This window comes from Carcharodon carcharias, chromosome 4 (assembly GCF_017639515.1).
Source record: "Carcharodon carcharias isolate sCarCar2 chromosome 4, sCarCar2.pri, whole genome shotgun sequence".
Taxonomy (NCBI): domain Eukaryota; kingdom Metazoa; phylum Chordata; class Chondrichthyes; order Lamniformes; family Lamnidae; genus Carcharodon; species Carcharodon carcharias.
Window position 1 is genome coordinate 64,586,952 of NC_054470.1, and position 288,358 is coordinate 64,875,309.

Below are 288,358 nucleotides of genomic sequence, written 5' to 3' on the forward strand. Positions count from 1 at the left end.
AAGTACCTAGTCGGAAGATGAGTGCTGTTCTTCCAGTTTGCGTTGGGCTTCACTGGAACAATGCAGCAAGCCAAGGACAGACATGTGGGCAAGAGAGCAGGGTGGAGTGTTAAAATGGCAAGCGACAGGGAGGTTTGGGTCATTCTTGCAGACAGACTGCAGGTGTTCTGCAAAGCAGTCGCCCAGTTTACGTTTGGTCTCTCCAATGTAGAGGAGACCGCATTGGGAGCAACAAATGCAGTAGACTAAGTTGGGGGAAATGCAAGTGAAATGCTGCTTCACTTGAAAGGAGTGTTTGGGCCCTTGGACAGTGAGGAGAGAGGAAGTGAAAGGGCAGGTGTTGCATCTTTTGCGTGGGCATGGGGAGATGCCATAGGTGGGGGTTGAGCAGTAGAGGGTGATGGAGGAGTGGATCAAGGTGTTCTGGAGGGCATGATCCCTACAGAATGCTGCCAGGGGGGGTGAAGGGAAGATGTGTTTGGTGGTGGCATCATGCTGGAGTTGGCGGAAATGGTGGAGGATGATACTTTGAATGTGGAGGCTGGTGGGGTGACAAGTGAGGACAAGGGGGACCCTATCATGTTTCTGGGAGGGAGGAGAAGGTGTGAGGGTGGATGCGCAGGAGATGGGCCGGACACGGTTGAGGGCCCTGTCAACGACTGTAGGTGGAAAACCTCGGTTAAGGAAGAAGGAGGACATATCAGAGGAACTGTTTTTGAAGGTAGCATCATCAGAACAGATGCGACGGAGGCGAAGGAACTGAGAGAATGGGATGGAGTCCTTACAGGAAGCGGGGTGTGAGGAGCTGTAGTCAAGGTAGCTGTGGGAGTCGGTAGGCTTGTAATGGATATTGGTGGACAGTCCATCACCAGAGATTGAGACAGAGAGGTCAAGGAAGGGAAGGGTAGTGTCAGAGAAGGACCATGTGAAAATGATGGAGGGGTGGAGGTTGGAAGCAAAATTAATACATTTTTCCAAGTCCCGATGAGAGCATGAAGCAGCACCGAAGTAATCATCGATGTACCGGAGAAAGAGTTGTGGAAGGGGCCGGAGTAGGACTGGAACAAGGAATGTTCCACATACCCCATAAAGAGACAGGCATAGCTGGGGCCCATGCGGGTACCCATAGCCACAGCTTTTATTTGGAGGAAGTGAGAGGAGTTAAAGGAGAAATTGTTCAGTTTGAGAACAAGTTCAGCCAGACGGAGGAGAGTAGTGGTGGATGGGGATTGTTCGGGCCTCTGTTCGAGGAAGAAGCTAAGGGCCCTCAGACCATCCTGGTGGGGGATGGAAGCGTAGAGGGATTAGACGTCCATGGTGAAGAGGAAGCGGTTGGGGCCAGGGAACTAGAAATTATTGATGTGAAGTAAGGTGTCAGAGGAATCACGGAGGTAAGTGGGAAGGGACTGGACAAGGGGAGAGAGAAAGGAGTCAAGATAACGAGAAATGAGTTCCATGGGGCAGGAGCAAGCTGACACGATCAGTCTACCGGGACGGTCCTGTTTGTGGATTTTGGGTAGGAGGTAGAAGCGGACCGTCCGAGGTTGGGCGACTATCAGGTTGGAAGCTGTGGGAGGAAGATCTCCAGAGGAGATGAGGTCAGTGACAGTCCTGGAAACAATGGCTTGATGTTTAGTGATGGGGTCATGGTCCAGGGAGAGGTAGGAGGAAGTGTCTGCAAGTTGACGCTCAGCCTCCGCGAGGTAGAGATCAGTGCGCCAGACAACAACAGCACCATCCTTGTCACCGGGTTTGATGACAATGTTGGGGTTGGACCTGAGAGAACGGCGTGCAGTAAGTTCAGAGAGAGACAGATTAGAATGGGTGAGAGGAGCAGAGAAATTGAGACGATTAATGTCGCGCCGACAGTTCTCAATGAAAAGATGAAGAGAAGGTAAGAATCCAGAAGGAGGGCTCCAGGTGGAGGGAGAATATTGGAGGTGGGTAAAAGGATCCGTTGAACGGGGATAGGACTCCTGCCCAAAGAAGTGAGCCCGGAGACGAAGACGGCGGAAGAAGATTTCAGCATCGTGCCGAGCCCGAAATTCATTGAGATGAGGGCGTAGGGGTCTGAAACTAAGTCCTTTGCTGAGCACTGAACGTTCAGCGTCAGAGAGGGGAAGGTCAGGGGGTATAGTGAATACACGGCCGGGGCTGGGATTGGAAGATTGGGTGGGGACGGAGGGACAGGTAGGGTAGAGGGTCCTAGATGGGTATTGGTGTCGATGAGTTGTTGGAGCTTGTATTCCTTAGCACTTGAGAGAAAGAGAAAAAGTTTCTTGTTGAGGTGTCAGGTGCGACGAAGAATAAAATGAAACTGCGGGCACGCGCAGCTTTGAAAAAGGGTGCGGCGGTGCTGCTGGAGGGAGAGGTCGAGTGTGTTCATATGGCAGCGCATGGCACTAGTGTGGATCTCAGAATGTGACGGGAACAGCAGTCCGAGAAATGTTTTATGTCTCGGAGATACCTTAAATCCTGGGTGGGTTCGAAACAAGAGGGATGGAATTTCAGTTGATATCCACGTGGGGTAAGTCGGAGACGGAGACAGTCACTGAGAAATATGGCTGTGAAAGTGGGTTTTAGTAAACACCTTGTCAAACACCAGGAGAGAAATGGAAAGCAATGAAGGTGAACAAGGCAAAAGAGAGATACGGAAATCTTGTCGCAGAGAGGAACAAAACTTCTTCAAGGTAGGCATTCCTTGAAGAGGAGTGGCAGTCAATTAAACAAAGAGATAAAAATAAAATACTGTGGATGCTGGAAATCCAAAACAAAAACAGAATTACCTGGAAAAACTCAGCAGGTCTGGCAGCATCGGCGGAGAAGAAAAGAGTTGACGATTCGAGTCCTCATGACGCTTCAACAGAACTGAATGAATCTATCATTTCCGCCAACTCCAGCATGATGCCACCACCAAACACATCTTCCCTTCACCCTCCCTGGTGGCATTCCATAGGGATTGCTCCCTCCGGGACACCCTGGTCCACTCCTCCATCGCCCCCTACTGCTCAACCCCCACCTATGGCACCTCCCCATGCCCACGCAAAAGATGCAACACCTGCCCCTTCACTTCCTCTCTCCTCACTGTCCAAGGGCCCAAACACTCCTTTCAAGTGAAGCAGCATTTCACTTGCATTTCCCCTAACTTAGTCTACTGCATTCGTTGTTCCCAATGCGGTCTCCTCTACATTGGAGAGACCAAACATAAACTGGGCGACTGCTTTGCAGAACACCTGCAGTCTGTCTGCAAGAATGACCCAAACCTCCCTGTCGCTTGCCATTTTAACACTCCACCCTGCTCTCTTGCCCACATGTCTGTCCTTGGCTTGCTGCATTGTTCCAGTGAAGCCCAATGCAAACTGGAGGAACAGCACCTCATCTTCTGACTAGGCACTTTACAGCCTAATGGACTGAATATTGAATTCAACAACTTTAGATCTTGAACTCCCTCCTCCATCCCCACCCCCTTTCTGTTTCTTCCCCCTTCCTTTTGTTTTTTCCAATAATTTTTATAGATTTTTCTTTTCCCACCTATTTCCATTATTTTTAAATCTTTTATGCCCTGCTAGCCTTTCCACCCCACCCCAACTAGAGCTGTACCTTGAGTGCCCTACCATTCATTCTTAACTAGCACATTCGTTTAGATAATATCACCACTTTCAACGCCTCTGTGTTCTTTTGTTCTTTTGTCTGTGACATCTTTTGATTATCTGCTCCCATCACTGCTTGCTTGTCCCTACAACCACACCACCCCCCCGACTTCTCTCCCCCCACCCAATTCCCTCCCACCCCCCCACCCCCCAACCCCCAACCCCCAACCACCCTCCACCTTAAACCAGCTTATATTTCACCCCTCTCCTTAGATTCACACACTTCTGTTGAAGGGTCATGAGGACTCGAAATGTCAACTCTTTTCTTCTCCGCCGACGCTGCCAGACCTGCTGAGTTTTTCCAGGTAATTGTATTTTTGTATTGATCAAAAGCAACCCATCGAATCCTGTACCTCGGAATTGGTGCTATTGAACTGTTTTATCCTACCCTTAAAATCCATGTCTTGTATGTGTTTGTATATAGGGGTTTAAGAAGGGGTAGAATTTAGGCTATAGAGTTAGAAATTAGCAGTTCATATTTCTTTCTTTTGCCACTGGTTAATGACAGTTTGTTCAATAAACAGTTATTTACTTATTAATTTACAAACCTGGTGCTTGTATTCTGTTAACCTAAATTAAACAGTTAGGTAGAATTGGGGCAATCTTGTGGTTTGGTCAAACTTTTTCATATTTGTCGTGGCTCGGGGAACAGTGGGACTTGATACTACAACGCACTATCCCCAGTGAGTCGTGACACTTTAAGCAAAGAGCAACGTTTTGCAGATGCTGATGTAATTTTTAAAAACATATTTGGATATGTAGTTAGATATTTAAATATCAATGAAAGTAGATTAAATGGGACAGAATGCAGATTTCTTTTTAAGGTTGGACACACACACTGGCTGAACATAGAAGAAGAAGAATGGAAACTGGATAGAGAGGGATAAATATAGAATAGGGGTCAAAGGCAGTTACTCAGACTGGAACTGGATATTCTTCATGGTTCAGTTCTGGTGTTCAGTGAGTATTTCAGTGACTTGGATATAGATCGAGAGGCAATGATGTTGAAATTTGCAGACAATACCAAAATAGGAAATGTTGTTAGTTATTTAGAAGATCAAAGGAAATTGCAGAGATATTAGTGAGCTATGGAAATAGGTTAACAAGTCACAGATGGAATTATAGGGCAGTAAAAACAATAACTTGTATTTCTATGCTTTACACATCCGAAGGCGCTTTACAGGAACATTATCATCAGTCCACTTAAAAAGGATATGTTGCCAAAAACTTGAGGGAGGTTTTTAAGGAGCCACTTAGAAAGGTAGTGAAGGCTGCGGGGGTGAGGGCACTTTCAGAGTTCATTGAGTTTATTCAGGATTTATCTATTTATTCCAGAATTCCTTGGCAGTTGCAGGCATGGCTGCCAATAGTGGAGCGATGAAAATCTGTGATGAACAAGAGACCAGAATTGGAGGAGCACAGAGATCTTAAAGGGTTGTAGATGTTTTGAAGTGTTATTTACATCTAGGTAGGTTTGATGGAATCTTCATAGTCTTTAGCAGGTTAACTGTAAGTCTTAATTAATCACAAGAACTATTTGCAAATATAGAGTAAAGGGTACAAGCTAGGAGCTGTCTCCATGTTTAGGTCTGCACACGGCTCTGTCCAACACCACACTGACTTTTAGGTGTGGGTTATGTATTCTCATACATCACTTTGTGGGTGGCACTATACTCAGCCCCACAATAACCCAAATGTGCCAGATCCTTATTTTACAACCCTCCCTAAGTCTTTATCCAATGTATTTAGTATTATACTAGTTTACTTCATGTCTTATATTTTTATTGCATTTACTACATTATCACTATCCCATCTCCCCCATTCAAGTCCTTGAATTCAAAGGTTCAGGCCGTCTGGAGGCCTAATAATCCTTCCATATCTTCTTTGCACTATTATTGGAAGAGTGGTAGACTTGGTCTTTGCTGGTTCTTCCTGTTTGTATGGAGGCTGAGCTGGCATTTGAGCACCTTTTCATCCTTTTCTTCCATTCCTTCATGTTGAACTGCACTTGGTTGGCTCAGCTGTTGTGTTGGTGGGTGGCTGCTGCTACTCTAACTTGTTTCCTGCAGGATGGACAAACATTGTGCTCGTCTCCTTGTCACTTCTTTAGCTTTTTCTGTTGTTGTGTGGGACGTCTCAATGTCCTCTGTAGCCGAGGAAAAGCGTCCCTATGGTGAGAATAAGGTTTAGTGGTACACTCACCTCTGCTTTTTGTTGTCATCCATGGACGGCTGCTTCCAGGTTTCAGCATCTCTTCTGGCTTTGGCACGGTGGTTGGGAGGTGCAGCATATGCACAGTGTTGCAGTGTTGACCTGTTGTACCATGGTCAGGGCTAGAGGTAGAGGCTTCTCGGGCTGCTGTTCACTCTCTTTCAGCTCTTCCACTGGAGGTGTTGTGGTTACCTCCTGGGTAGTTGGCTGGTCTGACCATTGAAGGTTTTCCGGCACCTGTAATGAGAATGGACAAACCTGCTCTGCAAAGAGAGAAGACAGTTCAGAGCTGAAGTCGAAGTAAGGATACTCTTTTTTGTTTGAGTACTGGGAACATGCAGTTCTGTTTGGTTAACAACAAAGGTTGTCTTGACATCATCTACTCATTTTGAGTAGATCCAAGGCTACACAGGTATCTCTGCTCAAGAGAGAGAATGGCTGGATATAGATGGCATACATCAGCTTGAAGATCCGTTTGCTGCCATACCTTAGTGGTTCCATGATCAATGATGGAAGTTGGATTCTTTCAGGCCCATAGAGCGGTGTGTCTGTTGTTCGAAGCCAGAGGTCTTTTAGCGTTGGTTCTTTGCCTGACAGGACTGTTATGCTGGCTCCTGTATCTAATTTAATATTTGTCAAGTGGCCTTTGACAGTAATATCTGCATTTTAAAATGAGAAACCAAGATCTTTGTCCTCACCCAAGAAGCTGTGTGTCTTCCGGGTTTGCAGTCTTGAACTCTTGATAATCTTTCGGCCTTCTGTGTGTTTCAGAGCTTTTGTCTTGCACAGTTTGCCGTAGTGTCCTACCCTGTTGCACCGAAATCATTGGGCTGAAATTGCAGGGCAATGGTCTCATCTGTGGGAGTGCTTTGCTCCAGAACATTGGCATGCTGGCTGGTTTCGGTATTGCTTTCCCTGGCCTGGAGTTTGTGTCTTTGTTATTTAATTAGCTGGACTGTGGGTTGCACTCTGCACCGCAATTTATTCTCTCCCCTTAAAATGGCCTGGTGTTGCGCATGGTGTTTTGCTGCCTAACTATCTGGATTGCCTTTTCCAGTGTTAAATCTTCCTTTGCTTGCAGGAGGTCAGAGAATGCATCACCCACTACTCTTACTAGACTACTACAGAGACTATTCTGTCTCTGATGAGTTCCAATTTAAAATTGCCATACTCACAACCTTCAGCCATCCCGTACAAATCATAGATGAATGAATTTCAAGTTCTCCTGGCTATTGGACTCTCTTTTTGGATTTAGCTCTTTTGAGTATTTAATTGCTTCTTAAATTAAAATAAATGTTGAATGATTTTGGTACCTCTGAATTTTGCAGATCATTCATTATTTCCCTCTCTTGCAATAATATCATCTGTCATCAGGCCTACTGAGTAAATCACAGAATCAAATAGTGCAGAAGAGGCCCTTCGGCCCATCAAGTCTGCACCGACACATGAGAAACACCTGACCTACGTACTTAATCCTATTTACCAGCACTTGGCCTATAGCCTTGAATGTTATGAATTGCCAAGTGCTCATCCAGGTACTTTTTAAAGGATGTGAGGCAACCCGCCTCCACCACCATCCCAGGCAGCGCATTCCAGACCGTCACCACCCTCTGGGTAAAAAGGTTTTTCCTCACATCCCCCCTAAACCTCCTGCCCCTCACCTTGAACTTATGTCCCTTCGTGACTGACCCTTCAGCTAGGGGGAACAGCTGCTCCCTATCCACCCTGTCTATGCCTCTCATAATCTTGTACACCTCGATCAGGTCGCCCCTCAGTCTTTTCTGCTCCAACGAAAACAACCTACGTTTAACCAACGTCTCTTCATAACTTAAATGTTTCATCTCAGGCAACATCCTGGTGAATCTCCTCTGCACGTTGTAGCATTTTCACTTGCTCTTTTTCTGACTTTTTATTTAAACCTGAAGCAATGCTGTATCTTAAGAATCTTTTCCCCCAAAGTTGCCAATTTTGTGATTGATCTGGGCCTTGGATTAGTCTAAATTGATCTGGGATTGTGGAATTCTGATCTATGTTCAACATTTTTAAAAGTATGTTCTGCTTTAAGAGCTTTCTGAGTTTCAAGATGGCGTCACTGTTCAATTGGAGCCAAAGGGATTTTCTGCGCTTGCCACATTTGGTGGGCTCCACAACAATGGCGATTGCGCTCAGCTTGAAAAGAATTTTTAATGGCTGCCTCGATCCGCTGCCTGCAGACTTCTCTTGTTCAGCTTTTTACTTTTTGACTTGTGAGTCTTCACATTCTAACCTCTGTTTGCCTTTTACCAAGTTGAACAGCCATGATGCTCCTGAAATATTTAATTAACTCTTTCTCTTTTTTTTGTTTCTGATGAGCTCAAATGCCACAGGTTCAAGCTCCAACTCAGGGATTGGGTTTTAGCGGTGGGTTTCTCTCAAGCTACACTCCTGACTCTGAATTACTTTAAAGATTTCTCAGGACTTGCTGCAGCCTGGAATTTTATAAGATTTAGATCACCCTGCTAGGTGGCTGACTCTGCACTCTGGGATCTAAAGCTGGATTTCCAAGAAATCCTTTGGAGTCTTCTGCTGCAGTAAGGAATTTTTAAATTCCTGCCTTCAGCTTCCAAGCCTTTCTTTGGAGCTTTGTCCTGGTGATTTTTCCCTGGTTCCTCTGCTCCTGGAGCTTCTTTTCAGGTCAGCAATTACTGAATTTTTTCTCAGTCTTCCATCATTTTGGTTTGTCTCTGCATTTTAGTGAAGTTTTGAGTTTTTCCCATGAGCAGTCACCATGTTGTGGGGCATTGATTACATCTTGGTAGGTTTGATGGAGTCTTTGTAGTCTTTAGCAGGTTAACTGTAAGTCTTTATTAACTACCAGAACATTTTTCAAATATACAGTAAAGGGTACAAGCTGGGATCTGTCTCGATACCTAGGTCTGCACTTGGATCTGTCCAACATTACTCTGACCCCTAGGTGCGGGTCACGTGTTCTCTTACATCACTGTGTGGGTGGTGCTATACTCAGTCCCACATTACCCCTATATGTGCCAGACCCTTACACTGCAGTAGGGCTGGAGGAATTTACAGAGACTTGGAGTGGCGATGCCAAGGAGTGATTTAAACATAAGGGAGAGAATTTTGAAATAAAAGCAGTTGGGGACCAGGAGCTAATGTAGTTCAGTGAGTAAAAGTGTGGTGCTGGATGAACAGGACTTGATGCAAGTTAGGCTAGGCCAGCAGTGTTTTGGATGAAGTGTTGTTTACGAAGGATGGAGATGGGACACTGACCAGGAGAGGATTGCAATTGCTGAGCCTGGAGTCAAAAGAGTGGAGGAGAGCTTCTGTAGCAGATGAGCAGAGTAGGGGTGGAGGCACATAGTATTATAGATGTAGAAATAGGCGGTTTTAGTGATGGTGCAGATACATAGTCAGAAGATCATCTTGGGGTCAAGCAGGATGCTGACAAGCAGCGTGACAAATCAGAGGCAGTGAAGGGATCAAGAGAAGTGGTGGTGAGCCGCATTCTCTCTAATTTTTCATTGGAGTGTGCGGGTGATTTATTTAAGTGTGTGGCCCCAGTAAATTCCATTGTACTGCTGCACAATAACTTAAAGGGGCTGACTTGTGCACAGCCTATTTGGGAGACTTTTGGGTTGCGCGCAGCTTACAGGGTGCATTAGTGGTGAGGTAGAGCTGGGTGTAGTCAGTGTATATGTGGATTCTGATGTTGTATTTTCAGATGATGTCATCATGGGGCAGCATGTAGTTAAGAAATATAAAGGCACCAGGGAAAGATCATTGGGAAACTCTAGAGGCAGTGGTGCAGGAGAGGGAATAGCCACTATTGCAGGAGATTCTCTGTTTAAATAGCAATGAAACCAGGTGAAACCACCTAGCTGGACAATGAAGGCATTGGAACAGGACAGTTTAGTCATTCATGCAAAAGGTTACAGACAGGTCGAGGAGGATTAGTTTACCATCGTCACAGTTACTTACTTGTCATTTGTGACTTTGATGAGAGATGTTTCAGCATGTTGATAAGTCTAGAAGACTGATTGGAGGGATCAAATGTTGAGTTGTGAGAAAGATGGGGTTGACAACAAGTTCAAGAACTTTGAAGAAGAAAGGGAAGTTGGAAATGGGGCAGTGGTTTGCAATAAAGTGATCAAGAGAATTTTTTTTGAGGAGAGTGTTGTTGATGGCAGGGAGGAGGAAGAGGCAGTGGCTGAAGAGAGAGAACCATTAATAATATTAGCTAACATGAGGACCGGGAAGGGAATTTGGGTGGTCAGTAGTTTGGTGGCAATAGGGTTGAAGGAGCAGGGGGTGGCCTAATGAACAGGGAAGAAGCTAGAGACAGATGTGAGTTCAGTGTTAGGGGGAACATTGGGGGCAGTTTGGTTAGTGGGCTTGGGGAAGGGAGGGAAGTAAAAGGTCCGAGAGGCAATTTTTGGAGACCGCCTAGTTAAGTCAGACTTGAGGAAACCAATCTTCAAAATGTTACCCAGGCTCCACAGGTCAGCGGTGTTGTTGACAGCAAATACTTTTCTCTCTTCTTTCCTCATCAAGGGGACTTTGTGAGTTTAATTATTGAGGACCTGGTTCACAGACCTATTGCATTTTATTTTGTTGCCTTACCTTTGCTTGTTCAGAGGCTGATCACCAAGCTAAGGTCAGCTCAGTTTAAAATTGGATGAGGATGAAATTTAACTTTGGAAAGAATCCAAAAGTCACAGATTAGCTACTTGTTACACACCCCACCAGATGAAGCCAATGGAAAGGTAATTTGGGTGGGTAGCTGATCCACTAATGCTCATTTTGCATCTCTGCTGGAGTTGAATGTCACCTCTAGTGACTTTATAATATTAACAAAACAATCTCTATTCACCTCTGTCTCTGCAGGATCGTGGAACTGGTTGAATTTCATGGCTGAGAATCAACTTGTCCACAAGGAGAGTGACTAACAATATCTGTGAACTTTAATGTGAATCAGTCACCTTTAATCCTGACAAAATAACTTTCAAAGGGGAATTCAACATATGCCTTGCGAAAGCTCATGTGAGTCCCACTCCTTTACAAACTGACTAGAAAACTTCAGGAAACAGTGTGAAAGTACTCATGGAATTCCAGGGCCTTTGGGTTGAGCTGGGAATGTACCTCAGAAAGTGAGCCATGGTCCACAAATAATGACAGGAGACCCTGCAACTCAAGGGCCTCATTGTGATCCACTCCTTCGTTTAAGATGAGGTAAATCAATCTTGATTTCATTGATCATTAATGACTTTACATCTTTATTTGATGTATTACACATTATAAACACATCTCCTCATGATCACACATATGCTGATCTGACCCCAGGTTAACTTGATAATATTTTGTTCCTGTGTTTAGTAAAATGCAAAGAACCCAAATCAAACCTTTACCTGAAACCCCCACAAGTCAAACAAAACTCCTGCTTAACTGTAAGGAAAGGAATGAGGAAAAAGTGCATTCCCAAGATAATTGGTACATTGGTAAGAATTTTGACAAACACCTTCTTTCTTATTTCCTTCCTGTTTACAGGAGCCAAAAGAAAAGTAGTAATTAAAGAGGCACTTTGCTTTCCCTGGACCACAGTATTATTGCAGACACAGCAATCCTTCTTTAACTAGTGGATTTATTTTTCTTTTGTTCACTGTCATTAAGGATGTGCGTGAATGACTTATCTTAGTTTACTGACCATTGATTTTTTTTGAAGCATTCTGTAATATGTTTATAAGTGTGTACTAAGTGCTGTGTTGAGGAGAATATTGGACCTTGTCCAGAATGTATCCTTCAGTTTCTAGACATATCTAAGAGTACATCGGATGAGACTTTTTAAAATCCAGAGGTGAGGTGCATGCCCGTGACATCAAGGCCAGATTTGAACGAGTGTGGCATCAAGGAGCCCTAGCAAAACTGGAGTCAATGGGAATCGGGGGGAACTCTTTGCCAGTTGGGGTCATATCTAACACTAAGGAAGATAGCTGTGGTCGTTGGAGGTCAATGATCTCAGTTCCAGGGCATCACTGCAGAATTTCCTCAGGGTATTGTCCTAGGCCCAACCATCTCCAGCTGTTTCATCAATGACCTTCCTTCCATCTTAAGGTCATAAGTGGGGATGTTTGCTGATGATTGCACAACATTCAGCACCATTCGTGACTCCTCAGATACAGAAGCAGTCCATGTCCAATTGCAGCAAGACCTGGACAATATCCAAGCTTGGGATGACAAGTGGCAAGTAGCATTCATGCCACACCAGTGCCAGGCAATGTCCATCTCCAACAAGAGAGAGTCTAACCATCACTCCTTGACATTCAATGGCATTACAATTGCTGGATCCCCCACTATCAACATCCTGGGGGCTTACCATTGACCAGAAACTGAACTGCACTAGCCATATAAATACTGTGGCTACAAGATCAAGTCAGATGCTAGGAATCCTGTGACGAGTAACTCACTTCCTGGCCTTTACCATCTACAAGCGCAAGTCAGGAGTGTGATGGAATACTCTCCACTAGCCTGAATAGGTGCTGCTCCAACAACGCTTAAGAAGCTTGACACCATCCAGAACAAAGCAGCCTGCTTGATTGGCACCCCATTTACAAACATTCACTCCCTCCACCACCGACACACAGTGTCAAGAGTATGTACTATCTACAAGATGCACTGCAAGAACTCACCAAGGCACCTTAAACATTACCCTCCAAAACCACAACCACTACCATCTAGAAGGACAAGAGCAGCAGGCACAAGGGAACACCACCCCCTGGAAGTTCCCCTCCAAGCCACTCACCATCCTGACTTGGAAGTATATCACTGTTCCTTCACTGTTGCTGGGTCAAAACCCTGGAACTCCCCTTCCTAAAGCATTGTGGGTGTATCTATACCACATGAACTCTGGTGGTTCAAGAAGGCAGCTCACCACCACTTTCTCAAGGACAATTAGGGATGGGCAATAAATGCTGGCCAGCCAGCAATGCCCACATCACACAAATTAATTTTTAAAAAATCATTCATGAGATACTGGCTTTGCTGGTAAGGCTAGCAAATGTTGTCCATCCCTGGTTTCTCTTGAGGAGGTGGTAGAGAGCCAGTGCTACAATCCATGGAGCAAAGCTGCACCCACAATGGTGTAAGATAGGGGTTCCAGAATTTCAATCCAGTTAGGATGAGGAAATGGTGATATATGCCCAAGTCAGGTTGCTGTGTAACTTGTAGGACAATGGGAAGTGATTGTGTTCCTATGCACACTGTTGATGTCTTTATAGATGTTGGAGGTCATGGATTTGGGAGCCAATCATTCTTGAAATGGCAGTGCGGCAAGCTGTCACTCATCCTATTTAATGGTTTGAATTATGGCTCCATGTTAATGGTGAACTAATGGTGAATGCCACTAATAGTGCCACTAGCAACCCAGGAAATTACAGATTAGTGAAGAGCAGCAACATAATTTGCGGGGACTTTAATATCATTCCATCTGACCCATCACTGAAACCTAGAAAAGGCATTTTTTTTAAGATCCACCCCATTCAAAACAGTGTCAGCACCAATTATTTGGGTTAAGGTAATTATTATCAAGGGTTGCAGGAATGTTGCTTCAGAAAGGCATTGGAGAGTCATGTTCAATTGCACTGTTGCCACTGGGTCAGTTATAATGTATTGACAGTTTAGGGTCAAATATCCACGTAATAAATCAAATACAGAAACAATCTATTATGCAAATTCTCATATTGTAAAATGCTTGTGCCTATTGGGACAATGCTACTTTTCAAATTATGATTTTGATTTGTAGATAGCTAATAAAATTTTACTTGTAGTCTTTTGAATTGCATGATTCTTTCAATAATAGTGTGAGGGATATTCTTGTGAAAGTTACGGTGAGGCTAACAATAATCACCGCTATTAAACTGTAAATCAGATAAGAAATTCAGATAACCATACATGCACAATTATACATGGAAATCCAGAAGCTGCTGTCACTTCTCCATAAACTTCCCAAAAATGCCATCTCACTGTCTGGCTCCTCAATCAAATATATTGAATGGTGTGAATTTCCTGTATTTACTTCATACATATGGAGTACACTCATCACAAAAATTAGGTCTTGTCCATTCTAGTGTAAGTGCTCTTTTAATGGCATAATAAGTCTTCATCACTGCCAAACAACCTCTCTGGCACTGAAAATTAACTTTAAAGTGTGGATTCCCATTCCTTCTGCTTTTAATTATTGCTGGAAATTTTAAAAATGTTCATATTATTAGCTATTTCTTTCTGTTTCTTTTCAATATTAATTAAATATGGTGATCTCAATCTTGAAAATTTCAATTCCTAGAGCACAACAGCCTTCTGGGGGAAAAAAAATTCCACATTTCTAACACATGTTACATGAAAAAGTGTTTCCTGATTTCACTACTGAATAGTCCAGCTCTAATTTTAAATTTGTTCTGGATTCCCCACACCAGAGGAAATAGCTTCTCTGTATCTACTCTATCAAACACTTTTATAATTTTAATTACCTCCATTAAATAGCCCCACAACATTTTCAACTTAAGAGGCTACAAGCTAAATTTATGCAACCTGTCCTCACAATTTAATCCTTTAAGCTCTGGTACCATTTTGATGAATCTGTGCTGCACTCTCTCCAAGCAAAATGTCCTTCCTGAGGTGCTCTACCCAGAACTGAATGCAATACTCCAGTACTCTGATGGGGATATAACTGAAGCATCACTTCCTCCAAATAGGAGCAAATGGCAGGGTGAGTGTGCTGGTGATTACTGACTGACTGCTTGACTCACTTAGGGCAAGACCTTAATTGGGTGCACAACGCACGAAGTAGATACCAACAGGTCTGAATGAGATGGAAAACACTTTTTTTTCAATGAAGATTGAAGAAAACAAAACCAAATACAAAATTGATGGACTGAAGTTGTTCATTGTCTAAGCTGGTAAACATGATACATAACTGCTTCATAACCAAATGATAGGTGACTTAGGCACAATTAAGAGAACCTGTCCTTATTTGATGTGATTTGGAATTCAGAAATGCTGAGGACCAGAAGCCAGATCCTATAATTTCAGAAAGGTTACCCAAGGGCTTAAGCAGCTTAATTGAACAACACTTCAATAGTGCAAAGCCAGCATTTGCTGGCAAACTCATGATACACTGCAGTGATGTGATGGCAATCCAAAGAGATTTGAAGAGACACCCAGTCCTCAGACGTGGATCAGCAGCACACAGGGCAGCATCATTTGGAGACAACCATGCTGACAATGGGGATTGGACAGTTCTGTACATAAAGGAAGAAAACAGCAAATTAACATTTAGCAAACTGTTCAAAATGTATCTTTGCACTTACCTCCAAGCTGCTGTGGAGAACTTACAAATCCTCAATAATAAACAATGAGAAACCTCTTTCACTCTCTGGAACAACAGTCTGCTGTGCCAAGCAGCCAATCAAGGCCTCATTGTGGTCAATCAATGGTGACTAGTGTGTGAATATATTCAACTAATGGCGACCAGTGTATGATTACTGCTTTACAATATGGCCAAGTGATGGTGTCCAGTGTATGATTACAGCCTATTGATGATGTCTAGTTTATGTTAAAGGACAATGATGGTGGTACCAAAATGTGTTTGATAATCCTCCTGTAGAGTGTCTTGGGATGTTATATAAATGCAGGTTGTTGTTGTCCAATCAAAAGGGCATTCAAATAACCAGTGTGAAGTGATTCATCATGATGTTTCAGATAGAGTTTGGGGTAACAGCACATAGATCCTAGAAACTGAATGAAGTAGATGTGGTACATGTAATTTGATGCACTGTATTCTGCAAGTCAGCAAAAAGATGAAATTTGATATAATCCAAGCAGAAGTGATAAATAACATTGGTATAGAGTTTCCAGCAAATTTGGATCCAAACAAATGTGTTTTCACAGCATAATGCCAATTTCCAGCATAAAGGATTGAGGAAATTTGAGTGTAAGCGACTTAGTTCTAGTGCTATGCCTGAATTTCCTCAATCTTGTACGCCAGTCCTGTAACTGGTTCCTACATGGCTCATTAATGTGGCTCCACTCCATGGGGAAGAGTGTAAAATACAGATTTCCTGCCACCGGGCTGGTTCAAAGTAGGTGTAAATGCATAAAAACTTCAGAGTCTCATGGACCTATAGTCACCAGATTCCACCACAAATCAACAGCTCCTGGAAGCATTGAGGCTCCATTCATTCTGCGCTTTCTCATACGCATTTCCCTGTCTTTAGTTTTTGCATCAAAATGTCTCTTACATTGCAGCTTCATGTGTCCTGGATAACCTCAAATACAGGAAGCGCTTCCAGCTGCTTGCTTTTTCACAGAGTTTCTGAGCTTGAGGAGCAGCTGGAAGCACTGGGGAGGCTGAAGATTTCCGGATCGCACATTCCTGAAGGTGGTAACCCCACGGCCACAGAGATTTCAGGAGAATAGTAAGTGGGCGGCCATCTGGCAGGATCAAAAAAGGCAGATGGTGCAGGGATCTTCTGGGAGTTTTGTACTCTCAAGCTGGTTTTCAGGACTGAGGGTGATGACACCTCAGGGGAATGCTGTCTAGAGCACATCCATGTTATCATGGGACAAATAGCTGCACAGCAAAGTTTGGAATTGCAATTATTATTTGATAGTCAAGGAGATAAAGAAGCATTTCTGCATCTGCTACGTGAGTCACCTTCCTGGTACCACGTTAAAGGACAGAGGTACAGAATATTTTGTAAGAGGAAGGGGAACAGCCAGTAGTCGTGGTCCATGTTGGAACCAATGACAAAAGTAAGAAAAGCATTGAGGTCCTACAGGTGAGTGAGGATTAATTTAAAAAGCAGGACCTCAAAGGTAGCAGTCTCAGCTGACTCCCACTGCCATGGACCAGAGAGTGTAGAAGCAGTAAGATAAGACAGGTTAATGCATGGCTGGAGAGGTGGTGCATGAGGGATGGCTTCAGGCTGCTGGGACATTGGGGCCAGTTCTGGGCAGGAAGGACTGTTTGAAGATGAATAGGCTGCTCCTCAATAAAGCTAGGACCAATATCCTTGCAGGGGGTTAATTGGTGTTGTGGGTGATGGTTTAATCTAACTTGGCAGGGAGAGGGGCACCATAATGAAGCTTTAGAGAGGAGTTACAAGGTGCACAAAGGCTGGGAGAGACAAACAGCATTAATAACTCAGAAATAAGAGGGTTCAAATGGGGAAATGCGAGGCAGACTAATATAGGTTTGGAATGCATGTCCATAAATGCATGAAGTGTGGTAAATAAGGTTGTTGAGGTTCAGGCCCCAGTAGTCACGTAGGATTATGATATAGTGGCAATAAAGGAGGACTGGCTCAAACAGGAACTTACATTCTAGTCCGCAATGTGTTAAGCAAAGAAGGAAGGATAAAAGAATGGAGGCGGTATAGATTAAAGATATGTTACAATACCTGAAATGGATGATTTGCATGAGAGCTTAAGGACAGAAACTATTTTCTTAGAATTAACTAATAATAGAAAATATATTGTGCTGCTGGGTGTACACTATAGGCCACCAAATAGTGGAAACTGGATAGAGGACCACATTTGTAGGCAACCCGGAGAAAGGTGCATGAACTTTAGTGTAGTGATAATGGGAGACTTTAATTATTCTAATACAGACTGGAAAGTTAACAGTGCAAAGGGGGAAGAATACTTGTACTGTGTGTACAAGAGAATTTCCTTCATCAGTGTGTTTCCAGCCCAAAGAGGAAAGAAGCAGTACTGGATCTAATACTGGGGAATGAAGTGGGATAAATGGAGCACTGCTTCAGTGGGAGAGCAGTTGGAAACAATGATCACGCATTAATAGGTTTGGAGTAGTTATTGAAAAGGATAAGGAAAATCAAATATGAATATACTCAACTGGAGTAGGATGATTTCAATGAGTTGAAAAGGGATCTGGTCCAGGTGGATTAGAATTAAAGACTAACAGGTAGAATAGAAAATGAGCAATGGGAGGCATTCAAAAAGGATAGGAATGAGCGATCTGTGCAGTGCCAGTCAGCGAGCAGTAAGGGCCTGCAATTGGCAGGTCAGGAGGCCCTGTTCCAATGGGCTGAGAGCTCAATAGGGCTGTAATAAGACAGGCCATTTCTACAGGATCACTGGCTCTGGTGGTCAATGGCACGCATGTCAATAAGAAGCCTTTCAGCTACAGGAATAGAAAAGGGTTTCCATTCATTGAGCATCCAGAAAGTCTGTGATACCTGGAAGCTACATTTCACAGGTGCACATGGGGGCTTGGTACAATTTACAATTCAATCATCGTGACCATCTGCAGGCAATAGAATATGTTTAAAGATGGATCCTGGGCCTTCAGGCCGGCCCCTTATTGCCTGGTTCCTGACGCCAATTCGGTCTCCAGGGAAAGTTGCAACCTGATCGTGCAGGAAGAGGACCCTGGGGATTTCAGGAGCTGCTTCAGGCCCTTGGATGGGTCAAGGGGCAAAAGCTTGCAAGGACTGATGTCCTCCAGTGTGCTGTGCACATTCTCGGAAGGAGGGAAAGTTGGAACCTGATCTTCCAGGCGAGGTGGGCATCCAATGAAAGACTCTGAGCTGTGGGTGCTGATGCCAAGGGGCATTGCGTGCTTGCAGGAGACGTCCCTTCGAATGGGCAGGGCAGCCTGAGGGCAGCTGGGGTCAGGAGCTTACACCCCTGAGCGCCCACACAAGGTCCCAAAGTGGAAAAAGTCATGCTGTATGTGAGGTCAGAAAATGCTTTGTTATAAACGTATACTTAAAAACCTTCATCTCATCTGGTATTCGGTTACACAGTAAAAAAGCTAAGCTCGGTTGGCATTATTCACAATTATTTACAATTGTAATTGTTAACTTGAATAAACTTTTTAAAAACACTTCAAAGGACTTAATTAACTGCAAAACGGGTGCAACGAAGTCATACGGACTTGAAACGTTAACTCTGTCCCTCCACAGATGCTGTCAGGCCTGCTGCGTTTTTTGCCAGCATTTCTTAATTTTATTTCAGACTTCCAGCATCCGCAGTATTTTGCTTTTGCCAATATTTCCTTATGTCATTCTCAGATTCTATTTGCAATCTCCACGCTAATACTTCAGCACAAATGCAAAGAATCACATGGCGCATTAAAAGCCCTGAAAGTCAAGAGAAGCATTAGAGGTATTTAGATAGAGATGTTGCTGATTGCAGTACTACATACTGTCTGATTAGACAGCACTTTAGTGATGGAACAAAAGATTCACATAATTGAATCATTCCTCTTTTCTGTCGCTGTGGTGAGAAGCTTGGTTTTAAGAGAACAATTCTCCATTCCCATCTCAGCCTTCTGTCACAGAACACACGGTCACAAAGCTGCTGTCTTCAGCTTTCCGGAGTTTGCCTTTTTTTTCTCGCTAGGCAATGTGCTCCTCGGACATTTGCTATCCCTACATATTTCTGAATCATTAAACTGCCCTGGAAGTTTTCAAGATCCGTGCAGCAGTCAGCACTTGATGCCTCTAAGGGCAGTTTCAGGAGTGTGGGAATCTGTCGACATGCACGCTGCTGACTCTGCACAGACGAAGGTCCCCAAGAACCAATAATCAGAGCTCCAGCCGCGGAGATTACTCAGAGAGGTACAGGATACCCTGCTCGGCAGCTGCACCTACGCGGAGCCGATGGACAATCCGTCCCCACACACAGCAGGTGAGACCTTTTCATTTTGCTGCTCAAGGCTGCAAATCAAAACGTGCCAATAAGTTATCCAGGGCACTAATTGCTAAGTCTGCCTGCTTTTAATGTTGACTAAGTGGTTAACATTGCCGGGAAGACTGATGTCCCCCAGCTTAAATGCTCTTCAGGTTTAAGTTTACATGTACTGTACAGCCATCGAACTCCTTTTCAAAAGCGATTTAAAAATAGATATTGAATCCCGCCTTGTGTTAACGGTACTGAATCTCACGGTGTCAGTTTAACGTGTGCTGCAGATTCATTAACAGAGTTAGAATATCCTTTGAATTTTACACTCAGTGATGGCACAGCGCAGTGGTTTAGAAGGGAACCAAAAGTGGCTCGGTCACATTTTGAGGGAGGTTCAGTGTGCGCCTAGCAGATTGTCAGAGCTTGCTGGATGTCAGATGCTGGAGGTTGCGAGAGGAAATTTCTGTAAATGGAGCAGAAGAGCGGGTTGGGTTACACTCTGGCTTCATGACATGAATTGGGACATTCAAGGATGCAGGGTTAAGGAAGAAATTTGGCAAATCCACCCGATTTACCGCGGCAGGTAGAATGGAAGAGGTGACGCTTGAAGTAACTTAATATTTTTATATTTTTTTGTTATAACAATTATCGTTTCAAAAGTTTTCATTATTAACGCAGGAGACTATTTGTTGCATGATTTGACCACTGACAGTGAGTGTTGTACACTGCACAGGAACAGCAGCAGGCCCCTCAAACCTGTTCTACCATTCAGTTAAATCATGATCTGGACCTCAACTTCATTTACCCTCCTTTGATCCAAAGGCTTGATACCCCCAACCAACGAAAATCCATTTAACTCAGGTGAAAGGTTTAATTGTCCCAGCACTACCAACTCCCTAAACAGGACTCTTGTGACAGACTTCCATTCAAGTGCAAAGTTTGCTGCTGATGTTTGGTTTGCGGTCCTCAGGGTTTTTTTTTACATTACTTAGTGGGTCAGAACATTAACTAGCATTTTCCTGTGAGGCATACACATGACTTCGGATTCTGTAGCGTTGTGTTGAAAAGGACGATCATCTGCCTGGCTCTGTGCTGCTGCTTTCTCAAAGCCCAAGAGAATCTGGCAGAGGAAAGAAAGAAAATCAATGACTGAATTATTAAATTATAACAGTATTTCTATTCAAAGCTGAGTGTTTCCTTTTGACAACAGTTAGGTCAGGAGACATTGACAAGCACTGCAGGTCTACAGAATGTAATATAAATATATCTACAGTGAGATTAGTGTAAATAATACAGAACGTCCTGCAAAGCACTCAAGCCAGCTCATAATACTAATCCACGTGGCTTTGAAGGGAATAGATTAAATATTTATGACAGGGGTCAGGAGCTCTTGTGTATGACTACACTGTGCACATTTGAAATGTCCTACAATCAGCTTTGATGCTGTGAAGTGTTTATTTCAAATATTAGACAAGACTTACACTGAGAATATTTGCAAGATACCTTCTGTTCCCTACTTTACAATCAATGCTTTAAATTGCTTTTATTTTGTAACTTGCAAACTAAATCCACATCATATGCAATGATCCAGATAAATACTTTAGGCATTGAGGTTAAGCCACATCAGGGTGGCCTGTAATCTTATTAGAGGGAGTTTGAGTCATCAGGCTACACATTTATCACATTGAAGGGTCATCCAGAGAGGTAGGGTTGACAGTATAAACAAGATATCAGTAATGAGCTAAATGCAAAACAAGTGCAGACTCTCATAATTTTCTTTCAATTGTGTAACTTTTGCTAAAGATTTTAGTCTCTGTTACGAAACAATGGGCTTCAATGAACCCAAATTGCAGCATCTAGTTTGAGTATCTACAGTGTACTCAGCAGGAAATTAAAAACAAAAACAGAATTACCTGGAAAAACTCAGCAGGTCTGGCAGCATCGGCGGAGAAGAAAAGAATTGATGTTTTGAGTCCTCATGACCCTTCAACAGAGTTGACTGATGTTAGGCCAGTTTGTCTGGGCAATGTCAACCCACATGTTATGGACTCTACAGGGGTAGATTTTCAACTTTCCCCCTGAGTGGCTTGAGCAATGCCTCTCCGGCATGTAAAATAACATGTTGCACACATGGAATGACACTCTCCCTTTCCTGCTTGTGTATACTAGTCTGGTGTACCAGGGGCATTTTGCTGTTGCAACCTAATCTTATGATATATTAGTCAGAGGAGAGTGTGGGAGTTCTCCCAGTCTTCAGTATAAATGTTTATCCCTCAGCCAGCATTAGTAAAACAGATTATCTCTTCATCATTCAATATTGCTAGTTTTGGAATCTTGCTGTTCCCAAACTGGTCCTGTCTTTCCCAAATTGACTACACTTCAAAAATTACAGCCCCTGTCACTGACTTCAGCTGATATCTCACTCTCTCACAGGCAGTTAGTTTCAGCAGGGTTACCCGTTTTTCCCCCCAGCTTGCCAGCTGTGTGTATATGATGCCTAATCCCCAAAATGGGACTTCACAGTGGTAACATTGAGCAGGCAGTGTACACTTTGCCCTAAGCCTGTCCAGTGTGCACCTCAAGTTAAAATGATCTCTATTTTCTAAAAATGCCACTGAAGTTCAACAGCACATTCAGGACCCCAAGGTTATATAGGGGTCTGCTGTCATTTTTAAGATCAGATTGTTACTATAGTCAATTAAGGAGAGGTGAAGGATGATTAAGATTGAAAGACAAGGAGATATGAGGCGTGATTTTAACTTGAGGCACTCAATGCCTAGGTAGCTAGCAAAGCATGCCCAATGGCTGCTCAATGTTGCCACCCTGATGCTGAAACTATTTTCACATTGGGACCTTGTTTACATACTGGTGGTGAGCTACAGGTGCCAGCTTATCGGCTGTGGGAGGGCAATAAGTTGGCTGAGTCTCAGACTGAGTTTACCAGTAATTGGAGCTGGGGTTGGAGTAGAGGCGAGGGGCATGGGGGTCAAAGGATCTATCCTTAGCGCCATACTATTTCTCACCATGGTATCATCCCAAAATACAGTGTCAGTTTCCGCAAATACGCTGACGACACCCAGCTCTATCTCACACCACTTGTCTCGCTCCCTCTACTGTCTCTAAATTAACAGCTGCTTGTCTAACACCGAGTACGGGATGAACAGGAATTCCCTCCAACTAAATTTTAGGAAGACTGAAACCATTCAGGTTAAATTCAGCTGCCATTCCTTAACCTGACTACTCCATCTCTCCAGATCCTTTTTATTGATGTTGATCTCTTTCACACAGACGTATTTTGAGTTACCCAAAGCAAACTTCCTACCATTGTTTATAGATAGTCCAAACTAATGACGTTGCCCCTTGGAGTTTTCCTGACTTATTTACCTTCTATTATCTATGCTCAAGTGCTCAAGTGCTCAAGTCAATTGCAACTAGATATTGTGCTTCTATGGATATTCCACTCATAGAATCAAAGAATGTTTACAGCACAGAAGGGGGCCATTTGGTTTGTCTTGTCTGTGATAACTCTTTGCCAGAGCAATTCACCTAGTGCCACTCCCTAACTTTTCCTCCTTAGCACTGCTAATTCTTCCTCCTCAGATAATGATCACATTCTCTTTTGAAAGCCACAATTGAATCCATTTATTCCACACTCTGATGCAATAAATTTCAGATTTTAATCACTCGCTGCATAAAGAAGTTTTTCCTCATGCCACCATTGCTTCTTTTGCCAATCACCTTAAATCGGTGTTCTCTAGTTCTTGATCCTTACGCCAATGAGAACAGTTTCTCCCTATCCACTCTTTCCAAACTCTGCATGATTTTGAACACCTTTACCAAATCTCCCTTCAGCCTCCAATTCTCCGAGGAGAGTGGCCATAGTTTCTCCAATCTATCCACCCAACTGTTGTTCCTCATGCCTGGAACCATTCTCCTGAACCTTTTCTACACCCTTTCAAATGCCTTCACATTATCTTCTTCAAAGTTTCTGATGGGAACCTTATCAAATGTCTTCTGATGACCCAGTTATCCAGTAGTTTAATCACTTTCACAAAATTAAGAAATATGGCTTGTTTGCCACGCTGCTCCTGTGTCATTGAGGGGTAAATTCAGAGATATTGCCCTTCCATTGGAAGCACTATTCTCAGTCCAAAGCTGGAAGGTGTGGGGTTCAGGACTTGAGCCATAATATAGCTGATACTTCAGTGTAGGGCTGAGGGACTGTTGCAACATTGGTGGTTTTTATGTTTTAGGTTATCAGATTTGCTTTGTCTGGCAAACTGCAGCCTTGATATTAACACATTAGTTGGTACTTGAAATAATATAGGCAGAGAGAGACCAATTAACTGAATAAACACTGGTGGTTTATTGGAACTAAGAACAGAGCACTAACACCATTTGTGCTTCTTCAATCACCTCCAGTTCTTGACTCCCCAGTTACCCAAGTAGCCCATGCTGTGTAATGATTGGTCAATACAGTCACGTGGTCAATTAACTACATTCTCTTAAAGGTACATAGCCCTCCAATTTACCACAGTTGCGCTGTCTCTTGGATGAGCATTTAACAATCCCAGTGCAATACTTGAAATGGATCAGGGAGCTCTCCTGGTTTGCTAACCAACATTCTATTCACCCAACATGAACAAAAAGTTGGATTAATTGATAATTCACAATTTACTGTGTATGTTATCCTTGTCTACACAACAGCAGAGACTGCAATAATTTTATTTGAATCTCTTTGAGGTGCACTTAAGATGTTACAAAGGCAGGATTTTACATTTCCCCACTGGCAGGTTTGCAGGTTCCTCAGATGGCCTTCCCTCTGGGCTCCCGCCTGCCCCAACCTCTCCGCAATCTTACGGTGGGACGGGTGAGGCCCAGGCTGGTCCACCCACCCTTGCCCCAATTGAGGACCCTAAGTGGTCAACTAATGATCACTTAAGGGCCATTTTGCACCCACCCTCAATTTTCAGGGGCAAGGGGGAAAGTGACCCTGATCAGGACTCGAGTGGGTTGGTGGGAGGGGGGCGGGGGGTGCTGTTCATCCATCAATAGCCTCCTTTCAATATTGGTGTCCCCTGACATGGTCTGGCCCAGGTGGATGCTCCCCACCCCTGTCCTCTCCACCAACATCCCCACCCCTCTCTGCCCACCATCTCAGGCCTCATCTTCCCCCCACCCCCCTCCTACCTCATCTCCCCTCCCCACACTTAACTTGTCCTGGAGTTAGACTCTGGGGGCTGCTTGTAGTCCCAGTCCTGTCCACTGCAGCTTCAGGTACTTCAGAGACTAGAGAGCTGCCAGCCAATCTGATTGGCTGACAGCTCTCTGAGGCAGGACTTCCTCCCGAGTGAACGGCTTAAATCCCATCTCCAGTCAATTAACAGTTGTTAGAGCATTGAATGACTGTGAGGCAGCCAGCCTCGGTGGGAATAAGTTCACCACCTACTCCTCGATGTTGGGAAGGGAAATCCCACCATCCTAAAAATCCTGGCCAAAGTGAAGTATAGATGGAAATTCAATCTTTATTTCAGCTGCCCAACACGTGGGAAGCTATAGGTAGAGATTAAACTTGTGTTGCATAATGGTATCATTGGCTTTTCATACTGTAGAAACAAGATCATGTGACAAGATGTTACTTGCTGAATTACTCTGATAACTCTGTCCATTCCAAGTAAAAATCAGCCAATAAAAACGTGAACGTTTCATATTAAACTAAGTATTGGAATGATATGTGATCAATTTAAAAAGGAAGGATATTCAGGCTTGAGTTGTGTTCTGCTCAAAGTACAGTTGGACGAAATATTATCAGATGAATGGGAAAATATCTTATCCTAGTACAAATGTAATTTACTTTATGTCAATCTAAGTTCCAAGACAACACCACAAATAACAAAGCATGAAAGAATGCATTCAAAACATGCTGTGTTAAATTAAACTGAATTATATTAAATGATGAAATAATTACCTGATTTAAAAAAAAGACTAACAATTACTCACTGACAGTGAATTTAGTCCTCCAATAAAGTCCAATAAAGTTATGTGTTACCCGATGGCAAAAGAGTACCAAGTAGGTTGACACAATGGTGAGTCCTCCAATAATCAGATTTACAGTCCAGGCTGCATCATTAAACTCCTGAAATCAGACAAATCAGAAAGGATCTTTACTGGACTATTTCCTTTTTCAGAGATCTCATGGAATGCACTAAATATTTATGTATTAAAATGATTAGTCCCATAAATGTCCGTGTACTGCACGAGAGTAATACTTGACTTTTGTCCTTAATGCCAACGAAATATGGGACCTCATCCAACCTATAAACCTCAAACTCTGTTTACAAAATAAAATATAATGTGGGTCTTATAAATAATCTAATTTAACTGAAAAGCCACCAAAATGATAGAAGGAGAAAGAGGAGAAGGGGCTGAAGGAATGGAAGGAGTAGGAGTAGGGGTGATTTGGTGCAAAGAGCCACATTACCACTGATCTGGATGGGACAGGTGGTGGAAGATATATCCAGAGGGGGAGGCTTCATTTAGGGGGGAAAGGTGTCATCCTGCTTACACAAGTTCCTTTAAGTCTGTGATGATGATACAACATCCACTATAAGCTGATGGATGGCCAGGACCTAGTTGATAAGTGAATAAATACTCTGGGGTGGTGGGGTTGGGGGGAGGGGGGTGGGGGAGGTATGAAGAGGGATGGGGAGAGCTGATCTACTGGCAGGATCCACAGGATCAACATTGGGAGTGTTGAGTAGGATGAGAAGGTGGTAGGGAGGGTTAGCTCCCAGTAGGTGTGCTTGGTGAGAAAGTTGGTACTGGCGAAGGGTGGGACAGTTTGGATTGCTGCTGCTAAGGAGGCAAAGACAAATGCTTTGATGGGCCCTTCAGAAGATGCCTGGAGAGGCCCAGAGGGAAACTATCACCTTAACTAAAACAAGTCAAGGCTGCGTTGGTGACAGGAGATTAGGAAGGTCAAGGAGTACTGAAAGGTTGGGGTAGGCCTTTGGAGGGCAGCGTACCCGAGAAGGGAGAAATGAAAGGAGGCATGATAATAACAACAACAACTTGTATTCATATAGCACCTTTAATATCATAAAATGCTTCAAAATGATTGACAGGAGCGTTATCAAACAAAATTTGACAGCAAGTCACATGAGGGGAAATTAGGACAGAGGATCAAATGCTTGGTTAAAGAGTTTTAAAGAGTGGCCTAAAGGAAGAAAGAGAGGTAGAGAGGCAGAAAGATTTTGAGAGGGAATTCCAGAACTTGGGGTCTAGCTGAAGGCATGACTGCCAATGGTGGAGGGATTACAATTGGGGATGCCCATGAGGCCAAACTTTGAGGCATTCGTACTTGGAGGGTTGTAGAGCTGGAGAAGATTACAGAGAAAGTGGCGAGGACATGGACTGATTTGAAAACAAGGATGTAAATGATCAAATTGGGGAGTTGCTTAACCTGGACCCCATGTAGTTCAGCAAGCATAGGGTGAGTAAATGGAACTTGGTTTGACAAGTGACAACAAGAGAGAGGGTTGCAGGAGGGGTTCCGGGGGGGCAAAGAGAAAAGCAGAAAAAAGGCAGAAAAGAGTGGGAAATAGAAGTGATGGGTTCCTGTCCAGAGCGGCAGGGAAACTGGTTACATAGCAAGATTAGGATACATATATCCTGGTAATAAATGGGGAATGGGAGGAAGACCAGAGTTAAAGTCAGCGGACCTGTGGTAGGATAAAGCTGACGTAGGCAAGGTGGAGTCCGCACGGAGCATTGGCAAACTGATGCCCAGGCTTGCAGACAGGTATGGAGGGTGAGTGACCTCCATTTGACCCTAAAAAGACCACAGGGAAAATCCTGCCTGTCTTGTCCCCAGGCATCTGTATTGGGGTCTCAGCCTTTCACTATAATTATCAATGACTTAGATGAACGGTTGGAGCCATATATCCAAAAAGGCAAAATATTATGGAGGTTGAGAATCTGAAATATAAAAAGAAAATGTGGGAAATGCTCAACAGATACTGACTGGCCTGCTGAATATTTCCAGCATTTGCTTTATATCCAAGTTTAGTGGCAACTGGAAGTTAGGTGGCACAGTTAGTAATGTAAATGGAAGCAGAAAATTGTAAAGAGACATTGATAGATTGAGTGGGCAAGACTGAGGCAAATGAAGTTTAATGTGGGAAAGTGCGACGCTATCCACTTTGACGTAATAAAGAAAGATCAGAGGATTTTGCTAAATGGTCAGAAGTTGGGAACAGTGGAGGAGCAGGAAATTTAGGGGCCCATGTACAGAATCACCAAAAACTCCTGGACAGGTACAAAAAATAATTTTAAGAGGCTAATAACATGTTGGCCTTTATCTCAATGAGTGGAATATAAAGTTATGCTTCAGTTGTATAGAACTTCAAATTAGACCTCATCTGTCCGTGTTCAGTTTTGGACACCATACCTCCAGATGGTTATGTTGGCCTTGGAGGGGGTATACACAGATTCAGCAAGAAAACACCAAGAAGACATGTTGAAAAGACTAATCCTATATTCCCTTGTGTTAAAGATTAAGGGGTGATCTAATTGAGCTGTTTAAGATGATTAAAGGAGTTAATAGGGTAGATAGAAATTATTTCCTCCTGAGGGAGAGCCTAGAATAAAAGGATGTAACCTTGAGATTACAGCTAGGTCACTAGAGCTGTTTTTTAAAAATTCATTCGTAAGATGAAATAAGAAGGACCTGCCTGAGTGGGCAGACCTTGCTTTAGTGTCTCATCCAAAGAGTGGCACCTCTGACCAAATCTTTGGGGTGGGATGTGCCCACAACTGTCATGGCTAAGAGTAGCATAGCAATTACTTTTTTTAGGTGAAGTTCTTGGAGAATTTCCAGAATACATGTTGCTCGAGGCACTAGCAGGCATTTCAAATGGCAATCAATTGGTTAATGAGCCTCTGGATGGCTGTTCCTAGCACTGGATTCAACTTCCTTACTGCAATGTCATCTTAAGACTCTATCTTGACCTCCTCAGACAATTGTTGAGTCTGAATGCACTGTTGAAAGTCGCCTTCTCTGGGTTGTCCTTGAGATCCCTTGCAAATTTTTCTGATGTTCCTATTTGCAGCTCTTACTGCTTACTTTGGATCCTTTTGCTGTACTTTATACTCTCCCAATCCACAGCATCTCTGCTGTTCTTTGCCTTTGTATAAGTCCTTTCTTTTAGTTTTATACCATCTCTCCCTTCCTTTCTTGGCCAAGGTTGTTCATTGCACAAGTAGAGCTCTTGCTCTTCAGGGATATGTACACATTGTATTGCACCAAATCTTAAATTTGAAACCTTAGTTTGTGACTCATCCTTCTCTTATTCAAACCTAATTTTGAATTTGATCATGTTACGGTCCCTGTTAGCAGGTGTTCCTTTATCGTGAGCTGGAGGGAATAGGATTAAGGGGAATGGGACAAACACAATGTCTCTTCAGGAGAGGCGATGGCTTACTTTTCAGTTATAAAATTCTATAGTTAAAATGGACTTTTAGATGCAAAACAGAAAACAAATGTGTTGTGATACATCGTAAGAGAAGCTAATACACATCAGATTATTACATTACATTATGGTTCTTACTTCTCAAATAAATCCTTCATGGGAAAATCACAATAACATTATGTTCTATGTGGTGTCCTGATCCATTGTGATAACACAAAACAGGCTTTAGCTCATTCACAGACTGTTTAACATAGTACATAGAATTTTACAGCCAAAGCCAGGCCACTCAGCCCAACAGGTCTATGTCAATGTTTATGTTCCACACAAGCCTCCTCCCACCTTTCTTCATCTTACCATATCAACATATCCTTTTATTCCATTCCTCCTCATGTACTTACTTATCTATCTTCCCTTAAATGAAACTATGCTAATCGTCTCAGCCACTCCATGTAGTAGTGAGTTTCATATTATTACGACTCTGATTAAAGATGTTTCTCATGAATTCCTTATTGGTTATTAGTCACTATCTAATATTTATGGCCTCCAGTTTCAGGCTCCCCACAAGTGAAAACACCTTCCCAGCATCTATTCCATTGAATGCCTTCATAATTTTAAAGACCTCAATCAGGTCACCTTCCAGTCTTTACTTTTCTAGAGAAAAGAGTCAAAGAGTTCCAGCCTACTTTATCTTTCTTGTCAGTTGTACCATCTCAATTCTAACATCATTCTTGAAAATCTTTTTTGCACTTTGTTTGGAACAAGTATCTCCTTTTTGTAATGTGGAGTCCGTAAGTGTGTAGAGTATTCTAATCGTTGTCTAACCAAAGTGTTATATGTGTTAAATATAATTCTGCTTTTGAATTCAGTTCCTCTAGAAATGATCCTATTGCTCATTCCTAGTTTTGCTAACCTGCATTGCTGCTTTTGATGATTTGTAATTCTGTCCCTCGAGAGCTTTGTCCCTCTACCCCACTTAGACTCTTATTGTCCAAGGAGTAGATGGTTTCCTTATTCTTCCTGTCAAAATGCACCACCTCATAGATAAATTGAAAATAATTTCCACTTATAAGCCCATCCTGAAAGTTTGTTAACTTTGTGTATTTTGCTTCAGTATTCCTCAGTATTAACACCCAATTTTGTATCATCCACAAAATTTAATATTGTACTTGCGATTCTCAGGACCAAATCTTTTGTGCCAATGGTGAACAGTACCAATTTCAGTACCAGTCTCTGTGGAGCACCACTTCTAACCTTCTGCTGGTCTGAGTAACTATTTTTAAAACCCTGACTCTGTTTGATAGCCAGTTTACCATCTATCCTGCTACTTGTCCTCTACCCCTACATGCTCTAACCTAAGTCGTGAGTCAACTCTGTGGTTTCTAATTGGAGGCCTTTTGAAAGCCCATGTACATTACGTTCACTGTGTTACCCTACTCTTTTTGCAACTACTTCAAAGAATTCATTAAGGTTGGTCAAGTATGACCATTCCTTTTGAAATCTGTATTGACTAATCTTTGTCATATTTTCAGTTTCTAAATGTTTTTCTATTATACCTTCGAGTAAAGACTCCGATATTTTTCCTCCCTCCAATGTTAAGATAACTGATCTATAGTTCCCTGGATTTGTTATATCTCCCATTTTGAACATAGGAATAACATTAGCTGTCTGCCAGTCTGCTAGCAACATTCCCTTTTGTATTGAATTTTTATATACATTATATTTATATACACATCATTAGGGAAACAGAGAGTAAATAATTTAAGGTAGTGTAACATTTATTTTTAATTTGTTAGATCCTGTTTCTGGAAATTGAAAGAGGTGGTTTCACATTGATCCAAGCCATTGGCCAGCTTTCTAATAAGGGAGGATGGTTCTTGGTGTTCAATTTTTAAACTCGAGAATCCCCTTTCATTCTGAAGTATATGAGGCTGCAGCTATTAATTGATCGTCTGTGATACTCGGAGGACTCCAGAAGTGCATTTGGCCCAGTTTATAGTGTTTACCAAGTTCATCCCATATCTAATAAAGCCACAAAATGGCCAACGAAGTGAGTCAGTGTGACTTATTTCCAATAATAATATATGCTTATGTGTGCAAATTTAATGCTTTTTCATGGGATATGGGCATCACTGGCAAGGTCAACATTTACTGCATGTCCTTAATGGCCCTTGAGGAGGTGGTGATGAGCTGCCTTCTTAAACTGCTGAAGTCTATGTGGAGTAGGTAAAGTATTAGGAAGGGTCTTCCAGGATTTTGACCTAGTGATGATGAAGAAATGGTGATATATTTCAGTCAGGATGGTGTGGGGCTTGGAAGAGAACCCGCAGGTGGTGGTGTTCCCATGTGTTTGCTGCCCTTGTCCTTCTAGGTGGTAGAGTTCATGGGTTTGGAAGATGTTGTCAAAGGAGCCTTGGTGATATGATACACTGCATTTTATAGATATATATAGTATATGTATATGTTTATGGGCGTACACTTCCTGGGGCAATACTAAAATCCTGGCCAATGCTGGCACATTGAAGCCAACACCTTTTAATGAGGACCAAAGTTGAAATTGTTGTGGGCCTCAGATTGGCACAGAGGGTGTGTGGAGTCATTGCTTTTTATTTATTCATTTGTGGGATGTGGTCATTGCTGGCTAGGCCAGCATTTATTGCCCATTCATAATTGCCTTTGTTCAGAGGCATTGATTCAACCACATTACTGTGGGCCTGGAGTCACATGTAGGCCAGATCAGGTAAGGGCACTAGATTTCCTTCCCTAAAGGACATTATTGAACCAGATGGGTTTTTACAACAATCATGGTCATCATCAGAGTTTTAATTCCAGATTTTTATAGAATTCAAATTCCAGTGATAATACCACTATGCCATCACCTACCCCTGATTTTGTGGGCAAATCTAATTTCTCAGCCAATGCATTTATTTAAGAACTGAACTTGATCTAGTACTTTAAGATTGGGAACAATTGTAGTATTTTAGGATCTGGTTCCAGTGTAGTATGTTATGGTCTGGAGCTAGTTTGCTAGGATTTGGAAGCAACTGGTGGAACTTTCAATTTTAGCAGGGTGTGCAATGGGCAATATCAGATTGGTGTTTCATTGTACATTGACTTCAATACATAGGAAAATGAAGTGTGGTGTATAACTCGTGGCCATTCCAATAATATATTTTGTGCCTCCCCACCAAATTTGATTGTTCTGCCCACTATTATTTTAGAATCTGGACTCAGTGATTATCATTCACTTTCATTTTTCATACCAATCTATGGTGCCTTGGATTGGACTGGAAGCTAGCCAGAATCCATATTTGTTTGGGCGACTTTGACCCTTTAGAGCATATGTCTGAAACAGGCATAAGGCTCCTTAAATATTCAGACAGGGGTCCAATGCCTCTGAATGCTCCTCCTCGGCCCACAGAAATAACTTTGGCTCATTGCTGGTACATTTCAGCAACGCCCCCCAGCCCCCCAGCACAACCCCCAGCACCGGGATCCGCATCCAGATCCAGATTTATGTCTTCCTCCCCTGAAGACTCCTTGTGGAAGTCCATATTCTTACAGGAACCGGTTACCAATGTTCCCTTCGAGTTTTGCGGTTGTGCAGTGTAGTAACGGTAGCTTTAAGGAACGGAGTGACTGTAGCTTTAAGACTTATTGTACTGTGTAGTATCACGTGACAGTGTGAACGAATCAGCTCTAAGTGTGGAGAACCTTAGGGGGGGGGAGTTTTTGTGTCTGGTTGTGGTTCTTAATGGAAGCATGTAACTGCTGCTGAAGCCCTGTAAATAAAACTCTGTTTCTTATGAGAAACCTGTCTGGAAAATCAAGTCTATAACAACTGGCAATGAGCATAAATTGGTTCCGGCGCTGTCCCTTGCCCAGTGAATGTATCTGGTTTAAACAGAAGAAAGGGAAAATACACTTACCAGGTATACCACTTTTTGGCAGGTTCGACCCCTTCGACTCATCCACAGAGGATAGGAGTCAATATATAGAATGTCTCGGTTTCTTTTTCCAAGCGAACAAAATAATAGTGGAGGAAAAAAGGAAAGCAATTCCCCTAAGCGTCTGTGGGAGCAAAATTTATAATTTTATCTGTAGTTTGACTGCCCTGAACGCTTCTGATTTGAAGACATTCAGCGAATTGGTAGACCTCATAAAGGGTCATTTTCAAATTTCAAATTTAATCCAAGAGTAAGAACTCCGGAGGAGACCATAGCAACATATGTAGCAAAGTTGAAACAGCAACGCAACATTGTGACTCTGGGGAGACCCTAAAGGATATGTTAAGGGATCATTTGGTCTGCAATGTGCACGATGATGCCTTTCAATGACGGTTATTAGCTGAAGTAAATATCGATTTTAAAAGAGCATTGAAAATAGCGCTTGTGATGGAGAGCGCTGAGCGGAATTCACAGGCCTTACATAGTGTACAAAATGGCACCATTTTTCAGCTGGGGCAGAATAGACAGCCGGGCGTGGCATGAAAGTCAGGGGGTCAGCTGCAAAGCAGGAGACAGTCCCTGCTACCCGAAAATTTAACAAATGTACAGGAGAAAGCTTAGCAGCAAATCTGAAAATGAATTGTTACTGATGTGGAAGTAACCATATCCCTGAAACTTGCCATTTAATGAGGTGGAGTGCTATTATTTTCATAAAAGAGGACACATACTGAAGAAATGTAAAGCAAGATTGAGACAGACTTCCAGGTAGCAAACTAAACTGATCAATAATGTGGAAGAACAAGAAGTCACTAATTCTGATGTCTATTCTCTATTTAATGTGAAAATAGGGAAAACAAAGCCAATTAGTGTTACTCTGCAGGTCAATGGAAAACCTTTGATTATGGGCAGAATTTTGCCCTTGATGGGCAGGTGGGCCCGACTGACTCAGCGGTGGGTGGGCAGCTGATCGCCGCCGCTGAAACGGGCCCCACCGCCATTTTAAGTGGGTGGGCCAATTGATGGGAAGCGCTATGTGCTTCCTGTGCGGCGGGGGGGGGGGGGGGGGGGGGGGGGGGGGGGGGGGGGGGGATGGCGGTGGTGGGTGGGTGGGATTCTTCAACTGCCAGAGGTACAAAGTGCTGCCTCTGTGAAACTCTAAAAATAGAAAAATTAAAAAATCATTAACATGTCCCCTTCATGTGAAAATGTCACACGAGATGGGACATGTTAGTGAAGAACATAAACACTTTATTAAAAGTTTTTAAACCCGATATCAAACCTTATCCTGCGGCTGGATGAAGTTTGTGAAAAAAATCACTTACCCGCCTGCCCATTGGGCCCATGCACCGACCCAAAGTTCACACGGGCCCCTCAAAATCCTGGATGATTGGAGAGTTAATGGCCTTAACAAGGCCTTTAATTAATGGCGGGCGTGCATCCCGCTGCTGAGCGCGCCCGCTGACCAAAATATCGCGATGCCGCGTGCTGACATCGCGACACTCGCACGATGTCAGCGTGTGACATTTTAAGCGCTGGCGTGTGGAATCTGCCACACACATGCCAGCCAGAAGATTCTGCCCTTTGGAAGTGAATACTTTGGAAGTGCATCAATCACTGTAGTTGGGGAGCACACATTCAAATATTTAAACAAGAGTACTCAACAATTGAACATGGAGCAGCCTTCAGCCAAATTGAAAACGTACACTGATGAAACCATACAAGTGAAAAGTATTACCACTGTACCTGTTTATTACAAGTACCAGACAGCACTGCTCCCTGTGACCGAGGTGGAAGGTGAAGGACCAAGCCTTCTAGGTTGTAATTGCTTGAGGGAAATTAACCTTTGATTGGTCAGTGAGATTTCAAAAGGAAGCTGGAAGAGTTGCTGAGGTGGAAAAGGAACAAGGTAAGGTACGACTGAACCTGGAGAGTCAAAGGACTTAATAGGATGCAAAAGGAGTGCGTAGCTTTTCAGCAACGTGAGGAAATGAAGACTGTCTTGAACAACGACATGGAAGAACAGCAGAAGAAACTCATGGAGACTCTGCAGAATCATAGAATTCAAGAAGAAGCAAGTGAGCTTTGCAAAGAAAAGGGAAACTGTTGAAAGACCTTCACACACTACAGGGATTCCTCAGGTCAAAGTTTGTACCTCTGGAAAATTACGAAGAGAAGCAGAATGAATTTAACATAACTCTGAACAAACCGAAGAACCAGTTGACAGCGAAAAAGCAACAATGTTCAATGTTCCTGGAGGAAGACAAAAGATGCAAGAAGGAGATAGAAGAGCTGAAGAATCAACTGAGTGAAACAAAAGAGGCATTAGAAGGAAAAGTCATGGAACTTTCCAAAATGCAAGTGGGTCATGAAGTCACGAGTAGCTAAACCCTGAACTGAACCAAGTTGAGATTTCGCCTGAGGGAAGTCTGGCCGACTGTGAAGTCTAAATGAAGGATGAGACTAAACTCTGTGAAGACAAGATGGAAGATGGTTCAGAAAAGACAATGAGCAACCCCCCGCCCCCCCCACACTACTACAGGTTCAACACCTTCAGAATTACTTATGAAGCACCACCTTCTTATGAGATTAAGCCTGGTACTTCCCAATTTGAAGGGGAAGGTAAAGAGCAGTCGAGAGAATCAAAAAGTGACTCATGATTTGCATAGTTGAGAGCGAGAGCGAGAGCGGTGAAACAGTATTTGTACGAAACTTCCATGGTGGATCGAGTTGGTTACTTGGTGCAATAGTTTCTGTGACTGGACCATTGTCATATCATGTAGAAGTGGAGGGCTGGATCACCCAAAAACACGTGGATCATTTGAGAAGAAGGGAGATACCCCAGCAAATGGATGTTCCACCTGTAACCATTGTAGAACCAGTGGTCCTCGTTGTGATTGATCAACCAAGGATAGACAAACCAGATATCTCTGCTGGAGTGGATAACACTGAACTGCCTGAGCCTAAGGAGGTAACTGATGTTGCTGTGGTTTCAGAAAATGAAGATTCAGTAAGAGATTCTAAAGTCGGGGAGCTATGACTTTCCACCTTGATTAGGAAACCACCTGAGAGACTCAATTTATAATTTCGTAACCCGTGTATATATTTGTAATGTTATGAATATAGTTGTTCTTGTAAATACAAAGTAAAAAAAAGTTAAAGGGGGAGGCATGTAGTTATTGTAGCTTTAAGGAATATAGCTTTAAGACTTATTGTACTGTGTAGTATTATGTGACAGTGTGAATGAATCAGCCCTAAGCATGGGGAACCTTATGGGTGGAGTTTTTGTGTCTAGTTGTGGTTCTTGATGGAAGCATGTAACTGTTGCTTTTGACTCTTCAGAGTGTATGTCTGAGACAGGCGAAAGGTTCCTTAAATATTCAGACAAGGGTCCAATGCCTCTGAATGCTCCTCCTCAGCCCACAGAAATAACTTTGGCTCATTGCTGGTACATTTGAACAACCCCCCCACCTCCACCTCAACCCCCAGCACCAGGATTCCCATCCAGACCCAGATTTATGTCCTCCTCCTCTGAAGATTCCTTGTGGAAGTCCATATTCTTACAGGAACTGGTTACCAATGTTCCCTTCAAGTTTGGCTGTGCAGCAATCAGGGATGTACTAAGCGGTGGACAACAGGCTGCGCACAAGCAGCAGTCCCTTTAAAATGCATACATGCGTTGTCAAATGGCAATCTTAAAGGGAAAGTGCAAGAAATAGGCTGTGCGTAACAAAGGGGAATTAGAGGGAACATCGCTGGTCACCCTCTGGCTCTTCATCCACGTGGCCATTCTTCATGTGTTGGCTAAGTATTCCCCTATGAGGGAAATGATAGCCTGATCCTATCCTCACATAATGTCCAGCAAGGTCACTAGAGAGTGATCAGGTGTCAGAATCTTGGCTAATTGTCACTTCTCCCCAGGAGTACTGAGGCTCGCTGCAATATTCGCTCTGCTACCCATGTAGCCCATGTAACCGAACACAGACTTGCGATCTTGCTGGTTGTGTAGTTCAGCTATGAAATACTTCCTTCATCTTAGACGGAGCAGGGTGAGAGACCATTGGCAGGCTTGTGTGCTCCTCCTTGCTTGTTTGCTGTGGTGATATTTCTCCTTGGAGCCATCTTCCTCCATATACTTAGGCCTCCTTCATCTCTCAAGGAGGCCTCTGCTGTTCAGACGAAATTGCCAAGCAGATAATAGTGTAAAAAAGATCAGTTTTTGACATTTTGAAGAACACTATCTGTAAGAAAGAAGAAAACTCTTCCAGTTATACAGTGCCCTTCATGACTCTGTCCTGAATTTTACCAATAGGGCGGGTTGTCTGACATCGTCAGGAAATGCATGTTGCTGGCACGCATGGGTGGCCGATGGGAGCTCTCCCTGAATTTTAGGGCCACAGCCAATTAAATGGCCATGGTTGCCATCCTATTATTTTACAGACGCATCAAAAAAAGTGGAAGGCTCTGATGGGTATTGGACCACCAAGGGATAGACAGGATAATACCACAGGTAACAATAGATTGATGATAAAAATATTCAACAGTTTTTTTTTAAGTATTTACCAGAGAAGTGGTCAGGTAGACATGACATTGAGTGATGGGAAGAGAAATGAGATAATTGCATTTAAAATAAAAAAGGGGATGTATTGAATAAACTAGGATTCGAAGAGCCAAAACCCCTGGTCGAAATGAATTACACCCCCGTATTTTGAAAGAATCGAGGGAAGAGATAATAGAGGGAAATCCCTTCCTAACAGCACTGTGGGTGTACCTAGACCACATGGACTGCAGCAGTTCAAGAAGGCAGCTCACCACCACCTTCTCCAGGGCAATTAGAGATAGGCAATAAATGCTGGCCTAGCCAATGACGCCCACATCCTGTAAATGAATAAAAAAAATTAATAACTCTAAGAGAAAAGTATAATGCCAGAGGACTGGCAGATAGCTAAAGTAACGCCTGTATTTATGAAGGGGATAGAACTTGTCCAAGAAATTGTAGTCTAGTAAGCTTAACATTGGTGGTAGGAAAAATAATGGAATCGCCTACTAAAGGAGATAATAGAAGAACATCTAGAAATAAAAAAAAGTGAATATTCAACATTGATTTCAAAGGGGAAAATCTTGCTTGACCATTCTTATTGAATTTTTTGAGTAGGTAACAGAGATAGTAGACAATGATAATGCAGCAGATGTAATTTACCTGGATTTTCAAAACGCCTTTGATAAGGTGCCCCTTAATAGACTAATGAATAAGTTCAGAAAATGTGGAGTCAGAGGACAGGTGGCAGACTGGACTGCTAGCTGGCTTCAAGACAGAAAGTGGGAATAAAGGATAGTTATTCAGAATGGCAGAACCTGGTTTTCCATAGGATCAGTGCTGGGACTGCTGCTATTCACAACTTACATTAACAATTTGGACCTTGGAATCAAAAACACAATTTCAAAGTTTGTGGATGAGACCAAATTGGGAGAGGGTGGGGAGTGGTCAATACTGAGGACAACAACAATCTAGAGGAGGATGTTAAAAAAACTCAGAGACAGTAAGCACCTCTGCCATCTCTCTAGAGTTTCAATTAAAAATATACAGACTCTACTGAGCTGCAAGGCAGTTAGCATGAGTATGAGGGAGGCCTTCTAAAACCTACACATGGCAGTTAATGTCAGCCTTGGCTTAGTTGCTAGCACTCTCAATTTATATGTTGGAAGGTCATGAGTTTGAGCCTTGCTCCAGATACTGGAGTAGATAATCTTGGCTGCTACATCAGTGTAGTACCAAGGGAATGCTGCATTATTGGAGGTGCTAACTTTCCAATGAAATGTTAAACTGAGGCTCCATCTGTCCACTTACATTGACAGAAATGGTTCCCATACAATTATTCAAAGAAGAACAGGGGAATTCTCCAGGTGTCCTGGCCAATATTCATCCCTCAACCAAAATCACTTCAAAATAAATAGATTATCTCATTGCTGTTTGTGTGACCTTGCTGTGTATAGATTGGCTGCTGCATTTCCTTACACTACAATAGTGACAACACTTCAAAAGTGGAGTCTTTGCTGCACAGTACATTCTGAGATTATGAAAGGCATAATATAAATGAAAATCAGCAACATTCAGCGAGTAGAACATATGGTATCCCATAATATCAATAAAGCCCAGGCAAAGGTTACATTTCAGGTCAGGGGCCAGAGAAAGCACTGAGCGCAAACAGCAAACCAGCCTTACGATCTGCTCCATTAACTTGTATAACAATGCTACGTTGCTTTTGCTGGCAAGATCTGAATAGTGCTTTGATCTCCAGCCCAATCTGAATCTAACACACCATGCTGTGCAAAGGCCAGTCTGCAATAGCTTTTCACATTGATCGTGATGTTATATAAGGTGTACTGCACCTCTATAACATTGAATCATGCCTGTCTCTCATTCTCACTCAACATTATGTCTTGCAGTAGGATTCTTGCCCTGAATGTAGGGGCCAACGTGTCCTCTTGCTCACCCTGTACCCATGGTCTCTGTTACTAAATTCTCAAAGAGGAGCCAGTAAGAGCCTTTCTTTATGGTGTTGTCACATCTCCCCCTTTTTGGTAATGCTATAGATTAGTCATAGTGTTAATTCTGTAGGTTAATAAGTGGAGCAGGTCTCTCAACCCATACCAATACAGTTGCAGCCTAGTGGCAAGCGTACATGTGAGAGAGCACAGCTGCCTATAGATAGCTGTGCAAGTGTATGGCAACAATAGAATAACATAGAAATAATGTAGCATGGCTACACAGGTTAATGAAAGAGAATATAAGACTTGTTTACTGTTAGCATTGTGTTTTCTTCACTGGACCCTTGCCAGAAGTACGATCTGTGTTTAGGTTTTTCTGATATTATCTTGAATATGTTTTTGAGGATAATTGAAAGAGGTTAATCAGTTACTGCTCCACTTTTCCCCTGGTATGATCGTAGCTTTGTCCTTGATGTTGCATTGATCAGCTCAACTGTCAAATCTTGCATCTCTTAGTATAATCGGAGGTGCTTAGAAGATTAATGAAAGGGCCAAGTATCACAGTCTTCCTGCTTATGACTTCACTTGCCAAGCCTTCTATGCATCTTGGCTTCCTTAATCCATCTCCACACTTGTGATATGTTGTGTACTTAGAATGGCTAAACAACAGGGTAAAAATGTACAGAATTCTGTTGGGCTGCCGGCCAGTTGGCATGAGTCTGAGTCAGGTCTTGCACAACCTGTTGTATGTTGGTTAGTCTAGCTTCGGAATGATTACTGAGACATTGGTATGTTCAGGCAACAATTGGTTTATTTTATACAACTGAACTATGTACAGCTATCCATGACTAGATGTTACACTGCTGAAGCCATGAACATTCTCCCCACACTAATTCCTAATCATGTGTTCTCTTGCAAACCCTAATACTAAATCTCCCTGCGAGTTTTTTTCCATACTTTTTTATATTGACGTTTACATATTATCCCATCTCCCCTCAAATATCTGACATCACAGATTCAATCTGTTAGAGGTTTGACAACTCTCCCTGATCGTGTTCTTGCCAGACTTGGCAGATCAGTTGTCTCTCTTTGAATTCCTTTTACTTGACTTGGATGGTCTTCATTGAGAGTTGTAACATCTGGTTCTTTATTAGTTTCTGGCTCAATTCCTGGTCTTTCCAAATGAATGACTAATTGTCATCTTTGATGAAGAGGAATAAGATTTCTCTGGTTTCTAGGTATAGTACCTTCTGAAGTATGTACTAAATAAGATTTTTGTTGATTGTCATCTCTCTGGACTATTCCTCCATCTTTCCCTTGGTCTGACATCTGAATCTGGACTTGACCTGTTTCTTCCTCTCTATACTGTTATACTTTTCTTGATCACATTTCCCTCTCTCTTTATTTGATTTTATAGCCTTATCTCTCTCTTTGTGTTTTGCATGCTCCTTATCCTTGCTTCTTGAATTTGTCCTCTTTCCTTTGTTTTTTTCTGTCATTCCTTACCTCTGGAGCATTGACTCCTTGCCGTCTCTTATTCTTGAACTCTTGGATAGTCCTGGACTTCTAGCCCTGGAAGTAATTCTTTGGGCAGGATGGGAACCTGTGAGGAATCCACTTGATCATTGTCTTGGTTTCCCTCAAAATCCAGCAGATCTGGTTTATCAGTAAGTTCACTTTCTTCCCACTTGGAAAAGGTGGACATTGTGTAGCTTGGTTCCATGTCAGGTTCTTAATTTCTTTGACTGCTAGTATCCTTGATGATGTTTGGTGGATGGACAGATGTAGATGTTCTTTCTAGAAGATCACCACTGTTGGATGAAAGAGGTATTTGAACAGAGCATTCCATCACCAGATTTTCATCTTCCGCTTTTGAAGTAAAACTACAGAGCGATGAGTGATCATTCTCATTCTTGTGTTTATTCTGCTCTAATTTTTTCACTGTATGTTCGTTGTGAGTTGTACTGGAATGTTGCTGTAACTTTCCTTTGACTTTTAGGGCGGCATCGTCCCAGATTTACATTAAGTGCAGTAGTTGGTGCGGAAAACGATGTTTTATCCGCTGGCCACAATGGCGGCTTCTCACACCACATTGTCCCAAGCCCGCCGCATTAATTATGCATTCCCAGGAAACACGCCACTTCCATGACTGGCGGGCTCTCATCCTCCTGCCACACCATCACCTCGCCACTTCATCACGCTGGGTGCCACATTTAAAGTGTAGCTGCGCGCACACCTCTCAGTGCTTCCAGCCCATGACTGCCACACAGAATACATGGCCCCGAAAGGCAAAAAGACTGTAGTCCCACAGTTCAGTGATGTGTCCCTCGAGTGCCTTTTGGATACCTTGGAGGCCTGCATGATGTCCTCTATCCCTGCTCTGGCCGCAAGAGGGGCAGCGGCATCATCAATCCGGCTTGGGAGGCTGTGGCAACAGTGGTAACTGCCAATGCCCTGCAAAAGAGAACAGCTATCCAGTGCAGAAAGAGGATGAATGCCCTCATCTGTTCCGCCAGGGTAAGTCACTCTTCTCATCACTCTCAACTCACACATTCGCAAACCCATCACACATCCACAGGGCCCTCACTCACTGCTAGTTCAGGGGGACATCACCATTCACTCTCTCACATATACCTTCATTGTCCTCATCCAGTCCATGGGACCACTCACCACCCATACATGCGAGGCATTCTTATCATCAGGCCTGGCAGGCATCCTGCTTACGCTCTCTCCATTTTTATTCATGCAGGACAAGCTGGCACACAAGAGGAAGAGGTTGCATACCGGTGGAGGAATGCCTGACATCAAGGTCCTCACAGATTTAAAAAATATAGCCATCCAGCTGACCGGCGAAGCTCTGGATCATTCCTGTGCTGACAGTGAGGTTGACGGTGCTGTACCAAGCGAGGATCCAGCAATGCAATATCCATCAGACAACCATGTTGTGAGTAATGTGTCCTGTTTCACAGGCCACTGCCATGTACTAATTATCTCTCCTTGCTTTCACAGGCACATCTGCCAAACAGCCGACAGAGTTTATGACCCAGGGCCTCCAATCAAACCCCGAGAGAAGCTCAGAAGAGGAATCCGCTTAAGCCCCCCCGAAGTCCCATCACAGCCTGACCCACACCCTCCACCAACGCAGAGACACGCACCTCGTTGGGTCCTAGCTTTAGAGTTGCCTTGGGATCACAATCTGGTGAACACATCGCACTTTCTGATCCACAGCAGCAGCAGCAGTTCCCCAGGTGTTCAGCACTTGGAGGACTGCTGGAGACCAGAAGTTTGCTGAGTCCGAGTCAGATGATGAGCCTCTGGACTCGGTCATGTCACAGTTGCTGGAGCTGTAAAGGCAAGCTAGGGACCAACAGGAACTGATGTCCACTGCACTCCTCAGATTGCAAGGCATGATGGAGGAGTCCGTCCGCCTTCAGGCTGAGGTGATAGCGCCGGCATTGCAATGTACCGAGGTCAACACTGGTAGGATGGCAGCCGCCATGGAGATCTTGGTCCAGGACATCGCTCCTGCACTGCTGCGCAGGCTGAACTCCATCATTGACGCCATAGTTGGCCTCCAACAGTGTGTACGTGAGAGGGGTGCAGGGCAGCCTGATATCACTCCAGCTACCCCTTCTCCTCAAGGAGACTGTAGAGGCCCTCGGGCGCCCATAGGAAGGAGGATCAGCATGTATACGCCCCCGGGTCATTCACCTAGGTGACTCCGGGAGTGTCCGGTCATCCGAATCTCCCCTTCCTGTGATCTCAGCAGCTCCAGTTCCAGGCCAAGGAGGGTGCCACTCCCACACAGCAGGGCCCCGAAAGCAGGCCGGGGCCCTCCAGGTTTCAGCCCTCCAGATCATCACAGACAGATTATCGCAGTCAGCAGGCTGCTTCCATCTCTGCTGTGGATATCTGGGGAGCACCATTACATAGCGGCAGGATTAGGAAAGTTAAGAAGATGTAGTTGCACAGCCTGGGCATGGGTGTTAATCACTTGTGCATAATGTTCACTATTGCAAACATATTCCCAAGAATATCTCCCTGTCTATGATTCCTTGTTCTGATGAGCAGTGTTTGTGTCACTCGGATGTGAAACCTTTCTGCACAAAATAAAGGGAAGTGTCTCAGTCCAGGGCCTCTTCCCTGTGCTTTGTGTAACCTTCAGACCAAAGTGATGGTCCGGCTTCCCACTCCGTGGACACATTACAGATGTCTGCACCTCGATGCTGCTGGTCATTGCTGCCAGAATGTTGTGGGCAGGTGTCACAGAGTTCCACCATTCTCTCTGTGTGCTCTCAGCACCGTTAAGGTGGGGTCTGGCCCTCATCTCTTCAGCATCTGTGACCAGTGACACTGTGTTCCTGAAGAGATCAGGTGCTGAAGGCTGACATGGATCAGGTGCATTTAAAGTTTCATGGCTGCATCTCCCTGATAATGACCCTGATCACGGAGTGCAAGTGAGCTGCCCTCAGCTAGACAGGAGTCAGACATTCTCAGAGTCTATGTGAATATCTGTGGAGCGTCCTCACTGCATGTCATCATCATTCTCTGCAATCGACTATTAGGGTCTCCACCGCATCTCAAAGACAGGAACATTATCACAGAGGGTATGTGCGCTGCCATAAGCCAGACTGGACTCAAGTGTTCATAGATGCAATGTGAGGATCTTATGCTGACTTCTCATTGCATGTTGTCATCATCCTCCAGAAATCAAGCTGTGAGGGCCTCCCTGCCTCATCTGGCCAGTGCGAGGGCCTCGTTGCTGTCATCGTCACCTTCGAGAACCTCCTCACCCTCATCACTGTTGACGCCCTCTTCATCAGAGGAAAATTCCAGCTTCTCCACCTCCTCCTCAGCCAGCTCCTCTCCCCATTGCAGTGCCAGGTTGTAAATGGTGCAGCAGGTGACAATGATGAGTGACAGCCTCTATGGACTGTATTGCAGGGCTCCACCAGGCCAGTTCAGGCACTGGAACCTCATTTTCAGCATTCCGATGGTCTGCTCCACCAAGTTGTGAGTTGCTGCATAAGCCTCATTATAGCGTCGCTCTGCTGCAATTTGAGGCTGCCGCACGGGTGTCATCAGCCACGGCATCTTTGGGTAGCCCTTGTCCCCTGGGAGCCATCCCTGTAGCCTCTGTGGACCCTGGAAGATGTCAGGGATCTGTGACCAACTGAGAATATGGGAACCATGGACAATCCCTGGAAATCATGTGTAGACTGCAGGATGCAATTGTAGTTGTCGCACACCAGCTGCACATTCAGCAAATGGTACCATGCGGTTGACATAGTTGCCCGCGTGTTGCAAAGGAGATCTGAGCGCCATGCGAGTGCAGTCGATGGCACCCTGCACCTGTGGGAAACTCAAGATCTGAGTAAATCCAACCCTTGCATCCTGGCTCTCTTGGTCCTGGATGAAATGCACAAAGTTGTGTGCCCTCAGGAAGATGGTGTCCAAGACTTCATGGATGCATTTGTGAGTGGAAGCCTGTGACACCCCACAGACGTCACCTGTGAAGCCCTGAAAGGAGCCATGGCATAAAAATTGAGCGCTGCAGGCATTTTAATGGCCATTGGCATTGGACGCCCTCCATGTCCCTGTAGCGCTAAATCATGTAGTAGCTGGCAGATATGACTGACCAGTCCCCCGGACGTGCGCAGTCTTTTGCGATACTGGCTATCAGTCATCTGCCAACAGATGACGAGATGCCAGACTGGAGTCAAACTTTCATAGATGCAATGTGAGGATCTTATGCTGTCTCCTCAATGCATGTTGTCATAATCCTCCAGAAATCAAGCTATGAGGGTCTCCCTGCCTCATCGCTGTCATCGTCACCCTTGAGAACCTCCCCACCCTCATCACCATTGACGTACTCTTCATCAGAAACCTCCAGCTCCTGCATCTCCTCCCCAGCCAGCTCCTCTCAACCTTGGCTCAGTTAATAGCATTCTCAATTATATGTTGAAAGTTCATGGGTTTGATCTTTATTCCAAACACTTGGGCACATAATCTTGCCTGCTACTTCAATGTAGTTCCAAGGGAATCCTGGACTACTGAAGGATCTAACTGTCAAAAATATGTTAAACGGAGGCTCGATCTACCCAATCAGGTTGGCATGAATGATCCCAAACAACAATTTGAAGAACAGGGGAATTCTCCAGGTGTCCTGGCCAATATTCATCCCTCATTGAAAATCAGTTAAAAAACAAATTATGTGGTCATTTATCTCATGGCTGTAAGGTATAATTGAAAATTCATTCTTTATTTTCAAAGCAACATTCAAAGAGTAGAACGTAAGGCAGTCCATATTATCAGAAAAGCCCAAACACAGATTATCCTTCAGTCCAGAGGCTAGTGAAGGAATGTGACATGGTTATGCAGGTTAACGGAGCAGGCCAACTTCAATCTCCATGAGTTTACTAACACTATGACTTCAGTCATTTTTTAAATTGTGTTAATTTGAGGTACACAGTCATGGGAAGATAAGAGAGAACATTAAGCATTTGTTATGTGTGAACAGTGACCAGTGAAGTTGCCTTAAATGACCCGAACAGGACAGTTTCCAACAAACCTTGACCCAGAAGGAACATAAGTTTTATTTGTAGGAAGTAATTTAATAAAATATCTGGGTTTTTGAAGGCAATTTTCCATAGTACTGGTAAACAAATGGCAGCTTTTGCTTTTCTGTAACCATTCACGTTCTCCAAACATTAAATTAGTTATTAACATTAACATTAGTTATAAACATTAAGTAAAAAAAACATTAAATGAAGGCAATCTGATTGTCCAAATTGCTTTTAGGAACAAAGGAACATAGCAACATTATGAACAAGAATTCATCTCTATGGGACTTATATAGAAAAAGAAGTAGGCCATTCAGCCCCGATTCAATTAGATCATGATTGACCTGCATCTTAACTCCATTTACTGGTCTTTAATCCATATCCCTTGCTGAAAAATCTTTCTTGAAAGCTCCATTGTTCCAGCATCCACTGCTTTTTGGAGGAGAGAGCTCCAGATTCTGCTATCCTATGGGTGAAAAAATGCTTTCTGATCTGTCTAGGAAAACAGAGACTAAGGTTTAAGAATTTTAGAATGCATGGCATCTTTAAAAAGTGTCAGTACTGAACAAGTCTCTGACAGTAATTCAGGGTTCCAACAATAACAATGGCAAAGTTTAATACACTGTCAGTGCAAAATATTGGTGAATATTCAAACTGAACAATGACTGCAAACAATCACTATCTACTAAAGGGAAAATCCAATCCATCTGGTAAAGCCGAAGATAATTATTGGAAGCTGTTCAATTTTTAGAAACATTTCTAAATGCAAGAGTTGCTTATTAAGCTAATACTTAAAAGAGAGAAGTTGCTGGTGAATTTACCCTGACAAGAACATTTTGCCTGCTCGCCGTTGTGCTATGAGCTACTGACTGTGTAAATCCCATTTCCTTATTGCTTTTGCTATAGTTCTATGAAGTGCTTCTGTAGGTTTTCCTTCAACTGAGTTCATACTTTAGTTGTTGTTGGGAAATTTGGAAAGAGGGGAAGTAGCATTACTGATGAAAGCCACAATGGCAGCAGAGAAGTGAAAGGATTTCAGTTAGGATGATTGGGTAGTAGAGACAATATTGTTAGAGTTAAGAAACAGTGAAGGATGCAAGATTCTGGCACAATTTGTCTACAGTCCTCCTAACAGTAATGGTATAGTGGGGTGGGGTGTATTATGGGTGTGAGGGGTTGCGGGAGAGGTGTATAAATACAAAGATCAGGGAAGCATGGAGAAAAAATACAAATGGTTCTAACAGGAGATTCTAATTTTCATATAGACTTGGAGGAAGCAGAAGAGCTCAAGTAAAGGTAATGAATTTGAAAACTCTATTCAGGATTGTTTTATGGTCTAGATTGGATGATGCTGCACCCATTTTAAAGGTGTGAAATGGACACCAAAGCACCCAATCTGCTAGGTGACATATTCAAATGTTCTTTGCTGGTGAGTAGCATGGAGGATGCCCAGAATGCATCTGCAGCATGTCAATCTGATGGAAATGAGGTCTAATGCCCAACATAAAATAAGAAGTGCTGAAATACTCAGCAGGTCAGGCAGCATCTGTGGAGACAAATAAAGTTAACATTTCAGGTCAATGACCTATCATCAGAAAAGAATGCCCAATAGCTCAGGCTTACCTATTCCCAACATTGGAATCAATCTCTATGCCAGCTCACACCAACAGCCAACTTCTAGGCTAATTTATTTTAGAACTGACAAGTGAACAGGCCATACTCAATTTAGCGATGTATAATCTCAGTTATCTTCAGCTGCTTCACTGATGACCTTCCTTCCATCCTAAAGTCAGAAATGGAGATATTCGCTGACGATTGCAGTTGTGTTCAATTCCATTCGCAACTCCTCAGATAGTGAAGCAGTCTGTGTCCACAAAATATGGGGAAAATTCAGGCTTGGGCTGATACATGACAAGTAATATTCATGCAAGTCTCAGCCAATGACCTTCTCAAATAAGAAAGAATCCAATTACCTTCCCATGACATTCAATGGCATCACCATTGACGAATCCCCCACCATCAACATGCTGGAGTTGCCATTGACCAGAATCTCAGCTGGATTAGTCAGGTAACTGCAGTGTGTCAGAGGCTAGGTATTTAGGCTCTGGATGATTTTCCTGACAAAAGAAGGCAGGGGCCTAGTTAAATGAAAAAAAATTGGAGTCTGATGATGTCATTGGCACCACAACTTTTTCTTAACCTCAAAGCAGTGGGGGTCCCATGCTGTCTGTTACCTGGCAACAGCACGATGGTGGGAGGACCACACTAGCCAGATAAAGTTTTAGAACTTTGCCTGGAGAAGCAGAAACATCCCTTTCAGGCCTCAAAAGGAAACTTTCAGCCTCTACAGCCTTGATCTCCCTGCTTCCTGATCATCCCCATGGGTCCCTGCCACTATATTTCCACTCCGTTTGCTGGCCATGCAGTCAATCAGGCTGTCTGTCAACATAAAAATGGGCAGGGCCTTCATGTCCCCAACTTTCTGGATTCTTTGTCAGCTACTGGGCTCTCCATTACTCTTACCATCTCTCTGTTAATATTGGAGCAAAAATGACTTGAACAAGCGTGAGTTGACCAAAGAGAGTCAGCATGGATTTGTGAAGGCTAGATTATGGTGGACATGACAGTATCTAAGAATGTTATCTATATAGACTTCCAGGAAGCATTTGATAAGGTCCAGCACAATACTATTAATAAAATTGAACACGCAAAACTTGAGGTGAACATGTGTTGTGGATTGGTGTTTGATTGGGAGGTAGGAGTCAGAGCATAGGGATTAAGGTTTAATTCTCTGACTTGTGTTTTCCAGGGATCTGTACTGGGGTTTCAGCTTTTCATTGAGTATATTACTGGCTTGAATGAAGAAAAAGATAGTTTTATATTCAAATTTGTAGATGTCACTAAGTTAGGAGGCACAGTAAGTGGTGTAGATTGGAGAAGAAAGTTAGTACAAGATGGAGTTCAGTCTGTAGAAGTGTGAGGCCATTCACTTTGGATCTAAGAAATACAAACTGAAAAAAATTCTTGTTGCATAGCTGGGAAGAGAGACATATTGCTGAAGCTTTTCATCTTGTGCTTATTAGGACAAATGCAAGAATGCCAAAATTCAAATGATCACAGCAATTTATACAATAGGAGAAAAGGGTGCTGACTGGTTAGCAAGTCAACTTTGATTGGCTGAGGTGTTGCCATGGACAAATCAATGAGAACTAGGCTCCCCATTGCTTCTGGGTAGTTCAGAAAAAGGCGTAAGGATTGAACATATTCTTTTTGTTTGCCGAGAATGAGGCCCTGCACATGAATGTTTGTCACTTGTAGCAAGCATAAATGAGCCACGTTATGAGCCTGATTGATTATCTTAAATTGGTTATTAGTGTAGCTATTAGCACATTCAGCATTGTTACAGCAAGTGCTGCCCATTCGCAGAATCACATCTAACAGCAGACATTTTGTATTGTGTTTTGCAGGCATGGGCTTGCTGACTACAGTCTGTACTCTGCCTATTATGAACAGCTAGAGGAATATGTTGATAAAAGTGAAATACTGCGTATGCTGGAAATCTGAAACAAGAACAGAAAATGCTGGAAAACTCAGCAGGGCTTGCAGCATCTGTGAAGAGAGAAACAGAATTAACAGAGTCAGAGTCAACTCTGAAGAAGGGTCAAACGGACTCAAAACATTAACTCAGTTTCTTTCTCCACAGATGCTGCTAGGCCTGCTGGGTTTTTCCAGTACTTTCCGTTTTTGTGTGGAGGAACATGTTGCTTGATTCAATCAGCCAATTGTTGGAACGTACAGCCTATGTACCTGGTATGGCACCTGTATTGAAATTCAGACATGACATTGCTCACTTGTGTGGTAGGTAGGACATTTTTGACTGACCACAGCATCCGATTAATGGTAAATACCACTCATGTCACCACTGCATAGCAGCAACGTGAAACGGTTTGCTTAATCTGTTGTTCAAATTTTCTTTATGCTATGAAACAAGAACCATGGAAAAAAAAATAATTTTGTAGTCTACGTGTACAAAGAGCTAAACGCCTTTGTAATGGTTCAAAAGCAATCAGTTAAGATAATGGAATAAAAACAGAAAATGTGAGAAACACTCAGCAGGTCAGGCAGTTACTGTGAGTGACTGCTGCTACTGATTGTAGCTACCCCTACCAGGAGATCTGCTATCATGGTATGTCGTGTCAGTCTATATTGCTCCTCACATATTCACTTTAGCTCATCTGCAACCACCCTGCAACGTCCGTCATCCAACTGCGCCTAGGTCAACTCCTCTTTCTGCTGTCCTCCACTTTGCTCTCCAGGGGAGATCTCTGTAGCTTTTCAGCTCTGATCAAATGGCCAAAATACTGACATTTTCTTTTCTGGATGTCACTTACGAGAGTCCTTTTTGCTTTTGCAATTTCAAGCACCTCTTCATTTGTCTTATGATCTGTTTATGAAATTTTTAGCATACAAGCATCCACATTTCAAAGGCCTCTATTCTCTTCCACAGATCTTTATTAATGGTCCAGGTTTCTGAGGCATACAGGAAAGTAGATAGAATGTAGCATCTTCTGAGATTTTTCCTTGTTACAAGCTTGAGTTTTCTTGTTGTTAACACATCCTTCACCTTCACGAAATTAGTCCTGGCTATCCCTATCCTTTTTCTCACTTTGGCATCGCATCTACCATTTCCTGTAATCATTTGTCCTAAATAGATAAACTTATCTACTTGTTCCAGTGTGACACCATCCACTTCCAACTTCACTCTAGTTTCTTCTAAAGTATTTCTTTTAACTACCATTGTTTTTGTTTTCGGTGTTCATACTCCTTCCATCACTTTTAGATTTTCTTGATTTTGTAGGGTCTCTTCTGATTATGCAAGTAGTGCTGTGTCGTCAGTGTACTGCAGGTTTCTTATGCTCTTGTCTCAAATTCTTACCCTGGAAGTACATATAATTCACTGAATATTTGTTCTGTGTACAGAATGAAGAATTCTGGTGACAGTACACAGCCTTGTCATACTCTTCTCTTCATTTGAACCATATCTGATTGTCCATCTTCCATCCTGATGTTCAATATAGGCTCTGGATAAATCTCACATCTTTACTGTCAATTTCACATTTCAGCAGCATGTCTATTAGCTTTCAAACATGATTGAATGGATTTTCATAGTCTCTGAAGCATATGTTCTTAGGTTAAATCTTCTCTCTCTTGTTCCTATCCAGGTCTAAATCCAGACGGCGTTTCATCAATTTTAGCTTCAAATACATTATTATTTCTTTTCATTATGATTTTCATGATCAGTTTAATGAGATGACTCTTTCAGCTTATAGTTCTAAAATGATTGCACTACATTGCACTAGGTTTCTTAGTTAACGCCATGAATAATGAATGTCTCAAGTCTCTTGGAATGTATCCCTCGGTATAAATTTGATCACAAATTTCTGTTATCACTTCTAATTCTGTTTCTCCAAGGGCTTTTAGATGTTCTGTTGGGCTTCACCTATGCCTGGAGCTAAACAAAGTTAAAAGCTCTGATATTTAGGGGAAGCAGGGAGTGAATAGGGGCAACTGTCAGCCACCAGGAACCCTGGAAATATGGGAAAGGCAGAGGTACCGCCAAGTTTAACAGCTGGACCTCATTTGAATTTTTGTACATGGGTTTCTGCCCAGTAAATGGCCTGACAGGGAGGCTGGCTGTCATCTGGGAAAGCCTGATGTTCAAGATGCACCCAAGGACTGGAGAGAATAGAGTGGAGGGAGGAGAGATCATGGGGATGGGAGGGGCATATAAGATCACTGGCTGGGAGGATGCAGAAGTTGTGAGGAAGTGATTTCAGTCTCATTAACATATTATAATTAGCAGCATTGAAAACCATTTCAATGAAAGAAAAACTTATTACAACCTCATAAAGTGTCAATCAAACAAAGCTAGCATTCCCCTTCACAGTTGCGTAAACATTGCCTATGTGGCTGAATGCAATACTCAGTCCTGGAGCTAAGCCAAGCATTCATAATGAGGCCATCTGGCAACTGTATCAACAGAAGCAGGCTGACCAGATAGTCAGGCAGCTGTTTTTCCAGATGGCCTCATTATGAGTGCATTTAGGGCAGGAAGGCTTGCATTTGGCCTTCCCCCTGGAGGCCAGTTGAGCCCCTTAAGGTGATCATCCTGTCATTGCTGGTATTCAACCAGCACCAGTTGGGATCTGGCCATCGGGATAAGTTTCCCAGGAAACCCTGCTGGGTCTGTCAGCAGCCTGCCAATGGGGGGAGGGTGAAGGGGGTGGGCGCTCGATGCGCTGTCAAACGACTCAGCATCAGGAAGGTCGCACCCCACAGGAAGCCACCTCCTTGCCCTTTCTTCCAACCCCCATTTGGAAGTTCTTTGAAGGAGTCAGATGTGCTGTGGATAAAGGGGAACCAGCAGATGTACTGCACTTAGATTTCCAGGAGGCATTTGATAAGGTGCCACAGCAAAGGTTGTTGTAGAAAGTAAAAGCTCTTGGTGTAGGGAGTAGTATATTGGCATGGAAAGAAGATTGGCTAGCTAACAGGAAACAGGGTAGCCATAAATTGATCTTTTTATGGTTGGCAGGATGTAACGAATAGCGTGCCACAGGGATCAGCTTTTTACAATTTATGTAAATGATTTGGATGAAGGGCCAGATGGTATAGTTGCTACGTTTGCTGAAGACACAAAGATGGGTGGGAAAGCAAGTTGTGAAGAGGATGTAAGGAGGCTACAAAGGGATATAGATAGGTTAAGTGAGTGGGCAAAGTCCTGGCAAATGGAGTATAGTGTGGGCAAATGGGAAATTGTTCATTTTGGCAGGAAGAGTGAAAAAGAAACATAGGGAAGAATTTTCCCCCTGTCGGGGATGAATTGTTGGACTGGGAGTGAGCGGGCGTGCCTCCGATTGGTGCACCCGATTGGGGGCACACTGCTATTTTACATGGGTGGGCCAATTAAGGCCCACCCAGCGTGACATCTGCCAGGAAGCGCTGTGCGCTCCCTGTGCAGGTAGGGGGGAATCCCTCAGCTGGCAGTGCGCTCTTTTACGCATGTGCGCGGAAGAGTGCACTGACCTCTCTGAGGCTAAGTGCTGCCTTAGGGAGATCGGCTCAGAATTAAAGCTTTTAATGTAAACGTTTAAAAACTTTCCCTGATATGTCCCCTCATGTGGCACTGTCACATGAATTGGGGCATGTCCATCACTTAAACTCAAACCTTCATTAAAAATTTAAAAACTCATGAAACCTCATCCCGCCCGTGGATGAGGTTTCATGCTTTTTCTGAAGCCGGCCAGGGCTCCCGGCCTGCCCACCAACACGAAGGTTGGACGGGCAGGTCCACTAATTAGGTTAATGACTTTTTAAGTGGCCTCAATAGGCCGTTGACAGGTTGGCGGGCGCACAGCTGATTTGGCTGCGCCCCCTGCTGACCTGAAAATGGAGATGACTCGGGGTGATGTTGGGAGTTCCGCCCGATGTCATTCCGTGTCATTTTACGCATCGGTGAGCGGACCCCACCCCTGCTCGCCGGCCTAAAGATCCTGCTTATGTTATCTAAATGATGAGAGATTGCAACGCTCTGACATTCAGAGGTATCTGGGTGTCCTGGTGCATGAATCACAAAAAGCTAGTGTACAAGTAATTAGGAAAGCTGATAGAATGTTATAATTTATTGTGAGGGGAATTGAATACAGAAGTAGGGAGGTTATGCTTCAGTTCTACAGGGCACTGGCAAGCCTACATCTGGAGTGCTGTGTATTGGTCTCCTTATTTAAAAAAAGATGTAAATATGTTAGAAGTGGTTCAAAGAATGTTTACTAGGCTAATACTAGGAATGGATAGGTTGTCTTATGAGGAAAGGTTAGACACGTTAGGCTTGTATCCACTGGAGTTTAGAAGAGTAAGAAGTCACTTGATCGAAATCTTTAGGATCCTTAGGGGTCTTGACAGGGTGGATGTGGTGAGGATATTTCCTCTTGTGGGAGGATCTAGAACTAGTGGTCACAGGTTAAAAATAAGGGGTCGCTCATTTAAGAAAGGAGAAATTTTTTCTCTCAGAGGGTTGTGAGTCTTTGGAATTCTCTTCCTCAAAAGGCAGTGGAAACAAGGTCTTTGAATATTTTTAAGGCAGAGCTAGATAGATTCTTGATTAAAAAGAGGGGAAAGGTTATTGGGAGTAGGTGGGAGGATACAATCAAATCAGCCATGATCTTTTTGAATGGTGGAGCAGGCTTGAAGGGTCGAGTGACTACTCCTGCTCCTAGTTCGTATGTTTGTAAATATGTTCATATGTTGTATTGGGGGCTTAATTGGACAGGTGACCCGCACTATCCAGGTAAGTACATGATTGGAATTAAATAGAATTGGGCCTCCCAGAGACAAGTGATGCAGGGCTCCCACCAGTTTTCTAATTGGTTGGCAAGACCTCATTTCCCACATTAAATCCTGGCCCTGTTGATTGTAAAAGCCTTTCTGATGTCTTGAAGATGTTGTAAAGTATTATGCAAATACGAGGTCTTTCTTCAAATTAGATCTTCAACAATACCGAATCCTAGAACAGTAACTTTGGATTCTCTTTCCTATTTTCTTTGGAACTTTGGGGTGGGGATGGTTGATGGGGTACTATTTGTTTTAACTCTACTTCCAGTTGTTGTGCTCAGTGCCTCTGTCCCCTCAGTTAATCTGCTAACAAACATGAATATGTTAACATAAAAAAAGAAAGCAAAAGGACATTAAACTTAATGAGATTAGGAATGTAGGAACGGGAGCGGATCATTCAATCCATTAAGCCTGTTTTGTCATTCTGTTAGATCATAGTTGATCTGTATCTCAGCTTCGTTTATCTCTCTTACTCCATACCCTTGATATCCTAATCCAACAAAAATTGACCAATATCAGTAATGAAAATTTCAATTGCCCCAACATCCACAACCTTTTGAGGGAGTAAATTCCAGATTTCCACTACCCTTTGTGTGAAATAGATGCATCCTGATTTCATTCGTGAAAGGCTTAGTTCTAATTTTAAGATTTGGATATTTCCTTTGACTTTTGAAAAGTGTCCTACTCATGAAACTCACTTTTTTTGAGTATGTTTCAATTATAGCTGTAAATCAGAAGTTTCTTCTTTGATCCTACCCAAAATCGAATGAGCTTTTGGTGCAAATATTAGGAAATTGGGGTGAAGGGCGAAGCCTACTGTTGTCTCAATTTTGCTCCCCTGCCCCTGCTGGGACAGCCTGCTGCACATCAAATGTAAGAAGGCTGAAGAGTCCTGTTATCCTCCCAGTTTCCTGCTGTCATACCATTACCATGCCCTCCCCAGGACCATCTAGTGCAAGGTGTTAGATCACAAGTATACATTAATGGCTATAAAAACTCTGATTTCTACCAACAGAGAGGGCCTAGTAGAGGCTTCTTCCCAACCAATATGGCCTCCAGCATGCAAAGGCTGAAGCTCCTTCCTTCTTTGGGCCTCTTTTGCCCATTTAAGATTCCTTTCCATTACTTCACGTTCTGTAGCCCAACACCATCTGTTTTTTTTCCATTGTACTGGCAGCCTGACACCATGTGTAGTAAATGACAATGCCCACCTCACAATCTAGGGAGCTGTATTGCATTTGGGGTGGAGTACAGTGTGAACTCCTCTGTCTGCTAGCTATAAGGATCCAATGTAGGATGAGTTGGGTAGTCTCAAATCAGTTCTTAATAGGCATAATCCTATTGGCATTAGTTGGCAATCTCAGCCAGAGCAGTCAAAGGACAGCTCAGGATGGGAAATCAAAAAATGATCATGCTACTATAGTACTGGGTGCCCTCCTGAGGGACTAAGACATGTTGTTGGGCAGAGTAGAGGGAGGTTTACATTGCATCTGGTATTCCTGAATGTTTGTGTTCAATGCCGATACTGGGGTTAATACAAGAATTAATTCAATAGTGAGATTAACACAAGTATCAATTTTCTACAGTTAAATGGAAGAACCAGAGGATAACATGGTCCAAGTCCGCAAATCCTATAAAGTTGAACAGATGGTGTCAAAGTGGCTTCGCCGTACACGAGATCATTCACAGAGGTGAGATCTGTATTTCTTCATTAAAACCTGATTTATGGAAATGGAATTACTTACACTGCTAGGTCTCCTTGTTCAACCCATCAAGTTAATGTATATGGACATTTATGACCAGGTGAGAAGGAGTGAACTGGCTCTCCTCTATTCAACCTCCTTATTTATTCACTACGAAGATCTAAATTTCTCTTTCATTAGGATATGCCTTTTCCAAATCAGAATGTATTTATCGATTTAAGCTGTGTGGATTAAGGAGCCAATCAAACAAGGTTTTCTTGAGTCAAAGAAAGAGCAAATTTATTAGTCACTAAACCCAAGAAAAATAATAAAAATGTGATGATGAGCATTCGGCCCTCATGCAGTCATTCTGGCACGCACAGACACACACACACACACCACACACACACAAATATCAGAAATAAGGGGTTAGAGTCCAATAAAAAAGGTAAAAGAATATACGGTTAAGTATTCTTGGTTGTCCTTGAGGCGTAGATTTTAAACACTGCGGCCGATTTGGGTTAGCTCGGTTCATGGATGTGGTCAGATGTAGAAGATGTTGCAATTATTATGAGATCTCAGTTTGCTGGTAAGTTTCTGGTAGAGTTAGCTTTTCAAACTGAATGACACATTTATTCCAAGAGAGAGAGAGGGAGAGAGCCTGTTTCCGCTGCTGAAGACTTGACACCACCTGTGTCACTTGCAATCTCTCTCTAGTAGCCGGGTAGCCTTGCCTTGGAATATTACACCCATTGTGTATTTCCAAGAGGTGTTGGGTGTGTCTGTCTGTGGCAGCCATTGTTTCAATATCTAGTACTTTGCATTTTTAATGTCCCTTCCTTAGATGGTTGTGAGTTTCACTGGGTGTCTGAATTATAGGAAAAATCTCTCTCTTCATACTCCCCTGAGGGTGATTTGTTTGTTTCCCACCTTCACCTTGGAATGTAACCTAGTATTTCTAAGCAGTTTGCTCTGTCTCAGTTTAAATTGCAAACTTACCAGCCTCTCGAAAGGTTAAAAACCATATTTTCAAAAGGGTCAGAACAATTACTCTATTTCTACGGCACACTACATATACATAACAGTTTACAGAATAAGTAATTGGGCCATAACCTCTGAGCTCCCCAGCGTCAGATTTTGGGGGTTCCCCCAAGATGCGCTGGGGAATCCCTCTGGGAAGCTCCCAGGTAAGGGTTTGCATGGCAATTGCCCAGAACTGCTAACTCCCTCTGGATAATTGCGCTGCCCTGGGAACAATCCAAAGATTTGATTTAAATTGCAAACATCGGATGGTTCTGCTGGGGTTATACCAATAGTTACCCAGAAAAGATTAGAAGAGTTAAAACTTCTTTTAACTTCTGAGTAATTATTATGAAGACCAAGAATGGTCCCCCCATAGGACACCCCCCAGAGGCCTGACCCCCAAGGGGACTCCCCCACCCCTGACTAACCACTTGTCCCCACTGTATTCCCCACCTGCTGACCCCCAATGGGATTCTCCCCACCCACATGGGACAACTCACCAGCTACCCCCACCTCCCCCATGTCCAACCCACACACCCCAAAATTCCAACACCCCATCCCCTAAATGTCTGGCCCGCTCCACCCATCATGATACCTGACTCCCCCTACACCACCCTCAATGTCCGAACCTCTCCCCCCATCCCCACCTGATCTCTGAACACCCCCACCCCACCAAATCCTTTTCACTTACCTTTGGCACCTATCTTCTCCCTGGCCTCTCAGTTTCAATGGGACTTTTAAACTTGCGTGCTTTACACCAGCTAGTGCCTTAAAAAGTGGGTGTGCCCTCCTTCAATTCGACAGTAGTCGGCTTTGATGCTGGACCTCGGAGACAGCTATACTGCCTGGACCTCGCCCGGCCTGAGTTGGAAGTTCAGGCGCAACAGGCACAGAAGAAAGTAAGTAATCTGATGCTGATTGCCACCCCAAGGAAGTAACGGCCCATTGTTCACATCTGTAGAGTAGTTCATTCTTGTTAACATCTGGAAAAGAAACCATTCCCATTTTATATCATTGCCACCTGGAAAAAATTGATTCACATTTTATGTCTTGTTCCCACATATAGAGGAATTCATTCACAGTTTATATATTGGCCTGACAATAATGCAGAGGCAGGCTCTGAACCAGGATGCGATAGTGGTGTACAAACCCAGAAAGACTTTTCAGCATGTCAGAGTGTCCAATTTAAACCTGGACACCTAATTATCATTTTACTTTTGTGTTTTGCCTCTGGTGTGCTCTTGCATGACTTGATGTCAACTCGACTGTCAAAAGGGCCAATTCCAAGATGGACTTTGGAGGAGTTGGAAAGTTTTGGAAAGAGATGATGAATTTACATGATGGGCTCAGGATGAGGGTTGCAACCCATTTTAATGGCCTGAATTGCCAAGGCCTAAAATGACATGTGGTGACATCAGACAGGCGTCTTGATGACACCAAGCGTTATTTAGATTTTCAGTTTGGCGGCTGCGCCCCCACAGAACTGTCAAAGGCCTATTAAGGACATTTAAATATCAATAAACTAATAAGCTGAGCTGCATATCCAACCTTAGGGTTGGTGGGCAGGCGAAGAGCCCAGGTGGCCTTTACATTTTTCATGGAACCTCATCCATGGTCAGGATGAGGTTTCATGAAAGGTTTATAAATTAAATAAATTTTTTTATTAATGTTCATTGACATGTCCCAGCTCAACACTCTAAACTCACACTCACAAACCCATCACACATTGACTGCATCTCACCCACTGCTAGCTCAAGAGTCATCACCACTCTCTCTCACACACACCCTCACATCTCCATCTGGCCTCATCTTCTCTGGAGACTGCCTCCTCAGCCCATCCATGGCTCTACTTAGTGCACGCACATGCCTGACATCCTTCTCATCTGGCCTGGCATGTGCCTTGCTCACACCCTCTCCATCTGTCTTTATGCAGGACAAGATCGTGCACAATCAACAGGATAGGTCCCAGACCGGGGGTTGGAGTGCCAGATGTCAAGATCCTCAATCTGTTCGAGATTCATGTGTTGAAGCTGACTGGAGAGGATATGGGCTGTTCCTGTGTTGACGGTGAGGTCGGCAGCAAGCATCCACACGTGGATGATGCACCAGATCATCCCTATGTCCACACTACTCTGAGTCCACTGTTCTGTGTTCAATGCAGTTGCCAAGCACTAATAATGTCCGCTTTCTCTCCTAGGCACATCTGTCATGTCGCCCTCAGGCAACTGTGACCCCGACTCCAGTGTCGAGAGCAGCTCGGCTGAGGGCAGCACTGTTGAAGACCGTCACGGCACTCACCCACACCCTCCACCAGCGCAGCGACACGCACCTTGGTGGGACCTAAATGTAGAGCAGCCTCGGGATCACAATCTGATGAGCACAGCACACAACCTGTTCCACAGCAGGCAGAGCAAGGATACCCTTCGTCACTGGTACTTGGAGAACTGCGAGAGGCAAGGGATCTGCTGAGTCTGAGTCAGATGATGAACCTCTGGACTCGTTCCTCAATCAGTTGTTGGAGCTGCAAACACAATTATGGGAACATCAGAAAGGGATGTCTGTTGCACTCCTCAGATTGCAAGAGACAATGGAGGAGCCTGTCCGCCTTCAGTCTGAGGTGATAGCGCTAGCATGCCGATGCACCAAGGTGAACACTGGTAGAATGGCAGCTGCCATGGAGACCTTGGTCTAGGACATCAGTCCTGCGCTGCACTCCATCGCTGACACTGTAGTTGGCCTCGGACAGCGTCACCGTGAGAGGGGTGTGGCGCAGCTTGATCTCACTTCAGATTCCCCTTCTCTTCAAGGAGTCATCCAGGGGCTGACGGGCACCCATAAGGTGGAGGATCAGAAGCTCGACAACCTGGGGCTATCCACCCAGGTGACTCCAGGAATGTGTGGCCAATCCAAATCCCCTCTTCCTGTGACCCCCGCAGCTCTAGCTCCACAGGCCGAGGAGGGTGCCACTGCCACACAGCAGGATGCCCAACACAGGCCAGAGTTCTCCAAGTCTGAGTCCTCCAGAGGACTCACACTGAAGTCATCACAGACACGGCGTAGCAACCAGCAGGCTGCCTCCACCTCCACTGTGGATGTCGGGGGAGCACCACAAAGTATTGGCAGAGTTAGGAAGGTTAAGAAGCTGAAGTTGCACAGCCTGGGTATGGGTGTTAATCACTTGTATATAATGTTCATTATTGTAAATAAACTCCCAAGAATTTCTTCCTGCCTATGGCTCCTTGTTCTGATGAGCAGTGTCCTTGTCACTCAGATGTGAAACTTTGGTTCCTGCACAAGATAAAGGCAGGTGTCTCAGTCCAGGGCCTCTTCCCTGTGCAGTGTGTAACCTTCAGACCAAAGTGATAGTCCGGCTTCACACTCACTGGACACATTACTGATGTCTGCACCTCGATGGTGCTTGTCATTGCTGCCAGAACGATGTGGGCAGGTGTCACAGAGTTCCGTCATTCTCTCTGTGTGCTCTCAGCACCTTTGAGGTAGCTGGCCTCCCATTTCTTCAATAGTGTGTACCATCTACAAGATGCACTACAGGAATTCACCAAGGTTCCTTAGACAGCACCTTCCAAACCCATGACCACTACCATCTAGAAGGACAAGGGCAGCAGATAGATGGGAACGCCACCACCTAGAATTTCCCCTCCAAGTCACTCACCATCCTGACTTGGAAATATAGCGCCGTTCCTTCACTGTCACTGGGTCAGAATCCTGGAACTCCCTCCCTAACAGCACTGTGGGTGTACCTACACCACATGGACTTCAGTGGTTCAAGAAGGCAGCTCACCACCATCTTCTCAAGGGCAACTAGGGATGGGCAATAAATACTGGCCGAGCCAGCGAAGCCCACATCCCATGAATGAATTAAAAAAAAGCATCTGTGAGTGGTGATGGTGTGCTCCTCAAGGGGTCAGGTGCTGATGGCTGCCAAAGGATCAGGTGCATTTAAAATTTCATGACTGCATCTCCATGATATGACCCCAATCACAGAGCACAAGCGAGCTGCCCTCAGCCAGACAGGAGTCAGACATTCACGAAGACTATGTGAAGATCTATGCATCTCACTGCATCTTGTCATCATCCTTCATGAATCTTGCAGCTATGAAGGCCTCCTGAGCGCGCCTGCTTCATCTGGCCAGTGCGATGGCCTCATTGCCGGCATCCACACCTTCAAGGGCCTCATCACCATCATCTCCTTTGACGTCCTCCTCATCGGAGGAGATGTGCAGCTCTTCCATCTGCTCCTCAGCCAGCTCCTCCCTCTGTTACAGCGCCAGGTTATGGAGCACGCAGCAAGCAACAATAATGTGCGACACCCTCGGTGCACTGTATCGCAGTGCTCTACTCCAAAATAGCTTTAACTTAGTTCCAAATTTTACTTGAGCAGGATGGGTTTCCTGGGATCTGGGAAACTGCCCAGGGAAATGGAGGCAAGCTTATTAGCAACAGTTCAAGTGGGTGTTTAAATCTTCCATTGTCCCATTTGAACAAAAGCTCCATTATTGCACCCGCTGTCTTAATTCCCTTTGGCAAACATTTGACACAGTGCTTTTGTGAATATAGCTTTTTTAAGCTTTGAGGATCCATTTGTCCCTTTACATCACGCTGAAATTGTCATGTGGCCCACTGTATTGGATACAGCAAAGGCTATGGATATTGACGATATTTCAGCTGTAGTGCTGCAGACTTGTGATCCAGAACCAGCTGTGCCTCTAGTTACGATGTTCCATCTATGTCACTGGCATCTACCTATCAATGTAGAAAATTGCCCAGGTTTGTCCTGTACACGGAAAGCAGAATGGAACTAATTACTGTTCCATCAGTCTATTTACAAAGTGATCAAAGTTGTGGTCAACAGTGTTATCAACTGGTACTTACTCAGCAACAGCCTGCTCACAGATAATCAGTTTAGATTTTACAAGGGCCACTTGGCTCCAAGCCTCTTAACAACCTTGGTCTAAACATGAACACATAAACTGAATTCCAGAGGTGAAGTGAGAGTCAGTGCTGCTGACATCAAGACATCATTTGACTGAATGTGTCATCAAGGATTCCTAGTAAAATTAAAGTCAGTGGGAATTGTGGCAAAGCTCACCAATGGTTGGAATCATACCTAGCACAAAAGAAGATGATTGCAGTTGTTGGAGGCCAATCATCTCAGCCCCGGGACATTACTGTAGGAGTTCCTCAGGATAGTGTCCTAGGCCCAACTCCCTTCAGCTGCTTCATCAATGTCCAAAATAAGGTCAGAAGTGGGGATGTTCGCTGATGATTCCACAATGTGCAGTTCCATTCGTAATTCCTCCGATAATGAAGCAGTCCGTGTTCATATGAAGCAAGAGTTACAAACGCAGGAGACAGAGATTTACAAGACAGTTATGTTTTAAAATGCTTCCTTTAACTTAAAATGAAATAGAATGTTCTGGATGGCAGTCATACTAAACCTCTGCCTGAAGACAGACCTATGTGATCTGGTTGACACAGGGAAGAACCCCAAATTGAAACCTATTGAAAATCTTTTTCACACCTTGATATAATAAAGGGCCAGTTGCTTTTGTGAGACACTGGCAGGGAGAGACAAGGCAAATACTGCTGTGTTGAAGCACAATGTTGGTAATAATCCATTTTTCTGTTTGAAGTAAGACAGATGGGACGTTTGGAGATTTAAGAAGCAAAAACAAGGAGTCGCTGAGCATGCCTTGTTGGTGGAAGTCAGATATGGCAGACTCAGGCTGAATGGATCAAATTTTGAAGGACATTGGAAGTTGCAACCTGGGGTGGCAGGGAGAAGTGAGCTTGATGGAAAGCTGGGAATAACCTTGGAATTGTTCTTGTAATGCAATTTATCTGCCAGAAGTGTGGTGCACAGTGAAAGGGGTTGTAAGATGTACAATTGTTCGATTGCATTGGTTAATGCCAAATCTTTGGTTCGATATGTTAGTTCCCTGCAGACCCGCCATCCAATTAGGGTACCTGGGCGGGCTCCTGATGCCCCGGCCAGGGGGCTGTCAGTTCTGAAGCCTCAGCAGTGCCAACAGGAGAGGTGGGTGCAGCTGATATATATACAGGATACCTCAGGAGCTGGGCCAGGTAAGTTAAAAAGGAAATTCAGGGCTCTGAGGGTTGGAGGTGAAACTGCTGTGGGGAGATCATTAGGGCCATGGGGGTTGTCTTTCCTGTCTGCAGCTCTGTCTTTGGCCATTGAGGCTGCCCCCACCCCGCTCTCCTGTTGCTGGGAGGCTGCCACCATTTAGCTTATGGCCTCCCCATATGATGGAGGTGGTTGTCCCGCTGTGGGAAAAATGCCAATGATCCAGTAAAATTACTCCTAATTGGGCTTTAACTATGCTATTAACTACCCACCTCCTTGGAATGGGCAGCCTCTCTGCATCCAGTCCCTCCTCTGGGAAAATGCCTTGACAGTGGAATTGCAACAGGGAACTCATCCGACATAGCTCCCCATGATCTTATCGGCCCTTCTACCTCCCACCCCACCTTCTGGGACCTGGGAAAGTCCTGGCCTTTGTGCCAGGACTTATCTCACTAAATTAATCTGGGTCTTGCATTTACAATATAACCTTTTACTGGCTTTTTTTACTTTAATATTGAATTAATAATATATGCCGTATGCTACACCACAAATCAATGCTGAGTTTTAAAAGCTGACTTTCCTCACCAAAAGCATTGTTGGTTTTTGTATAACACATCTTGTAAAGGAAACAAAATGAACCTTTTCAAAATCTTTGAGTACTGTCTGGTGCTGAGATGTTTGATTTTCTCTTGTCTAGAATACAACAATAATAGTGGTTCTCTGTTATATCTCTAAAAGCCTTTATAAATTATTTATTTGCACAACAAGCCCATGTCGATTTCCCTATCTGGAAACAAAACACTTCCGACAGATGTTAGATTAAACTTAATTCCTTTAGTCTGGCTCTTTGCTCCAATCCAGGCGTTTTGTGGAAAATTGTTATGCAATTTGAGAGATTATTTTCTCCCATAGATCCCCTGCTATACAATTAACAAAATAAGGCACTGGGCAGTAAATCCTGCAGGGCACCAATCAGGCCTGATAATCTTTGCACCCAACTTCCTGATGTATGGAATTCTGCATCACAAATATTAAATTGTAAAACATGCCCGATATCTCATTGCCAGAGGGTAAAATTATGAGGAGAAGTTCCATAAACATAGCTTCTAATCCCTTAGGTTTATGCGATTGAGGGATAATCTGATCAAGCTATTTGAAATGTTAAAAGTAAGGTAACATACAGCCTACACCACTTATACTTGCCAGCTTCCTGTTAAAGCCAACATGATAGTCTGACCATCTCTCATGCAAAACCAGGTCTTTATTCTCCAACACAAGTTGATGAAGAAGAACTGACAGTGAGATTCTCTGGTGGGGTTTTGCAGTCAGCTCCCAGTTTCCTGACACGGCAGTGGATGGGATGATCAACTGACTGGTGCGGGCAGACAGTGGCGACTGGGATGCCAGCACTCCAGGCTGGCTGGCAGGCCCTCCCTGCTTGCCTGGGTGGCGATGCAGCCAAAGGCCACCCTGTCGAGGGATTCCCTATGCTCACCCCAACGGCAGTGGTGGCCACAATGCTTTTTTGGTTTTTAATGAATGTTTTTAAAAAGTGGCTGAAAGGCCACCATCATGTTGAACTTTGTACTGCAGCCAGGTGCTCCTCTGAAGTTGGAAGGCCTCTTGTTGGCCCTCCAGCTTGGAAGGCCTGCCTAGCCCTTCATTGGACAGGGAACATATCTCCATGCCAGCTAAGAGCTCACCCATGTGAAAATCTTCATTCTAACCCTTTCAGACAGAGCAGTAAGTGGAGAGACAGAAGGTAAAGATTTCTTTTGTGCTTTTTTAAAAAAGTTCCAATTGAATTGAACTGATTTTTCACTTTATTCAAATCTTTTTCTATTAAGGAAAGCTACTACGTTATACTGGTCATCACATACACGCCTGTTATACATGGTGGGCTGGTACAGAGATAAAAAAGGACATAACCTTAAAATTAAAGCTGGACCATTTAGGAGGGAAATCTGAAAGCACTTTTTCACATGAAGGATAGCAGAAATCTGATATTCTTTCCCCAAAATGCTTTGAATGCTGGATGTTGATTGGAGCTGTCAAGGCAGAAATTAATACTTTTTTTTTGTTAGAATATCAAGGGGTTTGGTGTTGAGGTGGGTAAATCGAGTTGTAGTACTGATCAGCCATGATCTAATTAAATGGTGCCACAGGCCTGAGGGGCTGAATGGCCTACTCCTATTGTTGTGAAACCCTTGGAGACCAATAACATGAAAGAACTGAACCTTCCAAATGAATGCGATGGAAAAACCTGACAGGCAAGATTTCACTTTTTAAACATTTTTACTGTAAGAATGAAACCAAAACTGACATAAATTAAACATGAGCTAACAGGTAAATTTTAATCAATTAAAATCATGTGTAGGATTTTACGTCCCATGGGCTGACCCAATTGGGCATAAAATAGTGCATGATATTTTGGTCGGTGGGCACACGTGAGTCGGCAGTATGCTCGCCGACAATTAAGACGCCTATTAAGGCCATTAATCAATTAATTAAAAACTCCTTTTCACTGCCTGTCCCACCTAATGGTTGGCGGGCAGGAGAGTTGGCCAGGTGGCCTTTGGATTTTTTAGAAACGAGATCCACGGGCGGGATGAGGTTTCCAACATTAATTTTAAAAAATGTTTTGGCATAATTTTTATTATGTTTATGTTCATGTGGGACATTTTTTTCACATTTTCAAAACCTTTGGCCTGAATTTTTCCTGCATCGGGTGGGCTTGGTGAGAGCGGGCAGGGGCGGTCATGGATCCCACTGCCGCCTGTGATCAGCTCCGCACCGCCATTTAATGTGGGCAGACCAATTAAGGCCCGCCCAGCGTAATATGTGAGTGGTCATACTCAGCACTACCTGTGCAGGTGGGGGGGCAGGAGGGAGAGTCGGGTCCAGCGCTCTTTCGTGCTTGCATATGAAAAAGTGTTTCAATTTCCCTGAGGCATGGAGCTGCCTCAGGGAGATTGAAGTGGTTTTTAAAAATCTTTCTTTACAGACATTAAAAATTTAATGAAACATGTCCCCTCATGTTTCTATGTTGTATGAGATGTGATAGGTTTTTATTTTTCATATAAACTTTTTACTTAAGTAGTAAAAGCTTTAAGAAACCTCATCCCGCTCATGGATGAGGTTTCCTAAAAAACGTAAAGGCTGCTTGGCCTTTTTGCCTGCCCGCCAACTGTAAGGTTGGACGGGCAGTGTAAACTTCACATTAATTACTTGGTTAATGGTCTTAATAGGCCGATCAATTATTGGCAGACGCGCAGCTGACTCCAGCTTGCACCCGCTGAGCGAAACATTGCATGACAGCACGACGACGTCGGGATGCACGCTTGACGTCATTGTGCATCATTTTACGCGCCAGTGTGTTGGGCCTGCCCCCACAAGCCGACTGAAAAATCCTGGCCTTTATTTTTGTTTTTACAATTCTTCAGCTCCCTGAGGCAGCTCCCTGTCTTCAGGGAGCTTTCAGTGCACACTGCCCCGCGCATGCACAGACTTTTGCATTCGCCCTTCTCCCACCCTCACCCCATTAGCGCTGTGCTTCTCAGCGTGCCCTTCACGTTAGCTGGTCTTCAATAGCTGATACAACAAAAGTAAGGCTCACAGATTTCTTTAGCAGCATTCTTAGCACTGTCATGCAGTCCCAACGTGTGGCACAACTCTATCTTCCTCTGGCAGAGTTCAACAATTCTTCATCACGTAGAAGCTGATCATCCAGTAGCCTCCAACAATCACTTTAAATTATCCGAATTCCAGAGATACAATTATTACCAACAAAGTGCTCTATTGCAGAATCTCCTTCACTCTGGTCTCAGGAGTCCTGATGGCGTAGCTTTACCACAGTCACCTTCATCCAATAACACCCTGATACATAACCTGGTTAGCTCTGCTAAAACCACCGAACTCCTCAGCGAGCCTGAACTGCTCACACAGATTTTCAGAGCCTCTATCCTACTCTGACCACCAGCTGAAATCCGATTTCCTAGCCTTGTTTATTCTTCCCAATTATCTTCCATTTCCCTAGCAACCTACCAGAGGCTGATTTTTCTGAAGTCTGATGTCAGAGCCAGGAAATCCCATTAACAAACCCCCTACCCCAGAAATCTGGACCTGGTTTCTATTTCAGTTAGGGGCAGTTTCAAAAAATACAGGCTTTAAAATCATTTCTTTTCACTGTTCATATGATCCGAGACACCCATCATTTTATGCTTTCAAGTTTAAAGTTTATCTCAAGTGCATTGCTTTTTGGGAACTATGGAGAACAGTGCATAGATGAGCTTCTGTATGGTGCACAAAGACAAAATACTACCGATCCTTAAAATCTGAAATAAAACAGAAAATGCTGAAAGTATCCATCAGATCAGGCAGCATCTGTGGAGAGAGAAGCAGAGCTGATGTGCTGGATTTTCAAAGCGGGGCTGGGAACCTGACACTTGAATGAATTCCCAGCCCTGACCCCGTACACGAGCTGCTTTGCTTTTGCAATTTGATTTTTAAATGTGGGTAGACTAATTGGCCAGGAAGCAAGTTTGGTGCCCAGTTAGTGGCACTGAGCACCTCCAGGAGCTGGCAGCTGCCTACCTGGTGCCAGTGGCAACAGCCATGGTGGAGGCAGCCACTGACTTGCCAAAGAGAGCAGGCAGCTTTCTAGAGGTGGAACATGGTGGAATGCGGCCAGAGACGAGAAAGGTAGAAGCAGCACTTGTGCCAGGGCTCGTTGGAACTACAGAGTGAATTTGAAAACTAAAGCAATTTAATAGGGCCCCAGAGTGAACCTGGAGCTGTGCACAAGACTGTTTGGGCTCACTGGGAAAACATTTAAAAATTCCAACCTCAAACTGACAGACCACTTAGCCAGCTCCTTAATGAGCTTAAGGGGCTGTTATTTGGCAGTGATTGCGATTCCCACTCCCTTCCCCACCCCCAGCAAAACTGTCCTAGAGGCATCAGGATCCCGTGGCAACTTCTAGGGCTGCAATTTTCAAACCCTGCCCGCAGCCAGGCTCATGTTTTTTATCTTTATTTATCCTGTTCCGATTTCCTTTTCCTTGAGCCATCACCTCTTTTGTCATTTACTCTCTCCTGCCTTCCCTCCAATCTCAGACCATTTTTTTGTTCCTCATTCCACGCTCCTTTCTCTGCCCCTGCATTAGCTCAAAACCTCTCACATCTCTAATTTTTTCCAGTTCTGATGAACATATTGTACATACAAATTAGGAACAGGACCGGCCCATTCGACGCATTAAGCCTGCTCCACCATTTGATAAGACCATGGCTGATCTGAAAAAAAAAATGCTGGAAAAACTCAGCAGGTCTGGCAGCATCTGTGGAAAGAGAAACAGAGTTAATGGTTCGAATCCCTATGACTCTTCTTCAGAGCTAAAGAGATGTAGAAATGTGATGGATTTTATGCTGTTTGACGGGGTGGTGAAGCTGGATAGAAGGTCAGTGATAGGTGGGAGCGAAGGAGAAATTGACAAAGATATCATGGCACAAGACAAAGGGTATGTTAATAGAAGTGATAAGGAATAAAGAAGGTGCTATAGTGGCATAAAGGTAAGATAGAAGAATGTGTTAATAGCAGAACAAGGGTCAGCGCTCTGTGAAAGCACAACAAAGAAATAAGTGACAGGTGGCCCTTTCAAGGGGTGGGGGTGGGGGTGTTGGGGACAAAGGATTAAAAAATAAATAAATAAAAATAGAAATTAAAATTTAAAAAAACAAAAGATCAATTGGATTAAAAAAAGGGTTGAAGGTAGAGAAGAGAGTTCATGGTCTGAAGTTGTTGAACTCAATGTTAAATCTGGAAGGCTGTAAAGTGCCTAATTGGAAGATGAGGTGCTGTTCCTCCAGTTTGTGTTGAGCTTCACTGGAACAATGCAGCAGGCCAAGGACAGACATGAGCCATGAGAGCAGGATAATGTGTTGAAATGGCCAGTGACAGGGAGGTCTGGTTCATGCTTGTGGACTGAGTGAACGTATTCTGCAAAGCGATCACCCAGTCTGTATAAAATCCATCATTTTTCTACTTCTCTTTAACTCTGCCTTAAATGGGAGGCCCCTTATTTTTAAACTGTGGCCCCTCATTCTAATCTCTCCCATAAGGGGAAACATCCTTTAAGCATCTAACCTGGATCACCAACCAGGAGGGTCACCAACCTCTGTATCTCTCTCCACAGATGCTGCCAGGCTTGCTGAGTATTTCCAGGCATTTTCTGGTTGTTTTCAGGATGTTGTATCCTGACTGCAGTCTTACATTTTGCCAAGTCCAACATCTGGACAGAGCACGGGGCAGGTGTTCTGTGATTTCTGGTTTTCTGCCTTTGATTCCATTGTCTCCCCAAAATCTTCTGTCCCTTTGACGTTCTCAAAATGTCTTGCTGGAATTGTTCACCCTGGCTCCAGCAGGCTCCCTCTTGACCTAACAAATGGATAAGTCGATGTTGGGAAGGAGCAGGGTCATTCCCCTGCCCTTTCACAATGATCCATCTCTCAGGGAGGCAAAATGGTGGAGAGAGGCCTCCAGTGAGGAGTTTGCAGTTCTAGTGAAGGAAGAGATTGGGAGATGGATTACATTTTAGAGGACATTGAAAATGATTGACAAATAAGGCCTTGTTTTTTTCTGATTGAAGGAATCGAGGCCCAGCTGATGGAGCAACCGGTAACACGAGCCAGCAGAGCAGCCCATTAAAGGTGACAGTAAAGATTAACAAAGATCCGCTCCTGGATCATGGATTTATGGTATCAGAGGAAACACCGGTGTGTGTGAAGTCTGTCACTGCAGGTAAATACCTGGGGGGTGGGAGGTTGGAGAGGAGGGGAGGGAAGCATGGGGTTGGGGAGGGAGTTAGGATGTCACAGAGCGGCTGCAGGACATTCTTGTGGGGGAGGGCAAACAGCCAGAGGTCATGGTCCACATTGGTACTAATGACATAGATAGGAAGGTGAATGTGGTCCTGCAGTTGGGATTTAAGGAGCTAGGTAGAAAATTATCAAGCAGGACCTCTAATGTGGTAATCTCTGGACTGCTCCCAGTGCCACATGCCAGTGAGTACAGAAATAGGAAAATAAGGCAGATGAATGCATGGCTGGAAAGATGGTGCAGGAGGGACCATCCTGGGTCCTGGGACACTGGGACTGGCTCTGGGGGAGATGGCACCTATATAAGCTGGATGGGTTGCATCTGAACAGAACTGGGACTGAGTTCCATGTAGGTCGTTTTGTTAGTTCTGTTGGGGAGGGTTTAAACTAACTCAGCAGGGGTGTGGGAACCAGGAGGGAATATTAGAAAGTAATACCAGGGTGCACAGAATGCTGAGAGAGGCAGATAGTACTAAAATAGAGAATAGTAAGATGGAATTGGAGTAAGGGAACAAGTTATGAAATCTAAATCAGGGTTACACTCCGTGTATGTGAATCACGGAGTATAGTTAATAAAATTGGAAAATTACAGGTACAGATTGCCTTGTGGGATTATGAGGTTGTGGCAATAACAGAGACCAGGCTTAAGGAAGGGCAGATCTGGGTGTTAAATATACCTGGTTACACGGTGTTCAGAAAACTTAGGAAAGGAAAAAAAGTAGGGGTGACATTTTTGGTTAAGGAGCGTATTGCAGTACTGGAGAGAGAAGATGTGTCAGAGGATTCAAGGACAGAATCAATTTGGCTGGAGCTAAGGAATAAGAAGGGTGCAATTACATGCTCAGTGTAATATATAGACTAGCAGCTTGTGGGAAGGATATAGAGGAACAAATCTGCAAGGAAATTACAGAGAGGTGTAAACATCATAGAATAGTTATAATAGGGGACTTTAGCTACCCATGTGTAGACTGGGAGAGTGGTAGTGTAAGGGGCAGTGAGGGACAAGTGTTCCTAGATTGTGTTCAGGAGAATTTCCTACAGTAGTATGTGTCCGGTCCAACAAGAAAAGAGGCACTGCTAGACCTGGTTCTTCGGAATGAGGTGGGCCAAGTAGATCAAGTGACATTGGGGGAACATTTAGGGGTCAGTGATCATTGCATCATAAGGTTTAGGATGACGGTGGAAAATGACATTGGTCAATCCAGAATAAGAATAATCAACTGGCAGGAGCAGACTTCAATGGGGCAAGAACGGAGCCGGGCTGGATAGACTGGAACTGGTGGGAAAAAACAGTAGCTGAACAATGGGCTATCTTCAAAGAGGAGATGGTTTGGCCACAGTCACAATCATGTTCCCTCAAAAGGGAGGGGTAGGACAAACAAATCCAGAGATCCCTGGATGACAAATGAGATAGAAATTAAGTTACAGAAGAAAAAGTGTGCTCACAACAGGTGTCAGCTAGCAATTACAGTTGAGAACCAAACTGAATACAAAAAGTTCAGAAGGGATGTGAAAAAGCAAATACGAGAAGCAAAGAGGGATTATGAAAAAAGATTGGCAGCTAATGTAAAAGGAGATCCCAAAGTATTCTATAAGCACATCAATAGTAAAATGGTGGTAAAAGGAGGAGTAGGGCCGATTAGGGCCAAAAAAGGGGATTTACACATAGAGGCAAGAGGCATGGCTGAGGTGTTAAATGAATACTTCACATCTATCTTTACTTACGAGGCAGGTGCTGTCCAGGACATGGTGACAGAGGAGGAAACTCAGTCACTAGAAGTGTTTAAAATTGATAAGGAGGAGATATTGGATAAGCTGTTGGTATTTAAAGTTGATAAGGCACCGGGACCGGATGAGATGCATCCACGAATATTGAAGGAAGTGAGAGAGGAAATTGCAGAGGAACTGGCAATAATCTTTCAATGTTCCCTGGATTCAGGGGAGGTGCCGGAGGACTGGAGAATTGCAAACATTACCCCCTTGTTCAAAAAAGGTTGTAGCGATCTGCCCTGCAATGACAGGCCAGTCAGTTTAACTTTGGTGGTGGGGAAATTTCTAGAAACAATTATTCGGGATAGGATTAATAGTCACATGGAAAAATGTGGATTGATTCGGAAGAGCCAGCATGGATTTGTTAAAGGAAAATCATGTCTAACTAACTTGCTGGAGTGTTTTGAAGAGATAACAGAGATGGTTGATGAGGGCAAGGCCGTTAATGTGGTGTATATGGACTTTCAAAAGGCGTTCGATACAGCGCCACACAACAGACATGAGAGGAAAGTTATGTGAGGAATAAAAGGGACGGTAGCAACATGGATACAAAATTGGCTGAGGGGTAGAAAACAGAGAGTAACGGTTAATAGGCATTTTTCAGGCTGGAAGAAGGTTTGTAGTGGAGTTCCCCAGGAGTCGGTATTGGGACTCTTGCTTTTCCTGATATATATATATATATATATATATAAATCTTGGTGTGCAGGGGACAACTTCAAAATTTGTAGATGACACAAAACTTGGGAGAATTATAAACTGTGAGGACAGTGTAGAACTTCAAAAGGACATTGACACATTGGCAGCAGATGAAGTTCAATGTGGAGAAGTGCGAGGTGATGCACTTTTGTACAAAGAACATGGAGAGAAAGTATAAAATAAAGGATATTATTCTAAAGGGTGTGCAAGAGCAGACAGACCTGGGTGTATATGTACATAATTCATTAAAGGTGGCAGGACAGATAGAGAGAGCTGTTTCTAAAGCATACAGTATTCTTAGCTTCATTAATAGGGTCATAGAGTACAAGAGCAGGGAGATAATGATGACCTTATATAAGACACTAGTTAGACTTCAGCTAGAGTATTGTGTACAGTTCTGGGTGCCACACAATAGGAAGGATGTGAATGCATTGAAGAGGTTTACGAGAATGGTTCCAGGGATGAGATACTTTAGTTATGAGGAAAGATTGGAGAAGTTGGGACTGTTTTTCTTGGAGAGGAAAAGGCTAAGAGGAGGCTTGATAGAAGTTTCAAAATCATGAGTGGTCTGGACGGAGTAGATCGGGAGAAACTGTTTTCACTTGCAAATGGATTGAGAACCAGAGGGCACATTTTTAAAGTGTTTTGCAAAAGGAGCAAATGCGAGGTGAGAAAAGACTTTTTCACTTTTTCACTCAGCGAGTAGTTAGGGTTTGGAATGCACTGCCTGGAAATGTGGTGGAGGCAAGTTTGATTGAGGCATTGAAGAGGGCAGTGGATGATTATTTAAATTGAAACAATGTGTAGTGCTGCAGGGAAAAGGCAGGAGATTAGCACTAAGTTAAAATGCTCAGAGAGCCAGTGCAGACACAATCCTTCTACACCGTAACAATTTTGTGATTCTGAGATTCTGTTAGGGTTGGATTAATGGGGAGGGGCCTTATTAGCTGATACTCTATTGCAACACCGCCAGCATAAACCCTGATCTTGTGTCACAATTCCTCCCTTGCCCACACAGTCCTCTGACAACACTTCATCAGCTTTGTCGCTATGCCAACATTTAGTATTGGGTGGTATTGCAAAATGGGTGATAGCAAATCAGCAGCTCGTTTCACACAGTGCCCACTTCTATTCCATTTTAGTCGATGGCAAGAAAAATTGGATGGGATGTAAATCAGGCGGCTGATTCACAGTCCGGATGTAAAACAGTTGGCTGATACGCTGTTGGGATGTAAAACAGTCGGCTGATTCACTGTCAGGATGTAAATCAGGCGGCTGATTCACTGTCGGGATGTAAATCAGGTGGCTGATTCACTGTCGGGATGTAAATCAGGCGGCTGATTCACTGTCGGGATGTAAATCAGGCGGCTGATTCACTGTCGGGATGTAAATCAGGCAGCTGATTCACTGTTGGGTGTAAATTAGGCGGCTGATTCACTGTCGCTGCTGCACAAGATCAATTTCGCTCCTATTTTTTCTTGTTCGGGATATAACTGGTTGTCCACATCGCTTTCCCTTCACAGTACGAATTTTTTATATTTGTTGTCTGGCCAAAAGCTATGGTACAAGGCCATATTCATTGCTTATCTCTCATTGCCCTGAAATGGTGATGGTAGGCCTTCTCCTTGAACTCCTGCTGTACAAGTTCAGAGAGTCCTCCTACAATGGTCTTGCATCAGAACAAGAACAGGCCATTCAGCTCCTCGAGCTTGTTCTGTCACTCAATGAGATCTGTACCTCAACTTCATTTACCCACCTTTGAACCATAATCCCTACGTATCCTTTTCCAACAAAAATGTTAGGTAGGGAATTCCAGGACATTGGACCTGAATGAGGAAGTTCTTACCCAATTTTTGTAGGAATGCTCATGAGCTCTGAAGTTTGTTATGGCTGCATCATTATTCCATCGTCAATCCCTCCTGGGCTGAAGCAGTCCCTGCCCATATGCAGCAAGTCCTGGGCAATATTCAACTTGGGCTGATATGTGGCAAGTAACATTCATACCACACAAGTGGCAGGGAAAGACCATCTCCAACAAAAGAGAATCTAACCATCTCCCTTTGATGTTCAATTGCATTACCATCGCTGAATTACCCCATTATCAACATCCTGGGGGTTTCCATTGACTAGAAACTGAACTGGGCTAGCCATATGAATACTGTGGCTACAAGAGCGGGACAGAGGCTGAGAATTCCTGACTACCCAAAGTCTGTCCACCATCTACAAGGCACAAGCCAGGAGAGGGAATACTCCCACTTGCCTGGATAAGTGCAGCTCCAACAACACCGAAGAAGCTTGACACCATTCAGGACAAAGCAGCCCGCTTGATTGGCACCCCATCCACCACCTTCAACATCCATTCCCTCCACCAATGACGCACAGTGGCAGAAGTGTGTACCATCTACAAGAAGCACTGCAGAAACTCACCAAAGCTCCTTCAACAGCATCTTCCAAACCCATGACTTCTACCACACAGAAGGACAAGGGCAGCAAATGCATGGGAACACCACCACCTGGAAGTTCCCCTCCAAGCCACACACCATCCTGACTTGGAAATATATTGCCGTTCCTTCACTAAGACTGGGTCAAAATCACACTAACAGCACTTTTGATGTACCTACACCACATGGATGGCAACAGTTCAAGAAGGCAGCTCATTATCACCTTCTAAGGGCCATTAGGAATGGGCAATAAAAATGCTGGCCTCATCCGTGGTTTCATTTGAACAGGTGACAAGAAGCAGAATGTGATGTAGTTGATGGTGAACAACCCCAGAAGAAGGACCACTTTGAGTACACACTCCATTGTTGCTTGGGATTTACTGAAAGAAAACAATTGTTGAGCACTGGAGCAGACTCAGGGCTGAATGGCCTCCTTCTGAGCTTTATTTTCAACAATTTTATGATTGCTATAGCTATGATGTCATTCTCTATACTTAAACTGAAGGCTGACTTGGTCTTGCTGTGGGACCTATTGCCTTCCCCCAGCTACTAGTGTAAGCTTTGCCCTTTTTCCATGTATACTGAACGTAAAGGAATACAAACTGGTATCCATTGCACCAGCTTTTCAGATGTAGCATGGATACCAATTTCTGTCTGGTGAAACCTGTCGACAGCTTGTCTACTGCTATTTTTGTCCCTGCTGTTTTCAGGTGCTCCCAAAGCAGCAATGGATCTTTTTAAATATACAGTGTGGGATCCCACCCCTGTTCAGGACTTTTCTACAGCGTTCATGTAAAACAAGGCAGAATTTCACCACATTAACTCCACTGAGCTTTTCCAGTTCTACAGCAGCTGGGCCAGCAAGACCTCAGTTTCTTTAAGGATTGCTGGCCATTGCTGAAGCAATTGAATCGTAGAATGCCCACAGCACAAAAGGAGGCCATTTGTCCTGTTGTGTCTGTGCAAGAGCAACTCTCCTAGTTCCACTAGCCCCACCTGTTCCCTTTTGTAGGGAAAATATTTTCTTACATCTCCTCCAGTGAAGCTGGGAGGAGCAGGATTATTTATCCTTGTTGGGGAGGTGGGGGGCTTGTCAGCAGAAGTTAGGTTCACATTCTGCCTCCCAAACTCAAACTTCCCCAAGGGCCATGATTTGATCTGCAACATTGGGTGAGCTGTCCTTGGAGAGGCAACAAGCACCACTGAGTCAGCTCAACTAATAAATGAAAGCCCAATTTCATGTGAAACTTGAACTTTTGGATTCTAATTTGCATCCTCCATCCTGCAACAATGGGCCCAAAACGTTTTCGGCCTCAGAGAAGGACATGGGATGTGGAATATCCAAGCCCCCTGTTTACACATAAGCTATAAAGGGCCTGTTGTAGCCTACGGTTTCTTTGTTCTGCTGATTCTGACGTACTGTCCTTCTCACACTCTCCATGGCAGACACTGTGCTTTGGATTGCCAGCATCTTCGTCACTTGCCAATTCCCAGGCATAAATGGGCAACATTTTACTGCCAGTGTCTCAGGGCTCATATCAACTGGCACCAACTAGAATATTTATCTGCCAAAGGTTCATTGATTTCTCCAGTTAATGTTTGTGTTAAATTGCTTTTCAGTACATAATACTGTCAGTGGTCTGACTTCCATCAACAGAGTCTTGCTATTACTGAAAATGGATAACAATGCAACATTACAGAAGATCAGAATGAATTGGAGAGTTGGTGGTGGGGGCAGGTTATGTGGGGGGAGGTTGGTAGATTTACACCTGAGACACATGCAGCAAATTTCATCATACACCCGGCACAAGGTCTCACACTCAGTGCAGGGACTCACATACCCAGCCCACGGCATGGCAATTTCCCTCCCTTGTAGCACTGTGGATGTACCAATGCCACAAGGACTGCAGGAGTTCAAGAAGGGCAGTTCTCAAGGGAAATTAGGGATGACTAATAAATCTAGGCCTTTCCAGCAATGCTGACATCCCATGAACAGATTAAAAAACATATCAGGCACAAGGCCCTGCACCTCCAGCCCAGGAACTCACACACTCAGTACAAGGCATGTCATAGTTAGCACAGGGTCTTATACAGCTGCATAGTGAGCATAAGAACATGAGAACAGGAGTCGACCATTTTGTTTCTCAAGTCTATTCAGCCATTCAATGGATCTTTGCTGTTACCTAACTCCATATGCCTGCCTACTCCACATCCCTTAATAACTTTGGCTAACAAAAATCTATCAACCTTGGTTTTAAAATTAACAATTGCTCTAACATCAATTATTGGTTCTGGAAGAGAGTTTCAAACAACCCCCACTACCACGATGGGGAGGTGAGGGTCCTGTTAAATTCACTCTGTGCCTCCCAAACTTCCCCAAGTGCCACGATTTGATCTGTGACATTTTGCGTGCAGAAGTGTTTCCTAACTTCACTTCTGGCTCTAATTTTTATGCCTCCAAGTCATAGATTCCCAACCAGCAAAATAGTTTCTTTGTACCTACCCTATCTATTCCCCTTAATATCTTGAAAACTTTGATAAATCATCCCTTAATTTTCTTAATGCCTGGGAATCTCGCATAATTTAACCTTTGGAGTCCAGGTACCATTCAGCTAAACCAACACTTCACTCCCTCCAAGGCCAACGTATGCTTCCTAAGGTGTGGTGTCAAGAGTTGCTCATAGTATTCCAGTTATGGTCTAATCAAAGATTTGTATAGCTGAAGTATGACTTCTACACTGCCCCCCCCCCCCATACCTATTCCTCGCGATAAAAAGGCCAGCATTCCATTATTTTTCTCTAAATGCTCATGACATTTTAATGAACTGTGTACCTGGTCCGCCAAGCCTCTTTGCACCTCCACTGTTTCGAGCTTTTCACTATTTAGGAAGTACCTTGTTCTCTCCTTTTTAGCTTCAAAGCAGGTGACCCCACATTTGCCTGCATTGAAATCCATTCACTGCAGTTTTGACCACTTACTTGACAACAACTTGCATTTATATAGTGCTTTTCACACAATAAAATGTTCCAAGATGCTTGGACTGATAATGAAGCAAAATTGGACACCAAACCACATAACACGATATTAGGGCAGATGGCCCAAAGCTTGGTTAGAGAGATAGGTTTTAAGGAGAAGTAGAGAGAGGCGGAGAGGTGGAGAGGATTAGGGAGGGAATTCCAGAACTTGGAACTTGGGCAGCTGAAGTCATGACCAGCAAAGGTGAGCAAGTAAAATTTGGAATGCTCAATAGGCCAGATTTAATTGAGCGCCAATATCTTGGAACGTTGTACAGATGCAGGATATTACGGAGATGGGGACGTGGAGGGATTTGAAAACAAGGGTGAGAATTTTAGAATCGTGACATTGCTTAACTGGGAGCCAGTGTAAATCAGTAAATGCAGGAGTGATAGATGAGCAGGATTTGGTGCGAGTAAGGACATGGGTCATAGAGTTTTGGATGACCCCAAATTAACAAAGGGTAGAATGTGGGAGACCAACCAGGAGTGTGTTGGAATAATTAAGTTAAGGAGGTAACAAAGAGTTTCAGCAGCAGATGAGCTGAGATAGGAGTGGAGTTGGGTGATGTTATGGAGGTGGAAATGGTCTAATGGTGGCATGGATGCGTTGTTGGAAATTCAACTTGGGGCAAAGTTGACACCAGGGTTGTGAACAGTCTGGTTTACTCTCATACAGATGCCCGGGGCGGGAAGGAATTGGTAGCGATGGGAATGGAGTTTGTCATGGGGATCAAAGATTTGGTTCTTCGCAATGTTTAGTTGGATGAAATTTTTACTCATCCAACACTGGATGATGGATAGTCAGCCTGATAATTTAGCAATAGCGGAGGTGTCAAGAGAGGTGGTGGTGAGATAGAGCTGGGTGTCGTCACTAATACATGTGAAAACTAATGCTGTGCCTTTGGATGATGTCACTGAGGGACAGAATGTGGATGAGAAATAGAAGGGCCAAGGATAAACCCCTGGGGGGTGGCACCAGAGGTAGCTGTGCAGGACCAAGAAGGGAAGTAATTGCAAATGAAAGTTTATTTATGGTTAGATTCATAAGAATGGAACCAAGTGAATGCTGTCCCACTCACCTGGACAGCATTGGAGAAGGATTGATGAAGGATGGTCAACCATGTCACAGGCCAGAATTTTCCCGTTGGCATGTGGGGGTGGGCCCCGCACGCTGACGCGTTAAATGATGTGCAGTGACGTTGGGCAAGCGTCCCGATGTCACCGCTCGCCATTGCGATGTTTAGGTAGGCAGGTGTGTGATGATCTCCAATGTGCGGCCCCCATTAATTAATCATCCACTTAAGGCCCTTGAGGCAGTAATTGTCTGATATTTTTCGGGGCCCGTGTGATCTTCAGGGAATCGCACGGGCGTAACGGGCAGGCGGGTGGGAGACATTTGTATAAACCTCATCCACAGGCGGGATAAGAGGGGTGAGTGGGGTCGCGAGTGTTATTTGTCAGACATTTAATTGTTAAAGTTACTGATACTTGCCTGTGTGAGCAGAAATACTTCAAAACTCTTCACAGCTGCTTGGACAGGAGTAACAGCTTCAGGTCAGGACTCTGAGTAAACATCATTCCTGGGGCCTTGCAGGGTTCAGGAAGCCTTCCCTTAGCCTGGGAATGAAAGTTGTGCTATCCACTGGAGGCACATTCTCTGAGGAGGAATGGAGAGCCAGAAGGGGGAGGAGGCCAGAAGTCCTCTTTCAGCCTCCAGGGGAGCCACCTTTGGGAAGAGAGACACAGGCACAAGGGGCGCAGGGCCAACAGGCAGTCCAAGGCGGAAGGGGCCACAGAAGATGCCACTATCCTGCTGCCAGGGTATACAGGCGGTGAAGCAGCTACCTCAATATATCTGAGGTGCAGTGCCGAAGGAGGCTCTGTCTCTCAAGGGAGACAGTCACCTCCATTTGTCAGATGATAGGCCCTGAGATCTCCACAAACTGTGTGTGGTCACCCCATTTGAATATGTGGCTTTCTATCCCATCAGCTAAGTCATTCATAAAGACAATGAAAACACAAATCCTTGTGGGACACCACTAGTCATATTTCGCCAATTAGAGTTCCTGCTCATTATTTCTACAAGGTCTCCTGTGGCTCAGTCAATTTCCTCGCCAAGTTAATGGTCTACCTTCAATTCCATGAGCTTCAATTTTCACTAACAGTCCCTTGTGGTCAGTATCTAATTCATATGTTTTAGAATATAATGTTTAGCTTTAGGCATTAAAGTTTTAACTGTAGATGAATGGGAACAACTGATTGAGAAATGGATAAGGAACACTGAAGTAAATGCAATTCAAACAAGCTTGGAGTTAAATACAATTAAAATCTAACTTGTATTTGTTTTATGTGGTCAGGGTTGATAGTGAAAAACTTGAACAATTAATGATCCATTTCTAAGCTTGTAATGGAGCCAGGCACTCTGGAGAAAGGAAAATTACATCTATTAGATATATAAATTATTCATATGGATTGCAGAATCAAATAGTCATGTTGAAGGTGTTTGTTTATTTGCATTTCTGGTTGAATCATCTCAAAGCATGCCACGTTGTCATAGAGATAATGATTCAGAGTGGACCCTTGGTTGGAAAGTTCTTTTGTTTAATCTATCTTTGTGTGTTTGCTGACAGAAGCAGGCAGTTCAGTTTGGATTTTGTAAGGGAAAAGCAGCTGGAAGATCTTCTGTAGCTTGCAGCTAGTGGGAGAAACCTACAGTGATCCTCACAGAGCCTTGTGGCAGAAAGCAGTCTGCATGAATAGTTAGCTTGGAAAGAGTTGCACAGAAGCTGGGGGAGCAGACTGGGAAAAATGAGCCTATGTATGTCCTAAGCCAGGACAAGGAGCTGAAGAGTTCACAGTACTGAGCTCTGTAAAGAAAATTGGAGGATTGCTTAGCCAAAAGCTAATGGAAGGACCCCTGGAATCTGTTCCTTGAGGAATAGCTGAAATACAAAGGAGAATTAAAGTAAATTCTGGAGGATTGTGGCATTACTTTGGGTTGGTTCCAAAAGTGAATGAGCTTCAAGATTTCAAATGATAAGGGAACTCTGTGGGGAGGGGGAAGGAAAGAGTAGTACTGAGTTTATAGGATAAGTCTTTCGAAACTGTAGTGTTAATAGTGTTAATAGTTAATAGTGCTTACTTTGTTTAATTCTTTTTGATATATAATAAAGTTTGTTTTTGTTTAAAAATGTGAAATCTTGTGACACATTCCTGTTGGTTAATTGCTGGGTGTTCAGATTTTTTCTTTAAACCTTAATGGTCCCTAACAGGATCATAACACTCTTATGAGAGACTTTATCAAATGCCACACAGAAGTCCATTATAAATAACATATATATACCTTCCCCTATCCACTATTTTAGTCACCTCTTCAAAAAATTCAATCAGGTTTGTCAGGCATGACCTAACCTTTACACATCTATCCTGGCTCACTCTGATCAGCTGAAAATTTTCTAAGTGTTCAGTCGCTTTAGCCTTATTTGTAGGCTCTATTTCCCAAAAACAGGTGCTAGGCTAACTGGTCTATAATTTCCTGGTTTTCTTCTCCCAACTTTCTTAAGTAGTGGAATGGCATGGGCAGTTTTCCAATCTAAAGGACAGGTTCCTCAACTTTGAAAAATCATAGTTAGGATATCTGTAGTATTCACACCTACTTCCTTTGAAACCCTGAGACGGAAAACTTCTGGTCCTGGGGATTTGTCGCTCTGTAGTGCCTTTGTTTTCTTCACTATTGTCATTTTGCTTGGATTAATTTTGGTGAGTTCCTGTCCCTGATTCAATATTAGCTTCCTTGAGATTTCCCTCATGCTGGCCTGTGGTTCTACTGCAAATGCTGACGCAATTATTCAACATGCCCAGGGATCCTTATTTTCATTGACAATATCACTGTTCACAATTTCTTCACAAAAAAATCACAAGCAAGTATGATCCACCTCTGTCCATGATCTGGGAAAGTCACAAGTCCCTTTTGACTTCCTGGGCATTTTGATGAGAGAAACTTCAGAGAAGAAGATATCCATATGTAAGGAATGTATGAAACATTATCTGCTTTTTGCTCTTTACGCATGCTGATGAGCCTGCTGTGTATTTCCAGTGTATTATTTTTCTCCTTTTATGAGGGATAACTAATTGGACATCCAAAAATATGATGACTTCTTTTTCTCCTTAGGTGGTCCAGGAGAGGGGAAGCTGTTCCCAGGAGATCAAATTATAAAGATTAACAATATACCCCTGGATGCTATTTCCCAGGAACACATCGATAATATTATCAGGTGAGGGTCGTTTTCGCACATTCAGTGGGTAGAAAGCTTTAATAATTACCAGCTAAATCTAAAATCTTTGATGTCCTCCATTCAAGGACCACAGGAGAAACATGAAGGATCTTTAGGTCTTTTAGTAGCTCAGTGTTAAAGTTTCTTTGATAATGTTTCTGTGAAGTTACTTGAAAAGTTTTACCATGTTAAAGGCAAGTTGTTGTTGTTATCAGCAAACTCAAAATAATTTTGATCAAGGAGGTGTGCAAAACTCACTGTTCTGTGTTCTAAAGGAAGGTCATCAACAGGATTGTATAGAGTGCCATGTGTCTCCTTAGTTGCACAACAATTCATCTAGAACTTGCTGTATAACCAATGTTCTATAATATACACTGAGTTCTCCATTACACAGTCAAATTCGCCATTACACACAGCTGAATTAACACATTGTCAAATACTCCATTATACACTCAGGGCAGAATTTTCTGCTTGACGCTTGGGGGCGGACCCTACACGTCAGTGCATAAAATGACGCATGGTGACGTCAGGCGAGCATCCTCATGTCATCGCGCACCATTGCGATATTTCCCTGGGTGGGCGCAGCAATGAATTTCGACACGCGCCCACCATTAATTAATGGGCTAGTTAAGGCCCGTAAATTGTCAAGCCTGTACAATCTTTGGGTCGGTGCATGGGCGCAACGGGCAAGAGACTTTTTAATAACACTCACCCACGGGCAGGAGAAGAGGGCTCAGTGGGGTTGTCAATCTGGTCTGTGAAGTATTTATTGCAGAAAGTTTTTTAAACTTGTCTGTGTGATCTGTAGCAGTTCAGAACGAATTCCAGCAGCTTTCTGTGTACTTTGAACCTTCAGGTCAGCACTCTGCAGTCAGTAATCTTTATTGGGCCTACAGCTTTCTGGAGGCCTCCCTTTAGCCTGGGTATGGGTTCTGACATGTCCACTAGAGGCAGCTCCTCTGAGGAGGATTAGGAGGGCTAGAATAAGGAGGAAGCAAGGAATGCACAATCAGTCTCCAGGGGAGCCATCTTTAGGAGTACAGGCGCAGGCACAAGGGGCACAGGGCCGAGAGGTAGTCCAAAGTGGAAGGGGCTGCAGAAGACATCACTATCCTACTGCCCGGGTATACAGGCGGCGAAGCAGCTACCTCAATATGACTGAGGTGCAGTGCCAAAGGAGGCTCCAACTGTCAAGGGAGACAGTCAACTACATCTGTCAAATGATTGGCCCTGAGATCTCTCCTAATTGTGTGGATGGACACCCCATGCCAGTGGCTCTGTAGGTCACAGTTGCCCTCAACTTCTATGCCTCTGGCTTCTTCCAGGGCTCAGTGGGTGATTTTTGCAGTGTTTCCCAATCAGCTGTCCACACTTGTGTGAAGGAGGTTACAGACGCTCTGTTCAGACGGGCATTGACTTTCATCCACTTCCGCTGGGACCAGGCCAGTCAGGCACAGTGAGCAAGAGGCTTCATGGCCATTGCTAGCTTCTCCCACATCCAGGGTGCAATAGACTGTACACATGTGGCCACCAAGGCGCTAGCAGGTGAGCCCGGTGCCTTCGTCAACAGGAATGGCTTCCACTCCATGAACATGCAGAGAGTGTGTGATCACAGGATGCTGATTCTACAAGTTTGTACAAGGTACCCAGACAGCTCCCATGATGTCTACACACTGAGACACTCTCAGGTGCTGAAGCTCTTCAGTGCTCCAGCCCAGCTTGATGGATGGCTGCTGGGTGACAAGGGCTTTCCCCTCAGAAGGTGGCTCATGACGCCTCTCCGCCATCCAAGAACAGAAGCTGAGGAACGCTACAATAGGAGCCACACCTCCACAAGGGCTGTGGTAGAGAGAGCCATTGGTCTTCTCAAGATGTGCTTCCAATGCTTGGACCTCTCAGGGGGTGCACACCAGTACCCCCCAGATCATGTCTCTGTGATAGTGGTTGCATGCTGTGCCCTCCACAATCTTGTGCTGGAAAGGGGGGACGCAGTGGATGATGAAGACATTGACACAGTGGATGTGGCTGCACACGATGAGTCCAACACTGATTCTGAGGATGAGGAAACACAGGGGAATGATGAGGGGCTAAACACTGAACCGGGACTACACCAAGGAGGCAGGGACACCTGGGACACTTTAATCCAATCAACCTTCAGCTAGCTCCACACAAATGGATCAGGAGGACCAGCCTTGCCTGGCGCTTCCATACTCAGCACTTAAGTGCTACATCTGCCACTTCATCAGCTGCAACCAAGGGCTTTGGACATAAACCTCAATGTCCACTCAAACACTCATGACAATGTATGTAAAACATACAAATGCAGAACAAAGGAGCCACCCTCAGCCATGGTAACACATCTGGTTTTAATTTTCACCATCATAACGTCACACAAAATCAAACCAAAATGTTTTTACAGCATAAACAAATAATAATTTCCTAATATAGGGCCAACACAAAAACACCAGTGAGAAACCTGTGGTATGCTTAAGATGCCTTATGCTTATGTTTTCTGGTGCTACGTCTTGGTGCCGCCCCATCGCTGGGAGTGGCATCTGAGACAGCCTGCTGACTGTGCTGTCCTGCTGGCCTCGATGACCTTGGTGGCCGTCCTCTGGCCCATGGAGCCTGTGCTGGACTTGCCTGGGGGGGATCTGCCAGGTCCAGAGCTGGCATCTCCCCAGTTGTCGCAGCCTCACCGGATGAGGTGGTCACTGGGAGAGAGGCGGAGTAGCTGGTGCCCTCATCCAGAGCGCCGTGAGAGAAGCCAGCAGAGACGACAGGCAGCTGCCCCGTTGACGTGAGGTCACCCTGAACCTCCCTGCTCACCGTGGATGGATGGGCAATGAGCTGGGAAGCTTGAAGCCCACACCATGTCCCACGTTGGCAATGACCAGCTGTGGCCATTGGTGCTGTAAGGGCTTTGCAGGTCTGAGTGTAACCCCAGGAGAAGCTGCTTGATCTCCTGGAAGCCCCTCTCCATGAGAGTCGCCATTCTCTCCATGGAGGAAGCATGATGCTCTGCCATGAGGCTCATTGCATTATTGATGCTCCGCGTGGACTCCTCCACCACGGACACCAAGCGAAGCACAGTCTCATGTAACACTCCCAGATACTCCCGCACACCTGGCCACATTTCCTGCAGCTGCTGTGTCGCGGACAACTCCAGAGGCACATCATCACGCCCCGACTGAGCATGTGCCTGGTCCCCTGCAGTCCTCCGACTGCTGGCACCATCAGCACTCTCTGTCTCTGCCAGCCCCTCCAGTGATCATGAAGTGCCCTCTCCACTGTGCCCCGGGACACTAGCCGATGTTGTAATTCCCATCGAGGTGCTAGTATCTGCGCTGGTGCCTGCCTGGCAGAAATGGTGTGACTAGGTCACAGGTGACAGTTGAGGGCCCTCAGGTGTGAGAGGGGGCATCTGGAATTGCTCCTGGTGGCCATGCTCTGATGATGCTGAAATGAACAACAAGGACAGTGGCTCTGTGAGGGTCCACACAGTAACACACTTCATCCCTTTCCCCCAGGCTCATTATGCGCTCAACCTTCCAGAACCTATGGAGATGAATATTGGTGGGGTGGCAAATAGTGAGGAGGAGACCCTAACATTACAGGCGGATACAGACGGGCTGGTCAGGTGGCCTAAGGAATGCCAAATGGAATATTTTGTGGATAAGTGTGAGGTGATGCACTTGGACAGGAGAAACAAGGTACGAGAATACACGAGGAATGGTAGGACTGTGGAAAGTAAGGAGGATCAATGGGACTTTGCTGGGCATGTCGACAGGCCCATTAAGGAAGTGGGACAGGTACATAAGGCATTTAAGAAGGTAAATGCCATACTTGTCTTTATTAGCCGAGGAATAGAATATAGCAACAGGGAGGTCATGTTGCAAGTGCAGAAAACGCTGCCTAGGCCACAGCTATAGTTCTGCGTGCAGTTGTGATATGCGCTTCATGGGAGGGATGTGATTGGAGTGGAGAGAGTGCAGAAGTTGCTGACCAGGATGCTGGCTGGGCTGGAGAGTTTGACTTATGAGGAGAGATAGCAGAGATTGGGGATATTTCCCCTGGAGCAGAGGAGATTGAGGGGTGATATTATTGAGCATTATAGCATTGTGAGGGGCATAGATAGGATTGACAGAAAGGAATTTTTCCCCTTGCGGAGGGATGAGTAACCTGTTGGCATTGATTTAAGTAAGGGGCATGAGGTTCACAGGTGAGGTGATGAGCAACTTTTGGACACAGTAATGTGAGACACACTGCCTGAAAAAGTGGTGGATGCAGAAACTCTCCTAACATGTAATAAGTATTTGGATGTGCAGTTGCGATTCCATGGCATACAAGGCCATGGGGATAGTCCTGGGAAATGGGATAAGGCAACTTTGGAAGGTGCTTGACACATGCATTCTCAAAGGGCTGAGGGACCTTTGTCTATGACCCACGCCTCTGACTCTATCAGTCTGTGTCTGAGCAATGTTGCTACAATAACAAATCAAACAATCACCAGTGCTATGGATGGTGGGAAAACAGAGTAGATGTCATTGTTGTCCTCAAATACCTGGCCGTTCCACTCCAGCCTCACTGACACCAGTGGACCTGGGCACATGGCGCCTCTCAAGCTCCAGGGCCTCCTGCTCTAAGCTTAAAATCATCAGCTGGGCCTGGCCGCTTCCAGTCTGCGAATGCTCACAGTCATTGTGAGCATTCTTCTCCTGAAAAACAGAGAAGACCATTCATTGGGGCTAATCACACATGGACTGTGCATGCGCACACCACACCCCAACCACAGTGACCCATCTCAGACCTCCAGTGCTTCCTCTCCCCGCTACTGCTGTTCAGTCACACAAAGATAGTATGACTGCTCTCAAACAAACACCCACCACCCCCCCACCCCCCCCCCACCCCAGCCCCCATTGGCCACCTTGGACACATTCTGTGTCCATCACTTTAGGAAACACACGGTCTTAGCTCTCTTAGCAAGGAGGCACAACTACGTGCAGCGTCGAGGGCAGCAGATGGTTCTTGGCCACGAGACCTTGAGGCTCCCCTACCACCATCTCATCACCATGAATAGGACATGTCCTGGAGTTCTGAGTATGCGCCTAGCTGCATCTCTTGCAGGTTTCCCCCAGACTAGTCATGTGCGACTAAGAGCAACACATTGTGCGGTGGAGAACTCATCTCCTCATGAACCACTCAGGCTGATCTAATCATGGGCACTATCTGCTTGCCCACCCAGCATACGAGAAATGCCCAACATGATTCAATGCAATCACGACAGTAAGACTTGGTGGCGGGGGGCCCTCAAAGGCTAAGGCTACCTGCTGGGTTAAAAGCCCAATGCCAGGATGGTACTCACCCTTTCAGAGCGCAACAAATTGTTGAAGCGCTTATGGCATTGGATCCAGGTGCGCTGCACCACGTCACGGGAACTCACCACCTCTGCCACCTCTTCCCAGGCACGTTTGGTCATGTGAGGAGGCCTCCTCCTCCCATCCTGAGGGACTAACACCTTCTGTCGTGCTGCCACCTCCTCGAGGAGGGCAGCAAGGCAGTCATCAGAAAAGCGAGGGGCACATTGGCCCCCTGCTGGCCTACCCTGCAGCCTGCCCTGCTCTTGTGGAAGACCCTTCAGCCTGCTCTGCTCCTCTGCCCTTCCTTCCAGCGTGCCCTGCTCAGCAGACCCCCTGCAGTTTGATCTCGAGGTGGCCATTGTGAACAGGCTACAGGAAGCAACCAGGTAATTCCTTTAAACAGACTGCCGAGTCGCCATTGAACTTGGCGGTCTATGCACACCCGCCCCAGCCCGCACACTCCCGCTATCCACAGGAGTCAGAAATGCGCTGGGCGGGTCTTAATTGGCCCGCCCACGTAAAATGGCGGCACAGACCCAATCGCAGGCACCAATTGGGTCCACGCCTGCCTGCATCCGCTCCTGCTCTTCCCGCCACCAAATGGAAAATTTTGGCCACAGTCAAGTACTCCATTATACACACACAATTAAATACCCCATTACACACACAGTTGAATACCCCATTACACAAACAATCGAGTACCTTAATGCACATACAGATAAATACTCCAATCCTTGCAGCTCCAGGACTTAGTGCATGGGTGGGCAGCATTACCGAAGAATCTTTCAGTAAACCTTACCATAAAGTAATGCTGGTTTGCTTTCTGTTAAAGGTCTAACCCAGGGTCAGACTGTCAGACTGGCAAACAGTGTTGGCTGAGTCAGACTGTCTGTCATCCACATTGTCTGGTTGGGATTCCAGTTCTGCCAGACAGAGAGTGTGTGACTGGGCTCCCATTTGTGTAGAAGTCCTCACTGCAATCCAAATTTAAATATAAATGCAAAACATATGGGATGCAGGGCTCGCATGAGCGAAATATGTAAGCATAATTATTGTTAGAGTTTTGAAGTCCCCCCTTGGATGTGTTTTAAACTCTGATTTATACTGCCTTCAGGCTCAAACCCAAATGGTGTGAGACTGATGTCTTCATGCAAGTTCACACAATATCTGTCTGGACTTGAGGGAGACAGCTTAAAGTCTCACACCATTTGAGTTTGATCCCTGGATTTATATTGCAGCTTTAGTGCCTTTGTGAACCAGAAACTCTTCTGATGCTGAAGTCAAAATGTAAGTGCATAATTGAAGGACAGGCTGAGTGAGGTAGGCCAAGTAGGATGAATCATGCTGGTACGTGCTGCTGTTAAGTATAAGACTGTGACCTTTTGATGTGTTCTCCCAGTAAATAAGATTTAATACCAGGAGCTCAATTTTGCAAGATTGAGCCAGGTATCATTTTCTTTGCTCTGTACTTGTATGGCTTTAATGATTTTTGAATTGCTTGTTGCAGGGAATGTGGTAACACAATTACAGTCACTGTGCTTCGAAATACCTCAGTAAGTACAACTTTTTTACTTAGCAGAGTTACCTAATGCGTGGTTTACCCAATTACCAGAATTATCCAAAGTGGTCGTCAGGGTGAATTTCCTTTGGGCTTTTCTTGTTGTGCTGCTATAAACTGGGTTTGCGCTGAACTCCTGCCAAAATTATTCTGGCACAGCAGAGCCAGTCCAGAAGAGACTTGCCTGCCATGTTTCAGACTGTGTATAGTCAGTAACTAAATACTTTCAATGGACATGCATCTGCACTGGCAGCTTTGAATGACATGGCACTCCTCTCAGCTGTAGGTGTAATGAACCAATAACTGGTATGTAGACTGGTGTCATCCATATCTATAATTGACACTTGTACCAGGGCATAGGAACAGGAGTAGGTCCTTTAACCTGTTCCGCCTGTCAATGAGATCATGGCTGATTTGTTCCTCATCTCCATTTACTTGCTTTTGCTTAATATCCCTTAATACCCTTACCCAACAAAAATCTATCAAGCTCAGTCTTGAAAATTTTAATTGACCTATCATCCATGGCACTTGGAGAGAGGATTCCAGATTTCCTGAAGTAAGCTTGCAGCAAGCTACCTGTGTTAGAGCTAGATGCTTTATTTTCAGTGAGCACTTGATGAGGCTTGATGAGGCTGAACCAGAGTCCAAGAGTGACCCAAGTTCGACCAGTTCACGTTGAAAGGGTCAACTGATGGTTCCATGGATAACATGGTGTTAAGCCACACAATCAAAGGAGATTCCAGGCTATATACAGGGTGCAAGTGGAGATGTGAATAATTAATCTCAGCATTTCCTAAGGCGGAGCCAAAATAGTCAACTAATGCTTCTGCTTTCTATTGTTGGCTAGATGTCCATGCGATGAGTGGACATTGGATGAGTTTCAGTGTCGTAGTGGGACTACTGCATTGTTGGTTAAACTGAGACTCCATGTGCCGTCTCAAGATATACGTAAAAGATAGCATGGTACAATTCGAAGAAACGTTCTCCCTGGTTTCCTTGCCAATATTTATCTTTCCACCAATATCACTAAAGCAGATTATCATCATTATTCCATTCCTTTCTTTTAATTCATTTGTGGGATATTGCTAGCAAGCCTAGCATTTATTGCCTATCTTTAATTGTCATTGAGAAGGTGGTAGTGAGCCACTTTCTTGGAATGCTGCAGTCCATGTGGTGAAAGTATTCTCACAGTGCTGTATGGGAGCGATTCCAGGACTTTGACCCAGTGATGATGAAGGAATGATAATATAAATCCAAGTCGGGATGTGTGACTTGAAGGGGAACCTGGAGGTGGTGCTGTTTTTAAAATGGCTGTTGCATTTCCTACGTTATACTAGTGGCTACAATACATAAGTAATTCATTGGCCCAGATGCAGTTTGAGGCTTGCTGAGCTTCTGAAAGGTGCTACAGAAATGCAAGTCCTTTCCGTTCCTTATTACAACTGGTTGCATCTCAATCTCCTTGAAATTTTTGTCTGATCATTTTCAGTGGTAAAATTATTTGCCATATGATTATAAATACTTGAACCAGTGCAATGGATCTCGATTTCAACGTGCTGTAGATGTAATATGTTTGAACTTCCTCAGAGTGGTAATCAGCGTCAGATTGCCATTCTGATCCCAGTTACTTACCCGAAATCCTTCTCGCCCGACCTTCCAACTCAGGCTGGTTGAGATCTGGCTAATGCATTGCATCACCAGGGCCCAGCATCAAGTCCAGCTCTGTGGAAGGGAAAGAAGCCACACCCCAGTTTTTACGGTATTAACTGCAGTAAAGCAGGTAAGTTTAAAGGTCCATGACAGGCCAGGGAAAAGGCAAGTGTATAAAATAAGTGTGTAGGATTTGGTGTGGGGGGGGTGGTAGTCGGGCCTTGGGGGAAAGGGTGAGTCACGGTTGGGGGAGGGTGGTCAGGAAGTAGGGCCTCGGTGTGGAGGGATAGGCAGGCCTCATGGCAGGGAGCCAGGCCACAAGGGGGCAGTCGGGCCTCGGGGGGGGGGATGGGGGCTGTCAGGTATTGAGGGGTGTGGGCTCTCGGGCCTTGTGGGGAAGGGGTCGGGCCTCAAGCCTCAGGGTGGTGATGGGGGAGTTGGGCCTCAGGAGGATTGGGTCTCGGAAGGTGGGGAGAAGGAACTCGGGGGTCGGGCCTCGGTGGTGGGGGTCAGGCCTCAGGTGGGGATTTCGGGCCTGAGTGGGGGAGTCGGGCCCTGGGGAATGGGGGGGATGTTGAGCCTTGGGGCGTGGGGGTGGTTAGGCCTCGAGGGGATGGGAGGCGTCGGACCTCTAGGGTGGTGTCAGGCTTCGGGGTGGGGGGGGTCGGGCTTGGGGTGGGGTTTTGGGTTGGGTTGGTCCTGGCGGGGGGTCGGTTTGGGTCAGGACCTAGGGTGGGGGGTTGTGTGACAGAAGAGGAAAGTCAGTCACTAGGAGGGTTTAAAATTGATGAGGAGGAGGTATCGGATAGGCTGTCGGTACCTAAAGTTGATAAGGCACCAGGACCGGATAAGGTGCATCCTAAATATTGAAGGAAGCGAGAGTGGAAATTGCAGAGGCACTGGCAATAATCTTTCAATGTTCCATGGATTTGGGGGAAGTGCCGGAGGACTGGAGAATTACAAACATTACCCCCTTGTTCAAAAAAGGCTATAAAGATCAGCCCTGCAATGACAGACCAGTCAGTTTAACTTTGGTGGTGGGGAAATTTCTAGAAACAATTATTCGGGATAGAATTAATAGTCACATGGAAAAATGTGAATTTATTTGGAAGAGTCAGCATGGATTTGTTAAAGGAAAATCATGTCTAACTAACTTGCTGGAGTTTTTTGAAGAGGTAACATAGATGGTTGATGAGGGCAAGGCCGTTAATGTGGTGTATACAGTGCCAGACAACAGACTTGTTAGGAAAGTTATAGGTCATGGAATAAAAGGGACAGTAGCAACATGGATACAAAATTGGTTGAGGGATAGAAAATAAAGAGTAATGGTTAATGGGTATTGTTCGGGCTGGAAGAAGCTTTGTAGTGGGCCCAAACTGATCCCCCCCACAAGGAATAACCCAACTCAAACCCCCACCTCAGGCCCGACTCAACACGACGCCCACCCCAAGGTCTTACCCTATCCCAGAGGACCAATGCCCCTCCACCCCACCTGAGGCCTGACGCCCCCCCAACTCCCCAAGACCTGACCTCCAGCCCTAGGGGTCGGCATTGGGACCCTTGCTTTTCTTGATATATATGAATGATCTTGATCTTGGTTTGCAGGGGACAATTCCAAAGTTTGCGGACAACACAAAACTTGGGGGCGAATTGTAAACTTTGAGAGCAACAATGTAGAACTTTAAAAGGATATTGACACACTGGTGGAATGGGCAGATAGGTGGCAGATGAAGTTCAATGAGTAGAAGTGTGAGGTGATACACTTTGGTACAAGGAACATGGAGAGATGGCATAAAGTAAAGGATACTATTCTAAAGGGCGTGCAGGAGCAGAGAGTCCTGGGTGTATATGTACATAAGTCGTTAAAGGTGTCAGGTCAGGTAGAGAGAGCTGTTTTTAAAGCATGCAGTATTCAAGGCTTCATTAATAGGGGCATAGAGTACAAGAGCAGAGAGGTTTTGATGAAGTTATGTAAGACACTGGTTAGACCTCAGCTGGAGTATTGTGTACAGTTCCTGGTGCCAGACTATAGGAAAGATGTGGAGGCATTGGAGAGACTGCAGAGGAGGTTTACGAGAATGGTTCCAGGGATGAGACAGTTATGAGGAAAGATTGGAGAAGTTGGGACTGTTTTCCTTGGAGAGGAGGAAGCTAATAGGAGTCTTGATAGAATTTTCCAAAGTCATGAGGGGGCTGGACAGAATAAATAGGGAGAAACAATTCCCGCTCGTAAACTGATCGAGAACGGGATGAGAGTTGGGCCAGTTGGTAGAGAAGAGACCCATGGGTTTGGGGGAGTCCAGTGGATGTGTAGTCATGGGGTGGAGGGAGACCCTTGGGTTATCCTGGGGACAGGGCAGCTTGTGGGTGGGGTGAGACCACTGGAGGGTTGGGGGAGGTCCTGTGGCGGAGGAGGGGGCGTGGGGGGGGTCAGGACGTTATGCGAGTCCTGTGGGAGGGGTGTGGGGGGACCCTCTGGGAGGGTCAGGGGCTGTGGGATGTCCTTTGGGAGGTTTGGTGTGGGTCTGTGTAATAGTTACCCAGAAGTTAGAAGAGGTTTTAATTTTGTATCTTTCTCTGGGTAACTATTGGTGTAACCCAGTTGAACCATTCGAAGTTTGCAGATACCTCCCAGTGCAGGGCAATTGTCCAGCGGAAGTTTGCACTTCCAGGCAATTGCTGTGCAAACCTTACCTGGGAACTTTGGAAGGAGTTTCCCCAGCACACCTTTGGGGTATGCCCCCAATATGACGCTGGGGAGCTCGAAAGTTATGACCCATACATCTGTGCACATTTCCTGTTAACATTTTTCATTATAAATTTGTGTGTCCTTGTTTATAATGGAAATGGCCAAGGCAAGCTACAATTACACTGTGCTGCCACTGGAGATCTGTACAGAGGGACTTATAATGGAAATGATAAAATAAAGACAAAACGTATGACTTTGTAATGGGTTATGTATGCATATCCTGGTTCCATTATCCTCCACCCTCTCTTCTTGCCTCATTTGAAAGTTACTCTTAATCTTGACTTTGCGCAATGCTAAGGGAGATTAACTCGTGTCCAGATAAAAATCTTGGGACATATCATGCTGCAAAGTCTATGTCATATTTGCATCTCATTGGCTAAAATATCATGTGTAAGAATCAATACCAGCTTTGGCTGTACAAATGGGAGGGTTAATTCCGCCATCCCATCCTCCCAGTGGAAGGTGGAGCAGGCCGGAGTATCAGGACCACTGTATTGTAACTCTGTCTCCAGCATGTGCTGTCCATCAGGGTGCCTCACCACTGGCAGCATGACATCACAGGATTAACCCTTGGAATCTTACTAATGAATCAGAAGCATCTTAAGGAATATAGGAGAAAAGACCTTGCATTTATGTAGCATTAGTCACCTCCTTGGGACCATCCCATGATGCATCACATATACTTTTGAACTGTAGTTTTAGTTTGTCATGCAAAGTGTGTACGGTCAGATAGAAGAAGGAATAAAGAGGACAAGGCGTGAGGGAGCCTGCACCAGGCCTCCTTCAGCTTTGTCTCTTGCCATGGTCATGAGTCTGCCCCCTGCCTGTGGTGATTAGCATGATTTTTTTCCACAGGGGAGAATATATAGGCAGCATTGGCCTCCTTTACTGGGAGCCTCCTGTCTTGAGTTGTGGCCAGTCTTCTCCTGCAAGAAAGAAGGGAGTATATTAGTGACAGTCTTACGCGGTGTTTAGAGAATGGATTGATATGCTGTCTGTAAGATGTGAGCTGTAGGGAAGTGAGCGTTGAAATAGTGGTGAGTATGTGAGTATGAGGAGAAGGATATAGATTGAAGTGAGGTGCAGTGATTATCAGAGACTGAAGGGAGACAGGGGACGGAAGTATTGTGAGTAGTGAGGCTGGAGGTGGCGAAGGCGTGAGCAAAGACTATGAGGTTAGTGTCCATACCTTGACAACTGTGGTGAGGACATTGAACTGCTTTTGGCAAGGCAGCCATGTTCTGGAAGCTAAACTTCTCTTCTCGCACTGACCTCCTGGATAATTTTAATGGGCTGTCAGCAGTAATTTAACATGCTATCTGGGACCATACGAAAAGGCATCAGCAGCATGTACTCCACCCTTTGCACTTCCATTTTAGGTTTTAATCAAACTTCTAGGCCTCAGAACATCAATGCAGGGAATCCCTTAATATAACACATTGCCAGCAATGAATGTCAGTGTTGTGGTTTAAATGCAATGTTTTCTGTTTGTATTCAGGGGCCCAAGTCATCATTCATTACTGAAGAAAAACGAGCCAGATTGAAAAGCAACCCAGTTAAAGTGCGCTTTGCTGAGGAAGTGATTGTCAATGGCTACACACAGGTTTGTGCTTCCCGCAGGCATTTAGCCCACTGATGGGTTCAGGCTGACCATAATTATTCTGGTTTAGTCTCTGTTTTGGATTGGGCACGTTTTGTTTTTCTATAAAATATTGGATGCCTGGTTGTCTAGATGGGCCCTGCCGGACTAGAACCAAGGCTGTCAGGGGTGAGCGTCAGAGATTGGTGGACAGTCAAGCAACAATCAGGAACGTGCCAAACAGGGAACAAAGAAGCCATGCACAAGCAACGTTCCCTATAAGACGTGCTCATTTGCAGCTGCTCGCCATCTTAAAGTGACTTCAACAAGTTGGCCGTACACAGCAAACAGAAATTAGAGGGTCTATTGGTCACTCCAATACAGATACCCTTTTCTATCTACAGTCTTACCAAGAAGGGTTAAAGGAGTGGGTAATTTTGACTGTATAGTGTGGTGTAGTCATAAGTCTGTTTATGAAGAAGAGCTATATGATTATCCAGAATGCCAAGAATTATCCAATAATCTTGGTTTGTGTTTTATGTGATAACATATACTGAACATTCAGTAACTTCTTCTGCTTTGACATATGAAAGCATTTTTCCACCAGCCTTGAGCCTCATGTTGTTTTAACAAGTCTGGTTGGCTCCTGTACGTGATATATAAGCTCAGCTAGGGGCCGATTTCAGGACACCTGGGCTGGTGTTTGTGTCCTGCTTGGACATGGAGAGGAATGGCTGCACCAATTTGGCTGAAGTTAAAAAGGCAACTAATTATTTTCTGCTTGCTAATTATATAAAACTAAACAAAGTCCAATGGCCTTGGCCAGGGTGACAGCCAGATGATGCCACATTGTAATTATGGTCCAATTTGCATATTGTTACGATGTCTGCAGAGGCTAATAACTTTTAAAAAGATGTGTGAATTCAAGTGACTTAATGGTAGGATCACACAAGGTTTCAAGTTTTAAGACTTTTACTGTAACAAACAAACAAAACGCAACATTAAATAAACACTACTTTGTAGGCAACATATAATCTAAGATACAGAAAAGAAACTCCCTATTTAACTTTTAGCATGACTGAAGATCTAATGCTACAGTTACACCTTACACTCTTCCTTCAGTAGAACACTTGATTTTCCTAGAACCAAAGCCAAAGCTACTTTCCACTCCTGATGGCCTGTTTCCTTTTATCCTTTCCCTGCCTGGTAACTTCTAATTCCACATTTGACTTTCATTGTGTAGGTTACACTGGAGATTCCTTCCCTCTAGTGCAAGCTAGGTGAATCTTCCAGTCTCCTTTAAATCCTCACAAGCTCGATCTCTTTAATCTGAACATGAGCTCCTACCCACGTTCTTCGTGGTGAATAATAGAGTCAGCAGTTTCTCTGCTTCAGGTGCAGGACTAGCTGCCTCCATCTCCTGCTCTCTCTCAAATATCAGCAGACGGACTCATGTCTTCAAGGATATCTTAGAAAAACTGTAACCTAATACCACAATGAGTTTGTATGGACCTTTCCCCTTTCAAAATTCATCTCCGTGGCAGTGTGAATCACATGAGCCTTATATCCAGACAGAAATGCTAATTAGCTATCCTCTAAACACCCAGCTACATTTTATCTTGGAATTATACCGACAATTCATAGTAGAACCATTTATAAAACCTTACAGTCCTAACTGTGAGACTTGGAGACTAATAATCTACCCACAGTCAGCACAACTGCTCTTACTATTTTTACAGATGTGAACATCGAGCACTTTCTTCCCAGTAAGACAACTGAGCCCCACTAACCTATAACAAGCAAGTCACCAAGGCTTGTTGTTGGGCAGAATTCACAGCAGGTCATATGACCCCCTCATTCCTTAATTTTACCTTAAATTAAAGAGACAGTCTAAAACAAAATAATGTTATGAACTTTGTATTTGTAACAATATGCCCATCTCTTCCTGGGTGGGAAGTTCCAAACTTTGGCACTAGATGATTTCAGGGGATCAGAATAGCTGTATAGATGAGCACGGATCTGCCTGGAAGGGCCTCTGTTTAATTTCTTTCCCTTCCCACCCCCAACAAGGGCCAGTGCAGATGGGAATTTTACTCTTAAGACTCTCCCAAAGTCCCCAGTGAGGAGTGAGCCCCAGTTTAATGTTGTTGCTACAAAGTTCCAGTCATTGCAGGGCGGCAAATCTGTTGAGTTCAAAGATATTAGACTTGGTTAGAATAAGGAAGCGTGATTCCACATCTCTGATAAGAGTAAATTGAACTGGAATTGCTTGAGGAAATGACCTTGGAACCAGGGCTGTACCTTCCACTGATCTCCTTTGGTACCACTGGAATCTGTGGGGTCAGTGGGTGGTCACCTATTTGCGTGACACTGCTGGGGCCTGTGCCTCTTCCTCTTGAGGTTACAAAGCTCAGCATGCACCAGACATGGGGTGGATGTTGGGCTCCATGCTGCTTCATGCCAAGGTGGCTGCTCTCATTTATGTTATTACTTTTTCTTTGGATGTTCAGCCTATGACTCAGCACCCTCCCCCAATCCCCACCTTCCCTACCCTCCCCACCTCACCTGGCCAACATGTGGGGCCCACTTTCACTTATCAAGTTGAAAGTGCATGTCTTCCATTGGATCTACCAAGCTCCAGACCTAATGTCAGGCAGCTCTGAGGCTGGAAATGCTGGAGCTTCAGGTGGAGCACCCCTCACCCTTGACTCCTTGTCTTCAGCACTGTCTCCTCTGAGCTAGTGGCCTTATTTGGGATGGTCTCCAGACAAAGCCACAGGAAATCCCAATGTGAGTTAAGGGCACAGGTAGACACATGGCAGCAGGATGTCATTGCTATAATGGAGACCTGGCTAAAAAAGAGACAAAACTGGCAGCTTAATATCCCTGGTTATAGAGTCTTCAAACACGATAGAGTAGGAGATAAAAAAGGATGGGGGGCGGGGTAGCACTAATGGTTAAAGAATCAATTCCAGTTGTGAGAAGGGATGATATACTAAATGGGTCAACAAACAAGGCTTTATGGATTGAGCTTAGAAATAAAAAAGGGGCAGTCACACTACTGGGAGTATACTACAGACCCCCAAATAGTGAAAGGGAGATAGATAACAAATATGTAGGCAAATTTCTGCTTGTAAGAACAAGAGAGCAATAATAGTAGGAGACTTCAACTATCCTAATATCAACTGGGACTCAAACAATATAAGGGGCACTGAGGAAGAAAGATTCATGCAGTGTGTCCAGGAAAATTTTTTCAACCAATTAGTGACAAACCCAATGAGACGAGATGCAATTCTAGATCTAGTCTTGGGGAACGAAGAAGGGCAAGTGGGTGAAGTGACAGTTGGCGACCATATCGGGGACAGTGATCACAATTCAGTTAGATTTTGCATTACCAGGGAAGTGGACAGAGAAAAGGCAGGAGTAAAAGTCTTGAACTGGGGGAAGGCAAATTTTGCAGAAACGAGAAGAGACTTGACTGAGGTGGACTGGACAGCACTGCTGGAGGATAAAACAGTGGAAAACCAGTGGGAAACACTAAAAAGCAAGATCATTATTGTACAAAGTAGACATGTCCCCTACAAAAATAAGAGTTGTACTGCCAAATCTAGACCCCCCTGGTTGTCTAGAGGAATACAGGGGAAGATCAAACAGAAAAAGAAAGCATACGATAGGCACAAAGAACTAAGCACTGCAGATAGCCTAGATGAGTATAGGAAGTGCAGGGACGAAGTAAAAAAGGAAATAAGGAAATCAAAGAGAGGGCATGAAAAAAGGTTAGCAAGTAAATTTAAAGATAACCCAAAGATGTTTTACCAATACATTAATGCTAAAAGGTTAGTTAAGGAAAAAGCGGGACCTATCAGAGATGAAAATGGAAACTTGTGTGTAGATGCAGAGGCAGTGGGAAGGGTTTTGAATGAATGTTTTGTCTCCATGTTTACAAAGGAAAGGGAGGATGTAGATATAGTTGTCCAGGAGGAACACTGTGAGATATTGGACGGGATCGTCATAAAGAGAGAGGAAGTGCTTGAAGGGTTGAAATCCTTGAAAGTTGATAAGTCACCAGGGCCAGATGGATTGTTTCCGAGGCTGCTGAAGGAAGTCAGGGAGGAGATAGCAGACACTCCGAGGATGATTTTCCAATCTACACTAGATACAGGAGAGGTACCGGAGGATTGGAGAAATGCAAACGCAGTTCCATTGTTTAAAAAGGGATCAAAGGAAATGCCAAACAATTATAGCTAGTTAGTCTTACATCGGTGGTGAGCAAATTAGTAGAATCAATCCTGAGAGATAGGATTAACTGTCATGTGGAAAGGCATGGACTAGTCAGGGATGGTCAGCATGGTTTATTAAAGGAAGATCTTGCCTCACAAATTTGATTGAATTCTTTGAGGAATTGATAAGAAGGGTTGATGAAGGAAGTGTAGTGGATGTTGTGTACATGGATTTTAGCTAGGCATTTGACAAGGTCCCACATGGCAGATTGGTCAAGAAAGTAAAAGCCCATGGGATTCAGGGTAATGTGGCAAACTGGATAAAAGGTTGGCTTTGTAACAGGAAACAAAGGGTAATGGTCGATGGATGCCCTTGCGAATGGAAAGTTGTCTCAAGTGATGCTCCACAGGGCTCGGTGTTGGGACCCTTGCTGTTTGTGTTATATATTAACGATTTGGACGTGAACATGGGGGGCACAATTGGGAAATTTGCAGATGACACAAAGATTGGCTGAGTAGTGGATAGTGTAGAGGATGGCCATAATCTCCAAAATGATATAGATGGGTTGGTGGAGTGGGCGGTAAAGTGGCAGATGGATTTTAACATAGACAAGTGTGAGGTCATACATTTAGGGAGGACAAACAGTTATAGGGATTACAAAATAAATGGGAATATACTAAGAGCGGTAGATGAAGTGAGAGATCTTGGCGTACAAGTACACAGGTCCCCGAAGGCAGCAGTTCAAGTAGACAAGGTTCTAAGGAAGGCAAAAGGAATGCTTTCCTTCATTGGCAGAGGTATAGAATATAAAAGTAAGGATATAATGTTGGAATTGTATAAAACACTGGTGAGGCCACAACTGTAGTGTTGTGTGCAGTTCTGGTCACCACATTACAGGAAGGACGTAATAGCTCTGGAGAGAGTACAGAGGAGGTTTACAAGAATGTTGCCAGGGTTAGAAAAGTGTAGTTACGAGGAGAGATTGGATAGGTTGGGGTTATTTTCCTTAGAACAAAGAAGGCTGAGAGGTGACTTGATTGAGGTGTACAAAATTATGAGGGGAATAGATAGAGTGGACAGGATAAAATTGTTTCCCTTGGTGGAGAATTCTAGAACCAGGGGTCATAGATTCAAGACAAGTGGCAGAAGGTGTAGGGGGGACATGAGAAAGAACTTTTTTATGCGGAGGGTTAATGGGTGTCTAGAATTCACTGCCTAAGTTGGTGATAGAGGCAGAAACTCTAAACTCTTAATAAGTACCTGGATCTGCACCTTAAGTGCTGTAAGCTGCAGGGCTATGGGCTGGGTACAGGAAGGTGGGATTAGAAAGGGCATCTGGGTGTCCTCAGGCTGGCATGGACAAGACAGGCTGAAAGGCCTCCTTCTGTGTTGTAACTTTTCTATGGTTCTATGGTACCTCTGTATCCGGTGGAGTTTTTTTTTGGCTGTCCTGTCAGACTCCCAACGGAATGGTTGAGCATTTTTGGGGGCGTAAATGCACAAGTGAACTTTGGAAAAACATGACAGCTTCATGAACACCTGGGTGAGGGGGAGCTGAAACTCCAGGAGGTCCAGTATACCGGTACACCAACAGAAATGCCTGTTCTCAGCTCTCAGCCAGCATGGTGCCATTGGAGGCAAACCGTGTAAAATTTCCAGTCCCTTGCCATGGGAGAGATGTAGGTGGGCTAGTGATCTGTCTGCAGCTCCCCCGCCCTCAACTTGAATTTCCCCCTCTCCTTGGAACAGGGTGGAATTGTGACAGCATTGGGTCCCATCTTATTCCCTGTCCTCCCCCCTCTTCCCCAACCTCCACCCCCATCCAGCGTTTGCACCAAAGATGAAGTGGAGACTATTGTGTTGTGATTTTGTTTCTTTGTTGCCAGAAATAATCCTAAAAATTTATTCCTCCCCACAGGGTAACTCACTTCTTTTCATGCCCAATGTTCTCAAGGTGTATTTGGAAAATGGACAGACCAAAGCCTTTCGATATGAGAAAAATACAACAGTGAAGGTAATGAAGACTTGCTGTGAGTTTTCCCCTTTGTTGATTTTGCCCAGTGAAACCTCTATTGATTGATTTTTGTGGATCTACCCATGGAAAAACAGAACAAAAGTTCTCAATACAGTTTGTCAATGAGTCTAGCAGGTGGTAAAGTGTCTTACCTGTATCATTTATTCTGTTGCTGCTCAAGTAGCATCACTGACACAGAAGTAAGAGAGACATGGTGGTAGTGGTTTTTACTTCTATGCTCTCTGCTCCTTATTTACATGTAAACATAACAGAAAATCTAATGAGGGCCATGCATTCTTGTCCACAAACCTTACTTCCAGTTGTCACAATTTTTGGTCATGCTTTTCTGTTAACCTTTAACATTGTAAATTGTTATGTCAACATTTCTATTCAACAGCCACAATACTTTTACAGGTTGTGGCCATTAAGTGGTTCAATGGATATATTCCTCTCAAAAAAAATGGAAATTAAAGACTCAGATTCCTTAACTGACCTTGGAAATTGCCACGGGCAATTTTATATACATAAATATCAATAATACTGAGTCTGAATTGGATTTATCATGCTGGTAAGGCTAGATTCACCAATTCTATCATCCCTTGGAGCACAACTCCCCTTTGGGAGTATGATTGATATCTATGCATCCAGTGCATGAGTGGTTTCAAAATCAAGGAACTGGCAGTGTGATTGAAATTAGTTAGACCCATCTTTTGTTTCTTTACTTGTCCCATTACCATCCTGCTTTGCATTGTGCCATCATCTCTTTAGTCTCTCCTGCCTTCCAGCCCATCACAGACCATTTTTGTTCTTTTCTCCCTTCACTGCTTTTCCTACCACAGTACTCACTTAAAGCCTGTTACATCTCTAACTCTTTTCAGTTATGATGCAAAGTCATGGAGCTGAAACATTGTCCAGGTATTTGCAGCCCCTCCCGGCTGGCAGGATATTATAGTCCCAGCGAACTGAATGGAGATTTAAATGGCTCACCGCGTCCGCCGGGGGAAGACATGATGTGGCTGTAAAATCCTGGCATTGACTCTATTTTTCTCTCCACAAATGTTGCCTGAACTGCGGAGCATTTCCAGCATGTCCTATTTTTATTTCAGATTTCCAGCATCTACAGTGTTAATATTCTGACCTGCCCTTTATATTTAAATTGATTTTCTTTGGTAAATTATTATGATTTCTTAATGACATCAATGACAACAACTTACATTTATATAGCGTCTTTATTGTACTAGAACATTCCAAGATACTTCACAGGAAAATTATCAAACAAAAATTGAAATGAATCACAAAAGCAGATATTAGGGCGAGTGACAAAAGTATGGTCAAAAATGTAATTTTTAAGTTGTGTCTTAAAGGAGGAAAAGGAAGTAGAGAGGCGGAGAGGTTTAGGAAGGGAACATCAAGGATTTGAAAGAGGCCAGAATTGGAAGAATGCAGATTTCTTGGAGGACTGTAGGGCTGGAGGAGGTTACAGAAATATGGAGGGGCGAAGCCATGGGGGGATTTGAAATCAAGCAAGAGAATTTTAAAATGTAGGCCAGAAAGCAGAGGGGTAAGAGGTGAACAGAAACAGATGAGAGGTTAAGGTGAGCTTATGGCCTAAATTGTACACCCACCTGCTGGCGGGTTTGTAGGTGGGGGGCGAGCGTGAAGTAACACGGATGGCCTTCCTGTTGGGTTCCCTCCCACACCAACCTCTGCAATTTTATGCTGGGAAGGGCGAGGCCCCAACTGAGACCTTTAAGTGACCGATTATTGACCACTTAAGGGCCATTTCCCACCCAGCCCCAATTTTTAGGCTGGTGGGAGGAGTTCCTGGGTATGGGGGAAGCCCGAAAATAACTCGGGTGGGAAGGGCCGGGTGGGGGGTTGGCGCCTGAAGTTAAAAGGGGGCTTTTGATGGAGGCACCCCCCACCCTCGCCAACTTTAAGATCCAGTAACCACTGGACTTCCCCTCACCCCAGCCTCTCCACCTACACCCCAATCCCCCACTGTCCGCCTCCCCAGTCCTCCCCTACCCTCCCCGTCCTGCGACCTCCAAAACTTACCTTTTTCTGGAATCCCTGGACTTAGACTCTGAGGACTGCACACAGTCCCAGTCCTGTCCACTGCAGCTTCTGGTGCTTCAAGGGCTAGAGAGCTGCCAGCCAATCTGATTGGCTGGCTGCTCTCTAAGGCGGGACTTCCTCCTGAGTGAGGGGTGGAAGTCCCGTCTGCAGCCAATTAACATTTGTTGAATCGTGGGGATATATTCCCTGCCCACCCTTCGGATGATGAGATGGGAAACCCCTCCATCCTAAAAATCCTGGCCTGTGTTTATGGAGGGTGGAAGATGGGAGGCTGGCCAGAAGTGCATTGGAATAGTCAAGCCTAGGGGTAACAAAGGCATTGACGAGGGTTTCAACAGCAGGTGAGCTGTGGAAGGGGCAGAGTCAGGCAAGATTACCGAGGTGGATATAGGCAGTCTCAGTGATGATGCAGATATGAGGTCAGAAGTTTATCTCTGGGTCAAATCTGGTACCAATCTGCAAACACTCGGATGATTGCGAGGGGGAGAGATGGAGTTGGTGGTTAAAGAGCAGAGTTAGTAGCAGGGAAATGAAGATAATGGCTTTATTTTTTCCAATATTTAGTTGGCTGCATTTGCTGTGGCTGCTGTGCATGCGCAGTTGCATGCTGATGACAGGCCTGGGTTATTGCCCACCATTTTTATAGGGGGTAATGTGCAGCAGGAGGAGATGATGTTGTGAATTTCTATCCTGGACTGACAGGGATAAATTTTGCAAACTCCTTTTACAGTAAGTGAGAGGGGAAGGATTTGCAGACTGGAAACTAAAATCTTTTCCATCTTGCAGTTGTGTTGCTCAGTGTTTCTAAACTCTACCTCACTATCCCAGTAATGTAAGTGAATTGTAGGTTGCTGTGAGTGTTAGACCATGGGCGGAATTGTCCCAGATTTGCACCAAGTGCGGTAGTGGGCAGGGAAAAGAATGTTTTACCCGCCGGTCATAATGGCAGCTTTTCACGCCGTATCATCCCAATCCTGGCTCAGTACTCATGCATTCCCGGTAAACACACCGGGTCACTGACGGGCGGCCTCTCATCTGCCTGCCTCACCATCACCTCGCTGCTTCCTCATGCTGACACCTTGCATATTTAAAGTGCAGCTGTGTGCACACCTCTCAGTGCTTCCAGTCCACGACTGCTGCACTGAAGACATGGCTTCGAAAGGCAAAAAAACTGCAGCCTCCCCGATTCAGTGATGCATCCCTTGTACACCTTTTGAATACCGTGGAGGCCCCCCATGATGTCCTCTACCCCTGCTCAGGCCACAGGATGGGCAGCTACATCACTAATCTGGCTTGGGAGGTAGTGGCAGCAGTGGTCAGTGCCAATGCCCTGCAAAAGAGGATAGCCACCCAGTCAGCGTAAGTCACTCTTCTCATCACTCTCAACTCACACACTCACAAACCCATCACACACCCACAGGGCCCACACTCACTGCCAGTTCAAGGGACATCACCATTCACTCTCTCACACACACCATTATTGTCCTCATCCCATCCATGGGACCACTCACTACCCACACATGCCAGATATCCTTCTCATTTGGCCTGATACACTATCTCCATCTCTATCCATGCAGAACAAACTGGCACAAACAGGGGAAAATTGCAGATTGGTGGAGGAGTGTCCGACATGAAGGTCCTCACAGACTTTGAAAATAGAGCCATCCAGCTGGCCAGCAAAGGTCTGGACTGGTCCTGTGCCTATGGTGAGGTCAGCGCTGCTCAACCAAGTGAGGATCCAGCAATGCTACTTCCATCAGACAGCCATGCTGTGAGTGATGTGTCCTGTTTCACAGACCACTGCCATGCACTAATTGTCTCCCCTTGATTCCACAGGCACATCTGGGAAACAGCCGAGGGGGTCCACAACCCAGGCCCCCGAAGACACCTCAGAAGAGGAATCTGCTGAAACTCTCATTGAAGACCCGTCACAGCGCTCACCCTCCACCATTGCAGATACACACACCTCGGTGTGACCTAGCTTTAGAGCAGCCTTGGGGTCACAATCTGGTGAACACATCGCACTCTGATCCATAGCAGGTGGCAGCAGTGACTTCCCAGGTGCCTGGCACTCGGAGGACTGATGGAGGTCAGAAACCTGTTGAGTGTGAGTCAGATGAGGAGCCTCTGGACTCGGTCATATCTCAGCTACTGGAGCTGCAAAGGCAAACTCAGGAACATCAGGAAGGAATGTCCGCTGCACTCCTCAGATTGCAAGGCACGATGGAGGAATCCGTCCGCCTTCAGTCTGAGGTGATAGCGCTGGCATGCCAACACACCGAGGTCAACACTGGTAGGATGGCAGCCACCATGGAGACCTTAGTCAGCATCAGTCCTGCACTGCTGCGCAGGCTGAACTCCATCACTGACGCTGTAGTTGGCCTCCAACAATGTCAATGCGAGAGGGGTGTGGAGCAGCTCGATCTCACTCCAGTTTCCCTTTCTCCTCATGGAGTCGGCCAGGGGCCCTCAGGCAACAAAGGGAGGAGCACCCGCAGGTGCACACCCCGGGGCCCTCCATCCAGATGATTCCGGGAGTGTCCGGGCTATCTGAATCCCCTATTCCTGTGACTCTGGCAACTCCAGCTCTATAGGCTGAGGAGGGTGCCACTGCCACACAGCAGGACCCTGAAAGCAGGCCGGGGCCTTCCAGAGAACAACTGTCAGAGACAGGATGTGGCAGTCAGCAGGCTGCCCTCACCTTCTTGTGGATGACGGGGGAATCCCCAAGACGTATTGGCAGGGTTAGGAAGGTTAAGGTTAAGAAAATGTAGTTGCACAGCCTGGGCATGGTTGTTAATCACTTATACATAATGTTCATCATTGTGAATAAACTCCCAAGAATGTCTCCTTATCTATGGCTCCTTGTTCTGATGAGTAGTGTTTGTGTCACCCAGAGGCGAAACCTTGGTACCTGCACAATGTAAGGACAGGTGTCTCAGTCCAGGGCCTCTTCCCTGTGCTTTGTTCAAACTTCCCAGCACACTGATGGTGTGCCTTCACTGTCACTGGACACATCAGTCATGCCTGAACCTTGATGGGGCTTATCATTGCTGCCAGAATGTCCTGGGCTGGCGATACAGAGTTCCATCATTCTCTCTGTGTGCGCTTAGCACCTTTGAGGTGTGGCTGGCTCCCCATCTCTTCAGCATCTGTGTCCAGTGACAGTGTGGTCCTGAAGGGTTCAGCTCATGAAGGATGTCATAGGATCAGGAGAGGTTAAAGTTTCCCCACTGCATGATACGACCCTGTTCACAGAGCGCAAGCAAGATGCATTAGCCAGACAGGAATCAGACATTCACATAAGTTATGTGAGGATCTATGGAGTGTCCCCACTGCAGGTCATCATCATCCTCTTGGAATGTAGGGACTATGGGAATCCGCTGCATCTCCATAACAGGAGCCTTATCACACAGAGTATGTGTGCTGCCCTCAGCCTGACAGGAGTCAGGTTCACAGGAATTCACAGGAGACAGGAGTTCACAGATGCAATGTGAGGATCCATGGTGCCTCCTCACTGGATGTCGTCATCATCCTCCACAAACCTAGCAGCTATGGGAGCCTCCCGAGTGCACCTGCCTCGCCTGGACAACATGATGGCCTCATCGTCATCATCTTCGCCTTTGAGGACCTCCTCACCCTCATATCCAATGACATCCTCCTCATCAGAGGAGACGTCCAGCTCCTCCATGTCCTCCTCAGCCAGCTCCTCCCCGTGTTGCAGCGCCGGGTTGTAAAGGGCACAGCAGGTGATAGGTGATGACGATGCACGACACCCTCTGTGGACTATATTGCAGGGCTCCACCAGGCCAGTCCAGGCACCGGAACCTCATTTTCAACGTTCCAATAGTTTGCTCCATCAAAGTGTGAGTTGCAGCTTGAGCCTCGTTATATCCTCTCTCTGCTGCAGTCTGAGGCTGCTGCATGGGTGTCATCAGCCGTGGCCTCTGTGGGTAGCCCTTTTCCTCGAGGAGCCAACCCTGCAGCCTCTGTGGACCCTGGAAGATGTCAGGGACCTGAGACCTACTGAGAACGTAGGAGTCATGGACACTCCCTGGGAATCATGCGCAGACCTGTAGGATGTGTTTGTGATGGTCGCACACCAGCTGTACATTCAGCAAATGGAAGCCCTTGCAATTGATGTAGTTGACCCCATGTTGCCACAGGGATCTAAGCATCGCATGAGTGTAGTCGATGGCACCCTGCACCTGTGGAAAACCTGAGATCTGGGCAAATCCCAGCAATCTTGCATCCTGGTTTTCCTGATCCCAGGTGAAATGTACAAAGTTGCGTCCCGTCGTGAAGATGGCATCCGTGACCTCATGGATGCATTTGTGAGAGATCCCACAGAGGTCACCTGTGGAGCCCTGGAAGGAGCCACTGGCATAAGAATTGAGCGCCGTGGTCACTTTAAAGGTCACTGGCAGTGGATGCCCTCTATGTCCCCCTGATGCCAACTCCTGCAGCAGCTGGCAGATGTGACTGACCAACTCTCTAGACCTGGGCTGTCTTCGGCGACACTGGTTCTCATATACCTGCAGGAATGCCAAGCACCCTCTATAGATCCTGGGTCTAGCTAGACACCCACCAACAATGGCTCATTGTGGCTCTTCAGCAGTGTGCGCGAGAGCCCCAGCCGTAGCTTCTTCCTAAGGGTGGTGCTGCTCCCTCTGTCCAGCCAGGCACCTCTGTCATTTTCTTCTCCTTTGTCTCTGTGCTCTGTAAGCCGTGAGGCATACAGCTAGGTCACCAGGCTTCATGCTTCTGAAGTACTCCTCCTGCAAGGTGAAGGAAGATATTCAAAGAACCTCCCTGAAGGCACCTTAACGCATCCCAGAGAGTGCTGGCCACCAGTTTGATGGCTAGAGTTTAATGCGCTGCATGGCTGTCCGAAGCTCCACCCACTTCTGCCCCACTCCACCTGACCAATTGTGGCAGCTTTGCCCACTGGACTGCATGCTGTGCTCTCATCTCAGGTGCAGGCATTCTCCCAACCCACACTGCAAGGCTGCACTGTTAGCTTGAACCATGGGGGAGACTGGTCTAAACCTGAATGGTGACATTGCAAGGGGCTGTGAGCATCTCCACCAGTGACTGCTCCTTGGCCAGCTTTTGCAAGAAGATTGTACAACGTGCCCAGTCATCCAATTGTTCTGCAGTCCACTAAAATGGACATTAGTTTGCAGTCTGTGCCCGAGGGGTGAAAAGCTCTGGAGCACTTGGTGGCACTTTCATGCATCTGCATTGCTTGAGTGGGTAGATAAGCTAGAGGCCTGACTCCAAGCATATCAATGTAGCTGTGCCTGAACTGTCTCAGCTGCAAAGGAATGGTCACTTTATACAAGGTTTCTCTAATGCATGGCTGCTTCACTCCGTGCCCCACCACCAGCCTACCCCCCGCATGTGCTTTGTGCATTACCATAGTTGGAATGCAGCCCTTGCACCCCCCCCACCAACTCACTCCAACCGCAGTGTAACCCTTGCCCCCAACTCCCCAGACTTGCCCCAACTGTAGTGCAGCCCTTACCCCAGCACCACACTGTCAGCCAGCCGGGAAAAAGCAACTTGCCTGTGCCCTTGGGTGAATACGTGGTGCCTCAAACTTGAGGTCCAATAGGCGACCCTCGTAAGTACTCTGCAACGTTATGTGCACTCATCTCTGAGTTCCCCTCGCCAGGTGCACGCCTTATAAATGTTGTTGTGAAACACACGCCAAAGTGCTCGGATGATCCAGCGTGGGGGCTGATTCTGGTGAGCTGGGCTCATAATGTTATACAGGTTTATTACAATGAAGTTCCCAATGTGCAGCAGCGGGAAATGTGGCCTGCCATTGACGGGATTAATGCTATTAGCGGAGCGGATGATTGCAAACTGGTTTCACGATGGCATAAAACCAATTTTTGACCTTCCTGCCATATGATCCGCTCATGCCTGCCATGATCACTGGCACCAACGGGCATGGAAAATTCCACCCCACATTGCCTCTCCTGATTCTTCCCCTTTCTGCTACTCAGTTCCAGGCTGCAGGCTCCAGCCGTGACATCATTGGATTTCTTCCCATGTGCAGACGGGTATTGGCAGCCACCTTGCACAGCCAAATTGCATTGAGAGGTGACACAGTGTATTTAGTTAGAGAAAATTTCTGCTCACCAAGTACCAGACCAATCGTCTCGCAATTTAGAGACAGTGGAATGGTCAAGAGAGTTAGAAGGGAATTGCAGCTCAGTAACTTTTGCAGAATTTAATTAAACCATAAGCTGCAAAAGCAAAGATTTATTTAAACTATAGCCATCCGTTGAACTGTGAAATGAGCTAACATTGAGGCAACAACAGTGCCTACACATCAAAAGTACGTCTTTGGCATTAAAGTGCTTTGGAACATCCTTTGGTCATGTAAGGTGCTATATAAATAATGTATCTTTCTTTAATGCACATGAACAATACACAAGTGCAGCCAAATCAGCCGAATAGCAAACAAAAAACATAACAAAGGTTATCTGTGTGGAGGGAGGCTTGTTGGTCAACATTTGATTTTTAATGTGACTTTGAAGGTAATGTCCAATGTCTTGTTAATTCACTGCATAAGTGGATGAAAGCATTCATCTACTAAGATAAAGCTTTTGAGTGGCAAAATTCTGCAGTGAACTCAATCTTGTCAAGATTCACATATGATGTAAACCAATTCCAAAATTGCTCTTCCATTTTTGCAAGATAACACATCCAACGATTAAGAAAAGCTTTCAAGAGCTTTTAGGCACTGACAGAAAAGGATAGATGATGGATATCAGGAAAGGAAAGCAAGAATTACTGTGTATTAATCACAATGTACTTTTTACTGACAGATGAGAGAGACAAATGGGTAGATCCATTAAAGGCCAGGTCTGTGGGTGCTGCATTGGACAATTGGATAGAGAAAAGGGTGCAGACAGTGGAGAGAACAGAGGGGTTTGGACAGTGGATAGAACAGGGAGTTCAGACTAGGAAATCTGCACCAAATTTGAAAAAAAACACTGCAAAGCTAATTAATAAACTAATTATCTAAGTCAAGATGGCTGGGCAGGTGATGTGCTGTAGCTGTATGATGTGGGAGCTGGCAGATCCCATTGTGAGCTGCAGTGACCACATCTGCAGCAAGTGTTGGTTGCTGGAGGAACTCCGGCTCAGAATTGATGCGCTGGAGTCCGAGCTCCAGATGCTGCGGCACATCCAGGAGGGGGAGAGTTACCTGGACGCTTTGTTTCAGGAGGCGGTCACACCCAGTAGATTAATTACCTCAAGTTCGGTCAGTGGTCAGGGGCAGCAGGGTGTGACTGCGAGTGAGGCAGGTAGAGGGATCCTGTGTTCATGAACAGAGGAGCCTCAGCTCTTGACCTTGTCCAACAGGTACGAGGTACTTGCTCCATGTGTGGATGAGGAAGAGGGCTGTAGGGAGGATGAGCCAGCTAACCTTGGCACCGTGGCACAGGAGGCCATTCAAGAGGGGGGTGCAAAAAGACAAGTGGTAGTTGTAGGGGGTTCTATAGTTAGGGGAATTGATAGCTTCCTTTGTAAGCCGGATCGAGAGTCCCGCATGGTATGTTGCCTGCCCAGTGCCAGGGTGAGGGACATCTCTGACCGGCTTGAAAGGATATTGGACCGGGAGGGGTTGGATTCAGTTGTTGTGATCCACGTTGGGACAAATAACATAGGTAAGACTAGGAAAGGGGACCTGTTTGGGGATTATCAGGAACTAGGAACTAAATTAAAGAACAGGTCCTCAAGGGTTATAATCTCTGGATTACTACCCGAGCCATGTGCAAATTGGCATAGGGACGCGAGAATAAGGGAAGTAAACACGTGGCTAAAGGAGCGGTGCGGGAAAGAGGGGTTCCATTTCATGGGGCACTGGCATCAGTATTGGAACAGGAATACCGTTGGGAAGGTCTCCACCTGAACCGATCTGGGACCAATGTTCTAGCGAAAAGGGTAAATAGGGTGGTCAGTAGGACTTTAAACTAGAAAGTGTGGGGGGAGGGAAGGGTAAAACTCCAAGAAGTATGACTAATGAGACAGGTTAGCATGTGGGGTGGTGGGGGGGGGGGGGCGGGGGGGGGTGGGGGGGGGAGGTGGATTCAACTTCATGGAAAATTATGAAAAAACTGAAAAGAAAGGAGAGCCCAGGTGAGGCTATTAAAGTGCTCAGAACACAAAATAGGGCAGAGTGTTTGGAAAGGGCTAGGAATCTAACTTCAAGCACATCAGATAATGGGATGACAATGAGAAAGGGGACGGGAAATAAAAGACTGAAGGTGTTGCATCTGAATGCACGCAGTATATGAAATAAGGTAAATGAGCTTGTGGCGCAGATTGAAATTGGCAGGTATGATGTGGTGGGCATCACGGAGACATGGCTGCAAGGGGATCAGGACTGGGAGTTAAATATCCAAGGATACACATCCTATCGAAAAGATAGTCAGGTTGGCTTTGTTAGTGAGAAATGAAATTAAATCGATAGCAAGAAATGATGTAGGGTCAGATGATGTAGAATCTGTGTGGGTAGAGTTGACGAACCGAAAACCATAATGGGGGTTATGTACAGGCCTCCAAACAGTAGTCAGGATGTGGGGCACAAGATACACCAGGAGATAGAAAAGGTGTGTAAGAAAGGCAAGGTTACAGTGATCATAGGGGATTTCAAGATGCAGGTAGACTGGGAAAATCAGGTTGATAGTGGATCCCAAGAAAAGGAATTTGTAGAATGTCTACGAGATGGCTTTTTGGAGCAGCTTGTGGTGGAGCCCACTAGGGAACAGGCAATTCTAGATTTAGTGATGTGTAATGAGGCAGATTTGTTAAGGGAGCTTAAGGTGAAGGAACCCTTAGGAGGAAGTGACCATAATATGATAGAATTCACCCTGCAATTTGAGAGGAAAAAGCTGGAATCAGATGTAACGGTATTACAGTTGAATAAAGGCAACTACAGAGGCATGAGGGAGGAGCTGGCTAAAATTGACTGGGAGATGAGCCTAGCAGGAAAGACAGTGGAACAGCAATGGCAGGAGTTTCTAAGAGTAATTTGGGAGACACAGCAAAAATCCATCCCTAGGAAGAAGAAGCATATTAAAGGGAGGACGAGGCAACCATGGCTGACAAGAGAAGTCAGGGATAGCATAAAAGCTAAAGAGAAAGCATACAATGCGGCGAAGAGCAGTGGGAAACCAGGGGATTGGGAAGCCTACAAAGACCAACAGAGGACAACTAAAAAAAAATAAGGAGGGAGAAGAATAAATATGTGGGTAAACTAGCTAGTAATATAAAAGAAGATTGCAAGAGTTTTTTTAGATATATAAAGAGTAAGAGAGAGACAAAAGTGGACATTGGGCTGCTGGAAAATGACGCTGGAGAAGTAGTAGTGGGGAACAAAGAAATGGCGGAGGAACTGAATAGGTACTTTGCGTCAGTTTTCATGGTAGAAGACACGAGTAACATCCTCAAAGTTCAAGAGAGTTGGGGGGCAGAGGTGATTATGGTGGCCATTACCAAGGAGAAGATGCTAGAAAAACTGAAAGGTCTGAAGGTGGATAAATCACCTGGATCAGATGGATTACACCTCAGAGTTCTGAAGGAGATAGCTGAAGAGATAGTGGAGGCATTAGTGGTGATCTTTCAGGAATCAGTGGAGTCAGGGAGGATCCCAGAGGACTTGGAAATCACTAAGGTAACCACCCTGTTTAAGAAGGGAGTGAGGCAAAAGACGGGAAATTACAGGCCGATTAGCCTGACCTTGGTCGTTGGTAAGATTTTAGAGTCCATTATTAAGGATGAGATTTCAGAATACTTGGAAGTGCATGGTAAAATAGGGCAAAGTCAGCATGGTTTCATCAAGGGGAGGTCATGCCTGACAAATCTGTTAGAATTCTTTGAGGAGGTAACGAGTAGGTTAGACAAAGGAGAGTCAATGGATGTTATCTACTTGAACTTCCAGAAGGTCTTTGACAAGGTGCTGCATAGGAGGCTGCTCAGTAAGATAAGAGCCCATGGTGTTAGAGGCAAGGTACTAGCATGGATAGAAGACTGGCTGTCTTGCAGGAGGCAGAGAGTGGGGATAAGGGGGTCCTTCTCAGGATGGCAGCCAGTGACTAGTGGAGTTCAGCAGGGGTCAGTGTTAGGACCACAACTTTTCACTTTATACATTAATGATCTAGATGAAGGAACTAAGGGCATTCTGGCTAAGTTTGCAGATGATACAAAGATAGGTGGAGGGACAGGTAGTATTGAGGAGGCGGGGAGGCTGCAGAAGGATTTGGACAGATGAGGAGAATGGGCAAAGAAGTGGCAGATGGATTACAACGTGGGGAAATGTGAGGTCATGCACTTTGGTAGGAAGAATAGAGGTATAGACTATTTTCTAAATCGGGAGAGAATTCAGAAATCTGGAGTGCAAAGGGACTTGGGAGTCCTAGTCCAGGATTCTCTTAAGGTTAACTTGCAGGTTGAGTCGGTAGTTAGGAAGGCAAATGCAATGTTGGCATTTATTTTGAGAGGACTAGAATATAAAAGCAGGGATGTGCTGCTGAGGCTTTATAAGGCTCTGATGGAGACCACATTTAGAATATTGTGCGCATTTCTGGGCCCCATACCTCAGGAAGGATGTTCTGGCCCTGGAGAGGGTCCAGAGGAGGTTCACGAGAACGATCCCAGGAATGAAAGGCTTAACATATGAGGAACGTTTGAGGACTCTGGGTCTATACTCGATGGAGTTTAGAAGGATGAGGGAGGATTTGATTGAAACATACAGAATACGGAAAGGCCTGGATAGAGTGGACGTGGGGAAGATGTTTCCATTAGTAGGAAAGACTGGGACCCGAGGGCACAGCCTCAGAGTAAAGGGAAGACCTTTTAGAACAGAGATGAGGAGAAACTTCTTTAGCCAGAGAGTGGTGAATCTATGGAATTCATTGCCACAGAAGGCTGTGGAGGCCAGGTTATTGAGTGTATTTAAGACCGAGATAGATAGGTTCTTGATTGGTAAGGGGATCAAAGGTTACGGGGTGAAGGTGGGAGAATGGGGTTGAGAAACCTATCAGCCATGACTGAATGGCAGAGCAGACTCGATAGGCCGAATGGCCTAATTTCTGCTCTTATGTCGTATGGTCTTATGGTCTTATGGTGAGACAGTGGATTGAGCAGGGTGTTCAGACAGTGGATAGTGCAGTGTGTTCAGACAGTGGATAGAGTAGGAGGTTCAGACAGTGGATAGGGCAAAGCATTTAGACAGTAGATAGGTCAGGGGGGTTTGGATGGTGGGTAGAGCAGGGTTTCATTCAGGGGTTAGAGCAGGGTAATTGGACAATGGATGAAGTGGGTGTTTCGGACAGTGGATAGATCAGGCACTTTGGACAGTGGATAGAGCAGGGGGCTCGGACAATGGGTGGAGCAGGGTGCTCGGACAGTGGGTGGAGCAGGGCGTTCGGACACTGTGTGGAGCAGGGGGTTCAGACAGTGGGTGGAGCAGGGTGTTTGGACAGTGGCTGGAGCAGGGGGTTCGGACAGTGGATGGAGCAGGGGGCTCGGACAGTGGGTGAAGTGGGGGATTGGACAGTGGGTGGAGCAGGGGGTTTGGACAGTGGATGGAGCAGGGGGTTCAGACAGTGGGTGGTGCAGGGGGTTTGGACAGTGGGGGGAGCAGGGGGTTCAGCCAGTGGATGGTGCAGGGGGTTTGGACAGTGGGTGGAGCAGGGGGTTTGGACAGTGGGTGGTGCAGGGGGTTTGGACAGTGGGTGGAGCAGGGTGTTTGGACAGTGTGTGGAGCAGGGGGTTTGGACTGTGGGTAGAGCACGGGATTCAGACAGTGTATGAAGCAGGGGGTTTGGACAATGGGTGGAGCAAGAGGTTTGGACAGTGGGTGGAGTGGGTGGTTCGGGCAGCCAATAGAGCAGGGGGTTTGGGCAGTGGATAGAGCAGGGGGCTCAGATAGCTGGCACAGTAAATAGTGTAGACTGTAGATAGAACAGGGGCTGCAGGCTGTGGATATTGCAGTGGGTCAGACAGTGGGTAGAGTAGGATATTTTAGGGCCCTATTTCTGTCTTTTTATTTCTGCAAAGTTTACATTGGCCTGGGAGTCATCTTATAAAGCAGCAGTGCTGTCTGAATGCCAACTACTGATGGATAACTGCGGCATCAAGTGGGTCCCATGGAAAATTACAAAGGCAATAAGAAATGAATTTCACCCTTTCCTTCTTTAATTGACAGGATATCATCCTAACCCTGAAGTCAAAACTATCCATCCGCTGTATAGAGCATTTTGCCCTTGCTTTGAGGGAACGATACAGTTTCACCAAGATCTACCTCTTACATGACGATGAGATCATTGAGCAGGTATGAGGGTTCTGTGCAGTGAAGACATTAGGGGATGATAGTCACGAGAGTTTGCAAGCTCACAAGTGGAGAATTGAAGTTATCCACTTCTACTGAGTGAAACTCTTAGCCGCTCAGTATATCTGTCTTTGATATTACTTAACATTGGTCTGCTGATGATTTCATCAAGTCTGGCATATTTGAAATGTCATTCCTCCTGCAGCAGCTTGGGGAAAGTTTCCAGAGATGGAGGCATTGTAAGTGAAGACTGTATAAAAGCAGCATCTCTTGTCTTTATCGAAATCAGGTGTGGTATTGAAATCTCATGTTCCTGATCAATTTCAGACTACATAGGATAGCACAGAAACAGGCCCAGCCAATGCATGCTGGTGTTTATGTGCCACTTGAGGCACCTTCAATCTTTTCTCACCTAAATGTATCATCTTAACCCTCCATTACCTCCTCACTTATAGCTTCCCCTAAATGCACCTATTCTATTCACTTCAATTTCCCTGTGGTAGTGCGTTCAGTTGTCAGGTTGTTTTGTGTCTCACTCAGAGATCTGGAGCTTGTGTGGTTTAATGTAAACTGTTGACTGTTAACACACAACTATATACATAGCTCCAAGGTATAACACTAACAAGGTGCTATCTTCATGCTTACTTCTCTCAAACTCTCTCTACACACACTCTATTATCCTACCTACATCACATTGTGGGTGGTACTGTTCTCCAGTCCCACATTAATGCTTGCAATGTTGAATACTCACATTCCACATTCTTGGCTGAAGAAGGTTCTTCTGAATTTCCTATTTGATTCCTTGTATTGAAGGCAAAGGAAACATTTTCTCTGTATCCACTCTTTCAAAACCTTTCATAATTTTAAGACCTCTAGCAGGACACCCCTCAGCCTTTTTTCAACAGAAAAGAGACCCAGCCTGTCAATCCTTTCCTGAGCTGTATACCCACACATTTCTGGTATCATCCTTGTAAATTTTCTCTGCACCCTCTCCCGTGCCTCTATACCCTTTTTATAATACGGCGACCGGAACTGCACTCTTTAAGTATGGTCGAACCTAGGTTTGATAAAGGTTTAACATAACATCCATACTTTTCAATTCTATTTCTCTAGAAATAAAGCCTAGTGCTTAGATTTTTTTTCATGGCCTTGCTAACCTGTGACACAACTTTTAGCGATTGGTGTATTTGTACTCTGAAGTTCCTCTGTTCCTCTACCCAACTTAGAGTTGCATCTTCCAAGTAATAAGTGATTTCCCCATTCTTCTCACCTAAATGTACTACCTCACATTTATCTGTGTTGAACTTCATTTGCCAATTATTTGCCCATTCTGGAAGTTTATTAATGTCCCCCTGTAATTTGCTGCAGTCTTTCTTCTCTCCTCAGTATTAACTATTCCACCCACAACCACCTCCCCCCAATCCACCCTGCCTCCCAAAATTTGGCATTATCAGTGAATTTAGAAATTATGTTTTTGATTCCAAATTCCAAATTGTTAAATTGTGAACAGCAGTGACCCCAGCACTGATCCTCGTGGAACACCACTCCCCACCTTCTGCCAAATAATTACCCTTTACCTCTACTCTCTGATTTCTGTCCTGAAGCCAGATAGCAATCCCGACTCCACATTCTCTGGCCTCAAAAAGTTCAATAAGGTTGGTCATGCAAGATTTTCCCCTTTGAAATCCGTGCTGACTATTCATTATTGTATTTTTTAGATGTTCTTCTATTCTCTCATTTGGTTAGGGATTCCATTATTTACCCTCCTACTGATGTTAAACTAATTGGTTTATAAGTCCCAGACATGTTCTGCTCCCCTTCTTAAATCTAGGGATTACATTCACTATCCATCATCCTCCACAACTATACCTTTTTCTAAAGAATTATTAAATATGAGTAGTAATACCTCTGCTGACTCTTTACTAGATTCTTTAAAAATATATGCATGCAATCCATCTAGCGCCAGGGCTTTTACCCTCTTTCAGTCAGTTTATTTGATACATCCTCCTTTTTAAAAAATTTTAAGTGCACTTATTTTATTGGTTATCGCATTATCCAAAATCATATCTGCCCAATATATCTCCCTTGTAAATAGCAAAGCAAAATGATTATTTAATATTTTTGTAATCTCTCTATCCTTATCTGTATTATTTTGTCTATCCTTTAATGGTCCTAATCCTTTTTTAATTGATGTGCCTATGAAGTATTTTAACACTTTGTTTTATGTACTTTGGCAATTTAATTTCATTGTTCCCTTTTGCCTTCCTAATTGATTTTTGACTCCTCTCCTAAACTCCTTGTATTTTCTCTTACCCTGTACGCCTCTGCTACCAATGTACTTAATGGGTGCCTCCTTTCTTTACCCTTAATTATTCCCTTATAGCTTTATTCAATCGGTGAGACCCACTAGTGTTAAGTTTGTTTTTCCCTTTTAGTGGAATATATTTTTCCTGTTCTCTGTTGAACACCATTTCAAATGTTTCCCATTGTTGTTCTATATTGTTGTCTGCTAATATAGTTGCCCATTTTATTTTCACAAGTTCAGTTCTCAGTTCCTCAATCAACTTTTCCCCAATTATCAACTTGCATTAGAGTAACTTAATTCATCAGCATATTTAACAAGATGCCATTTACTGTGTGTTGCATTCATTTCTATAGGTATGTAAACAGGAAGAGATTAGTGAAAGTAGGTGTGGGAAGAGACAGCTGAAATTAGAAGAGGGAATAACGAACTGGCAGAGACGTTAAACATAAACATTCACAATAGAAAACAGAAAAAACATTCCGGAAATAATGGGGAACCAAGGGTCCAGCAGGAATGAGGAACTCAAGGTAATCAGCCTGAGTAAAGAAATAGCACTGGAGAAATTAATGAAACTAAGTGGTGACAGATTTCGTGGAATGGACAACTTGCATCCTTGGGTTTTAAAAGGGTAGCTGCAGAGATAGTGGATGGATTGGTTTTGATCTTCCAGAATTCCTTAGATTGTAGAACAGTTCCCAAGGATTGGAAGGTAGCAAAGATAACCCTGTTATTTAAGAAGGGAGGAAGAGAGAAAACAGAACTGTAGACTAGTCAGCCTAACATCAGTAAAATGATAAATGGTAGGATTTATTATTAGGGACATGATAACAGGGCATTTAGAAAATCATAATATGATCAAGCAGAATCATCACAGATTTATAAAAGGAAAATCATGTTTGCCTAATCTATTAGGGATTTTTGAGGATCTAACATGTAGGATAAATAAGGGAGAACCAGTGGATTAAGGGGAGAATTTTGTCCCCGTCGGGTGGGCCGGTTGGGAGCGGGCTCGGGCAGGGGTGGGCGCGGAGCAGATCACTGCCCACGATCAGCTGTGTGCCACCATTTTGCATGGGCGGGCCAATTAAGGCCCACCCAACATGACGCGTGCCCCGAAGTGCTCAGCACTATCTGTTCGGGTGGGGGGTGGCGGGAGAGTCGGGGTCTGCGCATGTGCGTGAAAGAGCGCAGAAATCTCCCTGAGGTACGGAGTTGCCTCAGGGAGATTAATTTCATAATGCAAATTTCAAATAAAGAAGCTAAAAAATCATTTACACATGTCCCCTAATGGGATGCTGTCACATGAGCTGGGACATGTTTTTCAAACATTCCAAAAATATTTATTAATGTTATAAACCCTTCAAGAACCCTCATTCCACACATGGATGAGGTTTCATGAAAAATACAAAAGCCGCCTGGGCTCTTCACCTGTCCACCAACCTTAAGGTTGGATGGGCAGCTTTCTCAATTGCCTTAATTGTTTGATTAATGGCCTTAACAGACCTTTGACAGTTCAGCAGGTACTCAGCCGACTCTGGTGTGTGCCCGCCGAATGGAAAATCAGAATGACGTACGGTGACATCAGGACATATGCCTGACATCATCGCACGTAATTTTACCAGTTGGCATGCAGGGCCCACCCCCGCACGCCGAACATAAGATTCTGTCCTAAGTGTTTTTGGTTTTTCAGAAAGCATCACTAAGTTGCCACACATGAGGTTATTACATAAAATTAGGACCATGAGATTGGGGGATAATATATTAACCTGGATTGAGGATGGGTTAATGGGCAGAAGACGGTGAGTAGGAATAAACATAATATTTTTCGGTTGACAGGCCGTAACTAGTGGAGTACAACAAGGATCAAATCTTGGGCCTCAGCTATTTCCAATCTATATTAATGACTTGGATGAGGCAATTGAGTGTAACAAATACAAGTTTGCTGATGATACAAAGTTAGATGGGAAAGTTCATGATGAGGAGGACGGAAAGAGGCTGCAGAGAAATATAGATAGAGTGAGTGGACAAGAACATTGGATCCAATTTGATGAAGTTATCCATTTTGGTAGGAAAAATAAAAGAAGCAGAATATTTCTTGATACTGGAAATGTTTACATTCAAAGGGATATTGGTCTCCTTGTACATAAATCACAGAAAGTTGACCTGCAGGTATCACAAGCAATTAGGAAGAAAAATGGGTACGTTAGCTTTTGTTACAAAAAAGGATTAGAGTATAAGAGTAAACAAGTCTTACAACAATTATACAGGGCAATGGTGAGGCCACATCTGGGGAACTGTGTGCAGCTTTGGTGTCCTTACCTGAAGAAGGATATACTTGGGAGTGCAATCAGTCATTAGATCGGTTTCTGGAATGAGAAGTTTGTCCTATGAGGAGAGATTGAATAGATTAGACCTATGTTTCCTGGAGTTTAGAAGAATGAGAGGTGAGCTGATTAAAACTATGACATTTTTAAGGAGTTGAAAAGGTAGATGCTGATAAAATGATTCCCCTGGCCGGTGAATCAAGAACACGAAGTCACAGTCTCAGAATAAGGGATTGCCCAACTAGGACTGAGATGAAGAGAAAGTTTTTCATGCAATGAGTTCTCAATCTTTGAAATTCTCTACTCTGGAACTATGGATGCTGAGTCGTTGAGTCCTTTCAAAACAGAGGTTGATAGATTCTGGATACTAAGAGAATTAAGGGACATGGGGATGGTGTGGGAAGGTGGAGTTAAGGTAGAAGATCAGTCAGGATCCCTGCTGAATGGCAGAGGGGGCTCTAAGAACCAAATGGCCTTCTCCAATTCCTATTTCTAATGTTCTTATGTTTAACCTGTTCAACTGCAAAATGTACATGCAGACTGATTCAAATTTGAAAGTAAAGCGTTTTTTGGAAGTCTACTAAAAATGGTGTTGAATCTAAAATAATTAAAAAGCACTCAACATCAAGGGGATCTGGGCCTCCAATGAAAAAGGGAAGCCTGCTAGATTGATATCAACAAATTTACCCAGGAATGAGGCATTCCTCCTGACCTCAATATCATCCAATGAAAGAATACTTCTTGTTAAAACATAAGCTGAAAGAAAATGATTTATTAATTATTTCCAAGATGCGACAATAATAAATTAATTACCGGTCTAAATGTTTTCTATCCTTGCCACAGGTAGTTCAGAAGCGAGAACCCCGTGACTATAGGTGTCTCTTCAGGGTGTGTTTCCTGCCAAGAGATCCACTCTTGCTTTTACAAGATGATCCAGTTGCCTTTGAATACCTCTACTTACAGGTACCTGTTTCACTTGAAGGATCGGGAGGCGATGGCATAGTGGTAATGTCACTGGACTAGTAACCTAGAGACGCAGGGTAATGCTTTGGGGACCCAGGTTTGAATCCCACCACCTCCCGGGATGGACCCAGGGTTCCATCCACCCACGGATGATGAAATTTGAATTCAATAAAAACCTGGAATTAAAAGTCTAATGATAATCATTGTTGATTGTTGTAAAATCCCATCTGGCTCACTAATGCCCTTTAGGGAAGGAGATCTTCTGGCCTACAAGTGACTCCAGAGCCACAGCAATGTGGTTTACTCTTAATTGCCCACTGAAATGGCCTAGCAAGCCACTCAGTTCTATCAAACCACTACAAAGCCTCAAAAAAAGAATGAAACCAGACAAACCACCCAGCATTAACCTCAGCACAGGAAACGACAACGGCAAACTCAGCCCTGTTGACCCTGCAAAATTCTCCTTACTAACATTTGGGGGCTAGTGCCAAAAGTGGGAGAACTGTCTCACAGACTAGTCGAACAACAGTCTGACTTGGTCATCCTCATGAATCATATCTTACAGATAATGTCCCAGACACCACCATCACCATCCCTGTTCCACCAACAGGACAGACCCAGCAGAGGTGGCAGCACAGAGTATACAGTTGGGAGGGAGGTTCCCTGGGAGTCCTCAACATCAACTCTGGATCTCGTGGAGTCTCGTGGCATTAGGTCAAACATGGGCAAGGAAACCTCCTGCTGATTAACACGTACCGACCTCCCTCAGCTGATGAATCAGTGCCCATCCAAGTCCTCCATGTTGCACACTGAGGGTGGCACGGGTGTAGAATGTACTCTGCGTGGGGGACATCAATGTCCATCACCAAGAGTGTCTTGGTAGTACCACTACTGACTGGGCTGGCTGAGTCCTAAAGGACATAACTGCTAGACTGGGTCTGCAGCAGGTGGTGAGGGAGCCAACAAGAGAGAAAAACATACTTGACCTCATCCTCACCAACCTGCCTGCCGCAGATGCATCCGTCCATGACAATATTCGTAGGAGTGACCACCACCCAGTCATTGTGGAGACAGCATGCCACTTTCACATTGAGGATACCCTCCATCGTGTTGTGTGGCGCTACAACCATGCTAAATGGGATAGGCTTTGAACAAATTTAGCATCTCAAGACTGGGCGTACATGAGGCACTGTGGGCCATCAGCAGCAGCAGAATTGTACTCAACCACACTCTGTAACCTCAGCCCGGCATATCCCCCACTCTACCATTACCATCAAGACAGGGGATCAGTTCTGGTTCAATGAAGAGTGCAGAGGGCATGCCAGGAGCAGCACCAGGCATACCTATAAATAAGGTGTCAACCTGATGAAGCTGTAACACAGGGCTACTTGCGTGTCAAACAGCATAAGCAGCAAATGATAGACAGAGCTAAATGATCCCACAACCAATGGATTAGATGTAAGCTCTGCAGTCCTGCCACATCCAGCCGCGAATGGTGGTGGATAATTAAATAACTCACTGGAGGAGGAGGCTCCACAAATATCCCCATCCTCAATGATGGGGGAACCCAGCACATTAGTGTAAAAGATAAGGCTGAAGCATTTGCTACAATCTTCAGCCAGAAGTGCCGAGTGGATGATCCATCTCGGCCTCCTCGAGGTCCCCAGCATCACAGATGCCAGTCTTCAGCCAATTCAATTCACTCCGCATGATATCAAGAAAAGGCTGAAGGCACTGGATATTGCAAAGGTTATGGGCCCTGACAACATTCCAGCAATAGTACTGAAGACTTGTGCTCTAGAATTTGCTGTGCCCCTAGCCAAGCTGTTCCAGTACAGCTACAACACTGGCATCTACCCTTGCTATGTTGAAAATTGCCCAGGTATGTCATGTACACAAAAAGCAGGACAAATCCAACCTGGCCAATTACTGCCCCATCAGTCTACTCTCAATCATCAGTAAAGTGATGGAAGGGGTCATCAACAGTGCTATCAAGCAGCACTTGCTTAGCAATAACCTGCTCACTGATGCCCAGTTTGTGTTCTGCCAGGGCCACTCAGCTCCTAACCTCATTACAGCCTTGGTTCAAACATGGACAGAAGAGCTGAACTCCCGAGGTGAGGTGAGAGTGACTGCCCTTGACCTCAAGGCTGCATTTGACTGAGTGTGGCACCAAGGAACCCTAGCAAAACTGTAGTCAATGGGAATCAGGGGGAAAACTCGCCGCTGGTTGGAGTCATACCTAGCACAAAGGAAGATGGTTGTGGTTGTTGGAGGTCAGTCATCTCAGCTCCAGGACATCACTGCCAAAGTTCCTCAGGGTAGTGTTCTCAGCCCAACCATCTTCAGCTGCTTCATCAATGACCATCCTTCTATCATAAGGTCAGAAGTGGGGATGTTCGCTGATGATTGCATAATGTTCAGCACTATTCGCAACTCCTCAGATAATGAAGCAGTCCATGTCCAAGTACAGCAAGACCTGGACAATACCCAGGCTTGGGCTGACAAGTGGCAAGTAACATTCGTGCCACATAAGTGTCAGGAAATGACCATCTCCAACAAGAGAGAATCTAACCATCGTCCCTAAACATTCAATGGCATTACCATCACTGAATCCCACACTAATAACCTCCTGGACGTTACTATTGACCAGAAACTGTACTGGATTAGCCATATGAATACTGTGGCTACAACAGCAGGTCAGAGGCTAGGAATCCTGTGGTGAGTAACTCACCTCCTGGCTCTCCAAAGCCTTGTCCACCACCTATAAGGTATAAGTCAGAAATGTGATGGAATATTCCCACTTGCCTGGATAAGTGCAGCTTCCACAACATTTAAGAATCTTGACACCATCCAGGACAAAGCAGCCCGCTTGATTGGAACCACATCCACAAACATTCACTTCCTTCACCACTGATGCATAGTAGCAGCAGTCTGTACCATCTACAAGATGCACCAAGGCTCCTTAGACAACACCTTCCACACCCATGACCACTACCATCCAGAAGGACAAGGGCAACAGATAGATGGGAACACCACCACCTGGAAGTTCCCCTCCAAGTCAGTCACTATCCTGATTTGGAAATATATCGCCGTTCCTTCACTGTTGTTGGGTCCAAATCCTGGAACTCCCTTCCTAACAGCACTGTGGGTGTACCTTTACCACATGGACTGCAGCAGTTCAAGAAGGCAGGTCACCACCACCTTCTCAAAGGCAACTAGGGATGGGCAATAAATGCTGGCCCAGCCAGTGAAGCCCACATCCCGTGAATGAATTAAAAAAAAACTCCTTTTGAAGATCATGACCATGACCAAATACTTCAGCTTGTCCAGAACAATAGAGCCACAGGACCCAGTCTGCATTTAAATTGGGATAGTTTTAAAACTAATATGTAAAAGCTATATTTCAGTGAGTGAATGGCCAATCTATGGAAAATACTCCTGCGGGAGTCAAGGGAAGCATCTACCATTGGGTGATTCAAATAAAAATTCGATAGATTTCTTTCAGGAAATAGCACTTTGGGATACGCTATATGAATAATTTGAGACATGACATTTGGTAAGTGTAGCAGATTTGGGAGGAAAAAGGTGACTTTGGAGCTCCAGAAGCTCTCCACCGCTGGGGGTTTTTCCTCACTTCATGCCTGGTTTCGTTGTAGATTAATCGTTAGAGATTGATTGCTCTGATTAGTCAATAATTCCAATATCATTGCATCTTTGGTCTATCAGGATTGTAGATGGTGAACTAAATGGGCATGATCTTCTTATGTCTGGCAATTCCTACGTTCAAGGATGTCCTATATTCATTGAAAAGTTATAGTTGGCCTATAGGGATGAGTGACTTCAGTTATGTGTAGACACTGGAGAAGATGAGATTGTTCTCTGCAGAGTGGAGAAGATTAAAGGGCGATTTAAGGGATGTGTCCAAAATGATGAGGGGTTTTGATAGAATAAATAAGAAGAAATTGTTTTCACTGTTTTCACTCAGGTCCAGAGGACACAGATTTATGGCAAAGGAACTAGGGGCAGATGAGGCAAAAAATCTTTACACAACATGTTATGATCTAAAATTCACTGCCTGAAGGGGTGGTGGAAGCAGGTCTGATAGTAACTTTCAAAAGGTATTTGGATATTTACTTGTAAGGGAAACATTACACCACTATAGGGAAAAAACAGGGGAGTGGGAATAATTGATAACTCTTTCAAAGAACCAGCGCAGACATGATGGGCCAAATGGGCTTCTTCTGTGCCATAAAGTTCAATGATTTTATGAAAGGATTTATAAATGATGGTGAAGGGGAGGTGGTGGCCTACTGGTATTATTGTCGGACTGTATTCCAGTGACCCAGAGTAGTGCCGCAGGTTGAATCCGACCACAATAAAATTCCGGAATTGAAAGTCTGATGATGACCTTGAAACATTGCCGATTGTTGCAAAAACCCATCTGGTTCACTAATGTCCTTTAGGGAACGAAACCTGCCGTCCTCACCTGGTGAGGCCATCATGTGGCACCAGACCAACAGCAATGTGGTTGACTCTTAAATGCCCTCTAAACAAGGGCAGTTATGGATGGCAATAAATGCTGGCTGAGGCAGTGACACACACATGAATGAATGAGAAAAAATTGCTTTGAACACTTTTCTAGACAGTTATGTGTAGTGACTTTCACGGTCTTCTCTTTTACAGAGTTGCAATGATGTGCTGCAGGAAAAGTTTGCTATGGAGATGAAATGCAACACTGCTATCCGTCTTTCAGCACTACAGATTCAGGAATGCATCCTCAGCTCCAAGCAGTCTCAGAAAGTCTCTATGAAGTACATTGAGTGAGTCAACATATCTCACAGGGTTGAGCTGTGCATTGATTCAGCTTAAAAGCTGCACCTCACACCAAACTTTGTCCACATTGCACTACATTGACTTTTTGATAGCAAGGCACCTGATTTTCGAGACATCTCATTACTAAGACACTTCATTAGTGAGATGCCTGGTTAGCAAGTTTTGTTAGTGGATCTCTCATTAGTAGTCCCCTAGTTAGTGAAACTCCTCATTAATGAGATTCCTTGTTAGCGAGGCTCCTTATTAATAAGGTGCCTTGCTAGTGAGACTCTTGGTTGGGGGAACTCATTGTTAGCAAGACATTCTTTGCAAGACCACAGCAGCCAGATCCCTCATTAAAGACATTCCTTGTTATCAGCACTCATCGTTTGTGAGATTCTTGGTCAGAGGGACATCATAATCATGAATCACTTCACAAGGATGTTACAGAATTACCCCAGTCGTTTCCCTTAAGCGAGATCAACCTTGGATTTTCATATTTAATCATCTGCACTTGAGGGCTTCCTCCCTGGCACTCCATAGTTCTTCAGATTTCATCAAGTCCTGATTGAAATTGGGGTAGGTATCGAGCAGGCAGGAAGTCAAGACAAGCACCAAAATCCTCTGACCCAAACAGACTGAGGCTCAGACAGTTTTTGCCCCCAGACTTGCCGGCATGACCTTGGTACCTGAAACAGTAGCCAGCTGGTGAGCAGGAATGCAATTTTTGGCAACATTTCTCCTGGGCATTGCCCTCCTAGACAAGGAAAGTAAAAAAAAAATTAAAAGGCCTACCTGTTTTGGGTCTCTTTTAGCACAAGCTTCTCTTGTCCTCACTTGAGCAAGAAGGCCCCAATAGTTTTACTGCACAAGCTGCAGGTTACAATGCCAAACTGGCCCTGATGACATCACTGGGGTCCGAACTTCATATTTGAAGAAGCATCCCGCTAGGCAAAATATCCATACTGCAAGGTATGGTGCAATGTAAAGAGGAATATTAAATATTTATGATTTCGCGGTATCCAACTGGAACAAAAAAATTGCTGGACAAGTAAAAGATCAAGTACCATCTGTCTCCTTCATCCTCGTAGCCACATGAAACAACAATAATGGACCATAAAACCATAAGACGTAAGTGCAGAAGTAGGCCATTCAGCCCATCGAGTCTGCTCTGCCACTCAGTGAGATCATGGCTGATCTGATAATCTTGAACTCCACTTTCCGGCCTTTTCCCCATAACCCTTGATTCCCTTACTGATTAAAAATCTGTCTATCTCAACCTTGAATATACTTAATGACCCAGTGTCTGCAGCCCTCGGTGGTAAAGAATTCCACAGATTCACTGCCCTCTGAGAGGAGAAATTCCTCCTCATCTCTATCAAAAATGGGCGACCCCTTACTCCAAGATTATGCCCTTTGGTCCTAGACTCTCTCGCAAGGGAAAACAACATCTCAGCATCAACCCTGTCAAGCCCCCTAAGAATCTTATATGTTTCAATAAGGTCGCTTCTCATTCTTCTAAACTCCAATGAGTACAGGCCCACCTACTCAACCACTCCTCATAAGAAAATCCTTCTATACCCGAGCTCAACCGAGTGAACCTTCTCTGGAATGCATCCAATGCCAATATAAGATAAGGGGAGCAAAATTATTCACAGTATTCTACGTGTGGTCTAACTAGTGCCATTGTACAGTTTTAGCAAGACTTCCCTATTTTTATACTCCATTGCCTTTGAAATAAAGACCAACATTCCATTTGTCTTCCCTATTACCTGCTGAACTTGTATGTTAGCTTTTTGGGATTCATGCATAAGGACTCCCAAATCTCTCTGTGTCTTCTGCAGTCTTTCTCCACTTAAATAATGTTCAGCTCCTCTATTTTTCCTGCCAAAGTGCATAACCTCACATTTTCCCACATTATACTCCATCTGCCAAGTTTTGGAGTTATTGCCAAAAAAAGAGACATTGCCGGAGCTTCTCATCTTGCACTCATTAGGACAATGCTAAAGAATGCCAAATTTCAAATGATCACAACAATTTATACTACTGAAGTAAAGGGCACTGATTGGTTGGCTAAGGCGTTGCCATGGAGAAAGCAATGGGGAGCTGTAGACTCCCAAGCTTCCAGCTAACTCAGAAAAGGTGCGAGGCTTGAACATATTCCTTTTGTTTGCAGAGACCATGTTCCTGCAGATGAATGTATGTCACTTCTAGCAAGCATAAATGAGCCACGTTTCAAGCTAGACTGACTATCTTAAATTGATTGTTGGTGTAGCTATTAGTGTATTCAGGATTGTTCAGCAAGTGCTCCCCAACCGCAGAATCATATCTCACAGTAGACATTTTGTTTTGGGTTTTGCAAGCGCCGGCTAGTTGAGTACGGTCTGTACTCTGCCTATTACGAATAACCGAAGGAACATACTGTTTGATTCAGTCAGTCAGTCACTGCGACGTGCGGCCTATGCACCCGGCATCACACTGGCAATGAAATTCTTACATGGCATTGCTCACTTGTGCAGTAGGCAGAACGTCTTTTTGGACTGACGGCTGTATCTTGTTGGAGGAAAATACCACTTGCGTTGCCACTTCATAGTAATAGCGTGAAACTGCTGGCTTAATCATTTGTTCAAATTTTTGAGATACTTTGTCTTTCCAGGATAATTTCAGGTCTGAAAGTGGCAACCTGTTGTGGTATCTTTGACAAACGAACCACAGGAGGCTCAGGTACAGGTTACGATCGTTTATTTGAGCAATTGCAAGGAGATCACCACCTCAAGGCAGCTTGAGGTAGTACTCTACCAAATTACAAGCATACAGCTTATTTATACATCACTGACAAGAACATTATTCAGTTTTCACCCAGGCAAAGCCTTCTCCCCCTATCTAAGCTGGGATCATCTGTCCTTTCCTTATCTGTTGACGAGCACATTTAATCTATCTTGTTTCCATCCTCCATTTCCAGTCCAGCTCCCAGGGCCTTTCTGGTGTTTGCAGGCCCTAAGGGTGTGCAAAGCTCATCTGGTAATCCTTAACTGTTAAAGTACTTGATGACACTGGCTGCCTGGAGATTCTAAGTAATTCCCTTTCAACAAATTCTTACTGTATTCCCCCTAGCACAACTTTTGGCCAATTGGGCCAAAGCAAGCCATTTCATGCCGCTACTATGCAATGGTGACTTGAGTGATAGTTTCCACTAACAATATGCCACTGTCAGTCCAAAAAGATGTTCTGCCTACCTCACAAGTGAACAACAGCATGTATGAATTTCAGTGCCAGTGCAATGCCAGGTTTGTAGGCGTTACATCCCAGTGATTGTCTGATTGAATAAAACAGCATGTTCTTTTGTAAAAGCAAAAAACTGCAGATGCTGGAAATCCAAAACAAAAATAAAAATACCTGGAAAAACTCAGCAGGTCTGACAGCATCTGCGGAGAGGAACACAATTAACGTTTTGAGTCCGTATGACTCTTCAACAGAACTGCATGTTCTATTGGTTGTTTATAGTAGGCAGAGAACAGACTGTACTCAACCAGCCCACACTTGCAAAACCCAAACCAAAACGTCTACTGTTAGATGTGCTTCTGCAATTGGGAAGCATTTGCTAAACTATCCTGAATGTGCTAATAACTACACCAACAACCAATTTTAGATAACCAGTCAAGCTTGTAATGTGGCTCATTTACAGGTGCTAGAAGTGACATACTTTCATACACAGGGATCCGTTCTCTACAAACAAAGGGATATGTTGAAGCCTTGCATCTTTTTTGAATACTCAAAACTTGGGAAGCCTTTAGTTCCCTATTGCTTTTCCATGGCAATGCCTCAACTAATTGGAGTAGACTTGCCAACCAATCACTCTTTTCTCCTGTAGTATAAACTGTTGTGATTGTTTGAAATTTGGATTTCTTGCATTTGTTCTGATAAGTACAAGATAAAAAGCTTCAGCAACATGTCTCACTTTTCAGCAATATTCAAGTTCTGTACAAGTGACTGTTTGAATAATAGAGTTGTTGAATATTATAACAATCAATCTTTATCAGTTAGTCTACTACAGACCAGATATGAGGGGAGGAAACCCCATCGCTGGAGAGCTTTGGGAACCATAGGTCCAAAGTCATCTGTTCAGGACCAGATGCTGGACAGAAGAGATTCACAATCCATTTCTTAACAAACAGCCATGACATTATTGGGGTGATTTATCATCTAGTTGTTTCGAAAGTCTCATGTCTATTTTACATGCTTGGAGCAGCTAACTATAGAGGGACAGGGTCTTCACTTCTCTCTCAGGTGAACAGAGGGTATTTAGGACACAATGAGGCAAGCAGAAAAAACTCAAAACCTCTGTGGTTTTAGCTGAATTTTCTTCAATGAATGAGAATGAGCTAGGAAAATGATTTTATCCACGTCTTGGTGTCCTGTTTAACAATAAGGACCCACATTACCAATTCCATCACCTGACATCCTGAGCAAGAGGCTGTAACCTAAATAAAATGTAGAAGTACAATATTGTAGCCCTGGTTCGCTGAACTGTGCTTTCTGCAAGCACAGCACCTGTTAGGATTACAAGGTAATGGAATTAACCATTTTGGTAAAGCTTAATTTGTTGTCAGCAATCCTTGTGTCTCTTCCTTTCCTTCATTCGCTACCACTCTCTTTAGTGCAGTAGAGAGAGAGTGTTGCACTGTTGGAGGTGGTGACTTTCAGATGAGATATTGTGCTGAGGCCCTGTTGATTCTCTCAGGTGGATGTAAAATATCCCAAGGCACTATTTCGAAGAAAAGTGGGGGGAGTTCTAGCCCATATTTATCACTCATCCAAAATCATTGAAACAGACTATCAGGTCACATTGCTATTTGTAGGACATGGTTGTGCACAAATTAGCTGTGGCTTTTCTTACATCACAACAGTGATTACACTTTAAAAATGCTTAATTAGCTGTCAAGTTCTTTGGGATATCCTGAGGTTGTGAATTGTATATTGTAAATTGCTATGTTATGTGTCACAGTGTAGTTGCACACTCATATCACCATGTGACTCTAAGGTAAGTTTCTCTGTTCCAACTCTACCACAATTGTGCATATGAGGAAATTACTATTAATTGACTGTGGGATATTTGTGAGTTTTGTTAAATTTACACTTAAGCAATATTATTATTATTTGTAGGAAGGATTGGGGAATTGAGAACTTTGTCTCACCAACTCTGCTTCATAACATGAAGGAAAAAGATATCAGAAAGGCCATTAACTATCATCTTAAGAACAACCATAGCTTGATTGCACCAGGACAAAAGGTAATTCTTTATAACCTAATATCCAGAGGTAAAAATTATTCTTGTTATTAACCTCTCCTGCCTTCCACCTTTTCTCAGGTCTTCCTTTAACTCTTTAGTTGCTTGGTACAGAACTTAAGTATTGCTGCAAAAGTGACATGTGGTTGAAGCTTTTCATATTGCACTCATCAGGACAGGTGCAAGAATGCCAAATTTCAAGGGGAGCAACAATTTATACTGCATGAGAAAAGAGTGTTTATTGGTTGGCAAGTCGGCTCTGTTGGTCGAGGCATTGCCATGGTGAATGCACCAAGGAACTATTGCCTCCCACACTTTTGGTTAATTCAAAAAAGGTGCCAATACTTTTGCCTGCAGAGGACAGGTCCCTGAATATGAATATATGTACTTCTAGCAAACTTAAGTAAGCCACATTGTGAGCCCAACTGATAATTTTAAATTAATTTTAGTGTATTTCTTAGCACACTTGGGATTGTTCAGTGAGTGCTACCCAATCATTGAATTATATCTAACGTTAGACATTATGTTCTGATTTTTGCAAGCATGGGCTGGTTAAGTATGGTCAGTACTCTGCCTATTGTGAACAGCTGAAGTGCTATAAAAACAGAAAATGCTGGAAAAACTCAGCAGGTCTGACAGCATCTGTGGAGAGCGAAACAAAGTTAATGTTTCAAGTCTGCACGATTCTGAGAGTCGTGTGGACTTGAAATGTTAACTCTGTTTTTCTCTCCACAGATGCTGTCAGGCCTGCTGAACTTTTTCCAGCATTTTCTGTTTTTATTTCTTTTTCCAGCATCTGCAGTATTTTGCTTTTTTCTGAAGGGATGTGCTGTTTGATACAGCCTACATACCTGGCATCGCACCGGCACTGAAATTCATATATCACGTTGCCCATTTGTGTGGTAGACAGAACATCTTTTTGGCTTGACGGCAGCATCCTGTTTCGAGCTCTACTTCTTGCTCATTTTTTTTTAGAGATATGTCACTCTTCCAGGGTAAGTTGAGGTAGATTGGGCACTTTTCAGATTTTGAGGTGGGGGCCTTAAGCCCATTTGTGAGTTTGTGAGATACACAGTGAACAATGATCTGATCGGGTAGCCATTATCCCACAGGATAGCTTTGATGCACCCTTTTTTGGAGTCAAGCTTGCATGGTGAACAAATGGCTTGGGTCTTATTTATGAGATTGCCAATAAGGCCAATCTTATAACACATGGAGCTGCAGGAATCCCAATGCGTATAAAAATTACTGGTCACCTATCCCATTACCACTTGTGGTCTCTTGCTGGGTGCAGACTGGCTGCCACATTTCCTACATTACAACAGTGACTACACTTCAAAAGTACCTCACTAGCTGTAAAGTCCATGGGGATATCCTGTGGTCATGGAAAGCACCACGTAAATGGAAGTCAGTCCTTTTTGCTAATGTAGCTGAATAATAATTCAGTGTGAATTTAAAACATTAGAAAATGAGGGAAAATAATTCCCTTCCCATTAAGTTCTCACCTTTCATATTCTCAACCCCTGAAGTTTTGCTTAACATTTGCCTATGGCAATTGTCATCACAATGGCAGAGTGCTATAGATAGTTAGCCAGTACAGGAGTTCTCAGTTGGAGTTTGTTACCTGTTTACATAGGAAATTGAAGCAGGAGTAGGCAATCTGGACCCTTGAGCCTGGTCCATCATTCAAGACCATGGATGATCTTCTAACTCAACATCATTTACTCATACTATCTCTTTGATGTCTTTACGATAGAGAAATCTACTGATCTCTATTTTGAACATATTCAATGACTGAGCCGCCAAAGCCCTCTAGGGTAGAGATTTGAAAGATTTGCTACCCTCTGGGTTAAGAAATTCCTTCCCATCTCAGTTCTAAATGGTCTACCTCTCATGCTGAGACTGTGTCCCCTGGTTCTAGACCCCCAAGCCAAGCAGGGGAAACATCCTTCCTGCACCTACCTTGTTGAGCCCTGTAAGAACTTTGTATGTTTCAATGAGATCACCTCTCATTCTTCTAAACTCTAGAGAATACAGGCCCAGTCTCCTCAATCTCTCCTCATAGGACAATCCTGCCATCCCAGGAATCAGCCTGATGAAATTTCATTGCACTCCCTCTATGGCAAGTATATCCTTCCTTAGGTAATACATATATTGCAATTGTGGCTGCGGTTCAAAATAAGTCAGGCATATGATGGAATACTCCCCAGTTGCCTGGATAAGCAGCTGCAACAATATTCAAGAACATCAGCACCATCCAGGACATGAAAAAGTCCATTTGATTTGCATCCCATCCACCGACTTAAACATTCACTCCCTCCACCATCAGTGCACCATTGCTGCAAAATGCACTGCAGCGACTTGCCAAGATTCTTTGGCAACATCTCCCAAATCTGTGACCTCTACAACCCAGAAAGACAAAAGCAGCAGGGTGCATGGGAACATCACCACCTGCAAGTTACCTTTCAAGTCACGTGCCATCCTGATTTGGAACTATATTGCTGTTCCTTTACTGTCGCTGGGTCAAAATCCTAGAACTCCATCCTTAACAGCACTGTGAGTGTACCTCCGCCAGACAGACTGCAGCAGTCCAGGAAACATGCTCATTGCCACCTTCTTAAGGGCATTTAGGGATGGGCAATAAATGTTGGCCTTGCCAGTGATACCCACATCTCGAGGATATAAATAATTGGTTGTACAAGAAGCACTCTTATAACAGAATCTTATGCCTCACGGGCGGGCGCACGTAGAGTGAGCGTCCAGACATCATCCTGCACTTGCGCAGTCTTCAGGATGGTGGGCACACATGGGTGTCAGAGCCGCGCCTGCCATCAATTAAAAGGCCACTTAAGGCCATTAAAAATGCAATTGATCCCGACTTTACTTTGCCTGTGCGATTTCGCGCTCATTGCACAGGCAAAATGGGCAGGCGGGCAGCCCACTTTTTGCAAAATCTCATCCAAGGGCGGGATAAAAAGGGTCAGCAGCATTGCCAGTGTGAGTAGTGAGGAATTTAGGAGATAGTTTGCTGCTGGTTGCTTATTTGAACTTGACAGCTTCACCTCTGTTCTGAGTTTCAGTCTTAGCATTTCCAGGCTTCATTTCAGACTCATTGGTGTCTCTAAGGCCCCGGTAGATTTTTGACTGTGTGGGTCCTTCTAGGTACCAGATAGCCTTCTGTAACCCTGGTAGTGGGGATCATGCTCTCCGCTGGATGCACTTCCTCTGAGGAGGAAGAGAGGAGCACAAGGGAGAGGAGGCCAGGTGTCCCAATGCAGCTTTCAGGGGAGTTACCTGTGGGAGGAGAGGCACAGGCACAAGGGGTGCAGGGCATCCAGGGTGGAAGGGGCTGCAGAAAATGCCACTATCCTGCTATCAGGGTTCACAGGCAGCAACGCAGTTGCCTCAATATGTTGGAGGTGCAATGTCAAAGGATGCTCTGCCTCTCCAGGGAGACTGTGACTTCCATTTGTCATATGATTGGGCCTGAGATCAGCTCTGACTGTGTGGGCGGACACCCCATGTCAGTGGCTCTGAAGGTCACAGTGGCTCTCAACTTCTATGCTACCGGCTCTTTTCAGGGGTCAATGGGGGATCTTAGTGGAGAGAGGACCATAGGACTCCTGAAGATGCACTTCTGATGCCTGGATTCAGGGGGAGCATTACAATACCCCCCAGAGTGGGTGGCACTGATAATAGTTGAAAGCTGCACTCTCCACAATCAGGCACTGGCAGGGGAGGTCCCACTGGAGGAAGAGGACCTTGACGCAGTTCCACAGGCCACAGAGGATGAATTCAGTGGTGAATCAGAAGAGGAGCACGGTGAGGAGAATACTGAGGGTGTGGAGGCAGACCTCTGGATCCTTCAGGGAGGCAGAGACACCAGAGGCACCTTGATCCAACGCTTCTTCAGCTAGGCTGCCAAAGATCTGCTTCCACCTCATGCCAGGGCTGCTGCCTCCATCCTGAATGTCTGAAATGACCCTTTCATTTGAAGCCAAAGTCCATTCAGTGCCTGTTCAATAAAGTTTAGAGCTACTCATGTCCAACATTAGATTCTGGATTACACTGCACCAAAAAAATAAAAAAGGTGAAGCATACTCAGGCCATTACGACAAAAACAAAATGTAAATAATTTTGACACTCAAAACAAATGAACTTTATCATATCTGGTGTTAATGCCCACACCAACGAACATATAAAAAAATGTTTATATTTTTGTTAATGTATACAAAATGGTAGAACAGAATATCACCCGTGAACAGTCTCTCTTGTGCTCATGGTGCCTTAAACTTATGTTTATGAGTACTGCATCTTGGTGCCCCCCTCCTGACACTGGCATTGGAGACAGCCTGCTGACTCTCTTGTCTTGTTGACTTTGATCACCTTGGCGGTCGTCTCTGGCCAGTGCAGCCTGTGCTGGCCCTGCCTGGGAGGGAGCAGCCAGTGCCAAGGTTGGCATCGCAGCCTCATCAGATACCACAATCACTGGCGAAGGGGTGAAGAGCTGCTGCTGTCATCCAGAGCACCATGAGAGGAGCCCGCAGAGATGACATGCAGGTCATGCACCAATGTGAGGTTGCCCTGGACCTCCCTGCTCTCCATTGATGGACAGGCACCTAGCTGGGATACTGGGTGCCTTATCCATCTCCCACACTGACACTGACCACCTGAGGTCAATGCCTGTGTGAGGGCTTGCAGGCCCGAGCGCAACCCCAGGACCCCCTGATTCTGTCTCTGGAGCTGCATCTCCATGAGAGTCGCCACTGCCTCAATGGAGGAGGCAGTGCACTCAGCCATGAGGGTCAACCCAGTGCTTATAGTCCGCATGGACTCCTCCACAACAGAGACCATGGCATGCATACCCTCATGGATCTCCGCCAGATCCTCCGGCAAATCCTGTTGGCCATCCAGCATCTGCCGCCTAATGAACAACTTCAGAGGCTCATCACCCAGCAATCGTTCTGGTCTCCAGCAATCCTCCGACTAGTGGTGCCCTGGGCACTCTCTGCCTCCACCTGTTCCTCAAGCGAGTGTGAAGTGTCCTCACTGCTGTGCACTGACATTCTAGCTGCTAATCTAATGCCCACAGAGGTGCTGGTATCTGCACTGGTGCCTGGTTCAGAGAGTGGGTGTCATGCAGGTGCATCTGAAGCCTGGCAGTCCTCTGGCCTAGGGGGTGGCTCTTTGGGGTCTTGCAAATGAGTGCATGCTGGTGAATCTAAGGGAGAACAATGACATGTCATTAGTTTAAGTCATCCTACTGTCACTATGCATACCAGGCACCCTGGTGAGACAATGGAGATCTGCATCATGGTGCCATTGTCTTTCATTGATCAATGAGGACTCCAGTTTTGAGGCTCCCATCAATGATGAGACTACACAAGAACGTTTGCACAATCCGATACTCTCACCACTGTGCACTGCGTTCTTATCTTCATCAGACATCCCTGCATCTCCACGACTGGATGAATGAGTAGGCGGTGGTTCTCCATCTCCAAAGCGTCCAGTTCAAAGCTTGTCAATATTAGGAGGTTCGGGGGGCCTCTGCCTGTCTTTAACCTCTCTATGTTGTTATGGCTTCTCTTCTCCTGAAAGGACAGAGGAACATTGATTAGTTAACTCTCTACCTGCAGCGCCATTGCAGCCTGGCCAACCCTACCTGAGGAACACCTTGCAGGTCATATCTGAGTCATGTCCTCGAGCCACAAGGCACTCAGGCCCAGCAGCCAGGGCTCTTCCCCTTGGCTAGCTCCAGTGTCATTGACAGTTGGCACTCAGACTCTAATGCCCCTGAGCTCCACGGGGGGGACAGCCAGCCCTTAACACTTCTCCACTCTGATGCATGCCAACACAGTACTCACTCTTGCTGAGCGCAGCCGGTCATTGAACCTTTTGCGGCACTGCACCCATGTACGCCTCATGCTGTCGTGGCTGCTGACCTCGGCTGCCACCTCCTCCCTAGCTTTTTTGGTCAGATGTGGTGGCCTCCTCCTGCAATGCCTGGGAACAAGGGTGTCCCGCCTGGCACCCACCTCCTCCACGAGGACTGCGAGGCACTCTTCCGTAAAACAGGGGACTGAGTGCCCACCTGGCCTGCCCTCCTGACCTGCCCTCCCGGCTGATGTCTCCAGCCACTGTTGAAGCCATTGCTCCAGTTTCCAGGCCACAGAAAGATTGTCTCCAGGCAGCCTTCAAGGAGCTGCCTCTGCCAATTTTAAACTGTCTGCTGGGTCGCCATTGGACCTGGCACCGACAGGGCCCCATCCCCACCCAGCCTTTCCTGACCATTGAGAAGACACATTTCACGCAGGGTGTGCCTTAGCTGGCCAGCCAGTGTGAAATTGTGGCCATTGGCTGATCGCGGTCGGGGGCCTGTTTCCTGACTGCTCCCGAGCTCGCCATTCACGCACGCCTGCCAAAGGAAAGATTCAGGCCTTAGACTCTATTGGGGGTGTGATAAGGCATCATATAAATTTGAGCCATCCTTTTTATAATGTCACGGACAATTTTGAGGTGCTAACTATTATTGCCCATGATCAAATATATTTGTATGTGGATATGTCTATTTTCTCACCCTCGGAGTAACTGAATCAGTTTAAATAACCTAGCAGCAAGCTTTCGTATTGTGTAAAATGAAGAAGCTTCGTTTATTTCTCACACACATATTCTAGAGGCTAACGAAAATGAGAAATCTCACTCATATGACTCACCCACACTATCACACGCAAGAACTAGATACAGTTGAAGGTGAAACAGTAATTATATAAATGGAATTTATTTCAGTCTTTATTTCAGTGCTAGTCTGATGTTTCCTAGTTGAGTTGTTACTTTAGCTGAAGTGAAGACCTCGAAAATGCAGAGGTTTCTCAGTAGTTGTGATGGTTCCTAAAGTTGATCTGCCTGGAGGTTGTTTTCACAGGTAGGATTAAATATGGAACAGATTAGAGGAGAGAGAGAGGCTTAGTTTCTCCTTCAAGATAGTGTAGGTAATACTTTGCTGCTTAATTGGCTGCAGTGGTCATTGGCTTTGCCTCTCTCACTTTTTCTGATGGAATTCTCTCTGCGACTCTGAAGCTTTCTCTGAAAAAAAGTTTGAATTTTCTGCTATATCTTTAGTAGGGAGCCAAGATGGCCACTGTATCATGTGACTTCACATTAGTGTCGACTCATGGTCCCAAAGGTGGTAGTAAGCCAATTCAAACCGCAGTCTGTTATCCATATCCCACCTATGGATTTTTAGGTGTATGAAATCTTTTGTTTTTGCTGAGGCAAATCTACCTCGATGGAGCTTCATCTGCCTCGTGTCCAAAACCACAGTGAGTCAATATCAGAAAAGGTACCTTCGTCCTCTTGAGAGATAAGATGGTTTAATCCACAAAATCTGTACGGAAGCTTTGAGGAGCCATCTTAAGTTCCAGTTTTATTTATTTTAAAATGTAGTCTTTAAAAAACATGTCTTTAAAGATTTATAATACCGCCATACAGGTACTGTATCATGCCAGTCATAAAAGAACATTCTGCCATTCCACTGATAGACCTGCTAAGCTGAACAGAATTAAAATTGGCCCATTTGTGTTGTATATGGTAAGGGCATTGTTTCTGTCCTTAGACCTACATCTGCAAAATGTGAACAGAGATTTTGGTCTCTATCTTTAGAATGTGCAAAATCTCAGTTCACCAGCTCCTTCTACAGGACCAGACATGATTAGCCTGGTGTCTGCCTCTTGGACTAATTTTTTGTGTCAGCTCTGAGGAGTCGCTCAAATCTACCTGAACCTCCGTTAACCCCGATCCATGTGTACTGGGACTTTAGGGCCAATTTTAATGAGAAACAGACTGCGGTTGGTGTCTGAACTGGAATCCAACCAAGTACAAGGTAGGTTGGGTCAGCTGATGACTTGAATAAGTAGAAGAAATGTTTACTTACCTTGGGGTCAGAGTATAGGGACTGGTTAGCTCAGTTGGCTGGATGGCTGGTTTATGATGTAGAGTGATACTAATAGCACAGGTTCAGTTCCCATACCAGCTTAGGTCATCTATGAAGGCCTTGCCTTCTCAACCTCACCCTTTGCCTGAGGTGTGGTGACCCTCTGGCTAAATTCACTGTAGTTGTTTCTCTCTAATGAAAGAGCAGCCTATAGGACTACAGTGACTTTCACTTCACCCTGGAATATGCTCCACATAACCACTTCTTCCATTCTGTGAAAAGCCAGGACTGTTGAACTACATTGTATGCCTACAATAGAGTGAAGGGGTAATTAGTACAAGTACATAGTTTTATGCAGAAGGGAAGATATTTCTCTCCATACCTTAATGTTATTGATAAAGCAGGAGTGTGCAATGTCAGTGTAAAGTGTGAGAAGACTGTTTATACATCTTTACTTGTGTATTCCTTGCCCTCCAAGAAAGGGTAACCAAGCATCAGCGAAACATTCATTTATTGCTTATTAAAGCCTCATTAGCTTAATTAATGATGAAACTGAGTCGGATTCCGCAGCTGCACAGTTGAAAAATCAGGACATCACTCCAGACCAGACCTAGGTTGGTGAATTATTAAAGGGGGAGATAACTTAAAAATCTTTCTTTTCTCAGTTTTCTGCCCTTCCATCTCCTGAATGTGTTCACTCATTTCTAGAATATGTTGATCATTCCATGGTACCTTGTCCTAGTGACCATTACTCATGTGTGAACCCTAGCAGTGAGTGGCTGCTGGTCATTCAACTGCAGGTGCATCACAGCCAGGTCCTATCCAACCCTCATCTGGAATCCAGCCAGAGTTAGTGGGCAGTGATCAAGATCAGGATCCGATTTTCAACCCTCTTAACCCAAGGTTACCGAGGCTTACATTTGCATATTGCCTTTCACTCAGGCAGTCTGAATGCTTTGAAGCAAGTTGTTTTGAAATGTAGTCAGTGTTATAAAGTAGGGATCGCAACAACCAATTTTCACACTGCAAGCTCCCATAGACAGCAATGAGATAAATGACCAGAGTATCTCTTTTAGATGTTGGCTGAGTAGTAAATCTTGGCCAGGACACCAGGAGACCTCCACTGCTCTTCTTTAAATAGTACCATGGGATGGATCTTTTACGTTCTCCTCAGTTGTAGATGGGGCCTTGATTTAACATTGCATCTGAAAGATGGCATTTCCAACAGTGCAGCACTTTTTCAATACTGCAGTATGTGTGAGCTTGGATTTTATGCTTAAGTCTTTAGAGTGGGACTTAAATCCATGACCTTCTAATACAGAGACAAGAGTTCTACTACTGAGGAACTACTGTGTAGCCCATCTGTTGCCACCATGCTGTGATCAGGTAGCTTGGTGCAGACCAGAATACACCTGGTTTACGAGGTTTAGCTATTCACTGTATGAGCCGACTGAGCCTTTGGTGAAGCACAGGAGCGAATCCTAAAGTGAGTTGGCACAACATTGGTAGAAGTGAACCATATGCAGAGGTTTATTTTGTGGGGCTTCAGTAGCATTGTGGTGATGCTACTGGATGAGTAATACAGAGGCCACAACTAATGATCCAGAGACATGAGTTTTAATCCCACCATGACAGCTGAGGAATTTAAATTCAGTTGATTAAATAAATCTGGAATTAAAAAGCTAACAGTAGTAATGGTGATCATGAAGCTACCGGATTGTCATAAAAACCCATCTGGTTCACTAATGTTCTTGAAGGAAGGAAACCTGCCATCCTTACCTGGTTTGACTTCAGCCCCACAATAATATGGTTGACTATAACTGCCCTCTGAAATGCCCTAGCATACCATCCAGTTGTCTTGAAGAATGCGTCCCCACCTTCTCAAAAGCAATTAGGGATGGGCAAAAAATGCTGGCCTGACACGCACATGCTGTGAATGAATAAGAAAGGAATGTGTCAGAGAGTATGTGCATATATTGCATGGAGGAGGAGGAGGAGAAAGCAGTTGGGTGTGCCAGGGATGTAAATGGGTAGTATCTGAGGCAACAGGTCTTCTATGAAAATCTTCATCTGCCAGACCATGGTAGAGGGCCAGTGAATGGAGAGATCTGACTTTTCCAGAGAGGCAGTGTTTCCAGACACCTAGCCCATGAAGGCTGACACTGATAATTAGTTGTCCACACTGTCAATAGGACCGTGGTGCATTATCCCTCCTTCTCATTTGATACGATTGACCACACCAGCCTCTTCCTCCACTTCTTTACAGTGGTCCATCTATAGTACTGCCTTTTCATGGTCCAGTTTATCTTGTCCCAACATTAGTAGTAGTGCAGCATTCTCCTGTATCCAAAGAGTCAATTCCTGAAGCTCCCATTTCTGATCTCTGTATTGCCTTTTTAATAATTCTGGCAAGACACAATTTTACTTTGCATTACAATCCTCAGTTCTAGCAATGCCTTTACGCTGAGCTACTGCCTGTTCATTTGTGGATGGCCAGATTTATTTGCAGTTCCGCATTGACAAGACCAAAACCAACCTCCAATGGCCACTATTATGATCTCTGGCATAACCCTAATCCCACCCCTCATCACCCAACGTCCATTCAAGTTCAAATCACGCATGAGCAACCTCAGTGCCCTCTCAGCTGAGTTTTAGGTTTCACATTTAGTTTATCACCAAGGTTACCTATATCTACCTATGATACAATGCTTCATCTGCTGAAACTCAATTTGTCACCTTCAGACCTGGTTTTTCTTCTTTATCAGGCCCCTGTGCTCTAACCTCCATACACTCTGAATTGTTCTTGCCTCCGCCTGCCTGCATCCTATCCTGTTAAAACTCCCGCTCCCATTTCACCACAATCTGTGACAGCCTTCATCAGCAACCCAGGTCCTTGGACATCGATTTCAAAATCCCTACTTTCCCCTTTCAATCCCCTTACAGCCTCATCCCTTCAAGGAACCTCATTCAGCTTGACCTCCCAACCCACACCTCTTGGCCCAGTCATGTACCCCTCCTTCCACTCTACTACCCAATGAGAGACTGGAGTTCTTGTGTTCCCTCCCCACCACCTACCCAGAAGTTTCCCCAAAATCACCTTCCCCTACTTCTCAAGAGGCTGCTATCCCTCTCCAGTCCCCCTCCTACTCAGGAATTCTCCTGTTAATGCACAATGTAAGTTGAAGCTGTGTCAGAAGGAGCTGCTTTCTGTTGTAAACAAAATTGTATTCTTGGGAATTGCTGTTTCAAAGCTGCAGATTTCCCAAATGTTATTATTAAGTCATAAGTTTTAATTTTTAATTTAAAAAGGACATTGTTCTCAGACAATTGTTCCAGTTATGCATTTCTATATTTTTGTGCATGTAAAACTAAAGTTTATAAGTACCTGAAGTTGCTAATCATTATCTATTGGCCACTGTATGGGTTCCCCAGCATTCTTCTATACATGTTAATGTCATGTCAATTACATTATTCATGTCAGTTGCATTGTTAAAGCTAAGAGAAACAGATGATGGGTATTAATTGTCTTTGAGCATGTATAAATAGGGGATAACTGGGACACTGGATGGATTGGGAGGAGAGCTGTGAGTCTGAACAAGTCAATAAGCTCTCCCAGTAAAGAAAAGCTCTGTGTCTTGGTTTTGGCTTCACCAATCAGCTTGGACTCCATTAACAATACTATAGGGATCTAGGATGTTACTTTCTAACCCAGACAAACAATTCTTCACAAAATAAAGTTTATCTTCGAGAAAATGAACTTCAAGAACATACATCAGTTATGTTATATTAAAAGTCACTCATTACCTTTTTGTAAAATGGTTATTTAAATTCATTCAATAAAGATAAAAAGTAATGTGTATTCATCGAGTGGAATTTCCATTTAGTTTTGTTTCAAATCAGAAGAAGCGTGCTTTATGTTAATAAATTTATTTGGATTAATTTGCCAAATAATGAAGTTATGGAATCAAATATGTGAAAACTGCAAATTAACAAGACATCAACAAATTTAGAACTAATTATGTCTGGAAGGGAGATGCTGGAAATCATGTTTTATGCGTTGAAGAAGATAGCTGTTCTTATGTGATCTTAATTAACCTGTAAGAGTGTATTTTATGAACATGCAATCACTGAGCCATACTGCTGGGAATGCCTGTCATGATTTCCTGATAGGCATTTCCTGCAGACATGACTCTGTGCTGGGATCACAAATCAGAAAATTGCAGGCATGTTTCCCATTATTTTCCATCCAAAATGCTTTGGCCATCTCTTGATAAATGCTCCCTTTTGTGCGACCCCGTGCTAGGTGTGCCCCTTTCATTAAAATTTACCGCTTGATATATTTGCATTAAAATTTCTAAAAGATGTTCTTCACTCTGTTTGAAGCAACTGATATCAACAGCACAGATCCGGCTGAATTACCTAAACATACTGGGTGATCTTCGAACATACGGAGGGAAAACCTTTAACGCAACCCTTCTGGTACGTAAAGAGAAGGGAAAAGGTTCCTTTTAGACTTATTTTTTGCATTCTTAAAAACATTTCTAATGAAATGTGCTTTCTCCAGCTGCAGGACAGAGAATCATTTATTACATTACTGGTGGGAGCCAAGTATGGTATCAGCCAGGTTATTAACAGCAAGCTCAATATTATAAACCAGCTAACAAAATTCAACAACATCAGGAAGTTGGAGTTGACTTGCGAATGTGACAAGGTCAGCATGGTGAACATCTACCTCATGGATGTGAAGGTAAGGGATGAGTGTGGTAACTCCTTGCCTGAATAAGGATGCTGTACTTTATCTTGCGTAAGCTGTTACTCAGTCAAAACTCAGTTGTTGTGCCCTGTGTGCAGTAAGACTTGTTCGTGTATTACTGCTGTCTTCAATTCTCCAACATGTTGAATTTAGGCTACTCAAGGGTGATTCTTACCCTTGCCCATTGCCAGGAACTAGGTGGCTGGCAGATGAAATGGCCTCAAGTAACTTACCCACTCTGGGGGCACCAGGATCCCAATGCCATGAGATCTGACTGCAATTTTAACTCAGGCCTGAGCTGGGGAAGCCACTGCATTTTTCCTGCCAGGCCAATACTGGGGGTGACATGGATTAGCCTCAGTAAAAGTAAGTGTTATTTGTTCTTATGCGGCAAGGAGCAGCAGAAGTGCTTCTCTGGTCTCCACAGGGAAAGCTTTGGCCTCCCCTGTTCCAGACTTTCCAGCCCACTCTTCCTGGACATGAGACAGTCCAGAACGAAAACTGCACACCTGCTGGTTTGGGGATGTGTGATCTGTTGTGCAGCAACCTGGGTTATATGGCACAATGTAGGCTCATATGCTGCAATGCGGGTCAATATGGGACAGTGTGGGCTGATACAGGGTGGCATGGACTGACATGGGAAAATAATGGCTGATAATGTGCAGTACAGGCATATTTGAGGTAATGTGGGCTGATATGGGGCAGTACAGACTGGTATGGGACAGTGTGGACTTTTGTGGAACAATGTGGGATTTTATGGGGTGGTGTGGGCTGATATAGAATCATAGAATCATACAGCACAGAAGGAGTCCATTTAGCCTATGTATGCTGGTTCTTTGAAAGAGCTGTCCAATTAATCACACTCCCCTGCCCTTTCCTCATACCCTTGTAGATTTATCCAATTTCCTTTTGAAAGATATGATTGAATCTGCTTCCACCATCCTTTCAGGTAGTGCCTTCCAGACTATAACAACACGCTGTATAAAAAATAAATTCTCCTCATCTTGCCTCTGGTTCTTTAGCCAATTACTTTAAATTTGTGCCCTGGCCCTTCCACCACTGGAGACAATTTATCTTTATTTACTCTTCATGATTTTGATATTAAATCTCCCTGAATTTTCTCTGCTCTAAGGAGAGCAACCCCAGCTTCTCCAGGTTTCATGTAACTGAAGTCCTTCATCTCTGGTGCCATTATATTCAATCTCCACTACATCCTCTCTAAGGACTTAACACCTTTACTAAAGAATGTTACCCAGAATTGCCCACAATGTTCCAATTTTGATTTAGAAACGTCTAGCATAACTTCTTTCTATACTTTATGGGTGCAAAATTCAATTATGTAGCACCGCTTCTAGTGCCACTCGCAGTCATATGTCCATCATAGAAATGCGGGAAGAGCTGCAGGTTGCGTTGCCTGTATGCACCCAAAGAGGTTGAAAGGGCAAGATTGTTGTCAACAGGCAAAACATGAATACTAAAATTGGCCAATAAGGTGCAGGGAATACCTTTTTATTCACTCTTGAAATAGCAAGCCCTGGCAAGCAAGATGGCCCCTGTTCAGGTGTTATTTAAAAAGCTTTGCAACAAGTTACAGTTCAGGTGCACTGAGATATCTGCACTCCTCTAATTCTGGCCTCTTGAGCATCCTGATTTTAATGCCTCCACCGTTGGTGGCCATACCTTTAGCCACCTCGGTCCTAAGTTCTGGAATTCCCCTCTACTTTCTTTCCCTCACTATCTCTTTTTCATTCTTTAAGACATTCCTTGAAACCTACCTCTTGACCAAGCTTTTGGCCGCGTGCCTTCATTTCTCCTTGTTTGGCTTGCTGCCATATTTAGCTTTATAATATCTGTGAAGCGTGTTGAGATAGTTGTTGTTGATGCTCAGATTCTGGAAGTGTGTGCTGGGTTAATGCTAGCCATTAGCATTTGGACTGCAACAGGTTGGAACTGGCAGTTTGCCTGAGTTCAAAGTGCACCAGCTGCGTTGTCGATATAGTAACCAGCAGGGGTTCAAAGCTCACGGATGTCACAGCACTATTGCCCTGCAGGAAGTTTAGTGGTTTGGGGGGAGGGGAGAGGTAACGGGGATGCTGCTGGATCTTCCAGCTAAATTCCGAATCCCAGGGACAGAGTCATTTAAACAATTGGAGCAGAGGCCTGGAAACTTTGGAAATTCAGGCTGGAATTTTACTGACACACTGTGGGACCCACTGCTGGCATGAAATATAGGTCCTGGGCGAACAGTGGGATCATGGAGGGGATTTTACCAGCGATGGCCAGTTAAGAGGCTGCTGCTAGGACCACTGTCCCAATTCAGGATGGCAACCTGCCTCTCCAAGCTGCCAACCCAATCAGAGGGCTGGCAACTCTGCAGCCTTGGCAGCACCACTGATAGAGGTGGCTAATGCTGAGGTTGCAGGGAGAAAGATAGAGCGCTTCCTTGTTAAGGCTTTCAAAAGGCTGCCCCAGGGCCAGGTTGGCAGGCCTCCATGATAGGAAAGGGTGAATCCCCCAGTGGTGGCATTGGAGCCGCAGGAGCGGCCATTGTCACGAGGGGTGTCCCTCCTTACGAAATAGTGCCTCTGAGAAGGAAGAAGCCTCCAGGAAGCTGCTGAGAGGCTACCTCCGTATGCACCAATCTCCCACACAGCAGGGGGTTGTTCCAATGCCAGTCAACTCCGATGTCATGTTAAAGTGACTATCAATAAGCTGATTAATTGAACTAATTGGCTGCCTGCCTCTGGGTGATGGATTCCACATTGCTGCTGTTCCAGCCTTTGAAAATAACCCTTGGTGGCTCCAGTATCAGCAGATTTAGGTCCCACCAGGCTTAGCATGGTACTTCTGCTGGCATTCTGGGAAGCCTGTATAGAAATACCCACCCTTTTTTGGGGGATAATTTATTCAATAATTTCATAAAGAAGCACAAAAATCAAATTCAGGTCCAGTCACAAATTCCATCCTCTGCCACTCCCAACCCACCAAATCACCTCACGATTGCACAAAAACGATTGCTAACTTCAACATCTGCCTCTTCCAGAGTAGGGCAGGAGAAAAATAAAATCTTAGAATGAGAGATTACAGATTCCCTATTGCGAGGAAATGTTCTTCTTGATGAATGTAGGGTAAATCTCCCTTTAAAAATATTCTTTGGGGAACATTGAGCTGGTAAGGAGATATCTGTGAATGCTGTGATTGGTCATGTGTTGTAATATGGTCCTCTCACTTGCAGTATATCTTTGAGTATTATTGCACCTATTTCATGTAAATTAAATAATGGGCCAGAATTTGCTGCCAAAATAACAGTGAATTTCACAGCACCTGTCTTTATTATTGTGCAAATTGTTCAGCAACTTCAGGTGAGGAAAAGACACCCAGTGAACTGCGAATTTCCACAAGTTGCTGAATGATTTGCACTGCCCCATTGTTAGCCTTGCGTAGGCACAACTCACCCACAATGCCCCCATGAGTTCCAAGGAATAGTGCATTTGAGCATTAATTGCCAATTAAACTCACCCAAATTCTTACATTAGAACAGTGACTTACACTTCAAAAGTACTCCATGGTTGTAAAACACTTTGGGGTGTCCAGTGGCTGTGAAAGGCGTTATATAAATGCAAGTCTTTCTTTTAGGAAAATAGGATGAGTACTTAACAGCCTAAGAACATTTTTAATGTTGAAATTTCTGTTTCTGCAATTCCGATCCATCTCTCCTGCCCAGAACAACAATTCAAACTTCAAGTCTCCTTTCAACATGTACTAAATTGTTGTAGGAGATTTGTACCATTTTAATTCTTTTTATTTTTCATTTCTCTTTTTTCTCTCTCTCAATGTAATCTTTTTATCCCTCTCTTTATTTCTCTTTCTGCTCCTAATTTGCCTAATTTACCCACCTTCTCTGTTGTTCCTCTGTTTCTTTCTTAATCTTTAAATTTCATTGGTCAAGGAAATAGGTTGTTTGTCCTGTGTGCACTCAGATCCCAGATTCCCTGTTGCCCTTGCTTATCAACTTGCATTTCCAGCAACTTGCAGTGCAAAAACATTTTCCAGCTGAAGGGTGAAGGAAAACATCTAGCCAAGGGAAGACACTATGATATATCCTACTCCAGCAAATTCTAAGCCAATAATGTTAGACAAATGCTGCTTTAAGTGAAAGAATTGGTACCGATTGAAGTCTAGGGCCATGTTAGTGGAAGAGTTCAATTACTGACTGTATGTTTCTATTTACAGTCCCTGACATTGTTACTGGAATCTCACCATGCCAAAGACCTTGTGTGTTTGATTGCTGGATATCACAGACTGTATGTGAACTCCTTGGACTCTATATTCACCTGGCCTGGCAATTATCAAAGTCAGACACTTACAAATGAAGAAGGTAATACTTTGGTTATTGTTTATTTTTAAACAGGAATTCCAGTTTTATTCTTGGCATTCTTTTTGCCCTAGTAAATACATTTACAAATGTGAATTTTGTTTCCATTGTCCTCTGACAGAACTGTTTTTCTTATGCTATTGCTATGCTAAATCTGAAAATTTGACAGGGATGTTTTCAATGTATATGGAGGATGATTACATTCCTGAGCAATCTTGGTTAATGTCAACCTTGGATGAGTGGCAGCTTTTCACTTTGTGAAAGTTGCAGTTTCAAGAACCACATGAGCACAAGTCTAAACTGGCACTCTAGTGCATTACTGAGGGAGTGATGTACTATCAGAGGTGCCATCTTTCGGATGTGACATTAAGCTGAAGTTCCATTTCTGCAGCTTTAGAAAATCTCATGGCATGATTTGAAGAATGGCAGGGGTTTCTCCTGATATCTTGACCAAGATTTATCCTTCAATTAAAACAGATTAACTGGTTATTTATTTCATTGCTGTTTGTAGGAACTTGCAGTCTATAATTTTGGTTGGATGTGTTTTCATAATATGACTACAGTTCAAAACAATGAATTGGCTGTGAAGTCCTGAGGATGTGAAGGTCGCTACATAACTGCAAGTTCTTTCTTTCTTCAAATGCATTAGTGGAGTGATATGGTTGACAGTGACTAATGTTATATCCCAAAAAATAATTGTCACAAGAGGGCAAAGAAGGTAAAAGGCAGATTGCATCAGGGCTGCTGTCCTCAGCTCCCATAGTAGCCTAATGTATTAATTACAGCACAGCCCAAGGGCAACAGGGAATCTGGGATCTGAGTGAACACGGGACAAACAATCTACTTCCTTGACCAATGAAATTTAAAGATTGAGAAAGAAACAGAGGAACAACAGAGAAGGTGGGTAAATTAGGCAAATTAGGAGCAGAAAGAGAAATAAAGAGAGGGATAAAAAAAATTACATTGAGAGAGAGAGAGAAAAAAAGAGGATAAGGCTTCATTGTTTCATCCTGGATCTGTGCTGAGTTAGTTGTCCTCAGTCAGGGCAGAGATTAGAGCTTCCAGGTAGCTGAAAAGGTATCTTAGTTTTACTCCAGCATAACACTCCATTGAATCTCCCTTGGAAGTCCAGCTTCAGAGCTCACAACCTGCAAAGGTGAGATCATTATTTTTGAAATTGCAGGCCAGCCAGTCCTGAGAAGCCCCTTTTCATTCATTCAATCAGAAGTGGCAATGAAAGAAACCTGTCGCTAATTCCAATTCCCGACTCTGCGTCTCAACACGTGGCTCCCAAGTTCGGCAAAGAAAAACAATAAATAATTAATAATTAATTTCGTCTACTCCGGGTACCTCACAACTGTCCGATTTCTTAAACAGCAAGCCTACAGTTCTTTCCAATTGTCAAAGCTATATCGCTGATTAAATTAAGTTGGCAGCCAGCCAACCTTCACACTCATTGCAGACCCTTCTTCTTCAGGCAGAAGCACACCACCGCCATTTTGGAAAGCCCGCCAAAAAACTGGCAAGTGTGTTTGGCAGTGAATGCCAACGTCATCTTGGAAGCCTGTAATCTCTTAAAGCTGACCCACACTTTTGAAAATCCTCAAAATGGATCACAATTCCACACTTATAGTTCCACTGGTATTCACCCATGGCCAGACCAGTAAAGGAATTAGAGTTTTTGGAGGAAAGGATTTTTAAGATACAGCATTGCTGCAGGCCTAAATAGGGGATCAGAAGCAGAACAAGTCAATATATTTCTTTATTCCATTGGGCCAATTGCAGATGACATCATTGCACGACAAGCTATCGATGAGTCATCTGCAAAATTTGATAACATTTTAAAATCCTTTGATGTTTATTTCAACCTGAGATCCAGTAAAATATTGGAGAGAGCCAAATTTAATAAGAGAGTCCAATTCCCCAGGAAGCCTGTCAATTCCTTCATAAATGATCTCTACAAGCTGGCAGAGGGATGTGACTATGGCGATTTAAAGACTGAGCTCACCTGAGACAGAATCATGGTGGGCGTTGCAAACAATTCACTCTCTGACCTCCTACAACCTAAAGATGATTGTACCCTAGACAAGGAAATCCAGCTAGTTAGACTATCTGAGCTACATGAACAACACAGGACCATCCTAAGGGGAGAGAACACTTTGTGGGACAGAAATCAACCCTCTGTCCACATTATCAGGGCACAGAAACACATGGATCACCCAAGTCAAGGAAAGTAATTCCTGAACCACCCAGCAGAACTGTCTTGCCAGCGCTATGGTGCGAAGCGCCCTCACAGGGAAGATCAGTGTCCTGTGGGCACTGCCCAATGCTCCCACTGCAATAGATAGGGACACTTTGGTAAACTGTGCAAATCAAAACCCCAGCACCACACAGACATCCCTAAGGTCATCTGTGAGGTCGAGACCATAAACCCTGAAGACACGCAGCCATGCTCCTTGAGGGACATCAGAGAACGCGGCTCTTCATTTGGAATGCCGACATCCTGGTAAATGGTCATCTAACAAATTTTAAATTAGATTCAGGTGCCAACCTAACAGTCCTGTCAGACAAGGAACCACAGCTCCAAGGCCTTTTGATTTGAAAGGTGGACACTCCACTTTATGAAGCAGGGGTAATTCAACTCCTGGTCCTTGGCATGATCCTTAAACCACTGAGGTATGGTGACAAACAGATCTTTGAGCTGATGTACATTGTCCTGAATCGGCCTTTCTCTCTTCTGAGCAGGGAGGACTATGTAGCCCTAGACCTCCTCCAGGTGACAGAAGATGTTGTGTCTACCACATTGTTAGTCAGCCAGAACAGCACAATTCTGAGTCCTCAAACACTAACTCTGATTCCACCTGTGGTCTGTCCTTTTTTTGCGGAGCAGTTTGTCCATTATCATTCCAGGTCTGGGAAAGTCTCCAATGATCAGACCAACCTACCACACACAAGATTACCATAGCACCTCTGGTGGAAGTGGTACCAGAGAAGGATCAACAGTCTGAGCAGCCACTACCTCCAACTATGATGATGTTACGGTTGGTAGACACACCAATCACAATGCACACACGGCAACTTCCAGCCAGTGTGCCAGACTACAAGGGATACTGGAACTTTGTAGCAGTCTTGTCCCATCAACAACAAAATCACAAGTGAGCATGCTACTTGATCTTCTTATTGCCACAGGAATGACCTTCCTCAGCCTCAGAGAGCTTCCCAATGGCCCAAACAGAAAAAGAAGAAGAAAAGGCACCACCAAGCAGACAAATCCCATTTTCATCCACCCCACAAGAAATTATCAAGAGTAACAACCATTCACTGCCAATACCAACCAGTTGTGGTTAAACCTCAAGCAATGGAAGAAAAGAATGAAAGCATACTCAAATGTCAGTCCAACCTCTAAGCCAACAACAAGAATCACAACCACCAGAGCCTGCCATCCTTCTGACAGAAAGGCAAAGGAGACATGGGAAGGTTATATGGCCTTCAGACTGCCTGAACCTCAATTCCAGGACTTGAAGGGGCGAGATGGGATAGTGAAAATGTAGTTAATGTTAATACTGAAGTAGCAATAATGCTTGAATAGTATTAAGGCTGTAACAATAAGATATATGCATAAGACTTATAATAATGTAAGATTTGAAGTAACCTATATCCATGGGACATAGACTTGGAGGGAGGTGTTGTAATAGGGTTCGGTACATACAGGGTTATTGTGGGACTGAGTACAGTGCTGCCCACACAGTGATGTAAGAAGGCGCATGACTGAGAGCCAGGGTCAATCTATAGATGGGCAGAGGTGCGTAAAGACCTAAGATGGGGTAAACTCCATACCTGTACCCTCAACTTTATATATGTATATGGTTATGGATTGTTAATAAAGACTTGATGTTAATATACTCAAGACTACAAAGCCTACTTCATGGTGTCCAAAGCAGGATTCTTCACCACCTGTGGTGGAACAACCTGCCACCAATCACTCTCTGGCCTTGTTAGTGGAAGAGGCTGGGTACTGAAGGACACCTTATACCATTCAGCAGCCAAGGGATGAATATTGGAGGAAACCAAGAATCCTGCCCCCGGCTGGACAGAGGCACTTGAATGCACAAGTCAGCTCTTAGAGTACACTTAGAATGCACATATCACCTCTTAGAATACAGGAGGAATGTCTAGGGAGTGACCCTGAAATATATGTCATTGCTTATTCTAGCTGATGTAGCAACAGTGGCATTGCAATAAGGTCTAATAATTTTCCATTAGGGTGTGGAAGATAATTTGTCAAAGTTCTTATTGAATGGTGGAGCAGACTCAAGGGGCTGAATGGTCCACTCCTGCTTCTAATTTGTATGATCATTCCCCACTGCCCCAGTGGAATGTATGCAGGTATCAACATTGGCTGAGGACAAAAATTAGGCTTTGCTACGATGTCTTCCAATAGTGTTCCAATAATCACTATTTGGCCTTATACACATAGCATGGTTACTTAGGTAGGTCACTGTCTTTGAGAGAGGGGGGAGTAGGAGAGGAACCATAACACACTGTCGATGAACACCACCTAATGTACATAAACTTGCATTTGTATAGAGTTTTGCACAACTATAGGAATCCTTAATTGCTTTACAGCCAGTGAAGTATTTTTGAAGTGCAGTCACTGTAATACAGGAAATATGACAGCCAATTTGCACACAGCAAGCTTCCAGCAATGAGATAATGAGCAGAAAATGGCTGGAATTTTCTGGCCCCATTGGCATCAGGCGTCATGGTGGGCCGCATTTCCTGCCGCTGTACTTTGAGAATGTCACTTGAATACATTTGTATCTGATTATAAGCCCTGCTCGCCGGAATCATATCCCCACATCAAAATTACTGCCCACGTCGGCGTGACTTCAGAACGGTGTGCTTCATGACTGCCTTTAAAAGGTGTGCATCTAGCAACCTGAACCTCGAGGAGAACCAGGACATGAGTGCATACAACCTTGTGCAGCGCTCACAAACATCACCCGTAGGACATCAAGGAAGAAGTGCCGCAAATTTGCGGGGGGGCACAGGCAAGTCACATTTTCCCTGCTGGCTTTCAGTGTGGTGTCAGGGCATGTGCTCCAGTGTGGGCCAGGCAGGGGAAGGGGGTGAGAGGCAAGGCAGCACAGACTGAAGGAAGTACTCATGCACATGCTGGGATGGTGGGAGGAGGGGGGTGAGGGAAGCGGCCATACACTTGGAAAAGCTTGTCAAAAGTGAGCATTGTTCTGCAGTTGAGACCATTCAGCAGCAGCTCCATTGACATGCTTGGAGTCAGGCCTTTGAAGCCTTTTTGCCCACTCAAATGACGCAAAAGCATGAAAGAGCCACAAAACACTCCAGAGCTTTTCACCCCTCAGGCACAGGCTGCAAATTAATGTGTGTTTTAGGGGGAGCAGAGCAGTTGGCCGACTGCGCAAGTTGTACAATCTCCTTGCGAGAGGTGGCCATGGTGCAGTCACTGGTGGAGGTACTCACAGCCCCTTGCAATGTCTTTACTAAGGTTTGGACCAGTCTCCCTCATAATCCAAGGCACAGCCTTGCAGTGTGGGTTAGGAGAATGCCTGCACTTGAGCTGAGAGCACAGCATGCAGTCCAGTGGCCGAAGCTGCTGCCAATTGGTCAAGTGGAGTGGGGTGGAGTTTCAGACAGCCAATGAGTGCACTACACACTGGCCATCCAAGTGGTGGCCAGGACTCTCCTGCATGTGTGAAGGGACTTTCAGGCTTAACCAAGAGAGGTTCTTAGGGCATATATGCTAACCCACACATCTCTCTCTTTGGTCGTCCAGGAGGAGAACATCAGGATCATGGAGCCTGGTGATTTAGCGGTATGCCTCATGGCTTACAGGGAGCAGAGAAGAAGAAGAAAAGAGCAGCGGAGGTGCCTGGCTCGGCAAAGGGAGGAACATCTCCCTCAAAATGAAGGGGTGGCAGGGCTTACTGCATATGCAGCTGAAGATCCACAGCGAGCCGTTGTTCATAGACACCTCGCCAGACCAGGTCTATAGATGCCGCCCATCATTCCTGCATTTGACCGAGAACCAGTGCTGTCGAAAACTGCGTACGTTTAGAGAACTGGCTGGTCACATGTGCCACCTGCTGCAGGATTTGGTGCCATGGGGACATGGAAGATATCCACTGCCAGTGGCTGTGAAAGTGACCGCGGTGCTCAATTTCTATGCCAATGGCTCCTTCCAGGGCTTCACAGGTGACCTGTGAATAACCTTGCAAGCCTCCATGCGCAAGTGTATCCAGGAGGGCATCATACCCATCTTTGCGAAGGTACAGAATTTGTGCATTTTGCCCGGAATCAGGAAAGCCAGGAAACAAGTGCGCTGGGATTTGCACAGATCTCTGCACAGGTGCAGTCAACTACATCAACCACAAGGGCTTCCACTCATTTAATGTTCAGCTGATGTATGACCACCACAAACACATCCTGCAGGTCTGCACATGATTCCCAGGGAGTGTCCATGACTCCTACATCCTTAGCAGGTTTCAGATTCCGGACATTTTCCAGGATCCACAGAGGCTGCAGGGTTGGCTCTCGGGGACAAGGGCTACCCTCAGAGTACGTGGCTGGTGACACCCGTGTGGTGGCCTCAGGCTGCAGCAGAATGACGGTTTGGCGAGATTCATGCCATGACCTGGATTTTGGTGGAGCAAATGATAGGCATTTTGAAAATGATGTTCCGGTGCCTCGACAGGTCTGGTGGAACACTGTAATACAGTCCCCAGAGGGTGTTGCACATCATCATCGCTTGCTGCGTGCTCCATAACCTGGTGCTGCAATGGGATAGGACCTGGCATGTATCCTCCAATGAGAAGGACATTGAAGAGGATGATGATGATGAGCTCGATGAGGTCCTCGATGGCAAGGATGCTGATGATGAGGCCAATGCATTGGCCATTTGAGGTAGGCGCGCACGGGAGGCCTTCATAGCTGCAAGATTCGTGGAGGATGATGACGAGATGTAATGAGGACAGTCCTGACATCCTCACCTTGCATCTGTGAACGATTGGCTCCTGTGCGGCTGATGACAGCGCACATACCCTCAGTGCTCAGGCTCATGTCATGGAGATGCAGCAGAGGCCCTAATCATTGCTTGATTGCAGGAGGATGATGATGACATGCACTCCATAGATCTTCACATTGCCTCTGTGAATGTCTGACTCCTGTCTGGCTGAGGGCAGCTCACTTGTGTTCTGTGATCAGGGTCATATCATTGAGGCGCAGCTGTGAAAGTTTGGGCATCACATATACTAAAATTGGAACAATACAGAGAAGATTAGCAAGGCCCCTGCGCAAGGATGACACGCAAATTCGTGAAGCGTTCCATGTTCTAGACTTTCAAAACATTTCATCACCTGATCCCTTCAGGAGCACAGCATCACTGGTCACAGGTGCTGAAGAGATGGGTCTCAGCCCCACCTTTAAGGTGGTGAGAGCACACAGAGAGAATGAGAGAACTCTGTGATGCCTGCCCTCAACATCCTGGCAGCAATGACAAGCACCATTGAGATGCAGGCATCAGTAATGTGTCCAGTGAGTGTGAAGCCGGACCAGCACTTTGGCCTGAAGGTCACACACTGCACAGGGAAGAGACCCTGGACTGAGAGACCTGCCTTTATCTTGTGCAGGAACCAAGGTTTCGCATCTGAAACACAAACACTGCTCATCAGAACAAGAAGCCAAAGGCAGGGAGACATTCTTGGGAGTTTATTAACAATAGTGAACATTAAGTACAAGTGATTAACACCCGTGCCCAGGTTGTGCAACTATATCTTCTTAACCTTCCTAACCCTGCTGCTATGTCTTGGTGCTTCTCGGACATGCACAGCGGAGGTGGATCCAGTCTGCTGACATTGGCGGGTGTCCCCTGGAGGGCCAAGATCTGGAGGGCCCCGGCCTGCTTTCAGGGCCCTGCTGAACAGCAGTGGCACCCTTCTCGGCCTGTTGAGCTGGTGCTGCTGGGGTCACAGGAAGAGGGGATTCAGATGGGCCGGACACTCCTGGAGTCACCTGGGTGGATGACCCTGGGTTGTGCATATGCTGATCCTCTTCCTTATGGGTGTCTGAGGGCCCCTGGCTGACTCCTTGAGGAGAAGGGGAAGCTGGAGTGAGATCGAGCTGCCCCACACCCCTCTCACATTGTCACTGTTAGAGGACAACTATAGCATCAGCGATGAAATTCAGCCCACGCAGCAGTGTAGGACTGATGTCCTGGACCAAGGTCTCCATGATGGCTGCCATCCAATCAGCGTTGACCTCGGTGTGTTGGCATGCCGACGTTTTCACCTCAGGCTGAAGACAGACGGACTCCTCCATTATAATAATAATAATATAAAAACAAAAAAACTGCGGATGCTGGAAATCCAAAACAAAAACAGAATTACCTGGAAAAACTCAGCAGGTCTGGCAGCATCGGCGGAGAAGAAAAGAGTTGACGTTTCGAGTCCTCATGACCCTTCGACAGAACTTGAGTTCGAGTCCAGGAAAGAGCTGAAATATAAGCTGGTTTAAGGTGTGTGTGTGGGGGGCGGAGAGATAGAGAGACAGAGAGGTGGAGGGGGTTGGTGTGGTTGTAGGGACAAACAAGCAGTGATAGAAGCAGATCATCAAAAGATGTCAACCACAGAGGACTTCAACCTCCATTGTGCTTTGCAATCTGAGGTGTGCACCGGACATCCTTTCTTGGTGTTCCCAAGCTAGCCTTTGCAGCTCTAACAACTGAGGTATGACTGAGTCCAGAGGCTCCTCATCTGACTTGGACTCAACAGATTTCTGGCCTCCAGTAGTCCTCCAAGTGCCAGAAACCTGGGAAGTCCCTGCTGCTGCCTGCTGTGGATCAGAAAATGCGATGTGCTCATCAGATTTTGACCCTGAGGTTACTCTAGAACTGGGTTCCATTGAGGTGTGTGTCTCTGCACTGGTGGACGGTGTGGGTGAGTGCTGTGATGGGTCTACAGTTATGGTGTCAGCAGATTCTTCTTCGGGGCTTGGATTGAGGACCTGGCTCGTGGACCTCCTCGGCTGCTTCCTAGATGTGCCTACAAAAGCAAGGAGAGATAATTAGTGTATGGCAGGGGACTGCAGAACAGGGGAACTGACTCACAGCATAGTTGTCTGATGGATGTTGCACTGCTGCATCCTCACTTGGTTGAACAGTGCCGACCTCACCGTCAGCACAGGAACGGTCCAGGTCATCGCCGGCCAGCTGGATGGCCCTATTTTCAAAGTGTGGGAGGGCCTTGATTTCAGGCACTCCTCCACCAGTCTGCGACCTCTCCCTCTTGTTGTGTGCCAGCTTGTCCTGCATGAAGACAGATGGAGAGAGTGTAAGCAGGATGCCTGCCAGCCCAGATGAGAAGGGTGCCTGGCGTGTGTGGGTGGAGGGTGGTGCCATGGACAGGATGAGGACATGATCCGCAGGGCAGATGAATGTGTATGTGAGAGAGTGAATGGTGATGTCCCTTGAACAGGCAGTGAGTGAGATCCCTGTGGATGTGTGATGGGTTTGTGAGTGTGTGAGTTGAGAGTGATTCAAAGAGTGACTTACCCTGGCAGAATGGAGGAGATTATTCATCCTCTTTTGGCACTGGGTGGTTGTCCTCTTTTGCAAGGTGTTGACACTGACCACCACTGCCACCACCTCCCTTGCTGGATTGGTGACCTTGCTTGCTGATCTTTGCCTGGGGGGCCAGGGGGGTTAGAGGACTTCACAGCAGGCCTCCACTGCATCCAGTAGGTGCCTGCGGGAGGCATCGCTAAATCTAGGGGCAGCACATTTCCTTCCTTTGGCAGCCATGACTTTCCAGCAACTTCTGATCCCTTAGAGAGAGGTAGCTCTGAGCAGGGGTGCCTTTTAAATATGGCGCCTGGATTACTGAAGCCCTGATGTAACAGCAGGGTGGGCGAATCAGAGGCCGCTCCACCTGCGATCCGGCATGTTTCCTGGGAATTTATTATTAATGAGGCAGGATGTGCCAGGAATGAGATGATACGGCACAAAAACCATTGCAGCTGGCGGATAAAACATCCTTTTCTCCACCTGCTACCGCACTTAATGCAAATCTGGGACGATTCTGCCCAATCTCTTTTTTTTAACTATGTTAGTTGAGGGATAAATAATGCCCAGGACTTTTCCTTCCATTTCTTCAGATAATTCCAGACCAGTGTTACCCACTTTGGTAGTCGCCAGCCACATGTGGCTAATTGTGAATCCAGATGTGATGAATTGCATTTCTGATTAATAAAAAGATACTAATAAATGCTGTCATTGGCATGTGATTTCAGTACTCATTTGCATAGCATATGTATGTGAATTTCAGCACATTTGTTGGTAAGATGTTATGATGAAAATCCAAACTTACTAAGATTTTTTGATGCTTGCGAGTGCTTTACTGCTTTGGTCACTGAATGGTAGTAGATGTTTCTTAAATAAATACATGTAAGTGAAGTACTTTTATCTGTATTGCATGAAAGATGTTTTCTATTAAAGTTAGTGCATGTGGCTCAACCAGGGGTACCTTAGCCACACCTGTGAGCAAGTCAATGATTTCCATTAGACATCATTGAGGGAGGAGATCATTTATGTCCACCTGAGGGGGCAGATGGGGCAGTCAGTCTACTATCACATCCAGAAGAGAACACCTCCAACAGGACAGCACTGAATTGCCAGCCCAGACTCAAGTTGCTGAAGTGGGACTTGAACCCATGAGACTCTTTGAACTAGAAGTGAGAGTATGACTACTGAGCTAAATCCAGCATTTGGATATCATTTGAGCTGCACACTCACAAGATAAAGTGGCCCTACACAATCCTGTCACAATTTATTATTCAAATATTAATTCTACATGGGTTTATGAAACACATGAACCAAACATCCTCATGTAACTGGTGGATTATTTTAGTTCTAAACACATCAAGACTGAAAATTTCCAGTTCAAGTTGATAAAATACTTAACGAAGACCTGTTATTTTAGAATCAGAAAATGCTAAGAATATACAGCTGGTGAGTTAGCTTCATCAGAACCTCATCTTCACCTACATTCAGATGCTGATAGGTCTATTGTGCATTTCCAGCATTTTCCGTTTTTATTATAGATTTCCATCATTCACGGTTGTATTCCTTCTATTTGCTTTAGAATCAGTCTACTTCCTGGGTGGAAAGGATCAGCTTATAAATTTTTCAACTCAGTACTTAAGTCTTCAGTTTAAATGTACATTTCCTGATGTTGTGAGCCACTCGTATTCAGTAGAGACACAAGGTAAAAGACAGGAGGAGTGTTAGGGCAAACGTCTGTCAGACTCTTGGAGACTGCTTACCAGATTATTAGAAATCAGAGTTAACCTGTGAGTATTGTAGCCAAAGTACAGCAGTGATCTAAATCACCCAGAACACAAAACCAATATGGACATGTTTCATTCAAATAGCAATCCCTTCATTAGACAGATCAATTCTGTAGAACATTTGTGATGTTGTGTTTCCTTTATATCATTTTCAGAAAGTGACTCTTTATGATGGAAAATAAACTCATGTCAGTTTCAACATGTTGCCACCTCACAACAATACCAGTAGCAGCAAGCTGAAGCAAGTCTGAAGGAGATAGGCCACGATCATTGTTCTGACATGGCTAATATTTTCCAATGGCATTGCTCACTCTGAACTTCGTGCCAATGAAGTGAATGCTAATTACTGATAAGATTTATCAATGTTCGAGAATATAGAAACATATGTTTTATGATATGTGTCCCCAGGAAATATAGGAGCAGTCTAGAAAACTTATTGAAGGGATCTCTCAATCAGGGTACCTTTCAAAATTCAAACATTAATCATGAATTAGGATTAGCTTCTAATTTCTTTTTGTGTCAACTTTTACTTACATTAAAAGTTACTAATTTTCTTTTAAATAGGAAGCAATGGACCTAGCTGGGACAGGCAATGAATTTGAATGGTGTGAAGGAACTGAATTAACTCAATGGAAATGACATAAGAATTGAAAGTTTCTCAGTTAAAGGCTGCACGCTGGGATAATTCCTTACTGACTAACCCCTACCACTTCTGAAGAAATTCCCACTCATACAAACAAAAATGTTCAAAAGTTAATCACAATTTTTTTTTACATACATAGAAAGTATTCAAGATGGCAGGACACAGTCTTTAAAGAACTTAGCTGGTTCCCTCCTCTGACATTAAATGTAACTTTTTCACTGTGCAGGTGATGAGGCCCGAGGATTAAGTGATTCTGAGTCATCATCAGACATTGACTCATCATTGGACATGTCCATAGAGGTCCACAAACTGAGAAATGGATTAATACAGCCTCTGACTGAAGAAGACGAAGATATTGAGAACTTGGAAAGTAAGGACACAGACAGTGACTGCTTAAGGGAGGATGTTCAAGAAGAGACCAGTTGTAGCACAGGGGATGTGTCTGACCTGAACGATGAAACAATAAGTCAGGAAGGGATCACTTCTGAAAGAAGCTGTTCTGCCGACTCAATGGAAGAACTGCAAACGGAGAATTCAGTGAGCAGCACATCGTGCCCCCAATCACACAGTGAGATTTCTGAGGAAGATGACAAAGATTCTGTCACTGGAGAGAGTGAAAGTGAGTCACTCACAAAGAAGCACGATATGATGGAATTTAATGTCAGCTTTCATCAGCATTCAGCAGACTCTCCGACTTCCACCCAGACCCTCTCTGAATTCTGTACTAGTAATATAAATGAACTGGTGACTTGCTCTTCACCTGACTTTAGCCGAAGTGAGAACTTTTATACCACAGACGGTTGCAGCCAGTGTCCCGGAGATGTCACTGGGAGCCATGCACAAGGGAATAGGTCTTGGACTTCGACAAGTTATGGCCTGCTCACCGAGTTACCACCAATTCCTCTTCCAGAGGAAACATCTGCTGATGGGGATCCATCCAGTCAGGTTCTAAATATGCCTATTCTAGCACCCCCCCCTGGCTTCCAGGACAGTAGTTCTGAAGATGAATTTTTTGATGCAGCAGAAAAATTTACTGAGATTGAATGTCCAGTTGACGTCAAATTCAATGGAACTGGAACAGGTAGGTCTGACTGATGTTGTCAGTCAGGTACCTGTTCACCTTCACTTACTCCACATAGCAAATTGATTTGGAACAGGAAGAATATTTAAAAACTTTTATTTAAAAAATTAAGAGTTATGGTTAACTAGAATATTTTAATGTCCATTTTTATTCACTTCATAGGTTACTAATTCTCCTTTAAGTAGTGACTGGTGATGACACTACTTAGGAACACGCATTGAGTTTGGGAAATGTGAAGGATCTGAATTAAAGGGTCAAAACTGAAATTATTGAAGCCCTCCCAGTTAAAATTGCATCTTGGAATGTGAAATCAATTTACTCACACTGTTGAGCTCATTTGAAAAAAGAATCAAACTCAAAACATGAATCTTATCTGAGAATTATTAACCTTCTAATCTAGTGACAATTAGTCCCTGGTAAAGTTGTTCAATTGCAAAAGGAATAAACAGACAATGTAAAACAAGAAAATTGTATTCAATTGAAAAAAAAATCAAAATTCCTAACTGCTAACAGAAATCTTTTAAATTAAAAGACTGTTTATTGTGAACCTATAAAGTCAGTTATGTGTTCAATTCTCTGAAGTAGGACTTGAACCTATAACCTTCTAACACAGCGGCAGTAATACAACTACTGAGCCAAGATTAACCTTTGATCCTGGACTTGCACCCCAGAGGTTTGTGAGTTCAAAACCCACTATTGCAAGTCATGATGTTGGATAACGGATCTCAAGGTGGTACACTTTGGAAGAAGTAATTTGACAAGGAAGTATTCAATGAATGGCATGACACCAGGAAGTTCTGAGCAACAAAGGGACCTTGGCGTGTGTGTCCATAGATCTCTGAAGGCAGAGGGGCATGTTAGTGGGGTGGTGAAAAAGGCATATGGGATACTTGCTTTTATCAATCAAGGCATAGATTACAAAAGTAGGGAGGTCATGTTGGAGTTGTATCAAACCTTGGTGAAGCCACAGCTGGAGTACTGTGTGCAGTTCTGGTCACCACAATATAGGAAGGATGTGATTGCATTGGAGGGAGTGCAGAGGAGATTCACCAGGATGTTGCCTGGGATGAAACATTTAAGTTATGAAGAGAGGTTGGATAGACTTGGGTTGTTTTCATTGGAGCAGAGAAGACTGAGGGGTGACCTGATCGAGGCGTACAAGATTATGAGGGGCATGGACAGGGTGGATAGGGAGCAGCTGTTCCCCTTAGTTGAAGGGTCAGTCGTAAGGGGACATAAGTTCAAGGTGAAGGGCAGGAGCTTTAGGGGGATGTGAGGAAAAACTTATTTACCCAGAGGGTGGTGATGGTCTGGAATGCACTGCCTGGGGAGGGTGGTGGAGGCGGGTTGCCTCACATCCTTTAAGAAGTACCTGGATGAGCACTTGGCACGTCATAACATTCAAGGTTATGGGCCAAGTGTTGGTAAATGGGATTAGGCAGATAGGTCAGGTGTTTCTCACGTGTCGGTGCAGACTCGATGGGCCGAAGGGCCTCTTCTGCACTGTGTGATTCTGTGAATCCACATATTGGCCTTGGTTTTTATTGCGAGTGTGTTTGGAACATCCCATCGGGATCTCAGGAAATTTTAACTCCTAGGCCTCAGCAAATAATGTTTACAGTCTGCTTCCCAAAACAGGCAAGATTTATGTCAGGACCAGCAGGCTGGAGTGGGAAATTGACAAGGAAGTCTTAATTAGTCAACTCAGCCCACCCCTCTCATGTATCATTATTGCTCGGTGAGGAGGATTAAAATTGAATCAAAAGGGCACATGGAGGAAAGCTTTTTGATGCAGCTTCAATCTGGAATGTACTGCCTGTGGATGTGGTGAAGACAGATTTAATCACGACTTTCAAAAGGTGGAGGGTGCAGAAAAAAAATTACAAGGATGGTTCCAGGGATGAGGGATGAGGGATTTAAGTTACATTGATAGATTGGAGAAGTTTGGATAGTTCTCCTTTGAGAAGAGAGGTTAAAAGGATTTGATAGAGGTATTCAAACTCAAAAGGGGTCTAGACAGTGCAGATAGGGAGCAACTCTTAGCAGTAATGGTGCATCAGTGAATAAGTTCCAGGCAGAGAATATTGGTAAGAGAATAAAATCAAAGGCTCTTTACCACAATGCATAAAACAGTCATGGTGAGGTAGATGAACTGGTGGCACAGATAGAGATAAATGAGTTTGATTTAATTGCCATTACATGGATTTGGTTACAAGTGACCAGGGTTGGGAAATAAGCATTTCAGAGTACAGAAGATTTCAAAAAGACAGCCAGAATGGAAAAGGAGGAGGAACATGGATAGTAAAGGACAGTATTGAGAAGGGTAGCAGGGATAATACAGGAAATTACAGGCTGGTGAGCCTTACGTCAGTGGTAGGGAAATTATTGGAGAAGATTTTTCGTGACAGCATTTACTACCATTTGGAAGCAAATGGGTGTATTAGTGAGAGGCAGCATGGTCTTGTGAAGGGGAGGTTGTGTCTCACTAACTTTATCGAGTTTTTCGAGGAAGTGACAAAGATGATTGACGATGGAAGGGCAATGAATGTTACATACATGGATTTCAGTAAGGCCTTTGACAAGGTCCCTCTTGGCAGACTGGTATAGAAGGTAAAGTCGCACGGGATCAGAGGTGAGCTGACAAGATGGATACAGAATTGGCTTGGTCATAGAAGACAGAGGTAGCAGTGGAAGGGTGCTTTTCTGAATGGAGAGCTGTGACTAGTGGAGTTCCGCAGGGATCAGTGCTGGGACCTTTGCTGTTTGTAGTATACATAAATGATTTGGAGGAAAATGTAACTGGGCTAATTAGTAAGTTTGCAGGTGACACTAAGGTTGGAGGAGTTGCAGATAGTGAAGAGGATTGTCAAAGGAGACAACGGGATATAGATTGGTTGGAGATTTGGACGGAGAAATGGCAGATGGAGTTTAATCTGGACAAATGCAAGTTAATGCATTTTGGAAGGTCTAATACAGGCAGGAGTTATACAGTAAATGGCAGAACCCTTAAGTGCATCGACGGACAGAGGGATCTGGGTGTACAGGTCCACAGGTCACTGAAAGTGGCAACGCAGATGGATAAGGTAGTCAGGAAAGCATATGGCATGCTTGCCTTCATTGGCAGGGGTATTGAGTATAAAAGCTGGGAAGTCATGCTGCAGCTGTATAGAACCTTGGTTAGGCCACACTTGGAATATTGTGTGCAATTTTGGTCACCACATTACCAGAAGGATATGGAGGCATTGGAGAGGGTGCAGAGGAGGTTTACCAGGATGCTGCCTGGTCTGGAGGTTATTAGCTATGAGGAGAGGTTGGAGAAACTCGGATTGTTCTCACTAGAGTGACGGAGATTGAGGGGCGACTTGATAGAAGTTTACAAAATTATGAGTGACATGGACAGAGTAGATAGTCAGAAGCTTTTTCCCAGGGTAGAAGAGTGAATTACTAGGGGACATAGATTTAAGGTGAGAGGAGAAAACTATAGAGGAGATGTGCAGGGCAAGTTTTTTATGCAGGGGGTAGTGAGTGTCTGGAATTCGCTGCCAGAGGTGGTGGAAGCAGGTACGATAGTGGTGTTTTAGAGGCAGCTTGACAAATACATGAATAGGATGGGAATAGAGGGATACGGACCCCGGAAGTGCAAAATGTTTTACTTGACAGGCAATATGATCGGCGCAGGCTTGGAGGGCCGAAGGGCCTGTTCCTGTGCTGTACTTTTCTTTGTTCTTCTTTGTTGATCTTAACTGCAAAGATTAGGAAATAGAATCAGTATGGGTGGAGATTAGGAATAACAGGAGTCAGGAAATATTGGTGGGAATAGTTTAAAAGGCCCCCTAACAGTAATTATACCATTGGACTGAGCATTAAGCAAGAAATAATTGGAGCTGGAACAAATTGTGGAGGACTTTAACCCTAATATGGACTGGACAAATCAAATTGGCAATGGTAGTATGGAATATGAGTTTGTAGAATGCTTTCTCAACAGTTTCCTGGCATAATATGTTGTGGAACCAGAGATAAAGAGGCAAGGTTAATTTGTACTCTCATAATGAATGATCCTCTGCGAAAAAATGATCATACAAAATCAAATTTCATATTAATATTGAGAGTGACATATTCGAGTCCAAAACAAGGACCTTAGCTTAAACAAAACCAGTTATATAGGTATGAAAGGATAGCTCTCTAAGGCCAATTGGATGAACAGACTGAAGGGTGTGGTGGTAAATAAACAATGGGAAACATTTAAAGTAACAATTCAAAATGTTCAGCAGTAATACTTTAGATTGAAAAACAAAAAAAAATCCATCCATTACTTACTAGTAAAGTTAAGGATTGTATTCAATTAAAAGAAGAGGCTTTTAAAGTTGCAAAGAACAGCAGTAAGCCTGAGAATTAGAAATTTTAGAAACCAACAAAGGGTGACCAAAAAGTTGATGAAAAGGGAAAAAATAAAATATGACAGTAAACTAGCCAAGAGTATAAAAACAATTTATAAGAGCTTTTACCATTATACAAAAAAGAGGAGAGTAGCTAAAGCAAATGTTGGTCTCTTAGAGCAGAAGACAGGAGAAATTATCATCAGGAATAAGAAGTTGAACAAATATTTTGTGTCCATCTTCACAGTAGAATACACATATTACATATTAGAATTAGAGCATAACCAAGGGGATGATAAGGGTGAGGAATGTAAAATAATTAGTATCAGCAGAGGAAAAGTATTAGAGAAAAACTTAAGGACTAAAATTTGAGAAATCCCCAAGCTTTGATGACTTACATCCTAGGGTTCTAAAAGAGTTAGCTGCAGAGATAATGGATGTACTGGTTAATATTTTCCATAATTCCATAAATTCTAGAATGGTCCTAGCAGTTAGAAGTTAGCAAATGTAACATCGTTTTTCAAGAAAGGTGGGAGAGAGAAAACAGGGAACTACAGGCCAGTTAGCTTGACACCAGTTGTCAGGCAAATGCAGGAATCTATTATTAAGGAAGTTTTAACAATGCACTTAGAACAATTTAACACAATCAGGCAACATCAACATAGTGTTACAAAAGGGAAATCATATTTGACAAAATTATTAGAGTTTTTTGAAGATGTAACTAATAGGGTAGATATAAGGGAGTCAGTAGGTGTAGTGTACTTGTATTTCCAAAAGGCATTCGACAAGGCCCGCACAAAAGGTAAAATGCAATATAGGGGCTCATGGAGTTGGGGTAATATATTAACATGGATGATAGATTGGTCTGTGAACAGAAAGCATGTGTTGTTGGGTGACTGAGAGTGGTCGTTAGCCGTGCATACAGTGGATGGCTCTTGTTGCTGAACAGCTACCCCTAGTTCAGCATGGTGCCTCACAGCTGAAACTGTGGACTGATGCAGAATGAAAGCATCATGACTACAGCCTGGATAGCAGATAATCCCCAGCATGATGTTCCAGGAATGGTTGCATGTCAACTGAATGTTAAGTGTGTGGTACAAAAGCAAAAATACCTGGAAAAACTCAGCAGGTCTGACAGCATCTGCAAAGAGGGATACAGTTGACGTTTCGAGTCCATATGACCCTTCATCAGAACTAAGACATATAGAAATAAGATGAAATATAAGCTGGTAGAAGGGGGTGGGACAGGAGAGCTCGATGGGGGGCCAGTGATAGGTGGAGGAACCTATCCTCCACCTATTACTGGCCCCCTATTGAGCTCTCCTGTCCCACCCCCTTCTACCAGCTTATATTTCATCTCATTTCTATATGTCTTAGTTCTGATGAAGGGTCATACAGACTCGAAACATCAACTGTATCCCTCTCCACGGATGCTGTCAGACCTGCTGAGTTTTTCCAGGTATTTTTGTTTTTCTTCTAGAATTCCAGCATCCACAGTATTTTGCTTTTATCTTTCTGTTAAGTGTGTGGTACCCCTTGTGGTTTTGTTACATCACCCCATTGAGATGCAGTGTCCACAAAGCCATAAGTGTGCAGTTGATGGTTCCCAGCCCCATGGGAGTTATAAAATCCACTTTAAGGTGTTAAAGAATCATAGTAATAACTCATTGATAGGAGTAATGTGAACAAAGATACTAAAGGCATTTATCACATTCACTATAAAGTAGAAAGGAATATAGGAAGTTGATGTTTTGCTCCTTATCCATTATTGTGATACATTTTACTTAGGATAAGACAGTTCCTCTTTATACAGTGTGTTCAAAAGTGTATTTTAAATATAGCATGAAAATCAATTAGCAATGGGGGCCAATGATTGCGTGTATCTAAGGGAATAATGAGAGTTGTGGAGAAAAATATCGAACTGCTCTATGTTAACTAGAAGAACAATCAATGTGTTGTTTGACATTTGTAGAAAGCATTAGCACTACATCAACAATTTAAATGTTTCTCATTTTCTTGGCAGATTGGGAGTCTGCCTATGTTAAGGGGATTGAAGACAAATGGAATGCGCAGACAAGTCTAAGTTTTTATGGCACTGGAATGGAAATCAAATCTGCTGAAAGCATCAAAGGTAAAATTGAAGAAGTAAAATATGCAACAAATACAGAAAAAAAGCATTTCACACCCAAGGACCTTTATGGTGTAAAAGCTGTTCGATCCCAGTGTTATTCAAGCAAAGGTGAAGATCACATGTGTTGTTATGAAAGGGAAAATCTTGTGTCAAGAATGCAGCAATCACTAACTCTCTCTTCTTTGACAAGCACTGAGAGTGAACCTGCTTTGTTGGAAACTAAGCCAATTGGTCCATTAAAGCCCATCTCTATCTGTGCCCATAAAAAGGTCACATCAGATTTAATGGAGATGGAGCCTGATACCATGGAAACTAAATCAGTCACAGAAGCAATGACAGTCATTACTCCGGTTTCAGCTAGACGTTACCCATGTGATTCAGACACTATAGAGGGCTGTGCCCCTAAAGCAGACTGTTCTGAAGAAGGAGAGAACACAAACCAACACCTCCTTAATGCAGAGTTGTCTGGAACAGATTGTTCCAATCTGGAGGCATGTCCAACTCCTTCAGGAGTAATTCTGGAGCTTGGACATGCTTGCTCTCAGAATCTAATAGAAAATAAGTTGTATAATGTTACCAATGTGTCATGCACTGATGAACAGGGCACCATTAATGCGAAAGTCAAAGAGCGTGATGAAGCAATTGCCAAAAACAGTACAGTCCTAGAAAAGGGAGATGAGTATGCTCAGAGGGTGGACATACATCAGAATGGAACTCCACTCAGACAAACCTTATGCCAAATAGACTCCAAAGAGAATACATTCACCTTCGAAGAAGAGGTTGAAAACTGTGACAGAGGAGGATCATGTAATCAAGATGACAATGGCAGTATAACTTCACAAATATATTCGGTGATGCCCAGAGGGGATCAAGCAATGTCCCCAGAAAACTCAGTACTGGAGGAGGGAGTCTCCAGCAGGAGGAACTCATCTGAGAGAGACAAAGAAAGTAAAGATGCTTACTCTCTCAACATGTCCAGGCTGCTCTTGAATTTAAACCGAGTGTCCTTTAAGACATTTGGCATGGTTAAACATTTGGCATCACCAACCTTAGAACCAAAGATGGAAGTTTGTTTAGTGAGGTCCCCTAACATTTCTGAATTTCACATGGAAGCTGCGAAAGACAGTTCAAGAGATAATTTATCAAGAATAGGACAGAACCGGGCTGAACCACTTGTGCCTCCCACACAAACAAATACAAATGAACTCAGTGCAACGACACTTTGCCCACAAGATAAAAACCCTCCTCAGGAAGTATTGTCACTGGAAAATACATCACAGCTGCTTTATGAAGTAGACAACACAGTGACTGAGGAATCTGCAACTCCAATTCGACAAACTGAACATCCATCTACTAAACTGAGCAGTCTCCAACAAACAAAAGATAAACTCTATCTGAATGTTGATTCCAGCATCTCAGCTGCAGTTATAACCGACATGGATAAGGAAACAGATAAACAGCTCTCAAAGGGTGGAACGGAAGCCTGTAGCTGCCAGATAGTATATGGGAACTGTTTTAGAACATTGGACACTGATGTTGATGATGAAAACAAAGATCTAAAAAATTCCACACAGCAACCTTCACCAAAGACCACTCCACCTGATTCAGGAAGCCCCTTATCTCAATACCTCACCATATTTACTCGGCAAAGTGATGAAACCATGCTTACCAGCTCTTACTTTGATGTTCCTAAAACTGATGCTATACCAAAGCATGAAGGGCCCATTCTATCACAATTCAAGGATAAAAGATACAACATGCCAAATGGATTCAGGCTGATACAGAATGATATCATGGAGCTACTCAGCATGTTGAAAGAATTCTCCAGAGAAAGTCATGTAGAGGAAGAATGCGCAATACTTATTTCATCAACCAAGCAGAAACTCTACACCGGAAGCAGAAAGCTGATGTCCGCCTGCCAGAAGAGCATCAAAGTAGGTCAGGCTCCTGTGGAGATGCTCCTGGGAGTTTCAGAAAGTTTCCAGACCCTCATACAGCTAACAGCGACATGTCTCCAGTTCACAGCCTGCATGCATTGTGCAGAGCGTCATGCAGAGGTGGTCAGTAACTTGACAGAGGTTGTTATGACTTATAAAACCTTTGTGCAAGCCTCTGAGGATGCATGCAGCAGAAGGTCTGATGATTTAAGCATGAAAGTACTGGCTCAACAGTGTACCGCACTGACTGCTGGGGTTTTCTGTCTGACCCAGCTATTCAAATGACTCACTTTTGCCATAGAAAGCAGTGTAAAGTTTGTTAAGCATGCGAGAATACAATTGTAAAATCTCAAAAGACATGGAATTGTGCAGCAAATACATTATAGTGCACTGAGTTCATCCCTTGCAGAACAAGTGTGTAGTACAATATGACAATGTGGCCAGTTCCATCCAATCAGAGCCGATGTAAGACAACTTCTTACTTGGATGTTAAGGTAGAATTCTTGGCAGCTGATTGGTCATTCAGAAGTTCCATATGTATCATATAGTGATACTGGTCAGAGCATTAGAATGGAGCTGAACTTTCATCCTAGAACTGAGTTTTGAATTCATCCCATATGTTTCTTCTCACCATTGGCTGTAAGATTAATATGTTTCAGGGGTCTTCCATTGAGTTCCTAGAGGGAACAAGGTCATGCCACAAAATTCTTTATCATTTGGTATAAGTTGACACCAAATTAGCCATCTAATTCATAGGGACTGCCTGATGGCTCCTGTATAAATGAAAATGCCGTGTGCACATGTGTGTACATATGTGCATGAGTGTGCATGTTTGTATGTATGTGGATGGTATGTAAGATCACGTGCTGAGGTGAGGGAGAGGGTGTTGTTTTGAGGCTGTTGTAAAAGTAGGCAGAGGAGTGGAAATATAGGAATTATTGCTTAGCATCCATCTCAGGCTCTGTCTGTTTGGGACTGTTTGATATTAGCACTAGGTGCATTAAGCTGTAGAATGTTCCATTCTTTGAATTTGATGTTGTTCATCTCAATGGAGAAAAACATGATATGAAAAAACACTGCTCCTATTTCCATGTTGTACCATTAAGTGGCAAACATTGGATTTCCTCATGATAGCTGGAGAAAGGCTGCATTTTCAGTAATTGGCTTGGGTTTACTTGAAAGCTTTCTCCAGCCAGTTGATCTAATACTTGTATGATTTCTATCTCCATAGAAGGAGGCCAAAGACTTTGTTCAGTTTAGGGCATAGAGATTAAATGAGCCATACTAAGAAAGACCATTTTCTCTCTCACTGGTTTATAAAAACTTGGCTAGCACCTCATCAATCTTTTGACATACCAGTGCTCAGGCTATCACTTACCTCTTGATAGAAGCCATTATTTGTCATGTACAAGTCATTCTAGATTGTTCTGTAGTTCCCCATATGATTTGAGTGTCTGGGATTGATTAGGGAATCACCTTTGTATAATGGATGGCAAGACTACTTTTAAGCAGCACCAAAGAATTCTCTTTTTTTTCATTCAATATTCAAACAATCTTGAGGTTTTGGAATAAAATAAAAGGAACGTAAATTCTTTTAACAGAGTATGAAATAAATATTTCTATCGATAAGTACATACTTTTGCAGAAGCACATTGTTGTAGGTGCAGAGAGAGAAAGTGATCATTTCAGGTACTTTGTTCAATTATTTTCTCTTTCAACTGTAATTCACATAAATTGATTTTTGTCCCTACAACTTGAAAGCTGCAGCCTTTCCATGATCTGCCATTGCAAAGTTGCACAATCCAAGAATTAATATTATTCTATTCATAGTCATTTTCTCACTGAACATCGAAGGTCAATTTCCATGGGCAGTGCAGCTGGGGAGGTGGGAAGAGCCCACATCTGTGGTCAGAGAACAACAAACAGCCCAGAAAATCACTGAAAGTACCGTTTCTGCTATTTCATCAAGGATCCATCAATTTTGCAGCAGTCACCTGCAAAAAGTCACTCCGCTGGCTTGGGCAATTGTAATGGCAAAAATTTCACGATGAAATTTTAAACTCAAATTAAGATTTATGTACTAGCAAATGAATATTTATTTACAATTATTAAACAGAGTATGAAGCATGTAATTAGCCATAATCCATGAGGGAGACAGACAACTGGTTATATAGCTTGAGGGGCACCACTCTGCATCAAGCCTGGGGCAAGGAAAGTAGGCAGGCCTCCATGTACTACCATAGCTGGTACATAGCTGGTACACCATTGGTATCATTCTGCACCACACTCAGGCAAACTCAGTTAACTGACCTCCACAAAGAGATGTGAAGCATAATCAGTATAATATTTATTAGGGTAAGGAATAAAATCATCCTTTTAATTCTTTTTACTGATAAGCATGAAGTCAACAGGTTTGATCATCTCATTCACAGGATTCCAGACAACTGGGACTGTTAGCAAAAATACAGCTGGGCAATGACAATGGACACACAATTAGTTCATTCAAATTACAGGAAGGACTTGCTCTTTACATTGATGCAGCCAATTGGTGGATTCAACCAGCGAGCCAGAACAGCCTAGATTGAAAAAGTATTTTCTGCTTCTTTAATTAAAAAGGAGAGAGGGGAAAAAAACACAAATTTTATGAGAAAATAATTTTATATTTTTGTGATGTCAGAAATCTGTATTTGTACAATGTATTTTTGTGGAATTGCTTTCCATTTTTCAGCTATTTTTTCCTCTCCGGAAAGTACTGGTTCATATTGGGACGGAGTTCCATTGACTAATGAGCAGTTTTTGCGTGTGGGGAGAATGAGTGGCAAGAGGCTATCCTGGCCATGGGGCCATCTCCACCATATTTTCTACATCTGATGTTGCGCAGTTTGGGCTGTACGGTTGGGGGACAGGTCACTGACTAGCAAGGAACCCCAGCCATTCTCTATTCCTTAGCTCAGGGGTTTAAGGCCATCTATAAATTAAGAGCCTCCCCTTGCTGACTTGATTGAGATCCGGTAACCAATACAGAACAGGGACCTTCCTAATCTAATTGTCGCAATATTTTACACTAGGCCAGCATTGAAGAAACAAAATAATTGCTTCATGTCAAAAGTTTTTCTTTGTGCTGAGCCATGGATGTCCATGATACTTTTTCATAGCCATGGCACTCAATTAACAATGTATAGGTAAAATAGAAAGAACCCCTATCCTTTCTTATATTTTTTAAAAATTGGAATTATCAGCACTTGTTGGGCACAGTACTCTCATCTCTGGGGCCTATGCTTTTGTCCAGCCCAGAGGAGTGGACTAGGATCTCAGCTTTGTCAGCGAGAATTCAAATCCAGTAGTCCCAAGAGTTCGGCCAGTTCAGATGCAGTCCATAGCAAGTTCAAGTACATTACACAATATTCAGCTTAGGCTGACACTAAATTATAATATCACATAGCATTCATTAATATTATTTTAGTTCTCATCTTCATGTTCAACTTGCCTTGACCCTCCCTATCTCTGTAACCTCCCCCAGCCCAACTCGGGTCTCTTGCGCATTTTCCACTTCATTTACTCCTCCCTTGATGACTGCACCTTGAGCAGTCTAAGCCCTAAGGTCTGTAATTCTCTCCACAATCCTCTCTGCCTGTCCACTTCTCTCTTGTCCTTTATGAAGCTTCATAAAGCTGATCCCCTTGACAAGCCTTTGGTCACCTGCATCTGTCCTAAACTTTCCTTCTTTGGTTCAATGTCAACTTTTGTCTGATTAAACTCCTGTGAACTACCTTGGGATATTTTTACTATGTTAAAGATGCTACATAACAGTAAGTTGTTGTTATTACTATGATCAGTATGAGAAATGGGAACATTCCCACTAGTACAGTACAGAATGATCTTCTGAGACTGGGGTTAAGGTATTGGAACAAGAACAAGTTGTATTTGCATAATGTAATAAAACATCCCAAGATGCTTCAAAGGGGCATTGTGAAACAAAATATTTCACAGAGCCACATGAGGAGAGTGTGGGTCAGATGAAATAGGTTTTTAAGAGCATCTAAAAGAAGAAAAGTAAGGTGGAGAGGTGGAGAAGTTTAGGGAGGGAATTCCAAAGCATAGGGCCCAGCCAGCTAAAGACACGGCCACCAATGGTGGAGTGCTAAAAACCAGAGATGGTCAATGGGCTGGAATTAGAAGAGTGCAGATATTTCGGAAAGTTGTGGAGCCGGAGGCGATTACAGGGATAGGGAGGGGTGAAACCAAAGTGGAATTTGAAAACAAGGATGAGAATTTTAAAATTGAGGAGCTAATATGGGTCAATGGGCACAGTGGTGATCAGTGAAAGGGATTTGATGAGAGTCGAGACACGGATAACTTCAAGTTTAGAGAGGGTAGAATATGTGAGGTGGTCCAGTACAGTAGTGTGCTAGAATAGTCAAGTCTGGGGGTAACAGAGGCTAAAAATGAGGGTTTCAGAAGCAGATGAGCTGAGGCTGCGGCAGTTTTGGGCAAAGTTACGGGGGTGGAATTAGCTGCGGGTCCTGGTGATGGCATGAATGTGTGGCTGGAAGCTCGTCTAGGAATTAAATATGACATCAAGGTTGGGACAATCTGGCACAGCCTTGGCAGTGGCCAGGTAGAGGGATGGAGTGTGGGGGCTAGGGAGCAGGGTTTGTAGTAGGATCACATAGGATGTCATTTGTGACTTTGATACGAGTCTTTTTTGGTACTGTGGGCAGGGTGGGTTCAAACATGCAGTTATAGAATCATAGAATGTTTACAGTATAGAAGGAGGCCATTCAGCCTGTCATGTCTGTGCTAACTCTCTGAAGGAGCAATCCGCCTAGTGCCATTTCCCTGCCTTTTCCACATAGCCCAGCACATTTTTCCTTTTTAGTTAATGATTCAATTCCTTCTTGAAAGCCTCAAATAACCTGCCTTCACCACACTATCAGAAAGTGTATTCCATATCCCAATGACTCATTATTTGAAAAAGCTTTTCCTCAAGTCACCATTGTTTCTTCTGCCAATTACCTTAACTCTGTACCCTCTGGTTCTCAATCCTTCCACCAGGATCAGTTTCTCCCTATCTACTCTGTCCAAACTTCTCATGGTTTTGAGCACATTTATCAAATCTCCTCTCAAACTTCTCCACCAAGCAGTTCTGGGAAAAATGGGCATGAATTTGGGGGGTAACAACACATTCAAGGACTCTACAAATGCATATAAGATGCAAAATCAGTGCAAAACTATGCCAATGGCACCAAGTAAGTACTGGTTTAAAAAAAGTAATATAAAATCAGGCCTTATGCTCACTAACAAGTAAAGCATGGTCGTTCTTAAAACGCTTATTCCCAGTAGTAACTCAGTCTGCCATGCTGCTGTGGAATTTGTACCATAGAAGTCTTTTATATAGCATTGAAATGAGACAGTGCTTTTGTTGGACTGACAAATTGTGACGCAATGTCTTTAGACACTTGAATTTCCCAATGTATGTACAATGCACTTTTCACCTTTTCCTATTGAGCTGGTCCAAGAGTCAGCATGGTCACTCTTTCTACAAGATGTATAATCCGGTATAAAGCTCTGAGAAACGGTCAGTTGGTATTGGGAAATGTACTTGCTATGGCTTTATATTTGCAATGTGATAATCAAAGGCATCATTTATTATATTAAGCTGTATGGCAAAAATGAACAGTAAAACATTGCTCTATATGCTTAGATCCAATTAAAACATATAAGGTGTATTTGTATTTGCCTGTTTCCCTGATGCAATTAAATGGTATTTTGATGCAATGCGAATGTCTTGCTTAAATTCGTGAGCGATTTGTTTCAAAATATACAAATTTAAGCTGCTGAAACTATTGTGAAATGATTGATTCAATCGAGACACCAAGGGAATTGAGACAACCTACAATTTGGCATGGAAAACCTCAATAAACTTTTATTTTCTCTTACTGGGAATCAAGGCAGTGTGTGTGTGCATGCATGCTATTGAGTGCCTGACACATCTCTTCATCTGAACAGCATGATAGAAAGCTAAGCTACTGTGCTATATACGGGGATCACTAGATGAGGAGAAATTTTTTCTCTCAGAGGGTCATGAGTCTGTGGAATTTTCTTCCCCAGAGGGTGGTGGAGGCAGGGTCACTGAATATTTTTAAGGCAGGAGTAAATAGTATCTTGACTAGCAAAGGAGTCAAAAGGTATAGGTAGGCAAGAAAGTGAAGTTGAGGCCACAATCAGATCAGCCATGGTCTTATCAAATGATGGAGCAGGTTTGATGGGCCAAATGGCCCACTCGCGCTCCTAATTTATATGTTTGTATGCTCATGTACCCTTCTTCTTGTGGGATGGTCAGATATCCATATGAATGAATGAATCCTGCACATCACAGGCTGAAGGTGAAACATAAATTAAAATAGTCACATTTTGCATTAGTGCTTCAATTGGATATGAATTATGTTTATCGTACATTATTAGGAAGGAGTGAAGGTGAATTGGAGATCAGTGATCATAGAAGCTACTTGTAGACCACAAGACAATGATGAATAAGGAAGGACATTCGGCTCATCCTAGTTCATCCCTCCAAAGGGACCGTATAATCACAGCATTGCAGCATCCATGGCACTAAATTTAAAATAACTCGCCCTGCAGAAAACTGATGGGATTGGATGAGCTTTTAGTGGAAAATGACATCTGGCAAGTGTAAAACAGATGGTCAGTCAGATGATGTGTTGGCTTAAGTCCGACATATGATTCCAGCATATCTAGCATTGAGCTGTAGGATCTTAGAAACATAAGAATTGCTAGATGAGTAAATAACAAGGTCCATTAAGTTTGTCTATTACCATCCTGCTGTCAAATGATCCAAATAATGGAGTTATTGATGAATCTTGGCAATTAATTTCTAGCAATTAGTGTACAACAGACCCAGACATGAGGTGAGGAAGTCCTCAGTGGTGGAGCTTTGGAAAGCATAGGTTTAAAGTTACCTGCTGCTCCCAATCATCGTCCACTTATCATGTCTCAATTAGTCATCGGCTGTATCCTAAAATGTCAGTTTCTGAAATAAATCTAATTTTCACTTAAATTAATAAATATTATTATTCCATCATCTCCTAATGAAACTAATTTCACAGGTTGATCATTCACTCACTGAAATATTGCACCCGATATTTATAAGGAGGCAGGGAGGGTGTGGGTGAGGACAAAAAAGGTCAAAGAACCTGGAAAGACTGGGGACATGGAATTCCTGCTGATCTTAACGGTAGGACCTTTCTAACATGTTTTACTCAATTTTTTGCCCAACAGTCTGCCAACTGGACAGTTCGGCTGCTCAGTGAAATGGCACACCAGTGCCACAACTCAGCAGCAGCCGGGAAGTCGGAGAGACCAGGGATGGGGAGACGGGTTGAAAGGGGCCGGAATTGAGGCTGGAGAGAGTGGCCTGAAACTATTTTTGAGGGCTGCATGTTGGGGTGACGGGGTGGGAAGTACTCCTGCTCATCCTGAACTCCTGGACCGCAATGAGTGCTGAGAAAAAGCGCATATCTTGTGGAGTCAACAGCTCCCACCTCTCTTTCCCTGCTGAGTTCCCAATCCCTGGGGAACCCATGCAGCAAATCGAGCTCCCAATTACACTGTGAGGTTTACATATGTTAATGAAGTTTCCCATTTCCCAGCAGTGGGACACTCAGATGGCCAAGTATCCACTGCTGTAAAAGAGACAGAGGGCGTGTTTCCTTTTTAGTGTTGCCAACTGCAATTAAATATATTCCTGGAGGTTTCATCACATGAATTTCCCCACACTTCAGCCATTCGTCAACCAACACATATATCCTTGTGACGCACTGCCTACCTATGCCAATTAGAAAACAATATGCATAGTGGTATTGTTATTGGACTAGTATTCCAGAGACCCAGGGTACTGCTCTGGGGACCCGGGTTTGAATTCCACCATGGCAGGTGGTGAAATTTGAATTCAGTAAAACAATTCTGGAATTAAAAGTCTGATGATGACCGTGAAACCATTGCTGATTGTTGTAAAAACCCATCTGGTTCACTAATGTCCTTGAGGGAAGGAAATCTGCCGTCCTTACCTGGTCTGGCCTACATGTGACTCCAGACCCACAGCAATATGGTTAATTCTTAATTGCCTTTGTTCTGAGGGCATTTAGAGATGGGCAACAAATGTTGGCCTAGCCAGCAACACCCAAATCCCATGAACAATTTTTTAAAAAATGACCTAATTGTATGATGCTTGACTGTCAGCCAAACAGCCTTTCTTTTTCTCTATTTTCAATATTTTTATATCAGGTAAAGAGAAATATTCAAAGAAAATGAAAAAAAAATCTTTTTTAATGGCTCTATGATTTTCCAGGGTTGCACACAGCAGCCTCCTGGAGATTGACCTTCAATTCCTGGAGACTACAGGTGATTCCCGGAGGGTTGGCAACCCTATCCACGTACTTTCACGCCTGTCCCCTGGCCTCCCGCTTGTCATGGGGCAGGGATTAATATTAAGCCCATTGTTTCAGCGCATTCATTTTGAGCGTATCCCCCGCTTCTGTGCACCTCCCCCCCAACTTTAAGTGTGGGCTCAGTTGTCTGGTTATACCTTTGTGGATAAGGTGAAATAACTTGTTTTAGAGCATAAGACATAGGAGCAGAAATTAGGCCAATCAGCCTATCGAGTCTGCTCTGCCATTCAATCATGGCTGATAAGTTTCTCAACCCCATTCTCCCGCCTTCATCCTGTAACCTTTGATCCCCTTACCAATCAAGAACCTATCTATCTCGGTCTTAAATACACTCAATGACCTGGCCTCCACAGCCTCCTGTGGCAATGAATTCCATAGATTCACCACTCTCTGGCTAAAGAAGTTTCTCCTCGTCTCTTTTCCAAAAGGTCTTCCCTTTATTCTGAGGCTGTGCCCTCGGGTCCTAGTCTCTCCTACAAATGGAAACATCTTCCCCATGTCCACTCTATCCAGGCCCTTCAGTATTCTGTAAGTTTCAATCAGATCCCCCCTCATCCTTCTAAACTCCATCGAGTATAGACCCAGAGTCTGCAAACGTTCCTCATATGTTAAGCCTTTCATCCTGGGATCATTCTTGTGAACCTCCTCTGGACCCTCTCCAGGACCAGCACATCCTTCCTGAGATACAGGGCCCAAAATTGCTCACAATATTCTAAATGTGTTTTGGTCTTTATTATCTAGCCCCATTAAAATCCCAATAAACAGCAATCATATCACGTTTCAACTTTCTCTTTTCTAATGATAGCACGGTCAATTTTCATAATCACTTCTCATAATCCAGTCCCTTTATCTCAACCATTCTGGTTTCTCTCTTCTGTATCCTTTCAATAGCCGAAATATCCTTTCTGTACTGTGGCGATCAAGAACTACGGACAGTATAAAAGTGGTCATAACAATGCTTTATCAAGTGGGAGGCTTAGCTCACTGTTTCAGCTCAATATTGGGTGCCACTCATGGACTTTATGAAAGTCAGCAAGCCCTGAACTTTCATGGGCTTACCACTGGTGCTTTGCTGTGAGGCATTCTCGAGCTCTGCTGTTCAATAATGAATTCAGGTCCATGCTGCAGCCTGGTTGATGTTATGGAAATCGCCTGTTGTTACCTGAAGTTACCTGTTCCATCAAAACTGAGTGCTCTCACTACCTTCATAGATAGAAGCCTCAATATTAATGGCTCCCACAACAGGCGGGAAAGGATGGAAGTGGGTGGGGGTAGCTAATGTCAAATGTGAAAAATACTACCCTATCCCACCCATTGCCTATAAGGAAGTAGGTTTTGTGCCTCCTGAGTGTTTGGTGCTGTGGAAAGCTGGCCACCCTTCATTGCCATATTTAAGTAGGCCTCTCAGGTTAATTGGGAGTCAAATGTAAACTCACTCCTGCATCGGTTTCCCAGAGATCAGGAAATCAGGCAGTGAAAGGAGGTGGGAGCTGCCAGTTCCACATAGGAAGTGTCTTTATTAACATTGAGGAGAAGCAGGAGTGCTCCATTTGGCTTCAACCCAATTGTGGCCCCTCTCTGTTGCCTGCTATAACCTGCAATCCCCCTCCTCTTGATTACTGGAGATCCTCTTTAACAGTCCCCAGAACAGTCTCTTGCTGCTGGCTTTCCCTCTCTGCCTACTAACAGACTGAATTTGGGTGGTTACTCAAGTTCTGTCGAAGGGTCATGAGGACTCGACATGTCAACTCTTTTCTTCTCCGCCGATGCTGCCAGACCTGCTGAGTTTTTCCAGGTAATTCTGTTTTTGTTTTTGTTTTGGGTGGTTGCCAGGTGGGAAACATCCAAAACATTATATGTAATAGAAATCTTTTGGAGCAAGAATAAGATTACCAATGGAGCAGTAGGCCAGAGGGAGGGCTTTCAGATTATCTGATGCAATGCTAGAGTCTTTAGGTTAGAGAGTTGAGAGGCAGAGAGCAGGTACAGGTACAGGTAGCCATGGAGGTTAATTCAAGGAAGGGGGATTTTCCCCTCGTCACGCAGGTGGGCTTGGGAGCAGCCACAAAACGGTCTGCTGCCCACGATTGGGTCCCGACGGTTGGTAGGCGGACGAATAGGCCAGGCAGCCTTTGCAATTTTTGTGAAGTGCACTGGGAGCCTCAGCGCTACTGGGGTGGGGGTTGGGGGGAGCAGGGCAAGCACTGAAGTGTGTGCGTGCATGGGGGAGCACTCATTGAAAGCTCCCTGAAGGCACGGAGCTACCTCAGGGAGCTGAAGACTTTTAAAATGAAAAATAAAGATTTTAAAAATAAGGAAACGGCCTCACATGTGACTCTGTCACATGAACAGGGACATGTGAAAAATGAATTTTAAAAATTTTGATTGATTTTTCAGTCATTGTTGGAAACCTCATCCCGCCCGTGGATGAAGTTTCCCAAAAATTGCAAAGGCCACTTGGCCTATTTGCCCGCCTGCAAACGGTAAGGTTGGACAGGTAGCGAAAAGTTATATTTAATTAATTGATTAATGGGCTTAATAGCCCGCTTAATTGTTGGCGGGCCACTGCCAACTCTTACACGCACCCGCCGACCAAAATATTGTGCGTTATTTTATGCTCGTGCATGTCAGTTGCGCACTTGCACTCCAAACTGAAAATCCTGCCCAAGAAGTTTGGCTGCAGTGCTGGAAAATGTGCAATGATCTCACATGGATGGTCAAGGTCAGCGAACGCACCTTTAACTCCCAACCACTACACCAACCTCACACAGTACTCAATGCAACACACCCCATCACTCACTCAACCGCAAACTCCACCAATCAGACTCATACCAAACATTAATATGCTCCACTACACCCTCACACACTTATCAATACTCCCTCACACCAAAATTTCACAGCTTTCACATACTTCCAGCTGTTCAATTATGACAGGCACATCACCCAAACAATGCAACGCACTCACTGACATATTTCCCTTTATCTTGCAAGGCAAAGTTGTACATAACAAGAAGAAGCAGCAGAGAACCAGTGGGGGACAGGCACGCCTGCATTTCCTGATCCCCTTGGAAGAGACGGTGCATATTTATGTGCCAGCATATTTGCCACATAAATGACTGAGGCCATTGCATCAGGTGTTACCAAGAATATCCAGGATGATGGCATGTTTCTGCGTTATGAACATTCTCAAATGCCACTTTGCCCACATCCTGCTGAATGGCAGGAAGAGCAAGCTACAGATGCTGTGACCATGGTTCTCACGCTTTCCACCCCACTCCTTCCCATTTCCCTCACTCCACTACTGTATGTTTGCTTTCACATATCCAAGACCTACCATCTGACCAGGCATGGCAGCCTCACCATGAACGGCTTGAGCAAGAGCAGACATCTGATGAAGAAGCACAATCACTTGATCTGCTGCCAACTCAGATACTGGTACTGCGCATACTTTAGAGGGTAGCATAGAGACAGAATCTGCACATGGTGAGTCACCAGGCACGAGTGGGCTGCAGCCAAGCCGGAGGAAAAGGATAGTGTGCATGCCAACTCCGCTGGAGTGGGAGATTGCACATAAGTTCTGCTGTAATAAACTGGATTTTGATGGGTTGTGTAGAAGGGAAAATTGATGGTCATGCATGCAGAAATGCTTGGAGCATTGGTGGGCCTGCCATAGAGCTTGTTGTCATTGTCAAGGAGCATGGAGGAGTCCAGCTCCCATTGAGCACAGGGCTTTGTGTGGAGCTTGGGAGCCCATCCTTTATAGCTTAAATTGCCAAGCAACTCCATCCCAGCATTTGCGTACAGTCATAATGCAACGCCTAGTGGTTGATGTCTCAGCTTCCACTGCAGCAAAGGCAGAAGCCACCAACACCTCAGAGCTGCAGTGGAAGCTCAGATTGAGGTCACAATATTCATGTTTGTTGCCATTCAGGCTACTCAGATGTTTACCATCATGACTATGGATACCAGTGCTCAATGGGGCTTGCAGGAACTCACAACAGTTTAGTAATCTGTGATCCAACAGATTACTAGGATTGCTGAGGTGCCACCCTGGGAAAGTGGCATTGACTTCAACTTGCCGCCCTATCTCAGGATGACAGCATTAATGCTCCCACCACTGCCACTCTGCCAGTCCACTTTTTGTTGCCTCTCAGCAGAATGAGACAGTAGTGAGGAGGATGACTATTGCTTCCAACTTGAGGGTTTCCTCTGAATGGAACAGAATTGTGATCTCCCTGCAGGAGGCAGAGAAAAGGAAATCCAGGGCATAGCTGACTGTTACTGCCACTGGTAATAGAACAGATCTGTCTCTAGCTGTCTGCTGACCTGGAGCTTGTGTAGACAGCTCAGTATGATTATGGCCAGATAGGTAGGTTTGTTTGTAAATCTGAGTGGGAGGGCAACAGGTGGGCCCAGTCTGCCCCGGGTAGAGTCTAATCTGCCTGGGACCCTTCCAGTACTCCTCTTCTTATTCCCCCATAAATTAAGTAAAGGGGGAATTCCTGCTGGTAATTCATTATCCCAAAACCATTGATGTACCAAACAAAAATGGCAACAGAGAACACTTGACACAATAAAGCCTCTAGAACAAGGAAAGAAATGAGAGAGAGTTCAGATATAGCCAGAAAATGTTGAGGTGAATGTTTGTAAATGTACAGCACAACCTGGTAGATCTGTGCCCTGTTCTATGTGCAGGGAGGTAGATAGCTGAGTGTTATACTGGCGCTAATTGCCAGGAAATGACATAGACATCTAAGTGATGAAATGAGGTCCTAATTTTAATATAAAGACAAACTGGCTTCTGGTGCCAATACTAAACCCAGGCTCGAATACTGGAAGAGGGCCAAAGCGTGTGAACATTTAATGCAATAGATCACCACCAAATTTGTTTGATCCATTATAAGTTACATTAATATAGTGCCGTTAATTTGCAAAAAATATCTGCAGGGGCTTCAAAGGATCAGACACACTGCTGTGGTGGGAAAGGATAGGAGGAGTGGGCTCAAATAGATGAGATCTAATTGAGAAGGTCTATAAAGGTGGAGAAGTGGGAAGAAGGAATTAATAAAGGTGTTTCAGACAAAGGTGCTGAGGTCACTAAAAGCTTTGGCTCCAGTTTGATGAAGAAAGTTGTGGCCAGCATCAGAAGCCATGGGAGAGGAGATAAGTATCCTAAGGTAGTTGCAGGGATGAAGTGAAGCAACTCTATGGAGCAGCTTGAAGACATTTAACATCTTAGTTTGTTTTCTGGGCCTAAAATGGGCATAATCATGACTAATTAAGCAATGGACCGCTTCCAATCTGTGCAAGTGCTTGGACCATTGCTAAATAGACCAGGGCCGTTTTTCAGACCTAAAACAGTCATTGGACCCCTTACACCTGTTTAAGGTCCATTGGTAGAAACACTGGCTGGAATTTTCTAGCCCTCCCACAGCTGGTTCCCCTGTGGCAAGGCCGGCGAGCCACTGAAATCTCCATCCACATCGGTGGGACTGGAAGATCCCACTGGCATGAGGCGCTGGAAAATTCCGGCCACTGTGTCTCCTGCCAACTCAATATAGCCATGAAAGATGGCCGCTGATACCCATCTGTGCATGTGTACTGGTCTGCACATATGCAGAATCTAATCATGTGGGGCACACATCAGTTTACCCAGCACACCGCCAACTCATTTTATTTCCATGGATCCCACTAACTCGGCTACTGCAATATGCTCTTAGTTGTTGTATTCTACGGATCCCACACATCACTTAGTCGGCAAGTTGCTCCGGTTATCTGGCTCACAAGCATTTTATTGTCACTTGGATGAAGTGTTACAGTATTTTACAAGGAGTGATAGGGACAATCCAGAATCGTTACTGGACTCCGATGCTTCAACTCAGTTCAATGTTTTCTGATGTCTTGCAATTTATAAGCACTGTGAACATGTGTTGCTACATAATCAGTGAACTGAAAGATTCAGTCAAGACAGAAAAGAAAACTGTTAATATTGCACTGAGCTTACTAATTCTAGCGGCCTAGTAAAGAGGCAGAATCCTGCCTTAGAACATCTGCATATTCTGTCACATTCTCAAATCTCTTCAGTTTAAGAAGGATCAATGAATTAATTACAGTGCAGAACTAAATATGATTTTGCAAAGTACAGACTGCCATTTTATTTTGATGCATGGTACATAGTTCTTGAAAGTAAATAAGCTGGGTTCATATCGCACATCGGCCATTAACCTGAGCCTACTGTTATGGACCAGGATGGGAGGAGTGTGCAGTTAAGTCTAGCCCCACTTCTTCACAGGTTGCAACAATAGTTTAAGTGTTTAATTCACACACAAAACTGGCCAATTGTTTATCTTTGATACTGTTATTCCCAGCATAAAAAAGACTCTAACCAGGCTTCTTTCAGTAAATACAAAAAAAATCATTATAAAACCAACTACTTTTTAAAAACAAGTTAATTAACTGGTTAACATACAAGCTGTAGTTTAGAAGTGTAACAATTTTCCCCTTTTTAAAAGACAGATATTTGAACCCTCATATACTTACACACAAATACCAAACAGGACAAAACAAACCTTCCTCTGCAGAGGCTGGAGGATGGGAATGTTGCTTTTAAAAGGATAAAATTCGAAGAGATCTTGACGCTGTTGATCTAACAGAATTCTGGTCACAATAGATCTGGAAGCACTTGCAGACAGAGTTTTTGGTGAAGCTGTCCTTGGTGACTCTTACTTATCACAGCTTTGCAAACTTTCAAAATAAAACAGATGAGCTATTCCGATGAGATGTTTCTGAGGAAAGTTTAACACAAAGGTGGGGCAGAGAGAGGGAGGGACTTTTTCTTATAGCTTGCTTCTAAGGCACATCAACATTCAATCTACCTAAGAGTTTTAAAGACTAAGATGTTCAAAGAATTCTTCTGTTGAGCCAGGTGTTTTTAACCAATCAGCAAGAGTTTTTAGCCTGGCAACAGCAGTTCTTTGTTAACTTAGATATCCAAAGTATCTCTTCCCTTTTCAGGTGTTCCCTGTTGGACATTTATCTTGACCCATGGTTTCTTGAAGAATGGCATTTACAGCTCCAAATTAATATTGCAAACTTTTAAAAATAACTCAGGAGGAAGAATGTCCAAAATTGAATGTCCTCCAAATTTTCCAAAAATAGGTTCCTCACACTATCTGCAGCATACAATTGTGCATGCAAGGCATTGGCAGCCTTGGTAAAATTGGCTGTTAACAAGTGGAGCAGGAGCTGAGCCCAGCTCCACTTGGGATTCTTCTGTGGCTGACAGCAGAAGATAAAGTTATTTTTCAGTGAAAACGTTCAGAAATCACAGCTCTGGTGCCAGGAGGAAGACTGCTCCCTGAAATCCACAGCACTCATAGTCGCTCCCCCATCCCATTGCTGCTTTATCACTTCATTCCCCCTCTCCCAGGATCTTTGGGTCACTGTCAGAGAGACAAGTGGCCTTGCATACATCTTTAGAACAGGGGAAAGTGGAAGCGTGACAGGTGATGGCAGTTTGTCCAAATAATGTAAATGAGGACCGATGACCAATGTCAAGTCTCTGCTTGGGGTGTGCACTTCTGGTAAGCCACTGGTTATGGACACAAAAACTGGCTAATTTCTACCTCCATAGGATTCTAAATTCGACATGTTGTGGGACAGGGAGCTAATGTAGGCCAGCAATAATAGAACTGATGAACAGTAAGGATTTGGGTAACGGGGGATGGGATGCTGAGTTTTGAACAAGCAGCAGCTGGAACGGAGGATGGGAATCTGGCAAGGAGGACTTGGGAGAAATTAAATCTACAAGTGACAAAAGTGTCTCAGTGGCAGCAAGAGTGAGGTGGGAACAGAGGCTAGTAGAGTTAAAGAGGTGAAAGTAAGTAATCTTCATGATGGACAGGCTGACTAACAGAACCAGGGTTGTCTTTGGGTGAAGGGAAATGGTGGGCAGCTAGAGCTGGTTGTCATCAGCTTAAAATGGATGCTGACACCGTGTCTGCAGATTACGTTACATAAAATTTCATAGAATGCGCAGTACAGAAATGGGCGATTCGGTCAACTAGTTGATGTCACTGATTATGTTCCACACGAGCTTCCCCCCACCTGTCCTCATCTGGTTTTATCAGTATAACCTTCTATTCCTTTCTCCCTCATGTGTTTATCTAACTTCCCCATAAATACATCTATGCTACTCGCCTCAACCACCTTCTGGAATGCTCAGTATATTTTCTCCATGCTCTCATCTGCTGGTAGGTTCTGCCTCAACGCAGCCAGCAATTTAAAAATAGTACACAATCAAGAAACATCAGTGTCTGTAACATGACTGCCCTCTGTACTTTTTAAATTTAACTGCTTAGTAAGCAATGTTAAATAATAACCTGACCTTTGAAATATACAATACTTCTCAATGCTTGTTCCTTCACACTCAGACTCTTCCCAGGGATCCCTTTAGCAGTGACTGTATAGCTTTTGTTTCATTTCTTTCTCTGCTGCCATTGTCATGGGCAAGAAGCAGCACACTGGAATTCATTCGGTAAAGATAGCCTTTGATCGAGTGAGGTTTGGGATAGTATGAGGAGTGAGGAGAAGTTGTTAGAGCAAATTGAATGGGTAAGTTAATGAGTTTTTTGGGGGGAGGGATATTCATTTTTGCTTGTGCTTCTTATGGTTATGAGTTTAACGTACAGTTGACTGGGTGAACAACTATCATGGCCACTGAAAGAAACTATACTGTTAGCCTCACCAAAGCTGATAAGAAACCACTCAATTCCCTATTGTAGTTAACGGTGGTTATCAATTTGCTGGATTTATGCCATTATTAGGCTGAAGAAATCACATGGGTGATATGGCAATGGTGTGATTTATAGCCAACATGACTCTCGTCAAAGAAGTCAATGAAGGGACCATTAAACAGGTGAAGCCTCGCCACCAACAATTTGTAAAGTGTTCTAAGAGCATTTTGCCCTAAATCTCTCATGGATTCTAGTGCATTCTTGCCAGGTTTGCCATCCAGAGTCCTGTTACTGTCTGAAGGCAATTACTTCCGGACCCGCATCAATTGCTCGATGTAAGGAAGGTGAAAGCAATGAAATGATCTGTCCACTGGGTATTCCCCTATTCCTGATTATCTAAAGCAGAACCTTGAGAGTGATAATCTCTGTCTTATAGACAGAAAGATTAGACAAGTTAACATGTGACTAAACGGCTAGCAAGAGAAGAGTGGTTCCTTTTTATGGAGCACAGGCACCAATCTGGGACAAGAAGGATATGTACCAATGGGACAGGTTTAATGTCCTCATGGAAAGGGTAAATGGGGAGGTGCCAAAGGCTTTGAACGAGTAAGATATGGGCGGGGGGGGGGGAGGGATTTACAAGAAATGCAAAAGGTTTAAATATAAATGAAACAGGAAAGGAGGTAATAGGACAGACCAAGCTAAGTTCACACAGCATCCATAGTTAAATAGGGAACAAGAGGCAATAATATGTTGTGATGAACTAGATATATTAGGGATTACTGAGAAATGGCTACAAAAAGCTCAGGACTGGGAATTAAATATTGCAGGGTATAACATATTTAGAAAATATGGAAGGGAAAGGGGAAGTGGAGTAACTGCACTTATTATAGGTAGCATAATGATAGTAGAAAAAAAAGTGACAGCCCTCAGTAAGACAGAAGTAGCATTGATATGGATAGATATAAAAAGATAAAAAGGGCTCAATTGCACTGAGAGGGGTAGTCTACAGGCCACCTAATAGTGGAAGGGAGGTGAAGGAAGAATTATGCAAACATTTGGGGAATAAGTAGGAAACATAAAATAATAATTATAAGGGATTTTAATTACCTTAACTGGCCAGAAGAGGTTGATAAATAGAAAAAGAAAATGGAGATCCTACAATGTGTATAGGATTCCTCCCTAACCCAGTATGTAAGAAGACTGACAAGGGAGAATTTCCTGCTGGATGCAGTAAAGGGAAGTGAAGCAGAGCAGTTAAGAAAAGTAAATGTAAGGTAACCTCTAGGCAATAATGACCATATAATCTTACAGTTCAGTATAATAATTGAGAAGGACATAAGCATGACAAATACCAGGATAACAGATTGGAGAAAAACTGTTTTTTGGAGGCTGAGAATTAGGAAAATAAATGGGCAAAAATATTGGCAAACAATGGCATGGAAGAGCAATGGGAAACATTTAAAATGATGTTCAACAGAGTCCAGAAGAAATATATGTCAATAAAAAACAAGAATGAACAAAGCACTAATGAGACATCGTGGATGAATCAAGACATAAGGGAAAAATTGAGGGTAAGGAAAGGGACATGCACTAAGTACATGGACAGCAGAAGAGAGCAAGACAAGGAAGAATATCAGATTAAGAGAAAAGTCGAAAACAATTAGCAAAGCAAAGAGAAATTATGAAATTAAATCATAAAAAAGTAAAATATTCTACAGGCACATAAATATAAAAGGAAAGTCAAGATCAGAATGGAGCCATTAAGGGATAGCCAGGATAAAAATCACAGGCAACGTTAGCGAAATGGCAGAAACATTAAATAATAATTTTGCTTCACTGTTTATCAAGGAATACAGATCAAATGGACATGACATTAGATAATGAGATTAGAAATGACATAATGGTTTTCAAAATAAAAGGAGGCATATTAAATAAAGTCAACAAATTTAGAGAAAATAAAACCCTGGGACCAGACGGATTACATCAGTGCATTTTAAAAGAATCTAGGGAAGAGATAGTGGCATCATTATTACACATATTTAACAATTAATTAGGAAAAGGTGTAGTACTAGAACACTGGCAGATAGCTAACATTATATATATATTTAAGAAGATAGAACATGTCCAGGGAGCTATAGACCTTCAGCTTAACATCAATAGTGAGAAAAATATAGGAATCCCTACTAAAAGCAAAAATAAAACAATCTAGAAACCAAAAATATAGTAATGAGTAGCCAATACAGATTTAAAAAGGGAAACTTTTGCCAGATCAACCTCTCTGAATTCTTTGAGAAGGTAAGAGAGGCAGTAGGCACGGGTAATGTAGTAGATGTAATATATCTAGATTTCCAAAAGGTCTTTGGTAAGGATTTGCATAATAGATTAATGAATAATGAATGAGGTCAGAGCATATGGAGTCAGGGGACAAGTAGCAGAAAGGATTGCTGCCTGGCAGAATGATGGGATAAAGGTTAGATATTCACAGTGGCAGAAGATAGGAAGTGGGGTCGCCAAGCTTCAGTGCTGTAACCACTGTTGTTCATGATTTATATCAATGATTTCTGCTTTGAAATTCAAAGCATAATTTCCAAATCATGTTAATGCTGAAGGCTGCAACCAATTATAAGAAGACATTAATAAACTTGCAGAATGAGTGTATGATTGATGAATAAATTTCAACACAGATAAATGAGATATATATTATGCTAAGAAAAATAAGGAGGTCACATATAACTGAGAAAATAAGAATCTAAATGGGGTAAAGGAGCAGATCAAACCTGGGACTGCAAATATACAAAATGTAAATGTAGCGCGCAGTTTAACAAGGCAATAACAAAAAGCAAACAAAGCACTAGGGTTTATTGCTAGAGGAATAGCATTGAAAAGTAGTGAAATTATGCCAAACTTTTATCAAACCATGACTAAACCACATTTGGAATACTGTATGCCATGTTGGCTGCCAGATTATAAAAAGGATATAGAGGTCCCGGAGAGAATGCAAAAAATATTTAAAGGCACCAGAACTGTGAGATTATACTTATCAGGAAAAGGTAAATAGCTTGGGCCTCTTTTCTGTTGAAAATAGAAGTCTGAGGGGTGACCTACAATGTGTTTCCTCTTGTTCAGAAGAACAAAACTGAAGGCCACCAATATAAGAATTTTTAAAAACTTATTCACGGGATGTTGGCATTGTTGGAAAGGCCAGCATTTCTTTACCATTCTGAATTGCCATTGACAGAGTGGTGGTGATCTGCCTTCTTGAACCACTGCAGTCTTTGCGGTGTAGGTAGACCCATAGTGTTGTTAGAAATGGGAGTTCCAGGCTTTTGACTCAGAGGCAGTGAAGGAATGGCGATATATTTCTAAGTCAAGATGGTGTGTGATTGGGAGGGAGACTTGCAGGTGGTGGTATTTCCATGTGCCTGCTGCCCTTACAGGTCACAGGTCGAAAGAATCATGGCGAGTCGCCAATCAATATGATAGTCTCCAAGAATTGCAATAGGGAATTCAGAACAAACTTCTTTACCCAAAGAGTAGTGAGAGTGTGGAATTCACTACCTTAAGGGTTAGTTGAGGCGAATAGTCTCAATGTATTTAAGGGGCAGCTACATAAGAATATGAGGGAGAAGGAAATAGAGGATTATGATGAGGAAGGATGTGTGGAGTCTTGGGTGGAGTATTAACACTGGCATGAGCTGGTTGGGCCGAATAGCCTGTTTCTTTGTTGTATGTTTTATGTACGCAGGTGTGTTGCTTAAGTCATCATGATCCGAGTCTGAATCTTTGCTACAGCACCGGTTCCTGCCAGTCAGAGACTGGAGATCTCTAACATCAATCAAGATGTGAGGACCTTCAATAAAAAGGTTACTGATGCTATCTTCCATAGGGCATCTGACTTCATTACATATGACATTTGCCCTGTGCAGTAAGGAGACAGGTTCATCAATTTCCACAGGAATGCTGGCTTCCCCAGGGTGTAAGAGCTATCAAAGAAACTCAAGTGCTTCTGAAGGCCCTGTTAGAAGAACCTGTCATTTTTACCACCAGGAAGGGATAACAGTTGCTAAAAGTGCTAGTTGACTATGATGCCCAACTGAGGATTCTTCCTGTAAACAACAAATTGCATTTATATCGTGCCTGTAACATAGTAAAACCTCCCAAGGCACTTCACTGGAGAGTTAAGAAACTAAATTTGACACCAAGCCCCATAAGTAGATATTAGGGCATGTGATTAAAAGATTGGTCCGAGGTAGGTTTAAAGAATGTCTTAAAGGAGGAGAAAGAAGTAGAGAAATGGTCATGTTTCAGGAGGGAATTTCAGAGCTTAGGGCCTAGGTAGCTGAAGGCACGCCCACCAACAGTGAAGCGATTAATATCAGGGGAAGTCAGAATTGGAGACATGCAGAGATTTCAGAAGGTCATAGGTCAGGAGGAGGTTACAGAAATAGGGAGGGGTGAGGACATGGAAGGATTTGAACACAAGGAGAATCTGAAAATCAAAGTGTTTCCTGATCAGGGGCCAATGTGCGCCTGTGAGCATAGGGGTGAATGAGACTTGGTGCAAGTTAGGATACAGGCAGCAGAGTTTTGAAAGAGCTCAAGTTTATGGAAGGTGGAACATAGGAAAATGGCCTGGAATGCATTGGTAAGTCTAGAGGTCACAACGTATCAATGAGGGGTTCAGCAGGTGAGCTAAGTCAGGGGTAGAGACGAACAACATTAGGCGGGTAGAAGTAGGATATGTGGTTGGAAGCTTATCTCAGGGTTAAGTATGACACCAACATTTTGCCTCAGCTAGTGGGCAGGGAAAGGGATGGAGTCAGTGACCAGGAACTGGGTTTGTAGCAGAGACTGAAGACAATGGAGTCTGTCTTCCCAACATTTAATTGGAGAAAATTCCTGCTCAACCAGTACTGGATGTTGGACGAACAGTCTGACAAATCAGAGATAGCAGAGGAAGTCAAAAGAGATGGTAGTGAGGTAGAACTGAGCTTTATCACAGTACATGTGGAAACTGACACGTCTTTGGAGGACTCTTCATCAGAACTAAAGAAAAACAGATATGGGGTGAAATATAAGCTGTTTGAGGGGGGTGGGACAGGTAGCGCTGGATAGAAGGCCAGTGATAAGTGGTGGCAAAGAAGAAATTGATAAAGATGCCATAGACAAAAGGACAAAAGGGTGTTGACAGTGGTGATATTAGCTAAAGGATGTGCTAATGGTGACATTAAGGGTAGAAAGCAGGACAAGCAAGTGTCAGATGAAGGTGCAACACCCACCTCTTTAATTCCCCCCTCCTCACTGTCCAAGGGCCCAAACACTCCTTTCAGGTGAAGCAGCATTTCACTTGCACTTCCCTCAATTTGGTCTACTGCATTAGCTGTTCCCAATGCGGTTTCCTCTACATTGGAGAGACCAAACGCAGACTGGGTGACCGCTTTGCTGAACACCTTCGGTCTGTCCGCAAGCATGACCCAGACCTTCCGGTTGCTTGCCATTTTAACACACCGCCCTGCTCTCATGCCCACATGTCTGTCCTTGGCCTGCTGCAATGTTCCAGTGAAGCTCAACACAAATTGGAGGAACAGCACCTCATCTTCCAGTTAGACACTTGACAACCTTCCAGACTTAAAATTGAGTTCAACAACTTCAGATCATGAACTCTCTCCTCCATCCCCACCCTCTTTCCAATCCCCTTTTTTTCTAATAATTTATATATTTTTAAAATATATTTTTCTTTTCCTGCCTATTTCTATTACTATTTTTAAATGTATTTCTATCCATTGTTTTATCTCCACCTTTTAGCCTATTTCGATTCCTTCCCCCTACCCCACCCCCACTAGGGCCATCTACCATTTGCTCATCCAGCTTTCTACCCTTAATGTCACCATTAGCACATCCTTTAGCTAATATCACCACCGTCAACATCCCTTTAACCTTTTGTCTATGACATCTTTGGCAATTTCTTCTTTGCCTCCACCTATCACTGGCCCCCTATCCAGCTCTACCTGTCCCACCCCACACAAACAGCTTATATTTCACCTCATTTCTATTTTTCTTTAGTTCTGATGAAGAGTCATACGGAGTCGAAACGTTAACACTGTCTTCCTCTCCACAGATGCTATCAGACCTGCTGAGTTTTTCCAGCTATTTTTGTTTTTGTTTCAAGATTTTCAGCATCCGGAGTAATTTGCTTTTGTCTTTGGATGATAGTGTCAAAGGGCAACACATAAATGAGAGATAGAAGGGGGGAAAAGAAAAGCTCTTGATGAACTCTGGAGGGAATGGTGTAGAAGCAGGAAGGGAAAGCATTGCAGGTGATTCCCTGATTATGGCTGGTCAAATAGGAATGGAGCAAAAGTATCAGGAAGCACTTGAGGTTGTGTGGACACTAACAATTACTTTCTATGGTCTATTTTTTAACTGCAATCAACTTCTTAAAGTTGATTTAGGTTTATCTGATAAGTAGCAGTTTGCTAACTGCCAAGTCTCACTTTTCATTCTGACAGCTGTGGTTCATGAGTCAGGAATGTCATGGGTTTGAGCTTACCCCAGGGACTTCAGCACAAATCCAAACTTAACACTTTCATACAGCACTGAGGAAATGCTACACTGTCAGAGGTGTTGTCTTTGGATGAGTTGTTAAACTGAGGCCCTGCCTATGCTCCCAGAGTAGTGTAAAAGACCCCACAGTATTATTGTGAAGAAGAGTAGGGCCAATTTTGATTCCTCAGCTGACACCACAAGAAAGCAGAATATCTGGTTATTTATTTCATCAGTGTGTATGGTAACTTGCTGCTTGGTGTAGAAAGTGAAGATGAGGAGAAACCTATTGCAGTTTTACTAAGGAGGGGAAGTGGTGAGAGTAGAAGTGCAGGAACTGGGATGGATCTGTTTGAGGGTCCTCTCAACTATGGTGGAGAGTAATCCTTGGTTGATGAAAAAGGAAGGTGACATTGTTACCCCACCAGGCTTCATGTTCAATGGATCATCCTCGATCAATTCAGCCACCTCCAGCATGATGCCATCACTAAAGATATCTTCCTCTCCACTCCCAACATTCTTAGGAGATCTTTCCTCTGTGACATCCAGGACTATTCCTCAATCGTCCCCAAAACACCCCCTTCTCATAGCACTTTCCCATACAAACACAGGAGATGCAACACCTGCCTTTTAACCTCCACCATTTCTACTGTTCAAGGTCACAAACACATCTTCCAAGAGAAAGAGTCATTTACTCATGCCTCTTTCAATTTTGCATACTGTATTCACTGATCACAATATGCTCACCTCTACCTTGGGATGACCAATTGCAGATTGGATGATCACTACGAGGAACATCAATGTTCAGTCCACAAGCATGACCCTGAACTACCAGTCGCCCGTCACTTTAATTTGCCACCCCACTTCCACTCTGGCCTTTCTGTCCTTGGCCTCCTGCACTGATCGAGTGAAGCTCAATGGAAGCTCATGGAACAGCATTTCATCTTTCCATTAGGGACTTTACAGCCTTCTGGACTCAACACTGAGTTCAACTATTTCAGATCATAACATTTTCCTCCAGTTTTACCAGACAGCAGCTGCTGGTAATGATATTGATGTTCAGTAACACATTCCTCCTTCTAACCTACCACCCTTTCACTTACTTAAAACCTGTTACAGCCCAAATATTTCCCAGTTCTGTTCAGAGATCATTGACCTCAAAACAATCACCCAAATCCTCTGGTCTCTGGATCTTCAGAGACTGGACGTACAACTTAAGATGCATGTCGGGACCCCACAGAAGTCCTGACATGCTGACCTTCATGGGAATTGCCCGGGAATTTTCAACTTCCGATGGGCAATTCCCCTGCTGCCCAAAAGCCTCTGTGAATATCTCAAACTCTGAGTTAGAGACTGGGACTGTTCCTAACTAAGTAGTAACTAACCTGTTCCTAACTGGTACTTAACTAGATAGCTACCCAAGAAATGCTACATAAATTAAAACCTGGTCTGACACCCAGGTAACTACACAACCGACCTCTCAAACACCCACACTAACCTCCTAACGACCCCCGACTTTCCATCTGACCCAAAAGCACCCCCCCCCATCTGATCCAACTATCCTTGACCACATCCTCTGATCTGACTGCCCCTCCTGACTAACCCTCCCGACCCACCCACCCTACCCACTTGCCTCACCCATCTATCCATTCACTCATTCATCCATTCACTAACAATGGTTGGACATCTAAACTTACCATATGGCAGCCAATGCTATAAAATGGGGGTGTGTCCTGTTTTTCCCCAACTCTGTAGTGCTGCGATAGGGTTCTCAGATGGAAGCTGCACTGTGCATTTCTGGTAAAGCCGGGCTTGGGAGATCTGGCAAGAAACGTGGAGTAACAAGGTGGAAGAAAAGTTCGAGCGGAGCAGCAATCTGATGATGATTGCTGCTCCACAGAAGATCTGGGCCATAGTATAATAGAATGGTTACGACACGGGAGGGCAGTCAGTCCATCATTTCTATGCCAACTCTCTACAAGAGCAACTTTACTACTCCCACTCCCCCACCCTTTCTTGATAGTCTTGCATTTTTTTTTCTTTTCAAATAATTATTCAATTCTTTTGTGAAAGCCACAAATGAATCTGCCATCACCACACTCTCAGATAGTGCATTCCGATCGTAACCACACGCTGCGTAAAAAGTTTTTCTCATCTTGCCTTTGGTTCCTTTGCCATTCACCTTAAATCAGTGTCCTCTGGTTCTTGACCTTTCTGCCAAAAGGAACAGTTTCTCCCTATCTGCTCTGTGCCGACCCTACGTGGCTTTGAACACCTCTACTGCATCGACTCTCAACCTTCTCTTTTCTAAGGAAAACAGGCCCAGCTTCTCCAATCTATCCAGGTAACTGAAGTCTCTCATCCCTGGATGTATCCTCAAAATGTTTCCTGCACCATCTCTAATGCTTTCACATTCTTCCTAAAGTGTGATGCTCAGAATTGGATGCAATACTCCAGTTCACGTCAAACCAGTATTTTATAGAGTTCCATCATAATTTCCTTGCTTTTGTACTCTATGCCTCCAGCTATAAAGCCCAGGATACTGCATACCTTATTTACCACTTTCTCAACCTGAAGTGCCATCTTCAATAATTTCTATGCATACATCGCCAGGTCCCAGTGCCCTGACATCCCCTTTAGAATTGTACTCATTATTTAATAATGCTTCTCTCATTCTTCCCACAAAATGTACCACTTCACACTTCTCTGCATGAAGGTACATCTGCCACATGTCTACCCACCTATATCCTCTTGCATTTTAACACTATCCTCCTCACAGCTCACAAATACTTCCAAATTTTCTATTATCTGCAAATTCTGAAATTGCACCCTATGCATCAAAATCCAGGTCATTAATATAGATCAAGAACAGCAGTAGTCCTAACACCATCCATTAACTCTGTTTCTATCTGCACAGATGCTTCAGGCCTACAAAGTATTGGCAGCACTTTCTGCTTGTTTTAATCTGCTTGCATCTGCAATTTTATGCATGGCTAATGAAGGGCTTGTTTACCAAGAGGGTTCAGAGGATTTTTTTTATCTTAAGTAATATTTATTCACATTAAATTTGATTTTGAAACAGTGTTCTGTTCAATAGATAACCATTCCTTACTTTGTGATAGGTAATATGTATTTACTGATGGTTTAAATATATTTTATTGTTTAACTTCTGCAGTAGCAGCTGATGTTGCACCTTACACAGGTGTTGTGGCAGTTGCCGTGTGCCTTACATTACTGCTAGTTGTAGTGATACTCGTGTATCAGCAAAAAACAGTAAGACTTCAATTCTGATGTAACTGACACTTCAATTCTAACAACAGGATTCCAACCTGATGTCTCTGATGAAGAAAATAATTTTGAACTGCCATTGTCTAAGGATGTCCCTGATGCTGCAGTTCCTGGTCAAGTCGATCCAGTGGTAGAATCTCAAGTCATGTGAGCTACATCGCTCTAACTAAATCAGAAAACCACCAAAGACTTAATCTTGCATTCACATCTGTTCATTCTAAGTTGGGGTTTTCCCTCCTCTCCCAGCCTGCTTTGTGAGTAGGTTTTTGGGGAGGGAGGAGTCGTCATTGTTATACATAACAGAAACAGTTCCTTCGGCCCATCGTGTCCACTGTGGCCATCACGCACCTATATTCTAATCCCATTTTCCAGCACTTAGCCTGTAGCCCTGTACGCTATGGCATTTTATGTGCTCATCTAAATACTTCTTAAACGTTGTAAGGATTCCTGCCTCTACCAACCCATCAGGCATTGTCTTCCAGATTCTAACCACCCTCTGGGTGAAAAAGACTTTTCCTCAAGTCCCCTCTAAATCTCCTGCCCCTTATCTTGAATCAATGTTCCCTGGTTATTGACACTTCCACTAAGATGAAAAGTTTCTTCCTATCTACCTTATCTATGCCCCTCATAATTTTGTATATCTCTATCAGATCCCCCTCAGCCTTCTCTGCTCTAAGGAAAAAACCCTAGCCTATCCAGTCTCTCTTCATAGCTGAAACGCTACAGACCAGGAAGCATCCTGGTGAATCTCCTCTGCACCCTCTCCAATCACATCCTTCCTATAGTGTGGCAACCAGAACTGCACACAGTACTCAAGCTGTGGCCTAACTAGTGTTTTATACAGCTCCAACATAACCTATATAAAAACAAAAAACTGCAGATGCTGGAAACCCAAAACAAAAACAGAATTACCTGGAAAAACTCAGCAGGTCTGGCAGCATCGGCGGGGAAGAAAAGAGTTGACGTTTCGAGTCCTCATGATCCTTTGACACAACTGTCAAAGGGTCATGAGGACTCGAAACGTCAACTCTTTTCTTCTCTGCCGATGCTGCCAGACCTGCTGAGTTTTTCCAGGTAATTCTGTTTTTGTCCAACATAACCTCCCTGATCTTATGTTCGATGCCTCAGCTAATAAAAGCAAGTATCCTATCCCTTCTAAACCACCTTCACTGCTGCCTTCAGGGATCTATGGATATGTATACTAAGATCCCTCTGATCCTCTGTACTTCCTAGGGTCCTTCCATTCATCGTGTATTCCCTTGCAGTGTTTGTCCTCCCCTGGAGGGGAAAGGGACTCACACACACACACACACAAAGGAGGAAGTAGGTAGAATAACGTCACGTGATGAAACCTCAAAAAGTTGTCCAATCAGAAGTTGCCTGACCTGCTGGCCCAAAATATCTTTTTCAATGTCCCGATGAAATTTCTCTAGAGTTACACACAGCAGTGTCCTAGAGACTGATCTTCAATTCCTGGACGATTGGCAACGCTAAACACACTGACACTGCTCCCGCTCTACATAGCAACTTCCGGGTCGAGTGACCAAGGCCGCTCACGTGACTATACGACGCCCCTCTCCCGTCGACGTCACCGATTGCCGTAGACAGGGGCGGGGCACAGCGGGACGTGTGGGTGGAGAGGTTGCGGTGGAAACGGTGGGTCAAGGAGACGGAGGTAATGAGTGGCGGTTCCTTCGGATTCAATGGAGATAGAGTCTGGGAAGGGAGTGGGGATGGTCGGTAGGCCCTCATGGGTCAGGGGAGATGGCTTATCGGTTGGGGGTGTAGTTGGCTGAGAGCGCAGCGCGGTGGAGTGGCAGGGCCTGGCGAGCGGGTGAGAGCTATTCCAGGGAAAGCTCCTGGGAGAGGGGTCAGGTCACACGTTATCCTCAGGCTTAAGTCCCTGCGGAGAAGGGCACAAAGTAGGGATGGGGCGAGAGTGGTTCAGAGGGATTAATTTGGGGTTGATACAGGTCTGTTGGGAGGGAGCGGTTCAGGGGGATTAATTTGGGGTTGATACAGGTCTGTTGGGAGGGAGCGGTTCAGGGGGATTAATTTGGGGTTGATACAGGTCTGTTGGGAGGGAGTGGTTCAGGGGGATTAATTTGGGGTTGATACAGGTCTGTTGGGAGGGAGCGGTTCAGGGGGTTTAATTTGGGGTTGATACAGGTCTGTTGGGAGGGAGCGGTTCAGGGGGATTAATTTGGGGTTGATACAGGTCTTTTGGGAGGGAGCGGTTCAGGGGGATTAATTTGGGGTTGATACAGGTCTGTTGGGAGGGAGCGGTTCAGGGGGATTAATTTGGGGTTGATACAGGTCTGTTGGGAGGGAGCGGTTCAGAGGGATTAATTTGGAGTTGATACAGGTCTGTTGGGAGGGAGCGGTTCAGAGGGATTAATTTGGGGTTGATACAGGTCTGTTGAGAGGGAGCGGTTCAGAGGGCTTAATTTAGGGTTGATACAGGTCTGTTGAGAGGGAGCGGTTCAGGGTGATTAATTTGGGGTTGATACAGGTCTGTTGGGAGGGAGCGGTTCAGAGGGATTAATTTGGGGTTGATATAGGTCTGTTGGGAGGGTGTGGTTCAGAGGGATTAGTTTGGCGTTAGCACAGGTCTTTGGGGAGGGTGTGGTTCAGAGGGATTAATTAGGGGTTGATACAGGTCTGTTGAGAGGGAGCGGTTCAGGGCGATTAATTTGGGGTTGATACAGGTCTGTTGGGAGGGAACGGTTCGGGGGATTAATTTGGGGTTGATACAGGTCTGTTGGGAGGGAGCAGTTCAGAGGGATTAATTAGGGGTTGATACAGGTCTGGTGGAATGGCTCGGATTAATTTGGGGTTGATACATGTCTGTTGGAAGGGGGTGGTTCAGAGGGATTAATTTGGGGTTGATACAGGTCTGTTGAGAGGGAGCGGTTCAGAGGTATTAATTTGGGGTTGATACAGGTCTATTGGGGGGAGTGACTCGGATTAATTTGGGAGGGGATGGTTCAGAGGGATTAATTTGGCGTTGGCACAGGTCTTTGGGGAGGGTGTGGTTCAGAGGGTTTAATTTGGTGTTGGCACAGGTCTTTGGGGAGGGTGTGGTTCAGAGGGATTAATTTGGTGTTGGCACAGGTCTTTGGGGAGGGTGTGGTTCAGAGGGATTAATTTGGGATTGATACAGCTCTGCTGGGAAATAGTGGGATTAATTTTAGATTGAGTATATAGCCTAAGAAGACATAACCAGACTGGCCATGTTGTAAACCTCTGGTTCTAAACCTGATTCCCATTTTGTTTTCCATTAATTCCCTGAAATGCAGAATTGTTCTTCAGTACCACGAAGTCTTCCTTAGTTGTGTTGAAAATTCCTTGGCCTCCTTTCATTAATGATACATTGCTTACGCAGGAAAGCTCTTCTTGAAACTTGACCTACATGTTTGTAAATTCTATTATTTAAAAATGTAGTCTGGGACTGCTTTCAGATGGCTGTAAAGTTAGGAATGTTGTACTTTGGGTAATTTGGAAAAACTGGCACTTTAATCCCGCAATCATCTCCCTCAAATCTGCTGTCATCATTCCACATCAAAAGGACCCATCTTTGACCCCTTTTCAATTGTTGCAAACTACCGCCCCAATTCCAACATTCCTTTGGGCTCCAAATTCCTTGCACTTTTTGCTGCCTCCCAAATACATGCTCACCTTTCCCACGCTTCATGTTTGAATTCCTCCAATCAGGTTTCTGTCAGCCACAACACTGAAATAATCTATAATCAAAATCGCAAATTGTATTCAATGTAACTCTTGTAATCTATTCTCCCTCATTCTTCTCCACCTGTCTAGCCTTTGAATGATTGGTCATGCCATCCTCTCCAATGCCTATTCTCTGTAGTCCAGGTGAGTGTGACTGCCTTTGTCTGGTTCCATTCCTGCCTATCCAGTCATATCTAGAGAAGCACCTGTAAAGGCTTCTTGCTCCCACACCGTTAGCTCTGGAGTGCTCAAGCGTCTATCCTTGGTCCCCTCCCATTTCTCATCTATGTCCTCCAGTTACATCATCCAAAAACATGTTAGCTTCCATGTGTACACTGGCGCCACCAAACTCTGCCTTCCCCTCTTGTCCCCTGCTCAGCTTCTGATTTATCACTTTGCTTATTGGATGAGCAGAAATTTCCTCCAACTAAACACAAAACCAAAGCCAAGCCAAAGTCATTGGTTCCTACAATTAACTCCATTGCTTGTCCTTATGGAGCTGCAGCAGCCGCCTCATAACCATAGTGTTCTATTTGATCCTCTGAAGAGGTACTGACCCAATATTTGCTGCTTCGCCAGGACAGTTGGCTCCGCCTCTGTAACGTTACCTGTCTCCACCCCTACCTCAGCTCATCTGCTATATCCTTCATCTATGCCCTTATTCACTCTAGATTTGACATTCCAATGCTTTCCTGATTTCCTGTCTCCCACCCTCCATAAACTTGTGATCATCCAAAACGTTGGTGTCTATATCCTAACTCGCACCAACTTCTGCGCCTTGGTGCTTGCCAGCCTACACTGGCTCCTGATCCAGACTTCGTTTTAAAATAATCATCTTTGTTTTCATGTCCCACCCCGGCCTCATCCCTCCCTAACTTTGTACCTCTTCGCCTCTGCAACCCTCCGGGATCTCTGCCTTCCTCCAATTCTGGTCTCTTGACCATCCCCAGTTTTAATTGTTCCATTATTGGCTTTATGTCTTCAGCTGCCTAAGATCTGGAATTCCCTCCATAAACTTCTCCACTTCTCTATCTCTCTCCCTCCCTCTCAGACACTCTCAAAACCAACCTCTTTGAGTAAGCTTTTGTTTATTGCCCTAATGTTTCCTTGTGTGTCGGTGTGAAGTATCATAGGATGTTTTTAGTACATTAAAGACACTGTCTAAATGCAAATTATTGAAATTGTTAATTATTTCATGAATAGCTACTGATACATCACATTTTAGGCTGTGCTTGTCTATAAGGTAAATGATATTTTTAAAGCTGTAGTGAAACACTTTTTTAAAACAGATCAGGAGCAACAGACCCATACAATTTTTTTTAATAAACCACAATCCAGAAACATCTGAGAACACTGAGCTAAATAGAAGTGGATATGCGATCAGTCCACTCATTATGGAGGCATGTAATATTGGCACACTTAACAAAATAGATTATGAACATTTTATGTGCCTATATGCTAGCAGGAAAAGTGTCAAAGCTGTACTGAGACTCCCAAAATGGTGGCGTTTTTTAAAGTTGCTTTTAGTCCATCTGTAAGGCAGTTCCTCTGGCTTCCGAAGTCAGTAGTTAAATAACTTAGACCCAGACTAATCTCTGTAGCAAAGTTTCAGTTTTTCATTTGTCTTCTGACCAATTCACTTTACATTATGTAGATTTCCTGAAAATTCACAACAGGAAGCATTTTTTGTTGGTGCCACTGGCTTTACCTCCTCAAATGTAGTACATCATGTTTTGAGAATTGTGGCATTTATGTTAATAGAGGCATGCTCATTTAGGAGGAGCCAGTATGGATCTGCCAGCTAAGGAAGCTGTGCTGAATAACTTTGGCTTTTCAGCATGAAGTATTTGTTTCCATAGACTACTGATCTATTGCTCTGTTTAAAAAAAAAAACAGTTCCTGGTTGGAAGTCTTTTAGAAGCTGAAGAGGAGCAAACTTAATAGTTTATATAAGGTCTTTGAGTCCCTTAGCCCATCAGCTGCTGAAACCCTTGTTCATGGCTTTCTCAGTTCTGTACTTGGCTATCCAAATGCTCTTCTGCCTTGCCTTCCACCCTTCTTCAGAAACTTGAGGTCTCCCAATGCCTCAAATTTAAAATGATCATCCTTTTGTTTAAATCCCTTTATGGCTTGACCCCTCCCTATCTTGTAACCTTTTCAACCTTGCATGAGCATAAGAGACATTTAAGAAAAAGTGCTAATATCTGCCAGACTGAATCATAAAGAAAGCTTACAATTTTAGTTTGCATACTTGTAATGTTAGAAATGTCCCAGTATCACATGCAATGTGTATTATAGTCAAACATGACAGCTGTTCCATGCACACAAACAATAGGGCAATTTCTCCAAAAAGTCACTGATTCCACATATGGCCTCTTCAGATGGTGCGATTGACATTGTGTTTGTTCTGCATGGAGTGTCACAGACACTGTCCATTAATTTTGTGTGTATGTTGTAGCATTCCTTACAATGCCCATGGATCAAGATATTGCTTGGGATTATGATCATCTGCAAAATACCACTCAGTAATGCTGCTGTAGTTTTCACACCTGTTCTGTGGCAGTCTAATCTTTTGGGTCAGCTGCTTTTTTGTAGAACATCTGTGTGCAAAAGTCCAATTGAAATACACATGAATAGCCCCCTAATGGGGATAGGCTGCCTGTCTGGCACTGACCTTAATGACCCAAAAATAAACCACCAAGAAATAATGGGATTTCTCTCAAATTTATCAGCTTTGCTGATTAGTTTTAGTTCTTTGCAAGTCATACTGGAGGAGGAATGCACAGAAGCCAAACTGTATTTTATATGAAAGTCTATAGGGAAATAGCAGCTATACCACCTCATCTCTTGTAAGAGGATGGTAGTTTGTATGTGCATCCCATCATTTTTGCCTGTTAGTATTTAAATGAGAGCTGTGGAGTTATGCAGTTCACTTTCTCACCAGTGACCCCGTTGGGCCATTTGGATTCTGTGTTCCACTTTTTATTTGCCTCTTTTACTTAACCTTCCTGAAAGGTAGGCAAAAATCAGTAAACAGAAGTTTGCAGATTTGTCATAACTTATTGCCTACCCTGGGCTATTAAACTTTATTTTTGGTGTGCCAAATTCATGCTTGTAATGGTAAGTACTTTGCTGCCAATTCTGTGTTTTGGCTGTGATACTTCATTGAAAGCTGCTTGAGATGGGGCTCTGTTGGGTCAATGTCATCTCCAGTCCCCAGCTAGATTCATCACACCATCTCTATCTGATCTGTATCCTCCTGCCGGCACTGAGCTGGTATATGGTGCCCCAGTAGGTGGCTGGGTTTTGTCTGTCTCCAGACTTAATAGTGTCCGCAATGGCTCAGGAATCTTCAAACTTGGAGCACCTAGAAAATGGAATTTGGCTGGGCAGCTATTTTGGCCAACACTTGCTATGGGCTAAATGGCCTCTATCTATGCTGTAAATTTCTATGATTCTATGGCCATACCTTGCTAACCTATTCTTGCTTGGAGGAGCTATATCCAGATGCAGGTTTATTGTGTATAGGTTGGGCTTATCTGTTGTTTCCTTAAAGCAGGATAGGCGTCAGTAGTTTTCTACAAAAATTGATGCACTCCGAGGAAAAGAAAAGCATTGCAATTTTTATTGGAATAAGCAGTAGAAATACTATTCTTGTAAAGTCAGTAAGTATGGGAAAAAATTATAGAGCTTCTGAGATGCTATACTCATGACGTGCTTTATGGCTAACTTTATTTGATAGGAATTGCTTAACTTGCAGACCCCAATTTGAAAACCTGTGAAGTGAGTCTGCTAGCGTATTTATGCCTGGGGTCAGATCAGGTGCCGAGTTTTTCTTAGCCTTGAAAGACAACCTCCCAAATGCTGTACTAATCAATACTGTCCAATGCAATTAGATTTCAGTTGGTTTTGATTACTTGTCTGTGCTCCCATTTTTAGCAGGAAACACAGTTTACTTCCTGGAACAGATGAGTACATCATGATCAGCTCGCAGTCTTCTAAGATCTCTATCTGCCAAAATATTCCATAAGTGACATGACATTATAGCAAAAGAAAAGAGCACTGAAGTTGCTTAGTCATTGGAGAAGTCAAGGATCATAGTTGAGACAGAAACCATCATTGCATCTATAAGTGAAGAATAAGCATTTTAAACAAATAGCCACAAGAAGGGCATGGGTCAATGAGATTCTTTAATTGCTCTAACAAAGCTGACATAACACAATAATGTCTCTATACACTTGTGATTCACATATTTTATGTTTCGCACACTTGTGAGATTCTTGGCTTGTCAATATTTCTCTTACCTGATGCATTATTCACTCTGTTTTTATCAAACTACAGGTTATTATGTGATAGGTTTGCGTCAATTCTGACATTTAGTAAGTTTTATTATTTAAAAACTATCCCAGAGTTTGCTGATGACTCAGTAAATGCTGTACTTGGTGTGATACTGAGCCGCACAGTGAAAAGTCCTTTTCTCTGCTTAGCTAATCTAAGCAGACTACAATGAGGTCTGTTGAGTTGGGGAAGCAAAGGGGGTGGGGAATATGGTACTATTCCTACTTCTGATTGTCTTTGGTGGAAATGTCTGAAAAATGTGCACGTGAAATTGTGAAGGTCTGTTCACTTCTGAATAGCCTATCAACAGTTGTGAAGAATGGCCATTCTGGATGGCTGTGAGCATTCGTTGGACATGCTCTTCTGAGGCTCTCAAAGCTGTCCTACAAGATGAACAGCAACAGGCTACAAAATATAAGGCATGGCTTTAAGAGGCTTTTCCTAATTTTTACTGACTTCCTTTCTCCCACAACATGAGACATACACAGCATGAGTTACTGGATTTGGGAGCAATATGGACCAGGCATGAATTTGCTCAGTAAATTTTACAGATTTGCTGTTCTGTTCAAGATTTATGATTATTAAGTTGTATTCAAAAACTGAGGTCTCAAATATGTAATGCATCACTTTATGAAACAGCGACTAGGTGGTAACAGTGCAGGTATTTCTGTTAGTTAAATTAGAAAGCTCCATTAACAATGCACCGATATACTTGTAGCATTCACTACTTTGCTGAACACTGATCATCAGTCACAATCCAGTTTCTGACAGAACCATGGTGCTAACCTATAAGGTCAAAGTGACTTTTGGAAGCCATTTCATTCCATTACTTTTTTTTAAAAAAGGTTCTAGTCAAAATTAAAAAAAAAACTCTTACAGTATAAATAGTTCACAAAAGTTGAAACAACATTACGATTGCCCCTACCCATTTTTCTGTGTGGTGAATAGCAGTATCCAGCAGTTGCTGAGCTTTGTCACTAGATGGTGGCATATGCATTTTTTTTACATAGAATTTGCAGCACAGATACAGGATATTCAGCCCAACTGGTCTACATTGGTTCATGCTCCATACTAGTTGTCTCCTACCCCACTTCATCTAACTGCATTTCCTTCTATTCCTTTCTCCCTCATGTATCTATTTAGCTTCCCCTTAAATACATCAATAATATTCACTTCAACTACTCCATGGTAGCAAGTTCCAGATTCTGACTAGTTTTGAATTCTTTATTGAATTTACTAGTGACTTCATTTGTGGCCCCTAGTTTGGTTTCTGCTACAAGTGAAAACATCTGTTCCATGTCTATCCTATCAAGCCTCTTTATAATTTAAAAAAAACCTCTTTCAGATCATCCACCAACCTTCTCTTTTATAGAGAAAGACCCCCAGCCAGTTCAGTCTTTCCTGATACGTTTAAGCTCTCAACTGTGGTAATGTCGTAAATCTAATTTGCATCTCCTCTGGGTTTTCTATGTCCTTTTGGTAATGTGGAGATCAAAACTGTACGCAGTACTCTGTGTGGCCTAACCAAGATTCTATACAAGTTGAACATAACTTTCCTGCTTTTCAATTTTATTTCTCTAATTGAACCTGAGTACTTTGTTTACATTTTTATGGTCTTGTTAACGTGCACTGCTACTTTTAATTTGTGAATCTGTACCCAAGATTCCTTTGCCTTTCTATCCCACAGAGATTCTTAATTTTCCAAGGGGTATAGATTCTTTATCTCTCATACGAAAATGCACCGGCTAACACTTAGCTATGTTAAAATTTGTTTGCCGTTTACATGCCCATTAAAAAAAATTATTGTCTTGTATTTTGACACAGTCTGCTCAATTATTACCTCCCTGTAAATTTGTTGTCATCCACATTTTCATATTTTACTTCCCATTCCTGAGTCCAAATCATTCATGTTAATAGCAAACAGCTGTGGCCCCAGCACCGATCCTTATGGAACACCACTTCCCACTTTCCCCTACTCTGCTACTTGTCCCTGACTCTGCCTGCTCTGAATTTAATCATGAGTATATTATGTAGTATCTTGTTGAGGCCTTTTGAAAATCGAAGTATATTACATTTACTGCGTGTATTACCCTTGTCTACTTTTTTTCACTTCAAGCATGATCTTCCTTTTGGAACCCTTGTTGACTATTGTTTGTTTTATTTTCAGTTTCTGAATGTTTCTCTATTACATCTTTGAGTAAACCACTGACAAGCTAATTGGTCTATAGTTCTCTGGATTTGTTCTATCTCCCTTTTTACATGTAGGAATATTAACATAAACTGTTCTCCAGTCCTCTGGCTCTTTACTATTTTCTATTTTCTTAATAAGTAAACAACTTTGGCAATCATTAGACTGCTCATATCCTTGCATGATAACAGACGTCACCTTTCCAAATGATCAGTGCAGGAATCTAGAAGCTTAATTTTGACTGGTGTTTTGTGTGACTAATATAGTTTGCAATCTATCCCATTGATTTTTGCTTTGTTTGCTTCACTTGTAGTATTTGCCTGCTGATCAGAATGGGTCAGAGATATACTGGAAACAGTACTGTAAAATAAATGGCAGGGTTTGAATCTTGGAAACTCCCACATTAAGCAGGACTGATGGTTCTAGTACTCTGTGTTCCCTGCAAGTGGCTTTTAAAAAACCCACCAAAGCATTTTACTGAAATGTTGTAATTCCCTGGTGTCAGCCTCTATATTAATGCATTTCATGAGTGTATTGATCAAGAAAAAGCTGATATGGCTAACTGTCCAATTTGCATTTGTAACATAAAATCAGAGGTGATGAATTCAGATTGACCAGTCCTAAAGAAATGGGCGACTAAATTACTTCAAAAATCCAGGTTTCCTGTAGATATGTTTAACTTTAAATTGCTCTAATTCTGGCTTCTTCTGCAAACCCATCCCTCAACCATTGACAGCCTTACCTTCAATTGTCTTGGCCCCGAGGCCTTGAATTCCCTCCTTAAGCCCCTAAGTGCTTCCACATCCACCCTCCTTCAAAGCCCTGCTTAAAACCTACATTGTTGAACAAGCTTTTGGTCAACCATCCTAATATGTGCTCCTTGGTCATGGCTCCATGAAGCAATTTGGGACACTTTTTTCTACACTAAAGGCTTAGATTATTGCAAGTTGGTGCTGTTATACTCCTGCCCAAGCAATCCTAGAATGTAATTTCCATTGGTTTTCAGAATGCTAATTGCTTTTCCGGTTGGACTGATTGCTTATATTTACCGACATTCAGATCAGACTTTAATACCTGTGCTTCTCCAGCTATTGCTTAAACCTTACTTCAGGTTTCAAGTTATTTGAAAACACCTGTGTTTGGATTGCAAAATGTTTTGGTTTTCAAGCCAAAAATAGAACACACACTGATGCTTTAAGGCACCTACTGGTTTCAGGAAATGGTCAGCATAGTCTCCTCTGGCAATAATATACATCATGTTAATGGAAAGAAAGTTATAAGTCATGAAATAGGATTAGGCCATTCAGCCTTCATCCTTTTAGATAATGGCTGACTTGTACCTCAATTCCCTTTACCTGCATTTGTTTCATATCCCTTGATACAGTTGCACAACAAAAATCTATGAATCTTAGTTTTGAAAAATTTCAGATTAGGAAATGAATGTAAAAGTTTCACTTTCTGTACCTATATGTTTTATTATATGACTGCATGTTTATTGTTCTATACCTGGGTTCAGTCCACTTGTTTCAGAACTTATAAAGTCAGACATTCTCAATGTGACTTTAGCAGAGTTTAATGAGCTGAGGGAGTTTGGTGAGGAGGGGAGGGAGGTACCCACTTGTTTTTTTTTGCTCTACTACAGGGGAAGAAGCTAGCTGTTTGATACCTGGTGAATGGATGTGTCTATTCTGTTCCTAAAGTTCAAAATAGTACAGAAATTTGTGGTAAGGTTTATAAAATTCTTTATAAAATTTATTTATAAAAATAAATAAATGAAGAAAATAATCAAGCAATTAAAGCACAAGGATGGTTGGACAGGTGATGTGTCATGGCTGCAATATATGGGAGTTCCTGGAAGCCAGTGTGATCCAGTGCAAAGGCATCTGCAGTAAATTGCAGTCAAGGAGCTTTGGCTCAGTCATTGGGCTGGAGGCTGATCTGCAGACTCATCAGGAACGGGGAGAGTAACTTGGATGCTTTGTACCAGGAGGTGGTCACACCCCTTAGTATAGGGTGTTCTGATTTGGAAGGTGGTCAGGAACAAGCGGTTATGACTGTGAATGAGGCAGGTAAGGGGACCCAGAGGGCAGGAATGTTGGCCTCTGCAATTGTTCACCAAGTTTGAGGTTCTCTCAGCTTGTTTGGATGGGAGTGGAGGCTGCACGGTGAATGAGCTAGCTGTTAAGCCACTGTGGTACAGGAAGGCATTCAAGTGGGGGGAGCAAAAAGGAATGTAGTGGTGTTAGGGGACAGTGTAGTGAGGGGGATTGGCACTGTTCTCTGTAGCAAAGAGCAAGAGTTCAGACTGCTGTATTGCCTGCCCAGTTCCAGGATTCAGGACACTTGCTTGGGGATGGAGAGGAATTTACATTGGGAGGTGGAGGATGCAGTTATCTTGGCCCATGTAAGTGCCAACAAGATAGGAGGGACAAGGAAGGAGGTTTTACATGGGTAGTATGAGGAGCTAGGCACCAAATTAAGAAGCAGAGCCTCTAATAATCTCTGGACTATTACCTGAGTCATGTGCAAATTGGCCTAGGGCAAATAAGAATAGAGAAATGCACGTGTGGCTCAAAGACTGGTGTAGAAGCGGGTTCTTGTTTGTGGGTTACTGGCACCAGAACTGGGGAAAGTGGGGCTGTACCATTGGGACAGTTTACACCTGAAGCGATTGATGTTCTAGTGAGCTTCAGAACTAGGGAAGTGGAGAGGCCTTCAGGTCAATAGTGGGGGCAAGGGATCAAATTTGGGAAGATGTGGACAGAAGTGGCTAGTGAAATAGTTGATGTGTTGGTTTTTCCAAAATTTCCTAGATTTGGGGAAGGTTCCATTAGATTGGAAAATAGCAAATGTAGCTCCTTTATTCCAGAAGAGAGGGAGACAGAAAGCAGGAAACCACAGGCCATTTAGCTTAACATCTTTCATCGGGAAAATGTTAGAAGCTATTATTAAAGATGTTATTGCAGGGCACTTAGAAAAGTTTAAGGGCAATAAGGCAGAGTCAACATGGCTTTGTGAAAGGGAAATCATGTTTAACCAATTTATTGGAGTTCTTTGAAGGAGTCAGATGTGCTGTGGATAAAGGGGAACCGATGGGTGTACTTAGATTTCCAGAAGACATTTGGTAAGGTGCCAGATTAAAGGTAATTGCAGAAAATAAAAGCTCATGGTGTTGGGGCTAGTTTATTGGTACAGATAGAAGATTGCCTAGCTAACAGGAAACAGACGGTAGCTGTGAATGGGTCTTTTTCTGGTTGGGATGCAACGAGTAGTGTGTCATAGGGATCAGTGCTGGGGTCTTAACTTTCTGCAATTTATATAAATGACTTGGATGAAGGGACCAATGGTATGGTTGCTAAATTTTCTGACAACCCAAAGGTGGGAAAACAAGTTGTGAAGAGGACATAAGGAGGCTACAAAATGACAGGTTAAGTGAGTGGGCAAAGATCTGGCAAATGGAGTATAATGTAGGCAAGTATGAAATTGTCTATTTGGGCAAGAATAAAAAAGTTTATTACCTAAACGGTGAGAGATTCCAGAGCTGCGATTCAGGGATCTCTGTGTCCTAGCCTGTGAATTGCAAAAGTTTAGTATGCAGGTACAGCAAGTAATCAGGAAAGCTAATAAAATGTTAACATGTATTGCAAGGGGAATTGAATACAAAAGTAGGGAGGTTATGCTTCAGTTGTACAGGGCACTGATAAGACTACAGCTGGAGCAGAGCTAGATAGATTCTTGATTAACAAGGGGGTTATCGGGGGTAGATCAGTCATGATATTGAATAGCGGAGCAGGAATGAAGGGCTGAGTGGCCTACTCCTCGATGTCTGTCTGTTAATGGGCACATAAGTTATTAAAGTATCCCCAAGTTCCTCACCTTTTTATTCAGATATCCTTGATAGAAGCTGCCTGGACGTGGGAATTTGCTTGGTTTTAAAAAAAAATTATATCTTACTACATTTTTGAATTGAAGTGACAGGTACTGAAGTTGTAAAGGTAGCACACACTGCTTTGTCATGTACTACTGGCACATGGTCTCCTCAAATGGCCTTCACAAGTAAGTCCACGTCCACCAGAGGAAGCAACCAAATTACATAGCATTTACAGCCCAGAAAAAGACCATTTGGCCTACCAGGTCCGGGATGGTGTTTCTGCTCCAGATGAGCCTCCTTCCATCTTCATCTAGCATTTTTTTGTAATCATAGGATGTGGAAATCGCTGGCCAGGCTAGCATTTATTGCCCATTCCTAATTGCTTATTCATTTCTCTCTCATTTGTTTATTTAACTTTGCTTTAAATGCATATGTGCTATTCTCTTCAATCACTCCATGTGGTCCGGATTTCCATGTTCCAACCTCTCTGTGGGTAATGAAGGTTTTCCTGAATTTCATTTTGTATTTATTAGGTGACTATCTTATATTTGTGGCCCCTAGTTTGGGGGTAGAATTCTCTCTCCGTTCCATTACATGATGTAACTTTCTGTTGACTAATCTGATTGTAACCTCCCCCGGTGTGCCAGGCAGACCAAATCCACAAGAGAAACTTGGTCGCACTTTCACAATGGTTTTGCAATTTTTATTTATTACGAGATGTGTGCACTGAATTCAGACGTAATGAGTCCACCAAAACCTTTAGAGATTTTTAGAAAATTAAATTAAAATATTTATTAACAAAATAAAAGATTTCAAGCACATACATATGACTAAAATTATTTACTATTATAACAAATCCTAAAATTCCTAACTGACTTGACTTCCAGTTACACACCCCCTTTAAGGCAATAGTCCAAAATAGATTTTAGATTTAAAAGAAACCCAGCAAGTTAACACAGTACTCACTTGACAGTGGAGTTCCAAATGGCTTTTCCCAACTTCAGTCACTTTACACAGATTTATGTGCAAATGGCTGGAGGCTTCTTGAAAGCTGTTTCACACACTCCTGTTAGATCTTACATGGCCTTCCTTACATAGCCTTTCATTCTCCTTTATATTTCTCTCTCTTTAATATGTAAATTCTATTGACCTATTTGTCATTGAAACTGTATCTTCCTCATAATATAAAAGCTTTCATGTTGCCAATGTTGTTGGTAACCTTTGGGGAAAAATAAACACACTCCTTAGCCTTGCTTATCTGGCTAGTTGTAAACAGACTAGGATCCCTTTGAAATCCAAACAATCCCTTCATTTATGTAAAAATGCAAATTCCCTTCACCTTACATGCTAAGCCAGCATCCATGTTTATTCGTTAGCATGTCAAGCACATTTCTATACCTAGCTTCTTTTGATGATTTCAAGTTTGCAGTCTACTTGACTCCAAATGTAATTAAATCACAGACAAAACTACCTATACTTATCTCCATAAAACTACTTCACAATAAACCAAAAAAAATTATGAACATTATTATACTTTTGCCACACTGAAGGAATTCAGTTTTATAAGTGATACTTGGTACATCTCAAAATATAAAAAAGATATAATTCAGTAAATTCAATGGGATGATAATCTTCTTTACAGTGTTACCAGGTTCATGTTAATCTGATCTCTGATTTGGTTGTCAGCCCAAAGAATCTGAGCTGGTCCATGTTTGTGTCTTGCCTTGAAGCACAGCCTGGTTAGCAGAAAAAGCCTTGGATAAATGAGGCTTTGGTCACAAGTGGATAATTGTGCATTTTAGCAACCCATATCGTTTTTGGATAAATTTCACTGTCAAGTAATTGGGAGTCCAGGTGTAGGCTTTTCCATTATATTATTCTCAAGTACAGTAAACACATGGCAGTATAGATATGGATTAATCTGTTACTTGGCAAGGTGAGAACAGTAGCTTATGATTAAGAGTACCTGGCTGGGACAGTCACTTTTAATTTCATTCATTGACTTTACAAACTGGCCATTCACTGGTCAGGAGTATGATTTGTTTCTATGAACAGTTTCTGGGTGATGTTTCAGAAGGTAAAATACAGTGGACCTTACTGTAATACGCTTGTAATTTTTGATAGCGCAGATGTGATATTATGGCTCATGATTGTTCTTTGGTATTCTGTCTTGTTTTGCTAACATTTCAAATGTGAGCCTAGAAATTATGTAATAATGAGCTGTTCAACTACATGAGATATCGCAGCCAAGCCCAGTCTGCCCTCATCTACTCCACGTTCAACAAAACATTTTCTTGTGGTTGGATAAGCCTGGCATAGTGGTGTAACCTTTCTCCCTCATGATGTGAAGCAATACAATAAATTCGGTGGTAAGAAAAGAAACAATTATAAGTGACATGGAGCAGATTTTATTTTTTAAATGAGTTTTGCCAAAGTTATAATATGAATGTTCTCAATTCCTCTTGCACAAAAGTATCCAAGCTACAGCTTGAGAATGTGGCCAGTATGTACCATGAGTTCCAGACAATTTGTTTTTCTTCTGTGCAACTATGTCCTGTTTGAATCTTGAGTTGAAAAGGGCTGCCCTTAACGCTGTTGTCTCATTTTGTGCCCTTTTCTCTTGAAGGTTGCTCTACATAAACCTATTTAAGTGGTTGGCTTTCAACCAGGAGCCCAAACAGTAAGCAAGCTCATCAACCTGAAGACGGCAAAGTAAAATACAGCCTTGCCATCATCTGACTTTCTCCGACTGATCTAAACCCTGATCCATGTACTCTCCAGCAGGTGAATGCAATTGGGAATCCTGACGATTTTGTTTTCTGCAATGCCCCAAAGGCACCGGAACAAGTTCTGGTGCTCTTACTGCAAAAGTATAGTAATTCCTTCCCAAGTTTCCAAGTAGAATCTTGTAGTTTAGTCTCAGAATCTTTTTAAATTAAAGTTGCATTTTTTAAAAACACATTTGATAGTTGTGGTACCAGTGGGAAGAAATAAATAATCAAAATGCAATTAAAATTGCTGGGAATGTCTTCACTTCTGCTGACTAGGGGTTTCTGCTGGCATCTGTATTGACCTCAAGTATGTGATGACAAGCTACTGGCCAACTGCTTTTTAGATAATCTGCATTAGTACAGTCCATTAATTCCAACTAAATAATGTGTAGCTCATTCATATCTTTTCTCCAACATTACTAAACAGTTACCCTTTGTGAAATGTTACCATCTGAAGGACACAATATATAATGCAAGATGTTCCTAGAACTTTTTTCCCTCCAGGCTCCTGTCACCATGCCCAACCCCCACCACTGCTGCACACTTATATACGCACTTCGGCAGGAGGAGGATTGAAGCTGCATTGGGATTCATTTGATTATTACATGCAGTTTATGAATTTCACCTATAGACTAACACTTACTGGGTTTCCTTTGTCTGGTACCACTTGACGATGTAAGTAACAATGCCTGTGCGGCATGTACCAACTGATGGCTTACTCTGTGTCCAGAGTAATGTTAACTGACATCTGTCTGTACTTATGAGAACCCATTTATTTCTGTTATATTTGAGTAATTATCAGCATGTGGACATTATTGTCACAACTTTTTTTATTGTCTACTCCTAGTTGTGCTGAATGCAACTGGCTTACTATAATTAAGGGTCAGCCATGTTGGTGTGTAACTGGAGTCCTATGTAGGGCTGACTAGGTAAGGATGGCAGGTTTTCTTCCATAAAGGACAGTAATGAGTTAGTTGGGTCTTTACAGCAATCCTGCGGGTACGGGGTCACTTCTACTGAATTTTCTTTTTACTATTTCCAGATTTTATTTTTAACTTAATTTAAATTCTCAAACTACATTGTGGGATTTAACCTCTTGTTCTCTGGATTATTAGTCCAGTGACAAATGTTAAACTATTGTACCCTTATGTTCTCTATTTTATTATAGAGAAAAGGTTTAATGCATGATTACACAAAGGCTAACTATTTTATAATTAGAAGTCTAGAGCACAACTTATGCAACTTATAAATGCAACTGTACCACCTTTGGCAGCTCCCTGACCCAATTCATGCTGAAGAGATTCCAGAGGGATCGATGGGGAAGAGCAGGGAGGAGATGGGGTGATGGAAGTCACCATGTTTCCTGGGTCTGTTCTATGGTCCAGTTTTGTTGAGCTTCTATTACTTAAGAATGATTAAGAAGGATTAAGAATGTGGTTCTTGGGTTATCTATTGGATGATATTTTGACCCTGATATTGGTAATTTGACTTGCATCTCAGGCAAAGGATGTATTCTGGTCACTTAACTTGTAATGGAATCACTGCCCTATTTCACTGCCATGTAGATGCCTCGTAAACTGCTTGGGTAAAGAACTTTTGCTTAAAACCACAAGTTGTAGCAAACAATCTTTATTTTAATGAGTACATTGCATAGATGCTGGACCACCTCCTCTTCCTACAATATTAACTTTGCTGAAAACAATTAACGAAGAAGGGCAGGATATCTGCGTTGCACAGAGCCTGTTCCAATTCTCTCCTAATATCTGTGTCCCTTTCATTAGGAGTTGTTAGATGATGAAGGAACAAATTATTAAAGAAAGTTGTTTTTTTGCCATTTTACAGCCAGTTGAAGGGCAGGGATATGCTGATTGGTGCCACTTCTGTTTCAGTAAAAGTGCTTCAGAGCAGGACTATACCCTAAGGGCGAGTAGGTTAAGCCTTCAAAGCTCAATTGCAAACAGATGATTCAACATATCTTCCATATGAGAGGGTTAACAGACTGCAGAGCTGCGGCTATTGTGTAATGTGCGTGTCTCAATATTCAAGTGTTTGCATGTAATATGAAGTTGAAGCACAGCACCTTCTTTCATTGAAATTGGAAGAGGAGGGTTAGAAATTTTGCATGGCTGAATGCTTATTTTCTGTATGGTGGGATGAGTCTTAACTCTGCAGGAAAATAACAGTGAAGCACAGTGCAGGCCTGTGGCTGGCAATCACATTCAAAGAACTGGATGATGTGGTTATAGTTCATGCAAGAGTTACAATAGCTAATAGGGAGAAGAACAAACTCCAATTTATATAGCGTCTTTCATATCCTCGTGACATCTCAAAGCACTCGGCAGTTTATAAGATATTTCTGCAGTGTAGTCACTGTTTTATGTAGGAACTGCAGCGGCCAATTGATAATGAGATAATCTGATTCATGATGTTGCTTGAGGGATAAACATTAGCTGGCACACTGGAGAGAACTCGCCATCTCCTCTTCAAATGGTGCCATTGAATCTTTTACATTTTCCTGAGACGTCAAACATGGTCTTAGTTTCATGTCTCATCGGAAGGATGCACTGCTGACAGTTCAGCACTCCCTCAGTACTGCTTCGAAGTAGTCAGCCTAATTTATGTACTGCAGTTTCTGGACTGGGGCTTGAGCTCACAATCTCCTTACTGAGATGAGGCTGATAGGTTCTTTTGTGTTCTGCCTACAAACTAAGTAAGTACTCTTCAAAAATAATTCATTGTTTGCGAAGTGCTTTGGGGAGGTCATGAGGGTAACTCAAGGTTTTTTTTTAAGAGGCTGGATAGAAATTTAAAGATACGTGCAAAACTTTTATATTTGCTATGCCATATATTATAAATGGAACTTATTTTATATGTGCAATCTCTAAACTTTCCAACTACCGTCCACAGGACCATGTGGCTAATTGAGAACATTTTGATTGACCCAGAAGGATAAGCACTTGAGACACATGGATACTGAAGCACAAAACAGACCAAAGGACCTTGTCTTATCTGGGTCTACACAAGAATTGACGGAGCAGATTTCTTGTGTGGGACCTGCCAGATATTATGTCTGTGGCTATTTTGCAGCTTTCAATAACATTGCCATCACCTTCCCCATCCAGAAGGTGCTGTTTCGACAGCAACTATATGGGCTAACAACAGTGGAGGCCATCCGGCAGCTAAAGCAGGATGGCTTTCGCAATCTCTACCGAGGGATTCTGCCCCCGCTCCTTCAAAAGACTACGACCGTAGCATTGATGTTTGGCCTGTACGAGGATTTCTCTTGTCTCTTGAAGAGAACAACTAATGCTCCAGAGCTGTTCAACCGCAGTGTGTCTGCAGTATTGGCAGGGACTGCAGAAGCAGTGCTGACACCATTCGAGAGGGTACAGGCTTTGCTGCAGGATCACAGGCATCATAACCGATTCAGAAATACCTTCCATGCCTTCAAGGTTTTGAGAGCCTATGGTATCAGAGAATATTACAGAGGCCTTGCACCAATACTCCTCCGCAATGGACCTAGTAATGCATTGTTCTTTGGTTTGCGAGGGCCTGTCAAGCAGTGCCTACCAGAAGCCACTACATACAGTGCGAATGTTCTCAATGACTTCATCTGTGGAGGATTTCTGGGTTCGATACTTGGAATAATGTTTTATCCAATCAATGTAGTGAAAGCACGTATGCAGTCACAGATTGGAGGGGAATTTCACACCTTTGCAAATGTCTTTATGAAAATCTGGAGCGAAAGGGATGGCAAATTGTCTCATGTAATGAGAGGTGTACACCTCAATTATCACCGGTCAATCTTATCATGGGGCATAATCAATGCAACCTATGAGATCTTGCTTAAGTTGCTCTGAGAACTTTACAAAGCCCAGCCTTTAATCAGAGCAACGTTTTAAGCTCTATGCTCTCCAGCTCCATCAGTCGAATGTAATTTGAAGCAGCTTGCTTCTATGGGTGGGAGGGAAGGAAAGCCCAACTTCGAATAAAAGAGACCAGGTGTCCATTTGCAAAGTACTTTGGATCAAGTTTGGGATCGTTTTGCAGATATTGGGTTTCATTTTGTATTGGCAGGAGATGTAAGTCAGGAGCTAGGTTGAGTAGCAAGTGTTTTAAAGTAATAATTCCAACAAACCTACCTCAAGGAGGATGGTTCCTATCCCTTCTTAGCCCCGGAAATAATTTTTTCCCCTTTTCCCCCTGCTGTCTTTTTTCAGAACTTTGAAACCTCCATTATGACCTAAAACCTTTATGTGGTCCTGAAACAACCTGGGTTATTTTTAATTGCAGTGGATTCTTTTTTTTTTCAAAGACGGTATGTTGGTGTCTACCTGTTCTTTCTATGCTGTTATATTGTTGTCTTAACTTGTTCTACAGCTTTGACATGCCTTTTAAAGTGTTTTTATATGCAGTGCATCAATGGAGGTTAGGCTATTGTTGTAGTACTCACATCATGTCTGGGTCACCATGTGATAATTTAGAACATATCCTGTATGTGTTTGCCCCATTTCCAGCTGGTTGTTTTGAGTTTGTCTGCTGCCCTCATTTATCACTTCACAAACACAAAGTCCAATATCCTGGTTGAAGTTGTTTTCAAGTGGCCTTTAATTTTTAACTAATTTTTAGATTAGTAAAAAAATTGCAAAATATGTCAAAAGTATGAATTCCAATGCAGAGTTTGATGAGCACTCAATTATTTGAAGCAGTCTAGCATAATATAAAAATGCTTAGAAGTTAAGCTGAACTACTTGTCCTTCATCTGTGTGTGTATTATATATATATGTATTAATTTTTATCTTGAACAAGTAATCAACTTTTGCACCTTTGCTGAAAATTATATTAAAATGAATATGGGTATTGGTGGCCACTGGTCAGATCTTCAACTTTTTGTTCTGTTGTTTCAAAGGTGTTAATTTAAACAAATGTCAAACCTTTGGTAAAACGTGGCCTTGTGATGATGTCAGAGTCGAGCTCAATGGTGGAGGTGAGTGTCATCAACCCTCTTCGCCACCTCCACCCCAAAAAAACTCCACCTGGGAATTGCTGATTTTAGTACTTCAATTTTAGTGATTGCTTTTCATTCTGTTTGACATACAATGTGCAAAATCACATGTTAACCAAAGGCTACCCCCCACCCACCCGCGGATACAGCCTTGCTCAGGTCCATCATTTAGGAGGAAAATAGATGGGAGCCTCGTACTATTTCTGCGTTTCACACCAAAAGGTAAGCTGAAATGCTGCATTTGTGTAAATTTTGAGTGTCACCCCATTTTCTGCTAACCAGGGAGCTATAGGTCTGTTTAGAGATCAAATCCTTATAACAATTGTGCAATTCCAACAGAATTCCAGTAGTGTATTTTGGCTTAGCCTTCTGTTAGTGAAGAAATTACCACTAATCAAGAGAAAAGACAAACTACAATTGTTTTAAATATATGTAGTGACTAAATGTATGCTATCATGTTTACACATAATGTACACCTTTTGTACACTAAAGGTGAGGTCGATTTGGTAGGTTTTGAGAGACTTTTGAAGCTAGAGAAAATGTAAGGCAGAGAAGTTTGAGATAAGATTTCAAGACCATGAAACCTCAATCACTGATGGAACTAGTTCAATCTGATTAGTAGATGGTGTGAACTGCAATATGGGACTGGAAAAGGTCAGGAGTGGAGGCACGGAAGGGTTTGTTAGCTAGAAACCTTACATAGACTGGAGAAGCACCAGATGATGCGAGTCTGCAGTGTAGTAAAACACGTTAAAGTTCATGGACATTCAAATAGGCATGTCAATAAACACAAAGAAACAGGTGATGCATCAGGAAAAACATAAATTCCTGGAATTTCCTTATTTCTGCCACATTCTTCCGCAGCCCCAAGCCACTGAAAAGTTGAGTGTATAGGAAAATGTGGTATATTGTACAATTAATGGTAAGTCTGGATTTAAATATCTAAACTGTAGAAAAAATAGAGGTAGCGACAAAGGTAGAGTGTTCAAGTTTCTAGCACTTGGGAATCAATATATTTGAGTACAAGCTAAACAGTGAATCTTGATGTCAACACAATGGGGATCATAGAAGAAAGTGTATTAAATCACTGAACTTTGAGCTTAGAAGCAACAATTCAGGGAGGAGTACTTAGCAGACAGCACTGTTAACAGATGAGGCTGGTTGTATCAGGGAAATAAGTCAGAGGGATTGTTTGTTGGTTAATGAACTTTTTCTTTGACCCTACAGCAAGAAATTGTCTTTGAAAAACTGAAAGAAACCGAATTTTCATCCTCTTTTTCCATCTCCCATTGAAGGGTGTTTGAGAAGATTAAAGCATGATTCAGCTACGGCACTGGAAAAAGACAGGAGGTTGTGAGCTCTTAAATGTGTGATCTCTAGGAAGTTACATTAAATGAGTGAATCGTATGAAAATAGGGAATCATATGACCAAGGAATAATGTGGAAGAGAGTGAATTACACAAAAGAATGAGTCATTATCTGCAGCATAGATTTGAGAGAGATGTGGCTAGTTGCGGATGTGATGTTTGAGAGACACTGTGACAGCTTGTTTAGAAGTGCAAGGTCTTGTCGAAGGCTTTGCCGATGCTTGGGTTGAGGACACTTAAAGGTATTCAAGAGCAGATGTACATCAAAAGGCCAGAGCATGGTGGTCATGTTGAACAATCATATGGGTGATCAGGAAATAGGAAGTACCTTTCTAAAGGTGATGGATGATTTGAGAGTTGGCAGTATCTTAACTTTTGAAGGGACCCTGATCAGTTGAGCAAGAAAAAAATAGCTGCATTTATTTAGCACCTTTCACTGCCTTCAGTCATCCCAAACTGCTTTGCATCCAATGAAATACTTTTGAGGTGTAGTTGCTATTGCAATTTAAGGAAACATTGCAGCCATTTTGTGCACAGCAAGGACCCACAAACAGCAAAGCAATAATGACCAGGCCAAGATGATGGTTGAAGGATAAGAAAAGATGACAGGGAGTAAGAGATTGATGAGATGGTTTTGGGCAAGAGGTTCAGAGGCATGGGAGGGATATGTTTATGACTAGTGGTGACCAGAATGAAAACTTGGCTAAGAATTTCCTCAAGGCTTCATGTGCTCTGCTTGCATAACTGGCAGAAATGGCGAGAATCCTGGAAGAAATATTTGATGCCAAGCAACCTAAGAGATTAAGGAAAGTTTTTTTTTAAAAAATGGCTTTGTTAATGAGGTGGCAAGTGGAGTAGAAACAAAATTTGATACAATGCGGCTAAAGTTTCCAAACATTAAAAGGAAGGTGACATCCTGATCCAAACAAATTATTAATGTTGATAAAATAAATTAAGAATAGCCATGAGAATTGGGGTAGAACTATTTCACAAAATAAGAGATATTACAGAAGGCTACTAAAGTATATTTATGGGTTTAAAAAAGAAATTGATGTCTTTGAGAAAGGGGACATCTAATATGAAGTTGGGGTTAGTTATTCATTAATAAAAGGGATAGATTTGGGCTGAAGTTTTTTAAACTTTGAGATTCTTTGTTTCCACACTGCTCAGAGGACCTCATTGTTACCTGGCTGCAGTGAAGAATCAGCTTGGAGTGTGTGTTGCCAAGCTAAGGAGGCAGAGGAAATGAGGCAGCGGGTAGAACACAAGTTAGGTTGTAAAGGCCAATTATTTTAGTTAACACATTAGGAAGACTTGCAATTAATACTATATCAGGGTGTATACTGATACTTCGGGAAAGCTGCACTCAAGTTGGCAGGTTGATGTGATTGGTGGCACATGCTGGCAGGTTGCAAAGACCGAAGAGACAAGTTTGCAAGAAGGCTGGAAGAATGAATCTTTAACTTTGCGGCTGGAAGAATTGGTTTTAAAGCAGCACATGAGAAGAGAATGAAAAAATGTTAGCATTTATTCAACTGGAGCTGAGAATATGGGGCAGAGAACTTGGACAATGCTGGGATTTATCAACTGAAAATGCTGTATCCTGTGTTTGAAATGACTTAACTCTTGAAAAATATTTAACCTCTAAAGAAGCTCTGTTTCTGCCATTGGCTGTTCCAAATGGCATTGAGCCATTTTTGGTGTGTACCAGGATATAGAAACTTTATTAAACGAATGCATTAATTTTCTGATTGGAAGCCATTGGTCAGTAAAGGGATCCCAAGAGCTCCTCAGTCTTTACATTCGATCTGTCTGGGGCAGGATATTTTTCTATTCTGTATTGACTTTATTATGTTATTTCTGTGCTTGTGTCCTAGTTATATACGTTTTGACTATTGTGGCAGTGCTCTCTGTAGCTACCACTGGCTTAAGAATTAGCTCAAGGCATTACTGGAACGGTAATTGATGTTTGTAGGGAGACCTTGGAGAGTGTCAATATTTGTAGGTGCCCTCCAACCTAAAACACAATTGAAAATGATTTGGCGGATCTCTCATTACTGTCTATTAGGTCTTTTAAATTGTGTTCACTTGCCTCTACATCCCAGCTAGGTGATCAGAACTCTGCATTTGTGCTTATCTTTAGCTGCAGGCATTGATTCTATTTTATAATTTAAATCCAGTAGCATATACGATATATTTGAAACATCGGATTGCTTTCTTTAGAGTAGTGAAGTTCAGCAGTGACTCAATGGTAACTCTCTCGCCTCTGAGTCAGTAGGTTGTAGGTTCAAACTTCCACTCCAGAAGACAAATCTAGGCTGACAATTTAGTGGAGCATTGATTGAGTGCTGCACTTTCAGAAGTACTGCCTTTTAGATGAAGTTTAATGAAAATTCTAAAGCGCATTATTGTCTGCAAAGCATTTTAGGGTGTTCTATGGCCACAAAAATTGCTATATAAATGTAAGCCATTTTAGTTTTGAGGTATATTTAATAGAGGCATTTAAAATTGAATTTTGGGAGTAAATGAGAAACTGCAATGGCACATCGGTTAGTAACCAGAGCGCACAGATTTAATGTAATTGTTAGAACTAGTGGGGAGCTGTGAATATTTTTATGGCAGTTGGTTATGATCTAGAATGCACTTCCTTGACAGTATGATGGAAGCAGATTCATTATAACTTTCAAAAGGGAATTAGTTATATACTTGAAAACCAAAAAAAAAATCAAGCTTGTGGTTTTGGAGTAGAAAAGTGTGACTAATTGGATAACCCTTTCAAAGAACTAACAGGCATGATGGGTCGAATGGCCGCCTGTGCTTTTTATGTTGCTTTGAACATTTTTCTGGACAGCAGTGTGTCGTGACTTTAGAGGTCTTCTCTTTAAGAGTTACAATGATGTGTTGCAGGAAAAGTTTGCTATGGAGATGAAATGCAGCACTGCTATCCATCTCTCAGCACTGCAGGTTCAGGAATGCATGCTATATACTTGAAAAGGGGAAAAAAAAACAGGGGAGTGGAACTAAATGGATAGCTCTTTTAAAGTGGCAGCAAAGGACTGAATAGCCTCCGGTGCTGTAAGATTATATAATTAGAATGTATGAAATTGAAAATGTCTGTATAAAATCTTTAAGCCAAAGCTGTTAAACCCCAATAACGCAACACTGATGTTCTTTCTTGCCCTAAGGGCCATACTGTAATTTTTCTCTGCCTGTTCTAACAAATCCAGCTAAAAGAGATTGATTTTACTCACACTTAGGGGAAATGCAGAGGAACCTCACTACAAGTGGAAATGACCAACACACCAGTATATTAATCATCACAGAGGGCGATCTGTCTGCTAAAATGTTTAGGAACCAAACCAGTCACTTGAAAGAAAAAATGGGCAATAGCTTGACACCACTATCTTTAATTTTTAATATTTCTCAGGGTGTAGGCATTGCAGAAGGGCTGATATTTATTGCCTGTCCCTAGTTGCCCTTGAGAAGGTAGTGGTGGACCTTCATCTTGAAGTGCTGCAGTCTGGGCGCTGAAGGTATTCCCACAATGTTAAGCAGGGTGTTCCAGAAACTGGATCCAGTGATGAAGGAATAGTGAAATATGTTCAAGTTGGAATGGTGTACTTTGAAGGGGAACTTGGAAGATGGTGTTTCCTCGTTGCTGAAGAAACCTCGGCTTTTTTCCCCACTTGCAGCTAAAACTGATATTTTCAGCAGAGCAAGCACTAATGAATTAGCACTAATCACCTAATTATGAATATATACATTGTTCAAAAATCTTGCACCTTATTCCTGGTTTTCCAGCCAACTATTCAATTTCCACAATTTATACCAATTATTCATATAAAATTATTCATATAAGCCTCATGGCCTATAATTTGCTCCCGGCGATCCCCCTCATACAGTGACCTTCTAAATCTCACGAGTCTGCTGGCTAATCCCACTGGCTACATTTTTGATGCTGCGGACAGTTTTTCTTACTACGTTTTGTTCTTTTTCACTTTCTTACATTACTACATTTATATCTTAAAGTGACTTCACTTCAAAAAGTACTTCATTGACCGTACAGTGCCCTGAGATTGTGAAAGGTGCAAGCCTTTTTTATTTCAGATCAGTCACCATCATTGCAGGTATTCAATGGGAGTGCTGCTGTTTTGATTCATCATTCCACAATTGCTGCTGCAGCCAGAATGCTGGAACTTTTGTTGCTGATGGTTTTTGTAAAGATTCCTGATTCACCACCTTGCAATCGAGAAATTTATGCTGACTAATTTTCCTTCACATGGACTCATCTCTCCATTCACAATGTCTAAGATTCTGCACCTAGCAGAGTTCCTACTGTCATTTACATTGCCCAGGTAAAACGGCATGTTACTCCTGGTCTACTTTGCCCTCAGCTCGGGTGTGTATCATATAACCTATCCACTGCCTACCCTCACATCCTTATCTAGATGCATTTTTTGAAGAATGTAATGAACAAGCCTTATTTAAGACAAAAGCAAAACTACCTGGAAAAACTCAGCAGGTCTGGCAGCATCTGTGGAGAGGAGTATAGTTAACGTTTCGAGTCCGCATGACTCTTCAACAGAACGTGTGTTTTTTTGTTTTGGATTTCCAGCATCTGCAGTTTTTTGCTTTTAGCCATATTTAAGAGTTTAGTTGTAAACTTAAATACTTTACCTAGTTTGTATTCAAATCCTTTTCAAAAGCACAAATTGATTTTTACCCACTTGAAAACAAAAATAGAATGTTTATAATTTGAGTATTCAATTGTTACAGTACAGAGCCATTTGAAAATGGGTTATGTTTATTTCTCACTCTTGCGCGTGCGTACACGTACACACACACACACATTTTATTGGCTCCCCCATACTAGCGAGGATGATTGATTTCCATGGGTTTGAAGATGGCTGATGCTGATTTGGAACCTGCTGGCTTTATCATACGTAGGGCATTTATTGTCATGGGGGATGTCTGATCATGTATAATTAGTTTGGGTCATAGCGTGTTTTCACTGCTTTCACTTTTTCTCTCCATTTTGTCATCATTGGATCTCAAAATGCTGGGATCCTTCCCACAGACTCTGCCGCCATCTGGTTCAGTTCAAGGCGATGGTCTCCTGAGAGTTGATATCAATGTTGCATTTCTTCATGCCGGCTTTCAGCGCATCCTTGAAGCGCTTCTGTTGTCCTATGGTGCGTATGTCCTGACTGAACTGGGCGAAGAAGAGCCTGGTATTTGACATCTGAACTATATGACCAACCCAATGAAGCTGATGGCAGGTGATCATAGCCTCGATGCTTGTGGTGCCTGCTTGTGAGAGGACACTAATGTCTGTTCTCCCATTTAGTATGTACAATCTTCTGCAAATAGTGTTGATGGTATGATTCCAGTACTTTGAGATGCCTCCTATACGTTGTCCCATGTTTCGGCCCCGTACAGTAAGGAAGGGATATGACCGCATGGTAGACCATGAGCTTGGTTTCAGTTTTGACGTTGCGATCTTCAAACACTCGCTTCCTCACGTGGCTGCACTAGCAGATTTCAGCCGATGCTGGATTTCTTCATCATTGTCAGCCTTCTGTGAAAGATAACTTCCAAAAGTGCTTTTCCATTTAATGTGAATCCTAATCAATGGGATTAGAGCGTGTGCATTTGGAGCTTGCTGATGGAGGACTTTGGTCTTCTGTTGAACGTATGTCCCATCTTCTCGTATGCCTTTAAGTATGTCGACGATTCTCTGGCGATACTGCCGTAAGTGCTACCTGAAACACATCATCAGCGTATTGGAGCTCAATGACTGACATCGGATTGGGAGTCATTTGAGAGTTTACTGCCCATTCCATAAATAAGCTGCATTCCAGCAGGGAGCTAGTCTCTAGTCAGATGGAACAATATGCATACATATTCTCTCTCTCTCCATCATACATCCTCTTTTTAAACAAACATATAACATATACTTTAGTTGAATAAAGCTTTTGAAATTTGTCCTCTGGGCCAAAACAAATCAAATCTAAGATTGCTGGAAACAGAAGAGAAGCATCACTACTCGGAGGCTGACTAATCGCTGTAAATGCAGCATGGAAAATTGTGCATGTGGCACACAATCATCCTGTAGGACCTGCCTTGAGCCAATGGTCACAGTTCTGGCCAAAAGTATCAAATCCAAGTATAGACTTGTGGGAGAGGCAGAGACCTTCAATGATTAAAAACTGCAATGAACTTATTAAACATAAAACCAAGATACACCTAAATATTGTGAAATACATAATATTTGGTGTTTTAATTTTTATTGAAACCTTATGGACAGAAGAATGGGTGAAACGCTTTTAAAAAATAGTGATTTGGCTGATGCCTTGATAAACTATGGCAGACAGCATTGAGAGTAGGAAAGACTGGGATCTGGTAACAATTATGGAGATGGCTGGGGGCTGGGTTTGGGGCCATGGAACTGGCAGCACTCAGGAGAATGGGCTTTAAGTATGTCCAGGCATTGCTGAGATACCATAGACTGAGACTTCCTGAAGTACAGAGTTTCACTGCAGACTCAGTTCAGACCTTCACACAGAGATAAAAACAAAAAAAACTGCGGATGCTGGAAATCCAAAACAAAAACAAAAACAGAATTACCTGGAACAACTCAGCAGGTCTGGCAGCATTGGCGGAAAAGAAAAGAGTTGACGTATTGAGTCCTCATGACCCTTCGACAGAACTTAAGTTCGAGTCCAAGAAAGAGTTGAAATATAAGCTGGTTTAAGGTGTGTGTGTGTGTGTGTGTGTGTGTGTGTGTGTGTGTGTGTGTGTGGAGAGAAGTGGAGTGGGGGTGTGGTTGTAGGGACAAACAAGCAGTGATAGAAGCGGATCATCAAAAGATGTCAACAACAATAGTACAATAGAACACATAGGTGTTAAAGTTGGTGATATCTAAACGAATGTGCTAATTAAGAATGGATGGTAGGGCACTCAAGGTATAGCTCTAGTGGGGGTGGGGAGAGCATAAAAGATTTTTTTTTAATTTTTAAAAAAAAAAAAATTTTTTTTAAATAATGGAAATAGGTGGGAAAAGGAAAATCTTTATAATTTATTTGGAAAAAAAAGGGAAGGGGGAAACAAAGGGGGTGGGGATGGGGGAGGGAGCTCACGACCTAAAGTTGTTGAATTCAATATTCAGTCCGGAAGGCTGTAAAGTGCCTAGTCAGAAGATGAGGTGTTGTTCCTAGCAACAGAAAGGTTTGGGTCATTCTTGCGGACAGACCGCAGGTGTTCTGCAAAGCGGTCGCCCAGTTTACGTTTGGTCTCTCCAATGTAGAGGAGACCACATTGGGAGCAACGAATGCAGTAGACTAAGTTGGGGGAAATGCAAGTGAAATGCTGCTTCACTTGAAAGAAGTGTTTGGGTCCTTGGAGGGTGAGAGAGGAAGTGAAGGGGCAGGTGTTGCATCTTTGCGTGGGCATGGGGTGGTGCCATAGGAGGGGGTTGAGGAGTAGGGGGTGATGGAGGAGTGGACCAGGGTGTCCCGGAGGGAGCGATCCCTACGGAATGCCGATGGGGGCGGGGGGGGGGGGTGAAGGGAAGATGTGTTTGGTAGTGGCATCATGCTGGAGTTGGCGGAAATGGTGGAGGATGATCCTTTGAATGCGGAGGCTGGTGGGGTGATAAGTGAGGACAAGGGGGACCCTATCATGTTTCTGGGAGGGAGGGGAAGGCATGAGGGCGGATGCGCAGGAGATGGGCCGGACACGGTTGAGGGCCCTGTCAACGACTGTGGGTGGAAAACCTCAGTTAAGGAAGAAGGAGGACATGTCAGAGGAACTGTTTTTGAAGGTAGCATCATCGGAACAGATGCGACGGAGTCGAAGGAACTGAGAGAATGGGATGGAGTCCTTACAGGAAGCGGGGTGTGAGGAGCTGTAGTCGAGATAGCTGTGGGAGTCGGTGGGTTTGTAATGGATATTGGTGGACAGTCTATCACCAGAGATTGAGACAGAGAGGTCAAGGAAGGGAAGGGAAGTGTCAGAGATGGACCACGTGAAAATGATGGAGGGGTGGAGATTGGAAGCAAAATTGATAAATTTTTCCAAGTCCCGACGAGAGCATGAAGCGGCACCGAAGTAATCATCGATGTACCGGAGAAAGAGTTGTGGAAGGGGGCCGGAGTAGGACTGCAACAAGGAATGTTCCACATACCCCATAAAGAGACAGGCATAGCTGGGGCCCATGCGGGTACCCATAGCCACACCTTTTATTTGGAGGAAGTGAGAGGAGTTGAAGGAGAAATTGTTCAGTGTGAGAACAAGTTCAGGAGAGTAGTGGTGGATGGGGATTGTTCGAGCCTCTGTTCGAGGAAGAAGCTAAGGGCCCTCAGACCATCCTGGTGGGGGATGGAGGTGTAGAGGGATTGGACGTCCATGGTGAAGAGGAAGCGGTTGGGGCCATTGAACTGGAAATTGTTGATGTGACGTAAGGTGTCAGAGGAATCATGGATGTAGGTGGGAAGGGACTGGACAAGGAGAGAGAGAAGGGAGTCAAGATAATGAGAAATGAGTTCCGTGGGGCAGGAGCAATCTGACACGATTGGTCTACCGGGACAGTTCTGTTTGTGGATTTGTGCCCTACCATCCATTCTTAATTAGCACATTCGTTTAGATAATATCACCAACTTCAACACCTATGTGTTCTTTTGTCTGTGACATCTTTTGATGATCTGCTTCTATCTGTGATTGCTTGTCCCTACAACCACAGGGGCCCTGTCAACGACCGTGGGTGGAAAACCTCAGTTAAGGAAGAAGGAGGACATGTCAGAGGAACCCCTCCACTTCTCTTCCCCCAACCCCCCCACCCCGCCAACACACCTTAAACCAGCTTATATTTCACCCTTTCCTTGGATTCACCTAGTTCTGTTGAAGGGTCACGAGGACTCAAAACGTCAACTCTTTTTTTCTCTGCCGATGCTGCCAGACCTGCTGAGTTTTTCCAGGTAATTCTGGTTTAGTTTAGGGTATAGTTTGTCCAGACACTGAACATGACATTTTGATTTAGTTGGAAAGATTCCCTTTGTCTTTGCTGGCACTTGCTGCTTTTTTCAGACATATTTTAGTTCGATTGGCCCAGCCTACGTTTTGGGTACCCTAAAAGTGGCATTTGTGCTTCTCGTTTGGTGCATCCTAGTGTCACCTTCAAAAGGCTTTGAGAAGGTGCAGGAGAATCTCATTCATCCATGAAGCAAAGCCACAGATGAATCACTTGGTAAACGGTGAGGTATCAGCTTTGCAAAGAAAATTAGCACTAGGGGACTCCAAGAGACTTTTATGACCAGAGATAAAAAATATGAGGCATTTCAGCTTTGGTGGTGTAGAACTTTGCCTACTTAGCAACAAAAGTAGGCCTTTCAGCCCCTCCACCCTGTTCCACTACGCAAATAGATCACGATTGACCTGTATCTTAATTCCATTTACCAACAGTAGTTCTATATCCTTTCATTCCCTTGCCTAACAAAAATTGATCAATTTCAGTTTTGAAATGTTCAAATGACCAGCTTTTTGTGGGAGAGAGCCCAATATTTCTGATAACCTTTATGTGGAAAAAGTGCTCCCTGACATCAGCTTTAAAAGAATGTATATCCGCTTGATTACACTCCCCCATTAAATGCATAATTTTGCTCTACCTTCTCAAATCCTTTAGTCATCTTCAGCTTTTCAATTAGATTAGCCCTTAATTTCTATATCCAAAGAAATACAAACTATGTGTAACCTGTCCTAATAACATTATCATTTTAATCTTGGTACATGGAAATACAGTAGAATAAGATCATTCAGCACAGCCAGAGTATGTGCCACTCGAGATTCCGCCTGACTTTCCTCTATCGGCATAACTCTTCATTTCATTTTCTTTCGTATGCCTATTCAGCTTCCCCTTAAACACATCAATACTATTTGTCACAATCATTCTCCCTGTGGCAGTGAGTTCCACGTTCTCACCAGCAGAAGTTTCTTCCAAATTTGATTTCTTGATGTCTGTTTTACATTGATGGCCTTCAGTTTTGCTATCCTCACAAGTGGAAACATTTGCTCTGTCTACTTTATCGAAATCTTTGTAATTTTAAAGACCCTTATTAGATTACCCCTCGACCTCGTCTTTTCTGTTCATCCTTTATTGACAGGTACAAACTCGCATTTCTGGTTCAATCCCTGTAAATCTATTTTGCACCCTCTCCAGTGCCCCCATGTCCTTTTCGTAATATGGCAACCAGAATTGTACATGGTACTCAAAGAATGGCCTAACCAAAGTTTGATACAAGTTTACAATAACTTCTCTACTTTTTTCCCTCTAAAAAATAACACCTCCTACTTGGTTTATCTTTTTTAATGGCCTTGTTGCTACTTTTGGTGATTTTTGTATTTCTACACACTTTGTTCTTCTATCTCATTTAGATTTTTATTTTCCAAATAATATGGACCTCCTTATTTTTCTTATTAAAATGTAATCTTTTATGCCCTGCTAGCTTTTCCATCCCATCCCCACTAGAGCTGTACCTTGAGTGCCCTACCATCCATTCTTAATTAGCACATTCGTTTAGATAATACCACCTTCAACGCCTGTGTTCTTTTGTCTGTGACATCTTTTGATTATCTGCTCCTATCACTGCCTGCTTGTCCCTACAACTACACCGCACCACCCCCCCCCCCCCCCCCCAACCACCTTAAACCAGCTTATATTTCACCCCTCTCCTTAGATTCATTCAGTTCTGTTGAAGGGTCATGAGGACTCAAAACATCAACTCTTTTCTTCTCCTGCAGACGGCATAGTTTGCCACATTGGCTGAATGTTTTTAGAGCGTAGATTAAATTCTGTGTTATACAAAGTTGTGGTTACCAAACAGCCTGATTTTAAATAAACTCAGTGATGAGTCAGAAAGTTGAGTTCAAACCATCAGTGGGTGTGCCAGTAATTACAGAGGAGCCCTGGGAAGTGTCAGTAATTACAGAGGAAACCCTTTATCACATTGCTGTTTGTGGGACTTTGTAGTGTGAAAAAAGCTGCCACATTTGGATCCATTACAATACCAAAGAAAGCAATTAATTAGCTATAAAGTACTTTGGGACGTCCTGAGATTGTGAACGGCTCGATATTAAGTCAAGTTCTTTCAACAAGATCTGCCTGGCCACCATGACGGTTTGGACAGAATAGCTGGTGGATGGCATAGCCAAGTGGTGGGAGACATGGCATGAGTTAAGTTTTGGTCAAGAGGCTTGCTTTTGAGTGAAAAAACAGTCTGATGGAAAATGTCGAGGAGTTATGATTGATCCACCAGCAGAGTTTGGGAGGGGGTGGGATAGGGGAGTAGGTGCGAAGGCACTGAAGGGTGAGATGAGTGAAACAGAAATTAGCGAGGTTGGGTTCACCGGGCTAGAAAGTCAGCAAGTTGGGACAAGGTGGCAATGGGGGGCTTACTATGTTTTAGAAGGTAGTAACCGGTGTTATGATGTATTGAGTAGCGATAGATTGGATTCAATGTACCTGAAAGGGAGAAATGAAAGATGGCACTGCTGGGTGACAGGAAGGGAAGGCAGGTAGAAATAGGGAGATGTAAGCAATGGGCCCTGGTTGAGCAACAGCTTACCTGAGCAATCAGCTTACAGAGACATGATCGAGATTAGGTGGGATAATACAGTGAGGAATCAATGTGGTAGAGTCCAAGCCTGAAGGCAAGGTTGTGGTGGGATGAAGTCCACGTGGACATTTTGGGGCTGCCTTGGAGCAGTCATGCATTAATGTTCACGTTTGAAGTCAGGAGGTGGATTCAGAAGATACCAGACAAGCATAGTATTTGGGGTGGTGGGGGAGAGGTGGGGTGCTGGGTGTAAAGTTGTAGAGTGTTCTCAGGTGTGAGCAATGCTGGCCAGTGAATCTGGTGGACCAGCAAATGAGTGAGGAGCAGTGGGAGTGAAACAGATGCCTGGAGCAATGAAGACGACGGAGCCAAGGAAGAATGAAGAATAAATCTATTTGGATCAATGCAGATGAGGGAGGTGGTCTGAGGAATGGTTGTAGGAAGGTGAGGAGTACATAAAACTGGGAGCAAGTGTGTCTAGTGGCTATTCAGTCATACTCTACTCAACCATTGTTGTGTCCCCCTATGAAACTATGACTTGCACATTAACAGAAGAACTTGAGCCAGTTGAATCCAATCCAAGAGTGACAGAGGGGCTCTGAAAGGTGAGAGAAGAGCAGAGTCAGTGACCATGGCAACTAAGTGGGTGGTGAGAGGTGGGGCAAAATATAGAGCAGGAGCCGATCAGGGCCAGACCAATAGTGAGTGGAAACTCCAGGCCTCAGGAGCCAGTTGAAGCAGACCATGTGACAGAATAAGAACAGCTCAGCAGGGGAAATAATGCAGCATCCCATTCCTGGGATAAAGGGGTTATCTTATGAGGAAAGTTTCGAAAGGTTGGGTCTGTATCCATTGGAATTTAGAAGAATGAGAGGTGACCTTATTGAAACTTACAAGAAACTGAAGGGACTTGACAGGATAGATACTGGGAGGATGCTTCCCTTGTGGGAGAAAATAGAACCAGGTGATACAGTTTAAAAATAAGGGGTCTCATTTAAGACTGAGAATTTTTATTCTCTTGAAGCCTCATTAGGCAGTGGAAGTCTGTTCCCTAGAGAGCAGTGCAGGTAGTCATTGAATATTTTTAAGGCTGAGTTAGATAGATTCTTGATTGACAATGGAGTAAAAGGGTATATGGAGTAGACAGGGAAGTCGAGTTGAGGCCACAATCAGATCAGGCATAATCTTATCAAATGGTGGAGCAGGTTTGAGGGACTTGAAAGGCCTATTCCTACTCCTAATTCATTTGTATGTTTGAAAGACGGAGGTAAAGTGGACCAAGGTAAATCTCAGCAACCAATGAAGTAGTGGAGTTCAGCCAAGGACCCAACACAACCACAGAGTAAAGCTGAAGAACCAGCAGAGAATATGAATAAGGTCAAGAAATGAAAGGCCAGCTTTTGAGAATTTAGTAAATTTTAATAGTACGTTTTCCTTAAACTATTTACATATGAGGGCTACACTTCACACATTTTTGGTCCAGACATGTAGTTTCACCCTGTTGTGGGTAAAAGTATCTGCGGGGTTGGAGGCATGGGTGGAGGTCCATAGAGGAGTCAAGGGTGGATTTTGGAAGGAAGGGACTGATGTCCGCAAGGGGGTGGGGTGGAGGGTGGTGGTGGAGAGATCCCTGAGGGGGAACTGTACCAGAGGGGAGAGAACCATTTACAATATCAGCTAACATAGGAGCAAGGAAGGGAAATTGGGTGGTCAGCAGATTAGTGGGAATAGAGTCAAGAACAGGAGGTGGGTCACGCAGACAAGATGAGTTGGAGAGGGCAAAAGAAAGAAACTATAGAAAAATATGCAAATTCAAGATTAGGACTGTGACATAGGCAGCTGGATGGATTGTTTCAATCTTAATTTCAATGAAGTCCTTGAGTCCCTTGTATTAGGTGGAGGTGAATGTGGAGGGGGCAGGGAAGAGGGAAGAGTCAGTCAATGTGGAGAGATTGTTTCCTCAGAGCCTGTGCATCTGTGTTGACATGTCCTGTGGATCACAGAGGGATGATATTGTGTTTTATACCTTGGAGATATGCAGAGATAACTTTCACCAGGTTCTATGTGTGAACAGGAGGTTTACTTCAATGCTTTTAAAATATGTGCTGTCTCATATTGCTTTCGGTTTCTCTAAGCGTACCCACGGGCTTGATTCATAACACACAGCACAGTGAGCAGTCAACAGACAATGCATTCAAACACCAAACAATTGAACGCATCATCCTTTTCCCCTTGTAAAACGAAAGGACGTTATTTTAAATTAAACCAGCCTAAACAACAAACATACATATGTCTATTCATTTCTTAGAGTTCAGTATCACTTTCTCTAAATACAGAAATAGTCTTTGAGATATGAGGGTTACTGATGATGCCGCTCAGATCAATGAACTTGAAGTTGTGATTCCACTCGATCATCTCAATGAGGCGGATGATTGATATCATGGTCGCTCATCAGAGAAGGAAATGTATCCTTAATCGTTGCCTTTGAAATATCCCCTAGTCTGCTCACTATCAAGCACCTTGCATTACTGCTTGATCTGAGATGATGAGAGTCTGTGGTCATGGTTTGACTGATCAAACCCAATATCCAACCTCAAATCATGGTTTCCTTGTGCATGTTTGCTTGTCATAGTATTCTTTCGCTTTACCTTGTCACTTTACAATCTCTTCTGCTTTCGCTCTGATATTCTTGTTAGTGTTGATAACTTAAGAATGTTCAGTGGCATGAAGAAGCTATGACTAATCATAAGTTCGTTTGGTGTCTTTCTAGTGTGTGTGTGTGGGATGGATTGGTATGTGTAAATTAGGATATAAATGGATTGATCAAACGTTTTCCCCTCTGATATGATAGCTCTCAACTGTTCTTGATCGCTTGCACCACCATTTGATTGCGGATTTTGTGATGTCAAATGGTGAATTCCATCGCTAGAAACTCCATGAATTGACTGGAAATGAATTGCAGTCCATTGTAGTGATAGCCTCTGCAAACCCAATTTGTAAACAACTTGTCCAAGTTATCAGTGACCCAAATGGTAGTTACGGAATTTGTTATTGTGAATTCTGACCACTTGCTATGTAGATCATGAACAACAAACAACAAAATGTTGATTCCTAGGGGTTATTTTTGGAGAAGTAGAAGCATCTATTTGGAGTTGTTGCCATGATTTAGTTGTAGAGGTGTGGGACAGATTTCTCACTGTGCAAGATACACAGTTTCTAATGAACTCTTATACAGAGATCCATTACTGGCTACCAGACTCTTTCATGGGATCGTTGTTTCATTTTAACAACACCTGGATCTCCTTCATGGGAAAAATACGATACACGTTGCTGTAGCATTTTTTGGGATAACCGCTCAAGTTCTGCATGCGATACGTTATTGCCAAACAATGCAAGTTTGTTGTGTACTCTGTAGTTTGGGACCAACTCTTCCTCTTTTGCAAGGCTGCTCAGTTTTTAGGTACTGGCTTTCCGCAGCACATTAATTCTGCCTTTAACTCCACTCGTGTAAAAAGATTCGAGTGATTGCATGAAATCACTGCAATCATGTAGTTTTTAACTTTGCAAGTTGCTTTGCTTTCGCTATTGCTAGCTCTGTCAGCAATAGTAGTAAGGCTAAGTATATCAGCTACTCTGTTATGTGAACCTGTGAGATACTCAACCTCAAAGATGTACTGATGAAGACGATCTGACCATCTGTAGATGCATAGAGGTCGATGATCAGATCCTAAATTGGCTAACGATGAAGTCAACACATGATGATTGGTGCAGGGTGTAGACTTTCTACCGTAGAAATATGTGTGCTAGTGTTCACAAGTGTAGTTGCAGGCTAGTGCTTCCCACTCTCCAGTAGAGTTCTTGCATTCAGTTTCCAACGACAGGTAGGTGATTGGTCGTTTACTTCTTTCAATGTACTCTGAGAGTACAGCTCCAACTGCATTTCCTGACACATCTGTTGTGACATATTTAAATGCGCGAGGACTAATAGAGATGCTATCTTCACCTTTAATGTGTCAAACACTGTTTGCTGTACAATTGTCCATTCCCATTGTGCATCTTTGTGAAGTAGCTTTCGAAGAAGCTTTGTGGTATCTGTGTACTTAAGAATGAATTTGAGATAAAAGTTGGTAGTGCCAAGGAATAATGTGGTCAGAAGCGCGTGAATGGCTTTGAGTTGTCATGTGTAGGCTTTACTCCAGCTGTTATCACTCTGTGCCCTAGAAAGTCCATCTCCGATACATTTGGCCTTGTTGAGCATCAAATTGTGATTTGCAAGTCGAGTGCGCACCACTGTTAACCGCTGATTGTGTTCTGTTTTGTCCCTTTAATGGTTAATGAGTAGGTTGAGCGTCTTCTCAATATCTGGCAAGACTTATGACCTTCTGGAATGTGCCAAGTGCTAAACTTAGCCCATAGGGCATTCTGCCGCACTGAAGCACACCTTTTGTGAGTAACAATAGTTGTAAGATATTGGCTTTGCTCTGCTAGTGGTATCTAAAGATAACTTTGTCACATTTCAAGCTTCATGAAGACTGTGAAGTTATGAAATGATGCTGATTGTTCTTCCAACATAGGAAGTAATACTTGTCTGGAATGATTGCTTTGTTGACTGCCGTAAGATCAACGCATAGTCTAAGTTCACCATTTTTGCTTTGTGCAATGACTAGGATTCGATATCTATGGGGATGAGTTGATTCACTCAATGATACTGTCTGCTTCAAGTCCTTTCAGCTTCTGTGAAGATTCAGTACAGATTGCAAATGGCAACCATCTCAGATTTTGTGAAGCTGGTGGAATTACCACGTCAAAGCAAGGACCATGACAGTACCCCTTAATCTCCCAAATCCGGTAAATTTGGAAGCATACTGTTGTGCATAATCAGTGTCATTGATCACCTTAATGTGTGCTCCAGTGGGGTCTTCAAGTTTGAAGTCAAGCTTATCAAACAGGTTCACCCCTTTAAGACTTCTGACTTTGGCTATGTAGAATGTGAACTTGTCTAGGTTGACATTTTTGTAATGCCCTGGAACTGTGATTGTTCCCAAAATAAGGATAATAGAGTAATTGTAAGCTTGTAGAATGTCTGTCACAGGAGTGAAAGTTGTGAAAAATAACGATGGTAGAGTTGGTTGCTCAATATAGATACGTTTGTGCCAACATTAATGTGCAACACTGTAATGCCCAGGAAATTAACTGAGCAATCCTTGGAATGTCTAGGTGCTTTACTATCCATGATGATATACACGTGTCATATTTCACTCTTGGGAATAGATCACTCCACATGTTGAACCCATGAAGTTATCTTCAATGACAATCTGCACCCCTTTGCGAAGTATTCATTTTTGAGCCTGAACTGGACATGGTGTTGTAAATCAATCGTTACCTGCACATTGGGCATATTTTTCATGGCATCTGACTGTGGTGGGGCAAGTGTTGATGAACCTGCTGGGGTTGCTTTGTCTGTAACCTGTGCAATTAAACTGAGTGTGTAAACTGTATGTGCAACCCTGAGTTTGAGGGTGCATTTCTGTGCAACATCTTCAAATCAACCAGATTCGATTTGGACTGCCAAGGTTGTAACTTTTTTGAAGGTTAAATCATCATCCTCCATGAGGAGGCATTCCCTAATTTGTGAAATTGAAGTTTTTCAATAAATTGACAGATTAGTTTGTTAGTGTATCAAATTTACCTGTGGAAACCCAACTGCTGCAACACTGCCACATATTGTTTTATGGGCTCACCATTTCCCTTGCATCTCTGGTGGAATGTAGATCATTTGATCATCACACTTTGGCCCAATTTATTTTTTGAGAGCACTTACCACAGTATCAGATATGTCTTCTGTGAGCTGCTCGAACGCTCACTGGTGTCAGCCCCAAGGCAATGGGCGAGTATCGCCTTCTTGCAGGTTGCCGATACATGTGGACCATCCATATTTGTTGCGACCAAGTAGGTCTTGAACTCTGAAATCCACTGGTCCCATGGGTGGATCTCCTGGTGAAGAATGGAAAGGGGCTGGAGCTGGTAAGTTTAAACTATTCCCCAACCTTGTCAGATATTATGTTTTGTACCTCAGAGATACGCAAAAATGACTCTCACCATGTTCTATGTGTGAACAAGAGCTTTATTTCAGTGCTTTTAAAATCTCTGCTGCTTCATACCACTTTGTTTCTCTAACTACACCCACAGACTTGACTCAGCAAACAGCCCAGTGAGCAGTCAACGGATACATAATTGAACACTGAACAATTGAGCACAGCAGGTGATACAGAGGAAGTTAAATGTTACATATGCAACAAGGTGCAGCACAATGCAAACAAATGCTTGTCTCAGAGATTTTCGGGCACAATCTGGGAGACTGTGTGAAGCCATGATGCATAAGACTGCCAGGTGCATGGATTTTGGGCCTTATGCCTACTCACTGGGAATAAGTGGCCAACAGAAGACTTGTATGAAATTGGTGCAGTATCACTCTAGTATATCCACATAGACTTGGAGGAATTAGTATGTAAAGGGTTAGACAGTCGACATTCCTGGCCAGCATCTAACTCACAATGAACATCATTAGAACAGCTGAAACAAAAATAAAAATACCTGGAAAAACTCAGCAGGTCTGACAGCATCTGCGGAGAGGAACACAGTTAACATTTCGAGTCCGTATGACTCTTCGACAGAACTAAGGGAAAATAGAGGAGAGGTGAAATATAAGCCGGTTTAATATAAGCGGGACAAGTAGAGCTGGATAGAGGGCCAGTGATAGGTGGGGATAGCCAAAAGGGCAAAGAGATGTTGACAGTGGTGATATTATCTAAGGAATGTGCTAATAATTGACATTAAGGGTAGAAAGCAGGACGAGCAAGGTACAGATAGCCCTAGTGGGGGTGGGGTGGGGGGAAGGGATCGAAATAGGCTAAAAGCTAGAGATCAAACAGTGGATGGAAACACATTTAAAAGTAATGGAAATAGGTGAGAGAAGAAAAATCTATATAAATTATTGGAAAAAAGGGGTGGGGATGGAGGAGAGAGTTCGTGATCTAAAATTGTTGAACACAATATTCAGTCCGGAAGGCTGTAAAGTGCCTAGTTGGAAGATGAGGTGCTGTTCCTCCAGTTTGCGTTGAGCTTCACTGGAACATTGCAGCAGGCCAAGGACGGACATTTGGACATGAGAGCAGGGTGGGGTGTTGAAATGGCAAGTGACAGGGAGGCCTGGATCATGCTTACGGACAGACTGAAGGTGTTCCGCAAAGCGGTCACCCAGTCTGCGTTTGGTCTCTCCAATGTAGAGGAAACCGCATTGGGAGCAGCTAATGCAATAGACTAAATTGAGGGAAATGCAAGTGAAATGCTGCTTCACTTGAAAGGAGTGTTTGGGCCCTTGGACGGTGAGGAGAGGGGAAGTAAAGGGGCAGGTGTTGCACCTTCTGTGGTTGCATGGGAAGGTGCCGTGGGAGGGGGTTGAGGTGTAAGGGGTGATAGAGGAGTGGACCAGGGTGTCCCGGAGGGAACGATCCCCGCGGAATGCCGCCAGGAGGGTGAAGGGAAGATGTGTTTGGTGGTGGCATCATGCTGGAATTGGTGGGAATGGTGGCGGATGATGCTTTGAATGTGTTCTGGGAGGGAGAGGGAGGTGTGAGGCCGGATGCGCGGGAGATGGGCCGGACACATTTGAGGGCCCTGTCAACCACCGTGCGTGGAAAACCTCGGTTAAGGAAGAAGGAAGGCATGTCAGAGGAACTGTTTTTGAAAGCGGCATCATCAGAACAGATGCAATGGAGACGAAAGAACTGAGAATGGGATGGAGTCCTCACAGGAAGCGGGGTGTGAGGAGCTGTAGTCGAGGTAGTTGTTGGAATCGGTAGGCTTGTAATGAATATTGGTGGACAGCCTATCACCAGAAATTGAGACTGAGAGGTCAAGGAAGGGAAGTGTCAGAGATGGACCATGTGAAAATGATGGAGGGGTGGAAATTGGAAGCAAAATTAATACATTTTTCCTGGTCCAGACGAGAGCATGAAGCAGCACTGAAGCAATCATCGATGTACCGGAGAAAGAGTTGTGGGAGGGTGCCTGAGTATGACTGGAACAAGGAATGTTCCACATACCCCATAAAGAGACAGGCATAGCTGGGGCCCATGCAGGTACCCATAGCCACACCTTTTATTTGGAGGAAGTGAGAGGAGTTTAAGGAGAAATTGTTCAGTGAGGGAACAAGTTCAGCCAGACGGAGGAGAGTAGTGGTGGATGTGGATTATTCGGGCCTCTTTTCGAGGAAGAAGCAGAGAGCCCCCAGACCATCCTGGTGGGTGATGGAGGTGTAGAGGGATTGGACGTCCATGGTGAAGAGGTGGTTGGGGCTAGGGAACTGGAAATGTTGATATGATGTAGGGTGTCAGAGGAATCATGGATGTAGGTGGGAAGGGACTGGACCAAGGGGAGAGAGAATGGAGTCAAGATAGCAAGAAATGAGTTCCATGGGACAAGAACAGGCTGACACGATCGGTCTGCCGGGAGAGTCCTGTTTGTGGATTTTGGGTAGGAGGTGGAAGCGGGCCGTCCAAGGTTGGGAGACTGAGGTTGGAAGCTGTGGAAGGAAGATCTCCAGAGAAGATGAGGTCAGTAACAGTCCTGGAAACAATGGCTGGATGTTCAGTGGTGGGGTCATGGACCAGAGGGAGGTAGGAGGAAGTGTCTGCGAGTTGACGCTCAGCCTCTGCGAGGTAGAGGTCAGTGCGCCAGACAACAACAGCACCACTCTTGTCAGCGGGTTTGATGACGATGTCAGGGTTGGACCTGCGAAAACGGAGTGCAGCAAGTTCAGAGAGAGACAGGTTAGAGTGGGTGAGAGGAGCAGAGAAATTGAGATGACTGATGTCATTAGAACAGCTGATTTGGGCATTTATCTCATGGCAGACTGATTTAGCAACATCATTGATGAGTCTAGGGCTGGAAAATAGGGATTCTGCTATCTGAAAAATTAGTGCAGTTAGCTCTGCTAGATATTGACAGCATTTGTACAGGACCAGAGGCCTCAGGAACCCTGACAAAGCTACGGTCAGAAAAGCCTGTTGCACTGTTTCCAAGCAAAGTAAGTCAGATCATCCCAAAGTGCTCTATAGCCAATGGAGTACATTTGAAATGTAGTCACTATAGTATTGCAGGAAATGCAGTAGCCAATGTGAGCACAGAAAGGCCCCACAAACAGCAATGAGATAAATCACCCGATAATCTGTTTTAATGATGCTGGTTGAGCGGTAAATGTTGGTCAGCGCACTGGGAGAACTCCCTGTCCTTCATCAACTAGTGCTGTAAAATATGTTTTATTCACCTGAGAGAACAGCTAGACAAAGCATCATACAGTGGGTTCAAGCCCCACTCCGGAAACCTGAGCCCTTTATTTAGGCTGACGCTTGGGGTGTAGTACTGAGGAAGTGTTGAATTTGCCTCCGTTCAAATGAAATGTTAAACTGAAGCTCCCTCTGCTTGTTCAAATGTTCTCAAATATCCCATGTAACCATTTGATACAGCAGGGCAATTGTCGTGGGTCAACATTCATCCCTTAACCAATACCACCAAAAGCAGAGTAATTGGTTATTTATTTCATTGTTGGTTGCTGGACCTTGCTGTGCGCAACTTAGCAGCTACACTCATCTACAAAACAATACTACTAACAGTACTTCCAAAGTAATTAATTGGCTGTGAAGCATCTTAGGATAGCCGGAAGATGTGAAAGGCACTATATAAATACAATCTCTTTCCTTCTAACACCAGCAGAAATGGCTAGTCAACTCTTATCGAGTCTGTATTAATCTGTCCAGTTATTTTTACAGGTTACTTTTGCCCCAGAGACAAGAGTTCTGATTTTAATCTGTCCTGTTCAATGAGTTAGGGGTTTAATGCCCCTTTTGCACATGGACCGGGGCCGGTGGTGGAGTCTTGCTGTTCACTGTCCCACACAAGACAGGGGTAATTAAGCCTAAGTATAAGTCTAAGGAAGTCAGATTTTATTCTGTATTCAAGTAAATGGAGAGTAAAATTGAGTGGTTTAAAATGGAAGACTGCCTGAACCCACCCCATTCCCACCAGAGGGTTTAGGTCAAATTTGATTTAAAGATGCAATCAGCTGAAGCCAATTTTTAAACATATTTAAAAATCTCCCATCTTATCACCTTATATCCAGCATTACATATCATTACAAGAATTGTTAACAATTTGTTGTAAGTATCTTGATTTGGGTTATGGGTTTGATGTAATGCCAGACAAAATGAAAATTATCACTAACCATTTTCCGGTTAAGTGACCAAGAGATTTAATCCCCCCCCCCCCCACCCCCACCTTTTCAGCACTTGCTCAATCCTCTAATTTCCATCTAACAGAGGTTTTGGTGAGAAGTAGGATCAATTTGAAATTATAGTTTGGATAGGAATATTAAGTTGTGTTATGGACAGGAGGAAACTGTACTTCTTGCTACCTGTCCGAAAGCAGAAGGTGTTTTGAATTATTTTTTTAAATGTAGCGTGTTTTCCAAATCACTTGTTTTTTGTGATCCAATTTATTCATAATCAGCAGCAAACTCTAGTTAGGATTAACTCAGAAGGTTAAGTTTATTTCACAATCAAAACCCTGGGGAGGAGTTTTAGCAACTGCCCACTGCACCCACACACACACGCACATACACACACACACAGTAAAGGGAGGGTAGAGAAAAGGAGTTTTACAGTACAAGAACCACAGAAATTAATATTAGTTCATGTGATTTTGAGAGTCCCAAGTCAGTCCAATGAGAAATTCTTTCATGTAGGAGCTTGAGTTCAGCTGGCTGAAGACCAGAATTGTAGTATTCGCTTTTCAGTTGGTGTTGACTGCAATATGAAGTTGGTGTGCAGAGATTGGGTTGGTTCTGTAGGTAGGTAATCTTCCAGCAGAGGCTGGCTTGATGGGCAGGCTGTTATTCTGCCTAGAGGGGCATGCTTCTTGGTGGCTCACCAGTTGGATGTTAAAACAGCAGGCTGATTCTTTCTCAGTTCTCAAAGGCATATATAGAGATTTCAATATGGTCATTTGAGCCATGTGCCTTCTTCCTCCACAATGACTTCAAAAGGAATGTTTATCCAATGCCTGGAACTGGCTTTGATTTCAGGACTGATAATGTCCCAGTCATTAGTTATTGCAAGAGTTATGATCCATATTGAGGGTCTGGTGTTGGGAAGCTATTGTCTAGATATATTCACTGACTCTGCTAGCAAGGTGAGCTTATGAGATGCAAATAACATCCCTTTGGTTTCCTTTTGAAATGGGCCTGGACAATCTGAGGTGTGTTATGAGTCTGTTAGCAGCCTTGCAGGCATAGCCTAGGAGTTTGGTGAATTGGGAGTTAAGTGAGGAGGGGAAGGATGTGTTCCTTTCCTTTTGCTTTTTCTAACTTTTTCACCATGTAAAAATTGGTTCTTACTCTACTGCAGGGAAAGAAGCTAGCTGTTTGAGTATCTGGTAAGTGGTAAAGTCTATTCCATTCCTAAGGTTTAAAATACTACAGGGACTGGTGGTAAGTTTTGTAAAATATATAACAAAAAGGAAAAAAAGTATATAAAAAAGGAAAATAAATAATTGAATAATGTAATTAAGTAGTTAATTAAAACACATTAAGGATGGCAGGACAGGTGATGTCACGGCTGCAGCATGTAGGAGCTCTTGTTTGCCAGTGTGATCCAGGGCAAACACGTCTGGGTAAGTGTTTGCAGCTCGAGGAGCTTCGGCTCAGAGTCATTGAGCTTGAGCCTGAGCTGCAGGCACTGTGACACATCTGGGAGGGGGAAAGTTACCTAGGTGCTTTGTACCAGGAGTCAGTTAAACCCCTGAGGACAGGGTCTTTTGATTTGGTCAGTTGTCAGGGACAGGAGGGTGTGACTGAATGAGGCAGGTAAGGGGACCCAGAGGGCAGGAGTCCAGGAGCCTCAGCCTTTGCAATTGTCCAATAGGTTTGAGGTTCTCTCAGCTTGTTTTGACGAGAATGGGGGCTGCAGAGTAGATGAGCTGACTGACAATGGTACCATGGAACACAAAGCCGTTCAAGTGGGAGGAGCAAAGAGAAATGTAGTGATAGTAGAAGGCAGAATAGTGAGGGGGATTGACATTTTGCTGCAGCAAAGAGCAAAAGTCCAGATGGCTGTGTTACCTGTCCTGTACCAGGATCTGAGAGATTTGCTCAGGGCTGGAGAGGAACTTGCAGTGGGAGAGAGAGGATCCAGCCTTCATGGTCATGTAGGTACCAACGACATGGGTGGAACTAAGAAAGAGCCAGTCTGAGGAACTAGGCACTAAATTGAAAACAGAACCTCAAAGGTAATAATCTCTGGATTATTACCTGAGCCACATGCAAATTGGCATTGGGTAGATAAAATTAGATGGATGAATGCATGGCTCCAAGACTGGTGTGGGAGAAGTGGGTTCCAGTTTGTGGGGCACTGGCACCAGTATTGGGGAAAGTGGGGGCTGTACCGTTGGGACCGTTTACACCCAAACTGTTCGAGGACCAGTGTTCTAGTGAACCATATATTCAGGGGAGTAGGGAGGATTTTAAACTAAATAGCGGGGTCAAGGGATCATATTTGGCAAGATGTGTTAAATTAGAGTAGAGACAAGGTAGGAGAGAAAGGTATTAATGTGGGAAATGATACACAGACTGACAGGAAGGGATAGAGAGTATAAGCCTAAGAGTAAATCAGATAATGCTAGAGGTTAAAAAACAATAAAAGGGTAAAACTAAAGGCTCTGTATCTGAACACACTTAGCATTTGAAACAAAACAGATTAACTGATAGTGCTAATAGAAATAAATATGTATGATCTGATGGCCATTACAGAGACATAGCTGCAGGATGACATAGATTGGGACCTGAATATTGAAAGGTACATGACATTTAGGAAGGACACAAAGCTAGGAAAAGATGGAGGAATGGCTTTGTTAATTATTGATGGTATTAGCATAATAGAGAGGTGTGACCTAAGTTCAGGAAACCAGGATATAAAAGCGATTTGGGTAGAGATGAAAAATGATAAAGGCAAGAAGTCACTTGTTGGAGTGGTGTGCAGGCCCCCTAACAGTAACCATATGGTAGGATAGGGTATAAAGGAGAAAATAATGTGAGCTTGTCAGAAAGGTACGGCAATAACCATGGGGGATTTTAATCAACATATAAGCTGGAAAAATCAGATGGGCATAGGTAGCCTAGATGAGAAATTCATTAAATGTTTTTGGGATAGATTCTTTGAACAGCACGTTCTGGCGCCACCAGACTTGGTACTGTGCAATGAGATAAGTTTAATTAATGACTCATAGTGAAAGAGCTCCTTGGTAGCAGTGATCATAATATGATTGAGTTTTACATTCAGTTTGAGGGGGAGAAGAGTGGATCTAAGGATAGCATTTTAAACTTAAGTAAGGGCAATTATGAGGGCATGAAAGCAGAGCTAGCTAAAGTGAACTGGCAAATGAGGTTAAGGGATATATCCAAAGAGATGCAGTGACAAACATTTAAGGGGATATTTCAGAATAGATTCTTTCCAAAAAATACCAACGGGAGGACCCACCATCCATGGTTAACTAAAAAAGTTAGATAGCATCAAACTTAAAAAGCATATAATTGCGCAAAGGTGGGTGGCAGGTCAGAAGAATGGACAGAATTTAAAAAACAGCAAAGACTAAAAGATTGATTACGAAGGAAAAATAGAGTATGAGAGAAAGCTAGCTAGAAATATAAAGACAGATGGTAAGAGTTTCTATAGATATTTAAAAAAAGAGTTAACAAAGTAAGTGTTGGTCCTATAGAAATTGAGTTTGGGAAATTAATAATGGAAAGTAAGGAGGTGGCAGGTGAATTGAAAAGGTATTTTGCATCGGTCTTCACTATACAGAAGATAAGAACATAAATAGTAGGAGGAATAGGCTCTTCGAGCCTGCTCCTTCATTTAATTTGATCGTAGCTAATCTGATTGTGCCCATAACTTGATGCTCCTGCCAGGTCTCCATTACCCTTGACTCCTTAGTAGATCAAAACTCTAACTCAGCCTTAAATATATTCAATGACCCAGCCTCCACTGCTTTCTGGGGTAGAGAATTCCAACACTAATGAAGAAATTTTTCCTCACCTCTGTCTTAAATGGGAGACCTCTTAATTTTAAATTGTTCCCCTGGTTCTAGATTTCCCCATGAGGGGAAACATTGCTATCTACCCTGTCAAGCACCTCGGAATCTTATGTTTCAATAAGATCACCTCTCATTTTTATAAACTTCAATGAGTATAGGCCCAACTTTCCCTCATAAGATAAACCCTTCATACCAGGAATCAATCTAGTGAACCTTCTCTGAATCGCTTCCAATGCAAGCATATCCCTCCTTAAGTGAGGAAACCAAAACAGTGCAAAATACTCTAGGTAGTTAAAGCCTATCCCCCTTGCAATAAAGACTAACATTCCATTAGCCTTTCTAATAACTTACTGTATTGGCATGCTAACCTTTTATGATCCATGAATAAAGATACCTAGATCCCTCTATCCTACAGTGTTCTGCAGTCTCTGTCCATTTAAATAAAACTGTTTTTCTTCCTGCCAAAGTGGACAACCCCATATTTTCCCACATTGGACTCCATTGGCCAAATTTTTGCCCACTAGCTTAACCTATCTATATTACCTTGGAGAATCATTGTATCCTCCTCACAACTTGCTTTCCTACTTATATTTATATAGTCAGCAAATTTGGCTCCAATACTGTCATCCCATCATCCAAGTCATTAATGTAGATTGTAAATAGTTGAGACCCCAGCACTGATCCCTATGGTGCTCCGCTCATTACATCTTTCCAACCTGAAAATGACCCATTTATATCCATGGTGATATGTACCTCCTACACCATGAGCTCTTATTTTGTATTGTATCCTTTTATGTGGCACCTTATTGAATGACTTTTGGAAATCCAAATACACTCTATCTATTGATTCCCCTTTATCCACGCTGCCTATTACATCCTCAAAGGAACTCAAAAAATTGTCATACATGATTTTGCTTTATAAAATCATGTGGACTCTGCCCGATTATATTATGATTTTTCTAAATGTCTTGCTACTATTTCCTTAATGTATTCTATCATTTTACCAATGACAGATGTTAGGCTAACTGGTCTAGAGCTTCTTGCTTTCTGCCTTTTTTCTTGAATAGTGCTGTTATGTTTGTGTTTCTCAATCTGTTGGCTTTTTTCCAGAATTAGTGAATTTTGGAAGATTACCACCAATGCATCCACTATTGCTTCAGCCATTTCTTTTAAGACACTAGCATGCAAGCCGATCAGGTCCAGGGGACTTGTCAGCCTTGTGTCCCAATAGTTTTCCCAGTATTTTTTCCTCTAGATATCATGATCATTTTAAGTTCCTCCCTCCCTTTTGCCTGTTGATTTTCTTTTATTCTTGGGATGATTTTCTATTATTCTCGGGGTGATTTTTCTGTCTTCTATTCTGAAGACCGATCACAGAATTGTTACAGTGCAGAAGAAGGCCATATGGCCTATCATGTCTGCTCCGAATGAGCAGTTCACCTAGTGCCATTACCCTGGCTTCCCCAAATAACCCTGCACACTGTTCCTTTTCAGATAACTATCTAATTCCCTTTTAAAACCTCGATTCAATGTGCCTCCATCACACGCTCAGGCAGTGCATCCAGAGGGTACAAGTAACATCCCAGAAATAGCTATTAGTCAGGAAGTGGAAAGGAGGGACGAAGGAACTCAAGAAAATTACAATCACCAGGGAAGTGGTATTGAGCAAATTGGTGGAACTGCAGGCTGACAAGTCTGTGGGTCCTGATGGACTTCATGCTAGGGCCTTGAAAGAAGTGGCTAGAGAGATAGTTGATGCTTTGGTTTTAATTTTCCAAAATTCCCTAGATTTGGGGAAGGTTCCATTAGATTGGAAAATAGTGAATTAAACTCCTTCCAAAAAGGGAGGGATGCAGAAAGTAGGAAACTACAAGCTTAACACCTGTCATAGGGAAAATGTTAGAAGCTATTATTAAAAACATTCTAGTAGGGCACTTGGAAAAATTCAAGATAACTGGGCAGAGTCAACATGATTTTGTGAAAGGGAAATCATGTTTAACCAATTTATTGGAATTCTTTGAAGAACCACCATATGCTGTGGATGAAGGGGTACTGGTGGATGTACTGTACTTAGATTTCCAGAAGACATTTGATAAGGTGCCACATCAAAGGTTATTACGGAAAATAAAAACTCATGGTATGGGGGTAATATATTGGCATGGATAGAAGATTGGCTAGCTAACAGGAAACAGTAGGCATAAATGGGTCATTTTCTGGTTGGCAAGATGTAACGAGTGGTGTGCCATAGGGATCAGTGACAGGGCCTCAACTTTTTACATTTGATATAAATAACTTGGATGAAGGCACCGATGGTATGGTTGCTGAATTTGCTGCTGACACAAAGATAGGTGGGAAAGTAAGTGTGAAGAGGACATAAGGGGGTCTCAAAAGGATATAGGTAGGTTAAGTAAATAGGCAAAGATCTGGCAAATGGAGTATAATGCAAATTGTCCATATTGGCAGGAAAAATAAAAAATAAGCATATCATCTAAATGGTGAGAGATTTCAGAGCTCTGAGATACAGAGTGATCTGGGTATCCTAGTTCATGAATTGCAAAGGTTTAGTATGCAGGCATAGGAAGTAATTAGGAAAGCTAATAGAATGTTATCATTTTTTGCCGGGGGAATTGAATACAAAAGTAGGGAGGTTATGCTTCAGTTATGCAGGACATTGGTGAGATCACATCTGGAGTATAGTACTGTGTACGGTATTGGTCACCTTATTTAAGGAAGGATGTAAATACATTGGAAGCATTTCAGAGAAGGTTACTAGTGTCCCGGAGCTAAGACTTGACTTTATATTTTTATAAAATAAATATATATCAACCTCGCTAATTTATAAAATTGTTTTTTAGAACTGGACAAATGCTTTAAAATGACTGAAGCTATAGCTGTCTATGACTTGCACAAAAGGAATTTCTGGCCTTTAGAACAGCAGCAACTTCATTATCGTGCAAGAGGTAATGATGCCCCCTGTGACTGCAGAGATCAAAGCAGAGCTCTGGTCCAGGTTTGAATGCCTGGCACCCATCAATGCTGTTTCTATTGGAACTTCTGTATCAGCGCCTACACTACTAAATAATGTCTATCTGCCTATCGCATCATGGAAGTCACCTCCACTGAAAAAGTGGATGATCCAGTATCTGTCTTCAGCCTGTTAACTCTGTGAAAGAATACACTATTGGACTTTGAAACAATTATTCTTATTTTGTCTGTGGTCTTTACCCTGTACCTCTTTCTGTTCTCTATCCCACCTTTATTGTATGAATGAAAAAGAAGCCATGTTGCGACCCTCTCGTGTTTGAGTATGTGCAATTAAAGTAAGCGTTTTAACTCATTCTATTTTGAATTTGAAGTTGTGGGGTTATTAATAGAGAATTGGATCAAACCAAAATGGAGGGGTTGGGAAACTATGCCACCACACACAAAGGGGAAAATCAAAAACACTTTTTTTCTGTTTATTGACGGGTGGTAAGAACAGAAATCAAGGCTGTTTAAACTAATCCCCTCTCCTGTCCATAATAGAAATTGGGGGCTCATCCAGGAATAACCCAGTTTGAATTTGACCAGGTTCCAAGTTAAGAAACGAGCCAAATCTGATAAAGAAGAGCCAATTGGAAGCTAAGAGGAAAACTTGATGGTTGGAACAAATTTTAAAACACAAGTAACTTACCACAGCAAATTCCTTTTCTTTAACACTATGAAAATGGTGACGTTGATGCCCAGATGTTTGTTCAGCAAGGGAATTTAAACAGTGAAATTTTGGCAGCATTTAGCAGAAGAATTGAAAGCTATAGCTAGGGAGATGCAGTTAAAATGACCAGTCATTGGTAAAACATTTGGATCTCAGGTTACTGGTAGATGTAGAGCTCAACCAGACTTCGAATCCCCTTCCTTAGCCAATTTTAAGCTTGAAAGGTTCAAGCTGCAGCTAGAATTTCAGGTGAGGGAAAAAGAAAGAGGTGGGAAAAGAGTGAGAGAGCAAGGGAACAGGAGAGAGATAGGGAGGGAGGGAGAAAGGGAGCTCAGGAAAGAGAGAGAGAAAGCAAGAGGTCCGAAAATTGGAAATGGAGCTAACAGCTCAAAGCAAGAGAGAGAACGGACAATTGGAAGCAGCAAGGAAAAATCTCTCTACCGAGGAGCACTCTGTATCTCCCTACCCTGAACCACTCTCTGAAGCCCTCAAGTATGTGAGATCCATTCCCAGATTTGAAGAGAGTGATGTTCAGTCATTTTTTGCCACTTTTGAGAAAATAGCAGGGCAGCCAAAATTGTTCTCAGATGTCTGGACATTTTTAATTCAAGGGTAGCTGTCAGGGAGAGCCCAAGAGGTCTACTCCATGCTGTCTCCTGATGTGTCCCTGAATGATGAGCAAAGGCTGCCATCCTAGGTGCCTACGAGTTAGTGCAAGAGGCATATCGCCAACAATTCTGGAGCACTCGTAAGAAGCCTGCATAAACCTACATTGAGTTTGAACGACTGAAGCAAATAACATTCTACTGATGGATAAGATCCCTAAGAATTCCTTGCACCTATAAGGGGTTGCGTGAGCTAGTACTGTTGGAGGAATTCAAAAATTGCCTACCTGCGAATACACTTGGAGGAGCAGAGAATCCTCACAGCTAGGGATGCAGCAGTCACAGCAGACAGCTATGGTCTCATCCATTGGCCTGGAAACTCAGACAGACACTTTCCAAACCATTCCCATGAGCGTTGGAAAGGTAGGCAGGATAATATGGATAGGAGCATTTGAAAAGCCTGCTTGCAGCCTGACAGGACAACTCCCGAAGACCAGTGTGATCTCGTTACAACAAAACAGGCTGTTCCAGACGTGAATGCTGGACATTGTGTGGCAAGCCAATTGGCCTAATAGGGCTCCACATGAATAGTCCCCCAAAGGATGCCCCAATAGGTAGGGCAGCAGAGCAGGCAGAGACTCAGCTACAGAAACTTACCTTTGGAGGGCTTGGGACCATATGCATTATAGCCGGACAAACCCCCAGGGAGCTTCTGGAGTTTTGTCCTGTCAGGAAGTGTCCCTCTACCCATTCCAAAATGTGAGCAAGTCTATGGTACTGCTCTGGGACACGGGCCTCTCAATACCTTAATGTTGGAGGGAAACTTAAACCAATCCCCTGAGGCCCCCTGAAAGCCAAAGCACTGATCAGTGGAGTGGAAGGAGGATCTGTGTTTGCACTCCTCCACAATGTCCTGATCTTGTTTCAGGCCCTATTACAGTGGGAATTGCCCCTAAACTACCAGTAGCAGGAATTAATTTCCTTGGGAACAATTTGGCTAACAGCAAGGTGTTAGCCAATGAAGGAAAAGAGGTCAGTGTCAACCAGCAGACATCTGCAGAAGGGCAGAAAGCTCAGGAAGGTCCCAAGGCCCAGAAACATGAAATAGCACCCATAACAGTCTATGGGTGAGCGAGAGCTGCTTGAAGGTAACAACACCAAAGCCAGGCCAGTAAAATTAAAAGGTCCAGAAACAGCCCCTGGAATCTAAAATAGATCCCCACCCCCCTCCGAGTAACCCAGAATTAAATAGGGACCAGAGAAGTCCTAGAGCAGAGAAGTAAATAGTGAGGGAGATGCCCCATGTAGCCAAAGAGCCTGAAGGAAGGCAGGATATTAAGCCCAGAAAGGAAAAGGGTAAGGCCTTGTCTGAACTATGGCTAGCAGAAACCACTTTTCTGACCTTAAATAGGGACAAAGGGAGTTCCCAAACCAATGAGCAGGTAAAGAGTGAGATGCCTCCCCCAGTCAAAAAGCTACAAGGGAGAGTAGCTGGAGCTGGACCTCCACTTGAGGGCAGAACAGTTCCAAGGCCATGGAACAAGTTAGGAGAGTGCCCCCTCCAAAGCCAAAGCCCCCAGCTAGGAAGCCAGTGATTGGACTTGCCAGTAGCTTTATGGCAAATTTAAATGGAGACCCGAAAAGTTCCCAATTGGGTCCAGAAAGAGCGATGGTGATGCCTCACTTAGGTTACTGAAAAGTTACGAGGAAATACATTAAGAGTTGACCATCCACCAGAAGGTGGTAGTGTCCCAAAAGTCATGATGCCTACTCCACAACTGACCAGCAGAGGGACCCCAAACAGATTGGACCCAGTGCTCACCCACCTAAATGCAGAATCACATGGTGACCGAAGAGGGTTAACCACCCAATTTAAAATGATCCATAACCACCCACCAGGCTACTGCACTGTAGCCTTGTCTAGTATGAATGGGGGAGAGGTCCATGCGAGAAGGCCGCCTTCCTATCCAGGCCCAGAAAGGCTGACCAAAGTTCAGGAGCCAACAGCCCACCTGCTGCTGTTCCAGAAGCTGGAACTCTCCAATTGCACTAGTGCCCAAGCCGGACCTTGAACCAGAGTCGCCTAAAGAGGCCGAAGGCCCTTTAAAACACACCACTATCCTGACAATCAGCCTAACCACAGTCCCTGGGTCTGAACAGCTGAACACATAGGTTACCAGAGTGGACAGGCAGGAGCTAAACTGAACTAGAGCAGCTCAGCCCTATGATTCCAGGGTCTGGCAGCCACAGAGTGAGATGCCCAGCATTCTACTGAAGATCGTCCAGAGCAGCTTAACCATCACTTGCCCCCTGCGTGTTAACCACCCTGAAAAAACCCCAGACCCTTTTGAGTACACTTAAATAGGAGGTTGGAATCCCGATTCCCAACAGAGGGAATTTAGACCACTAGCCCCGAATAGATTCCCCCACACAGATGAATTTCAAATCCTTCCAAGCCTTCTAAACCTTCAAAGGAAAAGGAAAATTGCAGCAGGGAATTGCCATTGGCCTTTCTAGCCATGTGACTGATGTGCCTGTATGAATGAGAGAATGTATGTATACTGTATTTCTTTACTTGCTATTCTTTCTTCCTAAGACCACATAATTTTAATTATATTTCATGTGTTTTTCCCCCTGAGGTGGTGAGGGATGTCCCAGAGTTAAGACGTCACTCTATATTTTTATAAAATATATATGTATCATCCTGGCTAATTTATAAAACTATTTTTTTAAACTGGACAATGGCTCAAAAATGACTGAAGCCATGGCTGGCTATGACTCACACAAAAGGAATTTCTGGCCTTCTGAACAGCAGAAACTTTGTTATCCCCAAAGAGGCACTGATGTCCACTGTGACTGCAGACAGCAAATCCCAGGAATTGTACAAAAGCCATTTGAATTTCTAAAGCCAGACCCTGGCAAATGGAGGCAATCAGTCTGTCAGGAAAAAAAGACTCTGAAGCATCTGTTGAACTTATTAATGGTTCAAACATTAAACATCTCAAGAATCCAGACAAGGAATATACATCCTTTTTCCAAACCGAGGCGGAGAAATGGGAGTCATGTCACATGACATAACCCCACCCCCACCACAAGCTGCTAAAGCCAGTTATCCTGCCTTGTAGAACTGCAAAGGCATTTTACTATCCAGCAGGCAGCAGTGGAACCAGCTTTGAATGCTTGGCCCCATCTACACTGTTTCTACTGGAACTTATGAACTTCTGTATCAGCACCTACAAGACTAAATCATGTCTATGTGCCTCTCCCATCATGGAAGTCATCTCTACTGAAAAAGTGGATTATCCAGCATCTGTCTTCAACCAACCGACTCTGTGAAAGAAAACACCAATGGACTTTGATTCTGGACTCTAGACTCACATGAAACAATAATTCTTATTTTATATGTGGTCTTTGCCCTGTATCTCTTTCTGCTCTTTATCCCACCTTTATGAATGAAAAAAAAAGTCATGTTGCAACCCTCCTCGTGTTTGAGTGTGTGCAAATAAATTAACCCTTTTAGTTCATCTTACCTCGCACTTGTGAGGTTATTAACAAAGAATTGGATCACTCCAAAACTGAGGGTTTTGGAAATAAACGATAAAGGGGAAATCAAAAATGCCTTTCTGTTTATGTCCAGGTAGTGAGGAGAAATCGGGGCTGTTTAAGCTACACCCTCCACCTGTCTCTAATGCTAGACTAATATCTGGAACTTGCGGCTTGTCTTATGAGGAAAGGTTAGATAGGCTAGGCTTGTATCCGCTGGAGTTCAGAAGAGTAAGAGGTGACTTGATTGAAACATAAGATCCTGAGTGGTCTTGACAAGGTGGATGTGAAGAGGATGTTTCCTTTGCTGGGAGAATCTAGAACTAGAGGGTCACTGTTTAAAAATAAAGGGTCACCAATTTAAGACCAGAAGAGGAGACATTTTTTCTCTAAGGGCCATGTATCTTTAGAACTCTCTTCCTCAAAAGGCGGTGGAAGCAGAATCTTTGAATATTTTTAAGGCAAAGGTAAATAGATTCTTGATAAGCAAGGGGGTGAAAGGTTATGGGAGTAGGTGGGAATGTGGAGTTGAGGTGACAATCAAAGCAGCCATGACCTTATTAAATGGCGGACAAGGCTCAAGTGGCCTGCTCCTGCTCCTAATTTGTATGTTCATGTGTAAAGAGTTTCGATGTGCGAGTCTCCTGGTTTTGTGATTACAAGGGATCTGTACAAAGAGGTGTGAGATTCCAATGGCTGAGAAAGGAATTCTTTTGTTCCGATAACTTCTGGGGATAGCTCCCATATAAATGGCCAACTGTGTGGTTAAGTGACTTGTAGCAGCCAACTGTTTGATTCAGCAATAAATCCATTTTTTAAAATAGCATTAAGGATAAAGTTTTGAATATGCGGTGTTGGAGTTCTTCCCATATCATAGGAATACAACACTTGGTATAACACGATTCCAAATTAATTAATTTACAAATACTTCTATAATCTTAAATGCAAATTTTCAACATCCGGTTCTTTGACCCAGAAAAGATCAAGACAAGACCAGATTAAATCAGTTAATTAGAAGATTGTGCAATTTAGTAGGCATGTGGGGTTTGCCATTTGCATCCAAGATCAGCTGTCAAATTGAGTAAGTAGTACAATGCATACCTCCACCTATGCTTTCTATGTGACGCTTTGTACTTGAATGGCTGGTGAAAAGTATTAGTATATAATTCCATCAGCTTTGCTAAGTGATGAGTACAAAAGCACAGTGAGGCCACTGACAGGAATGGTACCTGGGTCCTAACATTCACTCAGTTCTGGAAGGTCTCAGTGGTTCTGGAAAGGAGTCCCAGAGAAAATCATTGTAAATTAAACAATGCTAAAGTTGAGGTTCATAGACCTCCTGCACAATTATCAAGTATTTACACTGAGAATGAAGATATGTGCAACCCATTTTACCTGATTGATTCAGTCTTTGGTTTCCTTTATTGGTGAAAGTTGTTTACTGCTGATGAGTTTAACAAGCTGCTTATGTTTAGTCGATTAGTTTGAGACTCCATAGCTTTTGATTTCAGGATTATTGATAGTTCATGAATGAGGTTTGAGCAAATAAAACTAAACGTGTTGTCAAAATTTGAAAATTGAAGTGTGAGCACAGGAAGTGTGCTGTAACAAGTTGGAAATGTGTGCTATTATACTGCTTTTATGTTATTGCTTGCAGGTCCCCTGTGCTATTGCTCACAGTGAATCAGAGGGTACACTCTTTTGATGACAAGGATGTTATACCGTATGGTGCACAATATATTGCAGGACCACTGGCTTATAGTGACTGAATAAGTGAAATTACATTATTAACTAATATTTTTATTAAATAGTATTTTATCTGTCCTTCATAGATCAGTTTGACTGTATGGGCAGAATTTTCCATTTATGAGACTAAGTACGGTGGCGGGCGGTTATGGCAGCGCCTACCCCGCTGCTCTGAATGGTGGGAACTCGCACCTGATGCTGTGCTTGGAAGCTCATTAATTATGCACAGGCAAGTATCAGGCCGAACGACCTGGCAGGTTGGGAGCTGATTTGTCCGCCCCACCATCAGCTTGTGGGGTCAAAGGGCCAGGCGCCATGTTTAAACGCCAGTCAAACACATACACCTCACTCTCTGCAGCCCACCTGTCTCCAGGAAACCATTACAGATATCTCCCATGCACAACAGGAAGGCTGCACTCCACTTCAGCCACAACGCCCTCCAGACCTTGATTGGAGGAGTGCAGGAGCATAGGGATGTTCTCTATCCCAGGAATGGTTCCAGGAAGCACACCAGCCTCACACCTAAGGCCTAGAAAGCTATTGCATTAGCAGAGGACACATATCAGCATTGATAAACTAGAGGAACTTTTACATCACCACCACCTCATCTATCATGCTGCGCACTCTCCATCCTCAGACCTGCTGAGGAAGGCTCACCACATTCAGGGGCCATGAATCTTCGCTAACCTATGCTCCATCCCCTCTCATCACAAGCCTTTCTTGTGTCTTCATCCAGGCAAAGCTTGACCACAACAGGCGGGAATGTTCCCAGACAGTAGGTGAGAGGGGCAGGGCCAACATCATTGACCTCACAAAGTTCGAGGAGGCTGCAGCCCAGATCACTGGGGAGGACAGGGTTTGCTCCTGTGGGCAAGGGGAGATTGGATTGTCTTAGCAACCCAGTACAGATTACACCTCTATCAGTTCATCACATCCTGATAATCACAGTGAGTGACATGCATTGTTATATTCCTCATGCTCATCAACTAAAACTCCATCCTTATAGGGACCTACAGATCGAGGCTCACAAGGGACATCACCAGAACCTCCAGCCCCCAGAACACATCTGAGGAAGAAGATGATGAAGAACTGTCACAGCGCTCACCCGCACCCTCCAGCAGCGCATAACATACACTTTGTTGGGACACATCTCTAGATGAGGCTCTGGCTCTCTTTCTGGAGAACACTTCACTGTCAAGACCTCACAACAGATGGAGGCAGGGACAGGCCAGGCCTCTGGCACCTGGCTGACTCAGACTGAGCCAGTTGATGAGCCTCTGGAAGCAGCTATCCAACTCATGGTGGATAGTCAGCAAGAGGCGGGGAAACATCACACAGTGGTGTTTGAAGTCATCAAAGGCAGAGGGAAAACAACTCCACAGGCTGCCTCCATCCTGCTGCAGATGTCAGGGCAGCACCTAGAAGGCCTAAAAAAATCAAAACATTTTGATCACAGCTTGTTGCACGGGTGAAGACAATAAATTGTTACTAATTGAACGTCTGCAAAAATATTCGCTTCCAATGCATATTGTCTACTGTTTCCTTTCAGTGTCCTTCTAAAGGCTTTGTGAGGTCCTCCTGCCCCCAGTTTTGCTGCACACAGCCAGTCCCACGGCTAAAGGTGGGACTGTGGCAGTGTCTCTCAGAACCTTGTGCAAACATCTCCTCTGCATGCAGAGCCTTCACTCATCAAACTCATCTCACTGGTCCCTAGCATAGTTAATAATGCCTGCTGTGGTTCCCTTCCTGTTGTCCAGCCGCGATGACCTGCATCTTTGCCCACGCATTGACCCAACTCCCCTGCAGCAACTGTGCCTGCCTAACAGGAGGATCAACTCACTTTCAATTTGAGATCTATGATTTGTCATGAGCCCCCATCACCATTGAACCCCCCGGCATCGCCTTCGACCTACCCACTCTCACCTTCCAGCCCAGACCCTTCTTCCAGGATGTCCAGGTGAACGTGTAAGTTCATGGAATAAAACGGACAGTGGCAACATGGATACAAAATTGGCTGAGTAATAGGAAACAGAGGGACAGAGTCAATGGATATTTTTAGGCCTAGAGGAAGGTTTTGAAAGGTCTGAGGAATACTTTGGTACAAAATTTCAACACTCGGAGTCCAGATGCAATATTCAAATGGTTCCTTTATTACGCATGCGGGGAGCAAACAGTGGGCAGTCCAGGCACTTCTCCACCGAGGTTCAAATGAGCACAGTTTATATAGCTTTTACTATCAGTTACAACTTAATTGTATTAGTTAGACAAAGGTCCCAGCACAATGACCCACTGATGGGCTGATAATTGTGTTCTTGTACAGTAACTGCAGTGCAGAGACTAAGCACTGTCCTTTTGAAGATAGCAAAGAATGCATGTTTGTTCGATACAAAAGGATTATGGGGGCTGACTGGATGTGGTTGGAGGCTATCAGACGGTGTTAAATGGCCTTCCCCATTTCTTGATCGAGTCATCCTGTATCCCCGCCTGTGTGTGTCTCCCATTTCCTAATTGCAAATTTACAGCTGAGCCCTTTGTACAAGTTTTTGCTTTCATGTAAGGCTGTGATTGTCTGTGTATGCTTTGGCACCCTAGCTGCTGGTTCTGGCTGGCACTTTAAAATATATCCAAATTTTCTGCATCTTCTGTCCCCCCTTTTGGGTGCGTAACCGTTAGGTTAAGCTAGCCAATTAATCTGCGTCCAATGGTTCTGTCATGACTCCAGTGGTACTGATCTGAGTAAGTCCTATGGGCCATGGCATCACCCGGACCTCTCCCCAAGTTTTTAAGCTTCCTAATGTCTGAGACTCCTGTCTTTCTTGTGGTGCATGGCCACCAAGACAGGAGGCTGGGACCCTACCACATTAATATTGTGTCCTGTCCCAGCAGCCGTTGTTACTCCTTTAACATTTTTTTTGTCCTATGTCGAAGAGCTTTCTTCTTATAGGTGCGACATGCTGCAATTCCCTACGCCAATGCTAACACTAGCTGCACTGCGACGAATATATGAGAGATTATTCTTATCCAGGGCTGTATATCTATTTTCAGCTCCCAGTCCCACACTTGCTCCCACCATGTCGGATTTCTCAATTGCTCTTCCGTTTCATTGATTAGCCTTTTAAACACCACCTATGACACATAATACTGTTTCATCACCTTTCGTAAATCACCTTTAATCTTTGTCAGACTTTCGGAAAGGTGGGAAATTGGGGCCTGCTTAGGTTCCTTATACTGTTCCAGGGTATCGTGGAGTCTGTCGGAGGCATTGACTGAGACCTGACCCGTTTGTTGGATGTACACCATTCGCGTGTGTCCGATAGTAACTGGGAGCTGAGGTTTAAAGCAAAAGTTGAGGGTGGTGATGTTGCAATGTAGGCTCCTGTATGTGTATGACTGTTCAGTAGTTGTCACACAGTACTCCCCCTTTCCCTTTTATCCTGAGCAGGTGTGATGGTTTTCTCTGTGGCTAATTTCTAACATACAACCCTCCATTCGGTTGTACCCTCATTCGTCCAGTCCCCCCTGTTCTGACTGGATGGGGACAAATCGTGAGGCTACCTTTCCTCCTGCACCCACACAGTGATACCTCGTGTATGCCCTCATTCTAGTGTATGGCATGCATGTCTGTGGGGTAGTACCGGAGGGAGTCATTGTCTCGGATTAACCCAATGTTGGTACAGAGGTTGTGGGCCTGTGTCTGCTGTGACTGAGGGGATTGCCAATACCATGCCTATCATGTTCATTTGGTTTGTGGTGCACTTCTGAATCACCGGCTACATCCTGGTCATTCCTTTCAATGTACAGGTGTCAATGAGGCCTGGGTTCTTGGCCATCCCCCGCGACCAGGTACTGTTGATCCAGCCCGGTACCTCCCCACTTTGGATCTGGGCCAGATTGTATCTTAGTTGCCCAATCATCCATTGGGCGTAAGCATGGCACAGCTGGCTTTTTTGGGTGCAGTCCTCTTGTTGTTCCTCCCTTTCTATTAATTGGTTGGTGGGTTTAGCTTGGGTCTCTATAACATGTACGCTTTCCAATAGAGATGCCACACTCTTGCACTCTAGGGCCACTGCCATTTCACCGCCCTTCGCTGCTCTTATGAGCAGCTGCCTCATGATCCCTTTAAGATTCATGACCTTGGAGTTGATTCCTTGAATGTTGAGAGAGTTCACCAGGGAAGTCCCTGTGTTCACCCCTGTCAGTACATTGTTAACTAACCCTCTCCTCTGGCAGTGGAAAGCAGCAAGTCCCCTGAATCCAGTGGCGTCCGTGGTGTCGACCGCCTGATTAATCACAGCCTAACTAAGTAATTTGTATAGGGGCGCTTGGTTATTGCAATACTCAGGCAGTTGTATACCTGCCAGGTTCACAATTACCGATACAATTTCATGTTTAACATTAATCATACAATAGTTCACTGTCTATATACAGTACCAGTCCATTCTGTGGCCCAGGGGTCATGTCTGGGCAAGATCGTCTCTGTGGTGTCATTGTGTCCTGTGATAGCGGGGTGTTGTCAGTCTGGGGGTCCGCTGTTGTAGTCAACTCTGCGTGTTTGGGCCTCAAGATCCAATGCCAGGTATCTGTCATTCCCAAGCCCTCCTCCCCGTGGCAGTGACCCCAGTTGTTGTTGTCCCAGGGTGTGAAGGTAAATTGCGAAAAATCTCTTATACATTGTATCTGGACCTGTGCCCCCTTTGCACATGTCCAGGGTCTATCCGAACCATCGCTGATCTGGAAGCATGTTGGGCCCTCATTTTTCCATTGGAGTTCCATTCCCATATCCGAGCTCTGCCCTAGGCTCTCTCCATCGCTCATTCCAATGGATAGTTGTATAAGCCCAGTGCCACACTTGAAGAACATTGACCTTTCCGTTGTGACATTCACACCTCCTTTCACGCAATATCTGTTGCTAACATTTTTGTAGTATAAGCCCATACCAGCCGCTGCTTCATGGTTTATGTTCTGTAAGCCAGTGGCTGCGATAGCCAGGGCCCTGGTAATGATTATCGGCACCCAGTTTTTTTCCATCTTGGCGCAGAGGTTACTCGGTTATTATTATTTCTGTAATGAAGCATACTGCTGGTGATCACCAGTGGTTAGGTCGTATATAAGCGGCAGCTTTCTCCTTTTCACCCCTCCTTGTGCACAGCCCATGGTGACCCTCCTGGTAGTTGAGGATTCCCCCTTTGTCTTTTGGATGGCCAGTCCTCCAGATTGGGAATGAATCCTAAACCACTTGGCTAACACAGTATGGACTGCTCGCTGCCTGTTTTCCCCCCACTGTGAAAGCAAATTTATCTTGGGATTCCTGGTCCAGTGGTATCGACCAAAATCTATTGGCTACATCTAAAATTGTAAATATTTTACGTTTGGTTTTTTACAATTAAAGCACACCTCAGTTTTAGGGACGGCTGTCACGGTGGCCACCGTTTCAGTGGGGTCTGTAACCTCCAGTGCCGACACCTTTATCTTAGTTTTCCCCATGTGGTTATCTACCCCGGTGGCCCATCTTTCTAGCTCATCAAATGCGTTCTTGTCTACTAGCCTGGTGTCTAGGATTGCCTGGTGGGCCAGGCTAAGGCCATCCTTGTACAATTGCGTAAACTATACATCGTCTTGGTTGGGCGCAGCACCTACACCCCCGTAGGTACAATTTGCCTCAAACTTCCGATTGCCATATTCATAGGCACCCTCGCCCTTTTCTTGTTTTACTCCAGTCACTATATTCCAATTAATTGGGACTTGTGCTATTTCTGCTCTAAAGGCTTGGAAATCGGCTTGTTGCTGTGCCTGGTCTGCCTGGTTGTCTGGGCGCTGGGGGCACATACTCTATCTTAATTGGGGCCATGGGATATGGGGGTAGTGATTCCCAACCCACTTCCCATTGTTCCTCATATCCTGCTGTCTGTTCCACCAGCCCGTTCCAATCTACATGATCTGCGTATTGTGGGGCTGCTGGTAGCTGTGTTAAAGCTGGCAAAACTGACATGAGATTTTTTGCCTGTACTCGCTCTTCATTTTGGAATTTGTTGGCCAACATTCTATTTACTTTCTTACTTAACTCTACGTGTTGTCTTAACATTAGGATCCGTGCTTTATCATCTTTGTCTTTTTCTGGATTATCCCACCATTTTCTCTGATCAGTGGGTGAGCCAAATGAGTTCCAATTGTCCTTTATCATTTTGCCTATCAATTTCTTATTTTGTCAGCTAAATGCTGTGTCAGGGATCCCCCTGGTCCTCATTCGAGTTTGTCACTACTGGCCATCTCTGAGTAAGACAGTCGGGGTATAGTTGGCGTCAGCGGTACGATTCTTAACTGGGTCCTTTCTGACTGAACTTGTTACTTGCGACTAATACCAGATGTAATTATAACAATCTATAATACAAGCGTTGCTACCCAACCCTTACCACCCCTTGAACTATTGCCTGGAGCCTAGCTTTCGGATATGCAGGGCACCTGACACTTCCTGGGTCGGGACGGAGTCTGATTTAGTACAAATAAAAATGTATTCACACTGTGACTCGTCCCAGTTCCCCGTCGGTGTCCTGTGTCCTTTGTACCCTGCTCACAGTGCCAATTGAAAGGTCCGAGGAATACTCTGATACAAAATTTCAATACTTGGAGTCCAGATGCAATATTCAAGTGGTTCCTTTATTACGCATGTGGGGAGCAAATGCTGGGCAGTCCAGGCGCTTCTCCACTGAGGTTCAAATGAGCAGAGTTTATATATCTTTTACTATCAGTTACAACTTAATGGTATTAGTTAGACAAAGGCCACAGCACAATGACCCACCAATGGGCTGATAATTGTGTTCTTGTACAGTAATTGCAGTGCAGAGACTAAGCATTGTCCTTTTGAAGATAGCAAAGAATGCATGTTTGTTCGATACAAAAGGATTATGGGGGCTGACTGGATGTGGTTCGAGGCTATCAGATGGTGTGAAATGGCCTTCCTCATTTCTTGATCGAGTCATCCTGTGTCCCCGCCCATGTGTGTCCTCCATTTCCTAATTGCAAATTTACAGCTGAGCCCTTTGTACAAGTTTTTAGCTTTCATGTAAGGCTGTGATTGTCTATGTATGCTTTGGCACCCTAGCTGCTGGTCCTGGCTGGCACTTAAAAATAAATCCAAATTTTCTGCATCTTCAGTTTGTATTGGAGTTCCCCAGGGGTTGGTATTGGGATCCTTGCATTTCCTGATATATATTAATGATTTAGATCTTGGTGTGCATGGGACAATTTCAAAGTCTGTGGATGATACAAAACTTAGAAGCATTGTAAACAGTGAAGAGGACAGTGTAGAACTTCAAAAGGACATAGACAAGTTGGTGGAGTACACAGGTGGCAAATGAAGTTCAATGTGGAGAAGTGTGAGGTGATGCATTTTGGTAGAAAGAACATGGAGAGACAATATAAAATAAGGGGTACAATTCTAAAGGGGGTGCAGGAGCAGAGGTGTGGAATAGAGCTTTAGTCAGCTCAAGTGTCTAATGGGTTAAATTACCTAAAAGTGACTATATTGCAGTGAGGAATGATGTAAACTAATCAAGCAGTGTAAACTAATCACACGGAGTATCTTTGAAAAGTTTGTGGTTACAACTGCATCCTGTTATGTGCTAGATGAAACAATGGTGCCCTGATTAAATCTGCTGATATGGTAATTTATGTAATCTTTATCTACATAGTGTAGTTAAACTGTCTCCTGTCTTATTGTGGAATGTACCATCTGTACCATTGTTTTACTGCGTACGCCCTATGTACGTGCTAACCATGACATAAATATGATTTCCTGATGTATGGACCTTATATGGTATGAACTTCCTGTTATGAGCTGTATAAAAAATGCTGGATTCTCTGTTCTGGGAGGTAGGCTGACTAGGAACCACGTGTGGAGCCCTGAGCAGCCGACTCCCAAGCATGCTTGAATAAATATAGTTTTGCTTCTAACAAGTCAGTGTTCTCGTAGTTGTGTCGCGATTCGACAGTACTTTCTTGGAGGTTCCACCGAGATGGCAAGCATGGCTGCCTAAGTGAGACCGAACGGTAGTGCCCTGGCAACGGACGACTCAACCGGTATATAAATAAGGTAATATTTCACTTACCAGAGTCTGTCCACTGCCAGTACGCATGCAGGTGTTCGACATGAGCAGTACACCTCTGCCATAGCCTGACTGTTAGAGAGCAAATAAAAAAGGAGGGATCTGGGATCCTGTGGCTACCTACCTAGGGTTCGAATCCCTGAGGTTGTGACGGACAGGGTCTGCAGTACGGACAGGGTCTGTAGTAAGCAAGAGAGGTAAGCCGATAAGTAAAGGTTGAGCACGCTAAGAAGTGATCCGCTGCCTGTCTGTGAATGTCTTTGAAGGTACAAGGGAAAGAGAGAGAACGCAGGGCGTCTCAAAGGAACTAAGGAAACAGGTACAGCGTAGGAATCAGTATGAGAACAGCTGCAGCTAAAGGGGATAGTGCCGTCCCCGCTAAGGCAATGCCGGCATATTATATGCATCAGAATTATGGCCTGTCCAGTTGTAAATTTAAAAAAAAAATGGAATTGGATCACTCAAGATGACCCCAAGAAGCGATTCCCATTGGAAGGAATTTGGGATCTCGATAAATTAGTGCACTTGAGAGGAGCTCTAGAATCAAAACGAGGCAAGGTAAAACAACCTCAGTGGGATGCCTATTATAATTGGTATTTAGAAGATTTAAGGGAAAGATGGAAATGTTGCGAAAATGCCACCAGCCCACTAAAGAGGATATTGAGGTGTTGATGGATGCCTGTTTAGGAACAAACAAATGGAAACAGGTTAAGGATAAAAGTGAATGGCCGGAAGGACCTACCTCAGGGGCCGAGCTCACTAGCCTCTAGGATCGAACCTTAATGGCCATAAGGGACTGTTACCCCCAGGTTGCAGACTGGTTTAGAATTAGTGCTACACAGCAGAAACGAGGCGAAGACGTGGGTGATTATGCTAAACGATTACGAAAAGTGTTTTCAGAATGTTCGGGTCTAAAAGAGGGTGAAGGAGGACCTGCAATAGTTAATGTTATTGTAAATGCTTTGCAACCCGGTATGAAGAATAGGTTTTGTATAACTTGTATCGGATGGGAAGCCAAACCCCTGGTTGAGGTAATGTGTGTTGCAACATTGCCAATGCCAGAATCAGCATCAACAGCAGAAACCCTTTAAAAAAAATACGAATGAGATGCTTATGTACGCAGGTCCTGTTGAACCTGCCTTGCACTCACCGTACAGTGGGCGTCAGCAAAGAGGCAGAGGGAGGTATAGAGGAAGGCAGAATAGAGATAATTTCATTTGTTATAATTATGAACAACAAGGGCATTGGGCTCGTAATTGCCCTCAGCCCCGAGCACCTCCCCTCCCTCCCCCCGTTCGTCAGGGATGGCACTATGAGTTACATTGTACGACATATTATGATAAGGAAGGCCATGACCAAGCCTATGCAATAATGGCTGCCCCACAAGTGGGATCATTCTTTCTTTTGGAAACAGGAAACATTTATATGGGCCATGAAGGAATAGCCTTGCAAGTTGACTTGCCAGCAAAAACGAAGCTGCTATTCCATCCTGCAGATGTATCGGCACCACATTGCACCTTGTATGTTTGCCCCGGTCACTACGCAAAAGATTTGGGCCCAATGGTTAAGCGACTCTCGACTCGGAAACCCACGTACTCAAGGCTGATGCCCTGTGGAAGAATTGATGTTTTATCGGACTCCGAGTACAGATCGTCATTACTCGAAGGAGGATTCCCACAATGTTTGAGTGCCAACAACCAGGAGATTCCACCCTGAAAACAATGGGAGAACAGGAACAGGAATTACTTCAGCAAGTACCAACACGGCTGTGGTTTAAGCACTCAAATGAGGTAGGATGAATTCTATCTACCGAACCGTTTCACATTCAAGTTAACCCCGCCAAACTGTTGCCTTGGAAAGCGCAATGCCCTTTAAGTCCGGCGGCGGAAAAGGGCATTCAGGAGGTAGTAGCGGCCCTCCTCCAGCAAGGAGTTCTCATCCCGGTCATGAGCCCCTGCAATACCCCTATCCTACCTGTAAAAAAAGCCCGGTAAGGAAGAGTGGCGATTCGTCCAAGATCTGTGAGCTGCAAATGACAGTGTAATCCCAACCTTCCTGTAGTGCCTAACCCAGCCACCATTCTGAGCAGTATACCTCCAAATTCACAATATTATACCATTGTCGATTTAAGTGGGGCTTCCTTTTTGATACCAATATATCCGGACTGATTTGCGATATGCTTTCGAGGTAGTTCATAATTTTGGTCCACTTTGGAAATTGAGAGATTTTATTACTGCCTCTGGAAATCCGGTCAAACATGGGTTGCTTATCAGAAACTTGTTACAGGCTATGTTGTTTCTCAAGTCTGTAGCTGTCATTAAGTGCGCTGCTCACACCAATCAGAAAGATGATGTTTCTAAAGGAAATGCAAAGGCAGATCGGGTGGCTAAGGCTGCAGCAGCCCGATCTGACCAGATGGTGGTCAACCAATGTGTTGCGGCCCGTTCCAGTACTCCCTTTAACCCTTTAACAGTTGACAAAGTGTCCTGATTACAAAGTACTGCTGATGTTGAGGAAAAGAGGGTTTGGCTTGCAGCTGGCTGTTGCCAGAGGCCTGATGGTCTTTGGATCTCCCATGACGGCTGCGTGGTGGCTCCAAAGAACCTGCTCCCTTGGCTTGCACATGCGTGTCATTCTTTCATGCATGGTGCAAAAGGGGGGATGAATTATATTATGCAAAAATCCTGGTATGCACCTGGATTTGCTTCTATTGCTGAAAGCATTGCTACCAAATGTATGACTTGTCAAAAGTATAATGTGGGAAAAACATCTTGTGTTAAACCTGCTTCACAACCCCAACCATGGGGCCCCTTTGTACATATGCAAATGACTTTATACAAATACCCAAATGTATGGGACTACAATATGTGTTAGTAATAATGGACTTATTCTCTAGATGGGTAGAAGCGTTCCCCACCAGACAAAAATGATGCTACCATGGCAGCCAAATTACTTTTAAAAGAAGTTATCCCTAGGTTTGAAATACCTGAAAGGATTTCTAGCGACAACCCTACTTTACAGGTCAAGTGGTCAAGGAAGTGATGACAGGACTAAAATGTAAGCAACACTTGTCCTGCATCTACCACCTGCAATCAGCCGGAGCAGTAGAAAGACAAAATGGTATCCTTAAGACAAAAATAGCAAAACTCTGTACAGAAACAGGATTGAAGTGGCCGGAATTACTCCCCATACCACTCATGCTAATGAGATCTAGTCCCAACAGAGTGACAGGGCTGTCCCCCCATGAGATAATAATGGGCCGTCCTGTAAAATTGCCTATAAGTGCTCCCCTGACCATCAAGTAAATGAACATGCGCAGCATGAGTGAAAATATGTTAGCTACTGCATAGCACTGACTAAGACCTTGCAAGGTTTTTATTCCCAGGTAAAAGAAGTGCAGAAGGAAGCAACTGTTGAGGTCTGCCATACCTACGAGCCAGGGGACCATGTGTTCATAAAGACCTTCCGTTGGAAGAATTGTCTGGAACCCCGTTGGGAGGGACCATACCTGGTGCTTTTGACTACCTATATGGCTTTAAAGCTTGAAGGGAAACCAATGTGGATACATGCCTCTCACTGCAAAAAGGCCCCTGCAACTGAAGGACATGCGGAACCCTGTGACAGTATAACCAGTTCTGAAAGGAATAATCCAGAGTGCTAAAACCAAGAGACTAAGCTATTAACTGCTTCAAAATATACAATACAAAGTAGAAACTGTCACACTAGAAAATGGCACCACAACGCTTTGCTAAGATTGTGGTTCTGATGTTTGCAGGAGCATGTATAGTAAAATGTAACCTAATGGTGGGAGAGAATATGGAACTGGGGTATGAATGTAAATGTGCACCCTTGGTTGAGAATACTTTCCCATGTACTAATAATCCTCCAAGCATTGGTTATAGTCATTTTGATCATCCTAGCGATTGTCTTAAAGAAAAAGGTTAATGCCTGGACAGTAAACTGACTTAAGAAAGACTTGGCCTTGTTAGGAGTTAATACCCACCGGTCTGAATATGGCAGAGTGTAAGGATTGTCTTTTAAAGGACAAAAGGGGGGAAATGTGGAATAGAGTTTTAGTCAGCTGAAGTGTCTAATGGGTTAAATGACCTAAAAGTGACTATATTGCAGTGAGGAATGATGTAAACTAATCAAGCAGTGTAAACTAATCATGCGGAGTATCTTTGAAAAGTTTGTGGTTACAACTGCGTCCTGTTATGTGCTAGATGAAACAATGGTGCCCTGATTAAATCTGCTGATATGGTAATTTATGTAATCTTTATCTACATAGTTGTAGTTAAACTGTCTCCTGTCTTATTGTGAAATGTACCATCTGCCTTTAATTGCTATTACTTGCTTTAATTGTATCACTGCATTCACCCTATGTATGTGCTAACCATGACATAACTGTGATTTCCTGATGTATGGACCTTATATGGTATGAACTTCCTGTTATGAGCTGTATAAACAACGCTGGATTCTCTGTTCTGGGAGGTAGGCTGACTAGGAACCATGTGTGGTGTCCTGAGCAGCCGACTCCCAAGCATGCTTGAATAAATATAGTTTTGCTTCTAACAAGTCAGTGTTCTCGGAGTTGTGTCACGATTCGACAGAGGGACCTGGGTGTATATGGTGCATGGATCATTGAAGGTGGCAGAACAGGTGGAGAGAACAGTTAATAAAGCATACAGTATCCTGGGCTTCATTAATAGAGGCATAGAGTACAAGAGCAAGGAGGTCATGCTAAGCTTATAAGACACTAGTTAGACCTCAGCTGGAGTATTGTGTACAGTTCTGGGTGCCACACGATAGGAAGGATGTGAACGGATTGGAGAGAGTGCAGGAGAGGTTTACAAGAATGGTTCCAGCAATGAGAAACTTCAGTTATGAAGATAGATTGAAGAGGTTGGGACTGTTCTCCTTGAAGACGAGAAGGTTAAGAGGAGATTTGTTAGGGAGAGGAGAAGGCTTAGAGGAGATTTTATAGAGGTGTTCAAAATCATGAGGGAGCTGGATAGAGTAGATAGGGAGAAACTATTCTTGTTCATAAAAGGATCAAGAATGAGAGAGCACAGATTTAAAGTGATTTGCAAAAGAAGCAAATGTGATGAGAGAAGAAACTTTTTCACACAGCAAGTGGTTCAAGTCTGGAATGCACTGTGGTGGAGGCAGGTTCAATCGAGGCATTCAAGAGAGCAGTAGATGATTATTTGAATAGAATCAATGTGTAAGGCAGGAGAATGGCACTGAGTCATAATGCTCATTAGGAGAGCTGCGCCATAACAATTCTGTGATTCTGTTCCCTTCTTTCCAGAGTATCCCACCCCCTTTCACACTGACTTCCCTGACCACATCCTTTCCACCACCCATATCTGTGCCTGTCTTCATATCCCAACCACCAACCTTCGCCGCCCCTTCACCCGACACTGTCAAACCCTCCCCCTCCCCATCCTCCTTACTGGCTCCCTCTGCCTCCTTTATCTTAACCATCCCCTCCTATCACACCCACCCTGAGTTCGCACCCCGGGAGTCAGAAATAGATTCCACCAACCCCTTCCTGTGAACATGTTCACCCGGATATCCTCCCCTCTCTTCACACCTAGACGTTCCCGCCCTGTCCCCTTTGCCACCCATCAGTACCCTCTGCTGCATTCCATCCCGCAGCTCAAGGCTCCCATCCTCCACACTGAAGTACCTGGAAGAATGCTTGAGACCATGCTGAAGTACCTGAAAGATAGTTCAAAGCCTCAGCAAAGTCCCTGAAAGTCCGAAGCCTCCGTGAAGTTGAAGCTGCAGTGTGGAGACCTCCTACCTTCTGAAAGCTGCTTCGTTGAGGAGCCATGTGGAAGAAGCTCCACCAACCATGCGCTGCACATGTTCCTCCAGGGTCTGGTAGCTGTAGACATTCATCATCTTCCTCTTGTTGGATGTCCGCAAGCTGAGCAAGGCCCTAAAGGTAAGTCCTGGCTTTTTCAAACAGGTTTGAGGTCGATGTAATTTCCCATTGGTGTGATGGAAGGCTGGAAGGCATGAGGAGATTCTGGCATGCAGCTGTTTTAATGAACATTCATGAGATGTTAATGAATGCTAAAGGCGCTCTTGCCACTAGTCGGCAGGATAACCGACACACCAGTAACCAGCCATTGGAAGAATCGCAAACTGTTTTTACACCCGCAGGTTTCCGACTTTTTGGCTCCTGCTGGATTCTCCACTCCCACCCACCTCGAAACCTGTGTTGGGAAGAATGGGAAAATTCCACCCTACATTTTTCTGCTAAACCAGCAAATCAGCAGCCTTGATTATGTCCTTTATCTGCATACTTCATTAGTAAAATTATTTTTTCTTTCAAGACCAAGGCATGCCCTAGGATGGAAATCAGCATTTGGAGGATTAGGCAGGGAGAAGTGAACCAAGTGGTGATAGAAGACAGAATTGGGAGAGTGAGAGTGGGACTGAGGACACAGGCTGTTACATCAAATGGATACACGTTCTGTCACTTACAATTATAAAGTAATGCTGAATCACACTGAGAAATATTGCACAGGCCCAGACTGATCTTGCAGGGGAATACGGCATATAGCGACATCTTGGGATAAATGTCAGTCCCTAGCCCAAGCTTTCCAGAGGAGCTAAGTCCATCAAGTAAAGACTTTAATTAAGGTACTCAAAGAATCAAAAAAGACGTTTTTTAGGTGAGTTTAATCAAGTTATTGAGAAGTATAATTTAGGTATGTTTACATTTTCATATCTTCATTTTCTTCCCTTGGAGAGTAGTGTCAAGCAGATTACAGGCTGATTAATAGTGTGTCAGGCTGTGATGTGAATGCCCCTTCTGCAGCCATTACAACCTTTATACAGACCAATAGGCCAGTTAGTTCTTTATGGCAAAAGGGCCTAATGAGCTTCCATAACTTATAGAATCATAGGATGTTACAGCACAGGAGGAGGTATTTAACCCTTCATGCCTGAAAGACCTAGCCAATTAATCCCAAATTCCCTGTTTTTCCCTTGAGCCTTGAAAATTTTTGTCTTCAATTAACAGCCTCTAATCTCTCCACATAAATCTTCTCTGCAAAGCCTTGACATTCTTCCTAAAGCATGGTGCCTAGAATTGCATGCAATACCTCAGCTGAGGCCTAACTGAAGATTTTTAAAGGTTTAGAATAACTCTCCTGATTTTGTGTTCAATGCCCAATCTACAAAGCCAAGTATCCAATACGGTTTGTTAACTATCTTATCAATTTTTCTTGGTAACTTTAAAGATTGGTGAATGTGCACCTGAGGTCCCCATGTTCTTAAACCTCACACCTCAAAATAGTACCATTTAGGTTATGGTGACTCTCCATATATCTTTTCTCTCAAGGTGAACCATTTCACACATATCGACATCAAATTGCATCTGCTGTGTCTTCCCATTTCACCGGTTCATCTATGTCCTCCATGTTTGCTACTAATATGCTCACTAATTGTCAAGTTTTTGTATCATCCGCAAACTTCAAATTTGTACTCCCTACACTCTAGTACCATCTCCCTATACAGGATTCAGGACATTCTGAAGGGGAGGGTGAGCAGCCTGAGGTCATGGTCCATGTTGGGAGCAATGACATAGGAAGAAAGAGAAATGAAGTCCTGCAAGCAGACTTTAGGAAGTTAGGTAGGAAATTGAAAAGCAGGACTTCAAAGGTAGTAATCTCTGGATTACTCCCGATGCCATGCAGTAGTGTGTATAGGAACAGAAGGATTGAGCAGATGATGTGTGGCTGGAGATATGATGCAGGAGGGAGGGCTTTAGGTTCCTGGGGCATTGGGACCATTTCTGGGTGAGGTGGGACCAGTACAAGTTGGACGGGTTACGCCTGAACAGAAACGGGACCAACATCCTTGTGGGGGGGTTTGCCAGTGCTGTTGGGGCAGATTTAAACTAAATTGGTGGGGGGATAGGATCCTGAAAAGTAATTCAGAGGGGAGAGAAGCTGAGGTGGAATTAGAAGTTAAAGTGCTAGTAAGTCAGTCTGGAAGGCAGAGGAAACATAGGCTAGATAAGAAAGAAGCCAGTTTAGCAAGGCTAAATGGAATATATTTTAACTCAAGGAGCCTCAGGAATAAGACAGATGAGCTGGGGGCACAGATAGGCACATGGGAGTATGATATCATAGCTATGACTGAGACTTGCTAAAAGAAGGGCAGAATTGGCAGCTCAACATTCCTGGTTATAGGGTATTCAGATGAGATGAGAATGGGTGGGGGGGCGGGGGGGGGTTTGCAATATTGATCAAGGAATCAATCGTAGCAGTGAGAAGGGATGATATCTTGGAAAAATCATCAAATGAGGCCATATGGGTAGAAGTAAAACACAAAAAGGGCAAACATGCTGTTTGATGTGTACCATAGATCCCCAAACAGTCACGGAGTGATAGAGGGTCAAATATAATTTCAGAGAAGTGTAAGAATAATTGGGCAGTAATAATAGGGGATTTTAACTACCCAAATGTTAACTGGAATAGTTTTAATGTGCAAGGTAGGGAGGGAGCAAAATTCTTAAGTTGCATCCAGGAGAACTTTTTTAGCCAGTACGTAGAAAGCCCAAAAGGGAGGGGGCAGTTCTGGACTTAATATTTGGAAATAAGCCTGGGCAGTTGGAAGGCGTATCAGTAAGGGAGCATTTTGGAGATAGTGACCATAACTCAGTTAGATTTGGGATAGTTATGGAAAAAGATAAGGTTGGGCCAGGAATAAAAGTTCGAAACTGGAGAAAGGCTAATTTTACTAAGGTGAGATGTTATTTGGCCCACAAGCACCTACTTGCAGATAAAACTGTGTCAGAGCAGTGGGAGGCATTCAAGGAGGAAATAGGAAGAGTGCAGGGCAAATATGTTCCCATAAGGACTATGTGGGGGACCAAGTCCGAGAACCCTGGATATCAAGGGACATAACAGTTAGGATTAAGATAAAAGAGAAGCTTATGGCAGATACTGAGGGCTCAATATGGCAAAGTCCTTACAGGAGTATAAAAAGTACAGAGGGGAACTTAAAAAGGAAATTAGGAAAACTAACAGAGTGCATGGAAAACATTGGCGGGTAGAATTAAGGAAAACCCAAAGGGGTTTTTTAAATATATAAAGAGCAAGAGAATAACTAAGAAAAGAGTAGGTTCCAATTAGGGACCATAGAGGTAACCTGTGTGTGGACCCGGAAGACGTGGGTGCAGTCCTCAATGAATACTTTGTGCTGGTCTTCACAATGGAAAAGGACGATGCAGATATAGACATCAGGGTGGAGGACTGTGAAATATTAGAGGAAATTAACGTAGAGAGAAAGGAGGTACTAGTGGGTTTAGCGGCCTTAAAAGTGGATAAATCCACAGGCCCGGATAAGATATATCCCAGGCTGTTGAGGGAGACAAGGTAAGAGATATCAGGGACCCTGGCAGTAATTTTCAAACCCCCTCTCTCCACAGGTGAGATATCAGAGGACTGGAAGTCTGCTAACATTGCCCCATTAGTAAAAAAGGGAGGAAGGGATAGACCAGGAAATTACAGGCCAGTCAGTCTAACCTTGCTGGTGGGGAAGTTACTAGAAAGAATTCTGAGGAACAGAATATATCTTCACTTGGAGAGACACAGATTAATCAGGGATAGTCAGCGTAGATTTATTAAGGGAAGGTCATGTTTGACAAATTTGATCAAATTTTTTGAGGAGGTAACCAGGAGTGTGATGAGGGTAATGCATTTGATATGGTCTACACAGACTTTAGCAAGGCTTTTGATAAGGTCCCTCATGGCAGACTGGTCAGGAAAGTAAGAGCCCATGGGACCCAAGGCAAAGTGACATGTTGGATCCAAAATTGGCTGAGAGGCAGGAAGCAGAGGGTGATGGTGGAGAGTTGTTTATGTGACTGGAAGTCTGTTTCCAGTGGGGTTCCGCAGGGCTTGGTGCTGGGGCCCTTGCTGTTTGTGGTGTGCATACATGATCTGGACTTAAGTGTAGGGGGTATGATCAAGAAGTTCACGGATGACATGAAAATGAAAGTTGGTAGGGTGGTAAATAATGGGGAGGATAGCCGTAAACTGTAAGAGGATATCAATGGACTGTTCAGGTGGGAAGAGCAATGGCAAATGGAATTCAACCTGGAAAAGTGTGAGGTAATGCACTTGGGGAGGGCTAACAAGGCAAGCGATTACACTATGAATGGTAGGACCCTGGAAAGTACTGAAGATCAGAGGGACCTTGGTGTGCATATCCACAGATCCCTGAAGGTAGCAGGGCAGCTGGATAAGGTGGTTAAGAAGGCATATGGGATACTTGCCTTTATTAGCTGAGGCATAGAACACAAGAGCAGGGAGGTTATGCTAGAACTGTATTAAATGCTGGTTAGGCCACAACTGGGGTACTGCATGCAGTCTTGGTCACCTCACCACATTATAGGAAGGGTGTGATTGTACTGGAGAGGGTGCAGAGAAGAGTTACCAGGAGGCTGCCTGAACTGGAGGATCTGAGTTATGAGGAAAGATTCGATAGGCTGGGGTTGTTTTCCTTGCAGCAGTGAAGGTTGAGAGGAGACCTGATAGAGGTGCATAAGATTATGAGGGGCATAGGTAGGGTGGATGGGGTGGCACTTTTTCCATTAGTAGAGGGGTCAATAACCAGGGGGCATAAATTTAAGGTAAGAGGTAGAAGGCTAAGAGGGGAGTTGAGGCGAAATTTTTTCACCCAGAGGGTGGTGGGAGTCTGGAATTCACTGCCTGAAAGAGTGATTGAGTCAGAAACTCTCATAACATTTAAGCATTTAGATATTCACGTGTTGCCATAGCTTCCAGGGCTATGGGCCAAGCGCTAGAAAATGGGATTAGTGTAGTCAGATCATTGTTGACCAGCATGGTCACGATGGACCAAATGGCCTCATTTTGTACTGTATACATCTATGAGTCTGAATAGTCCAGGTCATTTATACATAACAAAGAAAAGCAATGGCCCTAAGTCTTATTCTTGGAGGACCCCACTGCAGGCTTCCCTCTGATCAGAAAAATATCCGTTCAACACTACTCTCTGCCTCCTATCCCATCGCCAATGACATATCCGAATTACCACCATGCATTTAATACCATGTGATTCTATTTTCCAAGCAATTTTGTTATGAGGTACTTTATCAAATGCCTTTTGAAAGTCCCCTTTTATAACATCTACTGCACCATGTTCATCAAGTCTTTCTGTTACCTCATCAAAAAATTTGATCAGATTAGTCAGACATAATCTGCCCTTAACCCATGCTGCTCCAAGTAAGAATCAATTTTGCCCTTGACAATTGCCTCAAGTAGTGTTCCCAAGACTGACATGAGACTGATTGGCCTGTATTTACCAGGCATATCCCTCACCCCTTTCTTTGCAATTTACCAGGCACCACTCTGACATCTAAGGAGGATTGAAAGATTGTGGTCAGAGCTTCTGTTACTTACATCCTAGCTTCCTTCAGCGACTGAGGACGCATCCTATCTGGAGCAGGTGATTTGTTACCTTTGAGTGCTGCCAACCTATTGAGCACAGACTTTCTATCTATTTTTAGCCTATCCAATATCTTCATTATCCCATCCCTACTCTGACTTTGATTTCTACTGTAATTATAAAACATTTTACTCACACCTACTTTATTACTAATTTAGTGAAGGCAAGAAATACGAAACAAGAAAGAAAGGAATCCTTTTATAAACAGACAGATGATGGATGATATCAGACAACGCACTCAAGCTACTATAAGCACCTCTGAAAAGGAGAACAGTATGATAGATAGGGAGCTCTGTCAACTTTCAAAACTGGCAAAACCTCTGTGGAGTAGTTTTAGCATTAAGTGCACAGTGATCTGGGTATAATTAAAGTCCAAAATCATGCCCATTTTGAGATTTTCTTTCTCGGGTTTCTGCTCCAACCCATTTGCTATTGCACAACACAAAATTTGCCATGAACCAGCGCAAATGGACAACAATTTTAAAACTTTATTTATTCAAAAAGTTTGCTTTAAAATTAATAATATATCTAAGAGCAGTAACTTGGTACAGTTTGATTAACACAGCTGAAAATGGGTTTATCATAGAAAATAAACATTTTTAATCATGGTGTCAATTCACCACCTGTAAGTAACCCAACCTTAAGTTACTGAAAATGACTTAAAAAAACACATAGATCCATTTGCTAGTTATAATTGGGGTAAATTGTCAGTTTCTCAGCAAATTTAAAAACAAATTACATTCAGAAGCTTTAAAATGTTCCTATTAATATTTTTGCACCTGGTGGACTAAATCACACAGCTAATTTTGATTTAATTAATCATATTCTATTTCCAACAGATGTGCAATCTTGGTGTTATAAAACCATGCATTGAATTTGCTGCTGATCAGTTTAATGATTTCAATGGTATTAACAATGGACTTGCGAGATATGGGGGACCAGCAGGAAAGTAGAGTCAAGGCCACAGACTGATGGAAAATAATTTCACCTTTTTAATGAAAACTTCTTCATCAATCTTCACCTTGGAGATATTTGGTCTTATTGAATGGCGGAGCAGACTCGATGGGCCAAATGGTCTAATCTTGCTTCTATTTCGTATGATCTTATGATAAAAACCAACTTAAATTTTAGTGCCTTCTGGAAGGTCTGTAAAAGACCATAATTAGTGGAAACTCCCAGTGATGATGAATTCACCCTGGCCGGGGCTGTGGGGGAGGTAGCTAGTTTTGTGGGTGGGACCGACTTCTAGCACGATGCTTTTTAAACTAGTGCAAATGTCATAGAAGTTCTGTTGCTTTGAACAGAATTTGTGCTTAAAATTCTAAATTTTTGTGTGCTTTACACCAGTTTTGGGTGAATTGTGCCAAAAAAGTGCAACCAAGCAGAAACAATACCCCTATATTTTCAACATATACATAGGAATTAATTTGGTTGCAGTATTCTGGAGAAGAATCTGAAGAGTGTCATATGGTCAGCATCACGGTGAAGCAGTCTGGGAAGGCCGTCCCGCAGTCAACATAATGGTGAAGCAGTCTGGGAAGAGTGTCCTGCAGACAGCATCGTGATAAAGCAGTCTGGGAAGGGCATTCCGCCGTAGGCATCGTGGTGAAGCAGACTGGGAAGAGTGTCCTGCAGTCAGCATCGCAGTGAAGCAGTCTGGGAAGAGTGTCCTGCAGTCAGCACCGCAGTGAAGCAGTCTGGGAAGAGAGTCCTGCAGTCAGCATCGTGGCGAAGCAGTCTGGAAAGAGCATCCCATGGTCAGCATTGCGGTGAAGCAGTCTGGGAAGAGCGTCCCGCAGTCAGCTTTGCGGTGAAGCAGTCTGGGAAGAATGTCCTGCAGTCAGTTCTTGTTGAAAATAACAAGAGTGACATCACAAGACAGTGCGAGGGAGATCAGAACCAGCATGAGTGCGGGGAAGCTTCAAAAAGTGACGTCAGCACATAGGTGAGAGCTGATTGGTGAGCAGTGGGTAAGTGTTTTTCTCCAGTTTAAAATAGTTTAAGCTAAGGAAAGGTAAGAGTTCTAGTTTTTATTTAAACTACATAACTAAATTATAATTTTTTACTGTATTTAACTTAAAGTGAGGGTTTTTTTTCAACTAGAGGCATGGCAGGGCAGTTCAGTCCCATGTTATGTACCGCCTGAAACATGTGGGAAGTCCTAGGTGCTCCTTGTGCTCTGACCGACCACATGTGCAGAAAGTGCCACCAGCTGCAGCTACTTGAGCTCCAAGTTTTGGAACTTGAGCGGCAGATGGAGGCACTGAGGTGCATATGCAAGGCTGAGAGTTTCGTGAATAGCACGTTTTTAGATGTGGTCACCCCACAGCTTACAGAAGTGCAGACAGAGGGGGAATGGGTGACCATCAGTTGGAAGAAAGGTGTCAGGCAGGTAGTCGGGAAATCCCCAGGGTGCATCTTGCTCAAGAACCATTTTTCTGTGCTGGAAAACGGTGAGAGTGACGGTTCCTCTGGGGTGTGCAGCCATGCTCATGACACTGTGAGTGGCTCAGCTGCACAGGGTGGGAGGATAAAGAAGGGAAGAGTGATAGTGGTAGGAGACGCAATAGGAAGAGGAATAGACAGGTGTTTCTGTGGCTGTAGATGTGACTCCAGGATGGTATGTTGCCTCCCTGGTGCCAGGGTCAACGATGTCACTGAACGGCTGCAGGGCATTCTAAAGGGGGAGGGCAAACAGACAGACCGTAGTACATATTTATACAAACGACTAGGTAGAAAGAGGGATGAAGTCCTGCAAGCAGAATTTAGGGAGATCGGAAGCAGATTAAAAAACAAGACCTCAAAGGTAGTAACCTCTGGATCACCTCCGGTGCCACATACTAGTGAGTATAGAAATTGGAGGTTAATCCAGTTGAATGCATAGCTGGACAGATGGTGCAAGAGGGAGGGGTTTAGATTTTTGGGACAGTGGGACTGTTTCTGGGGGCAATGGGACCTGTACAAGGTGGATGGGCTGCACCTGAACTGGAATGGGACCAACATCCTTGGTAGTGCTGTTGGGCAGGGTTTAAAATAACTTGGCAAGGGGATGGGATCCTGAAAGGAGATTCAGCAGGGGGAGATGCACAGCCAAAATTAGAAGAGAGAGCAAGTGAGTCTCGAAGGCATGGAAATTATAGGCCAGTTAAGGCACAAGGGAGTTTGACAAGGTTGGATGGTATTTATTTTAATGCAAGGAGTCTGACAAATAAGGCAGATGAGTTGAGGGCACAAATTAACACATGGAAGTATGATGTCATTGCTGTCACAGAGACATGGTTAAGAGAGGGGCAGGATTGGCAGCTCAATATTCCAGGATATAGGGTCCTTAGGTGAGACAGGGAAGGAATAAAAGAGGAGGGGGTATCGCAATATTGATCAAGGAATCAATTACAGCTGTAAGGAGGGATGACATCTTCGAAGGCTCCTCAAATGAACCCATATGGATAGAACTCAAAAACAAAAAAGGAGCCATCACATTGCTAGGAGTGTACTATAGGCCTCCAAACAGTCAGAGAGAAATAGAAGAGCAGGTGTGTAGGCAAATTTCAGAGAAGTGTAAAAATAATACGATAGTAATAGTGGGGGATTTCAACTTCCCCAACATTAATTGGGTTAGTCATAGTGTGATAGGTTTAGATGGAGCAGAATTCTTAAAATGCATCCAGGAGAGCTTTTTAAGTCAGTACGTAGAAGGCCCTACAAGAGAGGGGGCGGTCCTGGACTTAATTTTAGGGAATAAAGCTGGGCAAGTGGTAGAGGTATCAGTGGGGGAACATTTTGCAGATAGTGATCATAACTCCGTTAGATTCAAGATTGTTATGGAAAAGGACAAGGATGGGCCAGAAATCAGAGTTCTAAATTGGGGGAAGGCTGATTTCAATAAAATCAGATATGATTTGGCCAGAGTGGAGTTGGAGCAGCTACTTTTAGGTAAATCTGCGTCGGAGCAGTGGGACTCATTCAAGAAGGAAATAGGGAGAGTACGGGGCCAACATATTCCAGTAAAGATAAAGGATGGGACCAACAAATCCAGGAAACGCTGGATGTTGAAGGATACACAGGATTGGATAAAGAAAAAAAGGGAGGCTAATGGCAGATACTGAGGGCTCAAAACAGCGGAAGCCCTAAAGGAGTATAGAATGTGTAGGGGGGATCTTAAAATGAAACTAGAAGAGCAAAAAGGGGGCAAGAAAAATCATTGGCAGGTATAGTAAAGGAAAATACAAAGTTATTTTACAAGTACATTAAGAGTAAAAGGATAACTAGGGAAAGAGTAGGTCCCATTAAGGACCATAGTGGTGATTTGTATCTGGAGCCAGAAGACGTAGGTAGGGTTCTAAATGAATACTATGTGTTGGTGTTCAGAATTGAGAGGGATGACATGGGTATGGAAGTCAGGCAGAAGGACTGTGATATAATTAAATAAATGAGCATAGAGAGATTCTAAGTGGTCTGGCAGGCTTAAAAGCAGATAAATCTCCAGGCCCGGATGAAATGTATCCCAGACTGTTGAGTGAGGCAAGAGAGGAGATAGCAGGGGGCACTGGCAATAATTTTCAATACCTCTCTGGGCACAGGAGATGTACCAGAGGACTAAAGGACAGCCAATGTGGTACTGTTATTCAAGAAGGGAGGAAGGGATAAACCAGGGAACTACAGGCCAGCCAGTCTAACCTCAGTGGTGGGGAAACTATTGGAAGCAATTCTGAGGGACAGAATTAATCTACACTTGGAGAGGCAGGAATTAATCAAGAATAGTCAGCATGGTTTTGTTAAGGGGAGGTCATGTCTGATCAATTTGATTGAAATTTTCAAAGAGGTAACCAGGTGTGCAGATGAGGGCAATGCATTTGACATAGTCTACTTGGACTTCAGCAAGGCTTTTGATAAGGTCCCGCATAGGAGACTGATGAAGGTAAGAGCCCATGGATCCAAGGCAATTTGGCAAATTAGATCCAGAGTTGGCTGAGTGGCAGGAAGCAGAGGGTGATGGTTGAGAGGTGCTTTTGTGACTGGATGCCTGTGTCCAATGGGGTTCCACAGGGATCAGTGTTGGGTCCCTTGCTGTTTGTGGTATATATAAACGATTTAGACTTGAATGTAGGAGGGTTGATCAGGAAGTTCACGGATGACACGAAAATTGGTGGGGTGGTAAATAGTGAGGAGGATAGCCTTAGAGTACAGGAGGATATCGATGGGCTGGTCACCTGGGCTGATAAGCGGCAAATGGAATTTAATCCAGTAAGTGTGAGGTGATGTCCTTGGGCAGGACAAACAAGGCACAGGAATACATGGTGAACGGTAGGAAGGACCCTAGGAAATACCAAGGATCAGAGAGACCTTGGTGTGCATGTCTGCCAGTCCCTTAAGGTAGTGGGAGAGGTAGATAAGGGGGTTAAGAAGGCATATGGGATAATTGCCTTTATTAGCCAGTGCTTGGATATAAGAGCAGGGAGGTTATGCTGGAACGGTATAAAACGCTGGTTAGGCCACAGCTAGAGTATTGCATGCAGTTCTGGAATCTGTATTATAGAAGGATGTGATTGCACTAGAGAGAGTGCAGAAGAGATTTACCAGGATGTTGCCTGGGCTGGAGAGTTTTAGTTATGAGGAGAGATTGGATAGACTGGGGTTATTTTCTATTTTCCCTGGAGCAGAGGAGATTGAGGGGGGATATGATTGAGGTGTATAAAATTATGAGGGGCATAGATAGGGTAAACAGGAAGGAACTTTTTCCCTTGGTGAAGGGATCAATAACCAGGGGGCATAGATTTAAGGTAAGGGACAGGAGGTCTGGAGAGGATGTGAGGAACAATTTTTTCACCCAGAGGGTGGTGGGAATCTGGAATTCTCTGCCTGAAAGGGTGGTAGAGGCAGAAACCCTCATAACATTTAAGAAGTATTTGGATGTGTACTTGCGATGCCATGGACCTAGTGCTGGAAAATGGGATTAGAATAGTTGGGTACTTGTTTGACTGGTGCAGACTTGATGGGCCGAAGGACCTTTTTCTGTGCTGTAGACCTCTATGACTCTATAATCTCTCAGCTGCCCGTACCTCTCAGCTGCCCGTACTTCTCTGCTGACTGATTTTTCCTGATTGAAGAGAATACACATTTCCGTCTGTCTATAAAATGTCACGTCAGAGGCAGATGGACTTCAAAAAGTTTCCTAAGCAAATCAACATAGAAACACTTAATATTGTTTCTCTGGCTACAAAAAGCAGAGCCTTTCAGTTATGGAGTTCTGGAGGGAGATATCTTGACAGTAAGGTTCTCATAGTCTGGAATAAGATTTAGTTAATAACTAGGAAGATTATGGAAAGTACAAGGAGGGAATTGAAATCATTAATATGGGAAATAAAATGAAGTTATGTGAAAAGCTTAATAGGCAACATTAAATAGACCTCTAAAACATTTTATAAACATATATAATGTGTAAGCAGCTTGCTAGGGAAAAAGTTGAGCTTATTAAGGATCCAGAGGGAAATTTTCATATAGGGGCAAAGGACATGGCTAAAGTATTAAGTAAATGCTTCACATATGTCTAAGAGGAGAGAGAAGTTCAGAAAAGGATAGTAATAACATGATAAAAAAGATGTACTAAAATTATTTTTCTTCTTGAGTTCTCTGCCCGAGGGCAGCTCCTTGGCGATTACTCACTGAACCACAGTAAAGTGCCGTGATTTTGTTTTACTATGGGCAGCACGTGGAGGCAGATCCTGAGTCCACCTCAGGGAATGGGGAATGAACCTCATGCTGTTGGTGTTGATCCGATCCATGCACTAGCCATCGAGCTAACTGTACCCACCCCCCACTCCACCAAAATGATTAGCGTTACTGAAAGTTATTGAGTCACCTTTTGTCCAATGCATTCTAGATTGTTGGAAGATGCAAACATAAAAATGGCAAAAACATCAGTCACAACTTTTCAATCCTCATTGGAAGACTGGAAATTTGCTAATGTTATATCAATAGTTAGGAAATGATAAACCTGAAATACAGGCCAGCCAACCTAAAATCAATTTGGAGTGGGGGGAGTTATTAGGAACAATAATCAAGGAAAAATGAATTTTAATTGAGAAACACATGGATTTATCAAGGAGTATGAGTTGTTAAAGTCAATTAGAGTGGGACTAACTTGATTGAATTCTTTGAGATAACAGAGAATGTGAATAACGTAGTGCAATATATGTATATATGGCCCTTTGGAAGTTATTTGACAAAGTGTCCCACAACAGACTTGATAAAACAATGGTAGACCGTGGGACAGTCTACATCTGAACTAGAGCACAATTAACATCCTTGCAGGTGGGTTTGTTAGTGCTGTTGGGAGGAGTTTAAACTAATTTGGCAGGGGGAGGGGACACAGAATGTTAGCAGAATAGGGATACATCATAATACAGTAAAACAATCAAGTCAGAGGGAGTACAGCTGCATTAAGCTTCAAGAGAGTAAGACAAGGCTGGATGGCCTCTACTTTAATGCCAGGCGTATTATAGGTAAAGCAGATGAGTTATGGGTGAGGATTGACACATTGAATTGTGATATAGTAGCCATCACTGAGACATGGTTGAGGGATGGGCAGGATTAGCAGCTCAACATTCCGGGATATAGAATCTTCAGGTGAGACAGGGGAGGGGTAAAAGAGGAGGAGGCATTGCATTATTAGTTAAGGAGTCAGTTACTGCAATAAGGAGAGATGATATCTTGGAGGGGGCATCGAATGAAGCTTTGTGGGTAGAGTTGAGGAATAAAAAAGGGGCAGCCACATTATTAGGTGTTTATTATAGACCCCCAGATAGTCAGTGGGAAATTGAGGAGCAAATATGTGCACAATTTGCGGAGATGTGTAAAAACAGTAACAATATGGTGATTTCAACTTTCCCAACATTAATTGGGATAGACATAGTGTTAAGGGCTTAGATGGAGTGGATTTCTTGAAATGTGTACAGGAGAACTTTGTAGGTCAATATGTAGAGGATCCAACAAGGGACAGCGCAGTGCTGGACCTAATTCTGGGGAATGAAGCCGGACAGGTGGCTGAGGTGGTGGTGGGGGAGCATTTTAGTGATAGCGATCACAACATGGTACAATTTAAGCTTGTTGTGGACAAAGAAAGAGACAAGTTGCATAAAAATGTTTTGGATTGGGGGACAGTGGATTTTAGTAGAATAAGGCAGGATCTGGCCAAGGTAAACTGGGAACAGCTACTTGTGGAGAAATCTAGAGAGGAGCAGTGGGGGGTGTTCAAAAAGGAAATGGGGCTGGTACAGGCTCAACCTGTCCCATCTAGGGTGATAGGAAGGAGTAACATGCCCAGAGAATCATGGATGACCAGAGATATTCAGGATAAGATGAGAAAGAAAAGAGAGGCTTTTAGCAGGTACAAGGGGAACAAATCAGCGGAGGTATTAGTGGAGTATAGAAAGTGCAGGGTGGAGCTTAAGAAAGGAATTAGAGAGCAAAGAGGGGATATGAGAAAGCTCTGGCTGGTTAAGTAGGGAAAATCCCAAGAAATTCTATAAGTATATCAATGGGAAGAGAATAACCAGGGAAAGATTAGGGACCAAGGGGGCAATCTATGGGTAGAGCCAGAGGACATTGGTAGAGTGTTGAACGAATACTTCACATCCATCTTCACCCAAGAGAATGAGGATGAAGGTATGGAACTTGGGGAGAGAGACTGCAAGGTTCTTGAGCAAATTGATATAGGGAGTGACAAGATATTGGAGGTGTTGGTAGACTTAAAAGTGGACAAATCTCCAGGTCCGGATGATTTGTGTCCCAGGCTGCTGAGAGAAGCAAGGGAGGAGATCGCAGGGGCTCTGACCCAAATTTTTAATTCCTCTATGGTGACGGGGGAGGTGCCAGAGGACTGGAGAACAGCTAATGTGGTTCCGATATTTAAGAAGGGTTGTAGAGATAGGCCAGGGATCTACAGACCATTGAGTCTCAGGTCAGTGGTAGGGAACCTATTGGAGAAAATTCTGAAGGAGAGAATCTATCTCCACTTGGAGAGGCAATGTTTGATCAGGGATAGTCAGCATGGCTTTGTCAGAGGGAGGTCATGCCTAACAAATTTGATTGAATTTTTTGAGGAGGTGACCAGGTGTGTAGATGAGGGTAGTGCAGTTGATGTAGTTTATATGAATTTCAGCAAAGCTTTTGACAAGGTCCCACATGGGAGACTTATAAAGAAGGCAAATGCACATGGGATATAGGGTAATTTGATAAGGTGGATTCAAAATTGGCTTAGTTGTAGCAGACAGAGGGTGATGACAGATGGATGCTTTAGTGACTGGAAGCCAGTGTCCAGTGGCGTACCACAGGGATCTGTGCTGTGTCCCCTGTTATTTGTCATTTATATAAATGACATAGATGACTATGTGAGGGCTAGGATTAGTAAGTTTGCAGGTGACACAGATTGGCCGCGTGGTTAACAGTGAGGTTGAGTGTCTTGGGCTACAGGAAGATATAGATGGGATGATCAAATGGGCAGATAAGTGGCAGATAGAATTTAACCCTGAAAAGTGTGAGGTGATACACTTTGGAAGGAGTAATTTGACAAGTAAGTATTCAAAGAACGGCATGGCACTGGGAAGTTCTGAGGAACAAAGGGACCTTGGCGTATGTGTCCATAGATCTCTGAAGGTGAAGGAGCATGTTCGTGGGGTGGTGTAAAAAGCATATGGGACACTTGCCTTTATCAATCAAAGCATAGATTACAAAAGTAGGGAGGTCATGTTGGAGTTGTATAGAACCTTGGTGAGGCCACAGCTGGAGTACTGTGTGCAGTTCTGGTCACCACATTATAGGAAGGTTGTGATTGCACTGGAGGGGTTGCAGTGGAGTTTCACCAGGATGTTGCCTGGGATTAAACATTTAAGTTATGAAGAGAGGTAGGATAGACTAGGGTTGTTTTCGTTGGAGCATAGAAGACTGAGGGGTGACCTGATCGAGGCGTACAAGATTATGAGGGGCATGGACAGGGCGGATAGGGAGCAGCTGTTCCCCTTAGTTGAAGGGTCAGTCACAGGGGGACACAAGTTCAAGGTGAGGGGCAGGAGGTTTAGGGGGGATGTGAGGAAAAACTTTTTTACCCAGAGGGTGGTGACGGTCTGGAATGCACTGCCTGGGAGGGTGGTGGAGGTAGGTTGCCTCACATCCTTTAAAAAATACTTGGATGAGCATTTGGCACATCATAACACTCAAGGCTATGGGCCAAGTGCTGGTAAATTAGATTAGGGAGGTAGGTCAGGTGTTTCTCATGTGTTGATGCAGACTCAATGGGCTGAAGGGCCTCTTCTGCTGTGATTCTGTGATTCTGTGAATGGAAGCCCATGAATTAAGGAGAAAGGATCTGAAATCGCTTCAGTGAAAGGAAGCAGAGGATGGTGATGGTAGATAGATGTTTTTCAGTCTGGTAGTTTGCAGTGGTGTTCCACAGGTACTGGGTCCTCTCTTTGCAATTTTTATAAATGATTTAAACATGAGTGCAGGGAGCAGCATTGTAAAGTTTGCAGATGATATGGAATTTAGGACATGATAAGGATACTTGTAAGCTTCAGAGTGACAGGATGTTGAAATGGGTAGAAGCATGGCAAATGGAGTTCAATGTGGAGTAGTTTGAAGTAATGCACCTTGTGATGCTAATATGGAATACAGTAAATGTAATGATTTTGAAAATTGTAGATGAGCAGAGAGAACCTGGTGATCATATACATATATCTTTAAGGGTTACAGTGACCCTGTAACTTGGGTTTATAAATCGAGGAATAGAATGGAAAAAGCAACACGATCGTGCTAGAATTTTACAAATGACAGGTTAGGCCTCAGGTGGAGTATAGTAAATAATTCTGGGCAACATACTTCAGGGAAGATGAAAAAAGGCATTAGAAAGTGTAGGGAGGAGGTTTATCAGGATATTACCTGGGACAAGGGGCTTCATTGTGAGGAGAGGTTGGAAAAGTTAGGACTATTCTCCTTGGAATATTTTGACTTACTAGAGTTTTTTCATTGATAGAATAGATAGAGAAAAACTATTCCATCTGAAGATTGGGTCAGTAAGATTCTATGTTGTTTTTTCTGTAAACCCTTGTTAAGCCCCACTGCCTTTGAAGTGACGTTTTGCAAACCAGAAGGAATTGTTTATCCTCTCCAATGCAGAGGAAACATTTCAGCAGAGAGATATGGGGATAGATTTAAAACTATTCGCAAAAGATCTAGAGGGAGAATTTTTTTCCCCAGAGTTATTGAGATCAGGAATGAGGCTGAATCCATAAATAAATTTAAAAGAGGGTTGGATTGATATTCGAGGATGAGGAATTAGAGTTACTGACAAAAAGCAGGGGTGTGGGACTAAGTATGAAGGCTCTTTCAAAGAGCCAGCACAGCATGGCTGGTTGAATGGCCTCCATCTGTGCAGTAAGTTTCCATGGGGGAGAATTTTCTCCCCGTCGCGGAGCTGAGCGCTCCCTGTACGGGTGGGGGAAGTCGGCTGAGTCAGAGCCTGTGCTCTTTCACGCATGCGCGCAAAAGAGCGCAGAAATGTCCCTGAAGCACAGAGCTGCCTCAGCAAGATTAGCATGATTTTTAAAACTTTCATAAAGGAAAAAAAAATTTAAGACATGTCTCCTCATGTGACAATGTTACATGAGCTGGGACATGTCAATGAATTTTAATTTAAAAACGTATTTAATTTATAAACCCTTCATGAAACCTCATCCCGACCGTGGATGAGGTTTCATGATAAATGCGAAGGCCGCTTGGGCTCTTCACCTGCCCGCCAACCTTAAGGTTGGATGGGCAGCTCAGTTAATAACCTTAATTAGCTTTTAAATGGCCTTAACAGGCCTTTGACAGTTCGGCGGGCGCGCAGCTGACTCCGCTGCGCGCCCGCCGAACGAAGATCAGAATTACGCATGGTGACATTGGGATGCAGCCTGCCCCCAATCGCCAACCCGAAGATTCTGGCCATAATTCCACGATAGGTTGGCTTTGTCTTGGGAATCAAATAAGAGCAAATTATGGATAAGAAAGATCCTACATTTTCCCCATTGCAGCATCCAATTGGTTCTTAAATGATTCCAACATATTTTTGTCTCCAGTAGTCTACTTGGGTATTCACTCATTTGTTGATCATTCTTAGTATGAAGAAGAACTTACTTATATTAATTCTAAATTTGCCTTTTACTAGTTGGAATCCCTGACTCCTCGTGCTTTCACAAGAGAGAAAAAAACTTGCATTTATATAACTATGAGCTGAATTTTCTGTTTGTGGGGCGGGCAAAGCTGACCCAATCACGGGTGGGCGTGGACCTGATCCGGGCCACACCACCATTTTACGTGGGCAGACCAATTAAGGCCCTCCCAGTGTGACGTCCGTTGAGAAGTGCTATACGCTCCCTGTGCAGGTGGGGAGGTGGGGGGGAAGCCCTAAAATCGAGAGTGCGCTCTTTCACACATGCGCACGAAAGAATGCGCTCATGTAGCCTCAGGGAGATCGCCTCAACTTTTAAAAATTTTAAAAATAGAGAAAAAAAATCCCTTACATGTCCCCTCATGTGACAATGTCACATGAGTTGGGACATGTTCATAATTTCCATAACAACTTCATTACAATTTTTAAAACCCTACATGAAAACTCATCCCGCCACTGGATGAGGTTTCATGTTTTTTCTAGTTGCCGCCGGGGCTCCTGGCCAACCCGCCAACCTTAAGGTTGGACAGGCAAGCCCTTTAATTGCTTAATTGATCCTGTCAATGGCCTCAAGTGGCCATTGACAGGTCGTCGGACCCACGGCTGATTTTGCTGCGCCCCTGCCTTCCGGAAAATTTAAATGGGGTGGGATGATGTCGGAGGTTCCGCCCAGTGTCATTCCACGTCATTTTACGCATTGACGAGCGGGTCCTGCCCCCGCTCGCCAACAGTAAACTCCTGCTCTATGTGTCTTACAAC

The 288,358-nt window shown here is 43.6% G+C and overlaps 2 protein-coding genes and 1 non-coding gene across 7 annotated transcripts; all 3 read left to right on the plus strand.

Moving 5' to 3' along the window:
- The first annotated feature begins 56,000 nt into the window (after window positions 1-56,000).
- On the plus strand, window positions 56,001-170,439 carry LOC121276749 (FERM and PDZ domain-containing protein 1-like). Its single transcript, XM_041185295.1, has 19 exons — window positions 56,001-56,101; window positions 59,049-59,182; window positions 59,313-59,399; window positions 59,923-59,996; window positions 63,082-63,173; window positions 69,866-70,017; window positions 82,191-82,293; window positions 89,161-89,206; window positions 95,109-95,213; window positions 101,329-101,424; window positions 115,736-115,861; window positions 121,331-121,450; window positions 126,137-126,273; window positions 131,429-131,555; window positions 143,866-143,961; window positions 144,047-144,229; window positions 148,469-148,613; window positions 160,856-161,710; window positions 168,110-170,439. Exons 1-19 carry the CDS (start codon window positions 56,001-56,003, stop codon window positions 170,437-170,439), a joined length of 5,109 nt encoding a protein of 1,702 aa, XP_041041229.1.
- On the plus strand, window positions 155,873-155,979 carry LOC121277589. The gene has a single exon (XR_005942948.1). It is a non-coding gene; the product is annotated as a U6 spliceosomal RNA (small nuclear RNA).
- A 28,209-nt stretch (window positions 170,440-198,648) lies between the features above and the next one.
- LOC121277121 (mitochondrial nicotinamide adenine dinucleotide transporter SLC25A51-like) lies at window positions 198,649-218,951 on the plus strand. Of its 5 annotated transcripts, XM_041186153.1 has the most exons (5): window positions 198,649-198,863; window positions 201,008-201,061; window positions 209,086-209,167; window positions 213,941-214,098; window positions 216,993-218,951. In XM_041186153.1, exon 5 carries the CDS (start codon window positions 217,052-217,054, stop codon window positions 217,943-217,945), a length of 894 nt encoding a protein of 297 aa, XP_041042087.1. In that variant the 5' UTR covers window positions 198,649-198,863; window positions 201,008-201,061; window positions 209,086-209,167; window positions 213,941-214,098; window positions 216,993-217,051; the 3' UTR covers window positions 217,946-218,951. The 5 variants fall into 5 exon arrangements, with proteins under 5 accessions (XP_041042087.1, XP_041042085.1, XP_041042088.1 ...); XM_041186151.1 differs by lacking the exon at window positions 209,086-209,167; XM_041186154.1 differs by lacking the exon at window positions 201,008-201,061.
- The last annotated feature ends 69,407 nt before the right edge of the window (window positions 218,952-288,358 follow it).

What these genes read in the sequence shown, in the direction of transcription:
- LOC121276749 (XM_041185295.1), top strand. Translation starts at nt 56,001, where the DNA reads ATGGAAGAACCAGAGGATAACATGGTCCAAGTCCGCAAATCCTATAAA. An exon ending in GGGCAGCACTGTTGAAGACC is followed by an intron (nt 59,400 to 59,922) that starts GTCACGGCACTC and finishes CTTCTCTTCAAG; the next exon opens with GAGTCATCCAGGGGCTGACG. An exon ending in ACGATGAGATCATTGAGCAG is followed by an intron (nt 115,862 to 121,330) that starts GTATGAGGGTTC and finishes TCCTTGCCACAG; the next exon opens with GTAGTTCAGAAGCGAGAACC.
- LOC121277121 (XM_041186153.1), top strand. Translation starts at nt 217,052, where the DNA reads ATGGATACTGAAGCACAAAACAGACCAAAGGACCTTGTCTTATCTGGG.